The sequence below is a fragment of the Phasianus colchicus genome, chromosome 3, assembly GCF_987193195.1.
Source record: "Phasianus colchicus chromosome 3, bPhaCol1.hap1.1, whole genome shotgun sequence".
Classification (NCBI taxonomy): Eukaryota; Metazoa; Chordata; class Aves; order Galliformes; family Phasianidae; genus Phasianus; species Phasianus colchicus.
In genome coordinates this window covers 46,067,575-46,333,866 of record NC_143438.1, presented here as the reverse complement: position 1 = coordinate 46,333,866, position 266,292 = coordinate 46,067,575, and the positions used below count along the sequence as shown (strand labels likewise).

Genomic DNA, 266,292 nt, shown 5'->3' with positions numbered 1-266,292 from the left:
CAGTAGTTTCTTTTAGTTCTACATTAAAATTCATCTTTAAACCTAAATACATGCACAGTATGCAATACACTCCTACCGTCCTATATATATTTATCCAAAGTGGTCAACATTATGAAAAAGAAAATATATTTGGAATTTCCATTTACTAAGATTTTCAATATACTATTACTAGCACTCTTGACTTACAATCCTGTTGTATCCTTTCAAGAGCTACAGACTTTTAAATGTACATAGATATCCCAAGTACATAAACATTTTATATAAATATATGCATATGTACCCTACAAGGAATCTGGGATACAGGTGCACAGTATTCCTGCTGTTGACCAAGCCTTTCGATTTCCATGCTTTACTTTAATAATAAATGTTTTAGACTTGGAACAACTTTATTCAGAAGGTCTACGTGTTTCTCAAGTTTATAAAATTAGATACTTAGCTTCAGATTGCTGAAAAACAGAAAGACTTCAGTCTATTTCTGTCTTAAAGAGTTCTCAGCACTGTTCAGTTCCTATCAGAATTGTTGAAGGTCTTTAAATTTTCAGAGCTTTATAAATATCTGAAGGAGTAAGGCCTGCAAATAAAAAATATAAGAGGATAGTGGAGAAAAATACTTTCATAAAGATATCAATATTATATAAATCACTATTTTTAGATATTCTATTATTTCAGATCTCTTATATTACATTTAAGAATCATTCCTGTGAAAATATGTCTCAACTATTACAATACATATTTAACAAAATCTATTCATGGAAATCCTCCATTTGCTCTGAAATGAATGCTATTATAATTGTTTTAGTTATATGGAGACAAATGACTGATCAACTGCTGTAATGGAATTTTTAATGAAACATGCACATTTCTGGCTTACTGAGCATACCACTGTGATCTCTGGACTCGCAGAATGAATATTTTTTTAATCTATCTCTACCTTTTAGGTGAAATTATGGTGTACTGTACTTCTTTGTAAATGCTTACTTTCAGGAAAAAAAAATCTTGTTAGTGATAGATGCACTTTATTTCAAATACGTACTTCTGTATGACAGAGAAGTGTCTGAAATTTGATAAAAGACTTCAGAATAGATTATCTGTCTCTAAAAATACATTTTAAGCTTAGTGCAGACTTTCTGGTACCATCTGATATTTTATTCTATATCTCACCCAACTCTATTAATTTAAATATTCTTTCTCACCGGAATTAAGAAGGCACCCCTAAAGCTATGCCTGGATTAGAAACCAGAGTCAGATCTCCAGAAGAACTCCAGGTTGGGTAGCTAAACAGCAAAATTCTGATGAGTTTTTAGTATTCTGCAGCTTACACGAACAAATAGAAGCTGAACAATTCAACATTTTGCTACCGAAGTCAGCATGAGGCACATGACATCAACATTCAAAACTGATCTCTAGGCCTAAACCATTTTCTTTGCAATATTAGAGCAGAAAATGAAAACTAAAGTTCTCAGCTGTGAATTGCTTAATATTCTAATGTTTGTTTAAATATTGGCAAGAATTGTGCGTAGAAAAGGGGTTAAGAGTGGAAAAGGGCTGGAAAGTACTCTTTCCAATGCTTTCTTTGTTCCTTTTTTCCTCTTAAGTAAACACCTGTTTTTAAGAGCACACAGTTAAGATCACAGAATAGCAATTACTTCAAGTATTTCTTTTCACCCTAAGTTATCTATGCTTTTTTGGTACTTAGATCTTTTTACAACTCAGGAAACCTGACACCAGAGGAAAGGCTAAAGTAATCATATAGACCAATTTGGGTCACCAGAACATCAGCTGATATGATGCTGCATTTTTTATATATCAGAACTTATATACATATATATATATATATACATAGTCCTGATCATACAAACAACTATTCATTTCTAAGCTTAACTTTAATACATGCAGACCTCCACTGAAGCCCATGGTCACCTGCCACCACAACAAGTTCAATATGAGACAAAAGACTAAGAGTTTTTGCTATTCTGTGTATAATAAAGATATCACTGGCCTAGGTTTCAAAAACATTAGATAGAAAAATGTCTGTTTAGGAATAATTCTGTGCATGATATTTTTGCTACTTAATTCTGAAGCAACAAACAAAGAAAACCATTTAATTCATACCTAATGCCATTTTAGCCATCCATGTTTCTATAGCATTCTATCATTCTTTCATGTTAATCTGTCCCTTGTCTGCAAACTTTGTTAGAAATATTAGGCTAGTTCAGTACCAATAAAGTCAACAGCAAAATTCCCATTAACTGGTCAGAATCTCACTCACTATCTTGTGAGCTCTGAAAAAAAATTGCCATCCTTCTAAAAGCAAAAGTAAAACTTTGCCATTTTACCATGCTGGAAAACTGCTATGGCTTGGAGCTGCCATACATCTGCTTCTGTACATAGCATCTTCTGGTAAAGACAGGAGAGAAGTGTTGAGCAGCAGTGTCAGGAAGCAGTTATATCTATTTGAATTTCACAGTCAGTTCCCCAGAACACATAAGCTATTATCCCCTCAGATCATATACATATAACAGGATTAATTTAGGATACACTAACAATAGCATACAGCTAAGGTTACCTTGACACTTCCTTTCTAAGACCTTTTCCAGAACTTCAAAATTATTCCAGGCCCTGTTTTGAATAGAGATATTTGGGAAGGGAAGAAAAGCCTATTAGTTTTCACAGAAAAAAAGAGAGGTGAAGTGGAGGGAGAAAAGGAAAAAGGAAAAATAAAGTCTGCATCATTAAAACACACAGTTGTAGCAGAAACCTCCAATGAAGTTCTCAACCTAATAAAAATAACAGAGCCTTTGCCTTCATGATCAATACCATCATTCTCTGGAAAATGCAGTGTTCTTCTGGCTCCTCTGCAACTAAAATTAGTAGGAGGTCTATGTGACTTTTGAAACCTACGATGTGGGATTAATTCCACTGTTTTCACTTAAGGCCAAGTCTCACGTAAAGTGTTCATGTCATGTACAGGGCATGTGTGACAATAGCACCTGTTTCTGCCTCAGAATTCTGTCCTTGAATATCAATCTGCCTCAATTTTAACATGCCACAAACATCACACAACCCTTAGAGCTGTAACCTTATATAACTCTTACAGCTGTGAACTTAAACAACGGCAAAATTTACTCTGATGCAAAATACAGTGTTATCACATCTTCAGTTGCCTGTCTTTTAATGCAAACCTGATTTTCCATACGATTCAGATTGACATCTCAATTGCTTGTGCACAAATGTCAGGGGGCAATATATGTATTTTTTGAACTGTAAGCCTTAAGCTTTCCTTTCATTCAAGCACTCATTTATTACTTCCCCAGCATCCTAAAAAAAAAAAAAAAAAAGAACCACCAAAGTTAAAGAGGCTCTTCACAGGTTATTCAGCTTATCCCTTAGCTTCGAGGCAGAATGAAATATACTTCAACCATTCCTAACAGATGTTTGTCTAAACTGTTCTTGAATATCACCACTATCAGAGATTGCAGCACCTCTCCAGCCATTCTATTCTAATAATTCTTTACTCTACCCCTTAAAAGTCTTTCATAATGTCCCATGTAAATGTTCACTGCTGCAGTTTCAGCTAATTACCTCTTGCACTCTTGCTAAGAGACCTAGAGAAAATTTAGGTTTTTCATTTTTTCTGCTTTTGAAGTTTTTTCACAACAGATTTATTTTATGCAGGCTTAGCGACCCCAGTTTTAACACCTAAGAAAAAGTAAGTGAATAAAGTTTTAGACAAGAAAACATAACAAGACCAATATTCTTAGAAAGAAAAAAGTAGATCCCATTCTGGACCTACTATCTTTATCTGTGATCATATACAATAAAACATTTTAACAATGGTCATTTATCATGTTCCTCAAGAGAACCAATAAAATGCAATGAATACACATCCTCTGATGTTGCACAGATACAAAATGTATAGTTTGTTTACAAACTAATATTACTGAATGTAAAATGAAGAAACATTTTAAAAAAATATATTGGTAAAGGTCCAAAGTTTACATTTTCTAAAATATTAAATTCACGTTTTATTTACAGACCAGCCTTCAAACGATTATTGGCATTTTAAGATAATTGCTTAACCTGATGGGTACATGAAAAAAATGAAGCTGTATAAAAGCAAACAAACAAAACAATAAGCAAAGTTTCATAGAACAGTTCCAAAAATGCTATTTTCAATTTCTATTTAGAAATGCAAAATGTGATCTACTACACAGTAACTTACCAGAAACTGGTCTAACACTTTCATATGCTATAGTTATCGCAAATGATCAATGTTGTCCAATCGTGCCAAAAATAATGCATTTTTGCCCATTCCTACTTCAAATGAAGTGTTGACAACAGTTGAGTATTTACAAATTTTAAATAAAGGCTCGATATCCCTTAGGATCACATTATTACTGTTTTTGTTTCTTCTCTTGTTAACTACACATAGCAGACTGCAATCCAAAGATGACATTTTGTTGACTCTGTGAGTTAACAGTTAAACTAGCAGCAGCTTGTCTGAAGAAAAAAAAAAACAAACATGAAAGGAAACTCTAGGTAACAGACTACAAGTGAACACTGATTCTGAATCAATTAAGACTGAAATCACCCAATGAAGTCTCCCTCTTGCTGAGTGGCAGTGTGCCAGAAGGTGGAATTCTTTAAAGGTGAGCAGGACTTACAAGCTGGTACAACCAGCTAAGATAGAAAATCCCAGTCTGAACACTGCTGGCAGGTAATGCAATAGGCCATGGCTGTGCTCTGTGGTCCGGCAGTGAATTTCGGTCACTTGACAGTGCAGTTAATCCTTCTATGCTTCTCTTTGCCTTGACTGTGCTAGGTTAGGTGGAGTGAAAGCTGTATAACAGAAGCTATCATGTCAAGCTGTAACCGAGCTTTAACTCATTTCTACCAGGTCCCAGGAAGGAAAATATCTCTTTCTCCATGCTGCACCTTTTTTTCCTTTGTGGTTCTGTTCCATATCCTGGGACCTGCATAAGATTTCTGAACTAACACAGAAACAAGCAAGTCACACACTTTTTCCTCATAGAAGGGACTGGCAAATGCAGTGACCCTTCTTTGTCAGCCTGGACCACGGTGAATAATGAGTTTTTTTAGGAAGGTGAGTACTTCCTATTTAATAAAACTTGCCACCTCAATTAAAATGAAAGGATATTTAAGGGAGTGGAAAACGAAATTTAATTTTGATTACAGTCCCCCATTACCCTGTTGTACTAACCTCTAGCACCTACCTTAGGTATTAAAAAAAAAAAAAAAGAAGGAATTAAAAAGCATAGGGAATCATTGCTTGTTTCTCAAGAATTGGAAGCCTAACACCTTCAAAATTACGAAGAACAAGTATTTCTTTTCTGTGTTTCTAATTTTGTGAGCTATCAGCATTTTTAGACATCATACACTGATTTTGATGTCTATACTGTATGCAGTATTCCATACTCGATAAAGCAAAACATCCTCCAGTGATGATCCCTGTTTTATAGAGAGCTTCATCATAATCTTAAAATAAATCAGCGATTAGTGCATTATACTGCTAATGACAACAAAACTATTTTATATTCTAACAATACCCATCTCTGAATTTTTTAAAATACCTAACTGAACAATGCCTTCTGTTCTGATGTAGCATTCAAATCCTCTAAAAATAGTTGTTTTTTATTTTTTTTTCCAAAAGATAATTATTGGTCTAAATGTATACCAACAATAGATTTTGTTCATTTTAATATCTTATATTATTTTTTATAAAGTTTCTGGGTGTTTTTTCTTTTTTTTTTTTTTTGAATTTTTTTTTTTTTTAACTACAAGCTATAGTTTCTAATTGCTGCTCTGCTTCAGCAGCCATAGCTGCTGCCTGTAACTGTTCTGTTTCACTCTGGATGGAATTGGCTGTAGTAACTTGTTTTCTTTCACTGTGCATATTGTTCTCATGCCTCTTTAGATCCGATGCTTTAGCAAATGCTTTAGTGCAGGAACTGCAGACAAAAGGTTTCTCTCCCCGGTGTCTTCTTTCATGGTCTTTGAGGTGGGACTTGTGCTTGAAAGCTTTATCGCACATGTGGCATGCAAATGGCCTCTCATTACTGTGAACTCTTTCGTGCTTTTTTAGGTCCGGTGCACGAATAAAAGACTTTCCACATACCTCACAACTGTAAGGCTTGTAACCTGTGTGTATTTTCAGATGCTCTTTCAAATGAGCTTGTGTAGTAAAGCCCTTTGTACACATTTCACAAACAAATGGTCTATCAGCAGTGTGTAGCTTTTCATGTTTTCTCAGTCGTGCTTCATCAGAAAAGGTCTTACCACAAGCCTGACATACAATATGTTCCCTATGACCATAAAGCAAATATTCAAACTTCATATCCCCAGCTGCTGTCGTCCAGCCTGGTGTCTGTTCGTCTTTCACTTCACTTATGCCATCATTAAATGTCAGAGCCTGAGGGGTTTGAGATCCTAAGTCTTTTGATTCTGTTGTTTCCATGGGCTCTACTTCTTGGCCATAGCAGTTTACCTTTCGAACCTCTTCACTTCCCAACTCCTTCAGAATCGCCTCCTGAACTCTCAGGGTAGTGGTTGGTGATTTCCCATCTTCCTGACTGGGGGGAGTTCCTTCCACTGTCACATCTGATGGACTGTCATCGTGATCTCCGATCTCTTCTACCTCATCATCCTGGGTATCATTAGGTTCCCCAATAGGACGGTTTATTTTCAGACAGTACTTGCTCTTGGGCTGCGTGTTCTCCTCAGGACTAGATACATCACGTTTTTGAGAGCAGAGTTTATCCAGAAAACGAATACCAAGAATCTGGCCTGAAGACATCATCAAATTTACATCTTCCTTCTTAACAGAAATCTTTGCTGTGTACATGTAATTAAGAACTTCCTCAAAAATATCAGAACGAAGAAAATCTATTTCTATTACTGAGGAACTATCGACTTCTAGTTTTTTGAAAAGCTTTTTGAAGTAGGTACTGCAGGCAGCAAGCACACACCTATGTGCTCGGAATTTAACATCTTCAACCACGATAGCTATGTCACAAAATTCTCCTTCCAAACGTTGTTCATTTAATGTTTTCAAGAACACAGTTTTGTGATCGTCATCATTATATTTAATGGTTTCAGACATACTGATGAAAAACTCCTGTAAAATAACAAAGGAAAGTTTTGGAATAAAATAGGCTTAGTCATAAAATTCCACCAGCTGATGCCATTTCCGCTCTAAAACAAATGAAATATTTGGCTTATCAGGGTCAGAGAAGCCCTTCAGATTATCGAAACATTACTTTGAAACCTCTTTGGAAATTACAGATAAATAAAGACTATTGAAAATATAAATATAAACAATTGCAAACATAAAAATATTCCCCCGGATTATAAGCTTTATAGAACACAACTATTTATAATGTGCTTTCTTTGTATTAAGAAATTAATTTATTTAAACCTATATATTGATTCAGTCATCCAAAACTGAAAACTTCTTCTGAGAAGTTGCATTTTTCTCTAAATACATGATCCAACAGTATCAGTAGTTCTTACAGCTAAAGTAAATATTAGTAGTGAAAACAGTATAGAAAATGTGGCAGCATAACAAACTAAAAGTGAAATATGAAATACAAGCCTTACCATGAACAATGCAGGAAATTTTCTGAACAAACAATTATTAAATATTTGACGGATGATTAACCCTTACAATGGGCCACCTTCAGCCTGAAAGACAGAAAAACATTAGCATATTAAGAAATGATAAAATCTGTTTTACATTAGCGCATTAAAGCATGGCATTTTCAATTATTTAAAATGATACCACACACAGTGCTAAAACACTCAGTTGTTATTTAGACAGATTCTACAGATGACTGCACAAACTCATCTGATGATAGTTCTGTTGCCATAAACCATGTTTACATTCTGCTGGCTTCTTTACTTCTCTGACTGCTTTCCTGCTACTCACTTTTTCCTAGATCCAAAAGCCAGGAAAAACTCTACAGGACTTCACAAAATCAATCTGTTAGTCCATCAAAAAGAGGGGACAGTTTTCTGCTGAGTGAGGTGAGCAAGACCAGAGAAGAGCATGGCAAGTAGGCAAAGCAGCCCTAAGAATGGCACATTGGGCCACAGATGGATGCATGTCCAGAAACACCCCCCGATATCAGATTTCCAAACAAACGGTGGAGACGTTTGGCACAGGAACACAGAAAAATACAGAACTGATATTATTCAGTCCCAATCTCCAACAGGCAGCCCCTTGTGATAGGGGCAGGAAACACATGGGGGAGGAAGGCAGTCATTGAATGGCTTAGATTGGAAAGGATTTTAAAAATCCTAGAGCTCCAACCCCCTTGCCATAGGCAGGGTTGCCAACTACTTGATCAGGTAAGCCAATATTTGGTCCAGACACTTCCCTCCATCACCTGTCATGCAGCTACTGGGAATGCCACTCCTCAGTTCCTATTTACCCTTGACCAGATATGAAATGGAAGCAGCTGGTAGGTATGCAACTTCCACCCCTTGGCAATGAGTGTTTAATATGATGTGAAAACATTCAGCATCAGACAGCAGTTTTTGCAAGCCTGGCATTGCAGCATATAGCACCATCGACTTAAAAAAAAAAAAAAAAAGAGAGAGAGAAAAAAAAAAAAAAGAAGAAACAAATGTCAAAATTATTTGGGCTATGCAATCAGATGTTAAGATTGATCAGAAACGAAGTCAAAGTCAGAAAGGAAGTATGTAAGTATGTGAAACAGGCAAAAGAAAACTAAGAAATATTGTGTTTTCCTGGGCTGCCTGGCTCTGCTGATTTAGGATGAGGCATCATGGAATCAAGAAACTGAATTGGTAGGTACCCTCAAAGGCCATTGAGTCCAACCCTCCTGCAATGAACAGGGACACCTACAGCAGATGAGGCTGCTCACAGCTCCATTCAGCCTGACCTTGAGGGATGATGCATCCACCATCTTTCTGGGCAACCCATTCCAGTGCCTCACCACCCTTATAATAAACTTTTGGTCCTTATATACAATCCATCAATCCAGTGCAGATGATGGCACGACTAACTATTCCAACAGGATCCAGAGCTTTTTGCAAGCTGGGAAAAGCCCTGCTTTCTTTTTGAGCACGCAGCAAAGTGTCACTGCTGACAATCTAGCAGCGACCCCTTCTATTTTCATTAAACAATACACAATTCTGCTATGATTCTCTTGAGACCTGCTAAACGGGAGCCCGTTACAGAAGGATTAACTAGCTGAAAGTCGTGTTGGTGAGCACACAGGAGTTTGGGATCGGGGAAAGAAACCAAACTCTGTAGCGGCGCGCAGCAGGCACCTGAGTGGAGCGCTGCAGCAAACTGGAGGAGCACCCCGTCGCCACCGCGTTACTTATTGCACGGGACGACCGGGGCCGTTCGTCCCCTCACACGGCCTTTTTCACCGCTGTGACCACGGCCGCTGCTGGGACTTCCATCTGAACTCGTGACTGTCGCCGCAGCTCCCGCCGGCGCCGGCTCCCTCCTCTCCGCAGGACAGCCGCGCACCGTGCCCGTGCCCGTGCCCGCCCGCAGCCGGGCGCACGCCCGCTCCACGCACCCGCCGGCGAGGACGCGGCGCGGGCGGGCTCCCGCCGGGGCCCAGCCCAGCCCAGCCCAGCCGGGCCTCCGCGGCCCGCTCGCCGCCGCTCCACGGGAACCCGCGCTGCCGTCCCGCCGCCGGGGGCGCCCGCGAGCAGCGGCGGCCGCACTCCCGCGCCTCGCGGGGCTGCGCGCTCCCCCCCGCCCGCCCCAGCGCTCTCCTCGTGCTTCCCGCCTCCGGGCCGCGGCCGCGCGCCCCTTTGTTGCGGGGCAGAGCTGCTCCGGCGGCCGCCGCGGTGCTGGAGGCGGCGCAGCGCTGAGCGGAGGGAGGAAAGGAGGAGGAAGAGGGAGGGAAGGGGGCGCGCGCGCGCAGCACAACGGAGGAAGGGGGGGGGGGAGGAGGGCTGGCGCTTACCTGCCGCCCGCGCGCGCGCGGAACCGGGGAGCGCGGGGGCCGCCGCCGTCCGCCGCTGCCGCCGCGCGGGACGGGGAGAGGGGACCGGGGGGGGGGGGGAGGGAGAGGGAGGAAGGGAGGAGGGGGAGTGTGGGGAGGGGGCCGGGGGGGGGTCTGCGCGCGTCTCTCCGGCCGCCACCGCCGCCTCCTGCACGAGCACTCAGTGCGCGCGCGCGCGCCGGGGGCGGGGGGGGGGAAGGGGAGCGTGCATGCGCGGTGCGAGCAGGGCGCGCCGGGCCGGGAGCGTGGCGGAGGCGGGGGCGAGAGCAGCGGGCGCGCTCCCCGCGCTTCCCCTCCCCAACCCCCCTTCCGAACTCCGTTCCGCTCCATCGGCCCTCTCGTAAGCTCCGCGCTCCTCTGAAAGGAGGAAGGAAGGAGGAGAGGAACGCGCAGAGCCGCTCGGAAACAGCTCTTGCCTCAGCGGGAGCCGAGGGAACGGCTTGCGCCGCGGGCACCCGCCCTGCCGCGCCTGCGTGTGTGCGAGCGAACGCAGCGGCGAGCGGGGCGCGGACTCGGCCCCCGGCGGGGCGCGGGAGGCAGAGGTGGGGGGGCGAGGGAGGCCGCCGTTGGGCGGCGCTGGCGGGGCGGGGCCGCGCGCCAGGCACTGCGGCGGGCGGGAAGGGCGCTCGCGCCCGGCGGCGCGGGAGCGTGAAGCCGCGGAGAGCGGGAGGGTGGAGCCGTGCCCGCAGCGGCGGGGCCGCGGCTTCTCAGCGCTCCGCGGTCGCGCGGTGAGCTGAGGCGGGATGTTGAAAGGAGTCGTCCGGAGAGCACGCCTCGGTTTTTGGGAACAGAAACACAGAACGGCTTGGGTCGGAAGGGGCTTTAACGCCCACCCGGTTCCACTCTGTGCCACGGGCAGGGCTGCCCCCAGCAGCTCAGCTGCCCAGGGCCCCATCCGACCTGGCCTTGAGCGCCTGCAGGGATGGGGCACCACAGCTGTGCCAGCGCCTTACTGCTCTGTGAATAAAATCTTCCTAACCTAACCTGAATTTCCCCTCTTCTAGTTTAAATCTATTCCCCCTTGTCCTATCGCTATCAGACTATGTGAAAAGCCGGTCCCTCTCTTGCTTGCAGGCTGCCCTCCTGCAGTGAGGTCTGCACAGAGGCTTCTCCATGCTAAACAATCCCAGTTCCTGCAGCCTTTCTTCATAGGAGAGGTGCTCCAGCCCTCTGATCATCTTAGTGGCCCTCCTCTGGACCGCCTGTGCTGAGGGCTCCAGGCCTGAACATAGTGCTCCAAACAGGGGCTGAGGAGGGCAGAGCAGAGGGGACGATGCCCTCTCTCTCTCTCTGCTGGTCACCCCTCTTCTGATGCAGCCCAGGATACGGTTGGCTTTCCAGGCTGCAAGCACACGCTGCTGTCCAACTTTTCGTCCATCAGAACCCCCAGGTCCTTCTCCCCAAGACTGCTTTCAGTTCAGTACTTCTCCTGGTCTGTATTCCTATCTGGGATTGCCCTGATCCAAGTGCAACAGCTTGCACTTGACCTCGTTGAACCTCATTAAGTTCCCCTGGGCCTACTTCTAAAGGCTGCCCAGATCCCTCTGGATGCCATTCCTTCCTGTGTGTCCTGTGTATCTAAATGTCTACGAAGCCAGTGCAGAAACTGCTCTTAGTGACACTATAGTTGTTTAAATATCTGGGGCTTAAGAGTTTCAGAGAAACAATTCATCCACTACAGGCATGTCCAACCCATGAGCTTCATGCAGTCCAGCACAGCTGGCAACGTGTCCCATCCCCTCTACACATTTCAGAGGCTATTGCTCTTCTCCATGGAGTAGTCCCAGGCATATGCCTATCCCTCAGCAACAGCCAAACAGTGCGCTATTAACAGTGTAGACTGAGACATGGGGAGGGCAGTGCTGTCTCAAGTGATAGCAAGTAATGGTATGCATTTTGTTACATTGGCTAAACACAGGGCTCTGAACAGTGAAGATTAGGCAGCCGTGCTTTCCATTTTGATAAAGGAATTTGAAAATAGAATCATAGAATCCTTAGAATCAGAAGGGATCTTTAAAGGCCATCTAGTCAAACTCCTCTGCAATGAACAGGGACATCCACAGCTCAATTAGGTGCTCAGAGCCCCCTCCTGCCTGCCCTTAAATATCTCCAGGGGTGGAGCCTCCTACCCTGCTTGCTAAACTTGGACATTGTTGAATTTCCTGTTCATGTGCTCTCAGGAGGTTGTACTCAAAAAATGACCTGCGGTGATGGATCCCAGACACTTCAAAACAAGTTTTCCAGGCACCTCACTAGCTAGTTCCCTGGACATCCTGAGATCATATGATATGAGATCATAGGATATGAGACATACTCATATCCTGGGTTGAGTATTTGGTAGCAGTTTTCCTCTTATCACTGACAAGTGTGAATTCAACCACTCCATGATCAATATGGTAAAGACAGTTACTAAACACTACTTCACACACGAGGCATTCTCTGATCACAAGTGAAAAATCCAGGAGAGCACATACCTGCATCTGCTTGCAAGTCAGAAGTGCATCTAAACCATTGTACAGCCTTGACTTGTTTGTTTGTTTGGTTAGAAGTAAAGTTAGAGTTTGGAACTCTGTTCTGGTGATCCTCAGGTCTTTTGTGTTCTGTTACGTTTTTATTTTTTAGTGTTTTCTATATGGCTGTAGATGAGTTGGTTTTAGGGTGGTTTTTTTTTTTTTTTGTCAACTCAAGATTGCATGACTTTGTAGCTGTTTAATGAAAAGTATCTGTTCTCCTTTTTGTTTTTCTTCCATTTTTATTAATTGCTTTGTGTTTCCAGCCATTCTTCTCAGATCTTGTCTGCCGTTTCATTTTTTAGGCACTTACTGGAATTTTGGTGTTTTTTCTTTTCTTTTTTTTTCCCATTCCTAACTGGAGTAGAAATCAAGCATTTATTGTGTTTATTAATTGTCACAGTCAAGAAAAAATACTTCAGTGCCATTGAAAAAAGAAAAAAAATCAAAACAATGAAATTCATGTCTTACTAAAACAATTACCAATTTCTCTTTGAACATAATAAATGGAGTAGGAAATCATATATTTACTCAATTTGCTTCTATGTAATTACATTTCACTTGGTCTTGTTCCACATCTGTGCGAGCAAGGGCTGTGAAAGCCACACTATATTGGGTTTTCTCTTGCATCAACAACGTGTTGAAAATTTTTCTCTGTATGCACCTCAATTACATTCACCATCCTATTCAATTAAGTATCATCCATTATTATATTTTCCTAGTACATGTTTTAACAATATTTTTGAGAGAATATATGTTAGTATTCTCTTTTTCTTCATTTAAAGACTGCGCAGTCATCTTCTCCTGGATCACCTCCTATAGATAAATCATCATCTACACACAGGTGCATCAACATTGGTTTATTTCAGTTATCTTCAGGCTATTTCTCATATAGCAAAACAGAAGTTCTATTTTAATTTATTACATTTGTAAGTGTCTGTGAAATGTACAGAATGTGGACCTTCTTAATAATTCCTACAACAACGTGAATCACCTTTTTTTTTTTTTTTTTTTTTTTTTTTAACCAAGACCTGAGATCTATCTTAGTAAATAAAAAGTCTTTGTTCCAGTACACATTTTTTGTTGGTCTTCTCTGAAGAGTCAAAAGCATTCGTGACACTTGTATCACTTTGAATAAGCAAAGGATTTTTATCATATTTCTAGAATTCTATATTTAAAAAAATATCATAAATCTTTATTGTTTTTTTTTTTTTTTTTTTTCCTGCTTATTGGAATACTGTAAACTCATAACTAAGATCATTTTGATCTTCCTTGGTATGATCAGTCATTTAGTTAGGAAATACTATACAGATGTATGGTTACAGCACCAAATAAAGCAAAAAAAAACCCCAGGAGTTTTCATAAGCAGAATATGTAGTACAAGTGTATGTAGAAACTTGGAACTTAGTATGAATATTTACTTTACAAGTTGCATAGATGCCCATGACAAATACTTTCATTCCCTTCATTCAAACAGTCCTGAGGGCTGTAGTGATAATGCTAAACAATGTGTAGATTATTTCAATGCGAAAATCATCAGTAATATTAAAACAAAGATACTTAGATACATAGCTCTGAAGTTTACAGTTGTGTTTAATCTTATTCATCATTTACATAAAATTAAAAATAAAGATTCAGATCTTTTTTATTTCTTAGGGATTTTAAAAAATCATATAAAAATATGCATATCAAAACAACATCTGCTGTATCAGTGTAAACAGTAAGAAACCACTATATGGTTAAAATGGTGACATTTCCAATACTTATTCATGTTAGAAGATTAACTGTTCATTTTGTATCAGATAAAAAAAACTAACTTTGCTTTACTTCATTTCACAAGTGGAAACCACTGTGGTAGGTTGTAGAATTTACAGAGCTGGGAAAAGGACAGAACAATATTGTGAGTGTTCAAGAACTAAAGGGATTTTTTTTGTGTGTGTAATCATTGAATCTGCAGTTTTTCCTACATCATATACTCTACTACTTGAGTAAAATGAACATTTCATGGCCTACTTTTAAATAGTGATTTGAAAATCACAATGCAATACATAAACAGTCCATTAGTACGTCCGTTTAGTTTTTGAGTGTTAAAATTGTGCAACACGAGACATTTGGATGTGCTACAAGTTAATTCCTCAGAAGTACCAAATGCAAATGCTATTGCCTACTGTAGAGTATATTTTTGCACAGAATGAGAATTTGCTCTATCCAGTAGTGTTACTGTGCTCTTTATGTCTGATGTAGTTTCCATGGAAATAAATAGGAAAAATTACTTTCTGTGTAGCCCAAGACAATTCCTCTTTGCTTCATGCAGCCCGGGCAAGCCAAAATGTTAGACACCTGTGACCTACTAGAAAGAAATACAAGCAATCACCACAACACCCATCTTCCACCTCTGCACTTTCATAAACCATTTGTGAGATGCTAACCTGATGGCACAGCATTCAGTGAAATGATTTGTGTGGAAATACAACTTTTAAAATGGCACAGCCTGAGCATGTTGTGCTAGGCTTCTGAAATAGAAGACAAAAGGTCAAGATCACAGATCCAGTAAAAAGAAATAGGATTGAAAATGTGCGTTATAGAAGGTAAAACGTAAGAATGAGAAAATGCATGAACAGGAAAACACGTCTCCAGCAGCATGTCTGTGGGCTGGTATATATCATGTCACTTTGCCAAATGGAAGCATTTTTTCAGGCTACTGGAAAATACCCTTCTGCAGGAAAAGTGTGACCAGGAGGCAAAGCTGTCCTGATTCTATGTCTGAATGAAACGCTCTTCCTACGAAATTACCCTGTACCCAGCCAACTAAGATTAATAGTCAGGGCTTTGAAGTAGACTTGCTGTTTTTTATCTGATGTAGCAGGCTTTGGGTACTGCAGAACTGTTGAACTAGCAGGCTGTTTCCAGACTGTTTTCATTGTGGCAATATCTGTAGGGAAAAAGAGATCTTTGTAGAATGGACTTGTTGGTTTAGAACAAGTCTGTCCTGCATAGCAGGAGTGTAGAATGACAAGTGCCACATTCAGCCACTGGGAGATAGCAGGCAAGAAATGCTGAAGATTTGCTTCTAAGTGTTTAAAGTGGTGACTAGTTATAACATAGTATTTTAAAGTCAGGGTGTTCTTGTGCATTTGTGTTGTTTATAAAGTCTGTATGAGTTACAATGATATGAACATCATAATATTATAGCCTGTTATGAATACATTGCCATTATTCAAATTCCACCTTAGTCTTGCAGAAATTGTAGTCATACAAGGACATAGATTTCCATATGATATTTGGATATCACATGGGGTTGGATATTTCATTGTGCAGAGCTGGCAGGAGATAATGAAAATACAAAATGTCCAGTATTTGTGAAAGGGAATCACCAAGCCCACAAGTCAACAAGGACTGTCAGTGTCTCTATAGAGTACAAGTGGATGTCCTGGAACTGAGGAGGACAGTCACTGAGCAGATGCTCCTTGTGGAGTGTGTTTGCACCTATGCCAGAAGGCACACAAGTCCTGTCTAGTGACAGGATAATAATAATACTGCACACCTTATTACTGACACTGTCTGACTCTGTTTTGTCTCCCCCTTGTCCTTTTTCAATATATACTTCTTGACGTTGATGGGTTTTGCATGCCATTTCTTTACTCATTTTTTTTCACTATTTCTTCCCTATATCACTACTACTCTCTCATTTTCCCTTTCCTATCAGTTTTCTAAAATTCCTGAGTCTGTATGACATCCTTGTCTGATGCAAACCATGCAGAGGAGAAAGATGAATGCCACTTTCCAATGCCAAGTGCCAGAGGTATATAATGAAAACTTCAATTTCTTGCATCTTGTATCATCATATTCCTGCCTTATGCATTTTTGACCCCTGCAATGTGGTACTGGTGCTAGATAGTGACTCAGGGGAGCAGCAGTGTTTACTGTCATTCACAGAAACCAACAGAAAAAGGAAACTGAAAACAAGTGAGATGTCCCAAAGAAGAAAGTAAGTGCGCTGCAAGCATGTGGATTCTTCATCCATGTCAAATACGGTATCAAATGAAGAATTGCCTACACTTACACTTTCAGCTTTATCTTGGGTATTTTTTGACCTTTGGGTGTATAATAATGCTTTATGAAAGCAATAGAAAACATTTAGGTGAATTAGTTAATACTTACTAGGTAGGAAATAAGCACAGGAGCAGCTCCCATTTATATTGCAGATTGTTCTAATGTTGTTACAGACACATTCCTAAGAAACAACTGATCCGCAAGCACATAAAAGCTTATGACTGACTGACCGATCAGAAAGAACAGTTTTCTGACTCACAGATGAGGTATCTATTTGATTTACAGAGCACATATACCAACTGGTCCCATAACACCAGTACAATGTCTTCCATTTCGGTCATATTTTATGTTCGAGGCAGTTAACAGAAGAAACTGCTGTTTTGTGAACTATTTACTTGGTGTCCAGTTTGTTTGCTTAAGAAGGGTAGGCAGTTTTATTTTATTTTTTAAATGATCTAGTGTGAGAATGGGCAGAGGGGTTACCGAATTACTGTGATATTTAACAAAACACAAAGGCAAACTTCCTAATAGCAGCCTTCACCCTATCTACACTGCTACATAAGAGAAATGATTTCTTAGGCTTTCCTCCTCATGTCTCTTCCATAATACAAACAATATAAAATCAACACCATGGCAGAGAGGGGTTTAAATTCTGGATTCGTAAGATTTTTTTTTTTATGTAGCAGTTAATTTGTGGGTGTTTTTCTAAACAATTGAATGTATATTGGGAATTGCATGCTGAAGGACATAGAGGTGGAGAGCTTTGTATAGTGAACAAGTTGTGCAATTCTAAGCACGAGATTCTGTTCAGTGTTAATGGGGTTTTCTACAAACTTGTTGGTAGCTACTAGCTTTTAAATAACTGAAAATTGTATAGTGAAGGACACTTTTGCTGAATAATCTATTTTGCACATTTCAATCCTTTTCTCTATGGAGAATGTTTTTAGCCTGTTAACACATTCAATTTTGATCTCGAATTGAATAGGAATATTTGTTGAAACAATGGAAACAATGTTATGATAACAAAAGCAGAACTCAGAACTGATCTCATCCAGTAGCAAAGTCATAAAAGATCAGTGGAAAAAAACAGCACCCCAAGAAAACATCACCACACTATTTGGACTGAGCTGGATTTGGGTTAGAGGCAAAAAACCTCAGAGCTCTGTCAGAACTGTTAAATATCAGTGAGTGTAACCTGCTTAAGAATAAGAAAGATAAGGGGAAGAAAGGGAGGAGTGTTTGATTTATTTGGAGGGAATAAACCAGCCTAGAAAGCTAAAAAAGTTATTCTGAGTAGTTGAAAAAAACAATTCTTTTCAGATCCATGACAAACACAAAACCTTCATGATATGTCATGACAAATGTAGAAGGAGGAATATCAAAGAATATCTCCTGTACCCACTTCTCTTCCCCAGACTGACAGTCACTTTGATTGTATTAAGTATGGCATTGTTTTACGTTGTCAGTCATCCAAACTAGTTTCCATCTACTTAACTTCTAAACAAAGACATACATAACGTAACAGCATACACAGAAATGGACACAACTTCTGGTGCTTACTCTGTCTTACAGTCTTTCCATCAGAGAAGGACAAGACACATTGCCTCTCTACTCTGAAATGTAACTAATTAGCACCAGCAAAATATGATTCTGCTTTTGGCTGACATTTTTTTGTTTCAGAGTTACAGGAGTGCTGCAGAAGATGACAGCCCCAGATGTTTTTCAAGCAGAGCAGGAAAAAAAAAAAAAAAAAAGGGAAGCAGCTAAGGATATGAGGAAGTCAAAAGAGGAGCACAAATCTGCTGCTGGTCTGCGTGCATCTAGTAGAGGCAGTGGGATTAGTTGGCTCCCCTCCCAGTTTAGACTGATGAGAGCTGTTCCCAGAGTCAGCGCCTGTGGAGAAAGGCCCAGTGCTTCCATTAAGGATCCTGGTTTTGAAGCAGTGGCAGGTCCCATGGTGGAGCACACACCTTACCACCTGCATCCTCTTCTACTCGTGCAATTAGGGCTTGTGATTCAAATAGTTTGGTTTCTCATTTGCTGTTGGAGTACAGCACACATTCCTTTGTTGGGAAAGTATGCAAGGAGAAAAAAAAGGGAGAAAAATACAGCGTCAGGATTATTTTAGGGGCTGCAGGAAGTGTCACACAGTGAGACACTATAAAAGCACAAGCTATTTCCCTTCCTCAATGAGAACACATTAGGATGACTTGATTACAGTAGCAAAGACATTTACTTAACTTGATGGGGAGAAAATACCAGTTGAATAAAGGGATATTTAGTCCAAAGATGAAAAACCTGAATTGCCTATAACTGGAAGTTCAAACCATGAATCAGTTCAGATAGGTGGTGATGCATGTATATTTTAAACAGAGGGAGTGATTAACTGCTAGAGCAAACTAGCAAGGAAACTAATGGATTCTCCATTTCTTGAAATCCTCAGGTGAAACATGAATGTCTTTGAAAGATATACTTGGTCACACTAGTTAATTGGCTCAGAGCAAAATTAGCAAGTAACATTGTGTCCTGTTTTCTACGGCAAGTCAAATTAGATGATTGTAATTGTTCTGTGTAGCTTGCCAGTCTAAGAAATACTTCAACTGCCAAAACCCTACATGAGAAGAAAAATTATGTTTTGAAATTGATCACTCCAAGGTTAAAATGGCAGAAATAAGATAGTCTTCACTACGATGCTCTGTGCATTTTCATTATGTACTTTTAACTGCTCAGTTACTCAGATTTTCCTCACAACATGGACCATTACCAAAGTTATAAACCTGAATATTTAAAAATTACACTCTTCTATTGTTTGATCTACAGGATCTATAGGATTCTCTTCTTCCACGTGGGTTAGCCTTTAGGTGCAATGAGGAACCAGTCGCATGAAGGGCTGGCAGAGCGAAAAGCAGTTTTAATCAGTGTCACATTGAAGCGTGGAACTCTGATCTTCCCAAGGATATGGGAACTCTTAATCTTCAAGGAGGGAGGATGCTCTGTTAGAGCATCAGACTTGTCCTGCCTATTCTGAAAGACAGTGTGGGTATGGATGTGACATAATCATATCAAGAATAAATATTCTATTCATAAATGCAGATATGGGATATCAGTCACAGCCCAGTTGAGGAATACAGTGGGTGTGTTTTTTTTTTCTTGTACGTATGTGTGTTAGCTGAGATGCAGACAAATATGAGACTACCATTTGCCTGTTAGGAAAACAGGCGATACAGGAAAAAATCACTGTCCAGCAATTTGCTAAAATGCATTGTATTTACAGTAAGTGAGAGTGCTGCCTCTCATAAGGGAATGAGATGTGAACCCAAAATTTGTAATGCAGAATGTTGAGAAAACTAACTTATCCACTAACCTGCATTTTTGAACACATCACTTTGTATTTAGGGAATAATGTAAGTTTTTTAATTGAGAAAAATATATAGAAGTATGCAAGTATGACCATTTATTAAGATACACCTTCCTATATCATATCTATATAGATTTTAGGAACTTCTTTTACTACTTCTGGGTAAAATAAAAGCATTAAGTACATTTTTTTGGGTAAAGAGGGAAGACTTTATTTATTAAACTGGAGCAGGGTAGATTTAGACTAGATATTAAGAAGAAATTCTTTACTGTGAGGGTGGTGAGACACTGGAACAAGTTGCCCAGTGAGGTTGTGGATGCTCCCTCCCTGGAAGTATTCAAGACCAGGCTGGAACAGGGTTTTGAGCCACCTGGTCTAGTGGGTGGTGCCCCCACCTATAGCAGGGGGTTGGAACTAGATGATCTTAAAGGTCCCCTCTAACCCAAACCATTCTATGAGTCTGTGATTTTGTCCACAGAAGTCATTCCCCTGTATAAATATTTTGAATTATCTCCTGAACATATCCAAATTAATAATTCTGACTTTAAATTCAAAAACATATCTGGAAGGAAAAGTTCCAGGAAGGGTTAATAGATTTGAGCTATGATCATTATTTTTTTGTGCATGCTTATGTGCAGTCTTCAACAAATTGCCTGGTTCCAGTTTTCTAAATTTTTGAAGACTGCAAAGATGAATACATCAAAGAGATGACAAGCAGAAAATACTGTTAAGATAACATAACTTCAGTAGCACCAGGTGAACAAAAGTACCAAAAATAGAGATAAAATTGCTACAGCATAAAAAAGGTACAATACAATAGACATGGCAAAAAAAAAAAAAATCAGAAAAATCAATTCATAATAGATCTGCCACAGCAGGAAGTTATAGTACTCCAAGGAAACATTCGAATTTTCCAATTCTGAAGTGCTTGTGTAAAAGGGGGAAATTGGAAGATATCCATAGGATATATCTGCCAAGCACTAGAATAATGATTTGCTGTGGTGTACTACATCTCCTAGATTGACTTTGTCTAAGGACAGTGTTCCTTCTGCAGTTATAGGATTATCAGATTTTATGCCCAAAAATGTTTTTCTTACCATTCTGCTTGATTAAGGTTCAAGTGTTTGTGTCCCCAGTACAAATGTGTACATTTTGTAAACTGATGCACGTCATATTGATGTAGACTTTGCAGTCAAAATCAGGTTGTGTGCTTCAATGCTATGCAAATTGCATGTATTATGGGAAACACAACTATATTATTATAATTAATTCTATAAGTTATGTGAATTATTAGCCCCCTGAAAATAAGTAGGCACTACATATGCTTGGTTTGATCTGTTTATGTTGTCTGGGTACCATCCGTCAGAGACACAGAAGCCATACAAATACTTCCAGCAGCTGTGGCTGCCAAATTATGTAGAGTAAGTGAACATTGCTCAGTCTCTGTGAGTTCAAAGAGACTTAATAATAGTCATGCCTTATGGTCATCCCAAGCATTACTCATTCTGCTTTGCCTAATGCATATTTTGGATTTAAATACCCACTGACTTCTCTGCCAAAGCTGATAGTGGTATAACTACAGCCTGTGTTCTGCTTGATATGTGCTGGGATTACAAAATAAGGTAGGGTTACATTAATAGTTTATTGTACATCTGCAGCATAATTTGTGAACTTACAGTCTGATTATTTTATATATTAGCAACTAAACTAATCTGTATTTATTGTTCAATCATGATTTTTTACTCAATGAATTTGAAATGGATGGCTAAGAATCATTCTCTGCTCTTTGGCTTCTGCAGATTTGTTTCTCTTCCTGTCTTGCTTTGATATGAATGTAGAGAGATGGTCTTGGAAAAGAAATACATTCTGAAAATAAGAACCTCTTTCCAGAAAACCACAGAGGATTTACACAATGAAGATATCAACCATCTTACTACAACACTGACAAATACATAGACAGGCCAGGAATGACAATGTAATACTATAATGGGATGAAAAGTACTGCAACAATAGCAGGATGGCAAAATCTTTGGAGGCAGCAAATGAGAATGAGCCCAAGTGCAGCAGCCACAGATGCAGAAATAAAGAAAGAGAGCTGCTTACCCTTGGAAGGCCACAGGTAAGCAAAGATCTCCAGAAAGTGATACCTTTACCTCCACTGCCATCCCTTAAATGAGGTCTGGGAATGGGTGGATCCTGGCTCCACCCCTTCCAGTTACTCAGGGTCATTGCTTGCACCTGAGTACCCCTGGTTTGGCCCTGCCCTTCTCACCACGTCCTCAATCACTGGTTCTGGCTGTGACTTAGCATTTCCTCTACACACTATGACAGCACTTTCTCAGTTTCAGTATTTTTATGTAACATGAGGGAGGAAGGGATAAGGAGAATAAAGGAGAACTGTAGTAGTATCAACTACCATAGGCTTTTCTGTCCTAAGTATCATCTCTCCTTAAAGTAAATACTGTTAGCCATATTTAAGCAAATCTAAGTGCTGGGATAATTCTTACTTTAAATATGGGGGAATATGGCAGCTGTTTCAGCTAGGCATTCTGTTACTGTCTCCCATTGATGCCTATGGGATGAGTACTAGCATGCTTTAGAAGCACCTTAGCCTACACGATTGGTGCTTTAATAATAAAAGTCCAGATTTCAGAGAAGTCTCTTAAACAGCCTGAAACTTGGCAGAAACAAGAGTAAAGTGATGATAGCTATAAACTTCACCTCTTACATTGATATAGCTTCTGTAGACTTCATTAGTTTTAGTTGCAGAAAGTTCTCTATTTAGTTACAGGATATCCATACAGTGTTTCAGTGTTAGTTATCCTACGTAGTACCTCATATCCTGCCATACTCTTTGGCACTTAGGAGAGGAAAATATTTTTAAGGTGATATACTGCATACAATCCACATAGCTACCTTATAACACTCTCAAACGCCCAATTTAGAGAAAAGTAGCATTTTTATTGTTGCTGTTGTTGAAGTTCACCAAATGTTTGTCCATTCTCCAAGATAATCATTTGCTAAGATATCATCTTTTTTTTTTCTTCAGAAGAACCTGAAACAGCCTTTATTAGACCACTAGCTTTAAAAATTCAGATGCAGCTGTGTGTTTAAAAATGATTTTAAAAGGAAGCATATAGCTTGAAAAGTTAATTCCACTATACTTTTGTAAAAAATTTATTTTGTTCAGTCACATTTTGTTCACAGTATTTAAATATTTTCATGCATCTTCCAAGTCAGGAAAACTTGTTGGGTCTTTAGATCAGTATGCTATTATTCTGTTAACATACTATATTAACTGTTGTTAGCATTATTATATATGTTTACATGTTTTGCTCTGATAATTACGAGATCAACTCAGCCTACATAGGTCACAAAAGCCTTAGGCCTTGCAGGCTGTATTCTCATGTAGTTCTTTACTATTAAAACTTTTTGCTTTCTTGTTGTGTATGAGCAATGTAAATCATGAATTCTGCTCAGCCAATTACTTTGCTTATCCTGAAATATGCAATCTGTTGTTCACAGGAGCTCCCTTTAATAAATAATAGATGTGGACCTTGGATACTCACTATCATACAACTTCTCCTGATACATGCCCCATGCAAGATGCCATTTCCCCCTCTTAATATCACTTGTTCAAATCAAATCAGAGTGAGGATGTGAGAGATTTCCCTTTCCTGTCTTATTTTAAAGCATTTTCAATTTGTCTAACTTTGATAACATTTGACTTCTCCTAACTCTTCTCTTTTTATCCATTATACCATGGCCCTTTTGGTCACTGTCTCTTATCCAGTCTTACAGTTCTCCATTGAATGTCTTTCTCCTTTTCTTAAGTCCCCACATGCTGTGACTTCAGTGACCTCCTTGTTGATGGCCAACTTTGGCTGTCTTTTTCCTCATCCTCACCTCTGCTCAATTTAAAAGTTTAGCACAAAACTCTTCACAAGGCTGATTTCCCAGTTAGGGTCTTCATCAAATAAAATTCTCTGTTGTCTGGCTCCATTCCACCTCATTAAGCTTTAGTCTCTTGCATAGTTGCTTTTGGCTTCTGTCATCATGTACCATCACTACTTCTGCCTGCCAAAGTATGTATCTTAATCCCTCTTAGCTGGCCTGGTTTTTAAATTTATGTTATCGTTGGTTTCTTCATATTTAATTCTTCTTTACTTTGCAGAGAGGACTGGTTTTGCCTTCACTTTAAGGTCTTTGCATTGCCTTTGTATCCTCTCCCACTGCAATCTCTGCAATGCAGGTCTTTGATGTTTTGTCCTCCCACTCTTACTTCTCTTCTGTCTTTTGCTCTCCCGTCTTTCTGGCTAAGAGAATCCCATGTTCTCAGACCATATATTTTCTCCCAGTGTTCTCCTGGGCAGCCCATTGAGGTACAGTTTTTCATTTGTCTTGGGAATTCTCTATAAACATGCAGAAAAGTATTCCTCAAGCTCTTCTTAAAAATTCTCCTTTCAAAATTCTTGGCAGTAAATAAGCCACATATTCTGGGATCTTTCACCAACAGTATCCCTTTGTATCCATCCGTGTGCTTTTATTCAGTAATCTCTTTTATTCCTCTTTGACAGAAAAATCCACATTTCTTTTCTGTATTTGTATTGTATCTTGCAAAAATAGTCGTGGCCCACATATAGGATGTCAAAACACTGTGGAAAAATAAATCATATACTATAATATCAAGGAGCCTAAATCTTTATTACTTCCTCTGTTTTTACTGAACTCCAAGGTCCTGTGAAATAAATCAGTAAACATCATGTCAATATATTTACTTAAACCTAGTGGCACGGTTAGGAGATTCCAGGATGGTGTATTTGTGCTAGTTCCTATGGAAAAAAACTTATCAGCTCGAATAAAAACATAAGAATACAGGCTTTATGAGTTACCTTCACACAGTTAAATCAGCTTCAACAGTTTAGACCTTCAAATAACTATGGCCTTCAAACCATGCTTGGCTTTGTTTTTGTTTGAAATCTGTGCTGTAATTATGAGGCTCTTCTGACATTTGCTTTGAGTTACTGCCAAGTATTGGGTAGAAAAATCCCTTTAAAAAAATACAAGTCTTCTGAAGCAAAATTCTAAGGCAAGATCATACTTCAAAGAAGCACTACACAAGTTGTTTCATGAAGCGTTTGGAGATGTATGGTTTTAAAGGGCAAGCAGTCTTTACAAGACCTAATTGTAGCTTCTAATATCAGTGGAATGTATACATTTTTTATAAAGTTTAACAGAAAACCAAAGGATTGCATCTGGAAATGGGAGGACCTTCTAGATTTCTAAACAAGATTTCTAGCTGCCTAAACAAGATTTTCCACAGTAGAATTCCTTTTTCCTTCCTTTTTTTTTTGTTTGCTTTAAATCATACTTCAACTGTTTTTCATTAATAACACAAATAATGTCCCCTACATGTTTTGTTCACAAATTTGGTCCTTGTAGTGAAATCACTTAATTAATCTTTAGTTTCAAATGACTTCCTGCTTTCAACACAACTGAATGTATCTGCTATGCATCTGCTATATTTTATAGCCCTTATTTGGGTTATATCTTTCAGATCTCTTTGAGCTAGTGTGACCTCAGAGTCACCATAGACTAATTATCCCTTATAAGAGACAAATACTCCTGCTTTTTCTTGTGATTTAGGCAGATGTTACATTTTCTCCTACACCTATCACTTTTCACATTTGCTACTGTGAGAAGGAATATGCATTCTTTAATAGCACATCACAAATTTCCACGTCTTTAGATAGTTTCCCCCTGCATCTTTGAAGCTGTGATTCCCAACTCTCACTTGTTAGTACTTGCTGGGGGACAATGAGACAGAAAATAACATAAAATCGAAATGAAATTTTTTACACCCAGCTAGTATTTGTCACAGGACACTTCTGCCTGCCTAAAATGAGGCCATTGAAAACATATTGTATGGCTTGTAAGGCAAATATATCCGTTCTATGATATCCTGTGTTTACTGTTTACAAACACAAGTAACTTTCTCTGCCCAGCATGGCTTTTTAGAGGTGTGTTCACAAACTCTACCACTTCTGTTACAAATGCCACATCCACCGTAGCAGTTGAACCCACTGAGTTGGTGCACAAATTTTATTAAGTTCTTGTTCTTTCCTTTTGGTTTAATGTCTGGTGAAGATGGTAATTAACCAGGAAAATTCCCATTTCTCTTTCAGTGTTGAGCTTTTAACAGTGATGCAAAGCAATGAAGACAGAGAAGGCCACCAAGTACAAAATCTAGAAAAGAAAAATTACTTCAGAAGCAGTCTTCTGAGAATAACTGAGAGCAGACAATTGCCTCTGAAATGAATTTTAGGGCTAGAGAAAGGTTCTGCTAAATCTGATCTACTGGGTATCAGAGAACTGTATTTCAGACAAGATTCAAAACAGTAAAGATAAAGGAGTGGTAAAGACATTGCCTTTACTGTTCCGGTAATCTTGGCATCTTCAAAAGCAACATTGCTGACAAACCATATTATTCAATAGTATAACATAGAATGTGGGCATGTAGAAGTTTACCCTTGACTGACAGGACAGACATCTCTTTGCAACTGAAGCAAAAATAGACTTAGATACACCCGGTGTGTTTGTTCCCACTTATGACACTGGTGTCTCTCTTACTGCTGAAGAGTGCCCTATCTCATCAGTCCTGATAGTTTCTAGCCTTGTTGAGAGCTGCTACATCTTTCTGGGGAAAGGTGCTAACCTTTATTGTGTTTGAGCTGGGGATATTATTTTCACTGTTGCAGCCACCTATATAGAATCATAGAATGGTTCAGGTTGGAAGGGACATCAAAGATCATTAGTTCAACACCCATAGATTTTACATATGAAGATATAAATCTGAGAATGAGCTGTGTGTCTCTACACACTAAATGACTGAGCTTAGTCTAAAAGAATTTCCTATTAAATGTATTTAAGTAATAATTAAACTTGTTCTCCACTGGCTATGAAATTAATCATTTATACCTTTGTGTTTGTAATGGGATATGCTGACTTCAGGCTGACATTTGTTTTATGATTAACTCTAGTGACAATAATAGTAACACACTCTTCATTTATGAACTTCTGCTTATCAGTAGCATAGCAATAGAATATGACCAACTATAAATGCTGTAGGGATTTGTAGGAAGTAGCTGTTGATATAGACATCTTGCATCCACTATTGGAAAAAGAAGAAGGGAAGGGAAGGGTAAGAACAGTGGAGGAGGCGTTTGCATTATTTCAGTTTGAGCATCTCTTTCGGCAGCTTCTGCTCAACTCACTCAAAGATTAGTGCTTGGTGAGATCCATGGAGACCGAGGCCCAATAGATGGGTATTTATAATGTGGAACGATCCTAGACCCACTTGCCATCATGACAAGCTCTGAACAGGCCACATGTATTGGCTGACAAGTAGCCATGAGAAAAATTTCCCTGTCACCTTGCATGGATGTGTATGCCTATGAAATCTCAGTCATTGAGATGGTAGAGATATTGGTTTTTGTACGTTATGACTTCTATTACGACTTTATCACTGTTTTCTCAAAAGAATCAATAATGAAATTGTGCTGTTTTTTTTTGTTTGTTTGTTTTTTGTTTTTTTTTTTTTCTTTCTTTCTAATTTTTCCTCTTCTGAAGGAGAAATAGATGCAGAGGATGAGACTTCCATTTTAGAAAGTCTTTGACATAACTGTTGTCACAAGAGATTATTATTTTTCTCTCCAGCAGCAAAGCATTTCTTAAGCCAGGAATATGAGAGATTTAATTGTTGGTGCCAACAATCATGCTTGCTCTGCTGATTGATATGTAACTTGCCATTGTTGCTGAGGACACAGACCTGCTTTGACCGAGCACAGTTTTCATGACTGATATTAGTCAAGGATGTACAGCTAGAATTGGATCACTTTGTATTCCCAGCAATGGACACTTTACATCAGTACAGGGGTGAAAAATTACTGGTGTTGTATAGAAATATTTTGAGTTTACTTACACACATTTGAATTGTTTAATGACTGTTTGTATAAGGACGAATGCAAATGAGCATAGTGTATGGGAACTGCTGAGTCACGTCCTGAACCTCTGATTAGTCACCTGAGGCGAGCAATGAGTCAGCCCTGGGAGCACAGGTGAAAGCAATTCACCTGTGCTGCAGGAAGGGGTGGAGCCTGGCTCCACCTCTCCTAGACCCATTTAAGAGCTGACTACCAGTGGGGAAGGGTCTCTCTCTCTTTGGAAGATCCACTCCACTGGAGTTTCCTGAGTGAGCTTACAACACAGGTAAGCCTCCTGTTTATTCTCTTTGTCTTGCTGTGCCTAACTCTCTTGTTTATTTCATTATTATAAGTTCTTAATATTATTAAATTATATAATATCCCTTTATATAATTTTCATTGATTGTACACATACCCTGTGTAACTTAGGCACCACTTGACATTTGAGTTTAAGACTAGCTCACTGAGACACCAACTGGCATTTTTTGTAGCCATTCTTTCTCCAAGTATCTTCCAAATATATGTTAAAAATATAATAAAATAATAAGACTGCTGTCAGTATCAAAATATAAGATTAGAAAAATATTTCAGTACTAATACACTGGAAAGATGGCTTTGAAGTTAGCAGTATTATAGGGATGGCCTTTTCTGCTCTTATCGCTTGTCACAATTTAGAAATATTAGCCTGTAAAAATGAAAAATGCCTATTTCAGGTGGTGGATGAATGCTAGTCCATCACAAGTTTCTCTTTTTTTAGAGACAGTAACACTAGTATTCCATGACTGTAATGAACACTAAGAGCCCATCAAGCTATTTTTCTACAATACATGCTAAGAGGAGAGATATGCTCTATTGCATTTATGAATATGTGTTGCTTCAGTGGTACGGTGTTTTGGTTTAGTATTTTTGAAGTGTCACCTTGACTAACTTCTCTAAAAGTCTTGAATTAGGATTGTGTCGCCCTATATAACAGTTCTAAAAAAAGTTGTATAAAACTCACCTATTTGATAATTCTTTACTGCCTAGAACTCTCCAGTACTGCAGCACTATATCCTTATTTTACTTGCGCATATCTGGAAGCTTCTAAGGGAGTCACTTCCAAATGATGACTCCTTTAAGAATAACCACAAGGATTTTCTTGTAAACCCTCACCTTCTCCATTGCTTAAAGAAGTACAAAATATAATTATTCCATAGTTACAGCATGAAGTTTGACATTAGATAAAAGTTTATTTTTCAAGACTTACAAGAAATAGCTTTCCTGGTCCTCAAGTATTACCACCTACTCCATCTTCCCCAAGCCCATGAGCAAATTCCATTGGAAATTCTTTGCTCAGAGTGATGAGGTGCTGGTACAGCTGCCCAGAGAAGCTGTGGTGCTCTGGAGACACTCAAGGCCAGGTTGGATGGGGCCCTGGGCAGCTGGTGTGGGGACAACCCTGCCTGTGGCATGAGGTTGGAATGAGGTGATCTTTGAGGTCCTTTCCAACATAGGCCACTCTATGATTCTATAATTCTTAATTGATTTAATCTAGGTCTGTCTTATTCTCACAGGTTTTAGAAAAAGATTCAACCATTAGACTCAAGTGAAATTAACCTTTCAGTAACTACATTAGGTGGGAGAAAATCTCAGTCCTCAAGCAGTTATAGAAATTGATTTTCTTGGCACCATGATATTTAAATAACACTGCTCCTCTTTGAGCAATTTTTTCTTAATGCAGCTGGTAGCATTCTTTTTTCTCCCATCACTGGCATTTTTGTTTGTTTTGGCATATTTCCTGTAATAAAAAAAACTGGTTCTGAGTCTACAATGGGTGCTCTGAAAGTAATGCCTCCTGTTTTATTCTGCTGGCCCAAAGCAGTAGATGTGGATGTTGGTAGTATGGCAGTATTGATTGTACCTTCCCACCAATATTGCATTGTATTTGTTGCTGTGGAACAGACAACAGCAGAGGAGCAGTCTGACAAAATAACACATGACACAGAAGTGCGCATGAAGCAAAGGTGTGCTGCTCAATTCCTCCATGAGGAATTCATTGATGTTGCTGAATGTTACGTTATGGAGACCAAACAGTGGATGCGAGCACAGTGAGGCAGCGAGTAATGTGTTTCAGCAATGGCAACAGTGGCAATGTGTCACCTCTACTGGTGCAGATTTCTACAACTGTGGCATGCAGGCTGCTGTTATTTTTTTCATCTTTTATTTTTCACTGGTGAAAACACATAGCTAAAAGCAGTGACTGTGTTGACAAATAGTGTTTTGTAGCAGAGAATTTACTCCATCAAATAGTATTATTGTGCTATTTGTATTTGTTGTAATTTCCATGGTAGGGAGCATTAATTTTGGAGCAACCTGTGTACTTTGTTGGAGAAATTAGAATCAGATCTCTATAACTTCATTTCTGGCCAGACAAGGATATAGGATGATAGAATTTGTGTAGAGAACCAGCTTCTGCTACTGTTGTCCCAATATCCATTAGCTGTAATTGCCAAAATGATTGATGTACTTGACAATACAAATGGACTGCGTAGAGCATCAGCCAAAGTTTTTGTAACCCACAAGGTTATAGCAGGCCTTTCACTCTGCCTGTCTACTCTTCCTGACTTTTCTTTGCCCTAAAAACACCCAGACCTATACATAAGTTCAGCATTAAATACATGGAAGAAGATCTCAATGGCGTGATGGGATAAATAATGCTGCTGCACCATTTCAGTACGAATACATTGATGCATGTAATCAGTGAGTTGATACTCAACTGATTCAGTCCTCACTGAGCAGATTAAGTGGAAGCCAGCTCCAGTTCAGGTGCTCTGTAGCACTGGGCGTTACTGGAGGTAACTTTTTGTCTATGTAAATTCTCTATTACTAAATTACAACCATTTATCTTCAGATAGTTCAGAATCATAGAATAGAGTCATAAAATCATTTGAGTTGGAAAGGACCTTCAAAAATCCTTTAAAGTCCAACTTCCTTGCAATGAACAGGAACATCTACAGATAGATCCAGTTGCTCAGAGCCCTGTCCAGCTTGACCTGTGTAGGTGTCAGCGTAGTGACAATGTAACTTCTTTATCTGAATAAACTAATAACACATTTCCTGTGGGTGTTTCCATTTTACTTTCCACACAGGAGTGGTAACATGAGTGACAGAGCTGTTTACACTGAATTGTGCTTTGGCTTTATATAAATGCTCACAATTTGGTTAAGGAAAAGCAATACTAACCTTACTTTCAGTAAGTGAGATTAAAAAAACAGAGTAGTTTAATCCACTTTTGGGGGTAAGATGACAGGGATGGGCAAAGGAAAATTGGACATACATTGTGAATGCTGAAGATTCCTACAGAAAAACAGTCTCTTAGGGTATGGTAAAAGAGCAGCTTGATGGTCAGGAGAACAGGATTCAGACACAACAATGGAGTATGCATTCAATAGAGAGGATGAGTCATGGAGCCCAGTGGAATACTGGTCCTGAGTCTGAGTGAACAGTGACCCATCAGCAATGCATCTGTGTTAACAAATTTGAGAGAGGGCAAAATGCTGCCCAGCAGCTAAACAGGTTTAACAAAGGTAAGGTAAGTGTTGGGTACTGCACCTGCAATGGAGTAATGCTGGAGACGGGCACAGAGTGGGAGATGAACAACTGGAAGCAGCTCAGCAGGAAAGGATCTGGGGGTGCTGGTGCCAGCAGCTCAGCATGAGCCAGCAGCGTGCCTGGTAGCCAAGAGGGCAAAATGCATTGTGGGGTGCACTGAACACAGAACAGCCAGCTGGCCAGAAGAGGTGATTCTCACATTAGTGTGGCTTCGCCTTAAATTTTGTTTGTAGTTCTGGGCACTACAGTATAAAAAGGATGTGAATATCCTTGCTTGGAAGCATCCAAAGCAGAGCAACAAAGCTGCTAGTAGAGCTGGAGTAGAGGCTGAGGACATTGGACTGTCCAGTCTTGAGAAGAGGCCTTAAAAGTAATCTCACAGCTCTGCAGCTCCCTGATAAGGGGAAGCAGACACTCCTGGGAACCAGTGACAGGAAGGAAATGGCACAGAGCTGCCAGCAGGGGAGGGTCAGACTGGGCATTGGGAAACATTTCTTTAGTGTGAGGGTGGTCAAATACTGAAAGGAGCTTTCTAGGGGTGTTTGGTGTCCTGTGCCTGCCAGTGTTCTAGACAGTGTTTTCAATAACATGCACTAACTTTTGCTTAGCCTTGAAGTGGTCAGATTGTTGGACCCAATGAACTCTGAAGATCCCTCACAACCATTCTGTTCCATTCCATTCTGTTCTACTCTATTCCATAGAATAACTATTGCAATGAAAGGAAGTAATCTACATGATTTCCACTGCATGCTTTTCAGTGACAGGTTAGAAACAAAAACTAGAGATGTGGTTTGAAAGGTCTGAAAGCAGATGACAAGCCATCAAAGCAAATGGACCGGAAAATATAGAAGGGCCAAGTGTCAGTGTGAGAGAATAGACTCATTCTGAAAGGGATCAGATGATGGCTGAAGAGGGAGGAGAGTGGCTATATAAAAAAAAAAAAAATACATCAAAATCAAAGAAAGTACTGTTTGATAAAAACAGTCTTGGGGAAGACACCAGTTATAAGCATGAACAAAGCCTGAAATTTGAACACAGATAAGAAAGCAAGGAAATATGCACTTAAGGGATTGGATGTATCATGACTGTAGGAACTGATTTTTGTGAAGGATGAGTGGTGAAGATGGTAGGACAGAGAATACTGAGAAGATGCAGTAACAGAAAGAATGGAAAGAGAAGAAGCAGATGCAGTTTGCTCAGAAACCCAGAGAGAAGATGTAGAAGAGAGGAGCTTGATGAATCAAACATAGTTGGGTGAAGGCTAAGAACAGGAAAGAAAGCAAAAATGGACAAACAGCTTTAAATAAACACGAAGTGATGGGATAAGCTGCTGTTACTGATGGTCTTCCTAGGGTTTGCAGAAGCTTCCTTATCAGGTCATTGAGGACACCAAAGCCGATATTCAAGCCCCTTATTTCTATGAAAGCAGGCCACATGTTGGAATGATTTCATGTTAGACATTCAGTTTCATAAGCTGATATGAAAGTAGTTGTACTGACATACTGCATCTGATTGCAGAAGAAGAAAAATCATGTGACACGTCATTCACTAGGTGGTATTTTGTATGGAAGAAGACAAAAACACAACGTTATTCGAGGATGATGTTCTAGAAATAATGTCAGAAATAATGTTCTGTGGGAACATGTTACATATATGCGTGTGTGTGTGTATTTGTTTAGTAGCATGGGATTTAGCAGCTCTGATGCTGAGTGGAGAAAATGTCAACACTTCTGTGGCTATATAACAAGATTCTTATTTCTCTGAGTTGTATATGTATTTGAAATTAGATCAAAGGAACATAAATTCTTTTAGAAACCTTCATATACTGAATCTATCAACTGAGTTCAAAAACCAGTGTCTGAGAAACAACCTCATAACTCCATAGAGGAAAGGTGTCTGTGCAAACACTCTGTAAGGAAAGTGAGAGCATCGTATCAGCTGGTCTCTTCCTGCTGGAAGAGGCTTTGAAAGTTTCTTAATCATTTGCTTTTGTAACTCCAGATATATTGCTTTCATTTTTCTTTTGCTCTGTTGTATTATCTATATGTTCCTCCCTGAGACTTTCAATGTTTGGGTTTTTTTTTCCCCCTAATCATTTTTTATATGATACTCTATAATTACTTCAAATAATCCAAGATAATACAGTTTTATCCTCCAAAAATCACATGTTCAGAACATGAAAGCAACACGTGCAGCAGCAGAATCCAGTATAAGGCAGGACTTGTGCAGAAACACACAACTGTGCTTTCTAATTCAGTCAGTTCCAAAGCTCCACACATTCCCAGCTCTGGATTTTGCAATTTAGATTAGCCGACATCACTGCAAAAGCTTTGGTTGTGTACAGAAGTAAACATCCATGGCACACTTTGCCACAGAAGCAGACAGCACAGTTACATCCAGAAAATGAGAAAAATTCCTAGTAAGCTCTGGTCAAAAAGAAATAGGTGATTCCTATTTATGTTCTGTACAAAGAGGACAGATAAATCACACGCGTTTAAAAAAATGAAAACAATTTCCAGTGTCAGTACTCTTTGGCTATGTCATTGTAATGCCTCTTAAAGACAAAGCCATTAATCCTACTTACAGTGACTGATGGTTGTTTCAGCTGTAAGAGTGAGGTCATTGATTTATGGAGGTTATAGCTGCATTTAGGAGCAGGATCTGAAGGAAGAAAGCTAAGATTTTTGCATAATGTGAACATACTGGTCTTCCTTCAGAACAGGATTTTTTAAATTCTGGTGCTGTCACTATCTGTAAAGGCCATTAGTTCCAGCTGAAAAGCAGGACTGATGATAAAGAGAAGATAGGAAAAAGGGTGGAGAAGGGAATCAAATGTCAGAATACAGAACAATTTAGATTGTGAACAAGTGCAAACATAACATTAGTTCCAAGATAATATAACAATCTGATTTTAGTTAACGAATACAGGAATTTGTGGAAAACATTTTTATATCAAAACTAGTAGCAACATGCCTTACTGTTCATTTCAATCTAAATCCTTATGAGTCAGAACTGATGCATAAGTAATAATGCCCCTTTCAAGTGAATGACCAAGTTTTTATGAGGAAGGCTGGTATTCTGTATTGTCCTGAGAGGACTCTGGCCAACCACTGACAACCTCCTGCATGAAGCGGCATAATTCCAATGATAAAAGATACAGCTAAACATCATTTACAATGTAAGATTGATATCATCATTGGAATCTGTAGATTTAAAGAGAGCAAAGTATTTTCTCTTTCTTTGAAAAAAAACATGCAGTGAGGTTACCATTTCTCATAATCTCCCATTTGGACATCCCAAACCACCATTACAGTTTGGGGTCTATACAAAACTTCAAATGGTTCAATTCATCTCTTATTATCAAAGAGATAAAAAAAGAGATGCTAACATCTATTTTTAATATATTGTCATTAGCCAGATGTTACTCTCTAATGTAAAAAGCACAAGAATGGGAAATTTCTAATTAAAGATTTTACTTAAGGTATGTAGACGAGCTGAAATCATATTGTCAAAGCAGTGAGCTGCTGATTGGGACTTAAGTACCTTGGGAAATATCACTGTTCCTAATCATTTGTGATATCTAAAGTCAAAATGAGGCACAGCTGCCTAAATCTGCCTCAGGACTAAGATGCTGAATAGGAGTAGGCTGTTAAATTCTTGCTTTAATCTAGTATCTGGATTTAGAGGCCCATTAACAGTTTTTGAGATGCTTGTATACAGAATATCATTATTAACAGTTTTGGAGGACAATGCCTCAAATAAAAATGAATGTCAGAGAGAGAACTGTAATGTTATGTTGTTTGATCTTAAAAACGCCAAATGTTGTTTATTTCTGTGCCTATAATGGTTACAGTCACAGTGATTGCTTGCGTAGGACAAGCAAAGGCAATGACAGAGCCTTTTCCTAGGATGCAAGCACTTAAGAACAAGATGATTAAATAAAGACTAACTTACCCCTTCAGATGACTGACAGCAACTCAAAACAAGTACAGTCTCAGTGAGGTGTAACTGCCTTGGCTTCTAACCCATAAATGAGAGAGAAGAATAGCTCTAGCTTCCACCCCTTCCAGTCACTCAGGTGTGTTACTTGCACCTGAGCTCCCTGGGTTAGCCACACCTGGTGCTCATTGTGTCAGTCTGTGACCTGGCACTTCCATTGTAGCTCGTTATGTTGATTCTTGCCTGGTGTACAAAACTCTCCCTGGCCATCATGATCCCTTACCCCAGTGATGCAGAGCAGTCACTTCTCATGGTGCTGGAGCTTCAATTGTAATGCGAGGCTGTCTTGTACTGATGTCTGTGTTAGTAACAGTGCTTTCAAGTAACATATCATTTGCTGGTTTGTTTTACAAGCTGTTTTACATAAAGACACAGGACAAAGACCAACAATAAAAGAGAAGAGTCATAGACAAAAGTTGGTTGGTAGAAACAGGCAAGTGTTTTTTATTTTGTGTGGCACAGCATTAGGCAGACAACCCAAGAAACAGTTTCTAACAAAAACCAAGACTATTGCTCCCAGGAACAATCCCCCAAACAAGGGTCTACTGCCAACAGCGGCACTGAGATGTCCTTGCCTGTTCACTCTAATCTCCTCATATTTTGCACATGCTTAGGCCGTATCTTAGCTGTGAGCATCCTTTCCAAGGATGCTACCTTTTAAAGATACAATATCTTTAGACAGCGTACATACTGTGCAGTATCACCAAAGTACAATCTCCTCAAGCCATGCTAAAATATAATGCTATCTCTGGAGAGAAGGCTTTGCAACTGCCTCACCTCTCTCTGAGGTAATACAATGCTGTTTCTTAGCTGACAACATAAGGGGCACCTGAGGGAAGATCAATATGGCTTCAGAGTCTACTTTTAAACTCCTGATGCAGTAGTGAGAACCTGGAAGGAAGTCTGCCGGGATGCTGCGAGAGCACCTCTTCCACCTATGGCTGCTGCAGGATGCTAGCAGCACCAGAAAGCTGAGCCTACCTTCACCAAAGAGGGCAAGGACATACTTGTCTCTAAATATAAAAGGCAAGTGGGGGGAGAGGTCAGCTGAAGATCATAACATACCGTAACCTTTGCGTTATCGGGCAAGAGGTAAGAAATGACTGCAGTATAGGAAGTTACACAGTTTGCACTCCGGATTAAAGGCATGAAGAATGGCTGGTGGAAGGAAGACATTCTAGGGACTGAGGGCAAAGCTTCTGAAGCCTTGGGATATAATTTTTAATTATTATCTACAGATTATTCTCTATATACTATTTTTTTCTTTTTAAATTAAGAAAATAAACATTTATTAACAAGTCACTGGGTCAAGCCTTGCCCTTGACTGAAGCCAAATCCATTGACTTCAGTGAGAGGGAGCCCCGTGTAAACAACGAAGGGCAAATGTGGCCCTTTATGTCCTGAAAAGTCTGCTTGTATCTATTTCTTTCAATCCTGCAAGGAGATACAGATGGGTGAATTATTCGTTAAGAATTTATCTTGAATTATGAGGGGAGTGTCAATGAGATGTGGCAAAAGAGCAAGGAAAAGGAATAGAAAGTTAAATAATGCTTTGAAGAGAGAATTTAATCCATGTTTCAGAGTAAAAACACCAAAAGAGAAGGGCTACAGGCCTTTACTTTCTAAGCAACCAAAAAATCCTTCATTAAGCCTCAGTGGAACAGTACACAACTACAGAAAACAGGAGAAACCAAATGCTTCTTTTCCTTTAAAATATCATTTACCCAAAGGTAAACAAGGTCATCCCTTTGGGTCCCCTGCAACTCCAACTGTCGGCACAGAGCAGTCTCAGCCTCTGAAGACAAAATGTGTCTACTGTGCAGATGCGTAAAACCTGTGGTGCCTTACAAATGCAACTCAACATTTTGAATATAAGAAACACTAGGTTCTTTTAGACACAGAACAATACAATTTTGGATGCATTTACCACTTTTATTTCACTATGCAGAAACATACATTCACCATGTGTTGTGATGCAGCTGACAGTGTAATGGACTCTATCCCTTCAGTGGGTATTATAGCTGAACACTAATGAGTTTTCAGTGGACGTTCTGTACAGGTTAAGGCTTGACTCTGAACTAGATAGTAAATGCTGACCAGATTCTCAAACAGATTTTTTTTTTTCCTCTGAGAACAAAAAGGGAAATCAATAGAAAACCATCCTGGTTACTTTAGATTAATAACTTTCTAACGCTGCAAACTAAGTAAAATACAGATTTTTTTTTCCAAAATAACTACATATAATTTACAAGGTTAGGATCTGTGAAGGGTGACCAGAAGCTGACTCTGAACAACGCTGACAAAAATCGTTAAAGTTAATAAGCTAAAATAATTACTACCTCATAAGGTATTCAGTCAGGTATACAAAGCACACTTTGTAAGCATTTAAATATTTTGATAAGAGTAAAGATTTGTCATTGTTTATCGGGCAGTAATAAAACAAGATGAAACAAATATAAGATTCAAGTTGTTTACTGAATAAACTGTGTTATTGGCACATCTAATGTGTGGTAAAACATTATACACAGTACCTATAGAGCTTCTAGCATTTTGGGGGTAATCTTCATTTACAATATCCGTAAACAAAAGGCTTGCCACCTAACAAATTTTAATCTGTTTAGACTTTCATAAACTGTGAAAGGCATGAACTGTTTATGTGTTACATGAGATCACTGTTTATATTGTTTATGAACGTGCAGGTATAGCTGAAAACTTAGACATTTTAAGAAAATTAAAAATGCTGCTTTTCTGTAATTTTATCGTTGCTTCATGCAATATAACTGCTGCTGATTCAGATTGCTTTCTATGGGAAGAGATCTCTGCCAGTTTCTTTATTAACGGTCAAGATCAATTCTTCTGTACTGAAATTTTCCATACACAGATACAAGTCAGTCAGGTTGGAACTGAGACTCCATAGAGGCTCTCGTATTCCTATGGGTGTGCATGTCTGGATTCATATGCAATCTAGATTATTCCTGCAGGAGAGAGAAGTGAGTTAATTATTTGAAACAACTGCTATCTTACAAAAGAGATTTCGTCCAACTGTTTACATAAAGACAGTATCATCTCAGTATAAGCGATTTGGCCCAAATCCAAAATCCAGTGATGCCAGTGGAAAGAATTAGTGACATCAATAGACTTTAACTGAGCCACTTTATTTTTTCTCTGAAACAACTAGCAGAATGCCACAAGAATCACAGCTACTCGCTCCTCAGTGATTGGTTCCATCTTCCAAAATAAATAACAAAAGGTGCTGTGCATCATACTCTGTTAATTACACCAAATGCTAGGGAATATATATTGTTTTAAGAATAAAATACTGCTACAGATTTAAATAAATTAGACAAGTAGCTTTTTTTTCTTTCTTCTGCATACAGCATTCAAAGCAATTTGTGCAATGGTGCCAGCATTAGCAGCTTTTATGTAGCAGGTTAGTATGCATGACATATTTCTGCGCATAGAGTAAATACAGGAATATTAAGATGTCTGTTTAGCCAACCACAACTGGAGAGCATGCCTTTACGGGGGGGGAAAAAAAAAAAGCTTGACACAAGAAAGCTGCATCATCTTCTCATCCTGATAAACAATGCTGCTTTTAAAACATAATATGTCCTCTGAAATACAAGAAAGCCAAGACATCTAAATGCTGACACACTGAGCTCGCTGGGTACAAAACAAAAATCGAAAGCAGGTTAGGCCATATCTTTGCAAGTCTGGAATAAAGCTTAACTCGTAACATATCTGCACAGAACATTCAAAAAGCAGCTGTAGGTTTTAACTTTGGCATTTTTTAAACAAAATGCATACCTTTAAGAACAACAGTTTGTTTGTTCTTAAATAACATAGAAGCAGACAAAAGGTTTTTTTGACTTCAGGATTAGAAATTAGACTGTACCAAAGCATGGACAATGAGGAATTTGCAGAGAACCAACAAAAGCAAATGAGTAGTTTCTGTTTCTCCAGCTGGCACTATTTAAATGAATTTGAATTTTGAATGCATTCAAATATCAAAACTGATAAACAGCACAAATGCAACTTGCAAATGCCAGAGAGAGAAAGTGAAGTTAGAGGTGAATTATGGTAGGAAAACAACCTTTGCAACATGCCAGCCCAGTAAATGCCTATGAAAATCATCTAGTCTTCTTACCTGTGGTCAATCCTCCCCATCTTCTGGTGTGATTTCTGTCTCTTTATGTACCACTACTTTGGTCACTGACATGTCAGGGTGCTGCTCTTTGGCTTCTTTAATTGCCTGAGCCAGCGCCTATCCCAAGGAAACCACAGAAGGGCAAAAACAAAAAGGAGGTGGAACATGCATGATCAGTAGCAAGGTGGAGAGATTCATGAGATATTACACAATTTACAAATGAGGAAAATGATTAAAATATGAAATATATCATCACTGATTTAACTACTAGTCCAGTTTAATTTAAGGCATGTCAGTTTGAACAGTATCTTTTAAAACAATGTTTAGTAATGTTCTGTTTGGCAGCCTTCAGGGTAGCCTTGAACAGCCTAGAGATTTTACCTGATCATGATCAATATCTGCATCTCCTGTGATGACTATTCGTTTTTCGATTCTTGTCTCTGAGATGCCTCCTTTCACAGTCTAAATGAGAGTGATAAATATGTATCAGTAACCTGCTTTAAAGAGTGATGCAACCCATTTGGAGAATGATCACAAATCCAGATGTGGCTGAATCGAACAAACTCTAGACACACAGAGGGGATAACCCTGTGCAATTGGAGCTTGCTTGAAATGGGGGGTTGGACCTCTCCAGAGTTCCTTCGAACAAAGATGATGTTGTGACTTTAACCAACATATACACATCAAGAAAGATATCTGCAAGTGGTGGGTCAAAAATGGCAGGTATTAGTGGTAAACTCATCCCATGAAGAGAAGAATGGACATACAGATAGCTCATATTAAAACCTAGATAAGTCCTACTGCAGGCTTCAGAAGAACAGAGAGGCTGTATAGCCCTTGCACAGCTCATCTACTGAAGGGTGAATTGCACTGCAGAAAGATAAAACGCTACCTTTATTGAATACTAGTAAGAGAGCTGTCACTGTACAGCGTTTCTTCTGAGAGAGGTCCTGTTACTGAGCTGCTGCCTTGAAATCTGGAAGACTCAGCATAATTTGTCTGTTCAGCCATAAGCTTTCTGTCTGACTGCAGGCAAGCTCCTTACAGTACAACACAACACTACAGCAACCACAGAGTCTGAGCTGACTGAATGTCCCATATGACTGCACGATACAGATTTATAATAGCATTTCAACACTGTGCAGACCAAATAGTGCACGACTCAAAAGCAGTATACTCCTGTCAATGCACACTCATGCTGAGGAAAATTATTCCTTCCATGGAACCAAGTTTGATGTCAACTTGGCTACGCTGCTCCCTGTTTCAAAGAGTATTTGTTGCTAATTCAAATAGCTCTGCACAGCAGTGTAGACATACCTGAAGGGTTTATACTTTTCAGATCACTACTATTAAGTCCTTGGATGATCGATTAATCAAGGTAGTATATATACCCAAAGACAGGTGAATGAAGACAGAAACCCAAAATAGATAGGATTTTGTCCGAGCATGTGTCTATGTTTTAAAATAACAGAAGCTAAGAAAACACAGATCCTTCAGAAAAGAAAAGCTTCCCATTTCCAGAGGACTCACTTTGGTGATATGCGTAGTGGTTGTAGTGCTGGTGGTTTCAGACGTGATAGTTTGTGCACTCATCAGCACACCAGGCTCTGAGTCAGCACCACTATCCACCTAGAGAACCAAAAAACAATCATCAAAAGCATACTCTTAAAAAGCACAGGAAGACAAGAACTAAATTCCCTATTTTTATTTTTCTTCATAGAAAGTTATTTAACAACAACAACAGGATAACAACTGCTGTTAAGGTGATCGTGTGTCGGTATTTCTCTCTGCATTAAGACTCTACTTCTGGAAGGACAGATAAGAAACTGGGGCTTTGAAACATGTAGTTTTATCAGTGTTCTTAAAAGGCCCTACATCAAGACACACCAGCCACCTTCAAGTACACTATACTTATGCACATACTCCCCATACTAGTACTGAATTCTTGAATAACAGTTCACACTAAAGAAAACACTAAAACATGGATGAAGAAAGATGGGCTCCTAACAAAGGCCACGTTAATTAGACGTTGGCTTCTGTAGGATTTCTTACCTGTGAAGACTCATATGTAATGGTTTTTGTTTCTGTATGGACTACTGGCACTTCCTTTGTTGAAATTTCAAGGTTTTCCCCCCCAGTAGAAACACTACTGAAACTGATTGTTTCAGTCTTCACAACTGGTGACTGTGTGAACAACAACAAAAAAAAAGGGATTGGAAAATTTAGTAAAGCTTCCGGATTTCTCAGAAAGGGTTTTTTTTTGAGGGGGAGGGATGGGTGGAGTTGCTTTTTTTGCATAGGAAAAGAAGGAGTAGCAATAAAAAGTGCTCTACATTTTAAGAAAAAAAAAAATAGAAAAAAAAATCTCTTTGTTATAACGGTACACACATGTATACAGTTATATAGTGCTGGCAGTTTGACACTATTCTGGATTACAAGAGACTGAGCTTCAGGAAAGATGTAAACATTACACATGTTCCCAGAATGACAAGAGAACAAATCCTATTCAGGCTTACTTTTCCATTCAGCTTTCAGAAAAAAAGGAGCAAAACAAGGTCTCCCTTCCCTTCTACAAAATGCTTCTTGAAATTCTGCTAATGGGGCTAACATAATAAGCACAGATTGCTTAAGACATAGTACAATAATCTACAGTTGTATCAAGCATGGAAAAAAAATTATTTTCTGTCTTTGAGGACATGCAAACTTTGCCAATCCTGATGGATTTTCCCAAAGAGAATGCCAGCTGAATCCTTGTTGCCCACTGCATAAAAAGCCAGCAAATGAGGCATTTCTCTGCAGCATGAAAAGCGCTTTTAAGTAAAATATGCGTGGCATTTAGCCAAGGATGGAAACCAGCAACAAGCCTTGCAGGTGCCATGCAAGGAGGAAATAAGAGGAGAAACAAACTGCCTGCTGTAAAGATGCAATCATACAAGTCTTGTACTCTTTACTTTCAATGAGAGGAATTGACTTAGTCCACTACCGCGTACATTTACAACTCAGCACAAGAACTGATTTAATAACGAGTTACCTCAAAATGAGGTTTTCTTTCCAAAGAGTCAGAAACGTGGACTGTTGTACTGTGCTCCTCCGCTTGCTCATGAGAAGTAGCAGCAGCAATGCCTTCCTGTTTGGTTACAGCTTTGTGGGCCTCTTTTTTTTCCTCTTTAGCCCCCTTAGTCACAGCAGAGCCCTCCTTCCCCTTTGCGCTAGCAGATGCTGCCTGAGCCTCGGCATCTGCAAGTCCAGCCACTGTAGTGGGTTCCCCACTCGCATGCACATTCATCCCACGTCTCTCCTCGATAACCACAGTCTCCTGTACAACCTTCGTCACTGCGTCCTGGTGCGGCTGAGCCACTTGCTTCAATTCACTGGAAGTTATCTCCTGAGATGTCGTCGTGTCTATTCTCTGTAGGGAAAGAGGAAAAAAAAAAAATCCTCATCTAGAAAGCAGACAACGCTACACAGAGCAGCTCCTCAGCTTAATGTACTGTGAACATAAATAAAAACGGGGTATTACATTTTGCCAATTTATTTCTCTCGCGTTGATGGATTTTCACTCTAAGGACATAATCGGAAAAGTAGAAATGAAAAATAAAACAAGAATTACGATTTTAGAAGTGAAGAGAAATGTCAGTGTTTTTATCCGTGGTAGTTTTATGCGAGTTTTATAAAGGCAAAATACAGCACCCTGTAAAATGACCAAAATAAAGTGAAATGAGATTAGAAAAAAAACACAACGCTTTTTTTTTTTGTTGTTGTTGTTTTTCCCTTTTGGTGAAGTTTCTGTTGTGGTCTGTTGTAACAAAGGACAAGGCACAGCAATGCCATGCGTTAGTCATACAGGCTCTGAGTTATGCATAAAAACAGGAAACAAAACAAAAGCAAATCAAAAGTCATCATTGTGCAGTTATAACACCGAAGGATGGAATCAAACGGCCACCTGTGCCCAGCTATGGGAAGTAGTAGTAACCCCTCCTATGAACTCAGTTGGCTTTCTGGCGGACTCTATTAAACTGAAGATATCTGAGCCATCCAGGGTTTTTTCACCAGTGGACTGTTTAGTCTAAATAGACAAAGAAATGGAAAGTCATACACAGATGAAAGGCCAACCCACATGCACAGAGATATTAATCGACAAAACTGGAGGCAGAGACAGAGGAAAGGAAGAGAAGGTTGCGGGGCACAGAGAGGTTGGGAACAGGATAAGGATGGGAAAATAAATTAGAGCAAATTCATACTGGCTGTAGTAAGCAACAGTTACAAAGCATAGTTGTTAGCACTGGCGTTTTGCTCGTTCAAGCAAACCTTTTTACCCTTTGGTTAACAAGCAACAGCGGCAACACCACATGTCAGTAACGTGGATCTTTAAATAAACTGGAAAAGTTGGAAGCCTTATGTAATGCCTGCTTTACACTGTGGTACGGCGTCAAATTATGAGAAAAAAAATAAGCTGGGTTGGCTGCTGTCAACATAAAGCCAGGCAGCAGGAGAACTGAAAGGCAGGGTAGTGTGAGGGCATTGCCTAAAAGAAGTCATGCTTTAATCTTTAAACTGTGGCATGAAGTCAAAGCCTCTTGTTACCACTACTTTTGATGCAGACGACTCAGTAACATAGTGAGCAGTAGCAATGGTAAATGGTTGTTCTCTGGAGTATCGCCACTCAGACACGCTTTTATCTTTCCAGGCAAATGCCCCTGCTTTTGCAGCTTCACCATCAAGGTGTTTTTCTGCTTTGCCAAGCTGCAGGCTTCTCAGTAACTGCAAATCTTGGTCCATCCTTAGTGTCTTTTTCAAGCTCTCCTCTTCGGGACTTTGCAACTGAGATTCGGCTTCCTTTATAGGTGTCAGGGAGTCAGACAGCTTTCTTTTTGTGCTCTGCACATCAGCCTTCTCCTCAGCGACAGGCTCTACGATCCCATACTTGGCCACTACTGGAATGATTTTCACAGATTCTTGTGCTTCCTTCTCCTTTTTTTGCAAAACTTCTACAGAAGGCTGTACTGTTTTCTCTCCCTCTTTAATTTTACTTGTCATGGTAACAATTTTCCCAGACACAGCATCATAGGACTTTCCTAAGGTGAACATTTTCTGCTTATTCTCATCTTTGGATTGTATTTCACTTTCCAAGTCCTCAAAGCTCAGAACAGCACTGGATTTTAGTACCTCGGGTGGAATGCCAGCTTTACTGCTCACAGTCACCACTTTGTATGTCACACTTTTTTTCAATTCACCATCAGCTACCTCAGAAGGTACTTTGTCTATAATAACCCAATCCTCAGTGCCCTATATTTGAGATATAAAAGCTATATTAGAATATCTGAAGGTTCATCTGTGTTTCAGGAGCACTAAAGTATGAAGACTTTCAAGAAATCAATGCTGCCTCTTTGGAAAGCATATAATAATTTCATACTGAATTTCTTAGAGCAGTTATCAAACAAATAAACAGCATCACCTTAGGCAAAGTTAGATTTCTCATAGGTTTCTTCCCTAGAGGCCCGTATAACGTGGACACAAAAAATTACATTTGCCATACTTTTCTGCAGTAATTTGAAGCAGAATAAAATGATCATCAGAATCATCCTAAGGTTAAAAATCATATATTGCCATGGTTCGTAATGCTACACTTGAAAACAAGTTACAAAAATAGGGCAAATAAGCCCATTCAACTGTATCCCAGTTGTAGCAACCACACTTTTGATGAGGCTTTAGAACAGTATGCATTTGTATGTAGCTGCAGTCTGCTTTTGCTAGAAAAATCAACCCCCTTTAGCATTATTTAAATATAATAGTACAACACAGTAAATGCCATACTACTAAGGATATTGAACTGAAGGCAACGTCTTTTTTTCTCCTTATGCAAGTATACTACATGATTTGCTCTGACTACACAATAGGCATCCACTTATTTGACCGTAAGGCTTCTGCATTTAACTAAGCAAATGTGGTTATTTAAAATCAAATGAATTAAAAATAACCTCTAGGGATGATGGGATACTTTTCTGGATAATGATTTGATGAGAAGTAACCAAAGTGTCAGCAGATTCTCCTTCCTGTAGCTTCTTCTCTATCACACTCGGCTAATAGAAAAACCAATAAGAACACAAAGTTCACCATCACTCAGAATAATCTGAATTCACTTGACAGTACATAGGAAATTCATTCTAATGACAAAAGTGCCCCATTCATCACAAAGTTCTCAGTGTAACTTATGCTGGAAATGCATGCACAACTGCAAACAACATCCACAAATAGCACCGTGCAAGTACAGCTGTAACTAGCAGAGAAATCAATCTGTATTAGGTAGCCATAAGCACTGGAGAGACCACATTCCTCTGAATCTGGCCCACAAAACATCTGTCTCTAAAATTAGGAAATAAGTATGTAAAATAATAATTTTAAAAAGTGGTTTGGAAAGGAAAAAAAAGATAATAAACAACTGTCAGCCTATCTGACTGCATTTCAAGAAAGTATGATTAGTTTTTACCTGCATTTCAAGGAATGTAGTACCTCCTTTCTGCAATACTATGAGTTTTTCTGATTTTTCTCTTTCTTCTTTGGTCTAATGTCAGGGGAACAAATGGTTTCAGTAAATGGAGGGCATATAGTCCACTATACTATACAATAGCTTATCATATTTCTTTATAAAGTATTTACTGCATGATAAGTTAGGCAACAGAATTAAAATAATTTTACAACTGAGGCCTCTCTCTGTTCAGGACATTCAGATGGATGCAAAGTAGACATAAGTATAAAGTCTGCGTAACTGGAAAAATAACAATTTGAGTAATACTCGGGTGTGGATGTGTGGCATTTATTTTATCCTATGTCATTCACTTAAGTTCGTCTGGTGCCAACTGACGTGGCTTCCATCTACAGGCTAAGAACAGGGACCTCTGCCTCACTCTGGCTTTATTTCTTCCTTAAATTTCCAGCTTCCTCTTACAGAATGACATCAACATCCTCCTTGACTTTACCCCATCCGTGCCTTTCCAACACTATAAAAACAGCAGTTCCCAAGACTAAAAATCTATTTTCAACTTGACTAACTGCAAAACTTTAAAATATTGCTAGTGGTTGCTTTCTTAAACCCTTTGAGCATGGGCAATTCCTCAGACACCCTGCCATTCTCCCTTCTTCTGGGCTGGCCACCTTCTTTATTTGGAAGGAGCATGTATACCCCCTGAAAGCAAAGCAAATTTCTTGCCAGACCCTTTGTACCCACTTTCAAGGCAGGTGTATTCATTAGGTGTGTCAACGCAAGTAATGCCAGCAGTGTAATAAAAGGGTACAATTTTAAATTCATATACCACTCTGTACTCATGAAGAAATGTACACATTTAACAAAGATAAACTAGAGATGGGAGGGTATAAGTGACTCATGTATCTGGCTGCAATGAGAGGCATAACTCAACTCTTTGAAAGCTAACAGCAGGACAAGGGGAAATGGTTTTAAGTTCAAGGAGGAAAGATTTAGGTTGGATGTCAGGGAGAAGTTCTTTACAGAGAGAGTGGTGAGGTGCTGGAACAGGCTGCCCAGAGAGGTTGTGGATGCCCCATCCCTGGAGGTGTTCAAGGCCAGGTTGAATGGGGCCCTGGGCAGCCTGGTCTAGTATTAGATGTGGAAGTTGTTGGCCCTGCTTATGGTGGGGGTGTTGGATCTTCATGATCAAGAGGTCTCTTTGAACCCAGACCATTCTGTGATTCCTGCATTTCTAAAGGGCTGGTTTAATACAATCCAAACCAGCCTAAACATTGTAAAGGATTTTGTCAATATGACAGCTTTCATGTTCTGTAGCTATCTGGCCACCATTATAGTAGCCACTTAAAATTATTTCTCATAACTAAATAAAATGAAATAATTTCTTCCATTATTGTGAGAACCAACTGGTGACCTGACAGGCTCAATCTGACCAAACACAAACATACAAACACTCCAAGTGTGTGTTTTACTTTCCTCTCTGTTCTTCTTTTATTGTAGTGATCTTGAAGAGCTAGTTGTAACAGAACTGAATACACCTTTAAAGTGGCTATTCTGAGTGATTGAAGTGTGTAGCATCTTTGAGGATGCTACCACAAAAGGAAGGTGTAAGAGCTTTGCATCTTGACTGTCTCTGCATTTCCTAGTAAGTGCCACAGTGCTGATTTTGACTGTGCATGGCTGAAGATTTTCCTGACAAATTATTCTATCAGCAGGATGTGCAATTTGAAACCATCCTGCCTAGCACAGACAAAAAGGATGTCATATGTTACCAGAAGTCACCTCACAGCTGGGCTCTGAGAACTCAAATCCACTCATATTTTTCACAGCAATTCCTTCATTTAGATGCATGTAAGATATAGTAACTGGACATTGCTTTTGAGCTAGTTCTTTTCCTCCAGTAAATATGCTACCAGATCAGGGTATCTCTTGCTCTTTTTATTTCCAAATGAATGCTTAAGTTCGGATGTCTTTCCTCAGGGTAAAACCTACAAATCTGTAATGCTTTGCTACTGCTTGTGTGGTTTAATCAACGTTTTGTTATTAAATTTGCAAAATAATTAAGACATGAAACAAAACTCAGGGGGTTATTTGCTTCACTCACACTCTTCTGATTTGGATTCAGCTTTCCAGCCACTCACTTTTCACCAGGAGTTTACCTCTTTAATATGTTAGATGCATTCTGTTTATTAGATTTACGATTTTACATTTAAGACAGAAAACCTTCATTTTCATCTACAAACATGTTTATAAGATCTATTATGACTCCTGAACAAGACAGTAGGAGGTGACTGTTTCCCTCTGCCCTGTACTCATGAGGTGCAGTACTACACCTGGACCACTGCCTTCAGCTCTGGAGCCCAGAGCACAAGAACAACATGAACCTATCAGAGAAAATTCACAGGAAGGCCATGAGGCAGCAGGATGGAGCACCTCCCCTGTGATGAAAGGCTGAGAGAAGTGGGGTCATTCAGCCTTGAGAAGAGAAGGTGCAAGGGAAAGCTCACCATAGCCTTCCACTACTTGAAAGGGGTCTGAGGAAAACTGGAGAGAGACTTTTTACGAGGTCGTGTATCAATGGGCCAAATTATAATGGCTTTAAACTAAAAGGGGACAGATTTAGTTTAAATATAAGGAAGGAAATATTTACTGAGAGGCGGTGAGGCGCTGGCACAGTTGCCCATGTAAGCTGTGGTGCCCCATCCTTGGAGGCACTCAAGGCCAGGTTGGATGGGGCCCTGGGCAGCTGAGAGCTGGGGGGCAGCCCTGCCCATGGCACAGAGTGGGACTGGGTGGGCTTTGAGGTCCCTTCCAACTCAAAGCATTCTGTGATTCTATGATCTATTGGTCTTAAAAAGCAAGCAGTAAACATAAGTATGATTCCTGTCAGACAGAAGCCAGATTAGCACAATGGAATAAAAAAATTACCTTCATGCAAACTACACAAGCAAGTTTCTGTTTGCACTACTGGATTTAACCAAGACATTCTCTGCTTGTTGTGAACACTTACTTATTTTGAGGCAACACTAATATTACATCGTTGCCTCTACTTCTCATTATCTACCCATAACCTATAAAATAAAAGACTGCTTTTTAAATAGTATTAAATTCTCACAATCATTTTAGACTGCACAGTGAGCAAGATTTTTTTCCTGCATGAAAATGCACACACTTAGCAATCTACACTGACTCTTCAATGGGTAACCAGCAGACGGCAGCAACTATCAGCACCCTTACGGAAGTGGGCAAGCAGGTCCAATTATCATCATTATTTCTTCTTCACCCTTAGAGACTGACAAGAGTTCTGCTTTTTGCTCTGTATTTTCTTGTCAGGCTTGGTACTGTACCTCTGCCCATGTTGCAATGCCACTGCTCCCAAGCAGTCACCATTATTTAAATTTTCCCTCACTCACTGTCATGTTTTGTTTCATGCATGGGCAGACTCCCTCAAGCTTACCAAACCTGTAAGGAAGCCTGCATTTTGCACCCTTACAGAGACCCAGTTCTGCTAGGTGGCTAGCAGTGAATTCTGCAGTCTATCATTATACATATAAACAGCAGCTATCCACTTTTCCTTGTACCTTTGCTGCTAGAGTCCTGAGAAAATTGAGCACCTGCAAGTATAGAGGGGCCTTGAATATCTCCTGAGAGCTACTGTAAGTAAAAACGAATGCATAAATATATTATGAAGCCTTTCAGATCTCGCTGACCTCTTCAGGCACTAGTGGTTCAATCATAGGAGCCTCCTCCTGCCTTGCTGCAAGCCGAACGGGAGATGTGGAAAGCCTCTTCTCCCACTCATTAGACACAGCCGTTTCTGTGGAGGTTTCCAAGAAGGTTCGTTTCAGCTCGCTTATATTGGTCTGATGTTTCATCAGATCTTCCTGGGTTTTGTCTAGGTCCTAGATAGTTTTAAAAGAATAGAGCAGTTTGTAATACATCCTAAGCTGACGTAATGTCAGAGCCAAAACACGTAAGTCGGTTAGTAAAGAGGAAAGTAACATCTCGGGGAGCCGGGGAGCACAGCACTAACACAACACTCTGTGAAAATGTGGCATTTTGAGAGGTAACAGCATAGCATATCTCATACAAGTGAGTATAAATATACTCTTAAGGAGTTTATCCGTATCACTACAATTTACACCTGATAAAGAGGCTTCAAACAAACATACATATGCGCGTGGAGGCACACACACATACGCGCACGCATTTACGTATTTATAGTACAAGTTAGAGGAGTCGTCATAAACTGAGAAAAAATATCTACTTAATTTACTAGCAGGTGGGAATACACAGCTCATGCATCATAGTGCAGATTCACAGTTTACCACTAAAACTAACACACATGTACGCACATGCACTGGTATATACCAATACCAACCTCTAACATAAGATTACTATGTTTGACATACACATTTTCACCCTGTATTCGCTTAATCAGACTATTCTGAAAGAAGTGAAAAAGAAAGGGAAAGGTAAGGGACACAGTATTGAAAGGATACAAAATGCTGTTTCTACACATTTCTTCACAGAGAACCAACAGTAACATGCTGGGAGATATGAACACCTCCAACATCAGTACTTTAGTAACATCTGGACCTTCCGCTTCTGTACCTGTGCCTTTAGATCTCCGTCCTCCTCTTGATCCGACTGCCAGCATGAGAAAGATTTGAAAAAACACCTTACCCATCTATGTTACAGAAAGCTTTATAAACGTTGGTCAGTGAACTAGGTACAGAGCACATTTTCTCTATGTTAAGGACTTAAGGAGAATGAACAGACACAGCTGACTGCAGTTTTCCTAATTCAGAGCAGGCCTCCTCTTTCCAAAGTTGTTAATTTTATACAAAGGAGTATTTAATATTTCCCTTTAAAATTTCCATGACCATTGTTTAACTTCCATTATTTAATTCTTTGTTATCATTGGTGCACTCTACTTTCATAGGTCCTCTAGCTACGCATGGAGCAGAAGATGGACTTTATCAATGAGATCATTGCTGATTTAAGACCAAATGGCAATAACAAATTCTTCAGAAATCTGTAATCCCAAAGCTTAAACATATGATGACATCTCCTGGGCCACAGGAGATGTTCTGTATAAATAAGACCAAGAGTAAACATGTGCAACACCTTCTAAGGAATGAAACACATCTTAGTTGCAAAAAGTGCTGTTTCCTTAACCTCAGTCCTATGCTGCATTAATATAAATTTACTTCATTTTAGTCTGCATATATTCTTTCAGCACCTATCTGCAGTGGAGATTTTAGACTGCAAACACGCAATATTCACTTCATCTCAATTTTTCAAAAGCAATGCAAAATGGATCACGAACGCAGTCCATTTTTGGAGGGCTTCATTTTCAGATGGTAAGTATACAAACTTCCTGAATAATGTGTGTCTATAAGAAAAACAGAGGTTTATAAAATCTTCACCTCTAAAATAAAGATGGCACATAGGAAGATTATTGTGATTTTTTTTCTAAATAAACTGAACATTTTAAACATAATGGCTTTGGGATTATGTTATGCTTTCTGTATGACTCAAAGCCTGAAGCTATGGAGTGCAAGCGATTCTTTAAAGCATTTTGTGCTCCTGCCTGTACTCAATAGACACTATGTTGTTGCTCCATTTGGATTGTTAATGCTTGTGCCTCTATTTTGACTTAATTTTTCATACAGTTCTAATTAGTGAAATGACCTGCTGGAAAATCTTTATCTGTTGACTACTTTATAATTCAGTTCAAATCTATTCTATTTACAGCCAGGGCCAAATTGTCCTGACGCGTCATACGCAGAACTCTTCCTTGACGATAATTTTAATGGTCTGAAATATTAATGAGATCTTACTGAAAAGCTACAGTAGTGTTTGCAGCAAGGCTCTGTCTTCTACCAGATGTCAGACCAAATTCAGCTCACGTTTGCAGCTGCAACCATATTAATTATGAAAGCATTATATCCACTTCACTAAAGTCATACAGGGCTGAATTTGCCTGCATAGCCTACATACTATGTTGTGGATAAGAAGCTTATCAGCATCAAGGAAAACCCACTTTTTAATGTTCCACATCTGAAGACAGTATGTGGATTGCAATCTATGCATTGTTGAAGATGACGTGAAATTAATTGCACTGAAGGTATTTATAACCTGGAAAAACCTTTTCTCAGAAAACTTGAAAACTGTGCTGTATATCTCATTCCCCCCACTCCCTCTCTCCAACAGGCAGCAGATTGTAAGAGCAAAGAAACAAGCACCAAACACCAGGACATGACCAACCAGGTACCAGTGTTTGCATGGGTGATGCTGCTATCATCCCTCTATCTGCACAAGGCAGTCTCATTTCAGCAGCCTCCAGATAAAACACAGAAATAAGAACGAATGCTAAGGGTGCCCCAAGAACTCTGCTGGCCAAGGGAAGCTCTCACACATGCACAGAGTGGAGGCCCTACACTGCAGGAGGAGACATGCAGTTCAGCACTCATGCCCAGGGTCAGGAAGAGATGAAACCAAAGGCTCTCCCCTTCGTTAACTGGGGGCCATTGGCTGTACAAACCTCGGTGGCAGTGGTCTCACCATCAGCTGCAGTATCCGTCTGCTCACTGTCAGTCTATTTTGTTAGACAAGTAACCGGGTTCCAAGAGGAAGGCAGGAATAAAGAATAAACCCATCTCATCAGTACACGCGGGCCACACAGGGAGCCATTAAATTCAACATCCCTGTGAACTGCATTAGCATTGCTTTTCAAACCACGCACAAGTCAAAGAAGCAAAATAAAGGTGCTATATTAGTAAACAGAACAGACTCAGAGGAAGACTCAAGGCGTACTGTACACTGTATATGGCTTTACTGTAACAAATTTTTAAGCCAAACAAAACATTACTGGATAAGTCTTATTTGGATAGCAGATTTTTTTTTTTCCATAAGAAAGCCAGGTGGCTTTTAAAAAACTAAATCTAAAAAAAAAATAATAATAAAAAAAATTAAAATTATATTTTCTAAAGAAACTTTTCCTCCCAAAATGATTTTAAAAAAATATTATTTATCAAATTTTTGTTCTAGCCAATAGAGATTAATGCAGTGTTTGACCTTTTATCTGGAGGGAAAAAAGATTATTAACAAAGAAAAAAAGCTACTTGAACAGTCACCTGACTTTCAGCCCCTCATTTGTACAGAAAAGTTGTCATGTCTCCACAGTTACACGCTATGAGGCTGTCTGCATTACCAAGGAGTAGAAATAACCACATCTCCCGCCTGTCTAAGGAATAATGGTAGGCTCAGATCCCCCTTGGTTCCAGTAAAGAGCAGCTGATATTGTTACCAACAGCAAAAAGAAACAAAACTATCATTAAAAACAAAACAAAACAAAACACTTCTCATTCCATTTAATAATAAAAGCAGGAGAAAAATAAAAGTAACTCCCTCCCTCCTCCCCCCAACAACACTCACTAGGTACAAGTGATAAAAAGGAAACAAAGCACAGCATTGCTCAGACTGATCTGTCCCTGCTTTGCTCCGGTAGAGCACTGACACCATGAAGAAAGTTTTAGAGGAGAGCTTGTGTTAAGACATAAATCAAGTGAAGTGTAGGGTACTACAGGCTGGGCAGATAGCTTGAGTGATTGCTTTTGATGTTATGTAAGCTTGCGGAAAACTATTAAGCAAAGAAAATACTCCCTAATGCCCCAGACTGGCACGTACAAGTTGTTTAAGCATCAGTGGATGCTTGTTTTGATTACCGACTTTCTGCGGTCTCTAGATGATCTATACATCTCATCCTCAGATCACATCAACATGAAATGAGAGAAATAGGCAACCTACTGAGAGACATGGATGCAGTATCACTTTTAACTTTGAATTTTTTATCTTCTGTCATTTTATGACAACTGCAGTGGTTCATTAACACACTTTTCTGGATATGTTTTCATTGCCTTTTTCTTTACTATTCCTCTCTTCAAATAATTTGTAATTGTGTGACAGGCAGAAGAATAAGCAGATATTCTGAACTACTGGGTAAGTGCACAAATGCAAGCTAGATGCAATTTTTCAAGCAATAACCACTCACTAGACAGACCACTTTTGTTTTTAAATAAAACTATACTGCCAAAATAGCCTACTTAGCCAGGCAAGCTGCATTCACTAAAGTGTGAAAAAAAAGTTTGTCTGAAAATTGTTTCTTTATTAGCAAAGAACTTCACTTCTTTATAACATAGGTAGTTGTAAAAGTATGGCAGTATGAAAAATAAACCCAACGCATTGTCACTCCTATTTAATAAAAAATAATTAAAAAAAAAAAAAAAGAGGAATTGATGAACCTAGGCGTCTAAAAGGAAATAAAAGATTTCTGTCAAGACACTTTTTGTCTAACACATCCTGCATATTTAAGAACTTGGAGCTGGGAGCATTAGTGAAATATTAATAGCAATGTTAGCTAGGTACCAACGGAGAATGTAAAGAAAACAAAGAGGACAGATCCTGTCTGACTGCACAGACTTCCTCCAGACTCCCTGCATCGTTTAAGGGAGGACTGAGCTCAGCAAGGTATGAAACACTGACTGCAGCTCTTCTAAGTGCCTTCTGCATCACTGTGTCCAATATTTTGTGAACTGGAAGCACATTTTTTGGGAAAAATATATTATTTCTTTCCCCATAACATCAATAAAATCCTAAATAAGGCACAAACCTCAGATTACTGTAATGTACATGTCTGTTAAAAAGCCAATCAACAGCCACGGAGCAGAAATCGGCATTACTGGGTCACTTGAAGTGAAGACGATTGCAGAGCAGGGAATGGTGAATTAAGAGGCTCAGCAAGGCAGATCTCCTCAGGAGCAAGAAAGGTTGGGCTCAAATCAGACGGGCTGGAGTGCACAAACAACAGGCAGCTGCTGCTAGTGCTTGTGGGCATGTAAGGGACTGGAAGGGCAGAGAGCAGCTACCTCTTGAAATGCTGTGGCTGCACACCCTCTAGTTTGCTATCATAATTGCTGTGATTTGTTTTGCCAATGTAATGCAGACATGCCCAAGTTTAAAACATACTCACTGTCATGCAATGTTTTGAACAAGAAATGCCCCCCGGATTAGGCACAAGTCTGTGTTGTCTGCCAGAAAGCACTGCCACAGTAATCACCTTCACAAAAGAGCTACATTAAAAACTCTACTTCGTAACACTTCCAAACTTCACTCAGAAAGAAGTGCTCATTTCTGAAAGAAGAGCAGAAAAATGCATTACATAAATGCTGTCTCACTGCGGAGCTGGCACTGCATTAACACCGCTCTTGCTATTAGATTAATCCAAGTATGGAGCTAATGCAAACTGAGAAATAAATGCCATTTCAAAGTGAAGACACAAAAAGAGGCAGCAAAATTTGGGACACTTTTTAACCAAAATTGCATCTCATTACTTCTTTGTTAGGCATTACAGAGCCAAAAGCATCTAAAGACAATATTTTTGCAAGACAAACTGATCTAACTTTTGGCTTTCCACAAAAAGGAAATGAAATCCTCCATCAAGTAATAGAAAAAAAAAAAACATTGTGGCAGATTTCACAAACATTTAGATGCACAAGGTGTTTACTGGAGGCAACCCAGTGCGATGGCATAGACCAGTGGCCAATACAACTTTTTAGAAATAGCCAACTGGTCAGCAAGTATCTGATCTGGTGTTGTCACACACAAAACAAAAACCATACTTGTGCATTTGAGGAGGAAGGGAAATGGGAAAAAAAGAGAAAAAATTAATTATTATTGTACTCTCCCCACAAAGAGTATTAGGCACCAGCAAAAAAACAGAGATCAGTAACTCTGTTACTTAAACAAAGATTCCTTTTCTTCTTATGGACATATTACCATGTCCAGTGCTCTCAGAAGCATTATACGTTCTTCTTCTGCTGTTGGTTTATCATCTGTGGTGACATGAGGCAGTGATTTTGGCAGTGATAATTTAACGCTGCAAAGTTAACGTGGCCCACGTGGCATGCTCTGGTAGCAGCTGCACAACAGCTGTTCCAATGTGAACTCTCATTGATACATTGGATTTAAGTATGGGAAAACAATTTTACCTGAAGCAGAGAGGGGACTGAGGCCTAAAATCCAGATCCAGGTTTCAATGGACCAGAAAACCCTTTCTAGGCTTGTGCTATGGCTAATGGCTTCTTGCAAAAAGCTGAGCCTGCTTCAATTTCAAACACCCTGAAGTCAGCATGGATGCTCATTGACTAGCTGTTTACATAAACATACATACATATGCATGCATATATACGAGGGCTGCTCCAAAAGTAATGTCTCCCATTTCAAAGCGTTGGCCCATGAAGTCAGAGGTGGATGTTGGTGGTATGGCAGCAGAGGTTGAATTTTTCTGCCAGTACTCTGTTACATGTTGATGTTGTGTGACAGATGGTAGCAGAAAGGCAGTCTGAAAGAATGATGTCTGACACGGAAGTACGTATGAAGCAAAGGAGAGAATTTTAATTCCTCCACGGGCAAAACTGGCACTCATTAACAGTCACAGACACTTGCTGAACATTAATGGAGACAAAACAGTGGACACAAGCATAGTGAGGTGATGGGTGGTGCATTTTAGCAGTGGTGACAGACAGCAGGTCACCTCTGCTGGTGCATATATTTACAAGCATGGCATGCAGGCTCTTGTTCATTGCTGGAGAAAATGCACACCTAGCGGTGGTGGTGATGTTGAAAAACAGTGTTTTGTAGTGGAGAATTTGTTCTATCAAACAGTGCTACTATGTTCTTTGTATCTGTAGTCATTTCTGTGGAAATAAATAGGAGGCATTACTTTTGGAGAGACCTACATAGTTATGCATGAAACTGTACTTCCTTCCCTCTGTTTAGAATGCTATTCTAACAGACCCTAGCATAAAGACACAGGAAAAAAAAAAAAAAAAAAAGATATCTTGGTGGGTCAGAGGCTTCAGTGCTGACTGGTGACAATTTATTTAGCAAAGGTCACTTTGCATCAGCCATCACAGTTTGAACCAAGCCACTTACACACAGTGTTGTGCCTAACCCTGGGCCCCAAGCTGCACTCCCAACACAAGAAAAAAAATAAAATAAATGAAAAAAAATAAAAGAAACAACCCCAAACCAAAAACACCCCATCCCTTCTAACATATCAGCACAGACAGAAATGAGGCTCTGAAAGTAGGACCACTATTGCAGCAATCTAACACTGGTTAGGACTGAAGCACTGAACACAAAAAAGAGTGTTCGATGCCGAGGTACACACCTCTTCCTCTGAACTGTCACTCAGGTCATTGGCAAGTGAGGCACTCAAGGAGGCCGCCTTGGGCTCCAGGTAGCAGAGGCACATAGCCAGAGGAAAGGAGAGAGTGAGGGCATATGGCACTGAGAAAGAGGCAGAGAGCAGAAAGAAAAAAATGAAGAGGAAGCAAGGCACGAGGGAGGGAGAGCGGATGGGAAGGTAATGCTGCACGCTGGCAGGCAGGAGGTTGGTTTCGGAGAGGTTAGGGAGCGACAGGTAGCCGTCATCATCCAGGAGGGAAGGAAATGAGTCAGGAAGTTGCAAGGAGAAGGAAAACAGTGTCCCGCCTTTGCCGGCTTTTTGCTTATAGCCGAAAGCCACGTCTTGCTCCGTGGAGCAAACTCTCCCTTTTCTGTCGGAGTCCGGCTCTGCCTCCCCGTGCTTTGAAGCACCCTCTTTGGGTGACTCACAGCCTAAGGGCTTTTTTCGAGCGCTCTCCTTGCATCTCCTGCGAAGCTTGGCTGAAGATGCATGGGGACCAGGCTGCGGGGACGGCGAGGAGTGGAGTGAGTCAGTGCCAAGAAAAGGTGGCTGGGGACAGAGAAAGAGCAGCAAACAAGGCGCAAAAGCAAAAGGACAAAAAGAAAACTGTCATTAGTTAATCTTCTTCTGTGATGATAAATAAGATATATATATATAATCATAACAGCAATTTAACACTACAGCTTTTAACTGAGTTAAATTTTGCACGTTTCCATGCTGCACACATGTACGAGTGAATAATGGTTACAGCTTACAAAAGGCAACGTCTCAATTCAGCGTTTGTCTAGTCATCTGCAGTACACAATTTAAATCAAAATCTTCACAGCTACATGTGGAGGTGATGGTGCTGCCAATTTTCACCCACCGCACAACTTTCTTCAAATCATAGGGAGCTTTCAAACATGAAGTACAACAAACAAACAGGGGAACATATTCCTAGTATCAACAGTGCTTGTGGTGCTGCCCTTACTCGAGTCGTGGGGAGACAGAGTTGGAGCCACATGGTTCCCACCTATGCCAGGCACAGCACCACTGATAATTATTAAAATCCCTAAGATTTTAAATTCTGTGTGCCTAAATTAGTGCATTGCAACATGTGAAAAAATGCTATATCCAGAAACTAATGCAAACATATTCTGCTTTTGGTGGCAGATAAATTTATAGGTCAGAAGAAATGGTATTAGTTTGATATCTACCCGAGCAGCACTTCCTCAGCCCAACTCCCACAGCTATGCACCCATCACACTGGCCCCATGCACAGACATTTTCTCTGCAGTCAAAAAGTGACTTTTTGCTCCTTGTGAAGAAGTAATACTATACCCACTGCTTTTTGTTACAAATTTTACTGCAATCAGTAATGTCTACCGACAAGCAGGATTTGCTTTAATGCAACACTTGCAGGGCATTCAATCAGTCTTTAGGATAACTCAAGGGCAAAAAGTGGAATGTAATTCAGGAGGGTACTTGCTTCTAGCTGACATACAACACACTTCCTAGTGGACAGCCACAACTAATCTTCAATCAGAGTCACCACCAAAACACCCCGGTGCCAACAACCTGTCTTGCTGCTGATGGAATTTTGGCATTTTGGCCAAAGTCAACTAGGTGCACTTAGGTGAAGTGACAAACTGGCTCACTGACCAGGCCAAATACCTGAGCTGCTCCACTGCTTGTCTTCTTGCTGAGCTTACCAAAGACTTGTCAACTGCAAACACTGCAAACTCCCAGGAGCAAAATGACTTCAAAGCCAAAATAGCCTTTATCTGCACAAGCTGGTGCAAAATCTGAGCCAATGAGCTGGATCACAATTTTAGATACAGGTGGCATCAAACTAGTTACTAAGCCTCATCTTTACCAGGCATCCTAACAGCAGGAATGGGATTGCAGCCCAATGTTTACACAAAGGCTTCAATTCCCTCCCTCCTAATATTTTGCTTCTCTCTCTTCCCTAGCTAGAACAGGTTAAATTTTTATTTTTTAAATAAATGTACCTTTTCAGGCAACTTACATTCCAGAAATCAGCAACTAAAACCAAGCCTAACTTCAACAAATATCTTCTTTGTGAGCTTAATGCAGTAAACTCGAGCCAGTATCAAACGCTAGACTCATAGGACTTTATATGAGCAAAATACACAGAACTTCTTTTCATGCTGTAAAGGCAAAAAAGCCAAAGTACATTTCTTCTTTGCTAATCCAGACTATTCACTTACGGACATCTTTGCAGCATTAATATTTAGAATAATGAATAAAAAGTATGGATAAAACAAAGAAAAAACATCCTAGTAGGAAAAGCACACATCAGAGTATATATATCCTTGAACAGGAATATGATTTCAATCATGTCCCATGTTTCTTGAGACTGTTCTCTTCATAATAAATGACCAACTGTTGGCAGGTCCAATTTGAAGCAGGACTAAGATCCCTCTATAATTACAGGATTGAAACTCTGTTAAAAGGTGGTTTAAACAGAACCCACCTCCTAGGGAGTAGAAGTCATTCATTTGTGTGTGTTTAAGAATTATCAAGATGTTTTCCTAAAAATAGCTCTGACTATTTCTAGACATCTCCAAGGAACACATGATCTTTGAAATACAGCTGAACCTCTCCATTGACCTAAATTAACAAACACTTGGAACAGAATTAGTTGGATATTCTCTGCACGTATGATTTTCATCCATGTTTCTCCATGCAGAAACTAATGGAGTTGCAAAGAGACTCTAGTTAAATTCTACAGAGATTCTCTCTTTAGTTCTACAATTGAAGAAAATCTTTTCTCGTCTGCGGTTTTGGTAATTCAGTTCCTTTCTGATTTTTGTACCTTAATTGCAGCTCTTCACTTGAGGACCTGTACCTTTCGCTATGTACCTCATTATGCAATAAGGCTCGAAACTCAGGCTCTCAGATTGGCATTCATGATCAGTTTTGTGAGTATAAAGGTATGAAGTTTCTTCCTTGCAAATGCAGAGCATAAATGTTGCTTAATAAACGTGTCCCTTAGCAAACTTTCTGAAAGATATCCTATATTCAATACTCCATATTGGTTTTTTTTTCCTCAAAGTAAGAGACAGAAGACATTCTACACTGTCTTTTCTCATTCCACCTCACTTATCCTCACTATCAATCTTAGAAAGTCAGCATCTTCTCCATCTCTCTGATTTACCCCTTCTTAGTATCTCAGTAGATGCAATCCACAGCTGTGCGTGTTACTTATATGCAGTGGTGATGGGATTGAGCTTGGTGACAGACGAGCCAAATTTAGTAACTGAGTAGAGAGAGAATAATAAAAAAACAGTTTTCTTTGGTGAAAACTTCAGAATAAAGTAAATGCTTTTGTAAGCCAGATAATCAGCTTATAATAGTATGCTAATAGCCAAAAGATAATAGGAAAAAATCTCATTGAAATATATACAGGCAAATACATTGCTATGGGAAAGGAATGAGAAAAATACAATGGGTTAAAGAACAGACCTATGTATGAGGACACAAAACTACTTTGTTGCCCTGACAAAAAATAAAAAAATTGATAACCACACTGAAGTCAAAATACAACTGAAGACCAAAAGAGCAAAATATGCACTTCTAGGCTATTTTTGGATCTATTGTTAAATGGATTTGCTTCTCAAAATATACATTCTGATGGAAGAATTGGCTTTTAGATTATATGAAATGCAAAAGTACTATACAAATATTGATTCAAAACATTTAGATACGTATACATATATTGTGTATATTCTATGTTCCTCTAAACGCAGGAAGCACCTTCTCCCTCCCTAACAATTCTGTGCTGGTCTGAGCACTCTTCAAGCAGATCAGTTTAACAAAAAAACCCCTAAGAACTCTACCTTTGTGTCATGGCGTACTGCCGAGATGGGGGTGACTTCCTCTGCTCTTTTCTTTTTGCCCTCTTCATCATCTTTCTCTTCTTCTGCCTTTTTCTCCGGAGTCACAGTGGTTATCAAATTGGTCTGAGAGATGCCCTTTGTTGTGGCGTACTGGCCAGTACCAACCTCTGCAGCAGACACAGAATCCTTCATGTACATTTCATGGTTTTCATTCACTGATGCTAAAAGCAAATATTTAAAGAGGGAAAGTCTGAAATAGCTTTTGCTGAGAAGCTGCATAAAATTAAAAAGCTGGGTTAGTAAAACATCCAGATATTGCTGAGAACAAAGCTACGTCTCGTGTCAGGAAACTAGAAGCATGTGCATACATTTAAATAAACAGCTTACTTGAAATAAAGCCCTTAGCTTTTATATGCATAAACATATATTATGGATGCATATGTACACATTACTGCAGCTAATGTGTGCATTACACAGTTGTTAAATGTTAGCAAGCCATTGCTACTCTAGTCAGTGTAGCAATCAGAAAAAAATAATGCATTGCTATATATATCAGGCTGGAAACATATGGGAAAACATCAGCCATGGGGATGGAAGAGATTTTTTTTTTTTTTTTTTTTTTAATGTCAGAATAGAGCAGTACAGATCAAATGCAGGGTAAATAATGCAATGCACTGCAGGAAATGACATTATTGATGTAACAAACATGAAGTATCTGAGAGACAAGAAATCCGATCTTTCAATTATCAAGTATTAAATTCTGTCAGTTAAGTCAACTCGTTATCCTAAAAAATTCTGGAAAGTCATGGCATTTGATTCAATGGATAAAACCAGAATTTTCTAGGATGTAAATGCTTGATAATTTATCATACTTAATCGTATCTTAAGGATTTCAAAATAGAGAGTAAATATACAGATAGAATGTAATAAAAACACTAATGTAACACAAACACTAGATCCTGCTCTTTGCTCTGCAATTAATTACTGATTCACCAGGACTAATCAAACCTGTAAAGTTACTTGCATGTGTAGCAAACCACAGGGCCAGGATCACAGTGTAATTAATCATGATGCAGAACATTATTGGCATGTTTTTGTTACAGTAAAAAGATTAGTGAACAAATCATAAGCATTAATTAAAAAAAAAAAAAATCTTTTCCCCATTTGCACTTAGGCAAATTACCATAATAAAAATCTTGCAGAGTCTAACAAATGCTCAGGAAAAGCTTTCAGATATTTTGTCCCTTGGGAAAGAGCTTAGGAGGCGGGAGAAAGCAAAACAAGTAAAGGGAGACATCTTGTTTAGATGTTACAAACAAAATAGTGCAGAAGGGTAATTTCTGCTTTGAGACACATGCACAGCAATCAGGTCACCAGTTGCTTGGTAACAAGCAAGAAGCACATCAGAATTAGAGGATTCCAAAATTATTAATGACAAGCAGCACCTTCAGGGGGGAGAAAAGAAGGCTTGTCACTAGTACTTTTAAGTCAATGCTTCTTCCCCCCCCCCCCACTATTAGCTATATTCATTGAAATTCATTGGTAATATTTGACTAAATAATTCACTTTTTTTTTTTTTTAATAAACCATAGTGATTCTAAATTTAGTGTGAATATTTTTTTTCTACAAAAATAAATTGCAGCTTTTTTTTACTTAATAGCTGACAATAACAGCTGATGAAGAAGCTGAGAGTCTGCATCACAAGCTGGCCTAACTTAGAGGAGCAGCAAACCTCGATTCCATGAACCACAGAGAAAATGAGGAAGAGGGGGACCAGCTATTAAACTGCCTATGTTATTCTCCATCTTGCATGCTCAAAAGTGATGTATGTAAAAAGGGCTCATCAAACTAAGATGCTTGTGTTATTACTCTATGAAGGAATATAATTCATCTGTGAATTTAAATACATACTTAATTGAAAAACCTGCAAAAAAAAAAAAAAAAGGCCAAATTTAACAAAACCCAAACAATTACTCTTGTAAGTTCTGACAAAGCCTTGAAATCAGACTTGATTGAGTGGGAAAGCCCAGTATGGCAGATCCAGTACTTTGTTCTTTTCCCAAGCAAGAAAGTGCTTTGCAGGGGTGAGGCCAAGGAGTGGGGCCCATGAAGAGCAGGGTCTCAAACCATCCTGCAGGCAAACACCTTATAATTGCAGTAGCAGTAAGCTGAGGACATTATTTATCTGCAGCTTGCCTGTGGCAAGCCACAGGCCGCGCTCCCTATAATACTGTAGGTCTTGGTGTCAGATCTCTTTTCTCTCTCCTGAAAGGGAGCAGAAGTCATGAGGCAAGGACTTGGTTTCCTGCTTTTCTCTTTGGGGCTCACTGGCTTCCCAAGTGGGAGAGGGCTCCTGAGAAACCACTGCAGGCAGTCATTTCATAAAAGGCTCCAGAACAACAGAGAAGACGCCCTACTGAAAGTCAGCAAGCTTTGTAGGACCATCATGTGAGAGATTTCTCTACAGCTTTACCCTCTACTACCCAGGTGAACATTCCCACTGCAAAATTTTATGGACCTAATTTCCAAGTCCAGTTATGCAGACAACTATAAGTCGTGTCTCTTCCCACACAAGCTGTGCGCTGCAGGCCATTAGAAGAACTGGCTGTATTGATACAACCTCCATCACTGGTACATAGCGAACGTGCAGGTACTCACGTTCTTCTCTCAGCCGAAGTTCAGGGGATATGAAATTACAAAGAGGTTTCCATCAAATTTAAAGCAGTGACCATCACGACTGTAACTTCTGACCAAGTCAATGAAGATGACCTTACCCCCATCCAAGCTGCGGGACATCGTATAACGTTTACTAGAAGACCGCTCAAAGTAAGGTGCGGGCCGGTCTATGAGTGCGCTGGCTCTTCTCGTCTGAGCCTGTGTCCTACCGCTGTAACGAAACTTGGAGCCCAGTGTGAGGAACTTCTTTGGAGGTGCTTCAGGTAGAAGGAGCCTAAAACACACCGAGCGCATAGGGATTACTCCGCATACTTCACAGATCAGCCTACTACTTTTGCAGAAGGGAGAACACCACTGGGACCTGCATCTCACGGGTCTATGCCAAAAAAAGGGATCAAACAATGCCTCGCATATAATACTGTAAGATCTCTTAGCTAAAGAGCTAAGAATTTAGGGGCAGATTTGTTAACAGGGATGCAAAATTTTTCAGGTTAGAGCCTTCCCACCCTCTGTATTTTGGCTACGGAGTTTGCTGAAGAATCCATCCTCCTGCTATGGAGTTTATGCTTTAAAAATCAACTTCCTATTAAAACCCAGAAAACATTCCAAAATGTACAATTTCTTTTTAGATCCTGTGACGCTAAGATGTTTTATAAAAACATGCAGACAGCTTGAACCAATAATTCCAGAAAAGCAGAGAAATTCTTCACTCGAGAGGGAATTTTAAGTACTTAACACCCATTTTCATGTCTTCTTAGATGTCAAAAAAGTAGCTGTATATGCATGGTTCAAAAATTTCTCATTGATGCAAAACTCACATCTATGGGCTGGGTACTATAGGTGACCAAAAAATACACTACAGGTTACTGTCTGTGTTTTCATCTATAATTAAGTCAACTTTATTTTTTTTTTTGTTTTCACTCTTATACATATTTCCCAATAGCTTTCCATATACGTTATTCTACCTAGACAGAGAAATGTACGTGCAGAAGAGTCCCTAGGCTTTTTAATTACAGTGACTTATGTTATCATGCAGAGACAAAGCAAGGTAAGAACCATATAGTGATTTTAAACATTTTGTATTTTTAAGGAGTGCTCAGAGTCACTTCTTGATCAAAAAGACAATTTGATTTGAAGGGTTTAGTCTCTGCTGAAAATTTTTCATTGGATCTTATGGCACACCTTTAGGAAATGACACATACCTGAAAAATGTATGGTGCTCAACACACACTTTCCATAAGCGCTTTGCAGCACGATGATTTGGCAACTTAAACCCAATAGTGCTTTCAAACTGCTCAAACTAGGGAGGAAAAAGAAAAAGTACATATTTGATGCAGTGCAACTATATTAGGCAGTGTGCACAGGTACATAAGTTCATCTTAATTTCCTGTCTATACAATCTAATTGCAAAGGTAAAGTATGTGCTGATGTATATCATCATATATATATGCATCCAACAGACTACAGTCTCAGAAGGAAACTGGGAGTGGTAACCACAGGCAGCCTTCGGGGATTTATGGGGAAAAGCAAAATAACGAGCAGAACGTTTTTGATGGTGACACTGATGCTTTATGCACGATATTAACAAAAAGATCAGTTAAGACTTGGGAAATTTCTGAGAGAAACAAACAACATGTAAATGTTTCAACCCTGTTGTTTTAACTTCAACAGTTTAAAGAACAGTGGGAAGCCTGATAACAGCCTGGAGGGGAGCAATAGTCTCCTGGGACTGATTTGGTCTCACGCAGCCTTGTATTTAGAATTAGAGTGAAAGAACTAGAGTTAGTAAATCACAGTGTTTTTAACTAATTTGTATCCTGGGATAGATGAGAAGAAGAGCAGGTAATTGAAAGAGTTGGCTGGGGACACCAGGTGACCTCTCTAGGTTGTGCTGTAGATTTATATTACAGATGCAAAAGCTGTGACAGCTGCAACTGCTGTACGATGTTGATGACTACATGCAGATAGCTGAGTAGGTGAAACAGTGTTGCTGTGATCAGGGAAAGATAGTAGAAGGGCACTTGTAAGGAAGCCTGGATCTCTACGGGGAACTGACAAGAGAGAAATACATCAGAAAACAGCAAAAATAATGAAGATGATTGAAACAACACATGGGATGGTGACTCACATTATCAAATGTAATCTGAAATGGACTGCACTGATCATTTTGTGGTATTAACTACGACCTGGTCCCAGAAAGCTACATACCAACACCAGCAGAGCTCAAAAGGAGAACCTGAGTGCAGAACTGAGAACATCAGTGGCTCTTCTTTTTTTTCTTTTAAATTAAACTCGAGATGTGAGGTTGGTTGTTAAAACTGTGTCTGTTGTGTGACAGAAGATGTAAGACTGTATATTTTGGATGACAACTCTACAACTGCTCAAGCCCCAGTTACGGTGGTGGCCGCAGCAGATTTCCCAGGTCACTTATGAAGTGAGGAGTTGGCTCAGGACTCCCACTGCAGTGTTTCATTGAGGGAGAAATGCCATCCTCAACCAAATGACTTCTGTCCTGCTATATAGCTCCAACCTCTAAAATGGATACGTTTTTTTTTTAATCTGTTGCAAACTGATTGCTGTACCAGCAGCTGAAATTGAGACACTGTTTTGTTAATGATAATCTTGAACTCTTCCTGCGATTTTTGCTATGATTTATCATCCTGTTTCTGTGTTAACGCCTACTTAACAGGAGGTAAACCAACGCGTTACTGTCGGTGTATTTGCTATGCATCAGGCTGAGCCACGAGAGGGCACTCACGATACGAGATTTCACACTACATCCCGCGTCAGAACATGAGCCTCTATGGGCCTGGAAGGGCAAAAGCATGTAGCCAGCAAAATGCTGAATGATGGATGTTGCCCTCGTTTTTATCAGTCTCTGGATTTCGACTCGAGCTCCAAATATAAAATCTGATACGGTTATAAAATTTGGTATGACCTATCTGTGTCTTAGTGGGTAATATGAATAGACACTAATTCAATACACAACATGATGATGGATGATGAGCACTCCATGAATAAGCAAAATGTTACTTAAATTCCCGAAGTATTCATAATATGAATGAGCTCTTTGCATGCAGACAGCTGTTTATGTGAGTTCAGGGTTGTAAACAGAAAAAACATTTTACCTGTATTTTAAATATTTACCTAATCTTTCCTAAGAAAATCAACACAAATTAAAAAATATAAGGGAAGAGGAATGTTAAAGACATGACAAATCAACAAATCAATGAGACACAGGTTTTTTTGAAAAGATTTGTTCACTGAGGAGTGTCAGGATGTCCTTACCTCCCCTGGTCGGATTTTGATGTAGAAGTTGTTTCTTTTGTATGAAATTTTCAGAACCTTTGGCCAGGCAAATCTATTTATTCTGAGTCGGTCTCGGTATATTAAGAGGCCACTTGCGCAAACTCCTAACATGATTTCCACTCCTTCAGAATCCTGGAACAACAAGCAACATACTCTGTTGAACAACTCTCTCTTTAAATCCCAATACAGACACTCATATACTGTGTTTCTACCTGAGCTACCTGTTCTTCATGCACCAGCTACAACAGTGTTATTTCTGAGAGCTACTCTACTCATCAACTATTCCTTGCATTCAAGGAATAGAAAGGCTGGGCAGAATGAGAGAATGTCAGTGTTTCAGAAGTTATCTTTTAGAAAAACTATAAATGGAGGGAGTAACATTATATGTGGTATTAAAATGATGATATTAACCATATTACACATTTTAATTACTTCTTAAGTGTTATTAGGATAAATGCAAGACTGAAAATAAGTAGGACTGCATACACATTTACCAGTCCCAGCATCTCCCACACTCTATGAGTAAATGCTGTGAATCACACCATTTTTTCTCCTGTAGTTACCCTATCTTGGTTTTGGCTGATCTGCTAGCTTCTTTAATGCTGTTCTGCCTATGTTCAGTATTTTCACTTCCTCACTTGTCTGCTGTTGTATGTAAAATTACCAGTTGGCATAAAGTTGGACATTTAGATCAGAAAGGTTATTTTAAATGTGGCTGTTTTATAACTCATTTTGACAGGGAAGCAAGCTGTAGGTCAGACATGTTAGCATCATAAAAGCTTTGGCCAAAATCTTATTAGAATATACCTAAACAGATGTGTATTTTAAGTAAGAACTATATTCTTCTCTTTCCTTTAGAAGCTTTCAAATAGTCTAAGTCAATTTTCAGTGTATCACCACTAGCCTGTATAATTCTATTTTCTATTTAGCTAAGCATTAACAGTGTTGGAGAAAATAAATGTTTGTCTTAAAGAATAGAGTCCTTTGGTAATTATTTTAAAATAACTTAGAGTTACAAGTTTAACAACAGCAGCTACGAAGATGTCACTCTGTGATAATCAAGAAATGAATTAATAATTTGCTGCTAGTTTTCCCACACAATAGAAGTCTAATTATGTTTAAGATGAGCACAAAGGCATATGTGGTCAGATAAAAAAAAAAAGCAACAGCACAGCTTGAAGTAAAAAAAAAATGTTTTAAAATCAGATATGTGACACAGAATTAGTACCACGAGGTCACTCCAGTGTTAAAAAACACATAAATAAAGGATGTTGTGTTCCAACAAAGATGGTGTCACACCAGAAAGGTATCTTTTCAATATAGAGTTCTCAGGTGGTATCATAGTGGGCCACTAGAGAAGAAAAAAAGGTAATCTTTTTGCTGGAGTTCAGTTTGCCAATTTCCTAGGCCAAGAGGAACCTCTAAATACAGCAAATACATTTGAAAAAAAAATGAAGCCTTATTGCTTGTAATCACATTACCTGGAATGATCCTGAAATGCTCACATAAGACATATAACTGCAGATAGAAGGGCTGCTGTTTCTGCTATACTTGCCCAAAACCTTATTGAGAAATGCTTTCTTCCTTTCCACCTTTACAGCAGATCTCAAAGCATTCAAAGCTTTTTTTGTTTGTAGGTATCAGAAGCTGCTTTTCAGTGTGAAATTATTGGTGCCAATCAAAACCTGGTTAAGAGGGAAATTGGGCTTTTTTGGGGGGAGCCATAGAACACAACACTCTTTGCTGCAACATCAGGAGACATCGAGCTCCTCACATGAATGGAAGGTTTTGTCAGAGTGCTGACAGCCCAGAGGACAAATCTGTCTATCTGAACACAATTTTAATTATAGCTCTGTGCTACCTAATTGAGAGCTAGCTTTAACAGCAGTTGGCAAGCCCAGCATCTGTTGAATACCTCAGATACCTGCACAGCCTTAATGAATTGACACTGACACTGAGACATCTGCCACTGCATGACTTCAAAAAGGCACCCACAGAGACACTTGTCCAGCAGCCTGATACCATCCCATCACATCAGCAGGCCTAATTAAAACTAAATGCTACTTCTCATGCCCATTCTAATTTTCCCTTTTTTAGCTCCATTTTTGAGATTGCTATTGGGTTTCTTAATCCACAGACATACCCAATTCAGTGAGCAATACAGCTTTTAATATTAAGAAAATTACTTTAGAGAGACATTGACTTGCCTACCAACTTACTTTTCTCCAAGTCTTTCAAGATAAAGAACAGAAAAGTAAAAATGGACACTGATACTTTGTAAGGAGGAGAAAAGAAAGGTTATCTCAGGACATCCTAACAAATTTCACAGCCTTTATCCAGTCTTTAAAAAGAAAAATACTCAGCCCTTAATGCCATGCTATGTCAAATTTTAGTAATGAAGCTCGTAACATATCGAGAACAGGAACTCACTTTGTTGCTGTTCTGCAGATCTCTTTGTGTTGGACAAAGGATGTTGAAAAAAAGCTACTGAGTGACATTCACCAATCCATTTCTATCTCTTCTCCAAAAGTGCCTCAAGATTCTGTGCCTATCTGCAAGACGCAGGAAGAGCAGCGGCATGCCTCCTGGTCAAGTGCTGCCCATTGAGCCATACCCAGATTTTTCATTTTCAGTAGTGGTAATTAAGAGAACACAAAAGATTGCTTTGAATTTTGTAACACACATGCACAATTCCTATGAAACGCCCCACGGAAATGGCTGCAGGCCCTTTCAAGATCCGAACTGCAAATTTATCTCAGTTCTTGAAAGGATCTGTTGCAGCATAAAAACAGGCTCACAGCAATTTGACCTTTACAGAAAATGCAGCGCTCTGCACAGCTCAGGAGTCTTTCTTTGGTACTCATTTGCCAAGGATGCTTGCTAACCTCAGAGATGTTAACATCCATTAACCTTACTTTGATAAGTGAAGAAAAGTTGAAGAGTGGAGGGTGAAGTAATTGCTTATTTGGGCAAAAAAAGAAAAGCCACAGATACAAAGCTGGCAGGTGACTCTCCCAAGCCACAAGAGAAATGACCATTTTTGGTTTTTAACTTAACCTGCTGATCATTAGGGAAATCACCTCATCGTGGGAGAATGTTTCCAGCAGAATTACTGCCCTTCCAGTCAACTGGAACGACCACATTTCAGAAGAGAGATCAGCTGCTACTTCCCTACGACTATCAATCTGATTAGGTCTTCAGCACAGCTGAATGACTGCTTCAGAGTTCTCTGCATGTTGGAAATGATCTGTTTATTTAGCTAAGATGCCACACTTGGCCTTATTAAATTGCAAAATGTAGCTGAAGGAAATGACAATTGATCACTCTCCAGATAGCTTCTAATATCCTTTCTCATTACTGTGTCCATTTGGCGTTTTTTTCCCAAAGGGTTAGGCTGTTTATTCAGCACAGAGTGTTGATGTGAAACAACATGTAGTCTATAGGCTGAATCATGTTCCAGTTACAAGATGCTTATCCCAGGAGTCACCTTTCTTCACACTGACTAGTGATTTATCCCCCAATCTGCCTGTCTCAGAACAGCAAGAAAGAATAAATCAGAGTCCATGCAAATTCAGGTACATGAGAAAGATGACTATTGTGGGTTCCCGGCAGGAAGAACTGCAGTCCATACCTTGGCATGATGGAGATCTACTCCATACATCGATAACTTTTTGGCATTCTCCAGAAAATGCATCTCAGCCTCAGCAGGTGTCATTCCCCTGAAGAAAAACAACCAACTTGAGCATTGATATTAAGGAAACAGAATATGAATTGAAATGCAACACCTACAGCCATCATCCACCTACCTGTGGCTCTTGTGCAGCTCAATCACCTTATCTTCCAGCTCTTTAGTGTGATTCGGTGCAAAGCGAAACTCACTGACATAGTCACTGCCGTACTCATCAGGGTCGTAGTCACCAAGCTCAGACTGCACAGTGTAGGAGCCCAGCAGGGCAAGGGTGACAAAGGAGCAAGGCAGCCGGCCAGACACGATGTCATCTCTCAGCTGCAAGCAGAGGTAGTACCTGCAAAGGAGCACCGCCACTGCTCACACACAGCTCCTCCAGCCCCACCAGCAAAGGAGCCACTTCCGAGAGGCAGCAAACACCCAAGCCCAGAGCTTCTTGCATTATCAATAATTAAGAATTAAAAATATCCTTTGCCTAACTTGTGGGTAGCAAAGCTTAATTAATCATTATAAAGCTGCATGGAGATTTCTTGATAAAATGTGTTGTCATTTTGTTTGGTGATTCAGGAGAATTATCCATAGGTTTATATAATATATTACTGAGATACAGCTAACTGATAACTCTTTTCTTTAAGGCGAAACATAAAATAACATTCCTGAAGGGGCAGCCATTCAAAAAAAGATGTTTCTTTAGTAAACTGAGAAGCTTTCTCAAAAATACATTTAAACAGTGAATGATGTTAAAAGCACAGAGGTAAGCACTGATTAGAAGAAACCAGGAAAAAGTGAAGAGCATTGGCTTTGTAGTTAAGACATGGAGTTCCCTTGGGAGGCTTAAGGGTGAGAAAGAAAGCCTGACCCTTCCAAGAGCTTTGCTGCCAATCTAATGCCAACCGGCCGTTGCTTGGAGGTGAGGTATGATTTTTGGTGCCTTAGTCAACACAGCTTACCCCAACACGGAGCTGATACATAAAACGGATTTGCACCAAATGGGAGGAATAAGGAAATGTTTCAAATATTTTTAGCAAAGATACAGTCTGTGTACCTTGAACCTAATTAAAAGCAGTAAAAGCAGGATAAGGGTAAAGAAGGATAAAAGCAATCCTTCCCTTCAGCAGAGCTCATTATCACCACATTCATCATACCATACACACCAACCACACACCTAGCCCAACAGTGCACAAAATTTACAGTCATGCTTGTTCTCCTCTTTTCTTTCATACTTGTGATTTTGCTAACAATAAAATCTTCTTACCATTGGCAAAACTAAACATTGGGCATCTCTGTGAAAATCAAAATAAATTCTCCAGAACACGTATATGAAAAAAGCTTGTTTCTGGTGTTAGATTGTAAATAAATAAATGAAAAATGTTGTCTGAGTTCAGAGGACCAAACACTATTCACAGTGTCCTTTCTGTCAAAGCATCACATATTTTCCATAAGCTCATATGAGAAAGCAAATCAATGGGAATATAAAACGTCCCCTTTCTTGGGTAATTAGAGAATAAGTGCTCTAAAGAACAGCTTTTAAGGCCCTTCTAGAAATGTATTTAATGTTTTAAACACCTGGTAATATCTTCAGATAGCTGGGCAGGATCCGGAGGGTAGAATTTCACATTAAACGCAAACTGCCAAGCACCACCTGGAAAAGAACACAGGTTTACTGAAAGCGCACTGGGATTACAAATGGAGATGTTCATGTTATTTGATTACCAGCAAATTTGAAAATAATCCAGTAAAAAAAGTAATAAGAATAGGATATAGTATCTTTTTCTTGTGTACCATTCTGGAGATACTGATTTTCCCTTTCACAATTATGGTATTAGATCAGATCCTCCTTACAGCTCTTTTCTTATTTAGTAACATTTTCACTGAGGCGAGGACCCTAAGGGAGCAGCAATTCACTGCTAATACTTACAAAAATTCAGTCTGAAAAAAACAAACAAACAAAAAAAACACATTTACTGGAATTAACCACCTGAAAACACAGCTTATGCTAACTCTAAAAGCAGTAATTCCAAACACATAGGCCCTGGAAACATGGCAAAGTAGGTTTCAAATGAGCAGTGCAGTGGCAGCCACTGTTGAGTGATAGAACACTACAAGAACAAATGCAGAGACTGTAGCTGGAAACTGGCCTTAAGCACAAAGTGAGGAAATTCCTACTTAGTAATTTCAAGTCAGTTTAGGTGACCTGTGGGATACAGGCTTGCATCACTGCAACTATTTAGCGAAAAGTGTTTTGGAGAGTTAGCATTAGATGTTGTTCATAAGAATATAAAGACTGGGGGAAAAAAAAAGTATTGAATACTGCAATGTAAATATGAACACTATTTTCTAATAAGAGAGAGGTTATACTAATGCTTATCTCTAAAGCAAGTGAAAAGCAGCAACTAATCCCAAACCAGAAAGTGCTAACAAGCACCATGGTGGTATCTCATTAACGGGACTTTTCAGTGAGCTTCATTGTGGAATACACATCACATATGTTCATAAGTTACAGTATTTCTGCGCACAAGAAACCAAAGATGAAGTAATGACACTTAAATTTTCTGAAATAGATCGAATATTTCAGAAATTATTGCAGAAAATAATCTAATTACAGATTAACTAGAAATAAGTAAATGTCTCTCTCAGAAAGTTCTGTATTGGCAGTGTAATAAGAAAATGCTTGTGTGTGCTGTGAAAAACAGGACTCCTGATGAACTCATGATCTTCAATCCAGAGGCACCTTGTGTCTGGGCACCTGCTAATGAACATGGGTTTTCAAAGTATATCTGGTGTAGAAAGCTTATAAGCTGGACAGAGTGAATGCCTGACTGGAAATACTGCAAGATCTTCCCGATTGAGCGTTTGGAGCTATTTTACTTAGAGATCTCAAGGAAAATGCAAAACATGACTGGTTAAGATAACTGAGTGAGAAGCCTTCTCCCCTCACTTACAGGGGTTTAAATAACACGCAGTAGGTTAAAACCAATGGGGCACAACCAGAGGCCATGGATACAGTGACAGCCTTGTTTCTCAGACACTGGAAAGAAATCACCAATGTTTGTAGTAGAATCATGAATATCTGAGTGCTCTACAGCACACATGTATTTTTGTGCCTTTTGTGATATGTCGTGCACAAGAATCCTACTTTTCCACACTTCTCCTGTTCCCAATTTCTACAGTGAATTCTCAGAGCAAGTAAATTATCACTGTCATCTCTTGCAAATACAACTGTCCCCATTCCACATCCAGCTCTATATTTTTCTGCCTTGGTTAATCTCTCACTGTCACAACCTTTCACTGTCCAATTCACAGCTTGGGCACATATTTAATGCATTTCACATCAGCAGTTTGAAGCTGAGCTGCTTTCCTTGCACTGACAAACAGCATAACTTGACTCAACAAGGTCTCCAGCACCTTCCTCTCCAGAGCTACCTCCATCATGAACTAAAAAAAAAGCATACAATGGAGCACAGATTTTCACGGCTCTTCTTTGCTGATCATTTACTTATAATGGAAATAACAGTAGTGGAAAGGTGCAGCTGCTCACAGCAGCAGAGGATTCAACCCTTTGAATCTCAGAGAGGGGACTGACTCATTTGCCAGGCCTGATCCAAGATACGTGAACCATCAGATAGGTTTGCTTGTAAAAACATAGGTACTAGGTTACTTACAAAATGGGCAATGACAAAAAATACTCAGGTTTTCCAAAGAAAAAAAGTAACACACACAAACATTTCATCAATTTGAAGAAGTGAGGGTGAAAAAAAGGCAGGTCAAGTTTCGAGCCTGGCAGTCCTGACAGAGTTTTCCTTCCAGACATTTTTGAATTTCTAATGTAGCAGACAGCTAAATTTAACAACAGGACTTTTTAAAATATTCACGTGAAGCAGAAAATTGACTAGTTCTCTGTGAATTGAACATTCATTTTAGAAGCAAAGTTCAAGCTTTTGAAATGCAGAAAGGGAAGTTATTTTAGAGTGCTATCTTTGCATCAGAACAGTATTTCAGTGGGGGTACTAATAGTGTGCCTGGATTTGATATAAACATCAGTAGCATAAATAAGTAACATATATATGTATATGTATATATATATATATGACAGGCTGAAAGAGCTGGAGCTGTTCAGACTGGAGAAGAAAAGGCTCCAGGGAGACCCGATAGCATCCTTTCAGTATCTAAAGGGGGGTTATAAGAAAGAAGGAACAGACTCATTAAGTAGGGTTGGTTGTGAAAGGACAAGGGGAAATGCTTTCAGACTAAAAGAGGGGAGATTCAGACAGGACATAAGGAAGAAGTTTTTTACAGTAAGGGTAGTGAGGCACTGGAACAGGTTGCCCTGAGAGGTGGTGGATGTCTTGTCCTTAGAGACACTCAAGGTCAGGCTAGATGAGCCTCTAAGCAAGCTGATCTAGCTGTAGGTGTCTCCCTGCTTACTGCAGGCGATCCGAAATAGATGGCCTTAGAGGGTCCCTTCCAACTCAAACAATTCTGTGATTCCATGATTCTGCATGTAGGTAGGGATGAGGGGTCTGTGGCACACCTGCCCCACAGTGCTTGTGGGCAGAGGGTTGAGGTGAGAAGCTTTCTCCATACAGGAAGGTGCAGGGGGGCAGGCCCCTGTGCCTCGCAGTGTCAGGACACCTCTCCTATGGATGTTTTTTGGAGCGGTTGCGACCACAATGGAACATATGATGCTACAGCTCTGCGGCCCATCTGCCACCAAGATCTTCCAGCTTGGGACATCAAGCCATGGGACACCACACCAGGGACACCAGCCAGACCCTTTGCATGATGGAAGCCAACAAGGGAACAGGCACTACAACCCACAGATCTCTCTGAGGCAGCTTTCCGTATGTACAGAGGCCGCACTGGCTGGGAAACTAAGGCTGTGTCTAGTGCTAGCAGTGGAGAACAGATAAAAACAGTTTGGAAACAAAGAGACTTATTTTCTCAATTTTGGGGGTCTGGGTACACCAGAAGGAAAAGCTTTCCAGAATCACTGAAAGAAAAATACAAATGATAACAAACTTACTTCGGATCTGCTTTTTGATTTCCTTGGCAGGGTCCAACCAATTCTGAAAAGAAAATGTTTCCTTTCTTCAGTTTGAGTTAGAAAACACAATCAACATCATTTTTAAAACAGTGCTATGAGACAAAGCTAGAAAACCTGCATGCCCAACCCTCTTCTCTCTGGAGCAACAGTGGGCGGGGGTAATGGTAACTTTCAGAATGAGGATTGCTACTGATCTTCGTAGAAGACATGCAAATGTGCCATAGGACACTGCCCCATTTCTAACTCTCTGTAAACATGAGGGCATCTCCAGGGGCAGAGTTACTGCCAGGGCTGCCCTCATCCATGTTGCCCCAAGCCTGGTGGCTTTGTAAGGACATCACACAAAACCCTATTGAGGAACTTAGGATTATCACTGTGATTTGCTACTATTCCCTGGCTGCCAAGGAGCACTGCTGGCTGAAACCAAATTCCTCTAGAGGCAAGCAGGAATCTGAAGTCCCTTACTGCAGTCACCAGGGCCAGAGCTGGCAGCTCATAGAGCCCCCTCTGCCCTGCCTCTGTGATACAGGGAGGTGAGGACCCCACAGCTCTGTCTTATCTTCTAATGGAATTGAATTAATATTTAATGTGCCTTGCAGAACCCAGAACAAAAAGTTCACCTCCCCGAGGAAAGTTCCACTTTCTCCAAAGAAAGAAAAACAGATGTATCATAGAAAAAATATTACAGAAATATCAAACAGGCAGAACACAACAACCCTTAAACCCAAGAAAAACAACCAGTTTGCAGCTGTCCAAATGCAGTTAGTGGTGCAAAACATGAGCCTGAGGAGTTCCAGTTATTTCTGAGCTTTCTGTAAAAGCACACTATGCACCAATAAATTAAATGTTCATCAAGATTTCTATTTTCAAATGTGACGTGATGTGAGCACATATTTTCTGGCTGGTAGGTGTCTGGCAAAGGATGGAGGTGAGATTGCTAAGTACTTTGACACTAGAAATGTGCATGTTACTGAACTATCTATAAATATGGGATCACTCCATTTTCAGCTGTTTAGCTCTCTAAAGTGACTGGTGATCTATACTTCTAAGCCACCTGTTTAAAATGAATGATTTTTTTTTCTTTCCAGTACAGGAATGCATTCCTCTCTGGAAATGTACTTCGACATTTCCTTAACTTTTACTACAATGTAAAACTAAGTATATGGTTAAGTATTATCTTGGACTAGATTGCTTAAGTGTCTGCTTAAGTGACTTTGTGAAACAGGAACAGAATCCTCATATTTAGAAATCAGTAAGAAAGGAGAAGAAAAAGAACCCACTCATTTCTTATGTATCATATATAGCTGAAACAAAGGGAAGCCTAGAAAACAAAGCTGTTCTCACCTGGCATAAAGAGCTAAAGAGGCAGTAATAACTCCAGCCCTATCAGGGAAGACCTTTGAGACCATACAAAGCACAGAATAACTTCACCTGGTGATCTTTGCTAAGAAGTTTTGTTACTGGATTCTTTAAAAATATTTATCATAAAATGTCCAAAAAAAAAGAAAAAAAAGAAAAAAAAAGCACCATGCAGCACTTGAAGTATCGATACTCTCCCTTTCATCACAGTGTGCCCACAATAATCCATATATTACCTGAGCCTTAGATCATCTTGCACTCTGTTAATACTGTTAATACACAGCTCATTTAATGCTAAACATGAGTTGTAGAAATACAGAATGAGATTCACTATTGCTGTCAATTGCTTATGCATTTAGGCAAATGAACAATGCTACGTTAAGCTAGGTCAAGACTGGAAATCAAGATTTCTTGGAAGTGGAAGTACTCCTGCCTATCTGTACCTCAAACTAATATTATTAAATAAGCCACATATTAATATTATATGCTTAGCAGTATATAGGAACACAGAACCAACTTTCATCGATGGCAGTGATGTAACAAATCAAACTAGAAGGAGAATGAGATATATGATTAAATTCTTTCATGCTCACACAGACAGAAGCCAAGGAAACCCAGGGGATGCTCTAGGAGTTATAAAAGTAATAACTCAAGGTACACATACACAACTAGATGAGAAGACAAAACACTTCTGTACTGTTTGCAACTGTATGGGTGTGCCTCAGGAGAGCTCTAATATCCACATGCCAAAGACAAATCACCATTTTGTAGGATACCTTTTGGTTTTCTGTGTCTCTGTACGTTAGCCCAAAGTAGTCTTTTTCCAAAAGGTTCAGATGCTCACACACTTTGTCGAATAGCACTTGACCTCTGGAACGTTTCTGTGGAAAATGAAGAGGGAAAAAAGATCACGTTTGAAAAATAAACATAACCATTAAAATAGCATCCTTACTGTTTAATCCTCAAACCCAACCCACACATGATTTACTTCAACTCATTCATTTTTTCAAATCAATTGATCTGCAGGTTCATATGAATCAACTGAATGGGGCAAATTCACTTTTCATAAGAACTCAGGACTTGCTGCGGAGTTAAAAATAAGTCAGTACATGCCATATTGCAAACATCAATTAAGAGATCTATGCTGTCTTTCACAAATTGCAACTTCAGATTTATTGTGAAGATACATCTCAGTAAACCAGAATGTACTCTGTTTGCAACAGTGGTAACAAACAATGGTAAAAATATTCCCTGCAATGGATTATTAGAGCTGAGATTTCGGCAATCCATTGGAGGAAAAGCCAAATGCGTAGGCATTTCTTGCTTTGGTAATATTGTGGATTAATTCCAAGATCCTTTTCTGTCTAACATACAGGGAAATACAAACCATTTACTGAAATCAGTGCGAGAGCCTAGTATCTCACATGGAATGAAAGTGGATAAAAAAGCATTTTCTCAGTGTTCCACTGACCTTTTTCATTGCTAGAATGTTATATGAAAAGATAACTCATTGTCTACAGCAAGAGCTTTTAGCAGGAGGATCATGGTCTCTTTTATTGGACAGTAAAAATTCAGGTCATCCTAGTTCTCAGTGTAATATGTGACATTGAGAAAGAATTTCCAAAAAAAATCCCACAGCCACAGACAGAAATGTCCTATTCATAAGTATCTGTGCCAACTTTAATATGCGTTAGCTATGACAAGGAATTCAAAATTATTTGGGCCATCAGACATTGTCTGCTTCCCTACGTGCGCCTCAGCTAAAGGAAAAAATCTCCCCACTTCATTTCAAACATGCACACACACATACATAAATATTTTAGTTGATGTCAGCCAGGCAGTTTCTTTATCTGTAACATACACACGACTTTAAGCAGAATGGAAATACATTAATTAATTCAAAAGCCAACAGAATGCTGAAACAGAAGACAGAATGCTTCTTCCAAATTTATCTTCATTAAAATAATGAGGGCAAATGCAGAGCACTGCAGACATTGTCTTCTGTCTGCATTACACAGTGGCCATTTGTGGTCAAGTGACGCCAAATATATTCATTACAGCCTGTCATTCCTCAAAGGTCACCCACTTGAAGCTGCGTCCCCTTATCACCCCACCATGATGGCAGTGTCACCAGAGCCCCTCAGTAGGTACATGCATTTTCAGAACTGTGCCAGCTCTCTGACTTACACGAATGGAGCAGAGGAAAACACAGCTTTACCCACACCATGCTGCCCATCCAGCAGCATTGGCCGGGGTGTGCGAATATTTCACAATCCAAACTGATGGGGCTATGCCAACAAAGCTGGCCTCCAACTGTTTTAGAAGTGATAACAAGCCAACAGAAAATTAAATAAATAAAAACAAAAAGAGGTTTGCTAACACTCAGCAAAAACATTAGGAACAATGCTGGAGTAAGTTGCAGAGCATAACCTAATTTTTGTTAAAATTAGTATTTCTGTTGAGGCTCTGGTGATACATTAGATAGGATTGAGGAAAACATACTCTATGGTTTTATTGATAGGGAGACTGTAGGAGTGGCTGCTACAGTCTAACACGTGTTCTTCAGATGACAGAAAAACCAGACACAGAAGTGTATCGTAAGAGTACTAAGCTAACTGAATTTACTGAGTCTTCTAGCACCATCTGAGCAAGCAGCTTTAGGCTTACTTACATTTTGTCACACACATCCAGCCTTGGATCAGGAAGCAAAAATGCACCCCAGCTCCTTCATAATTTCAAACAAATGTTAATTCTTCTCACCCCAGACTTGGAAGTAATTAACAGAGCTTGATGGTTTTATATTTCTGCTTCGTGGAGACAATTCCACTACTGATGCATACAGAAGAACAAAACCAGAGTCCTCAAGCCAAATGGTCACATCTCTGCTGCAAATAAGCAATGCCATATTTTGCCAAGCATTTCTACTTGGTGACAGACTAAGTCATTACACCAAATGGAGATAAATAAGCAGACAACTTGAACATACTACTGCTTGCATCACTGCACCATCTACATTTGATTCATCACACTTCAATGTCCTAATTTAGGAGTCACACAAGGTCAACATGAGAGCTGTTTTACATGGCCGATCTGTGCAGCTACACAGATGTCAGCTTTGAGAAATAGGAGCTAGCAGCTGCAAGGTACAATGTTTTAACAGGGAATTGCACAAGACTGTTGTATGTGGTCGTGTTATAATAAAAATGCTCAGGATTTCTACACATTGTGAGCAAGTGGGACTAAATATGAGAAGCTGGAATAACTTGCATGTCTTATTTTTTTTGCCTGTGACAAAATCTGTCCTCCTCCTTTCCTAGGACGGTACCCAAGTTACACTGAGTTGCTTTTCACAAAAATCCTACTACATCTGAATACAGGAAAATGTTGGTGCTGCAAGAGGGCTTCAGAAACACCATGTGTACCTGGCAGCCTTCCCTGGGCAGGATGTTCTCTTCCCTGAGTGATGGCTGAGAGTTAACCTTACAAAGACAACTTTCCTTACTGTTCACAGAAAAGCCCATCAGCATTAAGACAGATGAGCTGCTGCCCAAGTGCCTCTTCCCAGGTCAGAACCATTGCTGAAGCAGGATTTAGGGGACTCCTATCACTTAGGGATGCACACTGCCTGGAAATGGAGCCGCCACTGCTGCCCTTGCGAAGCACAAAAGCAGTGAGGGGCAGCATCTGCATAAATCCAGAGGAAATTAAGAAGTTTAGATGGGAATACATAATTAAAGGAAATGAGCAGACCTCCCACACTCCTGTTAATTACTTTTAGTTTACCAAGTACTCAAATTAGCATTGCAGATATGTCGTGGGCATCATTGCTTCAGCAGGGAGAGAATGGGAGGAGGAGTAGAGAAAGGCTAAGTTACCCACCCTAAACCTTCGCATTCCTCAGTTTTGGTGTGACAAGACCAAGGCAATGAAAGTCTCCTGGTTACTGTGAATCACAGCTTAATATCAAAAATGTCAAGCAATTCTCAGCAGGCCAAAAGAACATGCTTTGTGCCTTTGTAATGTTTTTAGTGAATAAATAAATAAATCACAGTAAAAAAGCAACCAAACTCCATGCTATAAAATATTGGCCATGCAAATGAATAGTTCTTGTGAAAGGTCAATATGGAAAGAATCTCCTACAGAAATATTCTCAGTTACATTTCATGCATGAATGGGATGAAAGGAAATGTAGAGATGTGAAAAAAGAGATACTTTGTTCATGTTTTGGGAAAGCAAGATCATAGAAAGAATGCAAAACATATATTGAACAGTATAAATGAGTATAGAAGTCAGAGTGCAAAAATTAAACTTTTCACAGACTCTTTCCTGCAACTGTATAAAGCCCACAGCTCTCAACGAAAAAGAACTGAAATTAGAAAAAACAGCCTTCTAGTCAAGCTCCCAGTGAGAAGAGCCAACAGCAGTAAACTTGGCAGGTCTTCACCCACCAGCAATTCCCACACCCAAGGCAGTGGAGAAACAGCATCCATCTTTCCTTGCCAGTTTCTCCTCTGCTTTTGGATCCAAGCCTCTTCTTCCTCAGGAGGCAGAAGTTCACAAAAGGCTCTCCAAGTACCTATTGGCTTTCCCCAGAAACAGCCCAGGCTCAATCCTTTCCACATCAGCTATTCCTGCTGCTCCACTCCTCAGTAACCCCCAACCTGGCTCTGCAGTCCTCTGGACTATCCAGCACCACTGGCCCTATCTGACACCCCCCCTTTCCTCTACTCCTACTCTCACTGACTGGCTTCTGCCACTCTTTCACAGTAAGCCTCTGCTCAACATGCCCCCATCCCCATACAGTGCCCTAATCCACTCAGGGGATGTTCTCCCTTTCTGTATATTTGCTGATGATAGCCTTTTTCTGAAGCAATGAAAAAGAGAGAAAAAAATTATTAATGCTATTTTCAGGTTGGATTATCAGGAGATGGATCTTCATCAGAGGGTGCTCAGGCCCTGGAAGAGGCTCCCCAGGGGTGCAGTCACAGCCCCAAGCTGCCAGAGTTCAAGGAGTGTATGGACAATGCATTCACACATATGGCCCAATACTTGAGTGGGCCTGTGTAGAGCCAGCAGTTGGACTCAATGATCCCAACAGGTCCCTTTGAACTTGAGAGATTCTATGATTCTATTCAAATTAAATATTTTAGGCAAAAATGCAAGTACTTGGCAGATGGAACAAGTGTGTATGTCCACTGCATCATCCACAAGTTCACGAAACTTCTTCAGCCAATATCCCTCCATTGTACCTCTGTCCCATATCAGATGGTCAGATCAAGGTAAAATATTGCATATCATTTTGAATGGGGAGCTCAAAAACTCAGTTTTTCATTTTAGCTCTACAAGGATAACAAGATTATTAGAAAGTCTATTATTCTCTCTCTGCTCCTTCCGTCCCACACAACTGGGATGATGGCACTTCCCTGCACCTCCACAGTTGCTAAGGGGTTAATTGTTGTATACCTGATGAAAGCGCAGAGAGTTAGTCTACTCTCATGCTCTATTTTTATTCACTAGCAGATTACCCTCCTCTCACTGACAGGGAAATAGTATGAACAGCTGAAGAGTAGAAAACAACCCCCTCCGCTTCCTAGAAATTAAAGCTCTTGCAGCCCCCAAAGTGTCATATTTTCAGAGCAGCGCTATTTTTGCAGACAATGCTGCAGTCTCACGTGTATGCAAAATGCTGAGCAAAGGCTGAGGGAGGAGGCTGTCTGCAGCACGAAGGTATGTGTGCGCTGTCTGAAAGCAATTACAAGCAATCGCATTGAGAGTGAGTTTATAGGTAAGGGAAATCCAGGAACAGGGTCCCCCAGCCAATGAGCTATAATGGGATTTGTTTGTGCCACCCCATACCCAGCATCTGCACTGCGTAGCAGCTACAAGGTCATGCACCCCACTGAGTGGGAACTTTGCCTCCTTGCTGTTCAGCCAACGAGCAGAGAGACAAACCACTATCACAGCTGTGGACTTGGGTTTCACATGGAAAGTGTACATTTCTTTCTGCACAAATATCACCGCTTTTCTCAGACAAGCTGTCACACTGCCAGCGAACAAGCAACACTAGCACTAGCCTGGCCTTAACTTCTGTACAATTACTGTAATAACTCCAGTGGGCACTGTCGCTGGAAGAAGAACAAACAGATTAGTATCATGAAATCCTGCTAGAAATAATTGGACTTTAAATGATGATGAGGTTATCTGGTTCACATTCCTAATTATCATTTGCACTTTCCAATGGATCTCAACAATACACTGTATAAATGTGTGGGCTGGCTCCAGTCTTGCATGGAGTAATGCATTTTGGCATGTGACTGTACTCACCTCTTCCTTTTCCCTCATTCTGTTTGGTGGCAAAGTATTAGCTAATTTTTCTAATCTACAATGAACGATGAAAAAGATTCTATGTTCAGACCACTGATTTTATTTCATATTACTGTCTCAATTTAAATTGCCTTTCTATTGACAGCTCAGTTTCTATGCTGCACAGATTATCATGATGGTGCAAACACAAGAAAACGCCCCGAAAATTTGAGATGCATATAGCATCATCTAACTATCATACACAAGGGAGAACTTTCATACTCCCCATCTTTCAGCTTCTGCAATTATTCCTGCAACACAAACAAATGTATATGATTAGCTGTTTGTCAGGAATACTTTGTACTTGCCGCAGCAAGCACTCTTCCCACAAACTCCCCCAGCTGAGATATGTACAGTAAAGCCTCAGAGTCACTGAATTCCAGCTGTCTGACAGCGTTCACAGTCTTTATTCACCAGTTATGCATCGTCCATAGAAACTGAGCCAATCCTAGAAAAAGCATGACCTGTGCAGTCTTCATTTGTGAGTAAAGGAGGCCCGTGCATGCAAGCTTCCTAGTTCACTTTTGTAATAAGAATCCTATCTCTGTAGAAGGGATCTAAACCTTGTAAATATGTCACAATTTTATGTGTTTATGCCAATATTTGCACAATTTAATGCACACAATATCTGCACTCGCAAACATATACAACCCTATGAGTATGAAAATGTTTGGTGTCATTCCAAATGTGGAGGAGCAGTTTACCATGACCTCAAGAGTCACCATCTATGGAGAGTCAATCACAATAATTCTGGTAAAGAACCTATTTTTATCTTTATGTGAAATAACAATCTACTCACTGTGACATTTCTCATATTCCATGGAGGAAGAGTTTGAACTGGCCAAGATATGAAGGCCTAACCATTGCATTTTAGGCCATAACACTTCCATCAGAAAACACTTTGTCTTTTTTTTTTTTGTTAAACTAATCAGTACGTAATCAGTATTTTTCATTTGAAAACAGAAAAAAAAGAAATTAAATAATAGCAGAGGGTTAATTTTTCCCAAGGAAGATAAATGTATAAAGCCATTCCAAAGAAGTTTGACTTCATTGCCCTTCCACTCATTTGTAATTTTGCATTCAGAGCATTTGTTCTTGTATTTCTTAATCTCCTCTTGTTTTTCTCCACTGGGAAAAGGCAATGAAGGAGAAAGGTGACAGAGGAGGAAAAAAACTTCAAATTTCTCTGGGGATCTATGATTTCTCAACTGTAGCCCTCAGCAGGAACATAAGTGGGTAACATTCAGGAAGAAAAACAGGATGGAGAATCTCTCCTGTAGTGTTAATTGGCAAAAAATCAGCAAGTTTTCCCCTGGTTTAATGAAGTGTATCGCACAGACAACATGTACATAAGTTGCAAGATGAGGTCATTTAAAAACAAAACATAACTCAACGACTGGAGTTTAGCCCTCTTAGTCCCTTGCTGTTTTTGCTGAAAATTCCAGAAAAATCAACATTTTGTTTCCTCTGAAAGTAAAAAATGTTGAGAAAGATGTTCTATACATATCATAATATGTTGTAAAGAAAGTCAGTTCTATTACAGACCAAAACCTTTGCAGAAGTTACTTGAAGAAAGCTGCACAATAAACTGACAAAGCAAGCAAATGGACAGAGCAAATAACAAACATCCTACTATATCTCCTATATGGGCAGATCAATACAGATAAATTGAAATAAACTGAAATAATAAAAAAAAAAGAATGCATCTAAGAAATGAATTCTTACTTCAACTATTTTTATATTTCTTAGAGAAAAATCTGCTTTGGTATATATAGAATATTGTAATTGAACATGCATGAGGATGTTTGTCTCTTGGAGATATTTATTAGCGTAACACTCTCCACTCAGTTTGTAAGCAGTTTGCTTCATAGTAAGGAGATACTGAACAGGAATTTCCCAATAGTCTTTTGGATGGCAAAGAAAATAGTAAGTTTTAAGCAAAAAACATTCACTTTTCGACTCCCAGAAGGAAATGCTGTTTAATCTTTCATGTACTTAACTACAGCTACTAACTAAATTTCATGGGTAAGCTGCATTTGGAAACATCCCAGGTCACACATCCAAACACAATACATGGGAAAAAAAAATCCAAAACAATTCAGTCAAATGTGAAAAGAATTAGAACTTGACAACTTCAGAAAGCTTTAGTTTAATAAGAGGCTTTTTTTTCCAGTATGAATTCATTTCATACAGAGTGCTCTGCCTGAAAGCTGCATGCCACTTCAAGCTCTCCAAATGCTCTAGTTCTTTATTAACATTTTTAAGTGTGAACCTGCCCGTAGATCTCTGTAGGTGACTAACGTATTCAAGAAGTTTGAAATAAAAACCTGAAATACTATTCCACCTCTGCTTGAGGATGAATGCCACACAAGAGAAACTTACATTCACCTAGAACGTATTTCAACATATAGGGAAAAGTGATTTTTTTCCCTCCCCTTCATAGTGATACTGTAATTTACCCGCTTCTTCATCTTTGTTGTGTACAGTACATTACTATTCCTGAAACCAGTCCCTTTTAACACCTATCACTAAGTATTTAATAGAAGTATTTAGGTAAACATGTCTATGCTATAGCTACATACTTGCACCTAGCGTTGGTGACATTGTATAACATGGCATAGTTTTTATCAGGGCAATCTTCTTTAATACAGTTTCAGCTTGCAATCCTAAAAAGCCAGCACTAATCCAAAAAAAAAAAAAAAAAAAAAAGCAAGAAAAAAAAGCAAAAAAAAAAAAAAAAAAAGCAGGCGATTGCTAAATCCCAGTAAGAAGATTGGTGACCTAGTCCTGACGCTGGAATCGAACCAAATTAGGGTCTTTGCCTTCTGCATCAGCAGAGATCACACTAACACTGCTACCACATGAGCTCTAAGTGCACTGACAGATACGCTACGCAGAATACATGTTTATGAATAAAGCCTGCGCTTTGTAAGTGGCAATGCAAAGCAGCAAAAGGCAACACCTAAGAAATAATAAAGGCTTTAGAGCACTTCTTTGTATGTCGAAAGGTAACAAAGGCTTTAGAGCACTTCTTTGTATGTCGAAAGGTAACAGCCACAGTTGTACGTGCAAAACAGCCACAGAAATATGTGTCAGATGTGATGACCGTCAAATGCTTCGGCACTCCAAATGCATCAACAGAATTCACAAGGCAAAAATTGAGATCTAGTAACAGCTTACCAGCACTACCCTCCAGGAAAAAAACAGTGGATATTTTTTCTCAAACAGAAATAAGTGCGACAAGAATTGAATTAGTCTCAGATGTATGCTAAATCTTTTCATACAATAATAAACCATATTCCATGACTTTGTAGGCTTTTCAAGAGTGAGAGTACTACCACTGCTCATTGTACTGCAGGACAGAGATATTTTGGGTCTGGTGTTTAACCAGACATCCAGCTGATCCATTTGTCTCCCAACTGCACCACATCTTCCTGCAAGAAGGTCTGCAGTAACTGAGGAAGGTCTGCTGGGATTCACACAGTATATGAGGCTTCCCAGTGGTGGGCATCAATATAAATATTTCCCTTGTTCCCTTGATCTACCTGGACTTAGTGGGGCTCAGCAAACTTGTGCCCCTCCTGAGTGACTTCAAAATGCGCACAAGCGCATCATTAAGAGGAACCCTCCACTATCCTCACTGTATGCAGCTATTAGCAATTATCAGCAAAAATCAACTGTAAACATTTGGTTTATTTTCAACCCAAAAAAGCCTCTACTGTCAACATAGTCCGATTTACAGAGTAATCTTGCCATATGAATTTAAAAGCCACAGAGCTTTCCCTGACCTACATTACCAGGCTAGAGGGGAAAAAAGAAAAAAATCACACAGAAACCATAGCACAGAAAGACACTCTTGGGACAGGAGAGATGGTATGAGGAACAGGCTTTTAAATCTGGGGTGCCTTAGAGAGCATCGCATCATCAGTGCTTCAGCTGTCAAGAGAGATAACTTACAATCATAAAAGAGCTTGGGTTGGAAGGGACCTCAAAGATAATCTAGTTCCAGCTTACCCTATTCTCAGTGGTTGCAAGCTACACTCAAGCTTTATCCACTTTGGATCAAACCGATTTCTGCCAGACCAAAACTGACCAAAAGACACAAGAGACAAACCTTCCTTTCTATCACAGCTTTGATTTGCAGGCTATTTAGTCCCATCTCTGGTATTTTCTTCTGTCAGCAAACAGGGATAACAAAGCATAAATCAGCCCAGAGAACGCTGCGTGGGGCTCACCTGGAAAAAATCACCCGTACGAGGTGCTAGGATTTTATGAGGCACCTAATATTTAGGAGATGATAAAGTGAGCACTGACTTAGTTTTGTTCTGGAAATAGCAATGAAGCATTAACATGGGTACAGTAGGTATAAAATCGGATCAACTAGCAACAGAATTGGAGATTTATTTAGACAGCACAGTTGGGAGCTGCAGCAGTACGAGGCACCTAAGAAAGACAGAAAAGGGGCAGTAAACACCATTAAGAGCAGTGAGGCTTGGCAGAAAGAAGTGAGATGGGGGCAGGGACAAGAAAATGATCACTTCACTGGGAGAATGGGAATAGACGGGGTAAACGGAGAATAGACACACAGTGCAGAAATAGCAGGAGGTATTAACATCTGACAATCATTTTGAAGAAGGGAAAAGGGGCAAGAGGAGCCTTCCACTTGTGATGTTTGACTCACATTCCAGTAGTGCTTAAAAAACACTTGCAGTGTCTGGGTGCTGGTTGCATCCCTGTAAGAAGCTGCAGGGTTGAGAGGGTGAGCATCACTTAAGGGCAATGCATCTGGAGAAGACAAACACAGAGGCCTCGATGCAGCCTCACCCCTCTATGCAGTGAAGCCATCAGCAGGCACAGTGAGGAACTCCTTCCCCTGCCTGCTGAGGAGAACAAAGAGTAGGAATGATGCTGAGGATGACAGGCCCTGGTGCACAGAGATCTCTACTCTGGGGTAAAAGATCACCCCAAGCTAACCAGCAACTGGCCTGCAGTACCTGGATTTGAATGTACATAACCAAACCCAATTGAGTATCAAAATCTAAGTCAGCCAGATGGAAAACAAGCTCCTTTCCAACTGGTTCATCAAGGGGAGGAAACTGGAGGCAACATGTCACCCGCAGATTTTCAGTTAATCATTTATTCTCTAAAAAATGCAATATCAGGGCAATTATATGTCAATGTAGGTCAATCCCTCTTGATAGTTCACACCATTACAAAAATTGGCTAGTGCCTCCAAATGATCAAAATGGAGACGTTTGTCTCCTAAACACATCATTTAACTCCTCAAATCATTTTCAGAATCTATTAATGAAAGTCAAGAGACGAGAGAACTAGATGCAGGAAATGGATGTGGAGAACAAATGTACTATATATTTTTTCTTAGAAGTTTTGGTTTTTGTTCTCACTGTAGCCATGTCCACTGCTCAGTTGAAAGGTAAAATTTAAAGCCCAACTTGCTGCTTACTTGGTACAACATCTGAAAGAGTGACTTGCTTTTAATATTTGGTTTTCCTTCAGTCTCTGTAATGTACCTGCATATTAACTGGAGGAAATACAAGAGATCCAGCTGTCTAACCATCTAGGTGTGCTTTCCTATCAGGTTTTACAGACCTTCTCTCTCAGTATCATGCAACCCAGATGTTCCCAGTTGGGGGACTGGAGCCTGAGCTTCTCTGCGCAAAGAGGAAATGCTCCAGCCCCAGAAGAGTCACACGAGCATCCTCCAACTTGTGGCACTTCAAAAATGCTGCGTTCAACATGAAATGTCTTAAAAAATAAAAATAATTTAAAAAGATTTCTTTAACTTCAGTGAAAAACCTTAAAACAATTTAAAATGCACTAAAAGCAAGCATAAACACTTTTATTTTTGGCTCAGCCTCATAGTTCATTATTATGAGCTGGACAACATGGGTATCGATTTCCAGAACACTGTGCTTCCTGAATTGACAAGTACTTTAACTTATAAAAAGTAGTACACAGCATTTTGAGAACATAAGCCAGAGGAGTTGTATATTAGCTCTATTCAGTTGGAACATATTCAGGCAATACTCAGACTCCTACTGACACGTGTCAGGTAACATAGATCTTAGCTGAATCCCCTGGCTAATCTAAGTCAGTCCTAATTAGTGAGTCTGGGGGCAGAAAACATTCTGTATAATGCCGACGATGCATCCCAGCCCAGTCACATTTAGTGAAACACGTCCCAGGTAAGGAAAAAAAGAACTAACACAAACCTAACCTAAAGCTCTTCATATTAAATTAACTGAAACATAAGCAGTGACTAGGTCAAAAGGAAAAGACTTATTAAAAAAAATTCCCTTTTGCAAGCAGTAATAAGTTTCACATGTAATGCCGTTTGCAAGAGACTGTGTGGAATTCATTAAACAATTAAAACACACAGGGGGTAACTGAAACTGTATCCTTCAGCAAGTAGAGTGCATCTTATTACAGCAATTTCCTTCCTGACCTTCACATCTACCTCAAAATGGGTAAAAAGGCAACGTTATTAAACTGTCCATGGTAAAGCAGAGCATACGTCCGTGCTGAGACACCTCCTGGGGCAAAGGAACAGCGGGGCTGCTCCTTCTGCCACCACAGCACAGAGACACAGAAGGAGTTATCGTCGAGACGTGAGATGTGGAATACCAGAAGAAACACATGCAGCGTTGAAGTACAGAGTCTAATAAGTACTGGAAATTTTTTTTACTTTTTAATTTCTGCAAATGGTAGTAGAGCTTATTCCCTATTCTTCCAACTCGTCCAACAACATGTAACCATCCTTAATGGTTAATTTTTTTAAGGAAGCATCCACATACGCTCACTTTTTTCAGGAAAAAGAAAAATTCATGTGAAACACAACACCCCATGCTACATGAGAAGCCATTCACTTAATGCACATTTTGCCTCCAACAAGGAATTTTAGTACACACTTATGCAAGGCAGAGAGTGACCAGTTCATCCCAGTTTGCCTCCGTTCAGGTTATAAACCCTGATTTCCAATGTATGGAAATAGAACACCTCACCACTCCCATTCAAGTATTATTACAGGGTTATTACCCTGAAATCCTCTGAAGATGTGGGGAAACCTACTGCTAAGAACATAGGGTATCCTCGGTTGTTCTTCAGAGAAGTGTAGAAATGACTACTGCTGTGGGCAGAATTGGGTAGTGGACTGCAAAAACTGGACAGAAAAAAACCACAACAGTGTATTTGTAACAATCCCCCCTACCTCAGCTGACTCCCCACTGACCAAGAACAGTGGGTATAGTAACGCTCCTTGAGACATCAGATTTCAGAATTCTCCACTGCATCCAAATTATACAGGAACTCAACCTGCTTGGCACAGTGCTACAGCAATGTCACAGCAAGGTTGCTACGGAAACATTTTTTTTCATTTACTATTTTCCTGTTTGATCATAAAATCCAAGTGGAAGAAGAATGAAAGAAGAGTATAAATTACCAATGAGTTCAGACAGTTGTGCCCTTGAAAATGAAATCTAACCATTTTGCCTTTCATTTGGTTAAGGTTGTTATTGCTTTCTGATCTCACACAGTGATTAATAACATCTATATGTTTAGAGTAGAAATCATGAAGGCAAATTCCAACCTGTTTTAAAAAGACACTTCAAGTTAGGCAACATCTAACGGAGAGGATGACAGCTTGTTCCAATTCAATCTTTTAATTAAATGCAGCAGTCTAGACAATAGAAAAATAAGATGAGGCAGAGAAGGAAGATGAGAAAAATAAATCTTAGAAATAGTGTAAATGTAGTAGAGTACTCAAAAACTCCTACTTGAAGTGGGAGAAATTCAGACAAGTTATTTCTGCTTATTTCCACTTACCTTCAGAAAAACCTCAACTAATGCCTCTGTTAAGGTTATCTGAATTCAGTTTGCAGTCTTAAATCTTTTTCCCAGGAGATGTTTAAGGAAAGGGCAGTTCTTAGGGACACGGTTTAGAGGGAAATATTGGTGGTTGGTTGACAGTTGGACTAGATGATCTCATAGGTCTTTTCCAACCTTAATTATTCTATGATTCTATGATCTTACATTTTTGGTTTGAAGAAATAAAGATAAATGCAGTATGTAGACCTAGCTTACTTAACAAAGAAGTCCTCAGGCATTCTCTTTGCCTGAGCAGCTTTTGCACTAGCTATGGACCTGGCCACTTCTGACAAAACGTTTCTGGTCCTGGTACCAGGTGGGAGAGCACCATGAACAGTGCAAGGAGAACAGCTTTCAGGAGAGGTGGACATCTCAGTGGAAAACAAACAGCACCACCCAAGCAGACTATACCAGCTCCCCTGAGTACCCATTAGAAATCTCCAGCTGCTTTAGGGCATGAGGGAACCATATTAGGCTGCTGCTCTACTTTGACACTGTTAGTAAGAACTTCAGTGTACAACAAACACTTCTGCTCCAAAAGCACACAGCTGTTCCCAGACACATAAAATGCCATTAGGTATCCACTGCACCTTGGAAGGGAACCACCGCTCTTAAATAAGCTGGCTGATCCTATCCATAGGCTCCCAGCTGAGAAGTGTGGTAGCAGTACAGATGGTAATGCTTCTGTTTTATGTTTTTGGAAAAGGATAAATTAACAGGTTGGGTTAGCTATTTAACCTGGTTTTGGCTTGTAATGACTTACTGCATGAAAGACTTTCTGGGTCAGGATAGATACAACACACTGGCAGTAATATTGTAGGGCCACAGGAGAGATCTTTTATCTGGCATTTACTTCAGATACTTTCACTGAAAGAATAACACATTAGATGAACTGCTGTTAACCTCCTCTTTGAAGTTACCTCCACTACCCTGTGCTTTGCAGATATATCTCATACAACATAAAAAACCCTGGTGTCACATATGCAATGTTCTGGGCATGAGAGAGACTGAAAGAAACAGTGGAAGCTGTTGAAGACTCTCAGCACTGAATATGGAACAGGAAAGAGGGAACTGTGAAACAATGGACTGCAAAGGGATAATGAATTAACCAAACCCATGTCAGAAGCATCTAAATCTCTGAGTATGTGCTATTTCAGCTGTCAGGTCATTAACTGGATGAACACATAATTGATAAGCTGTAGGTTGTGTTCTACTTGAGAGCAATAAGCTCCTTTAAGTGATATGAATATTTAATGTATATAAAAGCATTTGTCATTTGCAACCACTCCATAGAGTAACTGATGGATTCTATAATGATTCCCAACTCCCTGACTAGGGAATACACTTCTGGAGAGATAAATATCTGGCTCACTTCCAAAACAAAATTCACTGACAGAGCTAAGTATTTTAGCCCAAAAGGACATTTCTAAATTTCCAGTCCTTCTAAATTACACTGCTTTTTAGGCTTCAGTAGGCAGAAGCAGGACATGTAGAGCTGCAAAATGGAAGCTGACAACACGGGATGAACTTTCTAACTTCCCTCTACCAACTGTCAAATCCCTAACACTGTCCACACTGAAAGATGCACTTACGTGCGTAAGACACAAGGAATGGAAACAATAAATGTTTGGTTGGCATGTTCCCACTTTCCCTTCCTTTAGTTATTCACTTTGGGGAATTTACTGATTTCTGTAATTTGCTAGATCTTTGAATATACCAACATATACTTTTTCCAGTGTAAGAGGGTATAGAAAGCTCACTTACGGAGTACTTCTAAAATATGATACAATTTTTCTGAAATGTGACATTGTTTCTCATACTGCAGCACCAGATTTTTGTTGAAAAAGCAACAGAACTTTAGTATTATCCAAGACGAGAACCCTTCATTTTCCTAAATGATTTTCTGAAACGTATTCAGAAACAAATGCTCAGCCTCCCCAGCCTACTAAAACCCTTTGTATGTACTTTTTTTCCCCAGTGGATAAAGCAAGTGAGTGCCACATCCCATCTTTTGGCTTGGTAAGGACTCCTTTCACTGTAGCTGAACGTTACTGACATGTAAAGTAGCTTTTCCTAGGGATCTAGCCATGGGCCGAATGGGCTGTGCTGTAGAGGTACCTGCAGTTGCATCCTCAATAAACACAAGAAGCTGACAATACCACCAGGAAGGAAGTTTGGGTCATTCATTTAAGGTGTGTAAACACGTCACTGCACCTGCACTTGTTTACTGAAAAATTTTTGACTTTTCACTGCTAAATTCTGTTTTGACACACCCTATGATCTGCTCATCATCACAATATAACAGCTTTGTCATTTGAAGATTCATCCTTTTGGGAGCTCTGTTCTCATCAGTATTGCATTCTGCCTAGGACACCTAGCCATTTTAGAGGCAGACACCTTACTGATGAAAGCAAACACAACCGTAAGGTATTTCAGCAGTCCACATAGAAAAAAAATGCATACAATATACATAAAGAACACTATTCAAGAGTTATTCATAACTTGCAAAGCAGACTAATCTGACAAGCAATAAAACACGATGACTTCCACATGCTAGCATTTTGGTACTATCTCCAACAGAAGCCAAGTTTAGAGAATTGAAGCTTACTAAAATGAAGTATTATTCATAGCATTTATTTTTGCAGAATTGAGAGTCTAATATAATAACTCTCCCTTTCTGCTCCATCTTATACTCTCATAAAACTCAGCCTTGAAGACAAGATTTCCATAGAACTCCTGTTTTGCAAAATTTGCTTAACTGTATTCTAGAAAACGACTCAGATTTTCTACCCAAATGGAAAAAAGTTTCACTCTTTCCATGAAAGCCAGTAGAATCATTCTTTCACTTTAATGGTTTGTATTTTATTTTTAACAGACAAAACTAGGACTAGAGGTCAAGTAACTGCTATTAAATAGTCACAATGTATGTGACCAGGAAGGTACTGCTAGTCTGATGGAAACAGTGCAGGATTTGGCCAGTGCAACTAGAAGACAGTTGAAAGTATGACTCTTAAGATGCTGTAAGAGCAGTAAGATCATAGCTCTTGCTTAGAGCTAACTCTGCAGTTACCCAAAGGAGAGCTGGCAATGCTGAGGCCTCTAACATGCATCCTTTCTCTGCCAGGAGGACGCTGCTCTGGCTGGAGCTCAGCCTCGTGCGTGACCTCCTAAACAAGAGCAGGCTCAAGACAGGCAGGTTCACTGCCCAAATGTGGTGACATGGCTGAAACAGCTGAATGGAGAAGTAAATCCATCCAAAAGTGCTAAATCTGCTGATGCCTACGCTACTTCATAGTCATCTGGTGTTCAAAGAAAGACATTCTCACAGCATGGGTCTGTCAGAAACCACAGACTGACTAGTTCCTAAGTGACTAGCAAAGGCTGCTCTCCTCTCAAAAGGAGACTCCAGACAGAGTCCCCAAAGGAAGGCAAGTTTCTTCACAGAAATCCAATGGTAGCTTTCCATCAGTGATGTTTACACACAGTTCTGACTCTCAGACAGTGGAGGAGCACATAAAATTCCACACTCTAATCGACATTTTCCTTGTGTCTCCATGGCATCTCTTTTGCCCCCACTCATCTCACGATACTCAAAACTATTCAGACAGTGACTACACACAACTCTCAACTCAGCAGTATGCAAGGGAAAAAGGATGTTTTACAAGACCAAAATCCTTCTTTTTCTTTATGGGCTTTGCTGTCCATAATTCATTTTCTGCATTTTGTAGTGACATATGCAAACATAATATTAATCCATAGTCCCTGGCTGCTCCAAGGACTGTTTGCTATGCCCCACTGAAGATAAAATCTCTGCAATATATTCTATCTTCAGGAAAAATAATGGAAACATCTATGTGCATGGCATTGGTGAAATATCTGGCCGTCCATATTTTTGGTCCCTCACTACAGGAAAGACACTGAGGCCCTGGAGCGTGTCCAGAGAAGGGCAACGAAACTGGTGAGGGATCAGGAGCACAAGTCTTATGAGGAGTGGCTGAGGGAGCTGGGATTGTTTAGTCTGGAGAAGAGGAGGCTCAGGGGAGACCTCATTGCACTCTACAACTTCCTGAAGGGAGGTTGTGGTGAAGAAGGGATTGGCCTCTTCTCTCAGGCAGTGAGCAGGACCCGGGGAAATGGCCGCAAGTTGTATCAGAGGAGGTTTAGGTTAGACATGAGGAAAAACTTTTTCTCTCAGAGAGTGGTCAGGCACTGGAATGGCCTGCCAAGGGAGGTCATGAAGTTGCTGTCCCTGGCAGTGTTCAAGAAGCATCTGGATGAGGAGCTGTGAGATCTGGTTTAGTGCTTATGGTAGCAGTGGTAATGTGAAGACGGTTGGACTAGATGATCTTATAGGTCGTTTCCAATCTTGTGATTCTATGAAGTCTATGAAATTTGCTTAAATTGGGAACTCAGTTTTAGACTTTTTATTTTTTTTAAATATTAACTTATAAGTCTAATTTCAAATATTTTCCTCTAAATAGAATGAAAAAACATAAAGAAAAGCAATTTACCTCTACTTCACAAGCATATTCAGATCCATCCAGGAGCGTCACTTTGCACTGCATATTTTTAGGTTTCTTGACAATCTTCAGAGGAGACTTGGAAAGTTTGCTTGATGATGATTTTTGAGAGAGCTTGTCGTCCTCTAACTGTTGATATTCAAGCTGTTTTGCACTTGCAGCTGTAAACTCCTGTTCTTTGTCTGTGGGCTAGAAAAAGAAAGAAAGATAACTGAGACAAACTGATTGTGCAGTGCACACTCTGCTTCTGGCATATAAAACTTTAAAATGGTGACTGGATGAGAGGGTCCGTGATGCACAGTAGACTTTTTGCTATTGAAAAGTCTCCCTGTATTACTTCCAACCCTTCCTCCTCACTCCAAAAGGTACAGAATAATCAGGAAGGGACATGCATGAAAATAATTTAGGTTTCTACTTCTTTTATACTTAGAAAATCCCTCTGAGACTCCTTGGACCTTTTGTTTTTTTTTTTTGTCTACTGAAAATGCTGAACAATGGGTAAACATTGTAACAAACCAATATTCCCACAGATTACAACTTTGAAGTGCTGTATCTAGTAAATCACACAGCGTTTTCATGGTGTCATATGGAATAGGAAAAGACCATCCGATTTGCACTAATTTTGTCTATGAGAAAAGGTGCCCTGAACGAGAGGCCTGACCAGTCAATGACGATGAGAACTTGCAGGAGGGTTCTGATGTGCCTTGGAGAGAGAAAGGCTCCCCAAACACCAAGCAAAGGGTTAAGCAAACAGGATGGAAATAAGAGGCCAAACATCATTTATGTGCAGCTGGCTGGCTAATGGATGATAACTACAAGATGAGAGGCTGAGTTGTGCTCTCTGCAGATGCTCAATAAGTCCTTTAAGCTGGCAAGAAGTAGAACATTTGAAAGACAGATATTCTGCAAGGGAAACGGTAGAGAAGAAACAATTACAGTTCCTTTTGCTTGGGCTTATCTGTGGGTCAGACCATTTGAAGAGTCACTGCGATGCAGCACAGCTCGTGGTCCTTTTCACTGCAACAGATGAAAGCCAGAACAGCTCTACTGCATTTCACCCTTCCTAGCAACAGCACTACGCTGCAGTCATTACCTTTCAAATCAGTTATGCCCCTGATAGCCTCCAAGCAAAATCACAACAGGAATGCACTAATACCTAAGCTAGAGCTTTAAAAACATACATTTTAAAAATGTTTCTGTTATCTCACTACAATAGAAAAAAATAACAGGTCTGGCTCTGAATGATTTCTGTGTAAGAAACAAGCATCACTGGAAATAATATAAATTAATCCTTCATCTGTTTCCATTCACTGCATGTAATAAGCCTTCATGAGAGAAGAGCAAATCCATCGAAAGGCTTTAATCTGCTTTGAGACCAAAACAACCTTGCATCATAAACCAGCAACAACAGCATGTCACTAAACCCCAGAGAACTTTTCCCAAGAGATTTCATCCAAACAAGCTGTAAGCTTTCCCTTTTTATTTAGGTGAATAGGGAAAAGGAGCATTTGGAATCAGTGAGAGTACTCCCACCAAAGCAAAGATGCAACCGTGGCCCCATGCTCCTCCTTTCCCCTACACAAGGGAGGGCAGAGCAAAGGTTTGCTGAGCATTCCTGAGTAGGGAGATAAAAAGAAAGCAGGACAAGGAAGATACGGAGCAGAACAAAGAAGTGCTGGCTATTCCCCTGTCTATCTGCAGACCTGGAGGACTTTCTCCTCCCAGCACTTGGATGTCCAGACACCAAGGTCCTTGCATGCCTTGAAGGCTGGCAGTAGATGAAGGCGCAACATACATCACAAGATTAGCTGTTTTCTGGGGTTTAAATGCTCACTGTGGCCGTGAGAATGAGGAAGAGTGCCTCCAGCTTCCAAATAAGACTTGAGGCCAAGCCATCCCTCTACAACCACAGAGGCCAGCTGGCAACCAGTTGGGCCTAAGCACCACATAGAAAACAAGGCTCAAGATGTCTCCTCTTAGGGACCTAGCAGTGATGGGAAGAGGCATTCTGATGACTTCTGTGTGTTTTCTTAAGGAAATCTACCACAGAAGATGTCTTTGCACATCTACAAGTGGAAAAGTCATCCCAGGGCTAGAAGAACTATGCCATCATTGCAGGTGGCTCATTAGATTTCTCATCTAGAGAGCAAACTTCTTCCTCGTACAAAAAAGGAACCCTCTTAAATTAAAAACAACAGCAACAAACAAAACAACAGATCCACAGAATTAATCTTTTTAAAGAAGATAGGAAAACTGCTTGAAAAATAAATCCATAACAGCAAAGGCACCCAGCAGCCTTTTACATTTTAGAAGCCTCTTCAGCCTGCAAACAACTTCTTTGAACCATCATGGATTGTTAATATTTTCCTTCATGAAGATACTTTATAGCTAAAGAGCAAAGCAGACATTTGCTTATTTATAAATATATTTTTTTTAAAAAAACTAGTATTGACATTATTTTGTTTGCTAGACTCCTACTGACATTAAGATCAGGAGAATCTGTCTAGGTAAAATCATACAATGGATTTTCTCTCATTTGTCTGGAGAACAAAATATGCCAAGAATTATTAGAGAAGATCTCATGAACTACACTGACATGTTCAGGCACTGAGGTACCTTCAGCGTGAATTAAGCCTTTTATTCCTAAAGAAAACTGACATTGTGTTATTTAGGAAAAAAAAAAGTGGCCAGTGAAAATCCCACATGCTCAGTGGATTATTCTGAATTCTGCAAGCATAACTATATTCTTCTGGAATCCTGTTCACCCCTGCAACAGACATTTCTGCAGCATTTTTAGTGTTACGGACTAAATTGTAGTGAAGCACAAATTGCTTCAGGGTTTGTAGTTTTTGAGCATAAGCTTTTCATCTTTATTTGCATTGATATATCTTACACAGTATGTTCATCCCCTTTTGAAGCTGGAATTCTCCCTCACATCAAGCCCTTGGAGTCACAAGATTCAGCAGTAATGATCTTGGATGCCTCACGACTCAGGTACAAAATGAGAGGTTGAGGGAACTAGGCTTGTTTAGGTTGGAGAAGAGAAGGCTCTGGAGAGACCTCATTGTGGCCTTCCAATACTTGAAGGGATGGTGTAAGCAGAAGGGAGTACAACTGTTTATGAGGGTAGATAGTGATAGGACAAGAGGGAATGGTTGTAAACCAAGACAGGGAGATTAGGTTAGATATTAGGAGGAAGTTTTTCACACAGAGGGTGGCGACACACTTCATACTGATCCCCCCATGGAGGAACAAATGACAGCAAGACAGAAAATGATAACCAATAATCCCACAATTTCTCGCTTTTTGAACCCACTGCCAATAGTTCTGTTGATCAGTAATGCTTTTAAGTGGTCTGGAAGAAAAAAAAAAGATAATACTTATGTCTACGCCTGACAGAACAGAATTCTACATTAGTGATTTGTATGTGTAGTGCTCTTCTCTCCTAGAAAGCAGCCCTTTTTTCCCAGTCTCTTTTTCCCAGACTAACTACAGGTAACTTCTGGCTTATTTCAGAGACTGAAATTCTTCAAGCTCATAATTGGTAGACGGGGCAACAAAAGCACAAAGGTCTTTGGTGGGGATGGAGAGAGGCTGATCAGAGTTTTTATCAGTGACAGAAATGGTTAGCAACCAAGGAAAAAAAAAAAAGTCGATCTTCAATAGCAATAAATATCAGAAATCTGTCCTGTCACATCTATATCTTGGGATAAAGGAAGTCAGACTTTCCTTTTAATTTGGTCCCAGGAGCATCCGTTCTCCCAAGAACTTGGGTATGCATCCTTAAATCTGGGAGATATTAAAGGCTTTGCTTGTATATGAGACAGCTTATGCTCATTTTTTTCCCTCACCAACAGGAACTTTGGGCTGTAGTTCTGCAGAAAAAGGGATTAAAAGCCAAGAGCACAGCCAGCCTCAAGCAGCTTCATGGGAACATTCACAATGTTAGTAAGTAATGTCTTACTTCTGCTTGCTCTACCAGCACTGCCTTCTAACTAGGAAAAATAACAAGATCTCACAAAGTACCTGATTTTTTTTTTTTTTTTTGTAAAGAACAGAGGAGGAGCATGAGCAGCTTATTCCACTCTTCAAAGGTGAATGCCATCAAAGGGGTCATAACCTTACGGATCTAAGGGATGTGATTTGCAGGTACCTCATTAATTTTTCTGTCATTTACCGATGAATAACAATGCCTGTTAATCCTATTGACTGGAAATTGTTAACAGGAGAAGAAAGCAGCCGCCACAAATTTAATAAGTGCGACAATGAACCAAATGGAAAATCATGTGATAGCTCTTCTAAAACCTATTACGTGAGAAGTTAAAGCAATTATAATGCAGTCATTTCAGAACTACAAGAAGCTGAACAGACCACAGACACTTCATGGCCCACACATCAGACAAGCAAGCATGAAATCAGTTTTCAGCAGGTGTCAAAGAAAAAATGAACTCTGAAAACATAACAGTGCTTAAAAGTTGGCACTGTTTGCTACCTAACACAAATGTAAGATGGAAAGCATTTTTCACTTAGTAAGACCGGCCTAAAGCAGCACAGTGAAGGAAGAAAGACATGAACTTCCAGACATCCTGCATGAGGGTTATTATGTTTAAACACAGAAGACCAACCAATGAAGATATATAAGCAAACAGGCTCACTGTTTCCCAGGAGCAATAGTGCACAGCTTTCCTACCTGCTCTTTCCTCACCGGTGTGCTGTGTGCTGCCACAGCTGAGAACTGCTCAAGTGCGTTTTGGTGCTCTTCACTCAGCTCCTGCTGCTGCTGCTGCTCCTGTGGTGGGCCCTCTGCTGCTGCCCCTGGCTGTGCAGGGGCTTCTTGCTGGTCCTGCTCTTTGTCCTTGGACTCAGAATCTGATCCCGACTCTGTCGTCATGGTTGGTTATTCTGGAAAACAAGGTGAGCAGACCGACTGAGCGAGATCATGCAGCCATTCATTTGTAAGCTGTGATCTAAAAAAGAGCACGGTGCTGTAAAATCTTATTCCTATTAATCCTATTCATTCTTATTCTATTCCTTATAATGTACAGACAGTGTTACAGGAATTACGTTGAAGTTAAATGCAGAAGTGCTGCAGTTCATTAAAAGACAGTAGCAAACTGAAAAAAGGTGGTGTTAGTGCCTGAATTCCAACACAACTCACTGTAGCTTGGGTTTCTAAACCGTGAGCTTGTGGAAACTTTTAGAAACATTTGGTCTTTCATTATTTACATTTGAGTCAACTGGGCTTGAACTCCTCAACACCTGCACTGCTTTTGGAAACAGACTCAAGTCATTCTAATATTTCTAGGCAATACAGATGCTGGAAACACTGAAATGGGCCCACCAAGAGCAATGCAAACATATCATGTTCTTGTGACCAATTGTGTCCAACCTGCTTGAATTCACCCACACCTTTTCAGTGATGAAGCATCCATAAAAAAAAAAAAAAAAGGAAAAAAAAAAACAACTTCCACTAAGTCGTTCTAAAAAGTTAGATTTAAATAGAAGTGAGTATATGACTCTTCTTGAATACAAAATAATTATGCCTGTACTTAACATCATCCAGAAGCAAATCAAAATATTAGCAACATTCATTCAAAATCTTGAATTTTGAAACTAAATAGCCTCATTACAAACATGTGCTTGGCAGTCAGTTCTTAAAACGATTTAAAAGCAAAACACAAGTTTAAAAAATACTGCATTTCCACATGAAAACAAGAATTTGAATAAGCAGAGTGTCAGTTCAGGAAATAGAGCTTATTTGGATTTTTGTTACATGTACAAGTCCATGATAACTACGAAAGTATTCGAGCACTTCACTTTTAGGCAACTCAAAACTGACTCAGCCTGCTATAATCTATTTCTGTTCATCATCAGGCCATAATTTCTTTAACCTGATAACCATAGCTACTGTGTAATTATATGTAATTTCACACAATATACATCTACTAATTCATCCGCTCTGAAGTCCTATCAGTTCTTAACTTACACTACAATGTTTACTAGGAGAAACAGACTTGCTGAAGATTACAGGAAAAAGGATTCCTTTTTGATGTTGTCAGAATGTTTAATAAACTGCATTGCTTGACAGAAAACACTGTAAATGAGGTCAATTTGTATTTTCAAACTCATTTATGTATTGTGTTCCCTGGAGACCTTAGCCTTGAGAGGACACAATTCTCCATACAGCTAATTCACAGCATTCATCTCGCAATTGGTTTTTGCAGTGCCCATGTGGATGTGGGTGCATGGTCATACCTGCTGCACACCAACACTCACAAGGGCGAAATATGCAATGCATATGGTAGATTTATGTTGCAGGGCACATTTTCAAAGTCCTAACACATGACGCACTTCATTAAGAATACATCAAATTTCTACACTTAAGCTGCCACAGCTGTACAAAAAACACCCTTTAGAAATGTACTACTTAAACAGTTGCCTTCAGTCCCTACAAAAAGCAGTAATTATCTACTGCCTTGTAAAACGTGACAGCCTGGAAGGTATCCATCTAATCCAACTCTGGATGTACACATCTGAGATGGTCACTTTAAACTCACTCCATACTCAGAGGAGAAAAACAGACATTTCAGAGCGTGATTCATCTGACCTATTTTAGATGTCTGCTTTAAGCCGAGATAAATCACTTACTAGTGCTATTTTGTTCTACTCGCTACAAAGGAAGCTTAGGCAAGTTTCTCACGTGTAGAGCAAGCAAACTCATTCTCCATATTCAATTCTATTAAGCCACTGTTTTTGCATGCTTTAAAAATTAAATTGCAGAATAATGTTAATCTCTTGGTTTTGCTTTGCCCATCTGTCAGATCAACATGTAACAAACTATTGTTTATCAGCTGTTATCGTGGTTGGCTTGCTTTAAAATCATTCAGGTTTCCTCAAACTTCAGAAGTTCCTTCCCCCACCTCCAGACCATGTTCTGTGTAAGTGCAAGAAACCATTAAATGCAAATTAATCAAATAATTAACTCAGTAATAACAAACTGTGCATTTGTTGTTTTTTTTTTTTTCCAGAAATTTTGAACTGGCAAGTAACAAAAAGCTAACTTACAGCTACAAAATCAATACAAAATTAGTCAATACAGATGACAAATAGAAAGTATAAATGCATGAAGGTGTTAGTACAAAGTCTTCTTTTTCTTCTGGATATTACATGTAGTTAGAGCACTGAAACAGAAAAAGAACAGTCACAGCTGCTGCTTTGAAACACCGTCAACAGCAGTATCTTCAGGCATTGATCTACATAGGATCAGATATCCTGCCAGCTGACACAAATTACATTTCTGCCTTTCTTCATTTTTTACCACAGTGCCTCTATAAGCTGTTTTCACCCTATATAGCTTCTTTCCTAATGAAGATATCTGTTCCTGGATTTTAGCGAGCTAGGAAACACATTCATTTAAATCAGTCCCATAAAAATCAACTCCTTGAAGAACAAACTGAAAATAAGTTTTCCTTCACATCCCAGCCACAATTTTACATCTCAAGGAACAAAAAATGTAGTTCCTCAGTTCTTCTGGGACATTTCTGCCTGAAACAGACCTTTGCAGTTCTATGAGCTGCTCTGCAGGACTGGATTTCACTCCAGTTACATGCGAGTCCTAGTTTGCTCTAAGACTGCTTTGTTAGAAAACTTCTGGTGCATTATCAAATCTTGTAGCATTAAATGATTCCCTGGACACAGTATTCCTGTCATTAGTCAGACACCAGATGGATTTAATTAACCCAAGGTTACCCATTTCCAAACATTTCCCTACACACACCAGTATGTTTAGCTACAAATACTGAGAACAAAATACTATTAATTTCACATTGTTATCATAGAGATGTAAATAAAAGTAAAGCAAACACATTTTTAAAGCAACTTCTTATGAATTCACAGAATCATGGCACGGCCTGGGTTGGAAGGGACCTCAAGGATCATGAATCTCCAACCCCCTATCACATACTGGGCCACCAACCTCCACATTTAATACTAGACCAGGCTGCCCAGGGCCCCATCCAACCTGGCCTTGGACACCTCCAGGGATGGGGCATCCACAACCTCTCTGGACAGCCTGTTCCAGCACCTCACCACTCTCATGGTAAAGAACTTCCCCCTGACATCCAACCTAAATCTTTCCTCCTTCTACTTAAAACCATTTCCTCTTGTCCTGCTGTTATCTACCCTTTCAAGAGTTGATTCCCCTCCTGTTTGTAGGCTCCCTTTATGTACTAAAAGGCTGCAATGAGGTCACCCTGCAGCCTTCTTTCCTTCAGGCTGAACAAGCCCAGCTCCCTCAGCCTGTGTTTGTAGGGGAGGTGCTCCAGCTCTCTGATAATATTTGTGGCCCTCCTCTGGACCCTCTCCAACAGCTCCCTGTCTTTCTTGTATTGGGGGCCCCAGACCTGGATACATTATCCCAAATGGGGCCTCACGAGGGCAGAGTAGAGAGGGACAATCACCTCCCTGTCCCTGCTGGCCACTCCTCTCCATGGACCCCAGCATACCATTTGAATTCATCAGATTTTTAAATGTGTCTCATTCCACCTAGCTGAAAATATATAAGCTTCAAGACAGCAAAACAACATTTCTCTCTTTTAGTGCAAAGCATTAGGTTATTCTGCCTTCCTCAGAAAATGATTGTTTATCTGTAAAAAACTTTTCAAGCATTTCACTGCTTTATAAATGGCATAACAATCTTCCCAGAAAGAGGCAGGTACTTACTTGAAGAAATAACATTAATCTTAAGAAATCCAGTAATACAAATATAACTCTACTTTTGTTTTTATGAAATTTGCATTTGATCGAATAGCTGGTGGTGTCTGCACACTTGTCAAATAAATTAAATCAGAGAAGTGTTTGTTGTATTCTATTAGTTTATTTACTGTACTTAGTTATATACCAAAATCACGACTTATAGTGAGAATTCCAGTACAGGAAGAAAAACATCACTGAAGTCCCTTCAACTTATTCTGTTGCCAGCACAAGCCCTGTATTAAATTCCTCATTCCAGCCAACAGAAAACAAACTAATGAAAAGAAACTAAGAACATTACCTTATACAAATGAGGTAATACTATGCAACCCAGATGTGTTCTTGGATATCTAAGTTTTGGCTTGCAATCCCACAGTCAAAGATTCCAAAAGATTAGTCCAGTCCAAACATAGTACAGATGCTACTAATGTGGGACACTCTAAGTCTAAAGTAATTTTGGATACAAAATTCAGTGTGAATGAAAATCAACTTTTTATTGTTTAAAGAAAAATTATGCCAAGAACTAACTAAAACCTCAAAAACTAAGTTTAAAATGAATTACACTTTCAGTAATGTAAAGGTTTAAAATATTAATTTGCAGTGTTCTGAAATGCTTATAATTGAGGAAACATTAACATATTATCAAGGTGTGAAGAACACTTTCAAAAAACCACATGGCACGCTTGAAACTAATTTTATGAGATCAAATTACAGATAAGGTATCTTTTCATTCCCTCTCACTAAGTAATTATATACTTCATCTGGGTTGCTAGATCTGCAAACTACTTGTGCAGAGCTTGCATCATAAAACCTTACAACATACCCAGTCACTATTGTCTAGAGCTATCTATATGTTGCCATTTGAGACAGTACCACTATCATTACCTTACTAGTCATGGACTGAAAACTGGTTCTTCATATGGGAACCAAAAGCATGTTCACCTTTACCAATAATTATCTCACCAGATCAAGCCCAGGCTATGTCGTGGTGGACAAAAAGTTTGATGCAAGCCAGCAATGCACTTGCAGCCCAGAAGGCCAGCTGTATCTTGGACTACATCAAAAGAACAGTGACTAGCAGGGCGAGGGAATATTTCCCTCTACTCCGTTCTTGTAATGCCCCATCTGGAGTACTGCATCCATGTCTGGGGCCCCCAGAATGAAAAAGACTGTGGAGCTGTTGGAGAGGATCCAGACGAGGACTATGAAGATGATCAGAGGGTTTGGAGCACATCTCCCATGCCATGCTATGATTCTATGATTCTCCGTTATCTGGTTCCCTCCACTCGGGAGTTGCAATCTACAACATATATCCATACATTTAACAAGTCATTTGACTTCCTGCCTCCCATTCTAAGACTGTAGATCTTCTGCATTACCCATATATTGAGCAACTGAATTCACAGCCAATTTACAGCAGAGGCTGTGGTTTAATTTACTGTGAAGTCATTAATAAATCTTTATTTGCAGTAGCACATATTTATATATATCTGATATATTAAGTAAACTGAAATCACATTACAGAAGAAATTGCAAATTAACTTCAAAACAAATCAAGATACAGTGACTAAACAAAATTGAACCAAGTATAATTAAATGAACTATACATAGCCACTAACTACTTCCTGTAATACAAAGACTAATGGTTTACACTTAAATGCTTCTTTGATCTAATTAATTCTCTTTGTGGAAAGTTCTTCTTTAATTACAAATTATGAAAAGTACAATAAATCACTGAAAAGATCCACCTTTGGAAGTTACATAATATAATAATGATTCCATATTTTAAAAATAATGTTCTACATAATGAGAGACAAGTTTATACAATAACGATGAGATGCTGATGAAAAGACCATATGGAGAAGAATACTGCCACTGAGAACAGTAACAGAAATGTCAATACATGATTTAAGAAAAGATTCTATGCCAGATTGTTGTCTTCTACGCTTCAAATATAAACTGTTTTCATGAAACTGCTTTTAGTATCAGCTTCTTTCATTTCTTAGTTTCTCATCAAGAAAAGGAGAATTTTTTTGATAGTCTTTAATTTTCATGAATTTTGCCCTCATGCAGAGAAGACCTAAGCCACAAAAAGCCTAACAAAGACTGTAATAGCTATGAGATTCTAGCCCCCAGTGTGTGCAACCCCTGTACTCACAAACACAGTGGACCTATTTAAGAACTTAAGATTACATCTTAAACATAACTAGATGATGGATGCATATACCTAAACATAAACACACATCAGAATCGGCACGTGCAAAAAAACAAAACAAAAAAAACATGTTCAAGACACGAAAATCAGAAAGGTAATAACAAGAAAGACAATAAAAAAAATCGATAGAAAAAGCTGCTAAATGTAAGGAAATACCAGGATGAGCAAGCCAGCACCAGGGATTTAAAAGACATGGTGGCATAAGTCACAGACTCAAAGCATTTTTGCAGATGTGACTTCAGGAAGAACCAGCAGGAATTAATATAACAGCTAAGCTGGGTGAAGGTGTTAGAAGATATAGTATGACTTAAAACTATTTGTCTGTCCTTCTTAGAAGGTGCATGATACAGATTTCTTTAGAGTTTCTTGATGAAGATGAAAGAAGAAAAAACTGAGATAGTACTTGAGTAAGATATCAGAAGGAGACAGAAGAGACACCTGTGACCACCCAACATCTTTAGGAGAGTTGTCAAAGAGACTATGGCAGACTTGTCCATAAGGACCCAAACCTTTCACATCCTGAGCATGTGTGGGCCCCTCTGCTGCTACCTCCCACAAGATCTAATGAAAGAAAATGAAACAGGAGTTCCTGGAGAGACCGTGCTCTTCTTATCCAGGGTGAAGATAGGAAATATCAGGAGCTTTTAAATGACAGGGAAAAAACCAACAACAAAAGGGACTGTACTCCAAAGCAGAAGCAAGGACACATGACTCATATGATGATCATAAAAGAACACTACAGACATAAAAGGAGAGATGAAGACTAAGATGCAAAGTGGCTTACAACCAGTAAGGGCACAGCAAATGATAAAAGATTCTATAAATACGTTAAAAGGGAAGAACAGGTACCTTACTTAACATAAACGTGGCACAGTAAAGGCTAAATTATTCAATGCCTCTTCACAGAGGCTACCTGCAATCAGATACTTAGCACATCTTTCAACCTAACACAGAGGACATGCAAGTACAGGATGGAATAAGGAAAGAAGAGATTAAGACATCAGGAAATTATGGGTTATCAAGTCATCAGAAAGCATTAAAAAACATCCCTATAGTGCTTCAGGAACTGCCAGCAAGCATCTCTAAATCATTAGCCACCACTTTGCAGATGCCAGACAGGCTAGATAAGGTCTCAAATAAATGAAAAGATCTAACACAGCACCTGATCTTATAGAGGAAGGTAAGGACAGAAAAGGTAAGGACAGCATATTTTTAATAGATGAGAAGTTAGAGGAACACACCAAAGGATTTCTAACCCTATAAAAATAATGTGATTGGAAAAAAAACAAAGTCATTACAAATTTTATCAAAATACGATGTCAAGCTGATGCAATGTCTCTCTTGCTCTCTCTGACAGGGCATCTGTCCCAGCTGATAAAAAGAAAGTGTAGAAAGTGGTGCAGATGACAGAGTCTATCTTTAGCAATGCTTTTAAACCAGTCCCCACATGACTTTTTCATGAACAAACCACAGAAATAGTTTAAATTATCTTAAAAAAAAAAAAAAAAAAAAAGAGCCTGAACAAGCTCTTGAAAAAAAAAAACACATAATCAAAGCAAGTGCCATGAACACTTATCAGTAGCACAATGACAACCTGAGAGAATACATCAGTTGAGGTATCACAGCCTGTCCCAGAGCATTAATGAAGGAAAGGCAAGCACCTGAGCTGTGCTCAGCACTGCACCATGGGAGGCTGAGGTATACTAAGACAGTACACAATAGACTTCAAGATCAGAAAAGCAGCTTGAAAGAAAACCATATATAGGCTACATTCTGTAAGGATAACTGCAACAGGAACAGGGATATCACAAGTGAAACACTATGAGGAATAACTGTCTAGGCATAAGGGTCTGAAGTCACACAAGCAAGACCAGTTTCCTTCTGAGACACACAATTGGGGCTATTCTGCCTTTTTCAACATCAGAGTGAAACATATGGCACACTGTACTTCATCTAGGGCCTCATATTTTTTGAAATGTATGTATTAATGTCAAGAAGAGAGTAGGAAGAATGGTAAGAGGTTTAGAATACATGATGAGTGGAAAAAGGTTTAAGGAGCTGAATTTGCTTACTCTGGGAAAGCAAACAGAGAGAAGGGAACTGATAAGAGCCTTGCAATGCATACAGGCTTCTTGCAGACAGTAATCAAGAATTTGCTGATAGCAAGCAAGAACTTGATTGGCATCAAGTGGGATTTAGAGTAGACGGCATACCAGCTATAACAGTCAAAAGGAGGATGTCTATAGCTCTGTGCAGTCACCACTGGAAACTTTGCACAGATCAACATCAACATTCTTCGTCTGCAAACTTATAAAGCATAAACAATTATATTTTGATGTTGCTACTCTTTCCACCTGAGGTGACAACTCCAAATTCACAAGATGCACATATCTGTTTCTGCTTCAGAGCACTGGAAGCACAGGGTGATATTTTTATTTCATTTTCCTATTGTTTCTATGAATTAGTGAAACTACTCAGATCTGTTTGGTTTTCTTGATGGGTTGCTTCCGCAGCAGTAAAATATAGAATGGCTGTAATGTCTTTTGACTCTCCTGCACACAAAGTTTTCAAAAAGCATGACTGACACACACTTCTCCCTGAAGACCCAGATCATCTTCTGGGAGCCATATTACCTAAAACATACCAAAGCTACCCTGATTTTTGAACATACTGTTGATTCAAGTGGTTTTCTCCATAGGAAGATAGAAATTTGCCAGAGGAACAAGGGAACAGTACTCTGCAAGCAAACACCCACCAAACTCTTTGTAAAGAGCTCCACTTCTCCCCGCACCCAGAATCTGCTGAAATAATGGGAAAACTATGGGGAGCTGATGTGAGAAAGGAAGAGGAGATTCTGATCAGAGAATTCCATGTACACACTCCCAACTTCACCCCTCCTTCATTTCAATTAAAATTCAAGAAAAAGGAAATACATCAAGGCTGCTCATAGGGCTGTTATTACAACTGACTGATAAATACTTCATTCAGCAACTTAAAAGGGCAAGAAAGAGCCATCAATGCCACACACTAATTTTCTGCAGAGAAGAGATTTTGATTACTTGGCTTACGTTTACACGAGGTTTTGACCCTTCTGAATTGCTCTGGAGCAAAACATTCACATGGGACCCCTTGCGCATCATTCACCATTTAAAACTTGCTGCGAGTGCTACAGAGACTGAGTGTGCTTCAGGCATAGATCTTGAAAGTTCAGATTTTCTTATAGGAAGTGGAAAAGAGAATCAATTTTGGATTTGAAAAAAAAAAACATGTAACATACATAAAAAGAGGTGCACAGGTTGCTGAGACATGGCAGGTGTGGTGGATTATCACTCTAACCTCAGGCAAAAATACTGTAGCACCTGTGAACATGATTCACAGTTTCATACAGTATCTGACCAGGCTGTGTTCCCAGCCTCAGATGGGAATCAGAAAGGTAAGGTACAAACCATCCAGCCCATCACCTTCATGGCTTTCCCACTCCATTCCAAGCATTTATCTTTTTACCTTAGACGATGGGAAGGCTTAAAAGTAAAACAAGAGAAAACAAACAAAAGATGAGTTTAAAACATCAGTGTGTTTTTTCTGGTTTCACGGGCATCTTAGTAACTGGAATTCAGCAAAGAAACCAGTTTGTTTTGCTCTGTTCTGTGTAATAGTTCTGGAGCCTTAAAGGACTGCTCACCCCTGAAGTAAGCCCTCACCAGCCTGCTACCTGCAAGAGTAGTGTGATATTAAAAAATGTTGGTTTTTCTTTTCAGTATTTCCTGCTAACCTGCCCAGAACTGAGCCATTTTATTTTTTATAAGGTGGCCATCAGCCATGGAGATGGGAAGAGTGCAAGAATGGCAGTGGAAGAGACATACCCCACTGCACCCCCTGCTAGCTCTGGGGAGCTGCAGGCTGCTTTCCAGGCAATTCTGTGAACACAGGATTAAAATAACCAAAAACCCATCAAACTCAGGTAGACACAACAGGAAGGAAGAAATTACAGGCAGCAAAAAAATAAAACAGATGAGCAAAGCCTGAACCTGCACTGGGCACTCCCTAAATAAAGGCTGCTCTGTATGCGCAGATCTCTGAGGCTCGGGGCCCACTGCCCTCCTCCTCCGTTTGGCTCAATTTTTCCCCAAATACCACATTAATTTTTCATCCCGTTTTTCAGCTTTTGGTGACATTAAACAAGTCCATAGCAGCAAGGCTATATTACGAGGCATCACAGTTGTGTTTAGCTGTAATAACTCTTCTTTTCCCAAAACAGATTATTCACTTCATATTTTGATTTTTTTAATGTAAAACACACCTTACGTCATCAAGTGATAAGCTTTCCAGTTGGGAGCACCACGTCAGGAAACCACTGGCTCCTCAAACAAATTAAAACCTTGTGAGTCTAAACAACCGAAGAACGTGACATCAGACAGTCAGCTTCCTATATCAGAACTCCGTATCAGAGTTCTATATAAGAATTCACGCTCTTCAGTTGTCTCACTGCTTGCTACAGACTACAAAACCACTGTTTGTTTGGCAGAGGGGCTAGCCCATGACACCAATTTACATGGTCTCTGCAAAAACATTCTTCCAGACCTTGCCAGATGACCCTGTGCTAAAATGCATTACGAAGTGTTCCCCTTGGCCTTCAAAAAATCTGAAGTGCAGATACCAGCAGTTCTCCCCACTGCCTGTGCACTGTCGAAAAGGCAACTCCACCCGTTCAAGCTTCCCCATATCACCAGCTGTTGAACAGTTTGTTGGATGCAAACCAAATCTTACAGATGGTGCAGTGGGAGTGCAGACTTCTAGGAACGAGTCGGTCAACATGGAAAAGCACGAATGACAAGAATATTTACGGTGGATCCAAGCATCTGCAGTGTGGAGAGATCTAACCCAAAACCACCGAGTAAGCGGGATTTTCTCCCAGATTCACTTACACTTCAGTTACGCGTTTTGGGACAATTTTAGTTATATGTTTCCAAAACACAGAGAGCACATACACATGTTTTTCCATGCACTGGAGCTATATCCTGAGGGCCCACTGCACACTGAACCCCGCAGCTAAATTAAAAGCAAGCATACTGTAACTTCACAGTATGCACTTGTCCCAGTAAAGTCAAAACCTCACACCATCTGTGCAACCATTCTGAACCATGCAAATGTGAAGACAAGCACCCAATACAGTCTGATAATGAAAACAGCTATCTTTAAAGAGGATTTAACTCCATTTGCCCATCATACTCTAGAACGCCATACACCCAGCTGTAATTACATTATGAACTCCTGACTCAGTGTTATATTGGATTATGCTTCCTCTGAAGATGGATGCCACCTGACCTGGCCATTCTTCCTGAACATGTATGCCTGGCTTGGATTTAGAAATGTAGGAAGAGATGGCATCTCTGAGAGAATAGAAGTGGCTGGGGCAATGAAGACAGCCAGGTGGTTTGCAGTGCCTCACAACACAGTGATCAGAAAAAAAAAATGGTGTAGGAAGAGAGAGAGGAGGTGGGAAGGAAGAAGATAGTAGTGATGCAGCTTAGTCACAAAAGCGAGAGAAAGAGAACGAATGAACCAATTTTTGCAACATAAAGAGGAAAGAAAGCTCTTTACATATTTTAGATCAATGGAAATTGAGAGAGACAAAAAAAAAAAGTCATTGGAAATCATCTTAGGCTACTCAACAGAGACTGAGCATTTTAAAAAAGGAATTGATTCAATGTCAAGTTGATCATTTGAAACCAGAAATGAAAGTAATTTAGTTAGATGCTGGTATTTCTTAACTCAGTAATACATGACTTTACAACATACATTATTTCCCTTCTCATTTCCTTTTTCTTTACATAGCCCTGGTTAATGTTTGACTGTACTTTTAAGGTTAAAAAAAAAGCCTCTTGTAGCTCCTATCTACCCTAATTTAAGGAAGAACTCTACAATTAATAAATAAACATCTGTTCTGTGTGTTGTGTGTTAAACTTGTCTCTTGTGGTAATCAGAAAAGTGCCCAAACCAGTTAAATAGGTGCATAAACAGTGACTTTTTCCATTCTTCCTGCTGACTTTGTGTTGTAGCCAATGCTACATTCCCTGAGCATGTGACAAAGGACTGCTGTGCATTATATCTACTGACTGTTTTATGCCAATCCATTTCTTTCAGCGCCCTCCAGATCACAGCATGTAAAATTCAATTTATTTATATTTTACACTATGCAGTGTCATGGGGAAAAGGTAACAGCCTCATGGGAAAAATTTGCCCAAGAAAGAATTTATGATTTCAAAGCTTTATTTATCAAACAATTTTAATATTATAATAATGTACAATTCAATCTTCTTAGGAATTGCTACACGTGCAGAAAATAGAAAGAATTATTCTCCATTTCATAATGAATGGCCAAAAATTTATTCTAGTAGCTATAGCTGATGATAGATAAGTGACAGAGTTCAATTTCGCCTCTCCTTCCTCTGTTTTGCAGTCTGTTTTCCACAAGGACAGAAATCTCCATGCCAATATTCATACAGTTATTACATTCAAACTAAAAAATGAATGAAGTAATCCAACCCACTCCCTAGATGTCATTAATGCCCTGGGGAAGCAGTGCCCTGCAGCTGGGGTCCAACCAACTCTGCTCTCTGCAGCCTGCACTATATGCATGTGCTTCAGCACAGCTGAGGACACACAAATCTATCTTTACACTTACAAAACCATTTTTAACAAGATCTGCACAGAAGAAAGCAAACAATCCTCCCAGCTGCAGAACAGCATTAAATATTCCTCCAGCAGTAGCCACCAAACTTTAGAGAGACAGCCATGCAAGTAAGAAAAAATACCAACAAAATAAATAGATCAGATACTTGCTCTATCTTAATTACACTACTCTTCACTTCAAAATGTCCTGCATCCTGATGTCAGTGCTTCATGGTCCCTTTCCAAGCCCTTTCTAAACTCACCCTATTATGCATTGATGCCACTTGATATTGAAGTCTTATAATGATAAAGTTTCCCTATCCCTAGGAAATTTATTATGTAAACTGACTCCCTTGCCTTACTGTTCAAGAAAATTTTCCCAAATGTCTGACCTAATTCTTCCTACTTGAAATGTAAGCACACTACTTCTTGCCCTAACAACGGCGGACGTGTGCAATGGCTTTGCAGCTTGCAAAGGCTGCCGTTCTCCCCTTGGACTTCTCTCTCCTCTGCCTCTTCTTGCAAGTCCTATTTTTAGCCCTCTTTTAGACTATCCCTCCTCTACTCTCTTTCCAGTCAGTCCACCTCTGGTCTAAGCAATAGTATTCAAGCCCTACTTTCAACTCAGGATCAACCAAACTTAGTGGTACTGAACAGACTATAAAGAGTGTCTTACGACAACATTCTTTATGCTTCCTGGTATTAAAGAGTTCACCATCTTCACAACATTATAACACTATCAACTTAGTTTTAACCTGCGATTTATTTATAATCCTACACTGTTTTCTCTCTTGGCTGAAGATCTCCCAAGGGAAAGAAGGCTATCTGAACTGTATTATATTAAGTAAAAAGTAAGCAAAAAAGAATTCTACTAGGCAGATATTTATTATTGGATTTTTTTTTCCATTTTATATTTTAGAAGTTCTTTCTTTTATGCTGACTGACATTCCAACAAGTAATGTATTCATTAATGTACATGATCTAGTTTCAGTGACAGAGTGCCTATGATTTATGTTACAACAACTGTGGCTCCCCATATCTCAAATGCAGTCAAGCCATGATACTCTTTTATTTATCAAAGTATTAGGGATACTTACAGGAAATATTTCTAGTTTCATTTCTAGCTTCCATCCTTTGCTGAAAAAACCACTTAAGAAATACCCACCTCAGTACCCAGCAGGTGTTATTAACAACTGCTTGGCTGGGCTGACATCTCAGCACGTTTTCTCTGCAGTAGGTTCACAAGAGTGGATAATACCTTTAAGAAACCTCAGGAACTCCAGTTTCTCATCTGATTTCAAGAGCTGCAGGGATATTAAGGTGACCCAAGTGACAGTGCTGGCAGTGCCATAACTTATTAATAAATTGGGAGTAATCTCGCATCTGCTAGCAAAGCAAAGGAAAGTCTATTCCATTTTACAGTCTCTAGCCGAGTCAAGCACATTAAAATATGTATTACTTCTGTCTACCTGTCACTTCCTGTAGCATGCTTAGGTGAACCTATGGCTGCAAGCCAGAACTCAAACTGCTTCAACACAAGTAGTGCTTTTGGGAAGAAGCTATTTGCAACAGAAGTGTCAGCTCCCTTCTGATATGCTGGCAAATGCTTAGTTCAGCTGCTGATGAACCAAAAGCTAAATGGTCAGTAAAAACTGTGCTTTCATGTTAATCATGGCATCTCAAAATGCTCATGAAAAACAGAAAACAAGAAGACTAAGCAGGATTCTTTTAACTTGCATTTTGAGAACAGCTTCAGAATTGATTGCTTAACTTTTGTTCAGGCTGTCCAAGCATTTCAAGCAGGTGGAGCATCAATGACACTGCAAATGGAATCACCACATAATTCTGACTGCATTCATCCAGCGCGAAAGCGGTGTTTTTTGAACAATGAAACAGATGTGACATTTGGAGGGAAAAGAGAAGAGCAATTCAAGAGGCAATTCAAGGAGGTTCAAATGCCCCACAGGAATGTGGCCACGCAGGTGGTTCCGTGCCATACAAACCTCTGCAGAGACTGCAGCACACTGGGCTGAGAAGGAAGAAAACGCAAATCTATGTCACACCACCAAGAATGTCTGCTCTTTCCACTGCTGGTATCAGCATCTGGTGTCCATTGGGACAAACAGACCACGGAGGTGGCTGGATAGGCAGCTGTAGGATAACCCTCATGGAAGTGGCAAACCCATTGCAAGACAATGGCTGGCATTCAGATGACTGAAAACTTACAGAAAGGCTAGTTCCAGCTGGCTTCAGTAGATACAAGTGTGGACTTGGATATGTACGTATCCTTAAGAATGAAAGCAGATTGCAAGATTTCAGGGTGGAGTTCTGAGATTTTTATCTAATCCACTAGTGCTAAATAAGACCAGAAACACAGCAGGGGCCTATATGTCCTGAAAAGCATCTAAATCTCAGAATTACAGCTGTAATTAATGGGTTTCCCAAGCTGAGGAGAAGAAAAATCAACTGAAAAAAAGTCAGCAGCCTGCAAACTGAGCGAGTTAAGGATTCCTTCACTCACTCACAGGCAAGCATCCAAGAAAGGGCAGAACACCCAAAACACTACCCCAAGGCTCTCCACTGTTTTATCCCATTTGCAAACTTTTATGGTCCCACAAAAGTACATTTTATTCAGAAAGATGGTGGTTTTTTTTCCGTATTATTCAATTATTTCAGGTTAATCAATTCAGAATGTTGCTTAACCTATGCTGACAAAACTGTAACTAAACATGTTGAAGTATATTCCATCATTCCCAACAGGAACCATATTTTATAAAGTTGCTCTTTTTCTTTCTTTCTTTCTTTTTCTCCCTGCTCATGCTCCAGAAGACAGGAAACGCCTGCTGTGAATTCTTGTCCAGCATTTCAAATACCACATGAAGTGCTTTCTTTCCATTGCCAGAGAACTCCCCAAGGAACATAAGCTCTCCAAAAAAGAAAGACGTGTAAATACATTTCTCCTTCCTCATCAAGTAAAAAGCAGCACCAGCAGTCCCCTGAACACCCCATACCCATCCCAGCCCGAGGCACTAGCAGGAGCCCATCACCCCCATTCACATGAGGGTACCAATCCACTTAACTGCACTGTCAAAAAGAGCTGGAGCTGAGATCAGAAAACATGCAAGAGCTGCAAATGTTTGGTATTAATATCACGCAGCTATTTTTTAAGAAGCCAGCTGGACTACCTTCTATATCACAGCCATACATTATTACCAGTCATAATGAATTATGCTTGGGAAGGCTGAATTACTGCTGTCATGCAGCTACAGTGTTGTATGTCTCATATGGGACACTCGTCGCTTATTAATCCATACACACATTTTTTGTCCTCTACAAGCTTTTAATTGTCAAGGAAGATCATATACAACCATAAATTTATTAAATGTATTATAAATAATGCCAAATGTTCCAATCAGCTTGATTTTTTTGTGAAAACAATTCCTTATTTTACTCCTTTAACACTCAGGTCAGTATTCCATTAAGCCACAGAAGCCTGTACGGTAGAACAGATCTGTTACTGCAGCTGAATAAAACAAAGTCTTAAAATTCACAGCCAATAGAGATAAATCCAAACTTTTCCAGATATATTATGATCCTTCCACATAAGAATAGAAACACCACTGAAATATCACTATTGTGTATCTGTTTTAAACGCACTTCAGTATAAAAAGGTTTTTTCCTTAGCTCTGTAATCACTCTTTGTCCTCTCGAAGGATGCCTTCTGGTAACTGCTGTGTGTTAAAAAGCAGATCCCTTAAGCCATGTGTGCACCTAGCAACCTTATGCCTGGCACACATCCCTCCCAACTCCTCCTCATTCAGACAGAATGTATATAGTAAAAAACCCTGTACCACAGGAAAACAACAACAACAAAAAACACCATGCTATTTTCAGATCACATCAAATACACTTGAATGAAAAAACTCAGGTCCTGAGGAAAAAAAAACAATAAACAAACAAACAAACATAGGCAAGACTTGTTCATCGTTAACAGTATATTGGCTATAACTGTCCAAGCCATATGTAACATTACAGGTCTCAGCACCAGTGGCTGACCTTCACAACAGGACTTACCAGTAGAATCACAGAATTGTTAATGTTGTTAACGTTGTTAATGTTAATGCTGACCACCAATACTGCCCACTAAACCATGTCCTTTAGTGCTAGATCTGCATGGTTATTGGACATCTCCAGGGACAGTGACTACCACCCCCCTGGGCAGCCCATTCCAATGCCTTACCACTCCTTCTGAGAAGTTTTTTCAAAAATCCTGCTCAGAATACTCTAAGTAGGTGCAGAAATATTTCTCACTTCTAAAGGAAAAAGGACGCAGACTTCTCATTCCAACTACTCCTGTATGTCTGCAACACCATTCTCAGTATGCTTACAGTAAGCCCCATGCTCAGCAGCATGGGTTTTCCAAACTGTTTCAATTACAGTAGGAGCCTGAAGCATATTTCCAGGCGGTCCCATCCTCTACACACTGGTTTCTAACAAAGCAAGTCTCAGCAGGCGCTAGCTGTAAACTAGTTAGGAATGGAGTAAAGTCAGGGCAAAGAGCATGCCCAGAAACACACAGGGTGGGGATATCAGGTCCTTAGCATCTGATGCTTCATTGCACAGGTCTCCTTACACCAGATCCCTCAGTCAATATGGATACATCCCTTCCTCTCCACTTCTTTTCCTGCTCTTTGTTTATACCGGGCCCTGGTGTCCACGCACAGGGCTCCAAAACAAACAGGATTTTTTTGCCTTCATCTTTATGCGTGTAAATCTTTACAATGATTTCACAGAGACTGAGCTCATGTGTCAAGGAACAAGCGACCTGGAGTGCCTGAGTGCTCAAAGCCGCCACACTTCTGGCTCTGCACTTTATGCTTTTTACGTACGCTGCCACTCTGAGGCCTACAAACAGCTGTCAGTAACATTCACTTCTTCTGCTAACACTTTCCCTAATCCCTAACTGAATTTCCAGCCTATAATTAAACTTTCCAGCTGCCATGCTCAGAGATGGCACCAATATCCATCATTTCTTTTTAAGCAGTCCCTAAAAAGCTCTTTTTCCAATTTCTAAGACCACAGGCTAGGACCAAAGCTTCTTAGGCTTATAGGTTTTAGGTCAAAAATCTTCCATTTACTTACAAGTTGTCTCATCTTTTATGAGGGAAATTAAACAGCCAAGTAATTAAACTTAAAACATTTTTATAGTGCCAATAGGTAGATTGCAAAGAGAGTGAGGGATGAGGGCTGCAAGCACTCTGATGTTTTGTGGAGCAAATCCACTGGCAACCACTGCGTATCTACCAGGGCTTACAGAGCTGCTTGATCCAAGCCCAGAGTTTTCAATGAAAGAATTAAGATTCAGAAAGACTTTCTGAATAAACAGAGTGAGAAACTAAGCATCCTACTTTGAACTGCAAGACTAAACTGAGATCAGCACTATGCTCTTGAAAATATCCTCTTTGCATCTATGTAAATGACTACTCTGCTGCAACTTTTTTGCTTCATGCTGTTGTTGCAGTGTTCAAGAGGACTTGATATTTTATGAGAAAAATACTGTCTTGCCAGTTTGAAAAAGAAAGGGAGAGGATGTCTGAAGCAAAACCAGTAAATTTTCATACTATTAGGACAACTAAGCAAAGTAGGTCGGAGCCTGCTTCAGGAGGGTGATGGCCCACAAGCTCTGTGGATTTGCAACAGAAAAATCTCACTGAATATCCAGAAACTCATGTTACACTCAGTCCCAGTGGAAATAGAGCTTGAAATGTCTGCAAAGCCCAAGGCTCAGCCTGAAGGCTGGACCACTAGGCACCTCAGATCCCGCTGCTCTGAAAAGCAGGATCCCATATCTCCAGCTATTATTGGCTCCTGAGTGGGGAAATGTCTGCAAGGGTAGCAGTGTGGCTGCAGAGAAAACAGCGAGTGGGCTCCATTCATAACATCGGCAACCCCAGTAATGCACAACCCTGAAGCAACCGATACAGAAATGCTGTAGGTCAGCCTGCCTCTCACCCCCTCTTAACATGTTTAGAAGTCACAACATGCCTTGGTGTTGCGCTTTGCCTCATGGGGTGGAGATAAACTCAGCCCTTCAGATGCAGCTTTCATGCTTCTGAAGCTGCAGGATGGTTTCATGAGAGATGAAGGCTGTGCCCTTGCAGAAGGTTTTCTGCTGTTTAAACCAATGGAGGGCACAGGAAAGGAATGCATTTGGTTTAAATGTTACCCACTGTTCAAGGTTGCCAGTTTTCTTCCCTACTTTCTGCTCAGTGCTTTAAAGTTTTATTGTTGCAAAATATTTCAATAACCTCTCAACCTTTATCAGCTTCTTCATGACTATTTCGGGAGATTATCAAAAGACACATCATTCTGGTTTCATTAATTCTAAGAGCATCACTCCTCAGCAAAGAGATCACACCAGACAGGTGTGAAAACTCAAAGTTTGGACAGCTCTGACTTGCTCCTAGCGGCAAGGCAACAAAGGTCAAAATTTCAAGTGGAAACAAATACACTTGCAGTTATCTCTGAACTACAGGTGAAGCATTCCTCCCTCCTTACATGAAACATATTTTTAAAGATGAATTTTAATGAAAGCAGATAGCACATTTAAGCTTCAAACACTAATTCTTTGAAAGGTTAGGAGCCCACAAAAACAACATTTCACTTGAACTGACAGTTTTAATCGCAGGATAACTCTACAAGAGGTGTGTCTGCTGCAATTTAAATTTTCACCTGACAAGCTGAATTCTTAATGTTCGTGGTGTCTACAACAAAGGATCAAGCAGCGTTTACCCACAGGAAGAATTGATGCAGGGACTCCTGGAGGTGGGGAAGAAGGAACTGCAGCAGGAAGGAGACAGGAACAAAGTTGAGGGTTTCTTCTGCACTTCAAAAGAGCTGAAGGAGCATTAGCAGGAAAGACAAAGGAGATCCAGGAGTCTTTTACCCATGCTTGTGTGGAAGCCTCACCTGCTATCAGTCCCTCCTTCCTTTCCTTCATGGAAAGCTGCTAGTATTCCAAGCTCCTGCTAAGTTTTCAAGAAGTTGCCTTCTTTCAACGAGGCACAATGTAACAGACTGCAGGGCCCCTTCACTACCATCAATGGCACTAGCAAATTCTTCAGGAGTAACAGAAAAAACCTGTCCTGCTGCTATACACCCTTTCCAGAAGATACCATACGTATTGCAGAGCTATCTTAAGTGACATTAAATACTGCACTTCAGTACTAATTTTGTATCTCTGTAGTATTCTTGATAAATAATTTCCCTATGGAGTGTCTAACAAGAGTTCAGAAAGAAATATAAGTTTCAAAAATTTCCAACGAGTTTCTCAAATGGACCATAATTTCAGCATAGTAGCCTGGAGTACAAAGGCCAAATACCACTAGAAGGCAGGATTCCTCTCTTGAGAGTCTCAAGATGTTGAGTTTAAACATGTCCTAATCAAAGAGCGGCTTTGGTGCAGCCAACTTCTCCAACTGGAATGCTTTTAAGTAGGAAATAATCCTGTTTATCATTCAAACACTTATTCAGACACTCATTAATGTTTGTGCTACCCCTTCTGAATTTCTGGACAGATTCTTTCAGGCTCAGCAGCCAACATTTAAATAAGAAACATTTAACCATGAGGGTTTTTTTTTGTTTTTTGGTTTTTTTTTTAAACAATGCCACGTATGCAGAAATAATTGCTTATCATATCAACATTACAAAAATCAAAATACAGCCAGTAGAAACCAGATACAAAACAGGCAAAAGCATTCTCATTCAGCCGAACTAGTTTTGTTTAGAAAATTAACAGACAATGCATTTCCCTTGGCTGAGACCTTGGTTTGTGTGCCAAGTTCCATGTTGCAGAGATTCTTCTTCTTAGAACATCATCACAAGCTCAGAGGACACTACTAAGGAAGCAAACTTGCAGTTCTGCCCATTAGAAACAACAATAGCCCTGGGATGACTTAAAGGAATGTAGCAAAACATTTTTTAGTGAACTAAACATATCTATTTTATCTCCTTATAAATGCTTGGAAGCTAGAGAATTGTGTAGCTTTATAATGTACATTCTGGTTTGTTACTGCATCATTTATTGCATGTCAGAATATTTTACTTTGGAAAAAAGCACAAGATTTCTTACAAGATTACAGAGATGCATTTGTATCAATTTCCACTGACTGGTCAGAAGAAGGAAGCAACTACAATGATTGTGTTCTTCAAAACAATACCTGAGGATCAGAAGGTCATTGGGGACATGTCCTTTCATAGCAGCTACCTTGCTATTAGATAGAAAAACACCAGCAAGAGTTAAGAGAGAGTTCCTTCAGACAACGGGAAGCACAAAACACAGGCAGTCAGAGGGGATTCACAACAACAGAGATCTGGGGAAAACACTTGTGTCTGTGCAGGAGATACGTAAAAACAAAACTGGATCTTGAGAAGGAGCAAGTACAGAACTAGGCAGACTGCTTCCACAGAATCACTGAAGTTGGAAAGACCACTACGATCATCCAGTCCATCCATCAGCCCATCCCTACCATACCCACTGACCACATCCCTCAGTGCCACATCCACCTGGTTCTTGAACACCTCCAAAGATGGTGACCCCATCACCTCCCTCGGCAGCCTGTGTCGCTGCAGCACTGCTCCTTCTGAGAAGAAATTTTTTCTAATATTAAGCCTTCCCTGACATGACTTGAGGCCATTCCCTCTCATCCTATCACTGTAACCTGGGACAAGAGGCTGACTCCCACCTCACCACAGCCTCCTTTCAAGTAATTGTAAAGAGCAATAAGGTCTCCCCTAAGCCTTCTCTTCTCCATACTGAACAATCGCAGTTCCCTCAGCTGCTTTCCTTGTGCTCCAGACCCTTCACAGTTTCACTATCCTTCTCTGGACATGCTCCAGGGCCTCCATGTCTTTCTTGTAGTGAGGAGCAATACAGCCTTTAGCTTTAATACTGGTACTCCTTCTGCATAAGCTGCTAGTACTCCTCTGGCCCGTACAGTGTAGGAACTACAACTATCCTGATTTTAGAGGTAACCTCCAAACTCAAGCCATTTGCCATATACTGGAAAGAGACATCTTATGTCCATTCCAGTAGTGAAGCAGTGGGGAGATGGTAAAAAATAAAATAAAATAAAATAAAGAGAAGCTTTTTTATTCTTCACTTCAGCATCCTTAATTCAATCACTGTCCCCTCAGGCTGAGAAAAGGACTGGCTTTACTTCTCTGCTCTACCATCTTAGTAGAGAAGTTGCAAACAACAATATTCCTGCTTCATATTTGATATGAGTTTAAGTGAAGTAATGAAGTAGTTATGAATTCACATACTGAAGAACAAGTCAAGAAATCTGTGTCACACCACTATCAAATGATGATAAAATGCTCCTTTTGACCTCTAAATGTTGTGAAATTCTGGATGCTTTCGTTTGGCTTTGCAAGAGCTCTGATCAGTGGGCACTGATCAGACATAACCACCTCATCTCCAATACGTATGAGAAAGGATGGTTTGTCAAAGAAAATTAGTAATAACAGTATTTCAGCATAACAGTAATGAATGACTGTTAATTGTTACTGAATTAGCAATTTAATTATGTATAAATGCAAGCAAAAACAAAATTTATGCAGACAGAAAGCCTAGTTGGACATATTTAAGTATACTCAAGAAAGACGTGGGCGCAGTACAAGTGACACTGAGGACAGGACCCAAATCAGAAGCCAACTCAGTGCCAGCACCAGGACTAACATCTGGTAGAGCCCAGCAGCCACCACTCCTTGCTGCCATGGAGGGTTCCCACTGTTGCTGCAAATAAGTGATCAAATCCTGACAGCACACTGGCACAGAATTAAAGGACTTCTAATTGCCATGCCTCAAATTCCATCTCAGCCTGTGAAGAGAATGCTTGCAAGACTCTTTAATAAATCATAGAAATCAGAGATGGAAATTAGGTCATTTTGCCCACACCTCCCATCCACGCCACGCATTTGCTCCCCGCGCTATGCTGCTGAGTGCTCTGTCTCAGCAACCTCTAAATGATTCAGGTGGTGAGGTGTCCCCCGATTCCCCAGGCAGCACAGCACATCTCGCTGTCAGCACAGGATGCTTCCCACCCACCTCCCTCATCCCTTCCACCTCAGTTCCACCTCTTTCTGACTTGAGTCTTTCCCTGCTCCTATCTCCCTCTGGCTCCTCCACGCTCTTGGTGCTGCTTCAGCTGCCATCCAGCAGAAACTGTTGCTCAGGAAACGTTCTTCTGTCTCTCCTGTAATCCCACTGTAGTGTGCTGCTATTTTTAGGAGGAAAAGGAGGTGGTAAGGGAATGAAAGGCTGCCAGCTCCAGCTGTACCAGAATAATGCTCTAGTACATGGAAACTACATTACAGTGTTTTCCTTTAAGCACATATAATTAACCAAAACTTTCGGTATTCTGGAATGATCCAAGAGGGAAGAAAGGGAAAAATGTAGGTTCCAACACACACACATAAAAAACCAAACAATAATCTCAGTCCATCTTTAAACTCAGCAGCTGGGCTTGCCATTCTACAGTTTCTTCAAAGATTTTCCTCTGGCATTTGCCTACTGAGATAAATGGTTAAATTGGCAACATACTGAAAAATAAAATGGCAAATGTAGTTACCTAATATAGAAAACTACTCAGCAAGAGGCAAATCCATGCAATGCCAATCTCTAATGTGGGGCTGAAACCCATGTTTTACTCCTCATTTGGGCTGACCATAGGCAGAGCCACCACTCTGTCTTCCACCCAGACATCTCATCCCTCTGCCCCTCTGATCAACATAGCTGCCAAATTCCCCATGGAAACCACTTAATCTGTGCAACCAGTGCCTGAGCTACCAAAACTATCTAGGAAAACAGAAAATATATCACTTTTTTTAAATTAGTATTATTGTTAAGATTACACTTTTCTGTTCTTCAAGTCAAACCTTGTATTTGCTAATGCCATAAGGTTAAGCATCAACTACTAGGAAAAAAACAGAGGTACCACGTTACTTGATGCAAACACTTCCATATGGCAATGGTTTTGTCTGCCCAGATGCACACATTCAGATACCTGCACAGATACCCATAGCACCTACACAGCACAGGGCTGAGCACTGCACGCCCAAAACGCTGTTCTGCAACAGCTGTAACTCAATGAAGAAAAAACAGAGATGAATTCAGCAGATGCGGTGAAGTAATCATCTCCAGGGTCCTCCAAGAGATTACAGCTTCCTGATCTCAGCTACAATTTGTAGGGTCAGGTCACAATGCCACTGTCTACACCGGATCAAGCCTCATTTTGTAGGCAAGGTTACCAATTATCAAGGGAAATGCATAAAGACATTACCCTGTGCAAGTCAGGATACAAGAACAGTTCTCTCAGCTAGCATAAACATATGTTTCCTAGGTCTGGAGGAGCATTTTTTTTCCACAGCCTGTTCACATTTACTGGGTTATTAAATGAGATTTTATTTGCAGCTGGTATGTCCTAGGAACCAGGAGGCATTAAGACATAATTGCCCTCAGACTGATGAGGAGTAAACAAGGTGACTTCCACCAAGGATGCAGCTCAGCTGCCACCAGCAATGCCACGGGGACCCAAAGGAAGGGGCACTCGCTAGTGGGAGCAGCCATAGGAAGGGGAGATGGGAAGGGAGGGGAGGCAGGAGCCATGCTGGGGAGTGGGGCTGGGAGGGGGATGCGCATTCTCCCCTGCAGCCCATTAAGGCACTGCGATGACTTGCTACTTCCACCACATTCATCAGAAAACACACACTGCATACAAACAGATGCACGCGCATGTATCCAACACTGCATCTCACTAACTCTTCTCTTTACGCTCTCCCTACTCCAATTTTTTTTCTTTATATCCACAGATGCTTTCAATTTCTTTCACTCTTTGCCCCACACATGCTCCCAGTCTCCCGTCTTCCACATTCTTCTTTAACCCTCTAAGCTAAAGGCTTTCCTCAGCAGGATCCCACATCTGGTAGGGGATCCTCACACACATTTCAGTGCTGCCTTTGTTCCTTGGCTTGCCAACAGATGGGTTCTGATAGGTAGCACAGCAGCTGAAAGGGGTTCTCTGTCTATGACACACAAAGTACTTCCAAGGTCTGTACAGAAAAGGGTAAAAATGGAAGGGATCCATGTAAAAAAGGGTTTTCCTCCTCTTTTTAATTGGTATGCACCTTTTAAGCTTTTATTTATGTATGGCCTATTCATACGCTGTGTCCTGTAGGATACAACTAGATCCATAAGTGATTTAGGAGACTAACAATTTCTTTTTAGCTTTTATCCATTTTATTTGAAAAACAAACAGCTCTGCTAACACTGTCAAATTAAATCACATAAAAAGTAAAGCTGGCATTTTCCCCCAGAGCCAAAAAGCTGAACATTACTTAAACTGTATTACACCAATTAATCAGGAAAGGGTACAGGAGACTCTGAGTTTGCTGTCTAGATGGCACATTGTCTCCTGACCCATTTCAGCTTTTATACATGTATCCAGTTCCCAGAAACCCTCCTGAATTCCCTCTGCACTGCTGCTTGCAGTGACAGCTATGGGTAAGGGTGGGACAAGAGCAGAGAGCTTGTGGGATTTCTCTTCCTGAAGCCAACACAAGTGGTTATGCTCCTCCTCTCCACTGCTGGTGCTGTTCAGTTCACCGGCCGCAGACCTTCCAAAAGAAAACATGCATTTCTCTTTGGGTGTTTCCAACCAGTAAAAGGAAGAGTACGGGCTACGTATCTACATGTAGACCTGGACCACTACCCCATCGCTAGAAATCGCAAGTACTGGAGATTAAAAATTAAGAGAGCTGCTACAGAACTGAGGTAATCCCTCTCCAATTTTTGCACTGAATAAAAACAATCCATCGTAATCCATCAGAATAAACATATTTCCAGTTTATCAGACAGTGATCTTATTTTTCACTTATATAGGCACGTTTATTTTCACTTGATTAGAGAGAGATTAACTCTGAACAAAACACTCTGAGCATTCAGACTCTGCAATCCTGCCTCCAGTTAGCTATATGACAAGTCGGACGCTCAGGCACAACATCCCCAGCCATACTGGGGGTATTTCAATGTGGGAAACAGTTATCAAGGCTTTCACGTTGAAAATGCTGGAGCTCAAGAGATAAAGTGGATGCTTCATCTCATGAGCCCCAAGTAATCTTTTATAAGCACTCCTAAATGGTTTGATGCCTTCTCTGAGACAACACCCAGCCGTTTACTGCTACATGAGATTTCCATGAAGCGAGCCTGAATGCCGCCCGCTGTGCATAACACGTTTAACACATTTCAACAAGTTACTGTGAACTTCACATCACACCTAAAATACATCCAAGTGACATTTGACAGGTTTAAGGAACACACCATGCACAGCCCCCAAAGAACTCATACTGCACCAGACAACAGAGATAATAAAACATAGGTGATAGCATGCTGCCGTGGGTCAAAGCCAAAGCCCAAGCTCACATTACCTATAAGAAACCCACAGTCTTCAAATAAAAGCCTGCAAACAGCAGCTTTTTGCCATCAAAGGTTTCCCCTACAGACAGAAAAAGACCTCACCCAGTTCAATTCACAAATTACGTAAGTTGCAGCTTCACCTTCACTTGCTCCTTCTTAGAAGAGAGAAGAAAACCCAAACTAAAATTAGAGCCCTTCAGCTCTGCTGCAGTTCCTCAGAAGAGAGGCACAGCCCTGCCCCACCCTGCGGCCCCCAGCCCTCCTCCTCCTCCTTCTCCTCCCAGAGGCTGAACCTGCCCACCGCAGAAGCAGGCTCCCATCTGATGACACAAAGGCAATGGATGCTTAATGCCAGCCAATTCACTGGGGATGATGATTTTCCTCTGCAGCGAGCAGGTCTGTGGCATGCTGAAGGCTCTGGGAGCCTTTCTGATCCAGTGCCAGCAGTCCTACGGCTTTCATCCCAATGCAGTGTTCCTGGGCTCTCCTCTCCCATATTGCCACACAGGGCTCATCCCAGCACAGGAGCTGAAAGTTTCCAGCCCACAGAGAGCAGCGTTCATCCATGTGTGCACAGGAGTGCACAAAGAGGTGCAGCAGGACTGGGGATGTCATCGCATCCTGATGCAGCAGGGTGGTCCTCACCTTTCTTACACTACAAAGGACTCATTGCCAGAGTTTTAGAGGTAACGTGTAAGCCTGATTAAATCTGACCAATGGTTAGTGGTCAAAAATGTATTTTGCTTAGTTGCTTTGAGTCTTAGTTATATTCACATATGTATACATATTCATACACAAATCTTTTAGCTTTCTATTGACATAGAAAACGCTGGAAATATTAAAAACTAAAGGAATGAGGCGGCATTAAGACTGCCACGCTGTAGAACCACAGATGTACACGGGACACACCTCATGTTTGGAAAGCAGTCCTGTGACTTGCAGTTATTTTGACTGCAAAGACTTCAGATAAACAAAGTGGGCACTTTCCCTTCAACTTACAACTGACATTCACACAGAGCTCAGCAAATCAGAGAATCGCAGAATCATAGAAGCTGAAAGGGACCTCTGGAAATCATCCAGTTTAAACTCCAGCTAAAGCAGGTTTGCTGCAGTAGCTATCCAGTTGACCAAGCAGTAATTACACCACCTCAAATACAACCACACACTGCAAAGCAGCGCTCAAACCTCTGAGCATCATCCTGAGTGACCTCCTCTACCAACAGAGCCGAAACAAAAATCAGAAAACTGCAAAGCTACATTGGATACACTTTGCTACTTGTAACGATGACGAGGCAGGAGTTTTCCAGCGTGTCTCTGTACCTGGTAAAGTTTCAGCTCTTTGAATGAAAACCAAGAAACCCTAAGGAGAGAGCACCCCTCTCCATCCCCAGTCTGGGACTCCGAAGCCAAACCCATCCGCAGCGGGAAAATTATCACATCAGTGATGCCAAGCATCCCGACGGGCGCACCTTCGGCTGTTTTCCTTTCCTCCCCCCCGAAGCCCTGAGCGGGCACCGCCGCTGATCCGCCGCGCACCTGGGAGCCCACCCCGAGCTCTACGCGCGATGTCCCCGCAAGGAGCGGCTCCGCCGGCCGGCAGCCAACCCCCGAGGGGGGCCCGCGGCTGCCGGCCGGGAGGGGGGGGGCGGCGCTGGCACTGCAGCGGTCCGGAGCCGCGCTGTGCTCCGTGCAATAACCACACCCACCGCATTGCAGAAGCCACGGCCCGTTAAGGGGGGGGGGGGGAGGGTGCAGGGAGGGAAACAGCCCCCCATCGCCAAAGCAAGGCCGGGTGGGGAAGGAGATGAGCGAGTGAGTGGTGAAGTTTGCTATGAAAATGGCAATCGCTGTAAAATAAATAAATAAATAAAAATAAAACGGTACGTACGGCCCCCTGGCAGCCCCCCTCGCACCGCCGCGCTCCCCGCTCCGAACCGCCGCCCGCCCCTCCCCGCTTCCCGCCCGGCGCTCTCTGCCTCTCCCCTGGGCACCCCCGGGGCCTCCGCGATTGCTGACTTCAAAAATGGCTCCTAGGAACGAGCTCTGCATATGTCTATATATTTAAAAAAAGAAAAAAAAAAAAAGAAAAAAAAAAGAGGGGTGCAATCTGCAACACCTCTCTCTAGGGCATACCCTCCGCTTCCCCTTGGCGGAGGGCACGGCGCGTAGCGGGGTCGGGACGGTACCTGGGGGCGGCGGTAGCAGCAGCAGCGGGCTGGGGCTGCTCCCGGCGGCGGCCACGCGTCAGCAGCGAGCGGCAGCGCAGCCCGGCTCTGCCCTGAGCGAGCCTCCGCCGCTCCGCAGCAAATCAGGGCTGTCTGTGCAGGCTACTCCGGAGAGGGAGGGAAAAAGGAAAGGCACCAAAAAAAAAAAAAAAAAGTCCACGCCGCGGAAAGCGGTAAAAGCTGGATGCTGGCTGCGAGTGGGAGCGCGGGGTGCCGCTCTCTAGCAGCAAGGGAGGGTCACAGCCGGGCACCGGGATCCCCACCTGCGTCCGAGCAACTGCGCAGTTCGTGGTTCAGCGAAGCGATTTCTGCTCCGTAGGCGAGTTTGGCTGCTGCGGTTGCAATCAGCCCGGGTGGATAGAAAGAGTGCCCGGGAATTCGAAACCAGCAAGCTGGGTGCTGACAAGGTCTGGCTTTGATTTACCCGCGGGATTCTTACCGTGGGGGGGTATATCAGCTTTTTAATTTCCAATGATGAACCACAGGCGTTTAAAATGTGGCCCCTATTTCACTCAGCATCATCACCAGAACAGAAATAAATGCAGCTCCAAGCACACGTTGGCTGCTGACCCAAAAAAGGGTAATGTAAAACTGAAAATGACTTTGGAATTTTGCAGTCCTGGCTGCCTCAGGGAAAAGCACAGCCCAACACCCTCATGCTGTTACAACACATAGGTAAAGAAGGCTTATTCCTTCTTCAGATTTTATTTTGAGAACCCTCCTAAATGCTAAGATCCAAACTGTATTCAGGCCTCTGCTATGAATCAGGGCTGAGGGAAGAAATATCCTTTAATTAGCAGCATCTCCATGGGATTTCAGCAAGGAAAGAGGTTCTGACATTCAGCAGCGGATGTCGCGTAGCTCAGATCTGCAGAACCACGTTGCTCTGTACCTAATGCAGAGCTGCTACTTAGCAGATCTGGAGTGCTGCACCAGGCACAAGGCTTCAGAAGGAGAATGTGTGTCATCAGCTAAGAGAGGGCGTAGCTCTAGTCATGCAGCTTAAATGAAACAACTTGTATACTCTTCAACGGGAGCATTGGAAGTCATCATGACTTACAAAGGAATATACCTAACAGCTGACACAGAGCAGAGTTAACAAGGTTTGGGGGGAAAGAAAAAGTGAGAAAGGACGGAATTTGAATCAAGTAAGAGTCTGAAGAGTGAGCTGGGGGACTACTTTTACACAGGGTCACAGTGCTTTGGGACCACATCTGCTGCCCTTGAGCAGGGATATGCCCCCTGGAAATAGCATGCTGAGCTCCCTTTTATGGATACACTGCGTATCTAATAAAATCTTTAATCTGAGGACCTAAAAGCTTTAAGCACATTGATTTAACCTCAAAACATCAAGTGGTATTAATAGACTTTTTTTCAGGCAAGAAATCTTTGCAGCGGATATTAAGTAGCTGGGACCTCTGCATTGCCGGTATGGACCTGACTTTCAGTGCTCTTAGCTCTCACAGTCTTGCTGAGTGTTGTTTCTTCCCTTTCTGATGTTATTTTCTAATTCTGAAGTGGGTTAGTTGGCCAGCCTGGCCCCACTCCTGTCAGACAGAGCTCCATGGAAAGTTTATGTCTGATGAATCAGCAGTTCTTAAGTATTATTTTAAAACCTTCTTCCAGTGATTTTTAGCAAGCTGTAATGCACACTTCCACACAGGTGGGAAATGTGAATAACCCCCACACTTCACTGGAGTGTTAGCAGTGTCTATTTAGATGAAAGGAGCTCAGATGATGAGCCTGAGCAGTGCCAGACGAGACTGACCTCCTGCCCTGCAACGTGACAATAGCTTCATCTTTGCTGTTTTCTTGTCTTTCTGGAGGTCAAGCTTCAGACTCAGATATCAAGAGCAAACACCCAATGCGCTAGGCTTGATTCAGCCCAAGGTAGCCCTTCCTCTGGCAGCTGACACACAACCCTATTGTGCACCATGGAGAAGGTCTGGCCTGTCCTCTGCCTGTTTTTTAACTCCTACATTTCACTTCTTTAAAAACAGCATGAGTTTGGGAGGGATAAGGGATATCATGCTTTGCAACTTACCTTGCTTGCCCCTAGTGTACAGACTTTGAACTCCTCATGTCCTGCTGCTCTAGATATGAACTCCATGCATGCCACTTAGTCAGGGACCAGTTCCTTTCCAGTTCAGTGACTACAGAAACCTCCCAAACTGCTACTGCCAGGTCATCCTCTTTCTTCTTCCATAAACTGTTGTTCCCCAGTCTCCAGCCCCATTCAACTTCCTTCTTCTCCCTCCTTACCACTGTACCATTGCTTTAACAATAGGAATCTAATAATCTTCTCCTCCAAAGCAATGTACTTCTCACCTGTACCATATCACAAACTCAGAATGGCTGAGGCAGGCAGAACCCTTTGGCCAGTCCCACTGCAGCAGGCCCACCCAGAGTAGGGTGCCCAGGCCCACAGCCAGGTGGCTTACAAAGATCCCCAAGGAGAAGATCCCACAGCCTCTGGACAGCCTGTGCCAGTGCTCCATCACCTGCACAACACAGATGTGCTGCCTGGTGTTCAGAGGGAATGTCATGTATTCCAAGTTGTGCCCATGGCCTCTTGCTCTGAGGCTGAGAATGACTGAAAAGAGCCCGTCTCCAACCTCTTTGCAGCCTTCCTTCAGATACGAGCAACAGAGCCAACCAGAAGACTGATGCTAAGCTGAGGAAATCACTAAGACATGTGGGAAGCTCTGCCCTCCCCTCTCTTTTCTACCCCTCATTTTTTTTCATTTTCTTCCCTTCAATGGACACAGGCAACTTTCTTGGGAAAGCCCCACAGGAGGAGGGAAGAAAGAGATCCTGGCATGAAAAGCCAGGAAAGAATAAAGGCAAAGAGAGCTTCTGACACAAAGCAGGCAAATTACAGGTGGAGAAAGGTGCAAATCCACTTTCCCATAGGGTACCAGTCTGAGGAGAGCAGCCATATGGAAAATAGGTCTGTGTAGGCTATTTGGCCGCAACAAGGGCTTTTTATAGAGGGGAATGGGGAGTCACAGGGTCTCTGCCAGGAAAGGATGAATAGGCAACCCTGGAAGAGCTGGGACAAGAATTATTGACCAACTATGGGAACTGCTGCCCAAAACATTCTTGTGATTCCCTAATTGATTGGCCATGGCATTCAAAATAGCACATTACAGAAGAGCAAGACACAAAAACGCTATCAAATTCTGCAAAGGGCTGTCTCAAGCACAGCCAACAGTGAATTAACTGGGTACAGCACTTTGAAAAATGGGAAGTACCGTAAAAGTAGTAGCATTATTACAGAAGTATTAGGAAGATATTTCTCAGCAGACGCGAGCTTGGCACTGTCTGTCTAGACGAGTAGATGGTTTTGGAATCAAACTGATTTTTTTTATTACCGTATCCACTTTATTAAAAGCAAACTGTTCTGTCCATGACTCATGCAGCTTCGCTTTCTGCATGGCAATGAAACCAAATTCTCATAATTAAGAGTGATCACTGTGATACAGCATCTGAAGGTTAGGTTTGGAAATCAGACCAAACCTTCTATTTCTGTCTTGTCTCACTGCAAATGTTATGCTTGGATATTTCTAATTGGCCACTATTCCCATTTGCTTCAAATACAGAAGACATAAACCTTCAGGTGAAACATGATTCTTCCCTTCGCGCAATTCAAATAACAGAGGCCAAATATACTCACTACACAGCATCATAGAATGGCCTGGGATGAAAAGGACCTCAAGGATCATCTAGTTTCAACCCCCTGCTGTAGGCAGGGTTGCCAACCACCAGACCAGGCTGCCCAGAGCCACCTCCAGCCGGGCTTTGAAACATCCAGCCTTGCCTTGAAGTCTTAGTTGAGATCAAACAGCATGGGTTGGCATACAGATTTACGTGCTTTGTTCTCCAATCCAAGTCTCATTCTGCCAGTCAGTACCAAATCCACCCAATTTTTAGACTTCTGGGGGCAGTAAATTTTGCCCCAGTGCTTCTACAAGTGAAATCCTGCAAAGAGTTACTGCAATTAGTTCAGCCTTGCTCTTTGCCACTTTCATATGTCGTTACTTTCTGACTGAGAGAATTAGCTGGGATATTAAGAGATTACTTCCCATTGTACATCTTCTGCCCTCTTCATGAACCAAAGGTAAACAAAGTCTAACAAATTTAAGATGTTTTAGGATGTACTCAATGCTGTACTCAAAACAGACATGAATTAGTTTTCAAAGTAACTGATTTCAGTTATCTCAAAAAGGCTTTCCATTTCAGTTTACTTTTGCTATGCATAATCATTAATATAATTTAACTGTACTCTAATTCCATATACTTTGAGTCTAGAAAATGAAAAATACAGAAGATATGCAATATGCGGTGAACACTGATTAATCTAAATAGGGTTCCTAAACACTTTTAACAATGAATGAGGCAAGGGCAACTCTTATTTTCCATTGGCCACCCTGTGACTGAGAGCTTCCTACATGGTGACCACCTCAATTAAGGTAACAAAAGCCATTCTCATTTACTGAGATCTTTTCTGTTGAATCCAACTACTTCAGCCCATGAAATGCCAGCTTTTTGTTCTCATTCTCACAGTGCACGCTGTTTCTCTCTGCTCGTGGTGCATTAAACAGGAAAGCAGATACCTTCCCTCCCCTTTCCATGCCACTAAAATCAGCCTTGCATTTCAGTTACAAAACTATCTGCAGCCCCATCTAATTCAGAGAGGAATTTATCTTGAGCATAAAGTCTTACTGACTCAAAGGAGACTTAATGCACGTATTTATTAAGCACCATCAGAAATAAAAATGACATTCTGAATCATAACGAATCTCGATTTAAGACACCTCTTCCTCAAGACACTTATAATGAAATCACTCTCTGTGGTCAGGTTAATCGGCACGGACTTACACTGCTTTTGTACCATTTATCTTCTTGAGCTGCAAGATTGGCCAGGTAGGGTAGGCACTTTAATGAGTGTTTGTACAGCACCCAACAGAGTTCACCTCTTATCCTGATGAAGGTTAATAACAATTAAGAAAAGTTCTTGTATTTAAAGTACAATGAATAGTATTACGAGAAGAATAGTTTAAAAAGCATATTTAAGAAGTTCACATCAAGAGTGAACACATCTAGCCTATGTCCATAGCCCTTTCTCCCGTGTCCTATCCCTGTCCTGAAGCCTTCCATAGTTTCACAGCCAATTTAAAGGTCTGTGACACCAAGAAAAGCTCACATCTTTCCCTCAGTTTCTGACCGTTCCTTCCCACTTCTGTCCTGTCCCCTTCACCCAGTCACTGCAGCATTTACTGAGTCCACAGGAGGAAACAAGCAAATCCATCCAAGCTAAAACTACAAAAAAGAGAACAGACCATAAATCTGATCAGTTCCTCACTATGATCACTGTGATTCCCCGTGAGATCTCATCAATATTTCTGTACTGACAGAAACAGGGAGCAACATGAGTAGTGGAGGTGATGGCAGAGTCACACTACCTCTTTTGGCAGCCACCCCAGCCTGTGTTGGCACTACGCTGTGGTGCTGAGCACCAGCCTTTATTTATGTGAGCTCCTCCACAACACACCTGTAGCTTCTTATGCTCTTTGAAAACTCATTAGCTTTTCAAATTATACTCAAATTCAGTTTACTATTGAGATCTCCCATTCAGATTCACCTTGATTGATGGGACATTGTGAACAGTGGTGTGGGTTCAAACAGTACAACTGAGCTGAAATTACTGAGAAATAAAGAAACCCATCACTTCCCTTTATGTGGACACATTTCTCCCCACTGCATCTCACCATCACTATTAGTACTCAAGGTGAGAAAAATAGGAGCTGTAATCCAGGCTCTTTATATCTTCCCCTTAACAAGATCTACTGGCATACCATGAAGGAAGGGTGTCCTCTCAAAGTGGGGAGGCAGCGGCACAGGCTGCCCAGCGAGGTGGTAGAGTTACAGTCCCTGAAGGTGTTCAAGAAATGTGGAGATGTGGCACTGAGGGATGTGGTTAGTGGGCATGGTGGGGGATCTCAGAGGTCTTCTGCAATAATGATTCTGTGATTGTATGTACACATAGCAGATGGTATGCTATGATAGAAAAATAGCACATTCCACTTGTATCTTTCTAACACAGCTGATGACCAGATTAACACAAGCCTCCAGAACAAAACAGGGGATCTGGTTTTGCATCTCTCATTGAGAAGCAAGCCCCTCAAAAACATAAAAAAGTCACTGTTACATTAAGAGAAGAAAATCCATCATCGTTAACAAAACTAAACAAATTATGCTCTCTCAAATGACAGTGATATACATTTGTGTCCTAGGCACCAAGAAGTACTCACGAAAGGCATCTTCTCACCCTTTTGAAAAGCCTCTTATGCCTAACAGATAATGACTATCATAGACAGCACCTCCCACTGCAAATGTTTAATTAACCACAGCTGCCCCAAATCAGCACTCTGGGAGCAGGTTTGCTTAGTTGCCCCCAACAGCCTGTATGCAAACATCTGTCTGTCTGCTCCAGCACACAGTGCAGTTGCCCAGCGACAACCTGAATGCTTTAAGCATCACAAGCATCACACTGGCTCGCCACTTCTGAAAAGTTAATAGAGATGAGCCTGATAGAAAAGCACAAGCTTGTATAAGGACCTTCCACTTGTAAGAGCTGCTTGGTTTCTTTTCCATAAAATTTCTGTGTGTAAAACTTGTTCTTGTTAGTAAAATAAATTAGAAATTCCAGTACTGCCTCTGGATAAAGGAAATAATTTGTGTGCTGGAGTTCCTAAGGTTGAAAAGGAAATCTAAACAATGATGCAGGTTCAAAAATCAATTTTCTGGGAAGGTGTACTGCTTTCCTGTCCCTTACTCTATCAACGAACACACAAACATGGATTCAAAATATCTGGAGACCACTGTAGTGCCTCTGGTGACAGCTACAGGCAGGCACTTCTCAGTGGTTACAAACGATATACAAGAATAACCTACTAACAGAAAGACTATAAACAAAAGATATCCAGGCTATGTTCTCTCTGACATGTGAACTCATTTTGCTCAAATGTCAACCACATTATTTCCTAGGTTCTATTAAACACCTATGGTCCCAGTAAGAGCAGCCAGACATCCATGACTTTCAAGGTTTTAACACCAGCTCCTCTCCCAAAGCAAGCAAACAAAAGTGGGACTGGAATCTCTGCAAGATAAGATCATGCTAACAGCATCAGGGCTCACAAACAGCACTGGTCATCAGGACTTTGGTGAGATTGAGGTGTTTCATCCACAAGCTAAGCACTGATCACATCTACTTGTACTTCGCTATCCTGACCCACGAAGCTGCTTAGGAAAAGCCTACAATTGCCGTTGGACCTGTTAGCAGGTATTAAAAAAAATATCAGTGTTTTTAACAGGAGAAAACAGAGCTCACTGTATGTGCAACTTCATTGATACTTGAGGTGCCAGACAAGTGAAATACAGTTGTGAAAGGGTTATTTTCATTTTAAGACATGTAACTGCAGAAATAATGAAAGGTACAAATGTTTTCTCAAAGGAAAAATATGGTCGCATTGATAAAAAGTGTTGCATTTATACAATGTGCACCACAAAGTTTCCCTTGCAACAGCCAGAAAACTCTATTATTGAATTAAGTTTGAAATAAAAAGCACCAAAATCCTTCACTTTTTACTTTCATATTGAATGCACTTCTGAAGGTTTGGGTTTTTTTTTTTTTACTGTCTTTAATATAGCATCTAATCCACACTTCAGAAGTTATTTTAAGTGGAAGAAAAAAATTAAAAGGAAAAATAAGCAACTCAGATTAACGGAAGCATAAAATAGCCATCTGAAGGTTCAGATAATTTCAGTGAGTTGCTCTCCTGTGTTCCTTCATGTTATGGGGAGCCAAACTGGAAAGATGCTGAGTAGCATGGGAAAAGTTAAGTAATGTGATGGCATTCCTCAGGTTTTACTGCTCCTTGCCCTCTACATTCAGTCCTGACCACTACCAAGCCCAGTGCTCCAAATATTCCTTTCACGATTTCTGCCAGACAAAGGCAACCATATGCAGTAGCTATAGGCATGCTGATCAGCAGCTATGCACATGCTGATATGCCTGTGGTAACATACGCTTTGATTAGTCAAACAGGCTAATTGACCAGCTACAGCTAGGCAAGACATTTAACGGCTGAGCTCACTTCAAAGCAGAACATTTCCCTTAGAGAGACAAGACTAGCCTCTAGACTTCTCCAGACCACCACAGCTCCACCACCACCACTACTCTTTCCTATTATTTCTGCTACACCAGGTAGATTTGAATGTGTAACATAAAAGATGCTATGTGTCTTATGTCTTATACCAGTGTCTTACGATATGGAGCCCCCATGTCTTTCCTTGCACCACCTATTCTCTGCTTTGCATTAAGTATACAAAGTCTTGCTTTATCTCCATGTTGAGGGATTCTGCCAATCTTTGAAGGCATCTGAAACTGATTATACAGATGAATGATGAAACCTGAACTCTCGTTCTCATGTTCTATATAACTGAAAAGTCAGGAGACAAGGAGGCGTATCATTGGAGAAGCAGCCTCAAGTCTCCATCACAACTGCATTGACTTATTTCGAGTTCTACAAAGGATGCCAAAACCCTTTGGACAGTCAAACCATTTCTGTACAGTACTCTGAAATGAGTTTTAGACAGTTTTCATTTAGTCAGTAAATTCCTCACAGGCAGGTTTTTTGTTTGTTTGTTTTATGTTTTAAAAGAAGAACATCATTGCAATTAATAATACTAACCTTATCATGAACATTTCCTAGAATAACATGATAAAAATTCTCCCCTTTCAGAGAAGTAAGTTTTCTATATTCCACAATTCCCATGAAATCAAATAATCTGACACACATCTATTACTTTGATTAAAGTAGGAACTTCTGACATTAAACTCCCCGCTGACTAACTTATAAAGCTAAGAAAAAAAAAAACACACTGCTTTTTTCAACAATTGATTGGGATCTCAAAATACATTTAGATTACAAGGTCTCTTGCAAAAGCTGCATCATCGGTGTGGATATTTTACTCGCTTACTTTCATCAAAGCCTCTCTAAAGCTAAAATTATGTTCCCCGTTGTTTTTTACCTAAGTCTTAGCTGATATAATCAATTTTATTTAGGTCAATCAAGTAAAATTTTCACTTTGCAACTTCACAGGCATCACATCACGTGGTGTCTGAAGTTTGCATAGAATTCATCTGTCAGGGAACTCAGTGAGCTTAGCAGGCAATTAACACATCTGGAAAGCCTGCCTAAAAGAGCAGTTACCACACAGTATATATAAATGTGAACTGAGCAATTATTGTAAGAATACATTTTATCTTCAAAGTTTTCTTGTCTTTTAGGTCCTCAGCACCCTCTGTACCATGAGCAGGTCTGACATATTTGTGCCAGGCAGCCTTCTTCTCTCACACATCCTCACTACAAGACTGTTATGAAATCTTTGTTTCACTGATTGCTCTTAACTACTTCTTGTTAGATTTTTTCATATCTGAAACTCGTAAAACACTTTCATTGATTAAAGGTGGTATAGAAAAAGATAGGGGGTTGATGGCTGACTTAAAATAGTTGGCTATGTGGAGAAGTGGATGCCATGGGCATCTACTTTGGATAAGCTTGATGAGCATCTCCAGGTGACATCTTGTGGGACACCAAGCTGGAAGAACCATGCAGTCTCCACAGCTGCAACAAAAGAGCTGGAGACACGAAGGATGCAGCCAACATATCAGACACCCAAGAAAACCCATGGCTAAACATGACTTCTGGAGGACACCAGTACCAGATGTGGTGAGCTCAGCATGTTGAGGGCCGAGGTAATGCACCTCATCTGAGAAACACAAGTTCTATGAAACAGATAAACTGTAAATACCAATAAGTAGACAAAACTAAAACCAGCCGAAATTCTCATCACTTGCTCAGCACTGCAATACAGCACATTACCATCTTCAACAGCATCGTATACTCCTTTCCTCAGTTTTCCAAAGTTCCTATACTATTTTCTGCTATGCTTCTATAGATATCTATGTACACGTATAATCAATGAATGTACAGATATTATAACTATGAAACATACCAGAGAATTTGGCTAAGCAAGTTAGTATACCAAAAGAGAATAGATAGAATGCTTACCCAGATCCTGGGCTCACTGCAAAACTCCAAAGCAGGAATCTCCAGAAGAGATCCTTCCCCACTGCTAGTCAGATCTTAAATGGGTCTAGGAGAGGTGGAGCCAGGCTCCACCCCTTCCCTTGCCTTCACCTGTGCTCCCAGGGCTGACTCACTGCTTGCCTCAGGTGATCAATCAGAGGTTCAGGCCGTAATTCAGCAGTTCCATACAGTACATATATTTTATTAAATAAAAGTGACCAGGACCTTGAGTGTTTCAATTTCCCCTTTTTCCTCCTAGATCTTCGCATCTCTTGTTTTTGCACAAGCTTCATGGCTCCTAAGAACAGTACAGCAACTTGTGGAGCGGAAGCAGTGTTACAACAGTCTGGTACTGGAATAAGAAAATTAAACATGGAAAGGAGAGGTGGGATGAATCACGCTGAGTCATATGACATTTCTTAAAAAAAAAAAAAACAACTTTAAGTTTTATTTTTAGTTATTAACAGCAATCTAGCATTGTATAACTCAAACGCCCCCATGAAAAACCAGTACAAACTACTTCAACCTACTCTTATCCAGGTTTTAAACTGAGACAGGGGAGGTTTAGGTTAGATATTAGGAGGAAGTTTTTCACACAGAAGGGGGTGACACACTGGAACAGGTTGCCCAAGGAGGTTGTGGCTGCCACATCCCTGGGCATTAAAGGCCAGGCTGGATGTGGCTCTGGGCAGCCTGGTCTGGTGGTTGGCAACCCTGCACATAGCAGAGGGGTTGAAACTTGATGATCACTGTGGTCCTTTTCAATTCAGGCCATGCTATGATTCTATAATTCTTTGCATCTCTATAGACCATAATAAATATTTTTTTACTTTTCCATAATCTTCATTGTATTGTGGTAACGTTTACTTTTGAACATAAAATAAACTTGAACAAATTGTATGTGTGACAATGAAAGAAAACCAAACGTTTGTCCAATGTTTATCATTACACTATGAATGCACCAACCTAACTTAACATCTAGTATGGTTCCTAGAAAGTAATTTTTGGAGGTGTTGTAAGCAATAGAATGATCAAAGAAGCATGGTCCGGAGGTCAAGGGAGGTGATCCTGTTCCTCTACTCTGCACTGGTGAGACTTCACCTGGAGTACTGTGTCCAGATGTGGAGTCCTCAGTACAGGAAAGACACGGACCAGTTGGAGAGCACCAGTTGGAGAGAAGGGCCACAAAAACGATCCAAGGGATGGAACACCACCCTACCTGAGAGAGCTGGGGCTGTTCAGCATGGAGAAGAGGAGGCTCCAGGGAGACCTAAGAGTGGCCTTTCAGTATCTAAAGGGGAACTATAAGGAGGAAGGGGATTGATTCTTCTGCAGAGTCTGTTGTGATAGAACAAAGGGAAATCGTTTCAGTCTGAAACAGAGAAGATTTAGATTGCATGTAAGGAAAAAGGTTGTGGCTTTTTTTTGTTTTTTTTTTTGTTTGTTTGTTTTTAATAATAAGAACAGTGAAGCAGTAGAACAGGTTGCCCAGAGAGGTGTGGATGCCCCATCCCTAAAGACACTCAGGCTAGAAGGAGCTCTGAGCAACCTGATCTAGCTGTAGGTGTCCCTGCTCATTGCAGGGGAGTTGGACTAGATGTCCTTTAAAGGTCATTTCCAACTCAAACAATTCTATGATTCAATGATTTCCACTATCAGAGCTAGACCATGCAGTCTGCTTAAATGAACTTGTTTAAAATCTCTTTTGAGAGATGCCCTTTAAAACTGTTTCAGCCAAGAAGTTTAATATCACAAGGTCTTAAATGAGGGGTAGCCAAAATTGACATTAATGCATTTGGCAGGTTTCTACTTCAACATGGGTTTCCTTGATAGTTTTTATGTGAAAGGAAGAGCTAGGCAGTTGAAATGAGAACCTGAGAGTGGGGTGAAAGGCATGGACAAGGGCAAGCAGCAGCTGTGCTCCCTTCTTTATACAGGCTTCCAAATGTACATCCTGCTTTTCAGCAGCCTCTGATGATTATACGAAATTTTGCAGATCTATTCTCTGCCTTAATAGTTGCATTGTTTATGAAGCCAGGCATTAGAGTAGCTTATCAAATATGCACATAAGGAGCCTCACTGCTTCTGTGCATGTAGGTTATTCTTGGTGCTACTAAACTCCCTTATCTCGAGGCATTCTTTCTCACTTAAAACCAAATCATGAGAAGCAACAGAGGCTTTGTAACCTCTGTTTGAAAAATCTTATCACTCACTCAAGAGCCTGAAAGCCTGGAAGGCTATCAGGAGTCCCAGAGAGCACACAAGAGCTAGAAAAAAAAACCAAACAATCTTTAATGTGTAAGTATCTGACTGGTTCAGCATAAGCAAATAGGATTCTCCTTCTGCAAAAGAATAGGTCTAATCTTGGCAGCTCAACGAGTGAACACCTGGACCATCAAAACAGAGGGGGAAACCTGTCAGGTTAATGATACAACAGTGTGCCTGCCTTGTGAGTTCAGATATTCCTGATGGGCAAGCATTAGCCCCATAAATCCAACAGAAATGGTGACAAAGAGGAACAGGGCATCAGTTCACTGCTTTGTTTGGCAAACTAGATGATGACAGTTTTAGTAGCTGTACAGTTGTAAAAATATGTATTATAGGAAATTAAATGTTGACATCCATCTCGTTATTCCTGTTTTAGATAATACTCATAATGCTACATTCACTGACTTTTTTTTTTTAAATTGCCTCTTATTTTTTCCCCTAATAATTTCAAAAAAGGAGAAAAACGTGCTTTTATGCCTAGTAATGAAATAACTGATACATAACACACGCTCCTCCCAGATGTACCTTAGCATACCATTACAGAACATTTTATAAATTTGATTCTAAATGCAGTCAATACTTGAAAATTGCACGAGCACACTCGGGTGCAGAAGATGGCCACCATGTTTAACACAGGCAGTGATTCCAATTACAATAATTTCAAATCCAAGTACAGCACATGCGTTCCCATGCACATCTTGTGTGCAGCTGTCAGCATTGGACCCACTGTGCTGCCCTCCCAGCAGCACACGAAGGTCAGCTGCTTTTAACACCGGAAATGTAGCGAAACAGCTTGGTTTGTTATTGCATTGGAACTGTTTTTAGCCAGGGCAGCTCGCAGCTAAATTGCAGGCAGAAGAAGCAAATTCAATTAAAATAGCTCTGAGGCAAAAGGGAGAGAAGTCTATTAGGAAAATAAAAATGACAATTTTAAATGGGCGCTACTGGAGCACAAGATGTAACCCACTTTTCTTTCCCTCCTTCATACCCATGTTTTTATTTTAAAACTATGAAAAATATTTTTAAATATGCTGATGCATTTCACATCTGTATCTTCTCTCAGCATACTGCCAACAGATACAGAATAGCCAGTATTTGCACCAAACCTGCCACATCATCTTGTGGAGGAGAACTTGAGAAATGCCCGGTCTGGAGTACTTCTCATTCCCAAGCTTAATTTTCCTCTCCTTCTGTAGCCAGAGCATTCTTCCTGTGGTGCTGGGGCAGGAGGGGGGGCACAGAGTGAAGCCAGTGATGGGAGCAGGGGCTGAGCCATAAGCAGCAAAGAAGGAAACCAGGGCACAGCCTTTACAGCACCAGAGCTGCTCTGCTGGGAATTTCAGAAATGATTGTGCAACTGGATCAGCCAGTGAAAGCACTGCCAACATTTACCATTTCACATGAAGGACCACATATTCCATTTCTTGTCTGAAATCACTGCAAGATGTGGTCCTGAGCATTACCAAGGATAACACAGCCTTGTTTCTGGAATCACTCACTCAGGATCACAGAGAATCAAAGTGCAGTGGGTTGGTAGAGCCCTCTGAATCTGTTTAGCCCATCTCTGCTCCAGCAGGGTTACCCAGAGCAGGGTGCACAGGTCCGTGCTCAGGTCCAGTCCACAGCTGGGCCAAGTATTCCAGGTGTAGCCTCTCCAGGGCTGAGGGAAGGATCACCTCCCTCCACCAGCTGGCAATACCTTGCTTAATGCAGCTAACACCATTAGATAGGATCAGAAAGCAGTTTGGGACCTTTTCTCTAGAGGGTGTTTTATTCTAGAGAGTCTGAAAACGTCACCACCTGTCAGCTGCACAGCTCTCTGCATTCCCAAGCACTGGGGCCCACTGGACTAAGCCTATCTGTGGTTTGTTTTGCAGTTAAGTAATCAAATTCCTTCCCTTTGTCAATGCTTGTGGCACCACACTTATCTACCAACTGCACAAGATCATCCAGGTGAGGGAGAGTCAACACCTCTGCTCATCACACCAGAAACATTGCAGTCCTACACAGCACAAAGGAGAAGCATTAATAAAATGAATTTTATTATGCTCAACTGTATTTGTCTCTCAGTGAAAGTTTTTTTTTTTTGTACTCAACTGTTTAAGTATTTTTGTAACATTTACACATTCTTCTCAACTTAGCAAAAATTAGGTTTTATTAGGATTTTCTGTTAACACAATAGGTGCAACATGTAGCTACATCCCTCTGTGCCCACATGGGATCAGATACCAGGATGCATCCAAATCACTGCCACTGCTTCTGTGACTCTCGATCAAGAAAAAAAATATATATATAGTTTAAGCAACACTTGACAAACATGTTACTGAAGTTCAGTCTTGTATTTATTCTTCAGAACAAATTGCCTGTTTTCATTCTCTTTGTGAACACTAGCCAACTAGTTTTTTTCCTCCTTTTCTTAGCATAAAAGGAACATCTCAGGCACAAGTTACTGTACATTCTCAGAACATGTCTCATTTTTCTTTGTGATTTGCTAACAGTCTTAATCAGAGAACTTGCAGACTTGGGATGATGATAGACCTCAGAGGACAAGGTGTAAAATCTTCTCTGTCTTTACTACCGTCTGCTATCCAGGCTGCCTATTTTTGTCCTTTCTTTTCTCCACTCTCCATTTCTTTAATCACTCTAGTTATCATTTTCACATCAGTATGAAAAGAAGATTTTTTTTTCCTACTGAAATGCATATGTTATTAATTCTTTTCCTGTACCATCTCAAGGCTCAGACAGTAGTAAGAGCTAAAGCACACTATGCCCAGTACACTTCAACAACAGATAAACCTCGCCTTAGACAGCCAGGATTAAGATTTGCAACACTGAGAACACATTTCACAGCAAATCCAAGTAATTTCCCATTTCTTAGTTGTAATCTTGTTTATGTTGTGTCTAGAGCAAGTGTAACTTGGCAGGAGCAATATTCTACAGACAGATATGGCAGCAGAAGGAAAGAAAGCAACTCTAAAAATAAAGGCAGTATCATACGCAGAAGTAGTATGCACTCACTATCAAGGGAGTGAAAGGGATGGTGGAAACCCATGCAACAAAAAGACCGACCAGTCCTTCAAAAGAACATTACTACTTTTCTTTCAGCAAATGGAGCAGGATGATGACGTTAATGCTGAGCATGCAAACAGACTGATAAGCCACAGGTAGACACATCACAAGGGCCAACATTTTAAAAAGTTAAAAAAAATAAAAAACAAGCTGAAATAGCAACGTAAATGCAATTTTGTAGGTAAAATTACACACTAGAATATATTAAATGAGATGTAAGGTTTAGATATTAGTATTTAAGAAGTGCCAGAATTCAGCTGTCTTCTACCAATGTATTATTTCCATACCCACTTTTTTTCAGGCCAGGAAGGAACTGCTGTCTTACCCAGTGCAAAGAGCAAATGGTATCTTAAAAAGTGATATGAATACAGAACTATCAATTTCCTCACATGCTTTCCTGTATGCTTAACACTGATAAATGAGCACCAGAAGAATAGCCATTAATACTGATAATCACAATTTTCCCAGCCACCATTTTACTCAAGAGATTGAACTGCACACACTAAAGTAAAAAGCATCCATCAATTTGGGATGTGCAGCTTGTGCCACCCAGGAAGAGTGCCTGTGCCACTTGGTATCTTCAAGTACAATTCTAATACGCTTCAGCTACAGCTCATCATTTTTGCACTGTGATTCTCAGATCTCCATTCAAACTTCAGAAAAGGGAAAATTTGGATAAAATGACCTAGCATCAACAGGGACCCTGGGGAAAAGTGTAGGACTGAATGATCAGTGAAGTCCAACCTACACTCACCATCGCTGGCATTACCTCACCCCCATTCATTACAGCCCTTCTGTGGGTAAGGCTGTAATCCAGAAAGCAGGCAAGAGGCTGTCTGGCTTCCAAACAGACCAATGAATGAGTCCTACCTGGGATAAGGCAAAGATAGCCCCTTCTGGGACTTTCCTCTGGCTTTTTCTGTTCTGCTTCCTTCCTTCCGTACATTTTGATCCTTGTCATACTTGCTACTCTGAGGCTTTCCCTTGCATTCAGCTCCAGCCTTCTGAATTTATTTAAAAGTGTTGCCATTGAAGAACTATATTAAATCTCTGTGAATGTACAAATACAACGTTTTCATGTGGTATTTTGTGCAATATGGCCCTGCCATAAAGCAAGGCATCCCACCAGGTTTACAGACTTTGGCTGAAACCATGAGAAAAATAACATCTTTGAGAAAGGACTGGCAAAGTTGTTTTATCAGTACTAAAATGTATATTCTCCTCTCCTTTCCGAGAACAAGATTACGTTCATTTTGGAATTGAGAAAAAATAAAATCCTCTCTCTTCCACTCCAGGTGAGGCACACACTCCTCTTGGATAAATGGAAAAATTATGGCTAAAGAAACACCTTCCATGAGGAAAAAAAAAAAAAAAAAAAAGTAGGCTACCAGACACATGGTAAAAATCAACAAACTTTATAAAACAGAATTTTATTTGAATCATTGGATAATTCTGGTTGGAGAAGGCCTCTGCACATCATCAAGTCCTATTTCCTAGATCAAAGTGGGGCTACCTTCAGTTAGATCAGGTTGCTCACATACTTGTTTTATCAAGTTTTGAGTATCTTCAAGCATGAAAAATCATACTTTCTGGGCAACCTGCACTGATACTTGATCACATTTACAGTGAAATTTGTTTACTCTCTTGCTGTGACTTATCTGTTACATACTTTTGCCTTGCACCTACAAGATGAGCCTAATCCATCTTATCTATACACCATCCACAAGAAATCCCTTCAATTTCCTCTTCTCTGAGATTAGTAAGCCATGTTTCCTTCCTTTCTTGGTCCATCATTCTGTCTGTCAGTCTACTTGCTATTTTGATGATACTCCATTGGACTTATTTAAGGTTTTCAATCTTTTTTCACAAGGTTAATTAACACAGCTTTTTGTTGTTCCTCCTTGCTAATCTCTTAAAATTTCTTTACTTGACATTCTAATAGAAAATGGGAATAACATACAAAAGGGAACAAAACGGGCTCTTTGGAGCATAAAGTCACCTGGTGGCTGCAATCACCCAGACATGCATCCTAGCACATCTGTGGATGCCCATCCAAGCCCAGGTCCAAGCCATCTGCTGCTCCGGCAGGGAGCTGATTAGTTTCCACAGCTTTCAGAGGCAGCCCAAGCAATGTAGCTCTAAGCGTTCTCGAAGCCTTCCTTAGAACTCAATATGCTAGTTTCACTACTCCTTTCTAGCAAAATACACAGAAGCCAAGTTACAGCCAAGCTGTCTATATTACACAAGAAATCTATTCTCTGTGTTTCCTCCAGCATCAATTCAATCAGAACAAGTGCTCAGTGTCTACAACTATTTCTGGGATTGCACTAACTAGGATCCATTCCAATCTCTGGTCAACTTCACAATTCTCCCACACTGGCATAGGAAACCTGGTTACTTCAACATTATCCAAAACCAGATCCATGACCCCTGCTCCCCTGTGCCCAGCAGAGCAGAACAAACAGCAGCAGGTTCTCTGATTGACCTGCACAGCCAGCACAGGTTGCAGAGGTTCACTCTGCATCTTCCTGCAGAAGGAATAGGACACTCTTCTTCCCCCAGCACTTCTGGGAGCATTAACTGACCTGAAGGAAGGTGCATAAAATCAGTACAAGGCAGGATGTACTAAGCCAGACAAGGAAAAAGGAGGAATGATTGATCTTTTGTGGAATTAGGTGAGGTTCATAGGATTGATAGATTTCTTTTTTTTTTTTTTCCCTCCTCATCTCTGAGGAGATTATGAAGGTAATGGACAATTTTTTGAGGGAATATCCTGTTAAGATGCTGGCAATGTACCACCACCATTTTGAGTGTACTTAATGAATGAAAATGACCACATCCGAGAGAACAGAATTAATCAGTGAGGCATGAAAGATGAAGAAAACACAGGATGTTGGGGAAAGGAACAGATCATTATTTTTAAAAAATATTAAGCTGACTCATCCATTTGAGATTCCTGTTTTAACAACACTTTGCCCACAACACAGAAAGAAGTGTTTTTCAGGTAAAAGTTCATGGAAGGTAAATCACTTCAACCATCACCACCGAAGCAAAGTATTGATGTGAGGATGCTAATTGCCATCTAATGTTTTACTGTATTTAATTGAACTGCTAAGTGGTGTGGGTGGCTTTTCCCTCAGAAAGGTTCGTGTGTGCTCCACACACCAATAGCTGCTAGTGATCTCAGCTGGGATGCCACCACCTGCCCACATCAAGACCATTACACATTAGCTCCTCAAACAAAATACCTTAACAACATCCCTGGGTATGTGTTTCAGCCACCTTTACTACTTCTTTATTCTCTGTGCTCTTCCATAGCATTATAGTTGCACATGCTGATGTCTGAGAGTTACTGTCTGTGGACACGTGGTATCTAGCCCTCTGCTATGGCACCGTGCAGGAGGCTGCCCAGCATCCCACAGCACAGCACATGAGCCTCATCTGTGTTTGACACGTTTCTACTACGTGAAAATAAAAATTGCTGTTTGCCAGCAATTCAATTATAGCTGCGGTTACTGGCTTGGATGTCAGGGTCAAAAAACAAGCTGCAGAACACAGACCTCATGCTCCCTGTATGGAGCCAGGTTCTCATCCGGCACAAGCTGGCAGGGCTCCACATTGAAAGCCTATAAACATGGTCTTCGCTTCATCTGTAAGGTTCAGGTTATCTTAAATTTGACAGCCACTGAATGAAACCCGTACTCTTGGGGGTTCAGAACCAAATGACTGAACTGACTTGTTAAATTATGTTTCATTAGCAGCAGGAACATTAAAATTGCACCCTTTGTTGTTTAAGCTTTCAATTTGATTTTTTCATGACTGTCTCATCATTCAGTTTTCTAAAGCAAATGATCCTAAAAGGTTGTTCAAAGGGCATAAAAAGCAGTAATAATGATATTCTAAGCGATCAGAGTTGGGGGCTGGGGTACGTGGTTAATTTTTCAAGTTTTAGATGAAATTGAAACTTCCCAAAGCTTCTCAGGCCATCTCAATGATTTAATATCCAAACAGCTCAAGTACTCTATCAAAAGACACAAGATCATCATAATACAAGAACTTTGCACACCTATCTTTGAGGAGCCTTGGTAAGCTGCAATTTGATATGCATCACACCAAAAAAAAAAAAAAAGGCTAGCTACCAGCAGAAGAGGAAGAGACCAGGAAAACAAAGTTTGAAGTACTGTGACAATTCATCAGTTATGTACTAAGGGGATGGGGAGGAGGGGAAGGAATTAAAAACGAGTGAAGAACAGCTGACTTAAGCCTGTAAAGAGTCAGTAGGTTTAAATGCACTTCCACAGAGATGGAAATCACATCTGGAGCCTGTATTACCTTTTTCCACAGAAGCTGAGCATACTCGTGAAATCTTAAACAGCAAGAAATCAAAGAAACCTAAAATAAAAACCAGACTCACATAAAAGATTCCAAAATATCATCTTTAGGCAACATAAAGAGAGTGGAAGTTGACCTAAGTAACTCTTCAAAAACATTAAAAACCCTGCTTATTAACTTCCTACAGTTATTCTGCGTACTCCCATACATGATCATTTTCTTCTCCCATAGCTGCTCTTGCAAACAGCAGCCCCTATGATAGATTTACAATGCAGGCACCTAGACTAGCTGATGAACTTCAAGACTAGAGGATCACGTTACATTCTGAGCACAGCAGTAGCTTGTTTTCAGGAACAAAAAGCAACATCCAATTATCATGTGGAGATTCAAGTCTTGCTGTTTACCACCAAAGATAAGAGACTCGTGTTAGTCACTGGGTAGCTTCTGAGAATTATTCAGGATAATAGCCTTAACTGCCCAAAGCAGCATGTTTAGGGATCGTCTTACCAAGAGCTCTTCCCATCCTGTGTCACACACCCACGAAGCTAGAAAAGGTGCTGAAGCTCCAGACCTGTGAGGGGTGCTCAGAGCAGGCTGCTGAGGACACAAGAGCTGCTCTGGGATGGTGATCTGTGTCAATTATAATTGTGCACTGTAGTCCAGTTGAAATTCCCAGGAAAATCAAAGAAGGTATGAAGGTATGCCACCTCTGAGTAGAATATAGCCTCTCCCTTTGTACAGAAAAAAAAAATATCCCCCTCTCTCTTGAAATTTGTTCAGTCCACAACAAAGTAAAGCCCTGTCCAATTAGTGAAATTAATGGTTTAATTGAGAAATGTCTATAAATGCCAGATAGCTCACCTGCATTCAGGGAGTTCTGGAGCAACCCGCTGCTGGAGTTCAGGAGGACATTATGCCTAAATATCACTACAGGCCAGGAAGGAACCAAGGTGGTGCTCTGACCCCATACTGGTAGTCACAGGAGAAGTGATTTTGCTACTTTTACCAATTTGTATTTCTCACAGGAGCTGCAGCCACATGAGACACAGCCAGAGATGTCACTCAGATTTCAACCACAGAAGTGCCAAGAAGTTCCCTCTGCGCAGCAGGCAGCACTTCTGTGCAGGTGACAGAACACTGGCACAGACTGCCCAGAGGCCATATACCTTCAAGGTGCTGAATGGCTGCCCTTCATCATATGTGTTTTATCTGCAGTTACTGCACACAGATCACTCCTCCAGTTCATGGCAGGGAAGCCTTCCTGCGCCGCCAAAACACTGCTGGCTGGTAATCAGCACTAATTGAGGGCAGGAAAAGGGTTATTTGGAAGTAGCGTAGCCTAGAAATTAAGCCCAAGCCTTTTGAATAGGAGACTGCAGGATTATTCACTTCACCAAACCTATCTTTGTTTTGCTGAGTACTTCTTAACCCACAAAGTCTGTAAAATACAGTACCTTTTAATATCATGAGCATGATTTATTCCTTGTCAACGCAAAACCAAACAGGCAACAAACTCCGCAATTGCTAAGAATGGAAAATAACCCAACTCTACTCATTAGTGGCATTTGTGTCAAAGCACTTTGAATTTTTACACTGTAATTAGAAACTCACGGCTTTCCTCTTTATATGCTTGATATCACACATACTGTACAAAATGCAAAGCCTAGGAAAAATCTATTAGCAAGGTGTGAATAAGTCAGAAGTGCAATGTCTTATCTAATTTGTCATACACTGTGTTATGAAGTTGGGTGAAAATATTAGTATTTAATAAAACAAGTTGCTTATAAAAGGCGCTTTGAAAAGAATATTCAATAATTATGGCCAGCAGCAGAGCTCCTTCATAACCTCTTTTCTAAATCTCAATAGGAGCCTTTCAGCAAAATGCACTTTTCTGTTTTAACTCATCACTAATTTGAGATGTGTATAACCTGACAAACAAGAACAACTTGACTCTTAACACAGACTACAGAAGAGGACCTCTCCATAGCCTATGTTACTATTTTTGAAGTACGCTGCTCACTTAAATCCTCACACCTCACCACAGTTGGCTTCATTTAATTTCCCCACTTCCCTTTCCAGAACTCACATCACTAGGGAGGCAATGCATATAGTTCACCAAGATCACTGCAAACACAAGTGCAATGCATTTTCTTTGGGGAAAAAACAACAAGGAAGCATCTTTAACTTCTCCCCAAAGGAGCACCAGGTTCAGGCAACAGAAGCCATAGCCAGAACTGTCACTGGGGCAGAGAATTTGAGTATCAGCACAGAAACTGTAGGAATGTGAAATCCATGCCCACAGCCAGCTGGCTGTCAGTGAGTGATTGATTACTTCCCCCCAGCAAATTGCAGAAACAACCAAATTTGAGGTGACTGGTTTCATTTCAAATCTTGATTGTGGTTCTAAGCACCCATCCAACCCAGCAGGTCTCTAAGGGACTTTGTTAGGGTTTCTGTTTCAATAACTTTCTTAAGCCAGAGGAAAGAGCTACTGCCCTTTGCCAGGATATGCATAAAACCAAGCCCAAATCCCAAAGCATTGCTACCTTGACAGGTAAAACAGATTAGAATGCACCAAAAGGAGGAAGAAGAGAAAACCTTCTGCCTAAGATGAAGCATGGCAATGACCCACAGATATTTTTGCTCAGTTCCTCTGGAATGACAGATCCTTGCGCTGCAGCCACAGTGCAGTGGTTGAAGATATGAAGGTCTTTTTTATTACTGTTCCTTAATGTTTATTTTACTGTCTGTCTGTGCAACGATAGCCTCGCAGCATAATGAGCATAATGAGCCAAATTATTCTCTACTACTGTAAATCGGTGAAGGTCCATTGATCTCATTACACAAGAGCAATTACGCTTGCAGAGAGTGTGGGTGACTATTTCCAAATGAGGAAATAGAGCAAAACCACTAATACTGACATAACTGAAGAACAAAACACAAACTGATCGCAGCCTTTTTATTTCATCTGAGCAGATATTCACAGCAAAGAGTTAAATAGTTTTAAGCCACCACCCACACTGACAGCTTTGGAGACTTCCACCACTCCGCAGTGTTTGCAGAGCTGAATAAAGGCAGTTTCCTTCCTCTGTGAAGCTACCAGCTCCTGGACCTCATTTGACATTTTCTAAAGCATTCCTTCTTGGATTCCTTAGTGATCTCCAGTGCCACTAAATACTAACTGCCCTATTCACCATTGGCCACCGTAGTGACATCTGCCAACTGCAGCACAGAAACCTTAGCAATACCTCTGCTAAAATAACAGACTAAGCATCTGGTGGACTTCATGCGTGTGTTTTATGATTTTGGGAAGGGGGAAATCAGGAGGGAATAGAAGACTTCAATCTCTCCGTGATGCATTTTCTTATCTACAATTTTAAAAGGAAAAAAAATAAAAGGGGAAGGAACTCTTGGAACATTTTAAAGACTCAATATCTGTTACCTAATTCTAGGATGCAGCAGGAAGTTATAGCAAAACATGCATATACACACAAAATGGTTTAAATAGGCAAAATGCAGCTTTCTTTCGCAGAAGTACACGTGCAATATTAAAAAAACAAAACAAAACAAAAACCTGCTCATACAACTGCTTTGGACTCCCACACTTAGCTCAGAAAGAGGCTGGGGAAATGCTGCAGTCTGCTGATCAGTGACAGGGGCCCCTCCCAGTGGTCCTCCCAGATGGTTACTATTAAGGAGAGAAAAGTTTGCTTCACAGGGCAAAAGGCTACAGACATTACCCAGGATCCTATGGATCCCTGAGAACAGGATTTGGGGAAAAATCAGCAGAAAACTCAGGCTGTTTTTTTTAAATGCCTCGTGCTGCTATGATGGCCTCCCACAGCTCTGAACATTGGTCTCAGAACCCCTTCTCCCCCCCAAAAAAAGCTCACAAATACCTCTCAAGTCAGCACCAAGTACAGGCTATCTCAGAGGGACAGAAGGTGAGAAGGACATTTATCTATTTAAAAAAAAAATAAATTTAAGCCAAATTAATTGGAATCAAAGCGCACCATCGCAGACAGGGAAAACGTATGGAAGAAGCCATGGTGTAACTCCAGTTGTGCAGAAAATATCAATCTCTGCTCCAAGAGAGAAGGTTGAAGAGCCCAACTCCTGATGTTGGAAGTAAGGCTGTTTGGATTTGAGTAATAAGTGCAAAATGCCACTCATTCTAATGGGAGAGCCCCTTAGTGTTTCATTATTTCCATTACTAGTGGGAAGCACACCATGGCATGAAGGAACCACAGCTGCAGCCCTCTCAGATGCTGCTTCATGGCAGGGGCCATTCCCCAAATGTGAGGTACTAGTCTTAGAACTTGATAGTTTTTAACATCATTTTTCTAGCTCTGCTTTGTACAGGAGCCAGGGGAAAGGAAAACCTAGCAAAGGGCAGAAAACAAGAACTATATTTGTTTGTGGGTAAAGAAGAACAAAACCTAGAAGGGAAAAGGGCTGCTCCGGGTGTTCCACTGTCATTCTGTAAGGGACTTATATGTGAATACGGAGGTCATGAGCTGCAGAGCAAACTGAAATAGAAATGGCAGACTGAGGAGCTCAGTCAAGGCAAAGACCTGCTCATGCTGGAACAGTAGAGCTGTTTGCTGTAAACATGGCATGCTAGGATGTGGAGAGAGTTAATTTATCCCAAATGACAACAAAATGGTCACACGCCTTCTGCCAGACGCATTCAGTAGGATAGTAGAATCTTATATCTCTGTGACAAAAATCAATCCTAGGTTATCATCAGGGTGCCTTTTGACCATGGAAGGAATGCAAATGAGGCTTTTAAAAGGGAGCCAGCACAGAAGTCAGTAGCAGCACTTCTTGGGGAGGCAGAAGGAAAGGAAGATTTTATCAACAGTTGAGACACATTTATTCAACACGGGAGGATTGCATATGTATGTAATGGCATACAGTGCAACAAAAAGCACTAAGCTTTACTTCACTGTATTCCCATTTAAGACAGAACAAAAAAAATAATACAGAAGAAATGTGAAGGTCTGGACAGATAAGGATTCTTTTGTGCTCTGACAAAAGAACAAATCTAACTGTGTTAAAATGACATAATTAAGATCTCTTCTGGTAAACACGAACATTTGGATAGTACAAATTAGTAGATAAATATGTAAACCTCATTGCAGTGATTTCTTTCTCCATTTGAGAGGCCATCTGCACATCTGATGTTGGCATTAGGCATTCATTAAAGGCAGGGAATACTCAGTAGAGGCTAAAAACCAAAAGCTGTCTTCAGTGACCACTCTAAATAGTGGTAACAAGCCATGCAATCCTACTGTTAGGATGTTTTAAAGTTAGTTCTCAGCCTACAACCATACAGTGTCAAAGGGAAGCTTTCTGGATGCTTAATTTTAAGTCAGTTCAAAGGAGTAGTTTGTGTAAGTTATCAGTAATGTCCTTCACAGCATTCCAGGATTCCTTTTGATTTCAAGAGGAGACCTGAGGAGTCTGCACTTCTGACACAAGAGTAATACAGAGAGGAAAATGAAAAACACTAATGCAAGTGGCTTTTAAATTGTAAGAGAGATTCAAAGAATGGAACACATGGAAAACCAGCAATCTATACTGCTCTCAGCATTGCCGGTCCTACACTCCACACAACTTTCCAGGGCAGATGGGTGATGAGAAGGGCTAAAGCTGACAGCACAACAGCAGAGCCACTTGGGGATCAGATGTCAGGCAAAGCTGGACAAGGAATTAGTGTTGAATGGAAGAGAGGCTCCCCGTTACATGAGAGAAGAGTCTGAAGGGACAAGCAAGATTCCAGGCAAAATGGCAAGTAGAGCACAAGAGCAGATAATCATTTGGGGGGGGGGGGGGGAGGGGGGCACATCCAAAGGAGACTCCCACATGCAGTGGAGAGAGAAAAGGGAACTAATGTTGAATCAAGAAATGTGTCTGGACAAAGAGGCAAATGCAGGACAATGAGGGGAAAGCATCCTGCTCTACAATTATGGATATACTTGAGTACAGAGACTGCATTTGAAGGTCAAGTGATTTTTCTTTTCTGTCTCAGTGTCTCTTTCAAAGTGGTTCAAAGGTATTCTTTCCTGTTCTTTGCATCACATAGTAGGAATTTACTAGAGGTAGTATTTTTGCAAGACACGCTGAGACAAAATCCAACAAACAATTATAAATCCGCTTAACTTCAAGCACTTAAGCAGTCCTGTTGACATTAACGAGACTACTTGTACGCTGTCTTAGGCAACTGTGGCATGTGTGCATGAATAGTGCCTAATTAAACTTGCAGTTTTATGGCAGCCTCTGTCTCTTCTGTTTTACCTCCACACTATGACCCATCTTTTGTACACACCCTTCAAACCTTCTAGCTTCTGGCTAACATTATTCAAGCAGTTTTTGTTTGTTTTTAATAAAAACTGGAAATGTTGCAGCCGTTTCGATAATATATGGAATAGTGCTGCTACAACATCAGCTACGCTAAATTTCAAAGGTGAAGCAATCAAACTCACCCTACAACATACACATAAAGTTATCAATCAGGCTGTTCTGAGCACTGAGTTGAAGATTTTACAAGGAACATCCCCTCTGCAAAGTAATAAAAAGATCAGTTTATCTCAACAATAAAATGGCAGATGTTAGGACTTATTGCAGGACAAGAAAAAAAAAATATGCAATTCCCCACACTAGAAGTCCTCTGAAAATATTTCATGGTGTTCAGCGCTACATTCCTTATGCTGGTATTTCATTTTCTGGAAGAGGGAAAAAAAAGTATTTCAGAACTGATGTCAAAACTCTCATTACCAAAAATCCCAGAAGGAATGGTTTATTTCCTATTCAAAAATAAATAACCCATTCAAATACAGCAAGTGAATTAAGCCAGACGGGGAGGCAACAAGATACTGCTCCCACTCAGAGCTGGCATTCAAACAGCTACTGGCAGCTCTGGGGTGAGAGATATTTTAATAAACACACTTCTATGACAGCAGTGCCTTAAGAATCTCACCCAGAAGTACCATCAGTTATCAATACTGCACTTTTCCTGCTCTAGTTGAGCTAGTTTGACAAAAGTGATCTTTAAATACTCAAGACTTTGCGATTACTGCTTTTTTTCTGAGAGAAACCCCTTCATTTTCCTAATACTGACAACATTTATATTTTCCTTTGGAAGAAAAAGATCTGTCTTCATCACATCTGTTGGTAGCTTCCTTCATTTTATCCTTTTCAACTTTGAGCACAGCAAGGAAGAAATATTTGCATGCTAATGCAAATCAGAGCATGAAAGCAATCAAACAGAAAGTAAAATTGTCTCTGAAATTACTGAATTCTTTCCTCCACCCATTCATTATTAATTCAGCATTTTCCCCCCACTACTGACCACTGCCAGTTTGTCCTTTAATCAGAATTAAAGTAAGTCCTCTGAAAGTCAACACTGCACCAAAAAAAAGAAGAAAAAAAAAAGGAAAAAAGGCAGGAAGCTATTTTTTGAATATGTAAGAAAACATATGGGCAAATTAAAATAATACCCCAGGTCTTTCAGAATCCAAAATTTCCAGGTAGGTGTTGCCCTTTTCTATCTTGAGGACAAAATTTAAAAGAGGTAGGAGAAATAAAAAAAGTGTTATTCTTGCATAGTCCAGTCTCATCTAGTTTTATATCACTATTTACACAGCAATCAGATCACTGTAACCTACTTTTTTAAGGGCAATAGCTGCAGACATGCTTGGGCTCCAAGCACGAGAAACACCTACTGCAGGAGTAGGTAGGTGGTCTGGCAAAGCATGCTAATAAAACAAGTATGTGTAGCCTGTACAATGCACAGTAGGCAGAGCAGTGGCTTTTTGGCCACTGCCTTGATAAGTGTTGCGTTAGAGGGTATTATGCTTGAATTTTGAAACAAAATGAACCCCTAGCGATTTTAATGGGGAATATTTGGCTTTAATAATGCTACTTAAACTTCAATATCAAGTTATATAACCTGTGTCTTCGAACTGGGCAATTTCATTACTTTCTCCTTTAAAAAGTGGCTGTAATAACTAAGCTTTTAAGTTGTTTTCCCCATAATAAATAAATGAAGCTAAAAGGCACTTGTCAGCACTGAAGAGTTGGATATAGTCCCATAGTGGACATTAAGGATACAGATAGGATCAAGCCAACAAAACACTTACAGAAAGGGTTTTTCCTATTAGCTGAAGCAATTTTGAAATTGAGATTCAGTAATATGATTTTAATGCCAGGTGAATGAGGTCAGGCAAAGAAGAAATTACATCAGCAACAACAGGCAAATTCTTACCAACTTAATGTCTACAAATTAGAGTAAGCTCTCCTTCCAAAACCATTACTGCATCTATAAGTACAGAGGAAACTAACAGCAAATCACTTCACCATGGAGAACATGCAAGAACAGAACTAAATTACAATAATTTTTGTCATTATCTCTTACAGGCACATTAAGAATGAAGGATGTTAGTGGATCCACCTCTTCCCTGAGCAAAAGGATAACTAATGATGAAAGTAAAGCCAATCTCCCGGTCTGAGGACAGTAAAACTGTCCTCCCAATTTCCCTTCCTGTAGCTTAAATTGGTGTCCTTCTAGCAGCCACTTTCCAGTTCGTAAATTTCCCAAGTCACATGCTTACAGTGGCACAGACCCAACAGGTTGTGCAGCTAAGCTCTGAGATTCAGAATCACTGAAGACTTTGCCCCCCTGCAGAGACGGGAGGTAGAACAGAGTTCAAGTCAGGTAACCAAAACCAGAGCAAAACTTAAGCACTGCCCAGGTTTAGATCCTAAACTATTGGGATCTTGTTTGTGCAGGGAACCAAGAAGAGAGTACAAGAAAGAAAGGTGAACAACTGCTGCTTTGGGTCACAACATGAATGCAACATTCACTGCGCACAGGAACATTACAAGTAAGGAGCAGACCATATGGTCACCACTGTCTGCCTTCGTGTGGAAACAAACAGTGACCTAAATTAAGGATCTTGTCATCTTAACACCTTTAATCTAGTTAGTTGATGTATTAGTGTACTCTTTCTCTCAAAATAGCCTGCCTAGCCCTTCAATTAGCTGATGTCTACTGACAACTCTTATTTACTTCCACAGTGCACTGCCTGTTACCCTTGTGGTAAAAGAAAGATTATTCCTTAGGCATCTACATGTTAGCACCTTAATTATGCTCAGAGATACTGAGTCAAAACAGTTAAGTCCTCTTAATATTTTACCTCTTAATTTCCACCCTTTATTTATGGTTTTTCCCCACCTCCAAGTTAAATAGGCCAGGACTAATTACATCTTCATAACCTGCACTACCTGAAACCATTAATCATTTCTGCTCTTTTCCACTCCCTATCTCAATCTTCACACTTTTCTCCCTTTAACACAGTGACAGAAGAGAGCAGAAAGCTCCAGATCTGATTTCTGTGTGCCAGAACAATCTTTCCAATCTCAAGTTCTCAATACTTTGTTTGCTTTCCTTTCTAATTGCTGCCATAAACTCTACAACAACTCACCCAAACAAAACATCTCTCACTCTACATTTTCTTCCACTTCCCTGTTTCACATCACATAGCAACTATTTGGCATTTGGGCCTACCAGATCACCTTCCTTCATCGTGTGACCCCAATAGCAAGAGCATTTGCCATGGAAAGGATGAGTGTGACTGAGGCCCCTATCATAGCATGTAGCAGGCAAGGGGCATTCCAGGGATAAGCTGTTCTCCTAGCAGAACCACCTACCCTGTATAAAATGCTTCAGTGTTCACAGGAACAGCAATCCTGTTCCTACATGGCCCAAATCTAAAAGAGATACTCTCCTCAGTTCTTTAGATTCTACCTCAAACATTTATTGCAACAGAAAAGACTAACTGAGATAACCTAAGGCAGTAACACCACATCAGCTCTCCAGCTAATGCTGAAGAGACATGGTTCAGGTCTCTGCCTCACTGCACATCAGTGAGGAAGCAAAAGTGAGGGAAAAAAAGCAAATACTGATGAAAAATTAGTTCCAGCAAATACAAACTGCTACTGGAAAGTCTTTCTTTTCTTTCTTCCTCCCAGGCTGAAGTCTGTCTAAGCAAAACAACTAAACGCCTGTCAGGCCTTTGTGGTCAATCTCAGCCATGGCTACAAGTACGCTGCTGGTTACAATGCAAACCGTAGTGCTTGAATTGGTGACACTATATTATTAAGCACTCCAAAAATAAATACACTGCCTTGACTTTTCAATCTGTAATTTTACAAATAGGTTTTGAAGGCACTGAGAAAGTCTACATTTGGACTTTTTTTTTTTTTTTAAAGCCAGACCAGGTCTTCACAGAATGAGTACAGTGGCAATATTTCCAAGTTTTGTTTGGAAACTCTAAAGAAGCCACTGCTTCTAAATAAGCAATTAAAAAAAACCACCACCACAAAGATACATATTTATCTAATGGATCAGTGTAAGGAAGATTCAAAAGCATCAAGTGTCACAAATTTACATTTGCTTTCATTGTTCATTCACAGGATACATAAAGAAATAAAGCTGGCTTTAATGTTATTTAAGATCTGAAACTTAAAAATCTTTGCAGGTAAAGAAATTGGGGCTTTTTTTTTGCCCACAGAAGTTGGTATTTAGTCACAAAATATCACCTGTCCGGCAGGCTTAGGTAATCCAGAACAGTGCCATGACTGAGGGGTTAAGAAACAAAAGGTTACACCTATATGACATAAAAAAAAAAATAATAATCAGAGCTTGCCAACCACACCAGTGTGTTAATGGCAAAACAAACAAACCAATCAACCCCCCCCCAAAAAAAAAAAAAAAAAAAAAACAACCAAACAACACAAAAACAAGATTTGTCAAGAAATCTGCCCACTACTGCTGGTAGTCTTCCTTAGCCAAGTGAAAGAAGCAGTGCCTGATGGGTCTCCCCCCTTTCACCCATCACTCCTGGTCTTTTCCCTCAACAACACAGATGCTACTTTTCAAAAGGAAAAGGAAAAATATTCTCCTTTCCATGAATCAGCAAGGGGATGAGCAGGAGGCCCCTCTGGAAAAGCAGGCCATTACCCAAGGTGGAGAAGATGGCAGAACTAGGTAGCAGGGTGCTGAGCAAGGAGGGCTCCTGTGGGTTCTTTGTTTGCTCAGGGTCATGGTCAGTATCACATATCTCATTGCTTCTTCCAGGCACCAGATGGTTCATGTTAGCTTTGTCCATGCTCAGCTAGCAAGTGTCAACTGAAAATCTCAGGCCCCAAATATTTCACAGATGAAACAATAATAGGCTTTTTGCCAGCAACATGGGACTGGATTCCGGCCCCTACTGCATGCTCCAGTCACAGGCAACAAGCCAAAAGCTGACTTAGGATCTGGCCTGCAGATTTTCTTCACATTCCCAAATTACAGGTCAAAAAGAGCCTGGATCCAGCACCCATCTCCCTCTTGTCTCATCAGTCTCAAACTACAGCTGTAAGGTGTTTAGGGAGCTCGGACTAAAAGCTCATGAGAGTTGCCTCAAAAATCCTTTGAAATGGAAGAAAAAAGGCGAGCAAACAAGCCCCTCATTGTACCAATAATTAATTACAGCCCTCAGGTAGATCAAGTTTTCCTCTACGTTTGCTGCTGCGCCCTCCACACTATAAACATTTAGGAACTCCTGTTTCTGTTCTACAGTTGAAAGTGTAAAAGGTCAGCAGAGAAGACAAATCTATGCTCAGGCTTAAGCATTACAATGTGGTCAGTGTGATCCAGTATCAACAAAAACAGCAGTTACTTAGATGAATTAACACTACCTTGCACATTTAAAAACAGTAATTTCCTCTTCATGCCTTCTGTCTGTTTTACAGCATTATTTATCACTGGGGATGGGAGCAGTAAAGCAATGATAAAAATAATTAGGTCAGAAATATTATATCCTTTTTAATAATATTAAAATAATATTAAAAATATTAAGTAGCCCTTATCAAAAGACCAAGTACTGTAAATGGTAAGAAAACAGTTAAAATAACAGACAAATACTATATGCTGCTTTAGAGAAGCATTACACAGTAGAAAATCATCCTGTTGAATGGATATTGGTATACAGTACATGTTTCAAAACTCATTACTTCTTAAAAGAACCCTCAACTAGTTTTCCAATTCTGATTTTATAGGCTAGCATGCTGTTTTCTAACATGCTACATTAAATAGTGTGAAAATACAAATAGTAAGCAAACGAAATGTTCAGGGATCATACTGTTGCCACGGTGTTTTAATTTCTTTAGCTGCACATTACTTCATATTAGGGTTATTTTTGTTTCTCTGAAACAAGTGCTGATGCAAGACAGACACAGTGTTGCAGGTTGCCATTAGTATACTGAGTGTATCTAGAATAGTCTCATCCTAGAGGATGATCAATGAAAGCCATGCCTATTGCAATTCCTCCTGCACGTCCTTTATTCTTACTGCAAGGGCATTTGAAAAAAGCAACTTGACTTTAATCTTTGAATTAAACACTAGATGGAGCCCACTTCCCAACACTGAAAAAATGAAACTCGCTGCAAAATTCTTGCAATCCTGTTGAGATATCTTGTCATGCATAAACATGACCAAACAGCTGCAGTGACCGTCATTACTGCAAAGACATATACTGGCCAGTAATTATATCTCTGCATATAAAAAGGCAGACTTCAGTAATAGGCAACTGCAAAAGAATTTACATTAGCTTGGAATAAGAGACTTGAAATGCTTTAAAAATTCATTATATGCTTAGTTTAAATTTCCACATAAGAAAAAAAAAAAGTGCTGGGTTGAGAGAAGAGAGAAATATGGTAAAGTTCAATATTATTGTATTTTTAATAGTAAATTATACTGATTCTGTCTGTACTGGAATTTGGCAGACACGCACATAAATATAAATTAAATATGAAGAATCCTATTCTGGTTGTATTTCATTTGTTCTAGTAAGAAAACTCCTCTATAATGTTTGATAAAACTCCCTCATACTAGTGATACCATTTGTTGAACTAGTAATAAACGAGTAAGAAAAAAAAAAGATGCAACTGCACAAAACATCACTGCAACTACTCCGGTGGGAAATGAGGAGGGAAAAAAGTGAAGTTGCCAAAACTACAACTTAAGCAGCTTCTCTGTGACTGGATAAATGCACTTATCTCAGGCTTCACTGCAAGCAACTGCCACTTCTGCAATAATGTGGCCACCCTCCAGGTCAGCTCCACAATGCAAAGGTCTGTCAGTGATTCCTGCCTGCCAACCCTTGACCATTTCTCAGCTTGCCAAAGGACATGCTAGCAGGAACATCTAAAAGCTAAGCAGACAAAGCCTCGAATAAGATTCCCAGCAATACAATTCTGCTGACAGCTGAGCTATCGCTGATTGCTTTAACCTTTGCCCAGCCTGGGCCACTGATTTTACCTGACTCTTTTCCTAACAAACCTATGGTAACAGCTTCATCAAGGTTGAGATAAGCATGCAGGCAGTTAGCTTCTTCACAAAAGCCTACCTTTCTCCCCCATGAACAGCAACCTGTCCTGTTCAAACAGAATGAACAACCCAAACTGAGCTCACCTTCACTTGCAGGACGTTTTCTGAGTCACTTGGTTAGGCCTCAACTAAGAAAATTATTACTAACCCAAGTTCACTAACTTGCATCCTGACTGCAAGTTCCAGAAGCAAAAAAATACAGTGTCTGGGAAAAAAAAAAAAAGTACTTTTTTATAATAAAAAGTATATAAAATATTTTTTTAAATAAAAAGTACATAAAAGACCATCCCTGCTGATTTCTGTGTGAGACCCATGTAGCTCATCAATACTGTCCCACATCCCTGCTGATAAAAGCTGGCCTTCAGGATCTGGTGGATCACTGCTGTGATATCAGCATCTAAGGGAAACACTTTGAAACCAACCAAAGCCCCTTCAACATGAGATTTGCTGCCAAGGGGTCACAGACTTACCCTCACATGACTGTCAATGAGCAACTCCATAAGCAGCACAGGCAGGACAACTCTCACTCATGCTGGGGCTGTGTGGAAGACCTGATGCCAGTGAGCATACAGGTGGTTCTGATGTTACTACTACAGTTATGAATATCCTTTTTTAGTCATATTACATTTTTCATTCAGGTATACTGAAAAACACAGACACCTGCTCTCAGAGAGTAAGGCTAGCACCTAGTATTTATTTCAAAGAAGAAAAAAGAAAAAGAGAACAATTAGTATTTATTTGGCACTTGACTTAAAACCACCTGGGAACACAGGCCCATTTGCTTCCCAAGGCTTTTGATTCAATGAAGTGGTTATGTTATTAGCAGGAAAAGTACCTCAGCAACCCCACAAATTAAGTGCCAGCAAAAGGAGGAGATAATCAAAGTACCAGCCACAGTTGCAGGTTTTACTAAATAGTAATGTTTAACTACTTCCTTATCACAATCTTCCTGTACAGCTATAATTTAGGAACCTTTGCCACTGCAATTTTCTCTGTTTCATTTTCTTTACAGCTATGGTTTTATGTGTCAGGTTAAATGCTTCTTCATCAACACTATTATCCATGCAACAACTGAAAATGAACAGCTATGGTAAAAAAATAAATAAATAACAAACCAACAAAAAACCAAAAAACAGAAAAGAAGAAATAGAGACTTTGCACACAAAGTGCAAAATAAAAATAAAGCGAACATTGGATAATGTAGTATTTGAGACTAGAGGAAGAAGTGCATGTTAAGTTACAATAGTTACTTAACATAGCTCTGAAGATAGTTACTGTGCATATGATGGAGCAATAAGGTTAAGGTTGAAACCTTGAAATTTTACTTCCTTGAGGCAACAGTCCTGATGGCATTATGACCATGGGGCTTTCAACCTCTGAATATGGAAGGAACAACAATCTGTGGCCTCCCTGGGACCTCACCCACTGATTCCATCTGATCAACACTGGGATATGGCAGGTTGGAATGACAGCTCACCTGCTATGTGTGGGAAAGCAGATGGGATAGTAATTTAAAAAAAAAAAAAAAAGTAAAGCAGTGAAAGCCTTTGAAATCTCATTCAGAGTTACTCAACTGTTGCTATTCATATTCACCTTTATTGCCTCTGAACATAAAGCAGGAAAGTCAATCTATAAATTATACTAACTCGCTTCAGAAGGAACAATAACAAAAAAATCAAGTTAACAAGACAAGAAATACAACCCCAAAAGTGAAATCTGGAAGATTCAAATAATTGTTCACTTGTGTAATCATAAGCCATACACTGCTAAAAGCTTATTTTGTTTTTCAATGTTTGCAGGACTAACCCAGTGACTATGGAACTAACTATAACTATGAAAATAGTCATAGCTTGAAAAAAAAAAAAAAAGTCAGCTAAAGAAAGGCTCTCAAGGTCTAACAGCCTTTCCATGAAGAATCTACTTTGTAAGTTTGCTCCAGTGAGATAATTGAAATTGTTAACTGATGTTAACAGAAGTTGTTTTTTCCCCCCCCCAGTGTTTTGGAAACCAGTGAAACTGTTGGAATATAGCAAACACACTGTTTCATCAGAAGAAACAAACTGCTTTGTGCAGTTAAAAACTGAAAGCAACAAACCACTCAGAGAATGCTTGAGGCAGGGATATTCCAGAAGGAACCTGGCTATATGCTGCCTTCCTCTGCATGTTACATCCTCCCAGAGAAGTCACTACCAGCCTTGCTATCTCTCCCCATTACCTTGTTACTTGATTTCTCTTCCAAGCATAAAGGCCATGCTAAATTCAAATGCTTTTTAAAGGATCACTGCGTAATTCAGGCCAGGAGGGACCTCAGGAGGCCTCCAGTCCACCCTACTGCTCCAAGCTGGATCAACTGAGATCAGATCAGGTTGCTCAGGGCTTTGTCCAGATGGACCACGAAAATCTCCATGAATGGAAGCTGTACAGCCTTCCTGGGCAGCCTGTGCTGCTGCCTGGCTGTTCTCATGGTGAAAAAGTATCTCCTTTCAACCTTCCTGAACTTCTCTCATTTCCACTTTTGCCCTGTCTCTTGTCCTTCTACTGCAAACACTTGGGAGGAGGCAAGGATTGCATCGTAGAATCATTAAGGTTGGAAATGACCACTAAGATCATCAAGTCTAATCACCAAACTATCACCACCACACCCAGTCAAGTCCTACTCTTTCAGCCCTTGTAGCTTTGATATTTACCTGCTTATGCAAGCTACATTTTCCTCTTTGATTTAGATTAATAGACTTCAACTTTGCAAAAAATTCAAATAAAACTAAAACAGAGCTAGAGTGAAAAATTAAACTAAGCATATAATCTGTGTGGAAATACTCGTCTATGTAATCACATCAGTTTTCCTCTGACATGCACTGGTGATTGCAATGTTCACATCACAGCCCTTCCAAATATCAGAACGGCATCTCTTCACATGGGTGCAGCACAAGAGCCAAGTGTATACATACAGTACAAAATAGCCTGAAAGGCAAGTGAGTTGCACACTGAAACAAAACTACAAGGAACGCACTCTGGTAGTTTTCAGACTTAGAGTTTCCTGTAGTGCACACGTTACAATAAACATGCATTACTGACATTCCTGTGTACAAGAGCTACTACTGTCTCAGGCTGATCAAGGCTTCTTAGCACATCAAAGAGTGGCAATCTGAAGCAGCATGCTCACAGATCTCACTGCTACAGATACAGAATTACCTTGTGCCAGTCAAGCAGAAGGCTTCCTAACTGCAATCCTAGCTACACTGCTGAGGAGTCAAAGATACCTAAAAGCAACCAAGAAAATTGCAACAGTGCAACATATGTTCATCCTGCCTGAAAGGTCACACAACACATGATTAGAGCCATTTTACTCCAGGACTCTGAATCTGAATATTGCCTTGAGACCAGAGCTTTCCAGCATAAGCTACAGATTTACAAAAAGGATTATGCAGCAATACTCTGGAAATGCTCACAAGTGGAATATCGGGTTTTATCTCAAATTTCTCCAAAGCTGTACCTGAGAGGACAGTCTTACGCTCCAGTCCCATCTTCCAATCTCAGACTCTTTGCACCTGTACAACACACTGGTGTGGCAAAGCACGTACATTCAGAGGACTCAAAAGGAAAACCGAGGGCATACAGAATCTCAACCCAGCTGCAACCTGCTGGCGAGCAGCCCACACCCTGCCCCATGCTCACTCCCACACCTCACCCAGAACAAGGCCACCACAACACAAGGCCACACATGGCTTCTCAGTTTCCTCACTCAAACTTAAGCCTGTACATAAATAAGGCCATTGCCACGCAGGTGAAAGGTGAGGCAAGTTGTTTTCCTTGATTGAGTCCCATAGTAGTAACAAGTCACTCCTACAATGTCTAAGTAGCTCAGAGATAAATCCCAAGGCTTCTAAGCTGCCAACCACCCCCAGCCAGCCCTTGGAGGCAGCTTTCCTTCCATGGACAGTGCTGGCTGAACTCTTGACACTTCCAGTTGCATTTCTGGAGGAGATCTTAAGGCATTTGCAGCAAATATTTTCACTGCAGCTGCCTAGTTACCTTTAATTGAAAGACCCAAACACCAGAATGTCATCCTCAGGGAGCTATAGTGGTTCCTCACATGATCTGCATTCAAGCAAAGAACGTGACCCTGACAGAGCTCCATTCCACGCATCTCAGTGAAGACTACTTGGGATGGAAATCTTATTCCATAGGAAATTCTGGTCCAATATTTAATGCAGATGAATCCTCAGCACACCACCTCTAAAAGTTCACGCTGCAGGCAACACCAGTAGTAGGTACAACACAAAGGACTGTACAGTATTTTTCCAAAAAGCCATCCAATGAATTCATACTTTTCTATCTGAATTATTTGCAGAAACAACTAACTAAGCCAGGAAAGAAAAATTAAAATGTTCTAAGCCATTGCTTCACAGTATGCCTTACAGAAAAGTCATTTTATAGTTATCTTATAAAATGATGCTATTTGAAATTAATTTGCTGCACATTAATTCCTTCACCTTTGCTAACAATAAAATAAGAAAAAAAAATCCACCAAAGAACATGTTGCAATTCAGTAAGCTTTGCCTGTTGCTTCCACAGAATTACACCCCCAAAACAGACCAAGCTTTTGTCAACCCCAACTAACAATAAATAGCATTGCTCCTCTTTCCTTCAAGAAAACACTCCTCTTTCTCTCCAGAAAATGCAAGTTGAACTTATTTTGCAGACTCACCAAAATTGTCCACATCCCAGTAGGCAGCAGCGTGTCATTCATCGAGTCCATGGTTGCAGCATGGTCACAGCAATCAGCACGAAAATGAAGGGGAAAAAGAAGAAAAAAAGAGAACGCTTGGGATTAAATGAACAACACAACACTACAGCTTTATGTAAAGTTTGTATTAAAGAATGGATTAACTGGACTGAACACCCCCCAGATTGCAATATAATCTAGAAAGGAAGAAAATGGGCACAGTAACAATGGCACAGTGATAAAAAAAATAATTACAGTTTAGCAATGATCTGTCAAGGCTGGCATCATACAGGTTTTGAAAATAAAACAACTTTTCCACTGTACATTTTTTTCTCCCCCATCAGTCAGGAAAAGGCAGGCAACATCAGATATCAGATAAGGTATGTTATTCTCTGATGCTGCAGACAATTCTAAATCTTTGACAATCAGATGTAAGATTTGTTGGTAGGAAAAAGAGTCAGAAGTGACCCACCCCACAGTGACTGATAATTTTCAGTATCCTCAGTCAAGGAAGAGGGGACTGATAATTTATTCCTTACAATTAAGTGACTTGAAACCTATTCTACAGCTGTGTGTCTTTCTTCATTTATGTTCCTGCAAACCACCAAGAACACCCAAGCTGAAGTGACCACGATCAGCATCAGCTCTTTCCTACTAACAAAAACCCAAAGAACAAATGTTACAGTTTTCCCAGGCTCAGAATTGATTTCCTTTGGTAAGAGCTCCAAAACATTCAACCAGGTTAGTTTACTGTTATTATTACTACTGCTATTATCTCAGAGAGGGATTGCTTTGAACACATCTTTACAAAATTCTTATTGCTGTAGGTTGACCTAAGCAAATTGCCTGTACATGTGTAAGAGCACCAAAACGCATGTTGTTCTTTGGACTGGAGAAACTGATTGCATCTGCAAGTTCAGGAGGAGTAAAAGGTTTTGGGGCAGCTGATAGCAAAGGCACTGAAGCCTGCAGCACAGAGGAGGAAGCCAGGAAGGAAATGCCAACTGTGTTATCCCCGCAGCTGTATCAGCATCAGGTTTTGGCCATCGTGCAAATAGTACCAAGGCTGACAAGATGCCAAGGAGGCAATAGCCTTTGCAAATCTCTCACAACAGATTGGGAAATTTTCCCATCTGATAGGCTTGGGCCATCCACACTTTTCAAGCTATCTGTCCTCAGGAAGACACACACCCTCACAACTCTAAGATTTTTGAAGGGGTCATGGCAACATTTTAACCTCCAGAAGCTCCAGACAGGCTACGAAGGCAGTGAACCTCTTGCACTCACCCTGGGATGGATTTTTTTTTTTTTTAATCACAGCAGAAACCATGTCATATGAAGGAAACATTCTTTGTTAGTATCAAAAAGGGAAATACAGTTGGCACAGCCAACTCATTTGCAGCCCCCTACTGATAATGGTTGATGAGCTACCTCCTCCTCTGCTTCCACAGCCCATTAGTAAGACAGCAAGGAAGACTGCAGAAGGATGCTGATTGCTCATGTATTTCACTTTGCTGGCCAACAGTTTTTGTTGCTAGTTTTGTAGGAGTGCTTTTACAAAAAAAGCTTTTCCAACTCCTTCATGTGAAACATACTGTCAGGGAAAGGGAAAAGAGGCTGCAAAGGATTTTCCTCTACTTCTGATTTTGTTTGTCAGTCCTGTAAAGAATTGCTCTTCCCCAGAAACGTGACCATACATCACTACATGTAACTGCAGATGGCTCTCAGGTATTACCTGCCTCTTCCTCCTGCAAGAGAAGTGGAGCTTAATGGGAGAGCAATTTTACTGGAGCAGACATATTCCAAGATACTCCCGATGTCTGTAACAACCACTGAACAACCAGACTAAATGCAGGACTTCAAACTAAGCAAAGTAAGACTGAGATGGTGACATGAAGCAAGATGAACATTGACGAACTTGCCAAGAAGTCAAGGGGTAATGGGAAAGGTGAGTAGCAGAGAAAGCACGGTAACATGCTGTGCAGAAAAAAAAGGAAGAAGTAACAAAACAGAAGGGTACTATTGACTTGAAGGTGGCATCTTACTGCATGCAAGTAAGAGAGATGCCAAACTTGTTTCTTTAGGATGGAGAGGGGAACAGGAGAGTATTGCAGCATCCCATTGACAATATTACGCGTGCATTTCTGAGTGAGAACAAGTTGTAATGGGCAGATGTCCATTAGCAGCTCAAAAGTTTTGTGGGAGAGAGAAAAAAAAAAAAAAAAGAAGAAGGAAAGAATAAATAATATGCCAGGATGGGATGAATGTTGCCTTGAAGAGTATAGCAGCATCTACTGCCTGCACTACCTGCCAATTACTTGGGTCAGGGTCAGAAGAGATGCATTAGAACAAGATCACAGAGCAACAGAACCATTTTGCATTCCCCATGCTCCTCTTCAAATGCTATTTTTGCATGACTCTGGTTATGAAATTGAAAACATTGGTTCAGCTTCAGGCAGCAATTTTAGGGTCAATTGCTTTTTCACCAGACACTGAAATCACAATTTGTCAAGCATCAAATTAACTGTGAACGTTTTTAGGAGATGGTGAGATTTATTTATGCATTATTACTTTGGATTCCTCTCCTCAAAAGCCAGTACTGTAATCCCTCTTTGCCAGGTGCTTTTTTTCTTCCATCACACCTTAAGATGAACTCTGCAATTACACTACTTGCTTTCTACTCCACCAACTCATTTGTGACTGCTATACGCTCTCCAATGTAATCTGTAAAAGTGGAGGCATACAGTTTGAAAATCATGTGAAGCATTTCATCTATTTATCACAGAAGTACATCAATACAGATTTTTCAGTTAAAACTTTTGGAAGTTTCCACAAAACTTTTATGGTTCACCTGGATCCGTTCCTAGTCCACAGGCAAGCTGAAAGGCTCACTGGCAACAATGCTTCAACAAATAAATAAACAATAAAGCCTTAGTGAGGTCAGCTGTCCAACCACAAACAGGGCTATGCATCTTGAACTGATTTCACCCTGGATCCACGTGAAGGATATGGCTCTGGAATCAAATTGATGGTTGAGCAGCATTGCAGGCAGATAAATGGAAACTAACAAAACTGGAAAAGCATTGCTGCAGGTATGTTTGAATCAGATTTATGACTTCACCTGTCAGTGGAACTTCTATTAGACAAGAAAAAACTTTGATAATTTACTCCTCTTTGAAAATGTTAGTCAAGTGTGAATGTAAAAAAGCTTTCTTTAAAATGAAAGAAGCTGTCCAGGAATATCCTGCAAATTCTTCATATAATTAAATTAGAAGTGCTATTTTGTATCAAAACGAGATGCTCACAAAATGTTATGGAAATAATAGAGTCATCATGATAAATGATAAAATTGACAGCACTGTGGAGATTTAACATACAAGCAATAAAGCTGAGTTTGGTTTACTCAGTTTCCATTTCAGGTCTCCAGCCCCACCTCCACAGCTTGCCAGACCCAAGTGTGGAGGCAGATCATGACAGCCTGCATCATGAGAAACAAGCTGTACAGCTGGAAGCTTGCCCTTACTTTCAGTAAAGACAAAGGCAACGTTAACCAACAGCAGCATCAACATCTTTCTTCCATCCTTGTAATATAAAACCCAAGTACCATCTGAGTTTCACAAAGCATGGGCTATGGGCAGTTCCTCAGAAGGATGAGAACTCAGCTCTTGGCAAAGTTTGGTGGGTCCTCTCAAAAACCTATGCATTAAAAAAAAAAAAGCTATATACCCCTCGGTATGCCATTCCGTATATTAATGTTTATGTACAAGTTGTATACGTGTGTACGTACACACACACTTCTGTAAAAATAGATATCAATTATATAAGATGTGCTCATCACCCAGCAGGTGGCACTCGTATCCCAAGCTCCTGAGGCCAAAGCACTGGAGGCTTTGAGCAGGTGCTGCTCTCCAGGAGCACCATCTTCCTGACAGGTAAAGCAACCACTATGGGCTTGCAAGAGTTCACAAGTCTTTTGCAAGACCTGTAGTGTCAAGTCCAGCATCCAAACAAGTAAGTAAGCAAACATCAAAACAAAACACTGAAAACCAATCAAGATTACTGGCCAGAGATGGCCTCCACTGTTTGCTTGCCAGCTGCAAGGCACTCTTCACTCCTGGTAGCGAGGAACTGCATACACATGCTGCTAATCTCAAGTGCTCTTGCATCCTTTCTGGAAGAGCTGTATCTGGGGGACCAAAAGGGTTCTGGAGGAAAGAACATGGAATTCTCCCAGAATGGAAGCAATGCATTATGATGTTGAGAAAAATACAATTAAATGTAACGCTTCCTTCAGACTTCATCGCTTCTTTTTTTCATTTAGCACACACAACTAGCTCTCAAGTAGTCCTACTAATATTTTGGGCTTTTGAAGAGCTCATGAATGAGCAAATCAGAACTGGCAGAGAACTGAAATGCTGTTTTCCTTTGATTAAAATTGAAGCCTTGTTTCCACCCATGACTTAAGTGTCACTATCACATAGGCATTCTCAATATACCTCTTCTCCAGCTGAGTGGTGCTTCAACTTCAGCTGAGTGGGTTTGTTTTTAAAAAAATATTTTCCCTTCCAATTCAATATTCCACCCATCTCCTTCCCCTCTTCAAAGGGGGGGAGGGGGGAAGAAAAAAAGATGAATTCAAATGCAGTAGTCTGAAAATATCAGCTTTGCATGGAGCATTTCTGTTCCCAGTAAGAGAATGCCGCGTGTCAGATTGAACGATGCCTTTCCAAGGTCATTTCATGTTCCAGTAGGTTTGTTATGAAGTTGTGGAACAGCAGATAAGGTTTCATGAGATAGTAAAGTGCCTTCCTAAGCTACTTCTGGGCAGTAATGTGCAACCAATATTTGAGCTGGAGACTTCTATGACAATTACCTCTTAAAGAGACTTCATACGCTCAGATAAATGCTGCTGCAGGAAGGGCAAGAGAGCAGTGACATACTGATAGCCTGTTTTCCTGCTCTCTCCAATACAGAAAAAAAAAAAAAAAAAGGGAAAAAAGTCAAAGAAAAGACCATTTTCCTGACAAACTTGCACTAATAGCACACATTTATGGCACTTGGCAAGGCTGGGAGGAAGGGTACTTTTCTAGGAACATTAATGGGGTGTTTCCTCAGGACATTCTGCTTCAATACCAATCCTTCATAATAATGAGATTCTGATGTTAAAAACTGTTTAATTCAGAATCTACAGGGATCTTTCTGACTTACAAAAATAAAGGTATCAGAGTAACACCCTACGAGGAAAGGGGACCAACAACTCCTAATGTTAAAAAAGAAAGAAAGAAATACGAAGAAGAGTTACATGTAGTACATCTAAAAAGGTTTCTTGGAAAGTCGTGCCGTCACAGTGTGAGGAATGACGACCCACTGTTTTCAGATTTCCTCTAATATAGCCCCAAAAATGGAGGACACGATGGAACAGCAGCTTCTCAGTATGCACTGCACACTGCCTGAGCCTATCCCAAACTCCAACGGAAGGGCTGCACCTGGCAGCGCACCAAACGGTGTGTTACAGCTTCAGCCACCAGCCAGGGACAGCACCATTCCCTGGAAGGAACAGCTTACAAACTCCAGAGAGAGTGGACAAAACCTTTCTCAGGAACGGCTCACTACATCTTAACGAGGCTCAGAGCTTGCCTAAGAGCCATCGATTACAGTTTCAGAAAAAAAATGCAAACGCTTTGCATTGAAGCAGTCCTAGCGAAACGTGCGGAGGAGGAATCCATGTATTCCCAAGTCCCAAATAAGCATTTGGGCGTCCAACAGCCTGTCAGGAGGAATTAGAAAAAAAATGGCCACCCGGTGCTGAACTGTGCACAAAATGCAGAGTTTCAGCGCTCTCGCTCCTGCATTGCACCCTGCGCTTCCCGTGCGATCCCGCACGCTCCCGGCGCCGCTTCGCGCTCTCAGTCCAGAGCCGCTGATGCACAGCGCTATCCCGCAGCCACTCCGGGGCTCCAACGCTACTTTCAATTCCCGTGTTCCTATCACTTTTCTACCGAAATGCTGTTACTAAAGAAATGCAAATGCATACAGATCAGTTGTTTTCTTTTTTTTTTTTTTTTAATAGACGACAGGGCAGAAGGATTAAACAAGAACAACAACAACAAAAAAAAAAACACCAAAAAAACCCCCACGGGCGTGCACCTTTTAAATTCCCACTCTCCGATATTTTTAGCGCTACAGACGCACTGACATCGCCGTCCGCGCGCAAAAGCTTGCGGCTCCATCACGAGCCGCTCCGATCCCGCACACACACACACACACACACGCACACGCACCCTCCACCCCCCACAACGGGCGTCAGCATCCCATCGGCTGCGGCTGGGCTTCCCCTGGGCTGCTCTGCGCTCTACACTGCGCTGCGCAGCGCGCACACTCTGCGCGCCCCCGCAGCCACCCCCGCCGCGCGGCGAGCAAAAACCGCGCGGGTCTTCCGCGGCGCGGGCACGGGCAGCCGCAGGAAGAGAGCCCGCCTGCGGCATTCCCGCAACGTGGCCGCTCCGCCGCCGCAGAAGGAGCGAGGGCTGCCCGAGGGCATCGGCTGCGGGGGTGGGATGGGGGCAGCGACAACACGGAGGAAAAGATTAAATTAAAAAATAAAAAATAAAAATGGAAAAAGGGTGAGAGCCGCGGAGCAGTCGGGACCAGCGCTCGCCCCTTGGCCTTCCCCATTGACCTCAAGCCAAGGACAGCCCGGCGGCCCCGCCGCGCATCGCGACCCGCCTAGCCGAACCGAGCGGTGCCGAGGGAAGACAGCGCGGGGAACGGCGCTCAGCGGCGGCTCACCTGAGCCCGCGGCCGGGATCTCCTCCTTCCGCCGCTCCTCCTCCCGCTGCCTCTCGGCGCGGGCACAGCCCCGGCCCGCCGAAGTTCCGCGCCGCGCAGCCGGGCTCCCACCTGCAGCGCCCGGCGGACTCCGGCTGCCGGCACGGCGCGGCTCGGCACGGCACCGCACGGCCCGCCCCGCCGCAGCCCTATTGGTCCCGCCGCCGCCCCACCCCGCCTCCGCCCGCCCGGGACCGGGGCCGGGGCCGCCCCCCCTGTGCTGGGCTGCCGGGAGCAGGGGTGGTGATGCGGGGTGCCGATTCTTCCCGCTCTACGCACGCAGCGGTCCCATTCAGGGCTTTTTATTCTGTGTTGCTGGTGTGATACGGGAAGGGAAGGGGATAAAAGCACGTGCACTTCAGACATAGCTGGAATACGGGAGCATCACAGAATCGGCTTCGGTTGGAAGGGACCTCAAAGCCACCCAGTCTCACCCCATGCCGTGGGAAGGGCTGCCCCCCAGCAGCTCAGCTGCCCAGGGCCCCATCCAACCTGGTCTTGAGACTCTCCAGGGATGGGGCACCACAGCTTCTCTAGGCAGCTGTGCCAGCCAATTTGTCACCTCCAGGGACTACAAATCCTCCTAGAATTTGGGAGTACCGCTGGAGGAGTGCTGTCCCCACGGGCAACCCTCAACCTTTTTGGAGGTGGCACACTGGGAAATGTCCTTGGGAAAATAAGCTCAGGGCCGGCTTATCTCAGTCAGAGCAGCCGCAACGCTCTGCCTGCCGTCCTCAGGCTACGTGTGCCCTGCCCCAGTCACTAACACCAGGATTAAGCCTGACCTGCCGAGGGCTGGGAGTCACGGCATGGCTGACGTGTCCTTGTGGGAGGCAGCCTGCATTACCGTTTTTAGAAAGTATAGCAGCCAAAGGAAAGCTCTCTTCCCCTGTCACCGCTGCCTTAAGTTAACCTGTGGTGCTAATTATTGCTGAAATCTGCCTGAAGCCCTGGGGTTCAAAGGAGATGCCCCCAAGAGGGGCCATGGAATGCCAGCTGCACATGGTGAAGGTTGAAGTTCCAACAAGGAAATTTTTCTTCAACATGCAAGATAATTTTCCTTGATAAACTGTGCTTAGGTCGGCTGGGTGAGGGATCCTGCAATAAAGGGAGCTGTGTGGCAAGCAGATTTCCTGATTATCTGCATTTTTTTTTTAGTGGGGAACTAGGTACAGTTATCGACTTTTACAGCTTTGCAAATTGATATACAAGGCGCAATGGGTTCTGAGAGCCAGAGGCAGGATCTCATTAAATAGCCTGATTTAATTTTTCTGCTATTTTTGCAAAACATATCAGGAAACCGAAGTCCCCATTGTCACACTGGAGCCATGGCCCTGGCTGGAGACCACTGGCTATCTCAGGAGAGTTATAGAATCATAGGAGAAATTTCTTCTTAGGAGGAATGGTGAGGCAGTGGCACAGGCTGCCCAAAGAGGTGGTGGAGTCATCATCCCTGAAGGTATTCAAGAGCTGTGTAGACGTGGCACTGAGGGAAATGGTCATGGGCTAGATGATCTAAAAGGTCTTTTCCAGCCTTGATGATTCTATGATTCTACCACAGAAAAGACCTTGAAAAGACCTCTAAGATCATCTTCTCCTCTAAGATTAGCTAGTCCAACCACCAGCCCATCACCACCATGCACGTTAACCCATGTCCTTTATGAATACATCCCATGCCATAATGGAATTCTTATTTCTGATGGGGGCTCTGGGAAAATACAAAACATATAGCAAACATGCTATAAAACGTGTGCTAAGAGGAGGAGAACTCCTGGGGAAAACTCTCTCTCCGTGTGCAGTGGCAGATGCTGGGCTCAGCCCATTTTATTGGACAAAATGATTGAAGTGCACTGTGTTACTGCTGTGGGAAAAGGCTGTGTGAGTCCCTGTTGGGGAGGCATTAATTAAACAAAGGAACTAATGGCAAGCTCCTAAAATATCTTTTGGAATGATCAGGATGTCTGCTGAGAGAAATCTGACTTTCAGGGCTTCAAGTTGTGCCAAGCCATTGTGTTCATCAGGAAATGAGAGAGTGCTAGGGCAGGTAAAAGATAAATAAATCACACTCACCCTCTTCCAGTATTCCTGCTCATATTTCCAACGCAACATTTGGGAGGTGGCTTGTATACATTCATTATGTATTTACTTAATAGACTGTAACAGCTCTGAGGTGTTGTTTTTTGTTGGTGGTGGTGGTGGTTTTTTTCTTCTATTGTGGTTAATGCTTTTAGCACATTGCATAGGAGTCTTTCTTTACAAAAATTACTGTCCTCAGCACCCCTCTCTGAAATTACTGCACTAAGGATCCTGCACAGAGGCTGCATTAGGGGGATGTTAATCTGATTTACAGGAACGTGGCCTGACAACTCATAATAATAGGTGACATAAAGTTGAAACCCTGCGATGAGGAGAACATTTGTTCCTCCTGTGACGTGGGAGCTCCAGGGGGGTGGCTCTGCAGGGTGATGGACGAGGGGAAATATTTACAGCACAGCTCTGTGGGGCCATTTACACCAGAGAGCATCATTATTTCCACACCTATCAGTACTTCTGAGCGCAGGCTAGCCTCATATATCCAACTTTTTATGAGCCCTTCATATTATTTGTGTGTCAGCAGCATTTTATTTTATTTTATTTTTTTTTGCTTTAAATGAAACTAATTAATAACTCTTCATCTGCCACTGTTTATTAATGCACAACCAGGGAGATGGAGCCATAGAAGAGGAGCAGTGCAAGGTTGCACTCTGAGGGTGAGCCCGGAGGTGCAGATTTAGAGTTGAAAGAGGGTTCACAACAAAAGGAGGAATGAATGCACCATGCAAACATTTTCTCTGCCAAAAGATTTTCTGAGTTGCCCCAGCACAAGGGCTGTCAGCACAGTATTCTGTTATCCAAGGAGGTGGTGGACTCCTTGGAGGTGTTCAAGAAATGAGTGGATGTGACGCTGAGCAACACGGTTAGTGGGCATGGTGGGGATGATTTGATCTTAGTGGTCTTTTCCAATCTAAATGATTCTATCATTCTGTGGTTCTATATGCTCCTTGCTGCACAGCAAATAAGTCCCTGACAAGTTTTTGACCTGATAGTTTGAATGCTTACAGCTAAATCAAACAGCATTTGTTTGAAATGCTCACTTTCCAGTAAATGAAACTCTCAGCTGCCAAAACAGCTTTGCACATAGCTGGTCACTTTGAATCGATGGGTTTTGTTGTACAGACCAGGGCTGCAGTTGTTGTAATTTGCCAGTCACTGAGGATGGCTTTAGAATTGGAGCCCATTATTAGCTGAGATTAGAGCTATGCAACGCCTTATTTTTATACTGTCGTCAATGTGTGTGGTGTTTATAAAAAGACAAAACGATGGAAAAAGACAGTGTTCCTGCCCCAGTAAATATATGGTTCCTGGTCTGAAACTGATTTATTGAAATCAATGAGCACTTTATCATTGATTTCCTTGTGCAGCGAGGCCTCTCACAATGCTTTAAGTCTTGACATTTTTTTCTTGTAAAGCCAAAATGAGACTAACCTGAAGTACCAACACTGAGTAGTTTGATATGATACTTCTCTCCAGAGTCTTCGAGACACTACAGAATTACTTTCATTTAAAATATGTTTATCACATTAACTGCACATGTACAGGCTACTTAAAGCAATGCTAAATGCATACTAAGTTCAAAATTCAATTTAGCATTGGCAATGGTCTTGATCAGGTGATATAGCTGGTCATTTAAAACTAGCCATGACTGTAATTGGCCTTATCTTACCAACTGGTATTTAACTTGATCCTACACCATCCTTTCATTCAGTGACAGGAATTTACTTCAGTGTCATTCTTTCACCATATCACAGTAAAAATTTTTCACCAATGTCTTTTCCTCGTTAAAAATTTGCAAATATTGAAGCCATTGTTATGTTACTGTGATTTCCTTATTTCTTGACTGTCTCCTAATGTAGTGAATAATTTCAGTGAATTTCAGAATAATAGCAACCTGCCATGTATGTCTATCAAAAGTACACAATAACTTCCAGGCTCAGGGGGTTATGAGCACTGGCACAGGGTCTGGCTGGAGGTGAATTACTAGTGATGTGCTCCAGGACTCAGTACTGGGGCCAGTGCTGTTCAACACCTTCATTAATGATCTAGATGATGGGGCAGGATGCAATTTTGCAGCCAGCTGCAAAAAACTCAGAACTGCAAATAGTGGCTGATGCACCAGGGGGTTGTATGGCCATCCAGAGTGACCTGAACAGGCTGAGAAATGGGCTGACAGGAACCTCAACAAAGGGAAGTGCAAAGTCCTGTAGCTGGCAGGGAACAACCCCAGGTACCTCTACAGACTGGTGGCCGATCAGTTAGAAATGAGCTCTGTGTAGAAGGACAATGGTGGACAATAAGCTGACAATCAGCAAGCAGTGTGCCCTAATAGCAAAGAAGGGCAAAAAGTACCTTTGCTGCATTAGAAAAGAGTCACCAGCAAGTGGAGGAAAGTGAGCCTTCCCTTCTACTCAGACCTGATGAGGCCACACCTGGAGTGCTTCCCAGTATAGGAGATATATGGACATACTGGATAGAGTCCAGAGAAGAGCCTTGAAGATCATTAATGGATATAAGCTTCTGAGATATAAAGAGATGGGGTTGTTCAGCTTGGAGAAGAAACAGCTAAGAGGGATTTCATCAATGTATATAAATATCTGAAGGGAAAAAATGAAGATGAGGAAACCAGGCTGTTTTCAGTAGTGCCTAATGCCAGGATGAAAGGAAATGAACACAACTTAAAACACATGAAATTCTATCTATCTGAACACAGAAAAAAAGAAAGAAAGAAAGAAAAACCAACACTTTTTACAGTGCTAATGGTCAAACACTGGCACTGGTTGCTTAGTTTCCTCTCTGAAGATATTCAAATGTTATTTGGACATGGTCCTGGGCACCCTGCTCTGAATGGCCCTGCTTAAGCAGGGGTTGGACTAGAGGTGCCTTCCAACTTCACCTATTCTGGGATTATCTGACTAATTCAGATGCCCCAGAGTGCAGCACTCTTCTCTCTTCTCACGGAGAAAAATGCAAAATACTCCACTGACATTTTGTTTTCTGACTTTGATAGAAGAAAATACATTACACATCATTAACAACATGCCATTATATTAAAACCATATTATGCTTGTAACATAGAGAATATCTTGTCATCTGTTGCATCAAATTTATGCCTGTGTTAATCGAAAAGATTAAATAAATCCGCATGGATCTCCCAATTAGTGATGTCAAGTAGGTATATTTTTTAGTTTAAGATTAAAAAAATTCTGTTCCAGTGTTGGGATGAAACACATACACCACCATTAAAAACAATCAGACAGTTTCAAATCAGAAAGCTATGTCAAGGTGAAGGAGATGGCAGTAGCACAGATTGGCCATTTTGTCATTTAAAGTCTCGTCATTCCCTACTGAAAATGCAGTGAAAGCAGGGAAACATCTGTCCTTAGTCTAGTTGGCCTGAATATGCAAGAGGCCTTTGCTGCAGTTTGTCGCATTGGACAATGCTGGTGGCTGTCTGCATGTGTGAAGTCTAGATGACTGCAGACCACACTGAAATGGAAGGGCATGCTGATTGTCTCTCAAATGAAATGAAAGAGAAATTAAAGATGCATTTGCTTAGTGGTAATTGAAACAATACGAGCCACCGCCCAAGGTAAAACACAATAATATGAAGTCTGGGTATGGAGCTCAGCTATGTGACTAGAGGGGTTTTGCTGGAAATTGGTTGCAAAAACAGGAAACAGGGCATTGATTTGGTTGAAGCTCTGCATTAGAGCTGGAAAGAAGCATAAAGTGAGCAGGCAGCCAGATGGACAGAGTGTGTGTGGCCCCAAAAAGGTAGCCAAGAATATACAGCTCTTTTGCTTTCAACCCTGAAAAGCAGGGAAAGATCTCACAAAGAAGACAGCTTCTAGCTCTATGGTCCTTCTGTGTTTGGAGCAGAAAAACATTTTTTTTTAATTTTAACAACCAGATTTTGTCTGACTTGTAAGAACAATTTCTACTTGAAGCAGCGCTAGAACTCTCTGAAGCTCAGCTTCCTTCAAGGAGTGCTCTCATTTAACTGTAACATCATATAACCTACAGTTCTTAAATCATTCATCCATAAGGCTGTGTAGAGCCCCATCCTGCCATCAATTAGAACGCTTCTTGCAAAACAGTATGAAAAAGATGTCTATAACAGCCTTGGAGCTATCCAGCTTCTCCCACAAAGTTATGAAACCTTTCTTCCTTTAGGGATAAACAGTAAAGCAACATCAAATTTGTATGAATAACTCTTTCAGCTGCTTAAATTCCAGCCTGATGAATTCTTTAAGCTGCTCTCATTTCTTTGAACGTACCAATCTTCCATACCTGTTATTTCAGTGCAAACAATAGATCATGCCATGCTACAATTGTTTCTCGTTTCCTGCCATGTATTTTGAAGATTCCTAATGCTAGAGCTCTTTCCAAATGGTAAGATGTTAGTCAGCTGTCTTTTACATTGTTCTCCAGGAGAGGTTTTACTTCTGGATACTTTGTGGTGTGAAAGAAATGTGCTGACAAAAAGCCTTCTTACCTAACTTAAGTGCTCAGTCTACTCACGGTTCTTGTTGAACTGAGAATTTGTAGCAATGGGTAATCTTTCATGGACTACTGCTTTTTTCTTGCCAACTCCTCATCTTTAAATGTGATGCTATTTGAGTACAGAACTATCCAGATGTGTGTCACAGCTTGATTTCCTGGGGCTGTCTGTAGAAATGCTTCAAGAGAAGCTTCAGTGCATTCTACCCCTGTGACATGATAAATTCCTTCAGGATGCTGTGCCATACTGTAGCAGCAAAGCTAGCTATTGCAGTTTCCTTAAATATGCCCGTTTTAAGTCTGAGGAAGAGCTATCATCCCTTGTAAACATGTTTATGAAGCTCAAAGAAAATGTTATTCGTAAAGTTTAACAGAATATTTTTTAATTTGATCACACAAATTGCAATTCTGTCATCTGAGCTGTTTGTAATCTGTTCTTTTCCACTGATACAGCAGAATTAGTTCCAACCTGAAGGTGAAAATCCTTGCACACTTTTCTGTGCCAACACTCATAGAAGTCTAGCAATACAGAGAAACTGAAATGTACACTGTAATCCTCTGAATGAACAGGTGCCTCACAGTTAAACATATGAATATTTATTCAGAATATCTATGTGGAGTATCCCCTATCACTAACCCATTGCAATGCTAAGGACATGGATATCCAAAGACTCTTTGAATTGTTTGAATTGGAAGGGACCCTTAAAGGTCATCTAGTCCAACCCCACTGCATTGAACAGGGACACCTACAGCAGATCAGGTTGCTCAGAGCCCCTTTAGCCTGACCTTGAGTGTCTCCAGGGATGGAGTATCCACCACCTGTCTGGGAAACCTGTTCCAGTTTCTCACTATTCTTATAATAAAAAGTTCGTTCTTTATATCCACCTAAATCTCTTTTAGTTCAAAATCACTTCCCCTTGTCCTATCACAACAGACCCTGATGAAGAGTCTGTCCCCTTCTTTCTTAAAGCTCCCCTTTAGATACAGAAAGGTCACTATCAGGTCACCCCAGAGCCTTCTCTTCTCCAGGATGAACAGCCCCAGCTCTTTCAGCCCATCTGGGTAGGAAGGTGTTCCATCCCTTGGATCATTTTTGTGGCCCTTCTCTGGATGCACTCCAACAGTGCACCATTGTGCCTCCCCCATTTCTCAAGCACCCGATGTGAGGACTCAGTGGGAAAGTTTGTGGAAGAGCTGAGGTGGGAAGCATTCCCAGACCTCAGATGTGAGAGGTAAGCCTTGAATATTTTGCTTTTCCTTCTTTTTTTTTTTTTTCCTTTTTTTTTTTTTTTTTTTAAATCAATGTGCCATGGTGAGGCTTACAATTATACCTCCCTATAGCATCTGTACACATGTTTTAGCTCTGCTAAAACTCAAACCTCAGTGAAGAACTCACACCTTTCCTTGGCCTGGGACAGATTGCCCACTGATGAGCTGGGCCAGGGGTCAACACTTAGCTTGGCCCTGCCTCAGTCAGGGTTAGGACTGCACTGTGGGTACTGGGAATGTCTGCTGCGAGGGCTGCCTTGGGGCTGGTTTACCCTGGTTTGGGTACATGGAAATCAGAGCTGCCTTCTTTCTTTTAAAGCTTAGGTTTTTGTAGTGTGGAAAATAAAGAAGACCGGAACAAAAACATTCTGAGGATCAGAAAAGAAGCTTCTTGATAGTCATTATATTTTGCGTATATCATTTCCCTATGGCACTTACTGTTACAGCTACTGTAACAACCCTTCAGGATCCTCTATGTGTTTTTACAGCACTTATCATGAATGAGTTACAAAAGGAGCATTGCTTATACTGGAGATTGATAGCCTGCTGAATGTACTGTACTGCAAAACAAAAAATGCTTGAAGCACAGGTGTTATCTCCCATCTAAAAGATTTACACATGTTTTTGGACAACACTGTTCTTAACTGCCCCACTGATTTCATATTCTGGGGAGGAAGGGATAGATCTCCTGACAGCTGAAAACATTTTTACAAAAGTGAGTGGTTTAAGTGTCAGTAAAAAAACCCAGAAAATGAGTCCAGCCCCTTCACGTTAATAACTGAAAGACAGAAGGTAATAACTCCTCATTGAGGTAATGTTTGTCTCATGTGAGCATCGGTGTGGAAACTTCTTAAAATTTAATTTTAAATTCTAAGTAAAGGGATCAAAACTAATGATTAAAACAGAGCAAATAAGCTTCTTACACATTATAAAAAGAAAGAGATTATTAACATTCATGAGAGCCCTACTTAGAAAACAAAAGACTTCAAGTGAACTGAAGGAGGAAGTAGGTCCTGCAAATAATAGGCAACTCATTAGGAAATACAGAACAGTATCAATTAGGCTCAATGACTACAAATATATTTACGTATCTGACAAGTTTTATATGATTTATTAACCTCACATACTAAAATCATGCATTTACAGAAGCAATAAAATGGATGGATCTAAGTTCAGTTCTTCTGTGACACCAGAAGTATCTATATTACTCATCTGATGAAAAAATTTTCTGCAACTGGTACCATAAACTATCAAGTGTTTCTGTAAAGACAGTGGGTCCATAAGCAAAAGGTACAGCTTTTGAAACTTGGCTCTACAGAAGACAAGCTTTTACTTTTGAATGATTTGTAACCAGAGCATTAGTATAGAGATTAGGTGTAAATAAAAAACAAGCACGCAGCAACACTGCCTGTAACTAACGTGCTTCTTGTGAGTGAAGCTGAATGATTATCACTTATGACTGTCCATATGAAGAGCAATAGGATTGTATCCTAGGATATTAACAGTGCAGGAAGCATATTAAAGGGACCTTATAAACAAGGAGACTGACACAAGTAGTGTGATAGTGATCGGACAACAGGGAATGTTTTAGAAACTAAAACAGGACAGATTTAGTTTAAATATAAGGCAGAAATTCTTGGCACAGGCTGGCACAGCTGACCAGAGAAGCTGTGGTGCCCAATGCTTGCTGGCAGTCAAGGCCGGGTAGGATGAGACCCTGGGCAGCTGAGCTGCTGGGTGGCAGCCCTGCCTGTGGCACAGGATGGGACTGGGTGGGCTTTGAGGTCCCTTCCAGTCCAAACTACTCTGTGATTCTATGATTCCTTGCCTTCAGAGTGGTGTTAATATAAAGACTAAAAAAATATGTGAAGTTCTTAACGAATAAAAATTAATGCACATTTTCATGTAAATATTATTTTAGTTAAAGTTGTAATCCTTCCTATGACTTATGTACAGTATTTTGTCCCACCATACTATACCATGGCCTACAGGACATGTAATCTAGCAAACCACTGCAAATAAAAGATGGTAAAGATCTGTTTCGTCAGTCTGTTTTTCACAAAATAATTTGCGTATTAAAGGTTGTTCAAAACTGCTTCCCACCACACCTATCCACACTTATCATATATAACATATGATGGAGTCTTAGGTCGTGGAGAACGTGAGATTTGTCTTGGTCCATCTGGAAAAATAGATATAAAATCTTATAAGTGTGATAAGCACTTTCAGAAGAAGGTCAGCCGTGTGTTTTATGAGTTACCATTTCTTTGATAAATCTGCAGCTGTGCCAGTTCAGTGGAATCTCTGTGCCTTCAAAATTGATATTACTGTTGGATTTGTCACTTGGCATTTATACTTTGTCCTTTAAGCTCGATAAGAGAATTGTTCACATTTTTGTTATTTACAAAACTGTTTTTACTATGTATCACATTCTTTAGAAAAATTGCATGCAGCTTTAGTCCTTGAGCACCCTGCCTAGTAAAGCATCTAAAAAAACAGAATCACTTTGGAACATAATCATTAAGTGCTCCTCCGAATAAGAATTTTATTGACTAAAATTTCATTATTTATAAAGCTAATGAAGCAGGTTACTGGAGTAGGATTGTGATTTTCATTCAAATTAATCACAAGATAGAATGAAAATGGCTGATGAGTATTGACTACCAAAGGTTACCATGAAGAAAGATGATGGCTGAGAAACATTTCAATCAGTATGATAGTGCTGAGGAACTTTTTCCTCACACTGAAGATGGATTGATGATACTATGAATTGCTCTATCCAAGAGAGGATAACTTTGCCCAAGTGTGGTGCACAAACTTTCAATTTGTATTACATTAAAACATCCTTCACCCATTCCAGAAGCTTGTAGGAATTGCATCACTTTTATTCATTATCCTTTCTGAATTAAACCTCTATACAGAGAACAAACCCAATGGAATACCTTTGTCATGAAATAGCAAGGATTTTGCAGTAGAAGCACAAGCAAAAGTTCAACTTTAAAACAAGTTTTGCTGTTGCAGAAATGTCTTCTTCTGACAAATGAAAATACTTCTGACTGAACTCCATAATGGAAAAAAAAAATCAATAGCATTCATTGGCAAAGCCTTTCTGTCTATTAACAGGGAAGAAATGACTCAGAATTAAAGATTTGACAGTATAAACTCAACATTCTCAATATCAGAATTCTATAATCAAAATCCTAGATTTATAACCTCAGTCCTACAAACATTTCTATAGCAAATGCTATCAAAAGACAATATGATTAAAAACTAGAAGTTTACTATCCATTTTTGTCTGTTCCTTGGTTTAAAACCGTATTCTGGCCTAGAAAGTATTACCATTCCAGAATGAAAAAAGTGCTCTGGGACTGCAGATATAATCTGTTTCATCTTGCTTACAGGCAAGAAACCATCAGCTAATCTAAAATATATTTCAAATTTTGTTCCAGTCTGTGCCTGGCTGATGTGGCTGATACAGATGCTAACGGCCCAGCTCAGACTTGAGAGAGGTGGATTCAATGCTGTCAGTTCCAACACAATTTCACCCATTGTACACCAAGCCCAAATATGGGTCTCGTGAATATTAATCCTGATGAGAACCATAAAGCCTCCAAGCTATCAGGTGCTTTTTTCCATAGGGGTGCAGTTTGTTTGGACAACACATTACGGCCTTTTAAGATTTTTCTCACTGTTGCAGAAATTGCTTGGTGAAAACTAAATATATGCTTCAGACCATCTCCCATATGGGCATTACAGGAGGGAAAATTTCTGCGTTCCCACATAAGCATTTTGGACATACAGAGATAAGCAATGTTTTCAAAAACTGTGTGCACCTCCAGCAAAATTGAAAACTCTATCTTCTACAGTTAATAAGCAAACAGTATCGGGGTAACTCTTACCAGAATGGCGATGACTCCTATGTTTGTTTCTTATCTAAATATATTTTCTGAAAAGAAATAGGACCATTCTTCCTAGCTGAGATTAATTCTACCTTGCAAAAATGATAATAAAATAGGGCTTCATAGGAAATAAGAATGAATTAATAATGTGAAGAAAATACATGTGAATTCTCTTTGTAAGCTGTTCAGGCACATAGCATGAGGTACAGGATAGGTTTCTGTTTCTTAGCTGCTACAAAGGCTACTGTTTTTTCCTTTTTCAAAATGGCTTTCTATGAATCTTGTGCAATAGTTACCAAAGAATGTTATTTCCTTAAGAATTCCTACCACTGAACTTTCATACTGTCTAGAAACACAGCCACAACGTTTTCAAAACCCAAACACGTTAAATTACCTAACAAACAACCATTGAATTTCCTCATTTTTCCTCTCTTTTATTTACCTTTCCTTTTGCTAAAGTCTGTCTCAATCAATTGAACTCTTGCAGGTGGACCTTTTGCACTGCTGGCCTCAGCATACCTCTAGAATCTGCAGTTATCTTCAAGTGGCTTCAGCTAACAGGCCAGCACTTAAAAGAGGTAAACATGACATAACTACTTTTTGGCCAGCATTTTTGACTTCCTGCAAGATAAATGATGCAGATACCATCCTAATTACTCTATTTACTACAACTAAGCAATTAAAAAAAACCCAAGCAAATCTATTTTAAACAACTTTGCAGATAGGCATTATATATCCTACCTATTGTATATAAATGTTTATTCACATGGAAAGAAAGAAAAGTTGGCAAAAAAAGAAATATCTTTTTAAATTGCTGAACCAAATAGAATTACAATAATGTACATAGAGGGGAAAGAACACATTCATTCTGTGTTTTAAAGAATTAACCATCTGCAGAAATACTTTATTTGAACAAAAGACACACCAAATAACTCAAGCTTCGTTGCATGTGTGTTCACATGCTTCTCAGTGAAAATAGTTTTCAAAATAGAAGCATTCTTGTGCTGCATATGCAAACTTTTTAGCTTAGCAAAGGAACTCGAAGTTTACAAGCACTTTTTACTTTAGCAAAGACCTCTACCATTGATTTCATACCCTTTTCATGGATGAAAACTTTATTCAAAATGGAGAAATATTTTCATTGAAATCTCTCCTCAAACGATAAGCCAATCATTTGTTTTCTTTACAAGGAAGATGATTCCAAATAAAGAACTTTTTATAAGTCAGATATGCTAGCACTGAGACCCTTGGATGTTGTTTTTAAGTGTTTTGTCGGATCTACAGCACAGCAGCTTCTACCACTGAGGACTTCTAAGATCCTGGCTCATCAAAATGTATTTTATTCAACTCAACTTATCCATTCAGCTCCAGTTCAGGCCTCCTCTTCACAGAAGGAGAACTTCACTGAAGAGTCAGAGGATACAGGAACAAAGAGAGGGGTTTTATTTGTTTATTTGTAGTTCTCCTTTGTGAGATTCCCCCAGGACTAAAAAAGAGAATAGTTTACAGTCTGGCAAGAACAGAACAGCAAAAGTATGTGCAGCATGGCACACAATAAAGTATTACTGACTTGGAAAACCAGGAATACTGTACTTCCAGTCAGCATAATCCTCTAAGAGCCACAACTGGCTCCAGAGACTAAGATTCTTTTCTTCCTTGAAGAGCTCTGATAGGCTGATGCAAAACAGTTCTGGCCCTCTACAGTATATCTGGTTATTTTTTTAATTTCTTCCTCCATGGCTTGGTAGACTTTTAACACTACTTCAAAGCACGTCCCAGTGACAATGCTCATATCCCACTCAATTTGTATTTATTTTACAGGCATGTTTTCTTTAATCAGGGCAAGGAGCAGACCGCTAATTCTGTCTTTCTGGATGGCTGTGGTGAGACCACACATATTCTCAGTTCTGAGCTGTGGCATACTAGAAAGAGATCAGAAGGAAGCAGAAGGAAGAACAAGAACAAAATATCATTAGAAACCCTATGCGATTCCAGTTTGAATTCTTCTTATACAGTTTCTCCCCAGGCATTCAAATTTCAGGATCTACAGGCTCTGTAGATCTATCAGTTCTTATTTTCACTAATTTATTGTCCCCAAAGTTACGACAAAGCTACACCCTAAAGAGCTCTCAGAAAGCTACTGGATGTGGCCCAAAGCAATCAGTAGCACTGCACAATCAATGAATGCACAGATGTTATAGTTATGAGATGTACCAGAGAGCTTAGCCACACAGTTACTATACCAAAGCAAATAAGTTAGGATGCTTACGCACATCCTAGGCTCACTTAGGAAACTCCAGCAGAGTGGATCTCCAGAAGAGAACCTTCCCCCCTGGCAGTCAGCTCTTAAATGGGTCGAGGAGAGATGGAACCAGGCTCCACCCCTTCCAGCAGCACAGGTGAATTGCCTTCACCTGTGCTCCTGTGGCTGACTCATTGCTTGCCTCAGGTGATCAATCAGAGGTTCAGGCTGTGATTCAGCAGTTCCCCTACAAGAACACACTATAAATCTTGGTTAAGAATCATTAAAATGAAAAAGAACATCTTGATCTGATAAGCTTAAGTCAATAAAAGGCCTCTGTGGAGGGTGTAGCAAGGAAAGTATAGTATGCCAGTTTTATTAGGGGATAACACTGATGGGAAATAATCTCTCTGTTAAAGTGCTCATTGATTTGTTATTTCTAAAACCACAACTAGGATCTACTTGGAATGCAAAGTGGGTACTTGTCCAAACTACGCTTTTCTTATTTCAAACAAATTGGCAAGCTGGTGAAGTTTGGCAGTGCTACACAGATGTACTATCTTCCATTTTAAAGGGAATTCCAATTTGAATTGTAATCTTATACAGAAAGGATTCTGTGAAGAAACTTGAGTTTTCTAACTTGAAACTACAAAGCATTCAATTTGATTCTGACAGCAGTGATATTGTCTAAAGGAAAAACAGATTGTGATAAGTACTCCTGCCTTGACATCAAAAGTTCTCTTTTATCTGCCTTTCCAAGATGGCATCACTGTTGAGCCATATATTTCACTAACATGGGTCTCATCTCAACACGCAGAAATTAAGCATGTTGGGAGATGTTCAGTTTCCACCACCAGCAGTCTTGCCTGTTCCCTTTAGGTCTGCCTTTCCTATTGACCAACATCATATTTAGCAGCAAAAGTGCCTGGGACTGAGTTCCACTGGTGGCACGGCCAGAACTGCTCAGCCCCTGGTCACGGGCATGTTCAGAAGCTGTTTGGGTGCTTGACCTCAGCCACAAGACTTGGTTTGGCACAGGAGCTGCTATGCATGATCCATGCTTTGGTCACTGCAGCAGAGCCCAGAGCCATGCACTACAGGATTTGCAGGGGAATAAGGCTATTCAGTGGTTGGAAGCCATGCTATGGACCTACTTTATAATCTTGTCTCTTGACCTTTATATGTCCAAACTGGCATCACGTGTGCACTGTGCATGTTGTGATCATTACTTTTGCCCACGTATCAAGCACAATACCCTAGTCCTCACCAGACCCACTGATTCTGTTAATACTGTATATCTTTACTGTATCTGGGCATTTCTTACTCTTCCTGTTCCCCTTCCCACAATATTTCTGGTGGCATTTGCAGTTGCCTATTAAGTTCTGCTGGTCTTTTGATGGACTTCAGGCCTCCTGCTTGTTGTACTACTCTCAAGCTGCCAGTCTGTTGTGCTCTCAAGCTTTCATTTACTTCAGCTGCTTAATCTTAGCAATGCAACTTCTTCTTGGGCCTTCCTAGCTTTCCTTAAGCTGTCATTAAGAAAAAAAATATCAAGTCTGTTTTTTACTACATTTCTCCACATAGGATTGCTTATTGGAAGATTATTCAATGCATTTTTTTCCTTGTATATCTGTAACTGAAAGTGTTTTAAGTTTATTACTCCTGCTGATCAAGAGTAAGTCAGAAAGTTCAACCTTTATTTGAAAGGACCAATTGATTCTGGTATTCAAGGAAAGCTTCTTTAGCCTCAGCTCAGAAAGGCTTTGGATAGATGGCAAAATAAATCACAAGGTTATTTGCTAGTTTTTAACAGGCCATTTACTTCAGGTGAAATGACACAGCATATGTGACAGTCAGGGAAAAGTGCTTACACCGAGGAACTGACAGCTACTGTCTGCTATTCTTCTAACAAATATTTACCTTTATGTCTTGCATGATATTTGCAGCCAACATCTTTGTTACCAGCTCCTCAATAAACTAGAATGACACTGTCTGAAACACCATGGCAGATCCAGATAAGTGTGATCAAGAAGGTCTTATTGTATCAAATAGAATATGAAAATGAATATTAAAATCATTATTATATTGAATTAAATGAATGTTAGTCCCTACAAAGAATTCCTTGTGAATATTTTTCACGACTAAACTTCATGTACTTTCTCCCAGACTGTTCCTTTCCAAGATGCATTCCAAATTGTTGGACTGACAAGACGGAATTACTTTATAACCTAAGAATTTTGGGAAGCAATCTGGAGGTTTCAGTGTCTGAGCAGAGGACAAGCAATGCATCTGGCTCACAGTGAAAACTGTGGGAGGTGGTTTGGGAATGTAATAAGAACACATTAGCTGGATGTTTCTGCTTGAGTATTCAGTAACAAAATATTTAATGATGCTGACATTTAATTTGTGATAATTAGATTTCCTAGTTAGCATCACATTGAGAAGAATGGGAGCAGCATATATTGCTCAGATCTGCTATTTCAGACTGTCTGCAAACTCTGATTGGCAACAATGACCTGCTTCATAATCTATTTATATATGGGTTTTATTTTGTTTTTAATGAAAGCTTAGTGTCTGGATCACAGTTCTGTAGCATTATGTGGCTCTGTGAGGATGAGAATCACAAAATGCCTGTTTTCAGTAAAGCTCAGAGCTCCACTGCTGAAGTAGCCCCAGAACTCACTGTCTCTGCAATACTGGTCTGCAAACATGGCCATGAAGCCATTCATTTAGAGTGAAGGCTCATCTAAACGTCTTAGAAAATACACCAGAGATTTGAGCAGAAAACATTTTCTTTGCAAAAAGATTGTAGGAGGAGCCAAGCAAGTTCTTGGTTCTCCAAGATGTTTGTTCCCTGCCCACACCAGATTCACTTCACCAGGCTGCACAGAGAGCAGCACCCACCATGGCACAGACCAGCAGTCTCCAGCTGACTGTTTCAGTAAATGCAGGGAAATTATCCATGTGAACGTCTTCTGCTAGATGAGCTTTTTCCCCTGTTGTTTTGGTGACAGAACAGCTTTTGAGGGTGCGATTAGGAAAGATTCCATCGTCCTCTCCACCTTCAGAAGTACTGCCACTTTCTCACCTTCTTCTTTCTCCTTTGGGCAGGAACTGGCTGCACCATTAATGGTTTCTTTTGGCCCACATCATGAATGATTTCAGTTTGGCTGTTTTCAGTGGGACTTTGGGGAAGGCAGCTCATACTCTGAAGTTCTGCCTGTGGCTGGCTTGCTCCACAGCACTGGGAGGAGCCCATCACCCTGGTACATGTGTGATAAAGGTTGGATTGCAGGGTTGGGTGAAGGAGGAAAATAGATGTCAAAGACCAACAATAAGGTAGGAAAAAAGGGAAGTTGAAGGAGAAAGCACAGAGACAGAGGGTCTCTAACCACTGTTTCTGTCCAGATCCCAGGAGCATATCCACCCTTCTACTGGCAGGCAGTATCTAAGAAATTCAATACTAACGTGTGAATCTCACCTTCCCTCATTGTCAAACAGCTGGCTCACGGTCTGGTGCTACCCCCCACTGCTCCTGTAGCAAAAGAGATCAGAAAGAAAAGATGTATGCTGCACTTGTGAGGATAAACAATAATGTTGCTTAGTATTGAAGTTCAAATGATGCGTGCCTCTGTTTTGAAAGAGTCATGAATCCCTCTAGAAAAACCCCAAATGATCTTTTTATTAAAGAGGAGAGGAGAAGGATATAAAAGAAAGAAGAAAGAAAGAAGAAAAAAAAGAGAAAAGAAATAAAAGAAATAAAAGAAGAAATTAAAAAAAAGAAGAAGAAATGAAAAAAAGAAGAAAAAAAAGAAACAAATAAAAACAAAAAAGGCTGCGGAATAAGCACTCAAAGTTTAGGAAATATATCCAGAATTGGCAGAGATTCTGTACACTCCTTCAGTGTGTGCTCAGTGCAAGTCTTTAATTAAATGATCATGTGATATTTTATCCACCAGACCTATGGCTGATTCCATGCACAAGGTGAATATAGCTCTTGCAATGAGTCTTGACAATTTTTGCAGCTCTTGTAAAGCGTATTTCTGTAGCAGGCATTTTATTTTGCTCCACAGTAATTAAATGGATTTACTGAGCTGTAGTAAGTTAACAGGGAAACTGTGAGGAAGAGCAGAAGGGAGGAATGAATTGAATAGTAACCGATCATTCATAAAATTCTTACAGTGACAGCCTGTACTGGATTTCTGGATGAGGCCAAACGGCCTCATCTCTGCTTTATTGTTACTGTGTAATTCAGACATTTATGTGGACTATCTGGCTTGTGTATAGTTAGGGATGAATGCTTCCTTAGAGGAGGCATTAAGATGGTATTTTGATCTATATTACTGTCTGTTTTCATGAAATTTTCAAGACCTTAATAATGCATAATTTTTGATTTGCTGTCAAACATGGCCACTGGGAAGTATGAGAGACAAGAGACCAACTTACCCAGCCCATATGCTCACTCCCACACTCAGTCACTCGTGTGTGAGCACTCAAACCCCATTTTGTCTGGCCAAACAGATTCACTTCATATGTGGGAGCTTACCAAGATCCTAAGCAGTGTTCTTTCCATCACCCACAGCACTGTGCTGCACAGAAGGGTTTGCCCCCTGCATTGATGAAGCCTGATCCTCAGCACCACAGCATGGAGTGCTTCTCCAAATGGAAAGCACCCAGCCAGGTCTGCAAGGAAGGAAGGCACCAGCAGGCAGCCTGCAAAGCCGTGATGGACGAGCTTCATCAGCTAGCCAGTCTTTAAAACCCAATGCACTGCTTCATCAGAAAGGATGCCTCTGACCATCCCCATACCCTCCAGCTTAAAGTATCTGCAAACAGTCAATTTGTTCACAGTATGGAAGCTTATCATCAAGCAACTAATTCAGCTTTCCTCCACTGGGAGAATAAATTCTATTTACTTACCTGTTATCAGTAACAATAGCTGCCTTATAAGAATGAAACAGAACATGATTGATTAGTTCGTTCTGCAGCTCTTAGAAGATCCAAGGTTATTTTTGTCATTCATCATGCCACATCCATACACGCATGATTTTTTTCAAAGTACCAGTGCAGCTATCATGGTAACAGAGTGGATTATTCAGTGATGTGTTAGGCATTAGTAGCTGTTTTTCTCCCATCTTCACTGTAATATGCAATAAGATTTCTAAGACTACCATATGCCTTGCAGCTTTTCTCCCATACCTTATTTAGACAGAAAAACCTGTTGCTTTCTGTATAAATTTCAGTGTCTAGAAATAAACTGCAATGCTCTGAGCTAAAACTGGAGCTCAGATATATTTCTTTGCTAGAAAGAAAGATGTTAAGTAGAGTCTTTATTTATTTATCTATGTATTTATTTATTTCCTTGTTGTTTATGTGCATGGGTAAGCAGTGGATTTTCTCTTCACTTTTACCGAAAAGCCTCTTGCCATGGCTTGCTTAGGCATTTTCTTCTCCCCTTCGCCTTCTCTTATACGAGATGCAGTTGGTGAAGACAGGGCCAACAGAGCTGCAGTCCTGCCCTTGCTTATTTACTTGCTATTACAGTCTGTCTGTGGTTCTACAGCAGGTGGTATAATTTCAGATTTGCAACAGGTGGCAAAACAAATGCAACCCAGACAGACACTCACCCGACACAGCAGCTGTGGCTCTGCCTCCTTTGGGATGCTCCATAAAAACATCAATACACTGCCAAGTCATGATTTTTTTTTTCCCTAAAAACTCCCTATAAGCTTGGACAAGACATCCATCTCCTTTGCCCTGACTCCAACCTTTCTTCTCATCCACTTGACGTTTTCACACACTCCTATGAGATTTGAAGCCAAGGCTCCACTCTTAGGATTTGAGAGGTTGCACTCACTGCTGAAGATAATGGTAGCCTCTCCTTCAGCAGGAGGGAGAAGGTGATTTATTTTTCCCTAAGCAAAACTTATGGGGGTAGTGGGCTCTATGGGAGTTATTTTTAGCATGATCATGTCCATGCTGTGTGGTATCTCAAGTGGAGAAGGAAGATCCATGGGAACTGTTCTTTCCTTGCATGAAGAACAACTACTGCTATTGTAGAGGAGAGGTGGGTGCACTATGCGACTGTCACATTAAGAAAAACAAAAGGCAGAGAGAGAAATGAATGTATGAATATGAATGAACTTCACTGAAATGAAATGAGGCCCAGCTCAGTTTTCAGTTGAACTAATGTTAAAATCATTTTTAAATGGCTTAATTTTATCAAGAGAAAGAAGAAACTGGAAGGTCTAAGAGGAAAATGAATAAAATACAACAGAGAAGAAAACTTACTACTGAACTGGATCCAGCACACTTTGCCACAACTCATCCACACAACCCTACAACTGTCAGGTCAGAACTTCTGAGTACCAGGAGCAGCCCTGTTCAAGGACATGCATTGCACACCAGTGTCTGCACCTGTGCTGCCCTCAGCAGTGCATGTAACATAAAACATGTGTTGTATTTTCAGAACTGAGCCTTTAGTCGGTCTTCCCTAATGAAATGATTTGCTTTTTGCAGCACTGACAGTCCCTGTGCCAAGGGAAACCTCTGTTTTGAAGGGACTCCAGGGTATTGCTCTGACATAATAAAATAATTGGCTGTAATGGGAAAAGCTGAAGGAGATTGTGCCTAAAGGACTGTCAAGAGCACAGAATAAATACTCTGAAGAAAAACAGAAAATACTCCTTTAATTACTTTTCACAGTCAGAATTTTTGGCATTTCTGTTTGAATTTGTAAGCAGACATATTTTAAAGGAAACTTTTATTATGTTCCTTCTGTAAAAAAAATCCTATCCTTTAAGCCTATAACAATATAGGAAGATGTATTAGGTCATCTAAGAAAAATTAAATAATTTGTTCTGCAACTGCTTGACTTACAATAAATCTCAGTGTAGAAATTTTGTCCCAGCCTTATACTGCCTGAGCAGCTTATACTGGAGATACAACATGTTTTTGCTTTGAGTAACAAAAGACCATTGGCACTGTCATGTTGGTGATCCTTTACTGAGGAAAAATCAGCCCTTAGCTTTTAGTAACGATTAACATTTTGCTGTGATGTTTTTTTAGCAGTGTCTCTAGTTCTGAGTCACACTTGTGGAGAGAGATGAATGAAATTTTCACTGCTTTACTGTTTAGTTCTTTTTTTGCTTATTTTCTATAAACAAAAGTGACCTAGCATCTCTCATACAAATCCTGCTGTGCATGTTCCTGGATCTGTGGCTTTCGTACCATGATGATGAAAAGTAGCTACAAAAGCAAAGCTAATACTACAATGTAAAGGGCTGTCCCAACTGATGTTAAAGGTGTTTAAACGTTCACTTTGGAAAGGCAGCCCTAACAGGATTTTCTTTGCAATGGATTAAGAACATACATGAGAATAAATTGAGCAAAAAACAGGAGTTAGATTATACCGTTTTCATAAACCCATAAGTAACAGAGAACCCTCCACCTGTACCTACATTTGGCTCCAGTTGCCAAACTACGTATGCTAGGGGCTTTACCTTCTGGAAGTTGCAATCCTTTTCTGCCAAATTTATGCTTTATGGCTATGTTTTTATGAAATCATTTATTAGAGGGTTTTGGGCTAAAATCCAGAGCATTTCCAGATTGGTGTGGATTGCCAAGAACAATTGGAGATAAAAATAGATTGGATAACACTTTCATGCAGCGGGAACCAAAATCTGTAAACTCTTTTTTAATCATAAGGTCCTTGATCTGAGAGATGAGTGATATATATTCCAATTCTAATTAACTCTTAGCTTTTTTGTCTGCTTTATTCATTCCTGAACAGATTTCTATCATTTGCCTGTGCTGTTTAATATAATGGGCCTGATTCTCACAAATAATAGGTTTTTGTCCCCTTCTGACAGTGAGAAAAATTGGCAAGAAGAGGTTACACTCCATTTTCATGTTCCTTTCGGAGCAAGGCCTGAGTCCATTATATGTGGACTCCATTATGTGATAATAAGAGCAGCTTTGCATTTTAAGAGGAAACAGACATATTCCTTGCACTGAAGCCTTGTAAGCACAACTTGGACTCTTGCACCAGTTTGGCTACAGTAAGCAAGACAGATAAACAGTGTCTACAAAGAGAATCACTAGAGGACTGTGTTTATCCTCCTGGCTTAGTTAACTTCTGCCAGCAGTCAGTATATCCTAACACATTTCCAAGTCTCCCAAGAGGAGAGCTGTTTCCTTTTTCTATTATTTCCATGCTAGTAGCAATGGCCTGAAATACGAAGGTCACTGACTCTCCAAATATTCTCACTTCAGTGTGACTATTCACATTAGGCTGATTCAAGTGTGTAACCACAACATCATAAATGAGGGTCACCTTTGAGACAAAATTAGACCCTCTTGACTACTTCTTAAATGACCCTCTGGATTCTCAATTCATTTACACAGAATAAAGGGAGGTTAAACTTAGGCTTTGAAGTTAATGATGTATTCCTTGTAGTATGCTCAGGCCAGTCACTATCAGTGTCATTATAACAACAGATGCTGAAGCTTTGTCTTATAGAACATCTATTTGCATGTTCTCAGATTTTCTTGACGGGGAGCTTGGATTGAGATTGCAGTTGGCATCTAATTTGATGCCAAGATAATATGCATCTCTGCACATCATCAAGTCAGGGATAAAGGATACTACTGAAATGAGTCTTTAGAGACACACACAAGTATGGATGCTGAGATAATCCACTGCCTAAAAATCTCTCTCAAATCAATTGAGTTGACATGTTCCCAAACTTAAAAAAATGATTTATTTTATACCTTGCTTATTAACCAGCTCCACTCCATTGTGGCCTGCTAATAATCATCAGTAAGGGAAACAAATTCAGAGGATGAAGAAAATGATGAAGTATAATGAAGAAAGCTGTATGCTGTTCTATGTTAGCACAGTCTATCGACAGACTACCCATAGCAGTTCAAATAGACAGAGTTAATAGAAGCATTGGCTCTGGTGTCTGTGCATCATTTACTGGTGGAGAGAACTTCCTTGCTGTTGTTTGTAGTGAAATGCATAAGGCAAAGTGCTACAATGAATGGGGAACTGGAGATAAGCTAAGAGAAGGCTTGTTGCCTGCAACTAATCTGTGGGATGGCAGTGTTTAAAGCATGGATAAATGCTAACTGAGCAGGGAAAAAAATGCAGTATCAGAAAAGACATTGCATATTTTCTCATCAGCCATAGAATATATGTTTCACAGCATTCAGTACAGTGGCTGTCATAATCATATTCAGTACAGCACGTGATTGTTTTATATGTTTGATTTTCTGTTATCTTTAATTAGCAGCAATTCTGTCTTTTTGTACATTAAATGAGTTTAGTTTAAGAATTCTAATTCTGAACGTCTCTCAAAAATTAACAGAAAGGGGAAAATACATTCATAATTAACTAATTTTTTTTAGATTATTTATATTAGGGAGATATAGGTTGGATGTCAGGGGGAAATTCTTTACGGAGAGAGTGGTGAGGTACTGGAACAGGCTGCCCAGGGAGGTTGTGGATGCCCCGTCCCTGGAGGTGTTCAAAGCCAGATTGGATGGGGCCCTGGGCAGTCTGGTCTAGCATTAGGTGGAATGGTGGTGGCCCTGCATGTGGCAGGGGGGTTGGAGATTCATGATCCTTGAGGTCCCTTCCAACCCTGGCAATTCTGTGATTCTGTGATTCTGTGATTACAATAAACTATTATGCAGAACAGAACAAATGTGTGAAGGCAAGTGATTAAACTGCATAGTGTTCCCCACACTGTACCACTTTACCCTGTCTTTTCTGTTTCAGAAAGACATATATCTTGTCTCTTTCATGTGCACAGCTTTCCTTTCCTTCAGCCACGGTCATTTTGTTTCAGTGAAGATGCTTCCAGAGCTTCAGCCACCCAATCAGAGGAAGAACAGGAGCACAGTCACTCATGCTTCAGATCATCATTTTCAAAAGCTACAGTGACTGGAAGATTTTCCGTCACTAATATAGCAATGAGTGTAATCTTCCAGGAGACATTTCACTCTTCCACAGCCTCGCCTGGAATCCTCTGTGAAAGGAAACAGGCTTATATATATTGCTAAAACATCCTGAGCAGCTTTTGACACTTCAAAGTGTCGGTGTACTCGGTGCAATGTGGACTAGCTAGCACTTTGAAAGCTACTGTACACTGAGAATCATGCCAGTTGGGAGACAGGAGCAATTCTTCCAAAACAGATGTCAAAACTGACACAGCAACTGATCTCTCAGACACTTCTGCTGTGTATATTCACTGCTGAGTTTCGTCAACTCGCCACAGGGCAATGATCAGCATACTTGCAATTCAATACGTGTGTTTGCAGCTCTTTCATGATATATTACAAAACTACTGCCGTGAAGCCAAAAGGACACGTGAATGTAATTTCTTTTTCCACAAAGCATTTGCTGTGTTCTTAGAAAGGTTAACCCGTCTTAGTAAACTGTACAAACATTATTTCATTTTTATTGACATTCTTTTCAGACCATGAAATGACTTGAGTTTTAATCTATTTTTTTTTTAATACTGAAAGGAGCAGACTAATTTAATAAGCTCCTCACACTCAGGTAGCTCAAAAACATATTTTCCAAAGCTCTTTCTTGAAGTTGCAAAGAGGGAATGGAAAATGGTGGGTAGCACAGAAGAAGTTATTGTTGAGATAAAAACAGTTACATATAGGTGGATATTAGAGCTTTTCTAGTTTTTTTTTCCAAATTATTCCTAGAGACTGTGGCATGGCTCTGACATATGTCACTTAGAAAGTGAACAGTAGGCTTCCATTTCTTGGTTGGCTTCTCTTGCTATGTTTTTTCACAAAAATGTGTATGGCGGCTGTAGGTTTGGTTTCAGGTGCCATGTGATGTTTCCCTAAAGGATGTATCCTCCCACAGGAACATCTTGTGCCAAACCAGTGCAGTGGGCTGTGTTCTCCGCCCATGAGTAGCAGTGGACTACTGGCACACTGGTCTGTACCAGGGCACCACTACTGAATACTCCAATCTCTGACAACAAAAATATTGCAGAAAATGGGGGGCATCGTGACCCAGCTCACAGGAACATAACATTTACAGATGGTTTCACCCTGCATTTTCTGATGAGGGAATGATTCAGGGGTGGCCAGGCCACAAGTGCTGCTTTCTAATTCAGTAAACTATTTGAACATATGTGTAAGTAATGCTGTTTTGCCCCACAGGAGTAGATTTGGCTGTATTTGTGTACTTGGGTTTCACAGTTCACGAAATTGCTTCACAGAACAAAATTATAAAGAACTCATATTGATTATAAAGGGTATGTAGATTAAGAAAACAATGGCACACAGTATTAAACAGCTGATGCCTGGTATTAAAAGGAAAAAATGTCTGCAGTTCAGACTGCCCTACTGTGAGCCTATAGAGACTTCAGCTTGTAAAAATGGGCTGAAAAGTCTCTTCAACATCAAACTCATCAGAATGATCAGAGTAATAATTTCAATCTGTATTAAAAAGCCTTCAAAGTGCAACTGAGAAAACAAGGTTTTATTATTTACAAAACAGCCCTGCCAATGCCAAAATCTGCAGCCCTTTTGCTTTCTTCTCCCAAACTTTTGGGCTGAGCATTAGGGCATTACTAATCCTGAGATTCACAGCGGTAAACGAACTTTCCAGTAAGAGGAAAGACTGCACTAGGATTACTGTTTATGAAGTTTCTGCCATAAAGTCTGCACTGAAGTGGTGAGCAATGGTGAGACCACCAGTGGTGTTGGGTCTTGTACCGGGATCCCCAGCACAAAGGAGATGTGCAAACACTGGAGAGAGTCCAACAGAGACCCACAAAGATGATGAAGTTGCTGGAGCTCCTCTCTTAGTAAGAGATGCTGAGAGAAGTGGGACTGTTTAGCCTGAAGGTTGAGGGGGATCACATCAATGTCCATAAGTACCTGAAAGGAGAGTGCAGAAAGAATGGAGCTGGATTCTTTTTATTGGTGCCCAGTGACAGGACATGAGGAAATTGGCTCAGACTGGAATACTGAGGTTTCCTCTTAAACATCAGGAAACATTTCTGTAGTGTGCAGATAACAGAGCACTGAGGTACCAGCTGTGGGAGCCATATACCAGATCAGCATTCAGTTTGGGTCTACAAACAGGAAAAATTGTGTCTCTCAGTCAACTAAAAAAAAAAAAATACCAAACAAAAACAAGTGCTCATTTTCTTACATTCAGCTAGTCTGTTCATTCATGGTGCTCAATTAACAGATAAGACTTTAAGCACCACTAGAGAAGATCAAGTAAAAGATATCATAGAATCATAGAGTCATAGATCATTCCAAGTTGGAAAGGACCCACAAGGATCATCGAGTCCAACTCCTGGCTCCACATAGGACCACTGAAAATTGAAACACTAAGTCTCAGAGCGTTGTCCAAATGCTGCTGGAATGGGCATAGGGTTATGCCCACCGCCCTGTGGTGCAGCAGCTGTCCCTAACCCCCAGCTGCCCTCCCCTGACACAGCTCCATGCGGTTCCCTCGGGCCCTGTCGCTGTCACACAGAGCAGAGCTCAGCGCTGCCCTCTGCTTCCTACGAGGAGTTGCAGCCGCCATCAGGCCCCCCCTCAGCTCCTCTGCTCTGCGCTGAGCAAACACAGGGACCACAGCTGCCCTTCACATCTTGCCCTCTAGATCCTTTCTTGACTAAGTAGCCCTTCTTGGGATGCTCTCTAATAGCTTTATGTTCTTATATAGTGGCCCAAAACTGCACAAAGGGCTCAAGATATGGCTGTATAAGCGTAGAGTATATTTCACAATGCTGCAGTAAGCTAATGGCCAGAACGTACCATCCACCACAAGGTCTGTTCTGTCAGGCAGTAGGAAACACCACACCCATTCAAGCACAGAAATTGAGCCCTATGTACAGTAGATGCTTCCAGATGGGCACTGTATTTAATGTGAGATGGCATTTTCTAACAGCACTTTTTACTGATTTGCTACATTTGAAGAACAAGTTCTTTTAAAGAGAAGAGCTTTAACTATGTGCCCTATCTATACTATATAACCTCTAAATTTGATATGATGCTTTTGAGATGAGGCATTTTTAAAACTGAAAATAAATCTAAGATTTTCCCACTTTGACGTAAAGTAAAAATTTTAAAACTTATGTGTTTTTTTTTTTTAAATAGAAAAAATTTGAAGTTTATTTTCCAGCCTTTGAAGGATGTTTTATATACCATTTATTTCTGCAACTAATTAATAATTCTGCTTAAAATCTGCTGCCTACATTTTCTGATATTATGTTAGGAACCTGCTTTTTTCTTATCACAGAACCACAGAAACGCCAAGGTTGGAAAAGACCTACAAGATCATCCAGTCCAACCATCCACCTATCACCAATAGTTCTCACTAATTACTTGAAATCTCTCACCTTCCCAGGTGAAAGTTAGAAGAAAGTCTCTAGTCTCTTCACCCACTTTTAATCCCAGGCACAGATCTTAGACAACACAGTCATCTTTTCTTCATTCATTTCTTTAGACCAGTCATGGGCTGCTTGAGACTCCAGTTTTTTCCCTCATAGCATCTTCTCAGCACTTTCTGGAAGCCAGATCCATGTGCAAAAAGTAAAATCCCAACACACTATGACATCCTGGGTTCTCTCACCAAAACACAGTGCTCCATAAAATCAGCTCCCTAAGCACTTTATAAAATTCCGTTTCTTCCCAAGTGGGATAGCACTGCAAATATCCTGAAAAATATACACAAATGTGAGAAATTTAATGACAGTTGTAATTCTTCAGTTGATGATTGTTGACAACATCAGGTTATGAGCACATAACTCAGGAGAGGCATTTCAGATGGTTGCGGTAGCTCCTGTTGTTTCAATTAAGTTATGAAAGTATACATTAAACTTCTGTAGTTGAAAGAACTGTGATATGGAGAAGAGGTGGACATTTAGCAGCTGGGGTCATAGTAAGCAAAAGGGTAAGGAAGATATCATATATGTTGATTTTCAGAAATCCTTTTTCATTTTGGTTTGCTGAGCATTTCAAAACATAATCTATGATAAATATCTAAGTATACTGGTGCGATACTAAAATTGAAAGTCTCTTTATATACTCATGTTCAGCAGCAAAAAATAATGAAATTATACTTAGATTCTAAATTTATGTAATGTAAATTGATTTTTCTAAAATAACAAGGACAAGGACATTTTGCTAAATCTAAATTTTGAAACTTTTTTTTTTTTAAATTGAGAGAAATAAATGTTCATAATCTCATTAAAAATACCCTTTGTGATGTATCATCTCAAGTTTCTACAAAATTGAAAATTATGGCATTGTACAAGCTCTGCATGTCATACTAGTTCCAGTTTTACAGAATCTGCAGATACTCTTCTGAGGATTTTTTCATTAGTTCCTGACACCCAAAGATTAAGCAAAGACTTTCACAAGTAGCAAATAAAACAATTTAGGGATTTAATGGACTATTTCTTGGAAGGAAAAGTATCTAAACACAGTCAGCTATTGGGTTTCACTCTGAGCATCCTGCTTTCAGCGCTTTCCATTACCCTAACCTTTTGCACCATGGTTAAAATACATTAGCAAGAATGTGAATGTGGCTGAAGTGGTAATTTAACCTGGCAGATTCAGGGCCATGTAAAGTAAATTTTATTAGAAAGTCTTGTTAAGATGGACAGAAGTAATTTGGTTCCATCCTCCTGTTCTATTTAACTGTATCTGAAGAAGAGCAGCAGTTCAATTTGCATAGGAGCTTACATTCCTACCAATAAAGAGAACAAAATTGGCACAAACTGCAGTCAGGAATTCGATTTCCTTTTTTATAAGGGACTGGCCATTTGCCCTCTACTTAAAATACATAGTTGTAATATGGGAAATATCCCCATTTATTGTTGCAATCAGTGCATGAGAGCTGGTGAAGAAATTTTCTGTTTACCTTTTCTCTTTAGAAATCAAATGAGATGTGTGAAATTTAGCAAGAGAATGTTAAAGCTTCATTGTAAATTCAGTATATTTTTAGAGATGTACTATCTGCTTTAAATACTTTCTAATTTGGATCTGAGCAAACAAAATCTGCTAGCTGAGATAAATACCTATGTAGGATGGAGATTTTGGCTGGTATATATGCAATCATCCATACTAAAACCTTTAATAAAGCACTGAAAATCTTTGTGGTGCTTTCTCAACACATAATAAAATATAATTTTTAAGATTCAAATTTTCACAGATCAGAACAAAAATATTCCTCGCTTGGGAAGTTGTGAATGTGGACATGGATTCTCACCACTGCTTCAGTGACCATCTTCTCCCACACAACACAGTGCAGTGCAGAAGTCTTCAGTGATGTCCGGGGCAGGACGATCAGCACAAAGTTTAGACACCTATGGATCTGCAGCAAATGCTGCCTCTCGAAAAACAGTGATTTGTATGTCTTGACATGAACACCTGGAGCCATTTTATTGGCATAGGTTGTCCTGCTCAGCTGTCTTTTTCTAACAGAGTACAAGATCCCTGCAGGTAGTGTATTGCATCTGCCTGCAGTGTGCAGACATTTGGGGTACACTGAGCATCAGAAAAAGCACTGGACACCTGTGCTTGGGCAATTGAATCTCAACCCCAGTCTGTTCTCATAGGAGTGAATATCTAAATGGCTTCAAATATATAGGTTCCAGAGACTACATTTTTTGGTGGCACAAAAATCATCATAGAATGCTACACTAAAAAAAGTAGAAGTATTCCGGTAGCTATTTTTAAATGTATTTTGAAAAAAAAGTGTCTCCAAATTTGCATATTCTTCACCTCTAAATCTCCTTTTTTGACTTAATTGGATAATTTTTTGCTTGTGTAAAAGATGGTGTATTTGGCTACAGAAAAGCTTTTTTGAGATTCATAGAGCACATTAAACAACATACTCTAACAATACTCCCTTAGGCCAGGCAAGCAGTAAGCATTTTTGAGAGTCCTATCACACAACTGCAGGAGGATGTCTTCTTTAAGGCTTCTAGACTTATGTAGTGAGGAGAAAAAAAAAAAACACAAAAATATGTACTCTGGTCCATTTGTCCAACTCAATCTGCTTTGCAAAGGGGTGAGCAATGACCTTTCTTCCTCTCTTTCTGAATCAGCCTGCTCTCACAGGCCACACTTCACTTTCCAAACTGCAGCTCCAGTGAGGTGTAGGCCCACACAGTCTGGTCTCTGGTCTGAGGGTCTCTCCCATGCTTCTGTGACAGTCCAGCAGAAAACAGCCCTGCAAAAACAGAATTTGCCTACTCTAAGCTATGCACCTAGGCTAAGAAAAGTGGAGTCAGCTTCCTCAACATCTCCCTTCTGGTTCAGTGAATCTTGTCCTGCTCCAACACAGCTTGTATAGCTCTTACCGGCACGTAGCCTCTAAAAAGATCAGAGTCCAGACTTCACTGATTTACTTATCCTTTCCATGAGCTGTCTGGAAGGAGCTCTTTGCTCAGGGAATGGCTTTAAATCATCTCCCTCAGTCCTTGGATTTCGTTGTGGTCAGCATGTGTCTAGAATGAGGAATTGCAGCATCCTAGTTATAAGCACCCAAGGCTTTTATTAGTTATGGTCCTAAGAGACTAATTCCATGGTTTAATCATTAGATAGCTCTTCCTGCTAAAGATCAAACTTCAAAGTCAGTCTTAGTTCAAGTTAACATTGTTTAATAAACATTCCCCAATAGCAAATTCTGCACTGTCAAAAGGTTAGTGATCACCACCACACCACTTGCCTTTTGCACCTCTGAAGTCAATTGGCTTCAGATAAAATCACAGCTGAGAAAAGATTTTTCTATTGTTTAAGAACAAATCTCATCTATTGAAAGTTCAAGTCATCAGTAAGATGTAACAAATAAAGCAATGAACCTTGTCTCAGCTGTGAATGAGACTCATTCATCTCTGTTACATCAACACTGAGAATATGAGATTTGTAAAATCAGTTAAGGAAAAGGCACTCATTACATAAACAAAATAGCTTTCCTTCATATTTCTGGGAGAAATAAAGAGCTTGACAGCAGTTACCTTTAATGAACCCCTTCATTTTTGTGCATATTGGGCACACAAAGGTTTTATGTATCGAATAAAAGACCCACTTAGAAACTGAGTATTTCTCTCATTTTATGAAATACCCAAACTGAAGGAATGCTGCTGCAGGGCAATACAACCAGAAAAGCTACAGCCACCTGACAGACAGCACCCAGGTTTTCAAGAGATTTTTGGAGTGACCAAAGAGAATTGGAAAAACTCTGCCCGTAGAGTTCAATCTTGAACTTTTGGCTACTAGTATTCTTCACAATAGGAGGGAGATTTGCCAAAGAATTTTGGATCAGGTCTCTACATTTATTCTAGACTTTGAAATGTGTTTGCAACCCATGGAGAGAAAAATAAGGAGAAATTAAAACTGTGAGTCAGAACCATCCCTAGAAGGTGTAAATTAAAGGGTTAGAAGACATCTCACTTTTAAATGTTATTCACATTCAATAGAGAAAAGCAGCCCCTTGATGTTGCACTGACTTTCTGATTTGGAGCTCAGTAATTAAAAGCAGCTATTTTTAAAATTGATGTTTGTTAATCCAAGATGCTGTTACTTTGCATTTCATTCCAGGCAGCAATTTCATAAGTCTGCTCAAAAAAAAAGCACCCCCAAAATGAGAAGTTTTACATCAAAAATCCTGTGAATATTTATCTACTGGATTTAAGCTGTAATGAATTTAAGAAGCTTAGGAAAATGCCAGGAAAAGTCCACCAGCTTTCTAGTACTGCAACTGATGCAACAAAAAAATTGGAAATGAATTTCTTCCAGAAGAAAGTGGTAACACTGAAAATTGTATGCTCTCAGTGGGGCACCAAAGTGTGAGAGAAAAATGTGATTCTTCCTTGTTGGATCTCTCCATCACTTATCATCTCATTAGAGGGAATTGGACTGAAGGACGAAAATCCAAAACTGTTACCTGATTAGATATATGTAAATTGGTTAGATTTGAACCCCAAATGTGCTGAGTCACTGAAAGAAAGTGGTCATGGGTAGGTATTTAGAGCAGCTGTGAGGAGTAGTGTGAGGGTAGATTTCAATCAGCTGGGCAGAAAAGATCCTGAGTTAAAGTTAGATGAGAGATTTTGGGTGGCTGGTTACAGATTTTAAAAGGACATCTAAGCCCTATTTTTGGTAATATGCTTAACTTACTCAGTATTATTTCATTTTTCCATTTCATACCACTTGTCTTTAGGTTCCACATTCTTCTTCCTGTAAAACTGAGCTCTCGTATTTTCAATCCTGCCTATAAAGTACTAGAGTGAAGGCTTAAAATGAGAAGGTAGACAGAGCATGCCAATATTCTGGTCACCAGTTTCCTAATTAATGGGTGTGACTTCAGTTTTCATAATACCTTTCTCCAGGTGTGAAATCTGATGAAAATTTTCATCTTCTTTGAATAGATCAGCAAAAGGATGCAGGAGATCTGTTTTCATAGAAAAAAAAAATGCACGAAAAACATCTCTATATTTAAGGAAAATTCCTAATTTGAATCATATCATAGAATGCCTTGGGTTGAAAAGGACCACAATGATTATCTGGTTTCAACCCCTCTGCTATGTGCAGGGTCACCAACCAGCAGACCAGGCTGCCCAGAGCCACATCCAGCCTGGCCTTGAATGCCTCCAGGGATGGGGCATCCACAGCCTCCTTAGGCAACCTGTTCCAGTGCGTCACCAACCTCTGTGTGAAAAACTTTCCCCTAATATCTAACCTAAACCTCCCTGTCTTCATTTAAAACCATTCTTCTTTCTCCTATCACTATTCACCCTCGTAAACAGTTGTATAATTTTTCACTGAGTGTGAACCACAGTCATATTTCCAACCAAACCTCTTACAAGAGAAAGAAGTTTTCTGCCGCAGATGCAATGTAGATATCATGGTTTGGGATTGAACACAGCTAATTTTCTTCATAGCAGCTGGTATGGTGCCATGTTTTGGATTTGTGATAAAAATAACAGTGATAACTCACTGATGTTTTTAGCTGTTGCTTAACAGTGCTTGCAGAGTCAAGGACTCTTCTATTCCTCATGCTGCTCCATCAGAGGGCGGACTGGGGGTGTAAAAAGAGCTGGGAGGGGACACTACCAAGACAGTCAACCCAGAGTAACCAAAGGGATGTCCCATGCCATGTTGCATTATGCTCACTAATGAAAGCTGTGATAAAGGTAGAGGAAGGGGGAACGTTCAGAACAATGGTGCTTGTCTTACCAGTAGCCACTACATGTGAAGAGTTATGTTTTCCTGGAAGTGGCTGAACATCTGCCTGCCAACAGGAAGAAGTGAATGAATTCCTTCTTTTGCTTCACTGGCATATGCAGATTCTGCTCTACTTAATAAACTGCCTTTATCTCAACCCATGTGTTCTCTCTTTTCCTTTTCTGATTCTCTTTCCCATCACACTTAGAGGGGAATAAATAAGCTGTGTGGTGCTAGTTGCCTACTGAGGTTAAACCACAACACTGGGTTATAGATATTACCCTGAAATTTTCTTGGTAGCTAATTTTATTTATAGATATATATTTTTTAAATTCTCCAGTTTTTTTTATAGACAACTGAGACATTTGGGATGCCAGATATCCAGGGCTATATTTCCCTCCCTGCAGTAATCTACATAATGTCCCTGCAATGGTATGGGACAGGCAACAGAAACAGGTCCCTGAGCCCTATTTAATTTGGCAGTGCAGAGTCAGTGCAGAGTGTAAGTTTGGTAAACACTATTTCTCAGGGAGATACACTGGGGACCACAGGATGCTAGGTTGGAACTTAAGTGGCATTAGTCCACAGATACATTTGCTCAATTAAACTTGAATGCGGGAACATCATTACATTTGATCTGAGAACTTCAGTAGGCAAACAGAACTCCATTCAGATAAGTTAATATACTTCAAATGCTTCCCTTTTTTTTTGCAAGCTTGTATTTTGTCTGTTTTGGACCAATATCTTAGCTCATTTGTCAATAAAAACGAGAGAAACGTAAGCTCAGAAGCATGTCAACACCTTCTGTTTTGTCATCAACTATGATAAGGTTAGCCCTGAATATTTTTGAATCTATTTGGTAAAGAAGAAAAATGACATCTGTTTTGTAACCTCACATCTTCCTACACTTTCTGACAGCATGTAGCTTTTCCACTGAACTGTAAGATTTGCTTCTGAAAGCTGAGCTAATCAGAGTGGCTATCCAAAGTTCAGTCAATAAATAGCTCAGCTTTCTATCTTGTGACAATAGAAAGGGAGATCAATAAGAATTACAAAGATTATTTCTCCACTTCTTTCTGCTTCCCATGAAAGATAGGCTGCTTCCCTTCTATCCATATTTTTCTCCTTAACTATTGTGCTGCCCCTGCTCAGTGGAAAAAAGGAAGTGTTGATTGTAACATAGCCTCTGAATATCTGCCTTAAGTAATACATTCCTAAGCAATACCTATGTATAGATTTTTTGAATTTATACCATCAAACCATAATATTTAATAACTACTGTAGTTCCTAGAATATCCATTGATTTTTCTTATTGTTCCTATAGGGCGCAGTTATGAATATTTAAACCAAATCCCTGTCCTGTTTTGTTGTTATTTATTAATTTTTTTTTTAAGGAAAAAATCCTATCAATACAAAGCAACGTTTTGTTCTGAAAAAAAGTGCATAGTTTTTACCTTAACAACAGGGAGCGCAGTCTCCATCCTGGCAGCCTACAAAAAACTTGTAAAATATCCGTTACTCCAGATTACCTTTCAGAGATAGTTGCAGCAAACTGTACCAAAATAATGAGAAAGTGTCCAATTTGAATATCAACGTGAAGATTAAGCATTGATCAATGTGAAGAGAAAGATACTTCTGAGACAAAAATTGAAGAAGCTAAAGCAAGTGAAAACACACACCATTTATATATTTAATGTAGGCTGTAGAGAGGAAAATACAAGAAGGATCTAAGAAAACCAACTCAGTTTTAAGTGTTTACCTAAAGGCCAATTATCAGCAAAAACAGTAGCTCTATGTGTTGGGATTTTTTTTTTTTTCCAAGCATTTAAGTTAATGTATACTTTATTAGATTTATATCTATTCTACACTTAGGGTTATTTTTAACCAGATAACTAATACAATTTTATACATAGGTCTAGGAAACAGATCAGAATCTGGAAGAAAATGATTAATATTCATAGAGTTAAAGGTATTTTAATTGTTAGGATGGATAAATTTTCAAGAAAGAGTCTAGGGAAATAAGCCAAAATCGTCTTGAAACAAGTCTCTTAGAATATTCACTGGGAACAAAGAAGGTCTGAAATTATATCTAAAAAATAAAATCAGTGAAGAAAACAGAAAGCTCAACTTCAGTACAATGAAGAACAAGTTATAAACTAGCAATTACTTAAAGGCAAAAAATAAAAATAAAAAAAAATTGCCTACCGGCTCTCTAGGATGATGACAAATATTCAGTCATGGTGTTCATCACAGATATAAAGCAGATGCCAAAAGACCAATCTGGATTTGGTCAGTGGAGGTTTAACAGAGACAACACTCCAGGCAGCCTTTTCCTGAGCTTAATCACTTGTATTTGTCTGGGCTGCACTTCTGCCTCTTGCCCTGTCATTACATGCTGACAAGTCCGTCCCTGTCCTGTCTTTTAATTAACCTCCATGTAAGAGGTAGGCAGCAATTCAATCTTCTTTATTCTTTGCTTTTCAAAGATGAACAAGTTTGTGCTCCAACCCCAAGCCATTTTTGTGGCATGCTGCAGCATGCCTGTATATTAAGAAATTACACACTTTAGGGCCCAAAATAGGCCACAGGTCTCCAGATGTGATTTCAGAAGAGCTGAGCAGAAAGGAAGAAACACTTTGCTCAGCCTCTTCTCTATCCATAATGCACTTATGCAGATGATTCCCACTGACATAAAAGTACATTGCTGACTTGTGTTAAACTCTTCCATCAAGATTCCCTGCTCACCAGCCAGCAGGGCCCAGCACTGGCACCGATTACCCCATCCTAACCACAAGACTTCACTATTGTCTTTGCTGAGCATGAAAAGATTTGTCAGCTCACTATTTCAGTGTCCCGAGGCTCCTCATCTTGCTGAGAGTTCACTGCATCCCCTCATCCAGATGATCAGTAAAGTCATGAAACGATATAACCCCTGTCAAATACCGATTTTATATGGTTGCCAGAAATTTCAACTACTGACCACTACTCCTACAACACAGACAGTTATTTATTCACCTTACAGTACATCCACACAATCTATTTGTGTGCCTGTTTGCCTGCAAGTTTATTATGGGAGATCTTGTCAAGGCAGAAGATTAATTAAAGGTATTACATCAGGCACTGTTCTCCTTTTATCCCCAAAGCCCATCCCTTCTACTGCAGAACGTAATCATGCTGGTCAGTTTCCATTTGCTCCTGGTAAAGCTGTTTCCAAACACTTCTTTGTTCTTCGTGTACCTGGAAATGACTACTGCAACTATTTGCGCCCTGACATTCCCACCTACTGAAGTGAGACTGACCAGCTGACAGTTTTTCATGTCATTACTTCTTTGGAAGCGGATAGAATATTTGCCCTCTATCAGTCATAGAAAAGTTTGCCTGAGTGAAGAAAATTTTGCATGACGTTGACCATCTCTCCTTAGCTCCCTTCCTAAACACAAATCTCCTCTATCATGGAGGGCGTACATGCCTATCTCCCCTCTACTTCACGTTTCTAGACACTGTCACTAACAGAGACTGGGAGGTGTGAGGTAAACCTTGCCAACAGAGGCTGAAGAAAGAGGCCTCGAGAATCTCACCCTCTCTGATGTACTTTGTCACTATATAACAGTATAGAGCAGACAATAAAGTCAACACTTCCCTTGGCATTTCTTTTCTCTCCAAAGTACCTATATCTTACTGCCTTTCACATCTCTCCAGTGTTGAACCCAACTGTTGGGCTTTCTCCTTAGAATAATTCTGGGTGATAATTCTGTATAACCTATTCCTGCCTTCATCTTTCTTCTCTGTGTTTGAAGATCAGTTGTCAACTACGTGCTTAACCCAGCTGGCATGTATCCTGGTATATGCTTGTTTTATTGAGCATCGAAACAGGCTCTTCTTTACTCTTTTAGAACTTTGCATATTCAAGCAGATCTTCTGAAGTTCCCCGCCTCTCAGTGCAGTATCACCCAAGATTCCAGTTGCAATTTCCCTGGTCAAGCTAAGTCTGCTCAAGTCTACAGACTATTTTCCTACTTGTCTTTCTCAGTGCCTGAAAGATCTTAAACATTACAGCTTCAAGGTTGTGGTAATCAAGCCTGTCACTGACTGTCACATCCTTCACTAATTCTTCCTTACTTACTAGCAGCTGGTCCTCAATCAGGTTAAGTATCTCTGATACACTCCAGGAATCTTCTAGAACTGTTTTCTCTTTGTCATATTGGCCTTCCAGCAAATTTAAGGATGGTTCAAGTAAACTATGAAAACAAGGGTCTACTATGGTGAGCAGATATTAAGCTTCATCTAATTATTTTTCTTGATCCCATTCTGCAGTAGACATTCACCAGTATTTCCTCTGTTCCCTACTTATAAGCTCTAGACAGACCAGATTTTCCCCCCTGCATTCCCAAGCACTGATTCTTAAAGATCCTTCATCTACCTGTTACAGCATTGTAGTCATACAAAAATATCTTCTCTCTCCAGCCCTAACAACATGATAGCTCTGGGGATGCTCATGGACTCCTAGTACTTCCTTCTTCATGGTACTTATGTTTAGGTCTTTGTCACATTCAGTTTATTAAAGGAAAGATATTCCATAAAACCTGAACATAGACTCAAAAATTTAAGAGGCTATCTCAGAGCAGGCACACATCCAGGTACAAGACTCTATACGCTCATCCCAAGCCAAATAACATCTTTGTAGGTGACTGGAGAATGGGATCAAGTGCACCCTCAGCAAATTTTCAGGTGACACCAAGATTAGTGGTGCAGTTGACACACTAGAGGAAAGGAATGCCATTCAGAGGGACACAGAGAGGCTTTAGAGGTGGTCCATGCCAACTTCGTGAAGTTCAGCAAGGCCAAGTGCATGGTCCTGCATCTTAGTTGGGGCAATCCCAAGCACGGATACAGATTAGGCAGAGAATGGCTTGAGAGCAGCCCTGAGGAGAAGGATTTGGGAGTGGTGGTAGATGAAAGATTCAACATGAGGCAGCAGCATGTGCTTGCAGCCCAGAAAGCCAACTGTATCCTGGGTTGCATTGAGAAGCATGACCAGCAAATTGAGGGAGTTGATTCTGCCCCTCTACTCTGCTCTTGTGAGACCCCACCTGGAATACTGCATCCAGATCTGGGGCCCACAACATAAGGAGGACGTGGAACTGTTGGAGCAGGTCCAGAGGATGGCTACGAAAATGATTAGAAGACTGGAACACTTCCCCTGTGAGGACAGGCTGAGAGAACAGAAGGCTCCAGGGGGACCTTATAGCAGCCTTCCAGTACCTGAAGGGAGCCTACAGGAAAGCTGGGGAGGGACTTTTTGTAACGGCATATAGCAACAGGACAAGGGGAAATGGCTTTAAATTGAGAGAGAGTAGATTTAGACTAGATATTGGGAAGAAATTCTTCACTGTCAGGGTGGTGAGACACTGGAATAGGTTGTCCTGTAAATGCCCCCTCCCTGGAAGCATTCAAAGCTGGGCTGGATGGGGCTTTGAGCAGACCAGACACCTCTGGTCTAGAGGGAGGTATCCCCATGTATTTCAGGGGAGTTGGAACTAGACAATCTTAAAAGTCCCTTCCAACCCAAACCATAAGTCAATTCTGAGTCAAAGGCACAGATGCAGTATTTGTTAGTCAAACTTCAGGCAAGTGAGTCCTATCTTGTCAACATGGGTAGAACACCATGACCATATCATGTTTGTACCCTACACACCCAGCAGTACAGGGCACTGTCTGTCTAGCAGAGGATTGCTAGTCTTCTGAGACCAATAGTTAAGCTAAATAGTTAAACATGCAGTTAATCTCTGCAGATTCATGGGGAATGGCTCCAACAGCAATGGACAAGTTCCTAAACAGTTTGAGCGATTCCAACCTCTCTGGATGGAAACCACTGTTGGCACTTCTTTGGAGATTTCTTTACAATGAGCTTCTTTATATGGGCCTGTCTTTGGCCATACTGAGACAGGAAACATTGCATTCTTTAGCAAGGAACTTGATAAAGGCAGAAACTAGGTAACATCTTCCAGTTTCAGACTGCCAAGGAACAATGTTCTAAGCTCTCTGTTAATCCTTATTGTAATGCAGTATCTCCAAACCAATACTTCCCAAACATCCTTCCCTAACAGTTTAACATCGACAGCAAGTTTGACTCATTCCTGTCTGCAATGTGAAGAACTGCAAGCTTCACCATATGATACACAACTTAAAGCACATGACGTTAAGCTGTCTTTGACATTAAGAGTGCCTTTTCACATGGTATAGTCCACCTGTTAAAAATAGAAACACACTAAAGTCTTTCTGAGGAGGAATTTCTCTCTTACTCCCACCAACACATAAAGCAGTTCAGACCCATAATTTAACTGTTTGTCTCACCGTAGAAGCGTTCAAGAATTTGTGAAAAGACTTCAGCTACCAAGTCTGCAATTTAGCTTGAAAAGTTTGTTTCTTCCCATTCGTCCTACACTTTGAATCAAGAGATAAGAGGGATAATGCCTGCTTGCCATGGTAGGTGCATGAGCTATAATTTGCAATGAAATATCATGAACTGTGCCATACTACAGAAGCTTTAATTAGAGTAATTTAAACACATTGTAACTTACCAGTGATTTTGCATTCAGTATATTTTAAACAGCTGAGCCCTGAAAAAAATGCAATGATTTGCTCACCACCACATATCAATGGGCTTCTGCAGCTGTGGTATCACACTCAAATCGAGCTTGCACAGGCAGCCAAATTATCCTTCAGGAACTGGAGAAAAATCAGAGAACAATATTCCTAGAGACAGAAAGTTAAAGAAAAATTAACTGTTAGATGTCCTACGTGATTTCTGGCTATTCATTTGGAAGTCAGACTTGAGAGGTTCTTTTAAAAAGTGATTTAATACAGCAGTTCCTAGGTATTTCACTCGTAGCCTCACACATTTTCTGCTCTCTACTAGAGCATGAGGTGGCTGGCGAGTTAGCACACAGGGTCATCGACGTGTCTATCCAGTTAGTCAAAACAGAACCATGCTCCAAGAGAATACACTGTTGTCTGAAGAGTGCTATGAGTATGGACTAAGGCCAGGCAGACAGAAAGGGAAGATCCTATGTACTACAAGTTGTGGTTTTAGAATGTTTGTTAAAGGATAGCTTCACAAGACGCTAGTTAAGATCAGGATTCTGAGGGGAAGAATAGGAGTTAGAAATCTTTTTTCCTAGCTCTTTCTTGTCAATTACATTAGCACTGTGAATATCCCTAGTGTACTCTACAATAAATGGCCTCGCCACTTCTAGAAGCTAGAAAATAATTATTTCATCCGTCATGCAGCTGTTTAAATAACTGTCAGCTATGAGTAGAGGATATCTAACTTGTATGCACTTTTATACATGTTCACAAGGATTTAGTGGGAAAAAGTGCAGAAAATTTAGCACTGCGGAATGACTGATGAGAAAGGGCCCTCTGAGTCCCTCTAGCCATGTTCCAGGAGGGCTACCCAGAGCAGGGTGCCCAGGCAGCTTCTGAAGATCCTCACAGAGGATACTCCACAGCCTCTGGGCAGCCTGTGCCAGTCCTCCATCACCTGTACAGCACAGAAGTGCTGTCTGGTGTTTAGAAGGAACCTCCTGTGCACCAGTTTATTCCCATTGCCTCTGGTCCTAGCACTGGCACCACTGAAAAGATCCTAGCTCCATTTTTTCCACATTTTTCATTTAGTTATTTATATACATTGATAAGATCCCACTGATGCTCCACCAGGAAGAACAAGCCCAGCTCTCTCAGCCTCTCCTCAAGGAAAAATTAACTGCTGATCCTCTCTCTGATACATAACAAAAAAGGGGACTATTGGGTCACAGCTACTTGCCTGCCAGCCATTAGTTGGTTTTACATAACTGACACAAAGATCGAAGAGAGTCACTGGGGCTGTTCTGCCCACAAAGAAGCAAAACTGTTTCTGACAGGTTCTTGGTGATACCAGATAAAGAATTCACAGACAGACCAATAATCGTATACAGAAAAAAGAGCCAAACCACTCCCATTGGTGAAGGAGGCTTGCTGGCTATATACATCACTCCTTCTCAGGAAGCAACCTAGGACTAAGAGCTGCTCTCTTTTCTGTGGCTGGCCCTTGTATGAGCCCAGCATGGTTCTGCCCTGGACCCACTCCTTAAGGGTACATGGGTGCAAACAATTTGCCTATGCTCTCAGGGCCAGGCACCCCTTCACCAAGTGCTCCATCACCAGCTCAAGCTGTGACCTAATAGTGCCCCAGAGGGGGCTCACATAAGCTAAGGTACTCCTCCTGACTGGAACACATGAGAGCCTGATTTGGACAGAAATGCAAGCTCAGGCACCAGATGTACAAGATCTTAAAGATTTCCTTATGCAGAGCCCAGACATAGAAGATTTTTATACTTTAAAGTACAAAAAGAGTAACATCTCTGAGATTAAACATTCACCACATCATCTGTAAATGGTAGAGAAAGGTATCAAATCTGTAAAGGGAACGCAGTTTCCACAAAAGAGTGGTATTTCTCTGATAACTTTTTTAAAAGGCAGCACAACAAAACAGCTAATCATTTTAGACTCCTGCAAGAGTCCCTATGTAGTTAATCCAAACTTAAAACAGGAAAGAAGAATACTTTAAAACCATTGCTTTTTTCAAGACTACCTTTCTGAAAATGTAATCAAGTCAGCTATTCAAGTGACAGCATTCACCATGGGGAAAGGATGAGTCTTCAGTGAGTGATTAAATTCTGAAGCAATGCATTTTGATTACCATGAAAATATTTTATTGCTGGTCTAGACCAAAGTCAGGAATGTATTTATGCCATAGAACAAAAGAAATAAAAATCTTTCTCCTTCTGTGGTAGCATTTGAAATCTCTAGATTATTTCAGAGAAGAAAATCCATCACAGGGCAACCACTCACTGACTGCCAGGTTATCCCATCATACCTTTCATAACCATGAGTACCTTCTGCCCAGATAGTAAACACCAAATTTCATTAGTTTTTATCCAACAGGAGACCTATTAAAAGGGCCGTGACTGCACTAAGGATAAAGATGAACCTTTGCTTAGTTCAAATACTCATTCTGTATACTAAATTAACAGAGAAATAATAATAAAAGTTTATAAAGCAATAATAGTAATAAAAAAAAAGCTGACTTCAACATCCACTGGTAGCTCTAAAAGCCCACAGCAGATTCATCTAGTTCAAACACAAACTATTACAGTTACTGCCCATGTATGTTCCCATAGAGGTCAGGATCCCCACACATTGCTTTGACAGGGAGCTAGGTGAGAACAGCCTGTTTGGCTGAAGTTACCAGTGGGAATGAGGTCATACCAACTACAGTCCAAATCACACTACAAAGCATAGTTATCTGCATCCCAGATCCCACAGTGAGGATGAGGATTTGATGTTTTCTTCCAGAAGGTCTCCAGAAAATACTTCCTCCATATAATATAATACTTCTTCATTTGCGTTCACCCGTTCCTATGATAATCATTAAATAAATAACCCACTTGCTTCGGATGATGTTATCCAGTTGTTAGCCCTTGCCTGCGTCAGGTATACAGTGACAGCGGACAGCACAAACAACCCTTCCACAAGAAGCATCCTTTACATTGACATTTTAGGCAGAAAGAAAGCTAGCTAAGAGAAAACAACCTAGCTCTAGGCCTCCCTAAGTCAGCTGGGCATACTGCTGCGGATGAATGCTTGTGCTATATTTACTTAGGAAAAGATAGCCTTGGCCTCTGGATATATTGTGTAAGATTTCCAGATCTTCCTGCTTTACTAGCCAATTCATCTTTTAGTTGACCTTTAATAAGGCTCAAATGAAGAGTTTTCCATAAAACATACGCTACCACTATATAAAAACAGCATTAGTGACCTAATGTGATACAATTTATTCCTCATGATTAAAAAAAAAAATTTTCATAACATACTTGGAAGAGAATTAACAATAAGAATTATAAAGCAAGGTGTCATAGTTCCTGCAGTATAGTCTACACTATTCCTTTGGACTACAATTAGAGAAAATAACATTCTGAAGTACCAGCAATTTACCCGAAACTGTTATTTACTGCCCCAGCATTCTTACCTTCTTAAAGGTCAATCTAGTCTTGTGAAAACCACTTCCTGAACTCCTGCTATTCTAACTAATCTTCTTGCTTACAGAAGGGTGCACATTTAATATTTGCAAATACATTAATATCAGAATGCTAGACTAAGCCTTAAAGCAAATCGCTTTGACTTTCCTCAACTTGCAATGCAATAAAGACCTCCCAATTTCTGTAAAGCTTTATCACTTATAACTTCTCAATTTGACTTTGTCTTTAAACACCACCACAAATCACTTTCTAACAAATTTCAAAGAACATAAAGGACAAAAGTGAAAAAGAAAGTACGTGGAAAGAGAAACTCTTATACAAGTAGGCTGTAACCAGCCCCTAGGCATTTATTCATTAACGCTTACCTGGGAGTATCCAAGAGCCCCAGGTGTTCTGAATAAGAAAAACAGTCTGAAGCAGTCAATCTCTGGATGAAATAACTCATTTCAGCTATGTCAGTGTTTGTCCTATTGCCTCCCTAGTTTATCAGATATATTTTAACTTTCAGTAGTTCAGCTTCAGTGTTTTTCTCCTGAATGATTGCTTTATTCACCACAGGTGCAGGTAGTTCACATTCATGAGGAAGGCTGTCGTGTGAATTGGACCTGGTATAAAAATTCATGTCAGGAGCACAGTTTTGCCTATAGTTGGCATGAGTTATAAAAGCTTTGGAGGAAGTGTAGCCTGAAGGGTGTTATGAGCAGAAAAAAATGTTTGTCCTGTTTTAAGGAATTTGTGAACAAGTGACTGGTATTGCTTTTCCTGGTAAGTAGATGGTTAGTTCAGTTTTATATATATGTTTATATATATTATTTATATATGTGTATGTATTTTAGAGCAGTAGCTTGTTATGTTTATCTGTTGCCCTTAGAGCTTAGAGTAATGGCCTGTTCTTGTGTATTTAGGAAATAGTTAAGGGTGATAAGACTTCATGTGCTAGGAAGCAGAAAATAGAATGGTGTAGCTTGTTTTAATATGGTATTAGTGAAAGTAAAGTGTGTAACTTACATACAGAAAATCTAATTGCTAATTATATTTGTACTGTGGCTTATGATCCTGCTTATGTTTTAAGGGAATCTTTCTTAAAAATATGTTCCTTGAGGTATTAGTTGTACTTTGTTATTGTCCATAAGCACTTACTTAAAATATAGTATTCCAGTTTGCTATGAATCTAGACAATGAATTGTTTACATCTTTCCTATTTTAAGTCCTTGCTCTTAATATTTTTGACTGCATCTACTTCCAAAGTGATTAGAGAAGTTGAAAGGAGCAGAAACTGCCTATTTGAGCTGAATACTTAGCACCTTTTTTAAGGAGGGGGGGGGGGATAACAATAAATGTTCTGTATTAATATTTCACTAATGTCTGTTTTAAAATAAATTAGCTTCAAACACAAAGTTACTGGCTAATGTATGTTTCCGGAAGCATCAATGTCCAAGGTGGAGCTACTTAATAGGCTGGGGTATTTTGTTGTTGGTTGTACTTGGTCTTTAAAGATACAGACCTTGAATAATAGCCAGTAAGTAAAATCATCGAATTTAGGTAATAGGCCTAATAAGCCATTGCTTCTGGGAATAGTAATGACAGTGTCCCACTTGCTTGTGATTTATGTGTGCTATTTTTGTTAATATTTCAGTATTTGCTTTCATGAAACTTTCCTGAAAAAATAAAATAACACAAACAATAGTATAGTTCCTATTAGCCTTAAGATTGTTCTTCAGGTTTGTCATGTGATTTTGATAACAACTTCAAGTTGAACTTTGTATTTGTTGGCTAAATGCCAGATCAGTAGCTTTGAAGTGTAAATGTCCTGTTTTGCTTTCCCAAGAAGTGCAGATGAGCACTGGTAATGCAGGTCTACCTTGCCCCTGGAGTACTTCATAGCATATCTCAGGGGAGGGTGGCCTGTAGATGAAAGCATTTAATAATCTCTAGAGTGATGCTTTGTGGATTAACAGTATTGCTGCTGGATGGGGGAATGCTGGCTGAGTATAAAATGAGGTGATCTCTTTACCCTTGTCCCTCTCTTTTTCTATGGCAGCCTATTTTGCATTGCTGCCTGTCTGAATCTGCTTCCCTTTTATTTATGGAATAACTGTCTTGCTTGTAATCTGCCATTTTCTCACTTGGCTATGCAGGAAGTCTGCAGGGATTTTCCTTAGGCTTTCTAACTGCTTCCATACCAGCATAACCCTAGGAGGCATCTTAATCTGGCAGCCAAAAAAGAGGATACTGGGAGGTGAGAAGTGCTCTGAAGCTTTTTGATCTGATCTGTTAGAGTGAAATTGTGGGTCCTCAGCAACCTGCTGATGGGGATGAGCTTTCTGGTCTCTGCAAGTCTCTGATGTCTTTTGGGATCCTTTTCATTCTGAAAGAAACATATGAACATGGGACGTAAAAGACTTCCACAGTGTAAATGAGTTGATTTGTACTGTACTGTAGAAAACACATCAATAATCTGCATGAGTAAAACTCATGTTTAGGTTATATGTGTATATGAATGCATATGCACACACAAATACTGTTTGTATATGCATACAATACGTAATTTAAGACTCCTGTTGCAGTATTCTTAATTCTGAGAAATGACCATCTTTCAACCTAGAGCATTTTCAAGTAATTAATGTTCACTAATTGCTAGGTTTGTAGTGTTCTATATTTCACATACTGATGTTGCATGTAATGGCATCAGACTGCACTAAGATGTTGAAAAGGCTCAAAAAAAGATACATTTTCTGCAAGGCTTAATTCAAACAGTTTTATATTCCTGCAGCTCTTTTCTGTGTTTCCAAATATGATCTCATGAATTTAAATAGATCAACTACATTGATGTCTCGATCTATTTAAATTGCTTCTAAAGCTACTGATCATATGCTTTTGTCTCCTCCATGCTGATGGTGCAGCTGCTTGTTCATTTGAAGCCTGACTTCTGAGGTTCTGGGATTATTCCATGCCTCTAAAGCAGTTCTGTAACTGGTAGTTCCTGCAAGTAACCAGGGCTAGTTCCTTTTTGGCAAAGATGTAATCCACCCCAGAATTCTGATGGAAAAGTTCACTTATTCTTTCTTTTAAAAATCTTTGTCAGAAACTGAAGGAATAAAGGTGGGACTGTTTCCATAATTCCTAATGGCATTATGCCTTACTCTGTATTTATACTTTAATGTAATCTCTCTTGTCTCCTTCATATAGAAAGGTAAATTACTACTTCTTAAAAATCCATAATAAAGACAAAACTCCTATAAATAACATTTTATTGTGTATTTGAACTGGTAATTGAGTAGTATTGTTTTTGAACTGGTAGTATTTTCTCTTCTCAGTGACTGAGCAAAACTCAAAGCTATTTCTAAAGAAAGCATGAGTCTATATGCATGTTGGATGTGTGTTCTACAAATGTATACTAATTGCTCATCTTGAAGCATTAAGTAATATTTTTCCTTTCCTCTGAATGTTTGAGTAATATCTTTCAATTTCTATAAAAGTGATCTTTCATTTCAAAAGTACTTATCTATTTGCTTACTGGAGTATCTAATCTAGAAAGTGCTGTAACTTCCTTTTCTGCCTATTCTACCATCTCTTTGTGCACTGAATTTTGTATGTAGCACCATGCACTGAGGTAGAGATGGCTGATCTATAAAAGCCTCTTCTTTCAGTCCAGTACCAGGTTGAATTTAAGTAACAAACTTTAATTTTCTTGAGACAACTTGCTAGGAGATGGTTGGAGGTAACCTTCCGAACTTATCCTACCACAGAGTCCTTTATTCATCTGTCCTGAAAAAGGTGATGTGAGTGCTGTGTGTTACTTCTCCCTGTGTGCACTGAGGCTTTACTTTGCAATGTGCCCTGCTGCAGTGGAAATCCAAGAAAGCAGTATAACTTTTCCTTATTATACTTGACATGTAAGTAAATATTTTAATGATGGGAACTGGGAATAGGCTGCTCTTTAGCCTTTCCTTGTCAGTGAAGGAAATGCCTTTTTTGCCCCCCAGATGAAAAGAGCACTGTAATAAGAGCATGACAGGAGCATGTTACAGGATGCACTCAGTGAGATAAGAGCAGCAGTTCTTGACTCTCTCTGTTGGACATACTGCAGTAATGCAAGTGGAGATGTTTCAAAGAAAATTGAAACAGAAAAGTGCAAGGGAAACTTGGAAAACTTAATGGGCATTGTTTACAGTGAATAGAGAGAAAGGAACTTCAAGGATAACTATTTTCTTTATGCTCAATAACTGTTCTTCAATTTGAGAAGGAAATTACTTTCCTGATAACAGTCAAGAATCCCAAGTACTCCTTGCTCTGTTCAATTGTCCTGCCATGTGTTTGCAGGACATAAAGGTAGTGTCATGGTTGAACTCGATGATCTTTAAGTTCTTTTCCAACCTGAGCAATTCTATAAATTGAGTTGCCAACTGATACTTGCGCAGCTGTGATAGTTCACTGCTCTGTAGTGGAATTACATGATAGTTATGATTTCTGGCTTTAATCCGAAGTGCGTATTACCAATGTGGCATTACTAATTTGCTAAGGAAGGCTTATTATTGCTGTACAGGGACATGTCTGTAAAAGCATGTTTCTTTGAAGAATAGGGAAAAAAACAACCAAAACACTCTCTTCTGGTGTTGGAGTGTTAGGTACACTCTTTATGTCTAAATGTGGTGAGCATATGAATGTGAAATGTAAGAGGAGATTTGCCAAGTGCTGATATCTTTATTTCTCTACCTCCATATGGCATTGCACTAGCTGCCTCTTGCATTATAGCTTCCACCCTTCTGCTTTTATATCGCATTTGAAAGAAGGATCTGTGTTGCTCTAACAGAACGTATGCATAATATGAGCTGCTTAATGAATCAGCAGCATTTTCGTGCACTAAATCTGTGCACTCATTTTATTGGGGTCCTGTTGAATAGAGAGACTGGAAAGATAAGCATTTGCTTTCCTATCTAAATTGGTCTGCAGTGCAGGGTAAACTGCAACGGGAGTGACTCTGCAGAAGCTTTTGTTTATACAGCAGAAGAATCATCCAAGTTGCAACTCAATGGTTAGTTATATTTACACCAATACACAAGATTGGTTTTTATTATTCAAGCCTATCATATCCCAAGGAGATATGTAAAAACACAGATTGTTATACATTATTGAAAAATATTCTGAGTTACTCTGTCCGGTAGAGACTGATGCATTGTTCCAACTGAAGAATAAAAAAGTGTTTCAAATGCCTCAATACAGAAGTGGAGCATGTTTAACAGGAGTCTTTTTGCAAAGCAATACTTAACTGACACAAAACCTCTGTGTATATACCACAATGTAATGTTCTCAGAACTGCTTGAATGCTGCATAATTTTCAGTTACTTCCTGGTGACACAGAAGCTTTGAAACAGGCCTTATGTATAAAGTACTTGGTCAAATGGTGACTCTTACCTCCTCTTTCAGGCAATTAGAAACTTACCAACTGAGCTTGAACTAAAAGAAGTTAGTAAAGTAAATCCATCGCAAGTGTAACTTGCAAAATTGGTGCAGTTTGGTTTTTTTTCAAAAAAAAAATCAACTCTGGTTCCTGGATAAGTGAAAACAAATAAGATAGGGTAGTTTTTAAATTCAGCTTGAGAGTTGATTTGTCCAGTCTGTGTTCTGCCATGTGCATTTCTAGCCTAAAGAACACTGAAGACTGAGTGCTTTGCTCTTGTTACACAAACTACTAGTCTGATTAGTGAGGCTATTGGCAGGCATGAACTTGGTACCTGATGGCAAGTGGCCTGGATGCTTATGCTGAGTTTGGAAATATGCATAAGTTAAAATGGGAAATGAAGGCTTAGCTGTACTGTTTCTACAGAGTTTGGTACTAAATATTTATGATGAGACTTCCAGGTATTGCAGTATGTTTGGAGAATATTTTTTTTAAGGAGCAAATAATCAATATTGGCTTTTCAAAGTGGATATGAGGTATTTAAGAGGAGTCATTAGTCTGAGTAAACCCTTAAGGTTGCAGGCAATAAAATCTTTAAGGTTGTGGCTGGTTATCACTACAGACTATTATAAGTAGAGTCAGGAGTGATGTGATGAACTGTATTTCTGATTAAAGATGATCTCCTTAATTGACAGCTGGAAAGCAAACACCTAGAATAATGTTTTGGCTTGTGAGATATTGCTGAGATGATGGAATCTGTAGGACTGCAGTGAGAAATTTTCTGTAATGGAGTAATGGGACAGTATCTGGACAGCACTTTCTCAGAGCTGCAGTTACAGGTTTTTATGTAAAGCTGGTAGTGTTGCTTTTGCATGGCTTTGAAAGAAAAAGCAGGTAGGGAGGAGGAAGGAGGTAACTACTGCATGGAGCTGGCTTGGTGATGGGGAAGCTGCTTCATGGGTTCTATAGGGGTTCTGGTGTCACATGGAAATGCTCATGGCACTGCTGGGTCTGGCTGAGCTGGTGGCAGGTGGGGTTGACCAGGTGTAGAGGAAAACTTGCTTATGGTGTTGGGAGGTGCTTCCAAATTGGCCATGGGTGATTCCTATCTGTCTTAGGAGCCTTCCTTGTAAAGGAGCAACACAGGACAGGCCTGCAAGGTCTGCTGATGAGCAACTAATTGTGTGTAACTGTATCCTCTTTAATTATTACTTTGATCCTGGTATTTCTGATTCTTGTGCATCAGAACTAATTGAATCTTACTTTTCTAAAGAATGATTTTTGTTTGCATAAATGATATGCCTACTAAAATCAGAGTAATCTCAAGTGTGTGCTAACTGATTATCTTATGCAAATAACATTAAATTAATCTTGGGTAACAACCTAGTTTCCTTCTAGGGAGTACAGAGATGCAGTTTGAAATGCAGACTAAATGAATTACACCTTAATAAAGTTTTACTTCACATAGGGCATGGGGAATTGCAGTTTAAACCAGATAAGAAAGTACAGAATTTCACCTTCTGTTGTACATTAAAGATCAGTACAGTATCAAAGATAATTGGTGTTTAATATCTGCACAGATCTTAATAGAAGGAATAATGATTAAGAGACTTTTCATGGGTGTACCAATTTTGCTGAAATAGGATAGTGGTGCAATTGTGTGATTTCAGTCATATAAAGGCATTTCTACGAACTTCTTAATACAGTATGTGTAATCACTACAACTTACAAGGAAATGTGTATATTAGAGGGAAGATAGTTAAATATGCAAGATAAATATATTTTCTAATTATAGTGTTTAAAGGGTAGATAATAAAGCAAGCTACCCACAGTTGTTTAAAAGCTAATAACCTCAACTTCTGGGAAAAACTTTCTTTCCTTTTCAGTTAGGTAGTGGTGATCACCATGGTGAGACCATGATCACTACTATATGCGTACTGCAAACAAAAAGCTGAAACTCTACCCACATACAGATATGGTAATGGTGGATCATTAAATACGAATCAAGTCTTCCTTATCTTTCATCTGTTCTCTGGGAATAATTCATTCAGTGTGGTCTGACAATGTGTTGAATTGTAATGAGTCACTAAGGGGAAAAAATGTCTCCGTAAGATGCAGGTTGCCTTTATGAACAGTGGGTGTATCACTCAAATGTCTTTCTATTAACCATACATATTATTCATTTCATAGCTTCTGTTGTATTTTCATCCTATACCCCTTTGTGTTCACCTTTGGAAGTCAACAAACTCTGAATTTATGTTTTGGTAAGGAGTTAGTAGTCTTCTGTTAAATAAACTTGGAATGACTTGTCTTTACTTGGATTACTGAGAGGTGAAGGTAGATATCATCAAATGTGCATCAGTTTTGACAGAAAGGTGTGAGTTGTCTGATTTTTCTGCTTTTGTACTGGGGAGATGGAGCTAGAATTAATGCCAAGAACCTCTAACACCTCAGTGCTTCTTGATTAACAGATAAGAGGGCAGCAGCTGAATTTTCTCCAGCTGAAATGAATTTGGTTTAAAGCATTAAGAAACTACATGCAGGGTTGGGATTGTGGAGTTCTTTGCTCACACAGTCCCTTCTAGTGTTATTTAACTGGAGCTCTCTTTTCCCCCTTGCTCTTCTACCCTTCCTCTTTCCATTATGTTAGACCTCTACTAAAAGATAAGATAAAACAGGATAAAAATGCTTCAGAGAAAACAAGTTCTGTGCGATTTGATTTTAGCTAGAGATGACTTATTTAAACTTAGTTCCTTACTCCTTGTATTATTTCTTGTCAGCTGTGACAGAATTTCACACTTAGGAAAGTGCAATAAACTAGTAAGAATGAGAAACTCAACTGCAATAAACTCTGTACTTCTGATCTAGATTAATTTAGATTTAATAGATATAAAATGAGCAGATTTTGGGGAATGTCATTTCTGTAACTACAGTCTTGTTATGGTTGGATGAGTGTTAAATGTTCTAGGTGAATGTTGCTAACAAGTGAGATAGCAAAAATTTTCCTGCTGCGCTCAGGTCTTGTTTCAAGTTCCTTCTACCTCATGCACATCAGAATATTTCAATAAACTGACAGCTTTATTGAGAAGAGCAATGTAGGGAGAGTGCTATGGCCTCAGGTGGCATTTCATATTAAGGGGAGGGCGTGAGAGGTGGGCAGATGCCTCTGCTTGAGCAGGAATGTGAATTTGCCCTTTATCCCAGACAGCTTCTTGGGACATTGGAGGCAATCCCGTCATAGGTTTATGGATTGCATTAGCATCCTGCTCTGCTGTAAGACATTAACAAGGGGAATGATCTGGGGAAGAAAGCAAGGCCCATTAAGAAACTTCTATTTTGAATTTCCTGGACCAGAACCAGAAAATCTGCATGTCAATATCTTTCAAACAATTCAGGAGTTTCTGAACTACCTGATGAAGAACAACTTTGTAGAAGCTCGCTATGACTTATAGTCTGCTTGGTGAGGCATTTTGCATGAGGCAGGGTGGCTGCAGCAGATCTTAGTGTCATACTTCAGAGATATTGGAGCAGTGTATCCCCCTCTCTAGTTTCCAGTGAGTTTCCAGTGGTAATTCTCTGGAGTGTGAGAAATTTGTTTCTGGTTGGAAACAAATGTTGTATGGCTGCTGGAGTTTCTCTTTTTTGTGGTAGTTTAACAATGCAATTGTGGCAGTGCAATCAGTTGATCCAAGGAGAATTGTCTCTCACTCTAAGAATTAAAGCTTAGAGCAGTGGAGTTTAATTATGTGTTGTCAACTGCATTGAGCATTTGATTCCCATAACTTGATGATGTGAGAAGTAAAGAGAAGACTAAGGTCTTAGCCAAGTAAGGTCTTACAGCAGTATGGGACATCAGATTTTCTTTCTGGGTATTTCTGGATTGAGTTACTTTGAGAATTACACAAGTCAAAAATGCTTTTTTGGGTGTGGAACTTGGGGGTAGAGAGATCTTCCCTTGGAGCTTGTGCATTTGCTGTTTCAAGGCTGCAGATGTCTAAGGCTAAAATCTGTGACTTTGGTAGTATTTGATGAAAGAGCTGTCCTCAGTTCATGTATTATGGATGTGGTTGAATGGTCTTCCAGTTTTATTTAGGTGCCCCTAAGAGCATATTTCAAGGCTTCTGATGTAATACAGGAGCAGGAACTTTTCTTACTTGTGTAGATTGCACAGTCTTCAGCAGTTGGCTCACAACTATTTGACTCACTCAGGAGAAGACAACTGTTTGGTGTTGTCACCTGGGCTAAATGAGTCTGCAGGGGAGTTGGGCAACTTAAAACCTTTGGGAATGCTGCTATCACTCAGGATCTCCAGCAACTGTTTTTGTTTGCTTTAATCACAGGTGCTAAACTGTTTGAAGGATGCTACTACTACATCAGCCTCTGAGGAGCTCAGGTTGTACTAAGCAGAGGACAGAAAATTTTCTTGAAAGATGTATGGAAATGTTAGGGCATGGGTGTAATACATGTCTGCCACTGTTCTTCTCACAAGTCTTCTATATGTCCTGCATAATATGGGATGGCACAGCATGTTGGCTGATGCTAATATGAGGGCTTAACTTTTGTGACATCTTCCCTCCCCCTGAGCCCTTAATTCTAGGCTTGTTGACAGCATGGGATGTCTTTAAGGCCTATGAGCTTGTGAATAATGTTGGCTGGGTAACAGGTGCTGCTCTTATTCTTTTTAGGTGGTGAAGATATCAACAAAAATTTCTGTAGTTGTGTGTATGAAAAAATACAGTTTTAAGAGCAAAATAGTTCAGGACAAGTACTGTAAAATTGATACTAGTTGGATGTTAATATTGAAAAATTTAAGTTTCCATTATGCTGTGAAGTTCATGCCTATGTACTCCTTTTATCCTCAGTCTGAGTAATTCTTCATCACAAATATAACAACCTGAAGAATCCCCCCCGAATCCCTACTGCGGGCACAAAAACAGAACTGACGTGGTTGTTCTGTGTTTATGAGGAGTAGGGAAGCTTATGAAGCCTCACTTTCAGCCTAGTGCAGAATATTTTTTTTTCAAATAGTGGGAGAGCCATATTACCTGTGGCTTGAGTTGCCTAATACCAAAATATTTAGCTACTGTATGAATTTTCCAGACTTTGCATATTTTTCTTTCCTTTGTGGATGTAGGTTTTGTGGGGTTGGAGTTTCTGGTCTTCCTGCGAACTTTGAACAAACACTTAGATTGCACTGGAGAGCAGGTTTGTGAAAAATATCTGCCCATGTTTTTATAGGTTCAAAGGAAAAACGAGTGTTGTCATGACTTGAAAGGATTCTGAAGTTTAGGAAGGTTATGATTTACTTGCTCAGATGTCTTCGTCTCTGTCTCTTTAAGAGGTCTTTGTTTATATACTTTCATGTGCTGTGAAATATACTCCTATCTTAAAGTATGTGAAACAAAAATTGAGCAGAAGTGAAGAGAATGCAGTATTCTAGAGGTAGCAGTCTAATCTAGAAGTAGGCGCTTCTTGGTTGAGTGGTTTGTTCTTGTTGGGTTTTTTGTTTGAACTATTTGGTATAATTGGAGCTTCTTGTAGTGAGTTTTGAGTTCAGCAGACCTGAATCCAGACTGAACTAATCTAAGCCACCTTTTCTTGTTAGCTGATGGACTCTTTTCTTTATTTTTCCAGTTCCTTAAAAAAAATCAAGTCCTGAAGAAAGAACAAGATCTCAGTGAAGATCTGAACTGGGAGGAAAAAGCTTTGGCAGTGTAGAATTAATATGATAAAAAGAGAGTTAGTCTAGGAGCAGACAAGTGGATGGCAGTCCAGAGGGATTTCAGCAACTGTGCTCTCCAGTACAGCAGGGCCAAGGAGAAGGCTATCTTCCAGCAGCACGGCCACAGACATTGACCCATGGTCAGCAGGCTCAGGGGGTAGGCACAGAGCATATCCAGCAGCAGAATCAAACAGTCCAAGAAGGAATGGCCCTAAACATGAAACCACAGCAAGTAGATAAGGGGCGAGAGGCCCTGGAAATGACTGTACAGGTGAGGCTTCAGAAGTTGGGCGAGGGATGGGAAGCTCCAGAGATGACAGTACAAATACAGCCTCAGAAGCTGAGCCCAAGGTGGGAGATGCCAGATGTGACTGTGCAGTTGCAGTTAGAACAGCAGGGCAAAGGAACAGCTCTCCCACAAGTTACTGTGCAGGTACAGCCAAAGTTGCAGGGACAAGGAATGACTGATCTCAAGGTCACTGTACAGATGCACTTTGGCTGTGAGCCGAAAGAGGTGAGCTGTATGCAGGACCAAGGTGAGGAAATATTAGAGAACGGAGAGCAGCAGACACTAAATGAAAATCAAGGAGAGTCGATAGCAAGATCTGAAGGTAAGAGAGAACTGGCTGTGATGGAGCTGGTTCCACAGGGAGCTCATAGCCAAAAGCAGGGTCAAAAAGGAGAGGTGTTAAAATTCCAGCATGGACAAAGCCAAGAAGACGGGAGAGAAGAAGTAAAGGAGATGCAGGCTGAAAACAAAGCAGGCCTGCATGGTGAGGTGACAGATCAGATATATGACCAAAATCAAAAGAAGGAAGAGCTGAAAGCAGACCTATCACTGCAGCAGGAAGGTCAAAGAGATACAGAGATGGAACAGGGCCAAGGTGATGGCCAAGAAGGGCCCAAGGGTGTGACTGAAGATCAACAAGAAGGCCAGGAGCGAGAAGTGCTTAAGAAGCGCCCACGGGAGACTCCAAATTACTTTGTCTCTATACCAATAACAGATGACCAGGTATTTTTAATTAGTTGTTCCAACAAACTGTAAAAGCTTTAAATAAGAAATGTTGTTTGTAAACTTGTTAAGAAGCATAAAAGAGCAAGACTTTGCTACACTACCAGTGCAATAAAAAAGATTGCCTTTTTATTCTCACAAGGTCTGATTGGTAAGTCTCTGCAATAGTATCATCTATTATATTTTTTCTAAAAGAAAGCAGTGGCTTTCACTGTCTTGAGTTGTTCCTTCCTACATTGTTTTAAAGCTGTATTTAGTGCAGAGAAGACCAGAATTAATTTGTTCACCCCCTTCCCCACTGAATTGAAGAGTCGTCATAAAATCATAAAGGCTGGAAGGGATCTCAAGGCCCACCCAGTCCCACCCCATGCTGTGGGCAGGGCTGCTGTCCAGCAGCTCAACTGATGGTTCCCCATCCACCCTGGCCTTGAGCACTTCCAGGGATGGGGCTTCTCTGGGCACCTGTGTCTGGGCCCCACTGCCCTCTGAATAGAAACTTTCTTCCTAACATCCAACTGAAATCTCCCTCCTTTTAGTTTAAAAGCTTTCCCCCTTGTCCTGTAACTGTCTGCCCATATAAGCATCTGCAGGGCTGTTCTCAGTCAATTCTCCCAGTCTGTACTTACATCTGGGATTGCCTTGACTGAAGTGCAATGCCTTGCACTTGGCCTTGTTGAACCTCATTAGGTTAGTGCAGAATGAGTTTTCTATTACAGAAAGGGAGATGTTGATCTATTCTCCTCTCTTGCCCTCAAACTTACCCTGAAACCTTAGGTAGACAGTTAATTCCAGGAAGCCACAAGTAGAGTGTGCATGCTTGTATTTCATCCATGTATATTCTGTGATTTCAATGTTTCTGAAATGTTGAGAAAGCAACAGATTTTTTTTTACCTTCATATTGTTAAACAGCAACAAACAGCAGAAATAAGTGTAAGTAATTTTTTTCTAGAAGTTTTGTGAGGGTTCTGAAACATTCCAGTTGACAAATTTCAGAAATACCATCTGTGTTAAGCTAGCCTTGACATATCATGAGATGTCTTATACAAAGATACTGTGAGAGCTGGAGTAAGGTTTCACACTTTGCTCTGTAACTACTTATGTAGTAATGATTTGGAGCCTCTAACATAGGGGATTGGACTAGATGATCTCCAGAGGTGTCTTCCAACCCCTATGATTCTATGAACTTATGCATATTAACATGCATTTTTCCCTTTTTAATATAAGGGAGAAGACTTGGCTTCCTTTGAGTTCCTCATTCCTTTTCAGCTGATGTATTTTGAAGTTCATGTAATCTTCTGAAAGACAAACAGAATGCTTCAGTCCCCCATTTGGTACCTTTATTGGGAAGTCTTATGCCATTCAGCCTTCCCTAGACAGTTGACTTGCTGACAGTATTATCTTAGTTTCTCAGTGTGCAAAAGCAGACAGAGGGAAGTTATGATTTGAATCACTGATTGCTGTGTCCTGGCATGAGTGGAGCTAAAACAGTGTTACTAGAGTGAACTTTAATATTCATAATGACTATGCATCTTGAGATCTTTTCCCACAAAACATATGAAATGCAAAATCTGACTGTTAACTTCGTAGATGTGAAAATATACCGTTTGGCCACCAGCTCCTGCATTAGCTTATAGTGTTCTTTCCAATTTTTTTTTAGTTCAGGCTTCTATACAGTATTTGGGGCAACTGTATTTACAATTCTGAAATGCAACAATTAAATAGGATGGCTGTTTGTACTGTACATCTTTTGTAATTTTTTTCCCCCAGTGTGAGAAGTTGCAGTGGCTTGCTTTGTAAGGCTTTTGAGTTTGTTTTTTGACCATAATTAAATATAGAAACTCTCATGTACGTGTTAGGGGAGATGTCAAAGGTGCCTTCCTCTTCATAGGCAGTTATTTTCTTTGGCTTTGTCTTGAGTGAAATAATTGCTGAGGGTTATCTGGGGGATGGACCCATATAACTTTCAGTTATTCCTACATACGACTCTTTTGAGAGGTGAATGAAAGTGCAGAGCACATTGGGAAGATAAATTCCAGGAAGAAAAAAACTGTGTAATCTGGAAGACAATGCTGGCAGAGGAACAGATGGGTATACAGTGGGCAAAGATTAAATAGAGGCAGGAAACTAGGAATGAATCTGCATGGAATCTTAGGAGTGAGATCATGAAAAAAAAAACATGAGAGCTTGAAAAAACATGAATGCTTAATTTATTCTGCTATTTTAATGAGATTTGAGTGTCCTAAAATATAGCCTGTGACTGCATCCTGTATAGTTCTGAGTGTCACTTCTGCCTTTCTCCTTTTCTGTCAATCCTGTTCTTCCAGATTTCCTTGGTTTTACAGCGGCTCTGGTAATCTGGCAGCTCTGATGTCTCTGGCTAGTTACTCTGCCCAAGATATTCCAAGTTTATGCTCCTTTAAGGGCCACCTTCAACAGTAGCAGTGACTGACAGACCTGGGTAAGGGTCTGTGTCAGGGAACACTGAAGGATAAAGACACTATTGCCAGTGCTGTATATAGGCCTGGTATTTTCCTATGAGAAGTGTGTGAATGTATATATGTATGTATATCTAATATTTGTCAACGATTTTAGTTGCTTTTGTCTCTAAAGTAGAGGTTTTTAGTGTAAAGAAACATAAGGCATGCTTTTCTAATATACTGTAGTCCTTGCAGTTGCCTACATAAGAGATTTAAATATGCTATTAGTTAATTCTACCCCAAATGCTTCCTCTAATGATTTTGAGAGCTCCCTTGATGACAGGGCTGAGGGCTTGTCTGTTTTCTTCCTTTTCAACAGAACAAAGGGAAAAACCCTGTTAAAATCCTGGTAGATGCATCAGCCCTTTCCTTTCGTGTGTCTCAGGAGGCAGGATGCCAGCTTCTAGCAATGGGTTGGGGTGGATCTTACTTTGTAGTCTGAAACCTTCAATATTTTTACCAGTGTTCTTCCTGTCTCCCACTCCAAATAAATTAAAAAAAAATCCATTAAAAACACAGTATTATAGGAAAATGTTACAAACTGATTCACCAAACCCCCCCAAAGCACAAAGGTATAAGAATCTTTACATTTTCTACTAGAGAAGAGGCAGAAAGCTCTGAACATGCTTTTGTGAAGCTTGCCCACTGACAAAAAGTGGTAAGAAAATAATGGAAACTGCTTTGCAACCATCAGATATCTCTGTGAAGGAGTTTCACTCAAGTTTGACTTCTCAGTTGTCTGAGCCTCAAACTGAGGAGGCAGAAAGGTCATCTTTCAAGAGTATTCTTGGAAAGATTGTAGAAGGGGGAAGTGTGAGACTGTCTTGTGGAATTGCTGACAGTGCTCATCCTATTCTGTTGAAGTAAAGGTTTCTAGCTTGTGTGGTCAGATATCTTGATTCCTTCTGTTTTCAGGATCTAGGCAAATATGCTGCAAGTAGCAGGCAATACATTGTTTCTCAGTTACAGTAGGAAGTGTCTTAAGAGTCTTTTCAATTGTTTTTTTATCATAATAAATGTACTATCAGTCTGGATTGAAAGAGCTCACTGTTCATATCTTCAGATGAGTTGTCTTAATTGTACCTGGCTTTGTCCTGGTATTTATCAGTAAATTACACTCATTTATTCTACTGTCCAGGTTGTTATGTTATCCACTGGTCTGTACAACAACTGCCAAAGCTTTATGTAAAAACACTGGGGGGAAAAAAAAACATTGACCCAGCTGTTTCAGCCTATGCAAGAATGAAGAGCTCAACCATATGTGAGCATCTAGGCATGTAAACCAGCATATGCTCACTGAAATAATCTGAAAATCCACAAATAGCTGTAATGATGGCTTCTACCAGGTGCTTAGTCCTTGAGTGACTGAATTCTTTTCCCACCTGCCATTTCTATGATTTGCTTCTAAAACTTAACAGGCTGCAAAAAAAAAAAAAAAGCCTTTCTTTGCAACTTCTGGTTGGAGTCACTTGAGGAAAAGGCATGGATAGACTCATAAGAGCCACGCAGTTCTGGAAAACATCAACTTGGACAGCAGCATGTTTACCAAACTGATCTACTTTATTTGCTGTTAGCTTCCTTTTGGGAAAAGACATCAGTGTATTCTGTGATCAAACTTGTAATCAGAAAATGGTGTAAGATTAATTATGGGAATGCTATTCAATTTCCTAGTCTATTAAGAACTGACTACTGCATGATGATAGCATTAATATTTACACACTGCTGTGAGTTTTATTCAAATGTGCTTAGGGTCAGATCCAGACCTAGTTTAAGATCTAGGGTGCTGGCTCACATGAGAGCTATGGATTTAGCCTGTGGGCTTAAAAAGGGAAAACAGATCAATCCATTGGTAGAAAAGCTAACTTAAGAGCTGAATCTGAATGTTATGCAATAGATCTTGGGGAGCACGGGGATGAGTTTTGTTTTGCAGTTGGACTCAAACTGGGTTGGTGTTTCTGTGGGTGAGATGCTTCAGCTTTCTCTGTTACATATATATTTTTTTCCCATGCAATACCTGGGCACTCCAGAATGACATTTTACTTTGCTGTTTCCTATTTACTGCATTGCAGATTTTGGACAGAATTGAAGATGTCCAAGAGCTCATATTCACAAAGGAGCCTGACTTGTTGAGAGCTTTTCTTCCTGTTCAGACTATGCACCTAACTGTAATTGTTGCTCATCTGGGAACAGAAGAAGAAGTAAAAAAGTAAGAATTCTGCCAAATTCTAGTATAGTTAATTAACCTGTAAATGTGATAACCTTATTTCTGTTGTGAATAATAATTTTAATGGGGCATACCCAGTTTCTTTCTTAGGATTTTCTGATCAGTTTCTGGCTTTTTTTGACACTTGATGACGAAAAGCTAGATGGGATGCTTCAGGGTCTGAAATTTTGTACATCTGTCATGGGGTGGGGGAGAAGGCAGCATGGTTGTGAACGGTATTATTGCTATGTTTTTACTATAAATTAACTCAACAAATGTAAATTTTCCTAAGCTGCTACCTATTGAGAAGCCACAGTGTTTTAGATCAGCCATGCTTGTATCAGCTGGAAAACATTAACTGATATATCATGTTGCAATAAGGAAAACAAAAGTGTCTAGTTCCTTTTCAGATGTACTCATTTAATTCAAGCTGGGGGCTGTCAGTGGGGTCCTCTGAGTTACGATGGGCATAGTGGAAAAGGACTTAGGAAGACAACCCCATGGTCAGAAAGCTGCTAATATGGATGTCAAAGTAGGTAAAGTGATGGAGCTTCTTTTCTAAGCCCTTTGCACTGGGCATGAGAAAAAAGTGAAGGGAGGTCCTTTGGCACTGTGGAAGGTATTGCTTGGTTGAGATGCAGGGAGCATCTTTTTCTGGGGTCCTTTACCCATGTTGTGAATGACAACCCTACCCATGGCAGGGGGATGGAACTAGATGATCTTTAGGGTCTATTCTAAACTAAGTCATTCTGTGATAAGCAAGGAAGTGGCAAAAATAAATAAATAAATAAAATAAAATAAAATAAATTAAGGCCTTTGTATCATTCCAGTGTGACACAGAACAGAAAGCAGGATGCCTGGACATAAAGCAAAATTGCTATAAGAAAGTTGTTTTCTTTTTTTTTTTTAAAACAATGAACAACCAACAAAAAGATTAAACAGAAAAAAATAAGCCCAAAAGGTAGAGATGACTAAGCAGGACTAAGATGGGAATGCAAATGACAGATTTGTATGTGCTTTGTTTTAAATTGACCTGGTTTACTGTTCATTCAAGAAGCTTTTGGGAGGGCCTGAGGGAAAGTAGAGGAGAACCTTTATATAGGCTGAGGAGCCTGTCTGTGAAAGTCACTATGTACAGTAATTTGGTAATAAAAATCCCTGCCAGTGCTGCTGACTGAGCAGGCTGTCATCCAAGAAGATAGGAAACTAGAGGAGAGCAGTGATCAAAATGGGAATCAATCAGTTGGAGAGGTGAATGAAGCAAGTGGTGTTAATGAACTTAAGAGTGAATGTGTGCCTGTAATACAGAAATAATAGGCATACCTAATGAGAAGCAGATCTTACTTGCCCGATGCTTTTCGTCCTTTATCTTCTACCTACCTGCAGCCCTACTAAAGCTGCAGTTCAGTGGCTATGGCTCTACACTGTCATGTGAAAGAAGAGATTGCCTTAGTTGTTAAGCCAACTATTTATCTACTCATGCTAATAGCACTGCTGAAACTTACAGCAGGAGGAAAGCATCTTCAGATCTCACGACACAAGCTCTTCCAGGAGTGTTTAATGGTAGTTCTGACATTACAGCCTTAAGTGAGGGGCCATGTTATCCCTGCTTGTCAAATTGGAGGAAGTAAAATTCTCTGCAGAGAATTCATTCCTTTTCCACCTTAAGTGCTGTCCTCAGCAAATTTTCATTTGCAAATTTCCAGGAGTCTCAAGGAGCGGCAGCTCTGATGTAACAATAATATCAATACAGTACTCAGAACTGGTCATAATGCTGACTGTTGTAGGCTAAAATGACCTTCATATGCGTGAAATACTTTCCTAAGAAGATCAGGGCACAGAACTTGTGCCATCTGGATTGCAATGCTGTTTTCCTGTTTGGATAATGTAATACAATAGTAAGATAATTTTTTTAAATAATGAAGCAATGTAGTCCAAGCTTCTAGGTGTAATGATAAAGTAAACTCGGAAAGCAGCAGCCCACAGACTGGTTTCCTGTGATTCTCAATTGCAAAGTATTTTGTTATATGCCTAAGGCATTATTGGAAGGCCTCTGCTCAGATCACGGGCCTGAAGTTCTGACAGGATACCTTCTCCAGAGGCACCTATAGCACTTCAGTGGGTATTATATTACTGAAAGACATGACATTCACTTTTCAGGAACTAGTTAGTTAAATTCTGTTAGAATGTTTAAGTAAAATGGTTGAAGTATTGTCTTTTGGTAATCCGCTTCAAAGATTTATGTGTACAGTAAGGTGTGTATCAAAACTTTGTTATGGTGGGAGTTCTAGGTCCCATTTCAACCATCAGTTTATTTTAAGAACTGTCCTTGAGTACTGAAATATAATGGAGATGAATATTCAATGTGCTGCAGCTGGAAACATGGGTTTATTTAAGTTTTAGAATGAAACTAGTGAACTGGTTGAAAATTGCAGTGACAGAGGTTTAAATTTCATGACAAGTAAGTTCAGTTTTATCCCTTTGACTGCTTAGCAGTAACATATTTGCACAGACATTTGTGGCATGTTAATGACTTGAACATTCGCTTTTCAGCAAAACTCACTTCTACTGTATAAACTGAAATTGAAGGTATTGAAAGACATAATTTACTTAATGCCTGTTCAGAGGTATTTACCCTGGAATATAGTGTGTTTGTTACATCTTATATAGTGCTACAGAGTGGCCAAAACCAGGTATATTATCTGATATTAAAAAAAGTATTTCCACATTAAGTCAGACTTCTTTCAAAATACAATGTGTTTCTTAATTTTTTTAAGGGCTGTTTTGGCACTGAAGAAAAGCAAGACCAAAGTGGAAGCCATTCTGCAGGGTAAAGACCTTCTTATGACATTTCATGGGATTGGACAGTTTAACAATCAAGTGATATATGTGAAAATGTCAGAGGAAAACCGGAAAATGCTTTGCAGAATTGCAGGTATGTGTTTAATCTGACTCTTTACTACTTTACTACCTGAGCTGTTGTGTTTGCTTTATGCTGTCTTTCCTTTGACTCTTTCTTAAGTATTTAATATGAAGCTGACAGCTGCAGAAGAAGATAAAAGCAAATTCTGTGTACTAATTGGGACAGGTGAGAAGCAAAGGCATTTGTCTTGTCAAGACACAACAGCAAGGCTACTCCAGGCCCTGCAGACTGGATCTCACAGCCTGGTGATGTACATAGGTTTTCAAAATGAAACCTCAACTTTAGGGCCCTATCAATTCTAGTGAGCTAGAAGCCTTGAGTGTTGACTTAACTTGAGTTTCAAAGTACTTCCTCTAAATTAAGGCATGCATGGAATGGCTATTACTGCTTGGACAGGATGTTGCAAACAGCAGTGTTTGCATGTACATGTGTACCACCAGCAGACCAATTTTTGCTTCCACTGTAGAGGGTGGAACCAAAGTACAGGAGTGGCTTCTCTCCCCTATTCTAAAATCCCAAAGCAGCAATGGGTTCACAGATGTTCTGGTTCTTAACTGTTTACCTTCACCCAAACACATCATCTGAAGGGTTTGATGCTTCCCCCTTTCCCTCACCCTTTTCTGTTTCTTAGTTGCTTGTTTAGCCTGCAATGCAGAACCTATTCTGTGTTCTGGGCTTCAACTTCCAACAGAGCAGAAATAATCAATATATGCTTTTTGTTTGTGAAAGGAGGCATAGTTCAACTATAATGTTTCTCAAAAAGGCATACAGCACAAAGACACTGTGATCTTCAAAGGATATTTTGCTTTTTTTCAGAATAGTCTGTTTCCTCTTAAAGGCTGCTTTATTCCCTACTCCAGTTCCTAGCTTTGACAATTAGTCTTTTTCCCTTCTCCTTCTATTTATTTTTCTCTTAGTAACCAGTGTTGCAACTAGACAGAAAATGCCTCTCAACATCACCAGGTTCTTTGCATCAGCTAAATGAACCACTTCACTGTCCATTATTTTCAACTTCAGCATTCTTTTCCCTTACTGTTCCCTTCGTGGTAGGGGGTAATGTTAACTCAAAACAGCTGTGCTTCTGTTAAAAGTAGTCTGCCATTGTGCACACTTACTAGGTTAGGTCCTCAACAAACTTCTCAATGCCCAGACTGTTTCTTCAAAAGCTGACCCAAAATAATCTTGACTGAAAGACACTAAGTGGAATGTGTGTGATGTAGCTTCCTCTGAGATCAGTTTTTACCCAGGCCTTGAGATATATGCTTCAATACCACTGAAAAAAGGGACTGTTTAATGGTTTTGGAGCCCCATCCTAGTTCTCTCCTCGCTTTCTTCTGAAAGATGAAGTGAATGCCTCCTCTTTTCTCTTGACTATTGCTGTTTTTCCCCCTGCTCCATTTTGCTTTACTGAGAACTTTATTCCTAATGAATCAAAACACGCACGATCAATCTTTATCATGCTATTTTAGCAACAGCAAAAACGTTTAAATTTGGTTCTGCAGAATGTGTGCTATGTTTTTCTTACTATTTTTAAAAGCTATTGGAGCTGCATTAACACTGAAAATCTTTACAATAGTGAGTGTCTTGATTACTTCCTTATTCTTTTCTGTTCCCTGCCTGGGTCACCTCCATCTCTAGGATTCTGTAAACGCAGGGTCCACCCTCTGATCTGAACCCCTCTCCAAATAAACTGGAGAAGAATTATTTTGATTCCAAACCACAGGAATACTTAATCAGTACTTGCATCTGTTTAATGTAGTATGATTGTTCACTGATTGCCTGAAATACTTCCTTGGCTGAGAGACAAGCTGCCAGCTTTCAAGCTGTTACTCTGTCACCAATGGCTTTGCTATTCAGAGTGCTGTAACTTTCAGTGTTTTTCTTTCTACATAGTTTCTGTCCGTTTCTAGAACTTAATGAATCTGGGGATTATGCAAATATATAGCAAATTACATCATTTTAAATACATCTGCAAATGCTTGTCTGGTTTTCCTTTTCCTTTCCTCCTTCAGCGTGGAGTTAATAGTTATATAATGAGTAGGAATTTTCTTTTCCTAACATTTCATCAGTATTTCTAGTTGCTTGTGAGGTAGGTATGGATTTCCAAATATTGCCTTGTAAAGAAGCTTGATGGCAAACAATTTGACTGGCAAAGGTCAAACCACTCCTGCCAGCTGCCTCTGCCTCATTGTGCCCTTATCAAATTGTTGAAATTATCAATAACTTGTCAACAGTTCAGCCTGTTTTAATGGAGTTTTCAACCTCTGAAGTGTTCCTGGGTTTAAGAAAAAAAAATAAAAATGTTTGGCTGTTTGTTAGTTCTCATATCATAGACATAGAATCATTAAAGTTGGAGAAGACCTCTGAGGTCATCTGGTTGAACCATCCACCTACCACCAATATTGCACACTAAACCATGTCCTTTAGTACTATGTATGTCATAGACTTCAGTTTTAAAGTGGAAATTCATCCTGCCTCTTGATTAATTCACTGCAGTTAATTGGTATATACTAGATAATACTGGCCTCTTCTTGTCACAGTGACATTGTCTACTGTGAGGGAGGTAATGTTTAATTTGCCATAGGATTTTCTTATGTTATTAAAAAAAATGAGCTAGAGAAGATGGTGTCTGGAAAACTCGAGTGGTAAGCTTTGTTCTTAAACTCATTTCTTGAAGATGCTTACCAGCCTTGACTTTCCTTTCATCATCAGCCTTTTTTATAAGACTGACAGGAAGACCTTCACTCTGCATTAATAACTTACTGTTGCTTGGTGGGACTGGTTTTGAGTGAAGGTAAGGAGACACTGGTCTGATATTGTTAAGCTACAATTTACTAACTTCTGTGCATCCTAAGGATGATGTTTCTCCAGATGTGTGGAGAAAAACAACTCTTCTCTAGAAAAGAGGAGTTCATATCGGGCTTGTTGTGCTTTGGCCTAATGGTATAGGTGCTAGAGGAATTAGCACGTTTTTGTGTTAACATTCTTTTTGATAAAGTACCAGAGATGCTGTAGAGGTAGTTTGGTATGTCACCATAATCACCTAGTACAATTTTCTGATGGCCTAAAGTGTCTATGTTCACACTAGACCTACAAGACTGTAACCTTTTCAGTAGAAATTGAGAGGGGCAGGTGGGCATCCTTTAAGGCATCTGAAGTGGCATGAAGTGCTTGTTCAGGTAATTGAAGACTATTTATATATTTTCCAGCTGGAAGACAAAGCAATTGCCTTGGCAAAGTGACCAGACAGCCCCAGCTGCTGTTTCATTGCAAATACTGAAAAGAAACATTTTAATGTATTAATTAGCTAAGCTAAAGGCCTGCCTTGATATGAATGCTTATTACAAACTAGTAAACAAACATGCAGTTTCTGAAAGATGGAAACAAAAAAATGGTAGTAGGGTGCTTTCAAGCAGTGTACTCATCAAAATATGATATGCTATTTGTAACACATGCTTCTATGCCAAACCTACTTCTTCCAGTGCTTAAGTGATTTAGGAGTAACAGATTGGTGTAATGTTGTAGGCTCTGGCAAGAAGAACCATATAAATGTTGTGGTTTTCCAGGGCAGGTGTTGATCTTCATGGTGTTGTTTCATTTATAGATTCAAGCTATAAGGACTCCTGTCAATAAGAAAAATTGCAAAATATTCCAGCTTCATCTAAAGCTTTCAGTATTTTTGGAGTTATTGTTCACTGTTGAGTGTTTCTTGTTCTGCAATAGCTGTGTTTAATTTTCTATGTTTGTAAGATTTGCAGAGGTCTGCCTGCTGGCCTCACCTTGCTGTCCTTGTGAGGCTGCATCCCACCCTTTGACACTGAAAACCAATGCATAGATCAACTTGATTTAATTTGGTTGGTCATTACAGTCCTTGGCTGAAAGACCTTGAATATAAATTTTGGAGTTGCTCACAGTCACTTCTTTCAATGGGGGATAAGGTCTTACTGCTTTAAACTGTGGCCAGAGTTTTTTAACTAACATCTCTGTAAATGATTCCTATCTTATCTGGAAAGGAATTCTATGTTTGTGACTTTTCCTTCTCAATTTCTGTCTTGGCTGTGGGGTTGTACTTGCTTTGTGGATCTTGACATTTCTTTTTGGTAGTATTTTGCCTACTGTGTTTCTTATTTTGTCTGTTGCCCATGATGATATGACAACAGTTTCTCTCATGCTGTGTTTTAACTGTGTCTTGCTCAAGAAAGGAATGTTGAGAGTCTTATCTAACTCTTAACGTTCTAAATATTTTTCTTCATCTCCTGATTATTAGTTTTTCTTTTTCTTTACCAGAAGCTGTGGAAAAATCTTTTAATGAAATGAATCTCGACATTTCAGGGAGCAAGGATTTCAAACCACATCTTACTTTTTTAAAGCTTTCCAAGGCACCAAGACTGAAAAGAAAGGTAACTACATTTAAAACATACTTACTAGGAACTGTTCCAGAGATTTTCTTTCTAATGACTTCTTTGGGGGCTTGGGGGGTATATGGTTAAGTGACCTATATTGCAGTTAGAAGAAAATAAATATTCTATTGCTTAGCAAAGCTTGTAGATAGACTGGCCAAAACAGTTAAATATCTTCATATCCAATAGGAAGAGTTAGTGCCTCTTCCTCATATTGTATTAAGGCTGTAATGGTAGAGTACAAAGCACTTTCCTTCTGCGTAGAATCTGCATGAAAATGCCATGTCAAGCTGATTCCATTGAGTGGGATGGCTTCTAAACAATATTTATGAGAACAAGATTAATGTCATGTTAGAAGCCAGGCTGGTGCTTTGATTTATGCTAGAAATGTGTGACATGCTTTTCTAACCTTTACTGCAGCATTGTATGGTTTATCACATACAATTAAAATAAAAAACAACTCTGATTAGATTGTTCATTTCCCAGTGGAATATGGTCCTGCTTGTTTCCAGGAATAGTTCTTGTATTTATGAGGCCAATATATTGCAAACCTGAAACAGTAAAGGAGTATGCACAAAGAAAACAGACAATGTTATAATAGCTGGGGAAAATGACCTTGTATTTGTGCACTTCAGTACTTCATATTGACTTGATAGCTGTCTTCCGTGTACATGGTACAATCAAAGTTGGATAGCACTGATAGTTCTGTGCTGAAGGCTTTTTTCTTTTATACTGCCTATAGGGAATTTAATGAGCACATGCATCAGCAATATCTAATGCAAAAAAAAAAAAAATACAATAGGAAAGTAAGAATTACTGATTTTTATCTAAAGCATAATCACACTTCCTTCTACTATCCAAGTCTTAAAGTTTTGGGCACCACTGAAAAGAGCTTGGCTGCATTCTCTCTGCACTCTTCCTTCAGGTATTTATATACTTTGAGATTTCCCTGAATGTTCTGCAGATTTAACAGCCCCAGCTTTATTAGCCTTTCCTCATAGAGGAAAAGCTCTAGTCCCTTCACTGTCATGGTCCTTTACTGGAGTTTCTCCAGTAGTTCCATGTGTCTTACATGGGGGAATCTAGAAATGGATGCAGCACTCCAGGTGTGGCCTTGCCAGTGCTAAGTAATGGGAGGGATCACCTCTCTTCACCTGCTGGCAATACTTTGGCAATATAGCTAGCCATCTTTGTGTGACAAAGGCACACTGACTCATGTTCAACATGGTGTCCACTAGAACCCCCTGGGTTCTTTTCTACACAGCTGCCTACCAGTGGGTGCAGGGCTGCACTTCCCCTCACTGAGCTTCATGAGGTTCCTGTCAGCCCATATCTCAGCCTTTCCTTCTGGATGGCAGCACAACCCCTGGGTGCATCAGTCACCCCTCCCTGTTTTGTATTATCTGCAAACTTACTGACGGTGCACTTTCCTCCATTGTCCAGATCATCAAAAAAGATGCTAAACAGGACTGGACTCAATATTGACTCCTGGGGTGCTCTGCCAGTTACTGGCCTTGTACTAGACTTCACCAATGACCACCACTCTATATCTTGTCACTCAGTGAGTTTTCAGTCCAGCACGTGCATCAGCAGATACTGAAGTTCTTAAAGGAACCAGTGTCAAAAGCATTACTGAAGCCTACATAAATATCTGCTGCTCTCCCCTCACCTTCCAGTTATATTGCTCATTTCTGTCCTCGTATTCATATGCATCTTAATGCTCTTGCTCCTAAAATACTGTTCCACTCACTGGGGCCATTATGTATAAGCAGAGTAAGGTTATGTATTAAGTTAGTTTTTAGGGCATGTATGGCTGCTGAATGCCCACATACAGTCTCTATAGGGCTTAATCATAGATAAAGGTTTTAATCTCAAAGAGCAAACTGGAATATAACCACATATGGCTTTTGAGATCTGACATACCAGACTGAAAATACTAACAACTTGATTTGTCTCTTCTCAAGCCCAAATCTAAGGGGTAGGGAAGGAAAGCTGTGTATTTTTCTAATAGCCCCTTCCTGAAGACTGTTGGAAAGAAACAAATCTTCACCTTCTTAAGCACTAGAAGATGCCAAGATATAAGCCAAAATATTTTTTCATGCTAGTATGGCATCACAGTTATTATGTTGCCATCTACTGGCTGTAATTACTTTATAACATAAATGGGTCCCTGTAATTTGAATGCTATTTACATATTTCATACAACTTCAGTGCTTTTTACATAAAGGTTGAGAAATGATGAACATATTTTTTTTTTTTACATCTCAAGAATGCTTTTTTGTAGTAAGGTGTGTGATATGATACAGTTCTTGCAGCCTTTGTTCCTCTTTATGGGCAAGGAGGATTTAGCCCTCTTTAAAACTTCTACAGGTTCAAACTTTGATCTCAGGAAATTGTGCATCTTTGACTTTGAGTCTGAATGTCCCAAGAGTGTGCCATTTTTTTCTTGTGTGCCATTTAGCTTGAATTACTACCAAAGGAGCAGTATATGCTGTTTGTTGATGACATTCAAAATGTGTGCCACATCACTAGCATAAATATAAAATATGGGCTCTGCAGTTTTTTCTGACCTCAGTTTACAATGAGCCAAAAAGGAGTAGCTCATCTTCAGAGAGTCCACTACAGTGTCTGCTGCTGAAGAGGCTTTTCCAGTGCAATAAGTCAATCTCTAGTGCTGGGCACTGTCTTGCTCACCTATGTCAGACCAAGGCCAAGTGCCACCACTCAAAAGTGGGGGAATGTTTGCTCCTGCTTTCAAGCTGCATCATGCTGCTTGATGTAGATTCAGTTGGTGCAAGTCTGCAAACAGATGTTACCCAGCCTGGATGATACAAGCCTATGGCATCCCTTGTATTAAAATATTCTGGTTTTGATGAAAAAGGCTACTTGATAAGCTGTCTTTGATGTGATCTTACAAGAGTTTCCATTGTCCTCCTAAATGCGCTGTGTACAGTTATAGCTAGTAGTGTTGAGGTGACTGATGTACCTGGGTACCTGACTGCCTGGCTCTGATTGATACAAGGACGCACTTGCTCAGTTACGCTCTGAAGCTCTCTGGCCATCTGGGTTGTACTGAGGGGCAGCAGTTCCTGAATGGTTTGTAGTGTTTGTTATTGGAGCTGCTTGCATCTGGCTTTGTCTGGGTGCCCCTGGATGTCTTTTGCCATTTCCACATGGTGCATGCCTGCTCATGCAGAGACTTGCCAAAAGGGCTGTTACAAAGAGGCTTGTAAGGAGATCTCTTGTTCTTTATGGATGTACCCCTGAGCATTTGAGAACTAAACAAAATGATTGAGACTTCTTTGAAGGGATGTGTTGCAAAGGGTTCCTCAGATTCTTACTAGTGTGCTTTCAGTTAGGCTCATCCTCCTCCTTCACTCCTTTATTTAAATTGGCAGCCTGTTGCTGGCAGGGATTGTGTCGCCAGCCCTGATGATCTCTGCACAGAGTAGCTAGTGCTGCTGTGCTTGAGTTTTTTCGGAGGGAGGACTGCAAGGAAACTGCGTGGACTACATATTGGAGTATGGGGGACCACTGACTTAGAAACTATTTCAATCTCAGCAGTCCTAAATTATGATGCTTTGATTATGGCAGAGGAAGCTGTTTTTTTCTTCGTGAAACAAATGTATCAGCTTTCAAAACACCTTTGTAAGAGTAAGTGCTTCCATTCACACACTGTCTGCAGTAGCATTTGATTGTTGAGATACTAACAGTGTCTGGCAGCTACATCAGTGTGGCAGTGATGTTTTTTTCCCCCTTTTTACTGGCTTGCTTAAATGAGCTTGTTTTCACAATCTTAGAATTGTTAAGGTCAGAAAAAACCTTTAAGATCATAAGTCACAGAGTTAAATTTCTTTTGAATACAACTCTGCTGACAGAAGTAGCTGCACCAGCTGTATTTTGAACTTGTGACTTAAATACTACTGTGAAATATGCCCATCAAGAAGGATAAATCTTTCAGTCTGTGAAGGTATCTGTGGGTTGAGAAACTAAACAGATTCAGCTTTAAGTGAAGTAAAAAAATCCTCCTGAAGCAATTTAGGACTCTAGGGAATAGTTTGCCTGTGTTGTTGTGACTGCTAACTTGCTTGCAATATCTGAAATTCTATGGATGTTTTTGAGTAATTGTAATGGAATTAAACCTATCTGTTTCTGTATCACTGTCTCTGTTGGTATGTTCTGGCTTGTGGGGGATTCAGCAGAAGATAAACTTCTTAAAAATCAGCTATTATTACTGTTATATCACTATCAACTTCAGCACTACATATGAGGTAGTTATCATTATCCTAATGGGGGTGGGGGGAGTGTTTAAGCTATACTTAAAGTACATGATGTGTGTAACTTATTTGTGCATGTGTAAATGTCACAATGTTCTCTCAACATCTAGGGATTCAGAAAAATTTGTTTGGATCTGTACAAAGAATATGAAGACAGTTATTTTGGCACAGAGGTCTTCAGTCGAATTGATCTCTGTGCCATGCGTAAGAAGAAACAGGAATCTGGTTACTATTACTGTGAGTGTTCAATTCATGTGGGCTCCAGAGGTGCAGAAGAGAGCAAAGAACAAGGAATGCAGACAGAAGGTGTGAAAGCAACAACCAGTAAAGCCCCTTCAAGTGCTGCAGGGGCTGAAGCAGAAGTGGCTGCTGTGAGCTGTAACCTTGCCTTGTGTTCAGTAGTAGCTGATGATAAACCATCTGAAAACATTGCTGAGGCTTTAATTGCGAGTGAAGAGAAAGAAATCAATGAGATGAATGGACAGCCTGAAGGCACAGATGAGACTTCTCTTGCATCTGATGAGGTCTGCTCAAAGTTGGTACATGACCTGTTGCTGAGTGTGGAAGAAGGACAAGAAAAAGCCAACATTATAGATGGTAGTCTGCAGGAAACCAAAGCAGTGGGATCTGCACCCGATGTGCCAACAAGTTCAGGATGAAGTTATCATAGCTCTTTATGATCTGGTTCACCTTTGGTGATGGTGAAGGAAGGCAAGTGGTGTGGCATAGGGTTGGGGAAGGAGGTAGGGATAGTGAATTTTTGACAGAAAAAAGACTTTCTTGGAGACTGACAGAACCAGAAGTAGAAAAAACTCAAAAAATGTCATGGAATACTGTGTCCAAATGATGAAATGCCTGGGTCTAAAGAAAAGCAAACTGCAGGTGTCTGTGTTTGTACCAAAAAGATAAATTTGTCTGGAGCATACAGGGTAAAGCAGAAGCTATGCACTGAAGCCAAAGCAGATGTCAGAAATGTATGTTTCAGAAGTAGAGGTTTCTGCCTTGGTCACATCTTTTCCCCCTGCCCCCTCTGCCTTTACCTTCTCTGTGTTGGCAGCCCCTGGCTCTGCCCTCTCCCAGGGAGTGCACACAGCTGCTGTGGGTTAAGGTTCTGTGCTGTTCCTATACCACATGCCTGCAAGTGGTAGGGCTTCAGTTGTTAATGTGCTTGTGTGAAATATGTGCTTTGGTTCCAGTAGTAGCTATTTAATGCAAAAATTTTGTCTGACTTATGGAAATGGATTATTTTATTCCACCACAAGATATGGTAATACTAAGTATTTTTCCTTACAGGTGAGCTGTTAAAGAAGGACAGGAAGGGTGATTCATAATGAACTAATTTTGTAAAAAGCCTTGGGGCAGGTGAGGCACCACAGCCTTTCTCTAACCCTCCGTAATGTCGTAGTCCTAGGACAGGACAAAACAGAACCCCGTTCACTTCTGGCAGGATGAGATTTAAGGGCTTTGTGCCTCTGCTGGGGCTGAAGCACCTTTGCTTTTTTGCATGTTACCCTGCGAAGCCGTAGATCCGTGCTGGCGGCTCCCGGGCATAGCAGGACAGGGCCGGCAGGTGGCACTGCGGGAGAGCTGCGGCACCGGGAGCGGAGGGACAAGCTGCCCTGCTACGTACGTAGGGTTTGGGCAGCTCCGGAGGGGCAGCGGAGGTGGGAAAGGTGGTCAAGAGCCTGGAAAATGCCGTGCATCCCGTTCTGCTCTACCTGATTATTTAAAAATGATGTTTGGTCTTGAAAAGCCTTACTACTTCAGAAAAATGTGTGCGTTGTGGGGGGAGAAGTGTAATAGTTCTTCAGAAGAGAAGTATCAAGCATGTGGTGTTTGGCTTCCGTACACGGTGCATGGGAATACTGCTCTGGGCAGAGCATCCAGTGTGCACTCTGTTAAACTAACATTGTGAAATGAAGCTGTCCAGCTGGTTACTGGCTGTGTGAGCCTGGATGTGTGCCCTGGTTGTGGGGAGCGGAGGGCAGCCAGGTTTGGGGGTTGGTGTTGAGTGGGAGGACAGGGCTGGCTCTGCATGCAATAACCGCTTTGTGCTCTGCACCGAGGTTTGGAGCAGTGCTTGGCACAGCGTTTATTTGTCACTCTGAAGGTTGTGCACTTCTGAAAGCCTGTCCTCCAGTGGTCTTCTAAATGCAAATCTGAGAGCGGCTATTCACCGCTGCTCTGAGGTCTTCAAAATGCGGCTCAACTGCACAATGCTAGAGGGAAGGCTTTGAGATTAATTTCAGAGAGTAGTTACTAGCAAGGCTTGTAATTCCCTGCATCAGCACACTGGGGACAAAACTGTTTTCCAGAAAACTTTGCCATAAACACTGTTTCCTCAGTGTATTTAATGATTCCCTAATTGGGCGGAGGATCAGTAGAGTCATTCATCTTATAAACCTAAGTGGATTCAATGGCCTAGGACCGAGCACACTTTACAGTGAGCTGTATTTGTTCTTGTTGAAAATGTTAATTATCTTTTTATAGACAGATGGCACTGGAGTGTAGCAAATGTGTAGTGAACCTGTGTTCAGAAACGTCTGGGTGTTAAATGCCTACAGATTCCAATTTAAGTTTAATTCTGTTTTAGAAATATTGTGATTCTTGTAGGGTAATTAATTTCACTTATCTTAAGAGTATAGTAGCCTTGTTTTGGTACATTAAGTTAAAGTAAACACTTAAGTTATATTGCTGCAATTAATCTTCATAATTTAAAATAGTGCTTAAAACAAAATGTCTACCACATACAGTGTTCAGCTCTTTATCCTTTAATGACAACTAATTCAAAACAAGTTTCTGTAATGTTATTCAAGTTATAACATTGCATATGCATATAGCATGTAAAAGCATACTTATATATTTTCGTGATGGAGAGTGTAAGTTGGGAATACTGTTGCTCTGCTTTAGGCGTAGGAATTCCTGTTTTAGTCCCCTGGTGTAATTTATTCAAAATTAATTGAAATATATTTGGCTATTAGTGGGTGAGATATAGCTTATAAAATAATTGCACTGAATAAGTAGATTAATTGCCCTCTGTGATTTCTATGGGTAAATAATACTTAAAATCTAGGTCTAGATGCAAGCTTGATTCATTTTTATATGCTTCTGCACTTACTATTATTTTATGATACTGTTTTCCCCTTTGTGGTCTCTAACTTGCCAATTTTTTTAAGTAATTTCTTGTATAAGCACCAGTGTTTTCTATAGAAGATTGATGTAATCTGACTTTTTTTTTCTAATTGGGTTTAATTTGATGTAACTTGAGTTACTGAAACAGTGGTTCAACTTCAGAGTGAGAGAGAACTTGCATTAAATATTACCCACTGGCTGTGTTTAAGATCTATATGTGGAACTGAATTACCATGATAATTGTTTTCAAAGTAAGTTAAGGAAACTTTGAGACCAGCATTTCCCGCATTCTTGGCTGATTTAGTTTATTTGAATATATGTAAGTTGTTCTAAAAAACAGAATGCAAAAGCTGAAATGTTCTGTAGATACCTTACTCTGGCTGCTGCTAGACAAACACCAGGCCACTTGCCATCTGAACAGCTGGGGTAGTTTGTGGTTCTGGACATTACACTTTTTTTGGGTGTTAAAAGCAACTGAGCAAGAGCCCAGTATATGTTATCTTGAAATAAATAAAGGTCTTGGCTAGTCCAATTGGATTTCCCTTCCTGTAGTCCTGTATTTTCTGCATGTGCAAATCCTTCACATCAGGAAGATGTCATGTTCTTTTGTTGCTGGCATAGCAGAGCCACGAGAAAAGCAGTAGCTTTGGCTTGGTGCCTTGTGGTCTTCTAGCTGTGGGTGTGTTAGGTGTCTGATCCTGTTTTAGAGGGGATGAGTAGTGATTGGATCGTTTCACTTGCTGAGTCTCTGCTTCTTGCTGGGTTCATTTTGACAGGTGTATTCTGCTATTATTAGCCAAGACTTCTGTCTTTGGAGCATGCTATATAATAACAGCCCTATTTTTCCTCTACTTATGCGGTTAGAATGGAATACCCATCTTTTGGTAGATGGGTGCAACCACATCTCAAAACTTTCTCACTCCTGACATTTTTCTTAGCTTTTGCCCTCCTTAAACTAATCTTGGCCTTGAAGCAGTTTCTTGCACAGTCCCATTCTTGTATGGTTGCCCTGAACCCCAGCTGAAGGGCTACAATCACATCAGGGCTGGAGGGCTACAATCACATAGCTTAGAGTGTGGCCTGCTTGCAGTACTCAAGAGCCTTGATGAGATGAATCCAAGCCAGAATTACAGGTTTTCCTGTAAAGTAAATGGAAGATATCCACTTATTACACTGCAGTGAAACTACAGACATAGGACTGAAAGACATTGCTTGACAAGTACCTTCAGTCAAAAAGCATTATTCTGGGGCATACTTACTCTGCTGAATATTTTTTGTGGAAGTGGCTAATCAGACATATAGACAGAAAGGCACACATCTGTGAGCTGGTTAAAAAACCTGAGCAATTTTATGTGATTGTGTTGTACAGTTTCCTCCTGAAAACCACTCCCAGATCGGCTAAAGTGTAAGTGCTGTGTAAGATAACACATCCAAAGCTGGCTTCCCAATGCAGATTTCAGCCATTAGCCTGTGCAATAAAAATATGGGGCAAGCCTCATAAATAGTCTTTAAAAATCATAGATGATTTGGGTTGGAAGAAGGACCTCAAAGATCACCTAGTTCCAGCACCCTGCTACGGCAAGGTTGCTGACTGCTAGATCAGGTTGTCCATCAGTCTGGAGATTCAGGCACAGAAGGGATGTAACTTAGAATGGTATCATTGTACCATTCTAGTCAACGTAAATAAGGAAGCAAATAAGTTTAAATGATTTCACTTTGAAGTTGTAAGTCACTAATGGAAGGAAGGTACTCAAAAATCATTTCATTTCCTAGGTTTGAAAGAGAGAGTGAAGTGCTTTCTAAGAAATAAGATATTTTAGGTATTCAGTGCACAGCTTATCTCCTGGTTATTGCATACCACCCATCCTGTTGGCTGCAGGACTTGCAGTGATTCCATACTGGTTTTTAAAAAGTGCATGTAAGAGCCATTGCTTAGCTGACCATTATTTTTCTACGTATAAAGCAGTTACCAGCACTTCTAAAAGTGATTCTTAAAATCAGCTCTTCTCAGCTCCTCTATACCCAGGAGATGCACAGTCCCCAACTGGCCATTTAGAACAATGAAAGCATGTCTGCTTTTCCCACTGCTGAGAGCAGGTCTTTGTAGAGACTGTGAAGCTGCTGCTTTCATGGCCTGTGGATGGGATCCTTGGCTGTACCTTCAGTTACTACTTTTGCTGGAAACTTCTGGCAGGTTGAATCTACCCTTCTGTTTCGAACAGCTCTAATTAGCATACTTATGGCTTTAAATCATTGCTGTGATGAGATCAGCCATTTCCTAGTTACCTTCTCTGCCTGGGACACCTGTTTTACCCTGAGTGCATATGTTATTCCATGTGTTGCACCAGAATTTCAGCTTTTCATTATTTGGCTCACTTTTCAAGACTCACTCTGTAAAAGTGATGTATTTTAGTTGTGCATAAACATGATGATTTATATATGCTGTGCTGATGCAGTATGCAGATCTGAGGCCTTGTAACATAATTGCTTACAATCTGTGCTGTAAGAGAATTATTTGTTTAAGCAAAAGCTGATGAGGTTGTAGCCCTTGATAGAGGAGAGGCAGAACCAAGCAAGTCTAAGGGCTGTCCTTGGCAGGACCTGCTACCACTCCTGTATTTTAATGTGCTAAGTGTACACTGACTGCTGTCGTGGAGTCATGAAGATGAAGTACTTTCATTGTTCATCAACCATAGAATTTGCAAGAGAAGGCTGCATGTTTGATATTGTGCCTACTTACTATGTATAATAACAATTTATTACCTCATGTGGTTGGAAAGAGTGAAAAAGATTAAGCAGTCCCATGATGTCAAACATGTGTCAGTATGTATTCAAAATGAGTATATTCCTTGCTGCCATCACCCAGGACTCCTGAAACTCCTGCTGACAAAGCCTTCCCTGCTCCTGATGTTGTTAGTTATACCCCACTTCTTTGTTAAAGGAGAAATGTTTTAGGAATGCCTAAAAATATTTTGGGGTAATCTTTGTTTTTCCTGCAACTGATAAGCATTCCAGCTGCTCAGAGGAATCTATTCATTTTAAGATAATTCCAGTAACTTATTCCTTACATTTCCTAATGTTTTGACATCTTTGATTTACTGAAGTAGCTGGGGATTTCTGTACTCTGGTGGAGTGGAAATGCTGCTTCCAGCTTGGTAAATCCAGCTTGGTAAAACTCCATGAAAGAGACACTGGAAAATGGCATTGCTGAGTACAGAAAACAAACTTGATTCCTGTCTCCTAACCTGCTCTTATATAGGAAGAAACTGAACAAAATATTTGGTCGGGTTTGATGGAAAAAAAGTTCTATTCCTACACCCCCTTTTTTTTATGGTGGCAGCATTACCTAGATTTGTCTAAACTACAAATGAGATTGTTTTATCCATATTTGTAAAATAAACTGATACTCTAATGTATGTTTTGGATACCTACTGCTGCTTATTGGAAAACATTGCTGTTGAAATCTCTGCCCATGTGAGAATTGGTTCAACCTGCAGGTGAAATATTAGGCAGTACATGGTTTGCTTAAGTGGAGGACTGGACCAATTTGTTTGTGAAGTTAAAGGTACAGTAAACACTAATAGCATAATTACTTTGAATGCATGAGCTTCCTTTGCCTCATCCCCTCAGTACAGCACCAGAGATCCCAAAACTGGGCTGTGCCTTTCATTTGGGGCTACAGCCCTCCATAGCAGAACAAGGCAGAGAGGGTCCTTGCAGAGAGTGTTACTAGGAAGGCGGCCTCACCACTCCTGCATGTTAGTTCTGAACAGTTCCTTAAAAAGCTCTGTTGCTTTGTTATGGGGAGGATGGACCAAAGCTCTACTTAAAGGTTCTGAGAGATAACCAGCCTCCACATCTTTCTGTGGGTTGGTCTCTGATCAGAGGGTGAGAGATGCAGCCTTAGTACATGCCCCTGTGCCAGCGCTGCTTGCCCAGGTGTGATACAAGTTGCAAAGACAGGCAAAAGGCTGCACCAGCAGGTGGATTTAAGTCTCCAAACCTGAAAGAGCTTCTATCATCACCTTCTGTGCCACTGCACTGGTGCCAAGCTTCACCTGTTCCTATTTAATTTGCCACCTGAAACAAAATGGCATCAGCTGTCCACTATTCACTCTGTCCTTAACCATTCTGTAGAGATGTTTTAGGACAGTTGTTAGCTAAGTTATTTCCTGTAATTTGTGTACAACAAATCTAGAAGATAGTGAAAGACATTAGTGCTTCAGTGTCTTGCCTGCAGGAGGAGGATGCCTCAAAGATGAGAGTTGACTGTCCTGGTTGAAGAAAGGCACTCAAAAGGCTCTGTTTCATAGCAAACTAGTTGAGTGGTTCAGAAAAGTCACTCAGAGACAGTGCTATCATCATGTACAGGTGCCTTCTTTCTTCTCTACTTACATAATGTAGATCTGGTCTTTCTGCACTTCATCTGTGGCTGTATTTCTATATGGCTGGTTCTACAGAAGAAAATAATTGCTGGCGATGGTGAGGTGAGCTGATGCTAATTTTATAGAGTCCCTGTTAGCATTTTAAATAGGTTCTGTTAGATGAAGAGGCCAAATTGCATATCCTTAAAGTGTATTTTCATTGTAAAGTCAGTGAAATTAAAAAAAAAAAAAAAAACCAAAAACAAAGAAAAACATGTTACAGCCCTCAGGGAGAGACCTAAAGTACGCTTTAGGAATGAGGGAAGAAGGCACTTCTATGGTGTGTTGTGGAAGTACCACATTAGTTCATGGGGAGTTTATCCTGATGGAGCTGCCTCTGGTGACTTCTGGCACGTGGCAGCAACATCTGTTTGCCAGGTGCTTGTGCTGGTGCTGTGCAGTTCTGCTCTTTTAAAATGGCTGATTTGGCTTGTGGCAGCTTGGAAGCTTTGCATGCGTGTGCGCACAAAAAAAAAAAAAGCTGTGTGGCTTGGCCTTTTACTCCCAGACAGGTCAGGGAAAATGTGTCAGCACCATGCCAAATGTTACTCACAGAGATGAGCAAACATCACTCCCAGGGTGTGTGGTGGCTCTCACTTCAGGGATTCATAAACTGGAGGCTTCTCGGGGTGAGGAAGGATGATCTGCTGTGTGCACAGTGAGAAAGTCTTGGCTACAGAATCAGGGTTACACATTTTGGGGTTGAACAGAAAATATGGCAATAGGTTTCAGTCACTTATACTTCAGTAAGTATTTACCTATGTTCTAAGCTTTTTTCATGTGTGTTTTACTGATTTTTTTACCTGACATCTAAATTCCCCGTTCATATACCATTTTAAAAATGCATGTATTAGAAAAGAAAAAAAGAGTGCTGTAAGCTCTTTTTTTCAGTTCCCAGAAAATTAAAAGCAACAAGACCCACCAAGGTTTGTCTGAATGTAGCTGGATATTTCAGAAAATAGTGTAATGTGGCTTCCATGTGCCAGGTGGCAATTATCCTCTGGCCTTATAGGTTGTTTTCTTCAAAACTGGAGCTCACTCATACCACTGTGAATAGGATATATTGGACAAAAACGTTAAACATTATTTGATGTTTTTGACATTGGCTGTAAAGCTTAGTTTGCAATCAGCTGTTTCTCTGAATCCAAATAGTCTTTTCTAACTTCTAAATTCAGTCTGAGAGCATCTCACCACTTATGGGGAGAAAGTAGAAAGGAAAAAAGAAAAAGCAGTTTGTAAGATCTTAGCCCAAATCACCTGTGTGCAGATGAGGGCAAAGAGAAACAAAAAACAAAATCGCATGGACCAAGATCTTAAAAGTGAGCAATCGTCTTTCTTTTGATCTCTGCTATGAGGTGAGTTCAAGTGTTCTAACCTCTGCTCTTTGCTGCTCTCTGAAGCTCAAGCTACTTCTTAAAACTTCTTCTCTGAATATAGAAAAAAACATGAGGAATTGTTGGCAGATGTTGCTGGCATGTGGACTGCACTAACTTAGGGTGACTCAAGAGTCAGCATAATTCGAGTAGTACGGGAAGAGTGGGCCCCTCCCTCCAGGAGGGCTTGATTGATCACTCCTCTGCTAGAAGGAATCACAGAAAGGCCTGGGTTGGAAGGCACTTTCAAACTCGCCCAGTCCCACTCTATGGCATGGGCAGGGCTGCCAACCCCCCCAGCTCAGCTGCCCAGGGCCCCATCCAACCTGGCCTTGAGTGTCTGCAGGGATGGGGCAAAATTTAAAATTTCCCACTGGTGACTCCCATGTGTCACTGTCTCTAAGTAAATTTGTAAATAAACAACTAACTAGTAGATAAATGCATGCTTCTCCAGTGTCTGAATTGTACCATCATCTACTGCTCTTAGAGGGAAAGCTAAACAGTGGAAGATGTTTTTCTTATGCACTTGCTTAGATGTTTCTGCTTTGGATATCAGTAAATAGGAAGGCTAGCTCTGAAAAGGAAGACATAATAGCATACTCTTCTGCAGCAGATTTTCTTCTGTGGCTATGAGGCCCTATTTATTCTCTCCGTTCATGCCTGCACATACTGTGCATCTTCTTCGCTATTTACAGGCCCAAACTGGATCTTTGACTCATCCTTGGAAGAGAAAAATAATAATTAAGCAGACTAGATAAAGCATTCTGTTTTCCAAGCATCGCAAGCAATAAGAAAGGAATAAAGTTGCTTTTTCTGAGGGAATTTTGACGTACTTGCTCCACAAGAAAAAAAAGTACTACCTAACTACTTTAAGACTGTAATTGCAGCTTCCACTGAGAGCTTCTGTACTTTCTGTGTACAGTGATTTCTTGCTTGGTTATGGCCAGGGTTTGGGTGGTGTTTTCTTGTTTCTTTTTCTCATCCTATTTCCTGATGAAGAGAGAACTGAGAGACTGAAATATTAATGCAAGGCATCAATGAGTGATCTACTGAAATTAGTAACAACTTACATTTTTCACTTACAGTGCTGTTGTTTTTGTGGTTGTTCTAAACAAGGATATATTCACACAGATGCAACACCTGTTACATTTGATCAGACAATCCTCACGTTAAAATCTGATAACCTTTATCATCATGCCACTTCCATTATTTTTAGTTTAAAAAATATATATATACGTATTTAACTGAAGTAGCGTTGCTACTTCTGTGTAAATCTTGGAACAGTTCTGGCTGTTATGGAAGTATTATGGAAGTACATACACTACTGCAGACTGACAACTAGGTTACTAGCTACCTAATTAGATGTTTCTATTGGCACTATTACTGTTGGACAGCATGATTTCTTGAAAGGGCTGTTAAAAATGTACCTAAATAATATGGTGCAATAAATCTGGACTATTGCATTTTGTAGAAGTACAGCTGATATGCCAACAGTTGGATATGAAGGTTAGAGTTTATAAATACATTTCCTAATGCATTTCAGTGTATTAACATTTGTACTGAATGTGTTCTATGAAGGATGCCTTTCTCGATGCCTATGTGTCTCCTAAACACGTTTACACCTTTCCTTTTCTTCTTATATGCAGTTTGCAAATAAACAGTAGAACATCTGAAGCACAATTAGGGCATTTACCTATGATCTCAGTCTTGTCCAAGAAGCAGCCATACTCATAATGCAGAGATGCTGCCTTGTACTCAGTGAGGATACTCTGAGAGTTCAGGCAGAAAATAGCTTTTCCTTGAGAAATTTTATATAACTATCATAGCATTTCTTTTACGCTAAAATAAATATCTCTGGAAAAGAAAACAGATTTTGGAACACACAGATTTTATGCAGGGGTATAGCAGCTTAATCATTCCATCTTCAAAAGTATTTTGTGTGCAAGCCCATCTTTCTCTGCAACATGTAGGCAGGCAGATACAACAGAAGCAACTCCTCAGCTCTTGACAAGGACTGCGGAGGAAGCACTTGATGGCAGGATAATGGGGAAGAAGGTTAACAGGGGAAGATGAGATGGGAGGAAAACACACAAACAAGAGACAAAAAAAAAGCAAACAATAGCCAAGAGGCAGTCTGGTAGTTTAAAGAAACAGAGTCATGTGGAGAAAATCAAGAGGTCAATGCACAAAACTGAGCGTTTGTGTCAGCTGCTGGTGTTATCAGAAAAGGTTCTGTTCTGGACCAGTCACTGTTTCTCTCTGTACTGTGCTATGAGCAGTCACATCTGATGCACAAAGGTTGAATTTCTCATCCACTTTCCAGTGTCAGTCAAACTAATTTGCTCATCTTTAATTTTGAACAAAACTTTGACGTCAAATCCACCACTGCATGTGTTATTCAACAAACAATTTGATGAATACATTCACAAAAAATGACAGATTTTTTTTTAATACTTAAAGGCTTTATCTGCCTATTAATGCATGTGTTACGAATCACTTCTAGCGGCTGTTCTAAAAATCCAGCTTGAATGATGAAACTTCATGTTTCAAATCTTTTTTTGGCACACAGGAAAGGGCTATAAATTTACTTATTGAAAACCAACTTCACTGTAATTTTGTTATTAAGAAAGCTTTGCAGAAAACTAACCAGCAGAATTACTGGAATGCTTTATTTTAATTGATCTATCTACGGAGCATCCAGAGGCTTTTTAAAGGCTTTTTTTTTTTTTTTTTTTAAGAGCACACTGCAAATTTAGGGGACTAAAGAAGTATTTACTAAGAATACAAATACAGAAATACATTTGTCTCCCTTTCAGAATGAATAAAAACCTGTCATGCTTTCATGAGAACCTCATCCTCCAGGAAGCAGCACACACAACCCACCTCTTTCCCTGTGCCCCTACAAAGTTTTCACATAGATAGTAACAAATGAGGTATCTTCATCAGCGCAAACAACCAGCATCTCTGTCAGCACCAGGTAACGCTGCTCAGATACAGCTCATAAATCTTGCTGGAAATCACAAGAGAAGCAGAAGCACTGGTCTACTAATGACTTGGAACTGGGAGAACTGTGTGAAAGTCATTTCCAGCTGAGCTGCCTTCTTCTGGGGAAGGCTAGCCACTTCTTGCAGGGTCTCATCAATCCCCCTTCCAGCTCAGACAGTTTTGCAACGTATTTTTTGCCAGCTGTGTGCTAGCAGTTTGATAGCAAAAAATGTCATGCTGATGTTCATGTTGCTGTTTTTTCTGGTTGCCACTGACAAGAGAAGAGACATTGCCATCTGGATACTCTCAGTTGCTCAAAAGAATTGTTTCCACAAATTCAGAATTCTGACGTGGCAAATTCTGTGTGTTTTCTTTTTTCTTTTTTTAAAATTAGCCTTATTTAACATAGGACTTTGCCAGATTACTCTTTACAATTGCATTTTGTGACTGTTATATTCAGTTTTGCAATGCACTGCAATATAACTAGATATTTTAAAGCATGAAACCATAACAAAAATTGTAATTGCAACAGAAAAACAATTTTCCCCTCTACACCATGTGTGTTTAATGTCAGTTTCCCTTTGTGTATGATGAAATGACACATCCATATTCAAAACCTGAAATACTGATGAAATCTCCTGAGCATCTAAAGCTGCAGAGCTGCTTTAACAAAATAAAAGAACTGTCATGTTGCAGGTTCGAAAATAAAACAACTCATCAATCTACTAAAAATCTGCCCACGGATTATAACACATAAACCAGCCATAAGGAAACCTGATGCTTTTCTCACTCAAGAAGAAACTCTCGCCACACCAAAGTCACTGAGAACCTTCCACAGATTTCAACAGGGTGAGCAGCTCAGAGATATTCAGGACTATAATTATGCTTTAAAATTAATTAAAATTATGCACATACTTTCATGAATATGAAAACCTGAACGGGGGAAAGGCTTAAAGCAACAATTGCACATGAAGACTCCTAAAAGAACATGCTACAGTTTGAGATCGATGTGTTACTCAGGAAAAAAATCTAATTTTAACAGGCCAAACCTATAATTTTTTTTTTTCCATAGCATGTCAAAATCTCACATACCTGCAGATGTCACAAAGCACTGTTAGAAATGGAGACAGATTTTGCTGACTGAACCAAAGCATAGTTTCTCAGAGTCAGAACCACTGTTTATTTTGAAATTACTCCTACGCGATTATTATCCACTTAAAAGCATAAGCAAACCTTTGGCCTTGTAGCATCTCCCTAATCATTCATAGTACAAAAACAGAGGTTTATGGCATCCATAGATACTTACCAAAATAAAATACGTTTCATCTCTCAGTTTTGTTTGCAAATGTTTTATTTAAAAAAAAAATCTTTTAATGCTATTACTCAATACATGTGTAATAATACTTGATAAAGTATCACATCATAGTAGGTATTTTGGATTGAAGAACATTATGGTTTTAACTAAATTATCAACACTCTGTTCTGCTCTATTCTGTTCTAAATCGTCATTTTTCCAAAATTGAAGCAAACTCCTTCTTTGTAAAGGTACGTCATCCTTAAGGCCTTGCAAACTTTTTAGTGATTGAACCAAAACAAAGAGAGAGCTCAGCTTTCTTAATCTAAAGACCACTGTGCTCTTGAGCTTAAAAAAAGTGCCTGTGGTTTTCAAGCAGTTAGTGGCAAATCAGCAAGAAAGAAATTGGAGGAGAAGGAGCACTTGGAAATCAAGACAATTAAAGTGCACGGTTATACTGTCCGAAATTGTATTAAGCTGATCCCAAAAACTTGCTGGACTGTGGATATTTAATACAATTTGGCTTGCATGGAACATACAATCGGACAGAAGGATTTTCTTCCTGAAGTCATCTACAGGATTTACTGAATTCAGATTTTCAAGGGTAGCATACTGCAGCTCTTTGGATATAGACTGGTTTCCTAAGTCCACAAAAAGATAGAGAAGGGGGAAAGGTGTGGAGGGTTGCAAGGTGTCCTTGCAGCTTCTTGGTTTTTCAGATGCCAGTACTTTCCAGCTCCCCATCCTCCAGCCCTAATGCAGCGTGCGACCTAGAAATCATAAAGAGTTTCTCTTTCTTTGTGTACTGTCTTTGAATTTGCTGAGATTGCTCCCCTGTTTGTTCTGTGCTGGTAGCCTTGAGGGGGTCCATTTTCTCAACTGGTTCCTCCTCACAGTCCTGGATTTTACTGGCTGGGGTGTTGGCAACTGACTCCAAGGAGGTGCCGGCCTCCTCCAGGTGACTGTAGCCCTTATTGCTGCTGGAAGGCTCAGACTGTGAGCTCTGGGAGTCCATCCTGGTGATGGCAGGGGGAGTTGAGGGAGGTGATTCCCCCAGGTCCAGAGATCTGGAGTGGCTAGAAGACACCAAGAGGCTGGAGTCCAGGCCTCCCCTGACAGCTGAAGACCGAGGTGGCTCAGGGGAAAGGGGACGCCTGACATCAGGCAAGCAGCTGGTACTCTGCCGCCTGAGAACCAGCTTGTGCCTCCTTGTCCTGTAGCCTCCCTCGACGTGGCTGAGGTCAGTCAGGCTCAGTTCAAACTCTCCCCGTGGGATTTCCTGGGCTCCCCGCTCACCAGGAGGCCTCCGCCAGCCTCCGCCTCTGCCACTCTGTGCCAAGGGCAGAAGAGTGAAAGCACTCAATGAGGACCCAACAATGGAGCTGGCTGTGCTGCGCTGGCCCCAGCTCTCTGGTGGGCTGCAGGGTGGGCTGGTGAAGGTGCGGCCAGTATGGGCAGCATGCTCCTGGTAGATGCTGTACACAGCCTCAGCCAAGCTGGGAGGCTGCGGCAAGGTGCAGAAGGAGGAACGCCGTGGTGAGGATGCTAGGTCAGGTGGGGAAAAGGAGGCAGCCAGCCCTGGCGGCCAAGAGCTCTTGGCCAGCATAGCCGCAGCACCCAAGCCTTCACCACTAGGCTTTAGCTCCAGGCCCCGTGACTGCACATAATTGACAAAGCCATTAAGAGGAGCTGAGGCACCCCCATCCTTTGCCCGCAAGCTGTGGGCATCAATAACAGTGGAATAGAGGTCACGCAGGTTGATGATCTTGGTCTTCTTGTCACGGTTCTCATGCAGTACTGCATTGGCACAGATGAAGAGGAAGATGCCAATACCCATGATGAGGGGGCCCAACACCTTCAGCTTGTCTGAATGCAAGTAGCTTGAGAAAAGATGGAAAAGGAAACCCACTGAAGCCTGGGGGGATGAGGAAGTGGGACGGGACTGCGGGAACTCCTGGCTGGTAGCAGCGGTGGAGTTGGCTCTGGGAGGTGACTCCAGGTAGATCTCAGCTTGTGCCCCTTCCTGGTTCTGGGAGCGGTTCTTGGGGGTGCCACCCTTAGGGGCCAGGTGCCTGCCCCCACCAACTTCTCTGTATACCTGGCTGGGTTTGGGCCAGTAGCCCACAACAGCCAAGGCGATGCCCACTAGCAGTACTAGAATGCCACAGAGGGCGATGAGCCCTGAGATGGAGCACAGCTTGAGCTTGCCTTTCACAACCACAACATCATTTTTGCGTTTCTTCTTGGCCTTACGTTTGCGTTTGGGGATTTGGCTTTGTGGTCGCAAGGGATCCTGTTTCCTAGCTGAGATCCTCAGGAGGCCTCCAGTGGCGATCATGGCTGGTTACCCAGGGCACTGCTCCCTATAGCCACTCCAGCTCCTGCAGGGAAAAAGAGAAGAGGGTGAGGATCAATGACAGACCTATAGCACAACAGGTGTCTCTGTTTCTTGTTCGTCCTTCATCCTCCCATTAATTAAACCCCTCAACAAGTGGGTTAACACCAACAGGCTGATCTCTCTTGTCCGTACAGCTTCTGTATGTGAGAAAGACAGGCAGACTGATGACACAGATGATTAGGCAGTTCTGCGAAGAGAAGCAGCCATGTGCCCCACTAGACCCTTGGCACACAGCTAATTAATTTCTTTATACTCCAGATAGATGGGGTAGTACCTGCTAGCATAAACAGAAAATGATCATGCTAGTCTCAGACAGTGCTTGCAAAACACTATGCTTCAGAGGAGGCTGACAGCTTCCCTACTCTGAAGCCCCATTCCCACAGGTCTGGGGTTATGCTACACAGCAACTTAACCACACTGTGGTTAATGATGTAATGCAGGAACTAGATGTGAGGGTAAGAAGAAAATAAAAGCAGGAAGGATTACATCTATAGACACCATTCATTTTACTACGCTATTTGTACATTAGTGGGGGAGAGGTAAGCATATTACCTTTCCTAAATGAGTGGAAAAGAAATTACTGTGAAACATACAAGGGAAACCAGAATAATAGAAAGCAGTACCCCGTGAAAGTTTCTTCCAAGCCACTTCCTTAGAATTCTATCTGCAATATTTCAAAAAAAAATTCATCACTTGCCTGTGGTCAGGGAGTGTCAGCTGGACAGCCTCCTGCTTTGGGAACATGTATGATGTTCAGGGCAACTGTTATGCAACCATGGCCACATCCCCCCACCTCCAGAGAGGGGAGATGGTGGCTGGTAGGTAGCATGTCACATCTTATTAAAGGAGGAGCAAACCCCTGCAAATCACCTGGGGAAAAGGCAAGGATTGCTTGTAGAGAAACTGGCAAGTGACTGAACAGCTATCATTTATGGCTTTTATTTCACCAACTGTCAGGTCTCATATGTGTGTTCCAGTGACTGGAGCCACAAAATGCACCATGTAGGAACAATTCTGCGCTGTTGCAATTTTTTTTTTTTCCTGGACTCTACCCCTCATGTTTCTGAGAAGAAGGCTCCTCACCCCCTTTCTAACTGTCCAATTTGGGGTGGTTTAGCTTTGTTTTTTCAAGGGAGCAAAAAGATGACAGCACTGAATATAATCTGGTTTATAAAGTTCAATTAATTGCACTGAAAGATGATTAAGCAAGCACCTACAAAAAAAAAAAAAAAAAAACACACACACACACAACAAAATACTTCTCATCCTTCCTCTGTTTAGCTTTTAGATCTCATTTTTCCCCTCCTCTATTCCCAGATTTTACATGCAGGTGAGGATTCTGTGCCCCATTTACTCCTTTTGAATTTTTTGCTGCGAGCGAGGATGTCGTTAAATTACTCTCCGAGGTACGGCGTACTCAAAACAAAGGGCAGGAACGAGAAGTCTCTTATCACCAAACTACTTACTTTAAAAACAAAACAAAAAAAAAATGCAGAAGAAGAAGGAAAAAAAAAAAGCATTTTTTGTCGGTGCAAAAGTGTAATTACCGAGGCAGGATTTGCTGTAATCGCCGCTCGCTGATCTCATTCCTTCTCCTGCCCCCCCGACAGGAGCCGGTCTCCTCCACGACGACGAAAACAGATGGCAATCATTTCGGAGCTGCCTTCCTGAGCCAGTACCGCCCGGCGCTGAGTTTTTCCCGTTTAGAAAGGAGCGCAGAGCACGTGAAGGAGGGGACCGCCACGAGAGCACCAGCGACGGCAACGGAGCAAAGCAACGCAGAGGCTCGGGGACACTTCCAAAGGCTGCGGAGCGAATCCACGAGCCGATGGCGGTGCGCAGACAGCTGCCGCCCCTCACCGAGCGCCGCCGGGCGCCCCGAGCCGCAGTTCTCACACCGTTCTGACGGACGGACGGGGAACCGAAGAGGAGAGAAGCCGGGCTTGGCGCCCGCCCCTCGGGTACCGCTCGCGGAGGGAATAAGCGGCTTTCGGGAGCCGGGCGGCCGGGCTGCTGGACGCTGCTCCCGGCGACGGGGGCCGGGGTCTCCCGAGCACCGCGCAAAATGGCAGCGGCGCCGCCGAAGGCTCCGCGCCCACTTACCGAGTAAGACCGGCGAGAGGTCCGCGGCCGGGCCACAGCGGGGAAGAAACTTTCCGGCCCGAGCGGGCATCCCCGCGTGGCGCCCGCCCCGCCGCCGCCTCGCCGCACCTCACCGCCCCGGGCGGGCGGGCGGCGGGGCTGGGCCGAGCGCCGGGCTCTCCCTCGGCCCCGCCGCCGCCGGCCGCCTCAGGTCGCTCGTCGGGAGCGCTGCCCCCGCGCCGTGCCGCATCCTTCCCGCCGCGGGGCCGCCCCTCGGCAGCGCCCGCCCGGCGGAGCCGCTGTCTCTGCCGCTTAGGGCGGCGCGCGGCTGCCGCGACTGGCGGCCGGACTCGGAGCCGTTGCTAGGAGACGGAGCCGTGACACAGGGAAATGGCTGCAGGACGGCCACCGCCGCCCCCCCAACCCGCGCACCTGCGCCCGCCCGCCGCGGCCCTGCCCTCGCACGGCCCGCCCCCGGGCGCCCGGCCCCGCCCCGGCCGCCACGCCCTGCCCCGCCTCGGCCCGCCATGTCGTGCGTGCTGAGCCGGCGGGGTTGGGTGCCGTCCGGCGTTCCTTGTCCCTTTGCTTTGGGCGGCTGACCGTGCTCCTTGTGGGAGGTTGGAGATGCGCTGCTCCTTGTCGTGCCTGCCCCACGGCCACCCCTCACTCCTTGTGAGAGGAATAGGGCACTCCCGAGCACAGGTGTAGTAGTAGGGCTTGGAGTGAGCGTCCTGTCTTGTGCTCGGCTGTGGTTGTTTTCCTGGTCCAACAAGCAGCTGGCCACGGGAGAGGTATAGTGTCTCTTCCTCTCCCTTCCTCTTGGCCTATCATTTAGCATCATGGACTCTCCCAGGCTGCCCAAGGGTTTGTTTCACCAGGTGGCCCTCATCCTCTGCCAGCTTTCCGATTTAGGAACTCACCAGCTGTGTGAAATCATAGAATGATGGTATTACCAAGGCTGGAAAAGACCTGCAAGAGGATCCAGTCCACCTGGCCATCTACCACCAACATTTCCCCACTAAATCACATTCCTTAGTACAACAGCTACATGTTTTCTGAACACCTCCAGGGAATCTTCCATCAGTGATGTCCCTGTGCCCTCACAGCCAGTTGTCTCTGCATCTATTTAAAAAATGCTCATCTTGAACGCAGATCTCAAATAACAGTACAGAGGATTTAAAAGGGAGAATGGCACATGCAGCAAGATCAAGATATTTTTTCCCTTGAGTTTGCAGGAATGATGAGGAAGACAGCCAAGAAGCAGATGAGAAGATGAAGAAAGCAATAAAGGAAGGAAGATGAAAAGTCAGAACTGAGATATGTCAATGTGGTCACGCTGGATCTCACATTTTCTGCAGAGACCAGGAAACAGCATTCTCATCTGGGCATCTTTGTGGAAATTTTGATTAAATGGAAGCCACATCAAGCTGTCGCACAAGTGAGATATAATCTAGCACATCCCATCATACTGCTTGTCTTATTTATTACAAGAGACTGCACTTCATTGCTTTAGTAGAGCCTTCTTAGAGGTTCACTGTGAACTGGGAAGGGAAATCTTAGGCAGGTATCTCAAAATGTACTGAAAACTTGACCTGTGAAACTTGGGCTTCCTACAAACATATATTGTGTGGTTTGCTGGGGTGGATGAACGGAACCCACCTTTTTTAAGTGGTCTTGGATAACTACTGAAGCTGGAGTGTGACCTAGCCCAGGCCAAAACAGCCCTCTTCTACCTCTGCTTGACCTCTTTTTGCATGGGAGAGCTGTCCTTTTGTAACAACCTGCCAGGAACCATAAAGCAATAAATATAATTGTTATGGTTCCAAATTGTGATGTTTTGTTTTGGTTTTTTTTTAAAGATCCAACACAGGGTGACAAAATTGTAGGAGAGATGATGAATATTCATTTAAGTTTTATATATTCCAGCCTCACTGATTCTGTAGTTCTATGAATTTTCATCCAGACTGCTGGTGCACGCTGTTTACACCCAACTATCAATGCCTGATTTGAGAACAAACAAATCCTAAATCTGTACATATGCGTTTTGATCTCAGTTGCAGTCTGTCTACAGAATCACTTGGGGCACATTTCTTTTAGCACGTATATAACTTTTGGTTATGCAACAGGCTTGAAATTTAAGATTTATTATTTAAGAACATCTTATAAAAGTCTGCTTTGAACACTCTCACTGAACCTGAGCCTTCCGACATTCGATAATTTGCATTGTGTTCAGCCCAGACTATCACAGAAATCCAAACATATCACATCTGTTTCCACTAGAGACCTGTATCACATCAATAATGCAGCATCATCAGACTCTCCCTGAAAAGCTCCTGTGTTAGAGGGAGAACAAGAGTGAGTTTTTAAAGGGCAAAGAGCTCTTTTCCCTATCTGAGTCACATTTTCTATTTCTGTCAAACTAAACCATTCTATTTAGCTATCATTTTATACAACAGCCTTTCCATATTTTCATTGCTAAAGTTTTGAGTGATTAGGCTATCATCACATTCACAGTTTTCAAATTACTCCTTCCAAAATTTGATGTAGGTGAGTCCAAATCCTGGAAAAATAGCAATATGTTCTTGGATGAAAAGCTACTGAAGATGTTATGCAGTAGCAAGCAATGCAGTCATAATTGACTCTGC

The 266,292-nt window shown here is 40.5% G+C and overlaps 5 protein-coding genes and 2 long non-coding RNA genes across 27 annotated transcripts; 2 read left to right on the top strand and 5 right to left on the bottom strand.

Annotated features, from left to right (window-relative positions):
- Positions 1-3,356: 3,356 nt before the first annotated feature.
- ZBTB14 (zinc finger and BTB domain containing 14) lies at positions 3,357-10,061 on the bottom strand. Of its 2 annotated transcripts, none has more exons than XM_090137413.1 (3): positions 9,972-10,061; positions 7,618-7,701; positions 3,357-7,135 (listed from the first exon to the last, which is right to left on the bottom strand). In XM_090137413.1, the coding sequence occupies exons 2-3, from the start codon at positions 7,618-7,620 to the stop codon at positions 5,792-5,794; spliced, it is 1,347 nt and encodes a 448-aa protein (XP_089993539.1). In that variant the 5' UTR covers positions 7,621-7,701; positions 9,972-10,061; the 3' UTR covers positions 3,357-5,791. The 2 variants fall into 2 exon arrangements, with proteins under 2 accessions (XP_089993539.1, XP_031444789.1); XM_031588929.2 differs by lacking the exon at positions 9,972-10,061 and adding an exon at positions 9,316-9,525.
- An 8,264-nt stretch (positions 10,062-18,325) lies between these two features.
- Positions 18,326-22,077, bottom strand: LOC149918555 (uncharacterized). Its single transcript, XR_016465566.1, has 3 exons — positions 22,035-22,077; positions 18,544-18,636; positions 18,326-18,466 (listed from the first exon to the last, which is right to left on the bottom strand). It is a non-coding gene; the product is annotated as an uncharacterized LOC149918555 (long non-coding RNA).
- A 13,842-nt stretch (positions 22,078-35,919) lies between these two features.
- On the bottom strand, positions 35,920-174,343 carry EPB41L3 (erythrocyte membrane protein band 4.1 like 3). Of its 15 annotated transcripts, XM_031588932.2 has the most exons (27): positions 174,190-174,343; positions 100,764-100,954; positions 96,065-96,262; positions 78,083-78,187; positions 75,927-75,969; positions 72,470-72,545; positions 71,022-71,240; positions 70,847-70,934; positions 67,195-67,347; positions 65,109-65,206; positions 64,005-64,180; positions 61,231-61,451; positions 57,371-57,937; positions 52,682-52,735; positions 50,746-50,781; positions 50,513-50,578; positions 49,842-50,033; positions 46,138-46,212; positions 45,629-45,730; positions 44,235-44,936; positions 43,594-43,716; positions 42,682-43,059; positions 41,703-41,834; positions 41,181-41,279; positions 40,032-40,112; positions 39,651-39,767; positions 35,920-38,478 (listed from the first exon to the last, which is right to left on the bottom strand). In XM_031588932.2, the coding sequence occupies exons 3-26, from the start codon at positions 96,116-96,118 to the stop codon at positions 39,657-39,659; spliced, it is 3,951 nt and encodes a 1,316-aa protein (XP_031444792.2). In that variant the 5' UTR covers positions 96,119-96,262; positions 100,764-100,954; positions 174,190-174,343; the 3' UTR covers positions 35,920-38,478; positions 39,651-39,656. The 15 variants fall into 15 exon arrangements, with proteins under 15 accessions (XP_031444792.2, XP_089993526.1, XP_089993528.1 ...); XM_090137400.1 differs by lacking the exons at positions 44,235-44,936; positions 174,190-174,343 and adding an exon at positions 129,372-129,667 and having other exon boundaries at positions 100,764-100,975; XM_090137402.1 differs by lacking the exons at positions 44,235-44,936; positions 45,629-45,730; positions 174,190-174,343 and adding an exon at positions 129,372-129,667 and having other exon boundaries at positions 100,764-100,975.
- A 28,427-nt stretch (positions 174,344-202,770) lies between these two features.
- Positions 202,771-217,995, bottom strand: LOC149918554 (uncharacterized). Of its 4 annotated transcripts, none has more exons than XR_016465115.1 (6): positions 217,910-217,995; positions 214,047-214,221; positions 208,920-208,965; positions 207,478-207,532; positions 206,621-206,692; positions 202,771-204,469 (listed from the first exon to the last, which is right to left on the bottom strand). It is a non-coding gene; the product is annotated as an uncharacterized LOC149918554 (long non-coding RNA). The 4 variants fall into 4 exon arrangements; XR_016465113.1 differs by lacking the exon at positions 217,910-217,995 and adding an exon at positions 217,535-217,783; XR_016465114.1 differs by lacking the exon at positions 217,910-217,995 and adding an exon at positions 217,535-217,783 and having other exon boundaries at positions 208,920-209,017; positions 214,113-214,221.
- A 10,792-nt stretch (positions 217,996-228,787) lies between these two features.
- LOC116226189 (uncharacterized) lies at positions 228,788-252,584 on the top strand. The gene is made up of 5 exons (XM_031588933.2): positions 228,788-229,679; positions 234,226-234,362; positions 237,137-237,294; positions 241,570-241,682; positions 246,070-252,584. The coding sequence occupies exons 1-5, from the start codon at positions 228,873-228,875 to the stop codon at positions 246,616-246,618; spliced, it is 1,764 nt and encodes a 587-aa protein (XP_031444793.2). The 5' UTR covers positions 228,788-228,872; the 3' UTR covers positions 246,619-252,584.
- A 6,487-nt stretch (positions 252,585-259,071) lies between these two features.
- Positions 259,072-263,801, bottom strand: TMEM200C (transmembrane protein 200C). 3 transcript variants are annotated; one of them, XM_090137394.1, is made up of 3 exons: positions 263,113-263,244; positions 262,263-262,435; positions 259,073-261,548 (listed from the first exon to the last, which is right to left on the bottom strand). In XM_090137394.1, exon 3 carries the CDS (start codon positions 261,503-261,505, stop codon positions 259,883-259,885), a length of 1,623 nt encoding a protein of 540 aa, XP_089993520.1. In that variant the 5' UTR covers positions 261,506-261,548; positions 262,263-262,435; positions 263,113-263,244; the 3' UTR covers positions 259,073-259,882. The 3 variants fall into 3 exon arrangements, with proteins under 3 accessions (XP_089993522.1, XP_089993520.1, XP_031444794.2); XM_090137396.1 differs by lacking the exons at positions 262,263-262,435; positions 263,113-263,244 and adding an exon at positions 263,669-263,801 and having other exon boundaries at positions 259,072-261,548; XM_031588934.2 differs by lacking the exon at positions 262,263-262,435 and having other exon boundaries at positions 263,113-263,186.
- On the top strand, positions 262,308-265,660 carry LOC149918553 (uncharacterized). The gene is made up of 3 exons (XM_090138297.1): positions 262,308-262,383; positions 262,901-263,671; positions 264,883-265,660. Exons 1-3 carry the CDS (start codon positions 262,308-262,310, stop codon positions 264,921-264,923), a joined length of 888 nt encoding a protein of 295 aa, XP_089994423.1. The 3' UTR covers positions 264,924-265,660.
- Positions 265,661-266,292: the final 632 nt, after the last annotated feature.

What these genes read in the sequence shown, in the direction of transcription:
- EPB41L3 (XM_031588932.2), bottom strand. Translation starts at nt 96,118, where the DNA reads ATGCAGTGCAAAGTGACGCTCCTGGATGGATCTGAATATGCTTGTGAA. An exon ending in GAGACACAGAAAACCAAAAG is followed by an intron (nt 75,970 to 78,082) that starts GTATCCTACAAA and finishes TTTTCTTTTCAG; the next exon opens with AATTGGTTGGACCCTGCCAA. An exon ending in GTCCCGCAGCTTGGATGGGG is followed by an intron (nt 61,452 to 64,004) that starts GTAAGGTCATCT and finishes ATTTGCTTTTAG; the next exon opens with CATCAGTGAATGAAAACCAT.
- LOC116226189 (XM_031588933.2), top strand. Translation starts at nt 228,873, where the DNA reads ATGGCCCTAAACATGAAACCACAGCAAGTAGATAAGGGGCGAGAGGCC. An exon ending in ACAGAAGAAGAAGTAAAAAA is followed by an intron (nt 234,363 to 237,136) that starts GTAAGAATTCTG and finishes AATTTTTTTAAG; the next exon opens with GGCTGTTTTGGCACTGAAGA. An exon ending in AATGCTTTGCAGAATTGCAG is followed by an intron (nt 237,295 to 241,569) that starts GTATGTGTTTAA and finishes TTTCTTTACCAG; the next exon opens with AAGCTGTGGAAAAATCTTTT.
- TMEM200C (XM_090137396.1), bottom strand. Translation starts at nt 261,505, where the DNA reads ATGATCGCCACTGGAGGCCTCCTGAGGATCTCAGCTAGGAAACAGGAT.
- LOC149918553 (XM_090138297.1), top strand. Translation starts at nt 262,308, where the DNA reads ATGTATGATGTTCAGGGCAACTGTTATGCAACCATGGCCACATCCCCC. An exon ending in GAGAGGGGAGATGGTGGCTG is followed by an intron (nt 262,384 to 262,900) that starts GTAGGTAGCATG and finishes CATGCAGGTGAG; the next exon opens with GATTCTGTGCCCCATTTACT. An exon ending in GCTCCGCGCCCACTTACCGA is followed by an intron (nt 263,672 to 264,882) that starts GTAAGACCGGCG and finishes TTGAGTTTGCAG; the next exon opens with GAATGATGAGGAAGACAGCC.